We start from the raw sequence: 234,030 nt of genomic DNA, 5'->3' as shown, positions 1-234,030 counted from the left end.
ATGAACAGAAATCGCAGACAGTTGCATAGGATGGATTGTGTGCCAGGCCTTTTTGTCACCAGCTGGTCTGAGCCTTCCTGTCCCCTCTGAAATGAGATTCCCCCTAGACACCCACTCCTGAATCGGCCCTGCTTCCACTTTCCTCCCCACTAAGCTAATTAAAGCAGGAGGTTAATGACCAAAGAAGGCTTGGGGGTTTGGCCAGGGAGGAAAACAAAGGACAGAAACAAGTGTGTGCTAGTGGGGAGGGGACAGCTGCTGAATGGGAAGGGACAGACTAAGGGGCAGGGTAGAGGAAGCGGCAGTCTCTGCTGGACGCCTGCTCACTGATCCAACAAGGACTAATCAGGCCCCCTGGGTGTGTTCATGTACCATGGGTCCACCCTCAGGCTCCCACTGACTCCAAATATCCAAGGTGAGACAGGCAAACGTGAACCTGGCACCTGGAGGGCAGGATGTGTGTGTGAGCGCACTTAGGTCTGGGGCTTGGCTGTGCACATAGAGGCATGTGCCTGCAGATTGTGCGGGGTACGTCCACCCACGGTGGGGGGGGGGCCTGCCAGAGTGCCCAGTGGCAGCGGAGCCTGGCGACGGGCACCTTGAAGAGCCAGGTTCTCAGGAGGTTTTTTTTTTTTTGGCTGCAGGATCTTAGTTCCCTGGCCAGGGATTGAACCCATGCCCTCGGCAGTGAAAGCTCGAGTCCTAACCACTGGACTGCCAGGGAATTCCCTCGGGAGGGGTTTTGATGAGTCCTTCCCTCACTCCCAGAGGCTGGTGCCGTCCTTTGTTCAGGGGACTCCCCTCCTCCACTGACATTTGTGCTGGCCAAGCTAAGTTTCTGTCCAGGGGCACTCCTTTTCCTCTCTCCCCCTGCCTGCCCATTCTAGAATTAGCCCCATGAGGGCTGAAGGCCTTACTTAAACAATTTTGCTTGGAAATAGGTAGCTATGCCCGCCCCGCCCCCCCCAGCCCTCACTCTGCCCATGACCAGAAAGGTGTGTAGGTGGCATATCTCTCCCCTTCAGGACCTTGGAGGACAGGACTGTGGGTCTCATCTTTGTCATTGTCTCCCACCCTGGTCCCCCAGTACCTAGCACACGGCCCTGCCCAGAGCAGAAGCTCAGTAAGGGTGTAGTGAGTGTAACCGCGCATTCCAACCTTCATGATGTAAGAGGAAGGAGCAGACCTCTGGAGCCAAACATGCTGGGTGCTAGTTCTGCCCCTTGAGCAGTCAATTACTGCTGAGCCTCGATTTCCTCATCTCTCAAATGGAAATAATAAGCCAAGTTCCTAGCACAGTGCCTGGCTCATTTAAGGTGTTCAGTCAATTTTAGTTTGGGGGCCCTGGTTGCTCTCCCCTGGCAATTGACTTTACCTAGACTGTGGCCTTCATTAATTAATTTTAATTCATTCATTCAGCTAACTACTTCCTATTGAGCTCTTAGGATGTGCCAGGCACTGGAGGAGATCCTGACCCACTGTGAGTCATTTGAAGATAGTTCTAGATCTAGACTTGCAGAAATAAGATCATCCCAAACAAACAGCAGATAAATCCAAAAATAATTCCTGTTGAGTACTGGAGTGCAGGTGAACTCTATATGTCTCTAGCACACACACAGCCTCAGGCCTGAGGAACAAAGGACCCTGTGGAGTCGTTGAGTTGGCTGTATGAGCGTGTGTGTCTATGTGCAAGTGTATCTGTGTGTGTGTGTGTACACACAGGTCTGGCTGCAAGGCAAGAAAGGTGACCCAGTTGAGAGTGGGATGGCCCAGAGCTCGAGTCGAGGCTGAAAGACAGGAGTAGGATGGGTGATCCAGACTGTGCTTATCTGTGTGTGGAGCTGTGTCCCTTTTCTTCTTCCAGCAAACCTGGGCACCTATTATTGCTGTCAAGTACCAAGGGATGGGGCACAAACCTAACACCTGCCCCTCCCCTGCCCTATTCTCAGAGCCCCCAGGGAGGGAGGCAGACACAGGAGGCTACCACCAAGGTTGCCCTAGCAAGCTGGCTGGCCCTTATAGAGGTTATCTCAGCCATCTCCCTACTCCTCTCGGGATGCCTTCTCCATCTGTCTTAATCAGCTGAGCCTCCCCTCTCCTGTGCTTTATGGGGTTTATGTTTTCTTTTCTTAATACCCCTCCCTTATGGGAAGTCTGCCTTGTGATCTAAACACCATTCTTCCTGTTGAGAGCGCAGCCAGTTTTCTCTCTGTTGCTCGAATACACTCAACTCATTAATTTCTTTCCTTCTTTCTTCCTTCCTTCCTTCCCTCCCTCCTTCCTCCCTTCCCTCCTTCCCTCCTTTCTTTCTTTTTCTTTCTTTCTTTTCTTTCTTTCTTTCTTTCTTTCTTTCTTTCTTTCTTTCTTTCTTTCTTTCTTTCTTCTTTCTTTTCTTTCTTTCTTCCTTCCTTTCTTTCTTTCTTTCTTTCTTTCTTTCTTTCTTTCTTTCTTTCTTTCTTTCTTTCTTTCTTTCTTTCTTTCTTTCTTTCTTTCTTTCTCTCCCTCTCTCTCTCTCCCTTTCTTTCTTTTTCTTTTTCTTTCTCTTTCTCTTCCTTTTTTTCTTTCTTTCTCTCCCTCTCTCCCTTTCTTTCCGGCCACACCACACGGCTTGTAGGATCTTAGTTCCCCGACCAGGGATTTAACCCAGGCCATTGGCAGTGAGGCAGTGAGAACACAGAGTTAACCACTGGACCACCAGGGAATTCCCCTCAACTCATTAATTTCAATCAGTGACAATGTATTGGGTAAAATTCTCTAGGACACACAAAAGAAGTAACAGACTTGATCTCTGCCCTCAGCAAGACACAGAAACTAGCCTACATGACCCAGAGAACATGGACAAACAGGATTAAATGTGAGGGCAAAACAGTCTTTGGTACTTGGAGGGCTACAGAGATTGGAGAAGAGAGGAGGTCTCTCTGGATCCTTCCACTGTTGTGGGCCCAATCTCCAAGGGCTTTGGACCTGGACAGACAAACACCTCTCTGCTCCTCCCCTGGGACCACTCCAGCACTCCCCCTAGCAGGTCCCCTGCACTCTCTGATTTCCCTAGGGAGAGCAGCTCAGAGGGGCTGTGGCAGAACTAGGGTCCCCCAGGACAGCTGGCTGACAGGGCCCCCCTGGGATTCAGGGCCGGACCCAGGTGTCCGGGAGGCAGGTGATACCAGAGCTGTGACAGTTGGTCCCCAGATTCCTCACCCAGTGGCGCCAGCTCTGGTTTCGGGCTGAGGCAAGGGAGGGGGAGGGGCACCTGGTGCCAGGCAGGGCTGGGTGTTCTCTTGGGGCAGGGAGAGGACGGCAGTAAACATGCCCTTGCTAGGTTGTTGGGGAGGGATTTTTCCAGTGTCCTCTCTGTGCCAGGCACTGTACTGGATACTAACAGGGGATACTGAAGCATAAGACACAATCTGGCACAGGTGAATTAATGGATATAAAAGACTGTATAGAATGTCATAGGTGGACTAGAAACTGAATGAATGAATGAATAGATTCACCAGTTATCTAATGGCCTTGTTTTACAGCGAGGAAGATTGAGGCCCAGAGAACTCAGGTCCTATGACTCTCTTGTGCCTTCTGTTCCATCATGCTTCCTTTTTCAGGAAAGGGAAGAGGAAGTTAGAGAGAGAGGGGTGGGAAGAGGGACTTTCCAATTCCTGAATTTCCTTATTTCCAGGCTCTCTTCTTGGTGTTTACAGACTTGATCTCATTTAATCCTCTTCACAACTCTGTGAGGCTGGAATTGCCATCTCTGCTTAACATCAGGGACCTAAGGCTCAGAGAGGTTAAGTAACTTGCTCAGGTCACACAGCTGGTAAATGGACACTCCAGTGTTCAAAGCCAGATCTGTCTGACTCCAGAGCCTAGGACCCCAGAAGTGAACAGTGACACCCAGTGAGTAGTCTGGAGGCCGAGGAGAGAGTGATCACTGAAGTTGGACCAGGAGAGGCTTCCTGGATCTGGAGTCCCTGAAGTATGAGTGAAGTTCATTCAAAGGGAGAGGACTGGAGATTGATGTCAGAGGTGCCCAGGAGGCTTGCTGGTTGGGAAAGTGGCCTGCTTGCCTGGATCCTGAGGAGCGCCAGGGACAGGTGGAGGAAAAGCACCTTTGAACTTTGGCCACGAGGTGGCGCTGCAGGCCAGCTACTGGGAGCGGCTCCAGCGTGGGCTTGCACACTAGGACCCAGAGGTTTCTTCCCTGCCAGTTAGGGATCCACGCCCAGTCCTGCCTCCTCAAGTGTCATCTCAAGCTTCCACCTTTCCCTTTTCAGAAGGGGCATCCACCAAGTGGGAGACAAGGAGGCTACCAGTCTATTCCTGACTAAGGACAAAAACCCAGGTGGCCTGGGTTTACAGACCATCCCCATGGTCTGACCAGCTCCCCAGGTCATCCTGAGCCCCCTCCAGCTGCTTAAGACTGGTTCATGTCCAGTTGCCCTCCTGAGTCCCTGGCAGACACTGATCGGGGCCAGGCTAACCAAACAGACATTTGAGTACAACCGACCTGGGTCTGAAGCAGAATAATAATAAAACCTACCTAATAAGGAGTTAAGTTTTCATCCAATAAACACATATTGAACACTTGCTGTGTCAGGCACTGTTCCAGGCATTGGAGATACATCATTGAACATGACAAAGTCCTTACTCTCATGGACCTGATATTCTGTGGGGGAGGGGAGACAGAGTAAACAAGTATATCATGTAATTTCTGGTAGCGGTAATCACTGTGAGGAAAAACAAAGCAGGATGTGGGGGTAGAAAGGTGTGAGGTGGTTAATTTAGAAAGAATGGTCATGTTGTGAGAATTTAACTGGACATATATAAAGCACAGTGCCTGGCATTGAGTTAGCAATTGTTACTATTATTTTGTTCCCTTTGCTTCCGCCCTTCTCCATCCCCATGTTCCCCTTCCTCTGTCTCACATTCTCGCTGCTTTCTCCCAGTAGTCCCCCCAGGGAAAACAGGTGCTGGCTTGGAACCAGGAGTCCTGAGTTTTTAATCCTGGCTCCGCCACAACAGTCCAAACTGGCTCTCCCCTCCCCCGCTTCTGGTAAATGACATCACCCTCCACCTGGTTGCTCAAGCCAGAAATCTGGAGCCATCTATCATCCCTGCCTTTTCCCTAACTTCCTCCCATCTAGTCCATCAACCAATTCTGTCAACTACCCCTCAAAACATTTCCCAAATCCATCAACTTCCCACCTCCACTGCTACTCTCCTGATCCAAGCCATCATCCTCTCCTGCCTGCAATAGTCTCTAGCTGGTCTCTCTCCTCCATTCTTGTCTCCCCTGACCCCTCCAATCCATTCTCCACATGGTGGCCAGAGAGATAATTTTTAAAAACCAAATATGATCATGAAACTCTCCTTAAAACACTGTATTGGCTCCCCATTGTCATTAGATCCAAGACCAGACTCCTTAGTGTGATTTAGAATATCCCTCACATTCTGGCCCTTGCCCAGCGGTCAGCTGATCTTGCCCTCCCTCTCACCCTCCACTCCAGATACATGAGCCTTCTTTCAGGGCTTTGAGCACACCATGTTCTGCCCATCATCCAGCTTTGGCCTGTGCTGTCCCATCTGCTGTTCCCTCACCCTTCACCTGGCTCATGCTGGTTCATCTTGTGGGACTCAAATTCCAGGTCACTTTCCCTGGGAAATCTCTCCCGGTCATTTTTGGAGATCTCTTACCATTCATCACACTATATTGTAACTGTCCGTTTACATTTCTGTCTCCCCAAGTACCCTGGGAGCCCCTTGAGGACAGGGACTGGCTCTAGTCCACTCCTGTATTCCCAGCACCTGTGCCGGCACACAGTAGGTGTTCAATGTTTGCTGCTTGGAAGCTGCGTGTGCGTGCTCATCCATACTTCCCTCTTGAACAGCCTCTTCCCTTGACCCCCACACCCCACCAAATATTCAACTTCTCCCTCTGCTTTTCCACCATACCTCCTACCCTCCACACCCAGCTGCATCTCTCCCCTCCCCTCCCAAACCCCACCCCTGGGCCCTCAGAGCCATCCCTCATCTGGTCTCCAGAGGGGTGCCGTTTGCATGATGCTTGGCATATACCTTCACTGGGTTGGAACCAGGAGTCCTCCTCTCGCCAACGCCTAGTCCGGAACTCATTCACAGCAGGAACTCCATAATGGTGCTAATTCACTGGTGTGACTTCTGACTGATGGCTCAGAAGGGATCTCTAAGCATGTAAACCCCTCCCCTCAGTCACTGCTGGTAAAAGGAGTCTTGGACCCAGTAGGCCCTTGAGAGTGCAAAGAAGTACACATAGATCATGTGCTCCTGCCAGGTCTTCTCATTCCCCTATGCCTTTGCAGGTGCTATTCTCTCTGCCTCCAACCCTCTCTCCCCCATCATCTTGTCTATCTCCCACTCATCCTTCAGAGCTGAGCTCAGGAGTCATGTCCTCTGAGAGGCCTTCCTGACTGTGCTGATGGACTTCAGTGCTCCTCCTGAGTCTGCCGTGGCACCGGTACCTACCCCTTTGGTGGTACTTAGCCCACAGTGCTGTCACAGCCAGTGTACATGTTCTGTATGCTACTCCAGACTTCAAGCTCCCCCAGGACAAGGGACATGTCTTCCCAAAGCCTAGCGGAGGGGGCACTCAATAAAAATTTATTAAGTGAATGATTAATTGAATGAGTAAGAGGAAGAAAATTACTGTGTGATACTGAATAAGTCACTCCCCATCTTTGGGCCTCAGTTTCGTCTTCTTTGAAGTAGGGACAGGAGAGGGTAGAACAGAGATGTGCTTGCACATGTTTAATAACAGGGGTGGGGTGGGGGGAAGTCCTGGTTTGTGGCAGTTGTCAATTTCCAAGGTGTAAATTCTCTCACCATGGCTGATTTCAATGTAAACAATGGGTTCTTACCAGCAGGCATAAGCTACCTCCAGCTCAGGACTACAGATGGGGTGGCTTGGGCCAGAGGGACTTCAAGGCACTTTCTCATTCCAACATCCTTGCACAATGCCCCTTCTCCAGAGCCTGAGGGAGGTCAGGCTGTTCCCCAGTTGTATACAGTTCCAGGACTTGGCCAGTTATACCCAGGCTGCCAGTTATACCCTTATTGCCAGTTTTCTAGAGGCGATTCCATGCCCATTCCAGGTGGGTAACTATACATGTCTCTCCCAGGCAGCCTTCCCAGACTGCTCCAGGCATGTTGGTTGGCCCAAGCCCTGACATCAGACCTGTGCAGAAGGATTACCTACCCTGCTCTCCCGGTGTTTCTGGGTCCCACCTTCCCACACTGATGGGCTCCCTTAGAGCACGGGCTGAGTCCAGTCTCAGTTTTTATCTTGCTGGACCTCTGACCTCTGACCCTGCTGGCCCCTCCTTCCTTCTCTATACCCTTTATTTCCTCCCCGGCTTTTCTCCTCCCTCCCTGGGTGCTCCTTTTCGGTCTCCTTTGCCCGTCTCTCCTCCTGTTTCCACAGGGCCAGTGATTTCCAGGCCTGTAGTTTCCTCCACCTGGAACACACTTTCTTCTCCCTTTCTGCCCAGCTATTCAAGCGGGAGCCCGTAGTGTCCTCCACACCTGGGCTACAGGTGGGCAGGTGGCCTATTACCGGTGAGCTCTATGCAAATTACTTAATGTCTCTGAATTTGTTTTCCCCATCTATAAAATGAAGATAAGCAATTACTTCATGGGATTGTTATGTGATTAGTGACAAGAGGCATGTAAAGTACTGACATAGCGTCTAGTACACAGAAAGTGCTTAATAAATGTTGGTGATTATTATTCAGGACTTAGCTTGGTCACCCCTTATTCGGGGAACCGCAGCCTGGGTTAGGTGCCTGGTTCTCTGCCCCCGCCAACCCTCGCATCCCTAGCTGCGCCTTTTGAGGCACTCATGACAGTTTAATTGCTTGTTCTGCTAGGACAAGAGCTATTTGGGGCACACAGATGGTAAATATCTGTGAATGAATGAATGAACGAATGATGTGGATGACTGTCTCCCCTGGCAGGACACAGAGCCAGGGCCTTCTGCCACTCAGGACTAGCCTGGACACGCCCACCCTTAAGGAGGAGGTGGGGCTGGTACCCCCGGGCCAGCAGGTGGCGCCAGCGCCCGTCAGTCTCTGTCCGTGGCCACCTCCCTTGCCCTCGCTGCTTTTACAACCCCACGCTAACGGAGTTTGAAATGGGCAGGAAAGGTGAGGTCCTGAGGCCCGCGGGGGCAGCTGGGGCTGAAGTTCACTCATACCTCATGGGCAGACATTTTTCCAGGAGGTGCCCAGACTAACTTGGCAGGGAAGGGAGTGGAGGCCGCTGGGGAAGAGGGCCCTGCTGAGGGACTGTGGGCACAGATCCTGAAGTGGGGACAAGGTTGATGGTATCCTGGGAACATGAAATGAGAAGCGGTTCAATCAGTGAATCAAAAGCTGAGATCTAGGAACCAGACACAGTGTGGGGGACAATGTGGTGAAATCAATCAGTGAGAGAGGAAGAGGAGGTCCGGTTTCTATGACAATGGTAGTGTTTGTGGCAAGCTGGGGACTCCTGGGACCCCAGGGCCTGTGAACAGTGATTCTCCGCAGGAACGGGAAAGCTGCAGAGGGACTGGATGCTGGGGACCGGATGCCCTGTGGTTCCTTCTTGGTGCTCAGCACACGTTCTCCCAACCACAGCTCCCGAACCTGTGCTCTTTCAGGTGCTGCGAGGGGAGCTGAGCCCTGACAAGAGGCAGGCCCTGTGCTCCTCACCGTACATGCACATTTCACTTATTGCTCACAACGGCCCTCTGGAATTAGTGTTACCCCATTTTACAGAAGAGGAAATTGTCAGGCTGGCCAAGGGTGACACAAGTAGGACATGAGTGGTAGAGCCAGGATTGGAACCCAGGCTAGTCTGACTCTAACCATCCTGTGAAGACCCAGAAAGCAGAAAAAGAAGAACAGGGGCATGGAAGTTAGAGTGTGGCTAAGACCCAGGAGGAGACAGGACGGGGCCCCTCCATCTCCCCCACCCTCCCTGCCTGCTCTGCCCTGTGTGAATCCAACCCTGACAGGGAGGGAGCTTGGCAAAATGTACAGCCTGAGGTGGGCCAGAAACTGTGCATCCAGCCTGCCTCTCACTGTCCTCCAAGCCCAAGGAAGCAGGCCATAATTCTGGCCATGCAATTTCCCCTACCAATTTTCCTGTATCCTGGTCCTTGGGGCAGTAGTGTATGTGTGTGTGTGTGTGTGTGTGTGTGTGTGTGTGTGTGAGAGAGAGAGAGAGAGAGAGATCATCATGTTTGACCCCCTACTCTCCACTCCCAGCCCCTGCTAGAGCCTGGGAATTCCCGGCATCCTCCAGTCATTGTCAGGACAGTTTCATTCTTGTTTAGCCGTGGGGCCCCCACAATTTCAGTATGAAAGGGGGTATCCCTGTCTCATCCCCTAATGACATGCAAGAAGGAACTGTAGCTCTTCACCATCTCTTCCTCTGCAGCAGAAGGGATGGAGGTTGGAAGTGCCTTGGAAATCTTCCAGTCCAGTCTACTTGTTTTGCAGATGAGGAAACCGAGACCCATAGAAAGGAAGCAATTTCTCCAAGGTCACAGAGCAAATTAATGGAAGAGAGAACTAGATCCTCTGTCTTCTAAGTTCTGTGATCCCAGAAAGAACCTTCTTGAATTTGGCACTGGGTTCTTAGATCGGAGTCAGGCAGAGGAACAGAGGGAGGGCAGCAGATTAAATGGGAAAACCTAACATAGTATATAGGCCGTGGAAAGAAGGTACACAACTCATGCCCCACCTGTCTACCATGTTACAACAGGAATGATAGTGGGGGGATCATCAGAAAGACTTATCACATATGTATGTCAGGGGGTAGAGGATCTTTGGTCCAAGTGGACTGCGTGATCTTTGGCAAATCACTTACCCTCTCTGAGCCCCAGTGATAATGTGGAGTACCCTACCTCCAGGGTTTTAGGGATGATGGATGGGATGGTGGGCAAGCTCTTATGAATTGTGGAGTGACATGAATGTTCTTGGTTGTCAGGGAAGGCAAGTCATGTATAGTGGGACTGGAGACAGAGTTGCCCCGGAGTGCAGAGGTAGGTGATAAGCTGAGGTGCTTGACCCTTGATCCTTAGGAGAGCAAGAAAGCCACGTGAACTTTTCACATGCTCACTACAAGCAGCAGTTCTCCTCCCTGGGGGCAGGGGGAGGTGGGCAGCAGGTTCCTGCAGACCCTGGGGGTGCCCAGAGGCTGTGGGAAGCTGAGGACTAATTAGCTCTTGCTCCCTAATTGGACTTAATTGCCTGCTTGTGATCAGCAATTAGGAGGCTCCATCAATTAGCACAGGGAGGGTGATGGCTCAGCTGGGGCTGGTCAGGGCTCCCCTTCAGGAGGGGAGGGCGTCAGGCAGGTGGAAGTGTGGTCCCATGGGGAAGTTGCCTCACTGCCCAGGCCCTTACCACCCAGCCCCTTCTGCCCCTGTGAAGGAGGGGCCGGGAGCTTTCAGGCCTCCCACCTGGACTGTGGCTTCTCTGACCTTGGTTTACCCACTCTCACCGGCTTTCTGACTTGTGTCTAGAGGAGATAGCATCTGGCTGGGCCTGGTTCCGCCACTGGCTCCTTTGCAACTTTGGGGTTGAGAGTGTGCTCTTCCAAGCCAGGTCTCTGGGGTTTGAATCCCAGCTCCACCACTGATTGGTTGTGTGACCCTGGACCCACTGTGCTGTGTTTTCTCACCCGTAAAATGGAGCTGATAATAACAGTCCTTCCCATGCAGGGTCATGGTGAGGATCGGGTGAATAATGCACCTGCTCTATTTAGAACAGTGCCTGGCATCGTCAGCACTCAGTGTTAGCCGTTATTATAATCCCTACTCCAAACCTCAGCTTCTCCATCTGTTAAATGACAGACTGAAGTAGTGTTTACTGAAAAATGCCAGGGTCCCACCCTAGATGAATTATTGAATCAAAATACCCAAACTTTGGATGCTGGCAGTTTTGAAAGCCCCCTCCCCCAAGCGATTTTGATGCCCAGTGAGGGTTGAGACCACAGGGTTCCCCCCAGCCATGACCCCTGAAAACCCTCGAGTAGATCCCACCCCACCCTCACCCCCGTTGTGGACAGTGGCTCCCTGTCCTGTGCCACACAGGACTCCCTGCATGGCCCTGGAGGTTCTGCCATTTGGTTGAGAGCCACCTGTGTGGCCAGAAGCCGGTCTCTCCCCACTCATTTGGACCAAGTCCCCTTCTATAAAATGAGAATAATGACCTTGCCCAGCTCAACTCCCAGGGCTGTCGAGAGGTAATGTTTCAAGAGTGATAGGACCTGCTGTAAATGTAGGCAATTATATTGTTCCTTCCCTCAGCAGACATTTATTGACGGCCTAGTATATAACCCATCTCCTTTACACACTGTGATGACAGAGTTATAAGCTCCTGGAGAGATTGGTCCTGAACCATCAGACAAGTCAGGTTCTTGGGCCAGTCTCTTTTTTTAGCTCCTGCTGGGTATCAAATGAGCCAATGAATGGAAAGAACCTAGAACAGGCCCTGTCACATAGCAACTGCTCTGTAAACAGTAGCCGTTGTTACTACTGGTATTGGGACTATGCCCTGGGCTGGGTGTGGAGAGAGGCCTGGTTGCAGAGCGAGCACACGTAGAGCTCCGATACAGGGAGGCAGTGAGAGGCACGTGGGAGGAAGGCAGGGCTAGAATTAGGTGCTGAAGAGCGGGGTGTGTGGACAAAGTAGAGGGAGGAGTTGAGCTTCGGGAGTGCTGGTTCAGGAGGGGGGTCTGTTGAGACGCTCAGCTCACATGTGAACAGAGAAACTTCTCTGTCCCAGGCACTGTGCTGGGTGCTGGGAATACAGGGGAGGCCCAGACCCACCCAGCCTCTACCCTCAAGGAGTTCCCCTAATGTGGGAAGACAGAGGTGAACACAGACAGTGTCAATTTCGTGTGACAGGAGATGTTGAGGGCTTAGCGGGGCACCTAACCCAGACTTAGTGGCACTTTTTAGCTGAGCCGGGAGGGTGAGGAGGAGTTGGTCAGAGGGCAAAGCATGTGCCAAGTCCAGGAAGGTTAGCTTAGAAGAAACGAGAGAGATCCGGATTGCTGGAATCTAGAGGGCAAGCAGTGAGGCTGGAGATAACAAGCAGAGCCTGGGCCACGGAGGGCTTTACAGGCCAGCTCAAGGAATTTGGACTTTATCCCAAATACAGTTTGGGAAGTGCTGTTAGTTTGAAGTCTTGTGGAAACATGCTGAGGTTTACATTTTGGAAAGATGGCTGCGGTTTAGGGAGGAGAAAGGATCAGAGCAGAGGCAAAGGTGGAAGCAGGAAGACTGGCCGGGAGGCTCCTGCAGTTACTCAGGCGAGGGCTGTTGGTAATCAAAGCCACGGAGCTGGGGAGTTCCCTTGCGGTCCAGTGGTTAGGACTCCATGCTGTCACTGCCGAGGGCCTGGGTTCGATCCCCGGTCGGGGAGCTAAATCCCACAGGCTGTGTGTTGTGGCCAAAAAACAAAACAAAACAAAACAAAAAGAACCATGGAGCTGGAGGCAGAATGGAGAGAGATTCTGGGTCCACAGAATGTGGGGGGTCACTGGCCAGGGGAGACAGAGGGGGTGAGGCTGAGGAAGGAGGAACAGAGTGGGGCTGGGGTGGTGTTGGGGAGACATGAAGAACTCCATCTGGGACATCCAAGGAGGGGTGGCAAGTGTGGAAGCTCAGGAATCACCCCTGACCTGGGAATCCTTGGAGGCCTCTTCCAAGAACTCTCTGGACTGGAAGGGCCCCTCACCTATGGCCCAGTGCCAGGCTCCCCTTTCGCTGGCCTCTCCTGGACAGGCTGGGACTTCCTGGCCCAGAGACACCGTGTTGGGGCAGGCCTGCCTGGATCCTCTCCAGCCCAAAGGGAGAGAGGTGCCCATGTGCCAGCTCCAGGACACACGTTTTGGGGAAAGAGCAGTGGAGGCAGTGAGTTCAGGGAGCTCCACTTCCTATCCCACCTCCCTGGGCCTCTGGCCTCTGCTGTGGCCCTGAGAACAGATTCCGAAGAGGAGGCCAGAAGGCAAGCTCTCTGGGCTTGGGCTACACAGGGCAGCAGGGTGCAGCGGCCACACTGCAGTTTCGGCAGTGGTTGTGTGAATGAATTCTCCTTCCTCCATTCACTTGAGCATCTAAGTGTTTGGAAGCTGAATTCTCCCTGGCCCGAGGTGTTCCCAGTGGATGGATCACCGCACCCAGGCCCCCGCTCATCTCCATTTCTAGACCCCTCCTGCGGCGCCTCTCTGCCTTCTTCAGCATGCTCTTTGCCCTCCCTCATTAAGCGTGGTTTCTGTAGAATGTGATTTGAATTAACTCTTGGGAGAAAAATCACAGAAACCAGGAAAGGGGGGCCATGGGGAGGGGGCAGTGAGTCATGTTTCCGTGTGTATTTTTCAAACTTTCCAATGGGAGTTTGGAAAGCAACACTCTTTCTGTTGCCGGCTTGGACTTGGCTCTCCAAGGGTCCCTCGGTCTGTTTCTATAGGGCTGTGCCCTGGCCCACCCTTCAGGTCGGCTTTGTTTCCTGGGATCTCAACCCCTTCTCCCTCTGGGCCAGCTCATGCTGTGGACAGGCTCGGGGAAGTCCCTCCTGGTGTGGAGCTTCAGTCTCGCCTCTGTGGTCGTTTCACAGTGATGGCCCTCCATCTACCTCCATTTCAGGGTGGACCCATGGGGCCTGCAGCCACTCTGGCCAACCCTTCAGCCCTCAAGAACCTCCATCAGCACCAGGGAGCCTGGGCTCCAAGAACCTCTTCTCTGCTGTGGCAGCTTCCTCTTTGTGTCCTTCCCTCCCATTTCTGCACCCCGATTTCCAAAGGGCCTGTGGCCGAGGGTGAGAACCCACTGACCCCCAGGGAGAAGCCCTGCAGAGCAAAGACCTCACCCTGAGGAGGTGGGTAAAGAAGAGAACCCCTCTTGTGTGCTGGGCCCTGAGCTGGGCCCTGGGCACATCTTCTGCCTTGGGAAGAGGTGTCAGGATGTCCATTTTGCATATGGAAACCGAGGCTCAGCCAGGGAAATGAATGGGAATCTTAAGGGTGGTGGGGAGGTCACCTCAATCCCTTCTTGCAGGCCCGGAGCCCTTTTACCCTCCCCCAAAGCTCCCATCTGCTGCTTCAGGGGTCCTGGCCTAGCTGTCCCTCTCCCCTGCCCCTCCCAGCTTCTGACTAATACTTCCTGGCGGCAGTTGTATGTCCTGCCCCCACTGTGCCCATGCCAGCGACAGCCCACGTCACATGGGCCACATCTGGCTCCATTTGAACACATCCTCCCCTCCTTTGTCCCTCCCCCTCCTCTGCCCAGGCGCCAGATCAGGAAGGACCCCTGAGAACCTCTCTTCTCTGGATCCAGCAGCCCTCCTTGCCTGCCCTTTCACAGCCTCTAAGGGAGTCACTCCTTCCCCTCCTTTCAGCCTCCTCATCCTCTCTTCCAGCCTCCACCCCCTGGACATCTTGACTCCATCCTTCAGCATCCCCTCCCTCACTCTATCCTGACTGCTTGGACCACCTCCCTCTCCAGCCCCCACTGAACAGCAGATTGGGAAGGGGAATTTTGCAAGGTTTGAGCCCCCAGAGCTGTCCTAGGGGAAGGGGAAGGCCGGGCAGCCCAGGGATTAAGTTGCCTCTAGCCCAGCCCTCTGTCCTGTTACCAGTGTGGGGCTGGGGCGGGGGGACATTGGTAGAGGTGACTCCAAGATATGTGTGCATGGAGGGATATAGCCGAGCCTGCGTGGAGTGGGTGGAGGGCTGAGGGGAAGAGTATGGCTCACCCTCTCTAAGTTGTCTTTTGTGAGGGATGGGAGGAGCCTGGAAGGCCCTCTAGCTACTGGCTTCCCTCCTCCTTCCTCCCTGCTTAGCAACTGTTGCTGGGTAAATATTTGCCCCACCAGGATCTGGGGCTGGAGAGCTGGCGTCAGCCTGGGCAGCTGCCCCTCTCCTCAGTTCCTGGGCCTCCCCTCTGCCCAGCTCTCCACTCCTCCTGGGCCCCCTGACCTGGACTCCAGATGTGATCTCTCCCACACTTACCTCAAAGCTCAGTTCTTCCTCCCTCACGGTAGACTTCTTCCCCAACCTTCTTCCTCTGCCCACTCTTATCTCTCCCCCATCCCCACTTACCCTCTGTGCTCAGGTCTCTCTGGTCCATCCTCCACCGCTGGTCCACTAAAGTGAGGCCCCACCTCTGAGCCAGACAAGTCCCTTGCCTCTACCCCACCACACCCCACTTGCAGTCCAGCCTGGCTATCGCATCTGGTACATCGCTGGTGTTCACTGAGCCCCAGGACCTAACCTCCTCTGCTCTAACAAAAAATATGCCCCCACCCCTAAACCTTATCTGAGCTCCCCAAAGCTCCAGGCAGAGGGAGGAGAGGGGATGTGGGATGTACTGATGGACACCCCATCCGTCCTCCGTTCCCAGGCCAGGCAGCTCCGCTTCAGGAAGCCAGCACCATTTTCATCTCATCTGGGGGTGGCATGGAGGGAATCCTGGCCAAGAGGAAACAGATGCCCTCTTGGCCCCTCCCTGGGCAGCCTGAGAGCACACCAGCCTCAGCCCATGCATCCTGTCCCTCCCAGCCAGTCCCCTGCTGCCCACCCCTGCTCCCGTGGTTTCCCCATCACCTATCACTGTGATGAAGAGCCCCTCAGGGGTCGATGGCCAAAGTGGAGTGGGCTCTCAGGGTGCCCTGTGAGCTTTGGATTTACTGGACAAAGAGGGCAAATGGGGTGCTACTCTGGGACAGACCTGTGGGCGGCTTAGGGATAGTGGGATGGGGGAATCTGGGAAGTTGGACCAAGGCAGGTCTAGAAATGAGGGGGGTTGGTCTGCATGATGTCCTAACTCCTCCCAGCTCTGAAGTTCTGGCTTCTAGGCAATGAATGATGAAGCACTGGCCCAAGGCAGTCCCTCCCCATCCCATGGGCCTCCCTCCAGGAGCTCCTGATCTTGGCAGAGATGCCGCCCATCCACCTGCCCCACCTGGCAGTCCCAGCCACTTCTCCAGAAAGTGCCCTTTGCTCCATCCACCCATCAGGAAATCTCCTGCAGATTAACCACCATTCTCCTTTTGAGAGTTCACTTTCCCAGTTGACCCCACTGGCGTGAGTGCTGGGGATGGGGTGGGGTGGGTAGTCTTCAAAGCGGGCCCTGAGCAGCTTAGGAGCGGCAGGGGCTGGAGCCTCAGGGGGATTTATGGTGAAGGTAACAAAGGTGAAGCTCAGGGACCCTCAGTTGCACGGGCCTTTCCAGGACCCTCAGAGGAGTCTGCCCATGTTTGCACGTGGTCATATTTCTGTGTAAAATCTGTAAAAGATATTCTCATATTTTAGAAATAAAGCCTCCCCACAAAAATTAGATGAACACTTAGGGAGACCGATTGTCCGGTTTGCCAGGAATTGTCCCGGTTTGAGCACCGCAAGTCCCTTGTCCCTTGTCTTAGGAAACTCCTCAGTGCTCTGCAAACAGGACAGGTGGCCACTCCAGTTTCAGGCCCCACATTTGGTAATGTTTGGTCCTCACGTGGATGAGGGGAGGGGGACAGGGGATCCTCTTCTACCTCACTTTCTGCAAGTGTACGGGTGTGTAGGGCTTGGGGACCCTTTTCTCCAGCCCCAGTCCTGGAGTTGTGGAGCTTCTGTTTGTTTCCTTGGCAACAGGGAGAGGAAACCTCCATTTAGGAGAGCCGGGAGGCCCCAGCAACCACACACACAGAGACACACAGACTCACAGGCAGCCGCCCACACGCAGGCGCCTGCGTCAGCACTAGCCGTCAGCACTGCCCGCCTACGGCCCGGGGCGGGGGCTGGAGGGAGGAACAACCTAGTCGGAGCCCGAGTCACACTACAGCCCCAACTGATCTGCCGCTCCACATGGCTCCACCCATGTCTCCGGTGCCCCGCCCCTTCCCACTCCTACCTCCCCTCCCCCGCCCTCACCAGGTGGGGAGGGGCCATAGCTGGGGGATGGAGAGGAGAGAGGAAGATGTCACTGCCGAATTCCTCTTTGCGCCCTAGTCTGGTGTGTACTGTGGCAGTATTGTGTATTGTGGTGTGTATTGTGACAGTTCTGGAAACCTGAGGCTCACAGGTGGGGCGGCTCTCGTGGTCCAGTAGGGAGGGGGATGGGGTTTGGAATGTTGGGCAGGACCTCCCCGGCAGACTCTCCGGATTTTGCTGTTGGATTGGTCTCCTCGGGGCCTGGGCTGAAGAGAGGTGGGATGTAGTCAATCTGGAGGCAGACACCTGGGGTTTGGGGCCTGCTTCTGACACTTGTCGGCTGTGTGGCCTTGAGCAAATCAGTTAACCTGCCCAAGCCTCAGTCTCCTCATCTGTATGATGGGGGTAATGGTGTTTGCTTTTTGCATCTCTAAGAGGTTGGCAAGGGTTACGGTAGTAATCTTAATTGTGAAAGGATCACACCTGGGAGACATGCCCAGCCAGGTATGAGGTGTAAAGGGTTAGTTCTCTGTCCATTATCCAGCAGCCCCTTCTGGCCAGGCTGGAGCCCTGAAGGAAAAGAACCGCGCTCTGGCTTAGCAGCCAGCACCCCTACGTCACAGTGACGTTAATGCCGGTCTCTTGAGGTGGATTAGCCCCTCAAATAGGTCCAGGGTGCTGTCCTGTCTCCTGTGGTAGCATGCGATGGGGTCAGAGTGCTATTTCGGGGGTTCTGAGTGACCTTGGGCAAATCTTTCCTCCTCTGGCCTTAGAAGCCACTTGTAAAGAGAAGGGCTTATTCCCCAGAGCCCTGGGGGCCTCTTGGGAGAGGCGCAAGGGATCACCAGGCAGGGGTCCCCAAATCTCCCTATTAGAGAGGCTCTGCCTCTGTCATTTAGTATCTTGGGCTTTTTGGGTGAGATTTCATTCGAATGAGGGGTTCTCTGTCTTTCCAAACGGCTGTCAAACACACGCTCCTTCTAAGGGCCTTCCTGGCTGAACTAAGCTAAGCTAATTGCCCTGAGCCTGCATCATTCCATCTAGCTGAGTCTGGGTAGGAAGAAGGCAGTCTAGTCAGCTGGGCTACCTTAGGTCATAGTCAACCTCTCGGAGTTTTGGGGTTTTGGTATATATTGATAAAATGCAGATAATAATACCTCCCTCATAAGGCTAAGGTGAAGATTAAGTGGGATCACCCACACACAGCCCCTAGCCCAGTGCCTGGTACATGGCAGCCACTTAAAGAACAGGCAAGTCCCTCCACTCTCAAGGTTATAATAATCACCTGTGCACAAGTGACTCAGCAGTTCAACAGGTGTTTAGTACTAGACCCTGTGACCAAAGAATGAATAAGACAGGGACCCTCCCTCAAGAACTCACTATAAAGGGATCCTCAAACCATGGCCTTGACTCTCCAAATTAGCCCCCACTCCCTAGACCCTCCTCCAAAGAGTTACCTCTTCCCACCCCTATGGGGGAGTATAACTGTCTCCCCAGTGGCCTAGGACCCATTCGAATCCTCCTCTCTCTCACTCCTACCTGTCCAGGATTATAACCGGGTGGGTAAGTGCTTGGCTTTCAGAGTCAGGTCCACCTGTATTACAATCCCAGTTCTGCTACTTACCATATGAACTTAGATAAGTGGTTCTCAACTGGAGGTGATTTTCCCCCACAGGGGACATCGGCACTGCCTGAAGACTTTTTAAAAAAAAAATTTTATTTATTTATTTGGCTGTGCTGGATCTTAGTTGTGGCACACGGGATCTTCGTTGCTGCGTGGAGGATCTTTAGTTGCGGCATGCGGGCTCTTGTAGTTGCGGCATGCAGGACCTAGTTCCTTGATCAGGGATCGAACCTGGGCCACCTGCATTGGAAGTGTGGAGTCTTAACCACTGTACCTCCAGGGAAGTCCCCTTCTCTCCTTCTTGACCCCAGGCTTATCAAGCAGCAAGAATCCTCTCTCGCAGGCCCCATCCCTGAACCAGGCGGCTGCCTCCCATCTCCCCCTTCTCTGGTCCTGGTCCTGCCTTTCCTCCCACACTTTCCTGCCTCACCTCTAGTGTCTCCCTGCTCAGCTCAGCTGTGCACCCTCCTCAGCTCTTTCCCGCTTCAGCACCTCTACACAGACTTCCTCCCTGCACCAGTCCACCCCTACTCCTCCCACACGTCCCGACAAAGTGCCATAAGATAGTGAAGTCCTGGACCTGGCTGCCTCGTCCAAGTTCTGAGCTCGGCCTGTTACTGTTTAGTTTTGGGAAAGTCAGCCTCAGCTGTGAAACAGGGAAATAATCTGCAGCCCATAAGTTGGTTTTGTGGAACGAAATTGAGAATGTATGTGAAAACATGCAACTATAAAGTGCGTCAAAGTGTAAGTTACCCAGTTTGTTGAGCATTATCCCACTTTATATTTTATTTTCATAGCACTTAACCACCTTCTAACAAACTATAATTTTGTCTTTTATTTATGGACCATCTCCCTCCACTAGGATGTCAGCCTCATGAGGGTAGGGATTTTTGTCTGTTTTATTCACTGCTGTCTCCCAGTGTCTAGCTCAGTGCCTGGCACACAGTAGGTGTTCAATAAATGTTGGTTGGATGAGTGAATTCACTATCTATGGATAAGGCACTTCTGTAAAGCCCGAAATCTACCTCCTCCAAGAAGCCTCCCTTTAAATGCATGTTACTTAATCATTGCAGCATCCCCATGCTGCAATGGGGAAACTGAGGCTGAAAGAAAAGAAATAACTTGCCCAAAGTCAGTCACCTGAAAAAGTGGCAGGACCAGATGCATTTGTTCATTTAAGAAACACTGAACACCTCCTGTATGCCAGGCTCTGGGCCAAATATTAGGGACACAGATGGACAGGATTTGGTCCCTCCTGTCCCTCACAGCACTTTTGGGAGGCAGGGTCAGAGGAAGGCCCAGGATGCTATGGGAACAGAGGGGGTTCCCCCTCCAAGGTCATTGGTCTTCAAGACAAGTGCCCCTCCACTGCCCAAACCACGCCTTGGACTCAACTATATTCTGATATCACTTATTAATGTTCCAGCTCCCAGCTTCTGGGATCCATTTGGAATTCATTATCCAGTTAAGGGTTCTATGCTGCTCTTTAACCACTTGTGCTTGGTTTTGCCTTGCCCTCTGTTTTCCCTACCAGTGGGCAACTCCCTTGAGAGCAAACATAGTAGCTCAGCCCCCACGTCTTTGATAGCCACACTACCCATGTTACAGATGAGGGAACCGAGGCCCAGAGAATTCAGTAGCAGACCTGTCATCACATAGCAAGTGAGAGATAAGATTGGAACCTGGTCTCCACCCAGTCACAACTTCCCCCAATCCTCACCCCCAGCAGGCTCCGCTCCTCTGGACCTGGCCTTCCCTGCTTTCTCCTGCTTCTTCTGGGACTGGTGATCTACACCTGGCAGCAAGAGAGCAGATGATGGCATTTGGGATTCAGAGTTAGGATTGAATATTCAAGATAAAGTCCCTCTGAAGTTCACGTTTAGGATTGAGGCCATTGTGGTGGTGGTAAGGTGGGGGGACCCTTTGGAAAGGTCCTAGAGTGAAATTTAGGGTGAGTTCCCCCCCTTCTTTCTCCTGCCTCTTTTCTCCAAAGATGGGGAGGTCTGGGCTAGGAAGGGTTAAGTGTGGTTTTGCTTCCCCAGCCAGGAGGGGAAGCCAGGCCAGGCAGGGACTGGGGGCGGGGGTGAGGGGGGGCGGGGGGACGCTCAGTGGAGTGGGGGCTAAGGCAGTGGGAACAGCCGGTGTCCCGCATGTTTCATTGGCACACCCACCGCGCCTCTGCTTTTGGTTTGGAGAGCACAAGAGGGAGAAACAGAACAAGGCTTTTTGTTTTGTCTGGGAAGCTGAAGGTGAGTGCCATGCCCTGGGGGAGACGGCTGCAAGGAGGGGAAGCCATATCCTGAGTCCCTCAACTGGGTGCATCCTGGATACTCACCACACTGCCAGTCACCCCCCTAGAGATGGGAACCTAAGCATCCCCTTCCCGGTTCCTCTCCTTGAATACTCAAGAGTCCCTGCCTTAATCCCACTCCAGCCCCTTGTCCCTCTAAAGCCAGCTCCAGAACCCAGAACAGAGGACCTGTCCAGCTCTGCTTCTCTTGCGTATCCTGATATCCTGGAGCTGTAGGAGTCAGCAACATAATTTAATTTCCCCAGTTGCTCATCAGAGAATAAGCTGTAGAGGCCACAGGGGCAGGGCAGGAAAGCACATGGGTTCTGGAGCCTCAGCCACTGCCACCTCTTAGGATGAGATGGTTGGTGGGGCCAGGGCTAGGATAAGGGGAGGGGAGTAGAAGGCTGATTAAAGGGGTCTTTGGTGAGTCCTGAGGATGGAAGCTCCAGAGCCTGGGGTGGGGAAGCCTGGGGACTTGGGTGATCCTGTTTTGTGAGAAGGCCTGGCCCCTCCCCAGAGCCAGTGGCAAAGCAGACCTGGCCAGAGAGGAATGTAGAGATAAGTGCAGTGCTGGCCCTGCAGCCAGCAAGGTTGTGGGAGTCTTTGCTGTCCCTACCTCTCACCACCCCTTCTCTGGCTGAAACCGGGATAGAGACCCAACATTGGCTGTCCAGCCCCCAGCCCTGCTCCCCCTTTCAGGCCCCTCTGGGAACCACAAAAATCTGGGACCTGGTGTCCTGGCAATGTGATGAATGCATGCACAGCTCTGGTATCTGTTTTAAATTATCCATTAAAATAAGTACAGTCCTGGAAAAAAAAATAAGTACAGTCTTGGAGTTGGTGGGGTGGGGTGAGGAGTAGAAAGGGACTGAAGGGGGAGGAACCCAAGGCAGGCTCTTTTTCCAATTGCTTGAATCCAAAGGAAAGGGGCAGGAGATGGGCAGTGCCTGGGTCCAATTCTTGGCCTTCTCTGGGGCCTGTGGCTTGTTCCTTGGGTCTAAGACCCAATGGTTGGTTTTGAAGGCAGATTAAATTGGGGCAGAAGATAGGAAAAGAGCGACTCCAAACTCCTGGTCCCCGCCCCAAGTTTGAGGGTGTAAAAGGAACTCAGGATCCAGAACTTTGCTGCAGCCCTCCCTCCAACCACCCCAGGGAACCCAGGCATTCTTCCCCACCCCACCCTGGCATCCTGAGATGCAGCTTTGAATGGACTGCCCACATGTTGGGGGGGGGCGCGGGGTAGGGGGTGACTCACTATCACTATGGGGAGGAAAGGGGGAGCCAGTGGTGGAAGAAGAGTGAGTCACCCTGATGGTCACCAGCCTTAGCCCTCCCCCTACTTTCCTGGATCTGCCTGCCTGGCACCCTCCCTTGCTTTACACCCACTTTCCCTCTCTCCCCCGCTCTTTGCCCACCCACCCTCACCCCTTGGCTCTGCCCTCTACCCCCGAAGCCCTGAGGCAGTGGGGGCAAGCTTGCAGCTTGGAGCGCTGAGCAGATAGGGACCTAGACGCGAGCTTCAGCTAAGCCTCGGGCACGCGGGGGTGCGCGCGAGAGGGTGGAGCCCTACTCCGCCACCACCGCCGGGTGGTCCTCTCCCCTCCTCACCCCTCCCGCCCCCCCCAACCCCCCGTGGGTATGCGACGGCCCCTTTAAGAGCAGTGGCCCCTCCTCCCATTCCCTAGACCTATTAGAGCCTTTGCCCGGGCGCCGGTGACTCAGAGTGATCGCGGGAGCGCCGCATCCATACCGGCCAACCCAGATCCCGAGGTCGGACAGCGCCCGGCCCAGATCCCCACGCCTGCCAGGAGCCAGACGAGAGCCAGCTAGCCGGCCGGCGCGCTCCCACCCCGAGCAGTCTCTGTCCTTCGGCCCGAGCCCCTTGCCCTTCCCGGGACCTCTGCCCCGCGGGCAGCGTTGCCACCCTGCCGGCCATGGAGACCCCGTCCCAGCGGCGCGCCACCCGCAGTGGGGCGCAGGCCGGCTCCACCCCGCTGTCGCCCACCCGCATCACCCGGCTGCAGGAGAAAGAGGACCTGCAGGAGCTCAATGACCGCTTGGCGGTCTACATCGACCGTGTGCGCTCGCTGGAGACGGAGAACGCAGGTCTGCGCCTTCGTATCACCGAGTCTGAGGAGGTGGTCAGCCGCGAAGTGTCCGGCATCAAGGCCGCCTACGAGGCAGAGCTCGGGGATGCCCGCAAGACCCTCGACTCGGTGGCCAAGGAGCGCGCCCGCCTGCAGCTGGAGCTGAGCAAAGTGCGCGAGGAGTTCAAGGAGCTCAAGGCACGGTGAGTGCGCCCAGGTGGCGGCGTGGGGCCGGGAGAGGCGCAGAGAGGGCGGGCGGACTGTCGCCCTTGCCGAGCTCCAGGCGGCTGATAACTTTGCGTTATAGTCTCCTCCCTCACCGGAACCGCCCCCAGCGGGTGACTGGCAGTGCCAAGGGAAATTGTCAAGACAGGACAGAGAAGGGAGGGGTCTCTGGGAGAGGGTAGGATATATAAGGTAACGGCGCGGGCAGCAGGGCCAAGTAGGAGCTGGTGGCAGGTCCACATTCTGTCAGGGTGGGATTTGCCAGTCATTTGGGGCCTGGGGGAGAGTCTTGGGCAAAGCGGAACTGGCCCTGCCAGGTCTAAGAAATCTGGACACCCAGGACACTTTGGAGTGGGTGAAAGGGTCCTGTTAGAACTTGCTTGGCAGGCTTGGCACTGTGCCAACTTTGCCCAGCCTGGCTGTGAACACATGACACCCACTAAGACAGGGTTCCCAAGCTGGCAGATGTCCAGTGGTGCTGGAGAGAGGTCACCAAAGCAGGGTGACCCCCTTTTTCCCCTGCAGGGGCATGGCGATGGCCCCCTCGGCACGACCCTTACCTGGGTTCTCCCTAAGAGTTGGGAAGCTCTACCTTCACTCCCTACCTGTCTGGGACCTTCCCTGGACTCTGACAGGCCCACCAAAGATCTCCAGGAGAGCGGCTTCCCCACAGCTCTCACAGCCCTTGGCCTGCTTGGCCCAGGAATGCAAGGGAGGGAGGGAGACAGAGGGCAGAGGCTCCCAGCTCAGGAAGTTGTGCTATGCCCAGGTCTGCCTCCCCCCTTCCCCACCTCCCCCCATCTCACCCTCACCCTCTGCCTGGAGTCTTCGAGGGTTGGGGGCTTGTTGCTCCCTGCCTCCCTCCTTGGGGTGAGCCGCTTTCATTTTCCCAGCCAAGCTGAGCAGCCTTTGCTCTGGCCCGTCCTCTCAGCCGCTGACTTTTTGTTGTTGTTGTTTTTCTTTGCCTTGTTCAACTACCAGAATACAGTGACATTTTTGAAATCCAGCCGTTGGAAGCTTCAGGCCACTCCTACCTTACCCATCCCTGCCCCACTCTACCGCACCCTACTTGGCTCCTCCCTCTTTTCTAAAAAGGCCTTTGGAGCTGGGAAGTTTAGGCCCTCTTCAGCTCCCCAAGAATTTGTTTTCTATGAAGACCTCAGCCAAAGAGCACTAAAGGTGCTTGGAGATCCCTGGCTGGGGTGGGGGTATGGTTTGACTTTCCTTCTTTCCCTTGGCATCATCTTCTCCAGACTCATGCTCTTCTCAGGACCTCTGTGTATTCTGTGCTCTTTATACCCCTTCGTGAGCCCCTAGCCCCAGGCACGGTGGGTGTGGCAGATCCATCATCCCCTTGTGAAGATTAGATGGAAATTGAAATTGTGTGGAGAGGCAGGGTGACTTGCCTGCCGCCCCCCACTCTGGCTGTGCCTTGTGGGGATCTCAGTTCCCCGGCCAGACCAGGGATCGAACCCGGGCCGTGGCAGTGAAAGCCCAGAATCCTAACCACTAGGCCACCAGGGAACTCAGGGTGACTTTATTTCTGTTGAAAGGGATCACTGCTGTCATTGTCCACTAGTGATATGCATAACTTAGCAGGACAGACAGGAGGCAAGCTAGGGGAGTCCCAGAGAATTAGTGTTCTAAACTAGTCCACTCAACTACCAAACTACTACCTTGCAGATCCCTGTGAAGGGCATTGTTAGCAGATCTTTTTCTGGGGAAGGCGTTGATCAGGGAACAGAACAAGTGGAGTCTATGGTCTCTCGCTAACCCAGCCACGCCAGTCTGTCTCCTCTGCCTCCTGGTGCAGCTGTCCGGGCCTGGGACACCAGGCGGGTGTGCACGCACGTGGGGCAGGGCCGGGGGTGGTGTGTGTACTTGTTATATTTAGCCACCTGCCTCTCCTCTCCCCCACTCATCCTGGCTGGGGAGGCTGGGCTTCCGGAAAAGGAAAAGAGGGGGTGGGTTTGCACACCTGGATCCTAGGCTGATGAGAGGCAGGGTGGAGACAAAGAGGGCTCAGATTGGGGTTTCTGTCCTGTTCTATGTCCTCAGTGGGAGGAGCAAGGATTTGTTGCTCCCTTTTGCGTCTGCTGTGCTCAGGGTGAGGTGCAGAGTAGAATGAAGAATTTGGGAGAGGAAGAAAGGCATTGTCCTAACTCCTCCCACTAAAGCCTAGAGAGAAGGTGTTGCCTGGTTTAATGTTTAGTTAGAGCTCAGAGTTCAGGGCCAGGCTTTGGGTTGGGATGCAGAGCTGTCTGTAAGATCTTGTGGGGATCCCTGGCCCAGCCTGGGTACCTTGACCACACCCAGGGGTTTGGGGCACCCTCTCATCAGGCTGGGTTACAGGCTGCAAGCAGAAACACTACCCCCTCCCACAAACACATACACACATCCTCTCAATTCTGGAGCCCCAGGGATTTGGACACCTAAGTGCGGGAAGAATGAGGAGGTTAAAAGCATCAGGGAAGGCCTGCCTGGGGTCCAGGCTTGGAACTAGGCCCCACCCCAAGCAGGACAGCTGGGTGGATGACTCAGATGCTGCCCCTCTCTCTCCCACCCTGGTGGCTTTACAAGAGACAGCAAGAGACAGGGTGGAGACAGCAGATGTCTTAAAGGGAGGGATGGGGGCCTGAATGTCTGCATCTTCTGCTCCCCGCTCCCCACTGCATCCTGGGACCCTTTTCTACCTCCTTCCTAAGGTTGTTCTGGTGGTGGTCTGGAACCGGGACTCCTGACAGGCAGTATGCACAAGTAGTTCTAGAGTTGAGTCTAGAGTTATGGGCTTGGGCTGCGGGACGGTGCCAGGGTCTGTGTCTTCCCACGCGGAACTGGTGGAGGAAGGCTGAGTCAGAAGTGGGGAGATCCCAGCCCCACAAAGCAGAAGCGTCTCTTCCCCCGCAGACAAGGCCTGGGTGCTCGACGACTTCCTGAATTGCCCGCCTTTTGCGGCCCTGGTTGGGACAGGCAGGGACCTGCCAGGCCCAGGTTCATCCAAGCTCTCATCAGGATAAGAAAAGCAAAAGCCAGAGAGGTGCAGAGGCTTGTGCCATGTCACACAGCAAGGGAGTGACAGGTCAGGACTTGAGCACAGGCCTTCTGATTCTTAGTTATGTGCTCGTACCATTAAACCTTAATTCTCTAGCTTAGGGGACAGGCTGGAGGATCTGGAAGGCGGGTTGGGATGACTGAGGCGCACTCCTGCAGTCTGGAGATTCTGCTCTGGGACCAGTGTTGTCTTAATGTTCTGCTGTCCTGCAGGGCCCGTTAACACTTGATCAATAGCGTTTGCCACATCCCATGCCTGGAAAGACCCAGGACCCTGCCAGGCCATGGATCATGAGACAGAGCTCAGGGAGGCTGGTGATTCCTGTCTTGAGACTGTCTTGGGACTTGTCATGGGAATTATCTACCTGGATCTGCAGGAGGCTGTGCCCTTTGGCAGATACATAAGGATAACAGGGACGGAGGCCTTCGAGGACACCTGGGCCCCAGTCCTCACCTGAGGGAGCTCCTGGTGTCATCTCTTCCCCCACCCCCACCCTGAAGTCCACATTCTTATTCAAACGGAAAGAAGAAGGTACAGCTAACCCTGGGGGCTGAGCAGTAAGTACTTAAGGAGCCCAAGAGAAACAAGAAAGACAGTAATTCCTGCCAGGGCCCCTGATTGCCTTCCCACGGATTGATGCCCCCGGCCGGCCGGCACATCCCCTGGCCTCCAGGAATCTGAGACTTACTCTTGCATGGGACGTGCCCATTGTCCCCACTCCCAGTCCCACCCCCAGTGATTCAGTAGCTCAGTGTCAGGGCTGAAGGCAGGGACAGCTGTGGGGACAACTGGTAGGAGATGCCTTTACCTACCAACTGTGCCCTGTGCTCCCCCTCCCTTGCTTCCCTCCTCCCCAGGCCCTGACCACCTCTAGCAGCTGCAGCAGGCAAGACCAGGTCTGGCTCAGAGGCCCAGTGCAGTTCATTCCATTCTCACCTCCGTGAGCCCCACCCTGTGTACTGAAGATGACACAGGCCAAGCTCTAATATTCTTGGAGATAGCGGGAAAGAGGTTCTTTGGGGAAGGTTGCAGCATCTCCTACCGCTTAACAAGAGGCAAGGTGGTCCACCAACAAAATGACAGGTAGTAGGAGGTAGCGGAAACAGCCCTGGCCCTTGGTGTCCTTAGTTCTAGGCTTGGCCCTGCCGCTAAATTGCTGTGTGACCTTGAGCAAATCACCCCCCATCTCTGGATTTCCCTAGCTATAAAAGAAAGGGGTTAGGGCCAAAGGTCTCCAGAGATCCCTCCGGTTCCAAAGTAGTACAATGACCCACAAAGTGAGAAAACAGTCCTCTAAAATACCACACTATAAGTATGAAAATCGAATATAATTAATAACCAATGCTATTTACAATAGAAATATTTCCCACAAGCTTGGAATTAAAAGTACTAACACCCTCTTCTCTTTCTCAGAGAAAGTTTGTGAGAAACAGTTAACTATTATGGCATTACATCCTTGGCTTATGCTTTGTTTTTACTGCTAGTAGGAAAGGACACTACGTTTTTAATGCGTCTCCCTCCAGGACATGTCATGTAGGCTGTATCATGCAGGAGAGGGAGAGTCCCATGGACCTGTGTTGGGGAAGAAGGGAGGCTCTGGGTCAGGCAGGACTGTTACCTTAGTGCTGGCCAGGATTAGACAGCATGAGCCCAGAATCAGAGGAAGGTGCAGGGGTGACCTTGAACTGCCCATCTTCTATCCTTCCTGCACCCGCAACCTGAGGCTGGGCTGTGAGGAAGTCTTGGCCCTTAACAATCTCTCAAGGAAGGGGACAGTTTGGGAAGGAGGCGGGTCAGGGTGCGGGAGGCAGGAGCTCCCCCTGCCCGTTTGTGGGAGAGGAAGCTTGAATCCTGCCTGTCGAAACCAGGAATAATTCTGGCTGGAATCCCAGGCCCAGCAGAGGAGCTGAGTCACGGTAGAGGGCAGAGTAGAGAGTGGACGGGAGACCCTGAACTTGTCCAGTCAGAGAAGAAAAGGCAGAGAGATGGCCTTTTATTGAAAACTATGATTGGTGTTCTTGTTAAGTGGCAGCAAGAGGGATGAGGGTCTGAATCAGATGAGGGACAGATGGAGGGGAGCAGATCACAGGAGTCCCTTTAGGGACTGGCTCAGGGGAGTTAGAGACCCTTAATTTCAAGGGTCCCAGACCTAGGCAGTTGAGAGGGGACTGTTTGGGATTGCCAAGGCACCCCCTTCCTCCTCCCGAAGCTCCAACGCTGCCACCCTCTGCTGGCTGGGAGAGAGCATTGCATCTTCCCAGGCTGGAGCTGGAATGCAGTGGTACCAGAACTCCTCGGCCCTCCCCCACTTCCTCTCTCCATTTTGGGGTGCGGCTCCCACCCCCTTCCCGCTGTTGTCAGGGTTAATAACCATGAGCCACCAGGTGGAGGGTTAATACGTCCTAAGAAGGGACTGCTGAGTCGCCTTCTTGTAGGGATCCCCTAAATGTCCCACCTTTTGGCCAGTGGCCTCCCTCCCTCCCACCTCCAGGACATCCTACCTTTTCCCAGGCCTTCCATCTCCCCTCCATGCCCCTACTTCTTTTGGTCTGTCCCCAGGCCTCAGCCCTGCATTTTTATGACAACACAGGAATAATTTCTGGAGAAACAGGCCAGGAAGAAGGAAAGTGGAGTTTGGCACGGGACCTGGAGGGAGCGGTTGGTCAAGAAGCCCGCTGCCTGTTGTCCAGGACCCCAGTGCCCTGGCCTCTGGCCGCAGGCCTCTCCTGCCTCTGCACAATGCCACGTTGATACACCCAGCAGCTGTGACTCAGGCCTGGCCCCCTGCCAGTCCCAGCGCCTCTGCTGGAGTTGCGTCTGAATGTGTCAACAGGCCTCCTGTCCCCCTTCTCAGCACCAGTTCCCCCATCCCAACCCTCCCTCTGCTTGGAATTAGACCTGGCTTTGTCTGGGGCGAAGACAGCTGGGAGCCTGGTGGCTCTGGAAGGGGATCTGAGGACCCTCAGACACCGAGCATATGTAGCAGGTGTCACGCCCAAGGGAGGCGTGCGGAAGCAGAGCCGTGCCTGCTGTGGGTGCATGTGCCTGTGTGGGGAGGCCCATGCACCCACATACTGGGGGTCGACCTCTACCATGTGCTTTCCAGGTGCAAGACATTCAGAACTTCACAGGGTGGCGTTTGGGGGAGGTTCAAGGGGCTTCTAAGTCCCTGGAACACCTGCCCGCCTCAGTTCCTCTCTTCAAGGTCTCCTTTCCAGAGAGGGCTGGTGCCTTGAATGACAGAGTGGGGAACCAGTTGTCCCAGCCTATCCACGTCCTGCCTATACCTGAAAGTGATGGCAGACCCACAGATCAGCCAAGAACCCAAGCAGTGGTTACTTTCAGGGGTGGGGGACCATCGAACTTCATGGCTCCACACACAGCTGTGGGAGCAGCTGATGTTTGAGGGCTGCTTCACTAAGTGTCTGTATCATCACCCTCAGACTGGGGTGGCTCCCAGCAATTGAGCAGAAGTCGAAGTGTCTTCCAGGCTCTCTTCCTGGGTGTCTCTGTCTACTTTCTGCGCCCCCTGTGTGTGTCATGCCATTTTCTGTGTCTGTCTCCATCTGTTGTGAGTGTCCTCAGGTGACCGGGTGGGCAGGGTTTTAGGGTCTGAGCCTGCTCTTCTTCAGGCCTTGGTTTCCCCATCTGTAAAAGGGCAGGAGTTGGTCCAGGAGGAGGTCCCCCTAGAAGCCTTGAGCTCCTCCTAGTCTCAGGGCATTTGGGGACATACAGAAAAAGCCCCGAGACACACTTATTACTGGAAAGAGAATAAACCAGCAGATAAAACAACAGCTGAACGCACTTGGAAGAGGAGAGAAGGCTGGGACTGGATCTGGAGGCGCAGGGCTGAGGCGGGGCTCAAACGGAACGGGGGGCGTGGATTTGGATAGGTGGAGGGAGGGAAGGATACATTTCAGTGGGGGGAGTTGCTGGAACAAAAGGAGGAACGTGCGGCCGGCTTGGGGTGGCCGTTGGAGACGCCCCATCACCTGGCAGGGAGTCAGCCTGGGCAGAGGTCTAGACCCCTGGGAGGAGAGGGGAGAACTCTCGCCAAGCCAGGAGGGCTGGGACTCGCTGCTCTGCCCCCAGCCCTGCTCTGCCCTGCCCAGCCACAGGGGGCTCCCTTTCCTGTGAGGCAGGAGACTCTCGGGGGCTCAGGGCCCTTTGTGCGCCTGCCTCCCCTCCCCCTCCTCCCGTCTCCGACCCGCAGCGATGGGGAACTCGGAGGGCCGGTGAGGCTAGGGCGTGGCCAGTGAGGGGACAGGGGCGGGTCTGAGGGAGCCCCGGCTGGGCTGGTCCGGCTCCTCCACCACCCCCTTGGCCATCTGCCCCTCCCACTTCTTATTTTTAGCCCCAGCCTGTTATCGCTGCTCCTCTTGTCTCTTCCTCAGCCCAGCGGAGGAAATGGGGGCCTCTCCCTCAGGCCTAGCAAGTTGCTCCCGGCAAGCGGGCCCAAACAGGCCTGCGGCCGGCCCTGGCTTCCATATCTGGCATCCGAGCTGGGCTGAGGAGGGTGACTCAGCGGGCGGGTCAGCGCCTGGCCCAGTGCCCACCTCAGCCCCTTTGCTGTGCTGCGTGCCTTTCTCCCCCCACCCCGCACCCCCCCCCCCCCAGGGCAGCCCCCAGAGTCCTGGCCTGCAGTGGCCCTGGAGCCTGGCTTCCCTATCCCACCAGCCAGCCTCAGCGTAACAGAGCCCCAGCCTGGGGCCACACACGCGCCAGCTCCCAGGTCTCATTTCTACCTTACTCTTTTCCTCTCTGCTCCCCTGCCCTCCCCCACCCCACTCGTCCCTCCTTCTGCGATCAGATTTGCCAGACGTGGGAAGAGTTAGAAACAGGATGCCCAGCCCTTCTTGCCTCATGAGCCTGCTGGGATGGAGCCACTCCTGTGTGGGAGGAGCCTGGCGGATGGGAGGGAGAAGCCGGCAACCCACTGGCATGGCACGGGGCCTGGGGCAGGACGTGGGTAAAGCCAGGGCCTCCCCTGTGAGCACCAGAGGATTTCCCCGACCCCTGCCAGGGTATTGTGTGCTTGAGGATGAGTCACCTGTGGAGCCCCTGGTTCCCACCCTTCCAGCTCCCCTTGCCTGCCCCACCCTGTCCTCCCTGCCCTAGCTGTGGGGCAGCAGTCAGCATGTGCCCGGCTTTCCCACCGCCAACCCCCAGTGGACTCAGGCACGGGCAGCAGCACCACTCTGGGGCTGAACGCCTGGCCGGTGTCTGCTTGGGGTCCCTGCTAGGGCTGAAGACCCCAACTAGGGAAGAAATGGCATTTGGAGCTGGTGGTCAGGCAAGACTGGGGAGGAGGTTGGAGAGGCACTGGGTTCCGCACTGCCACCCCCAGCCATCTCTTGGGGAGTGCTTGTGGCTCCCTGGCCACAGAGCTCCTGAGGTCTGAGTCATGCGCCCATGGGTGATAGCAGCTGCTTCCCCACAGAGGGGAGCTCCCCAAACACGGCTGAGAAAACCACAAAGGCTCTTCCTTGCTTCCCTCTCTTTGCTTGGGGTTTCCCTCATCTGCAGGGTGTCTTAGTCCTTTCATCGCATGTCTTTTAAGCGCTAATCAAAGCCTCCAAGAGGGGAAGGAAAATCGCCCCCTTAATTTCTCTGGAGGCCATTATAGCACGGGAGGTGGAGCAGTACAGCAGTGATTTCCAGCTCTGCTCCCGACTTGCTGCAGGACCCTGGAGGGACCCGGGACATAGCTCTCTGTGCCTGTTTCCTCAATCACGTAGTATTAGCACCTATCTCAGTAGGGAAGCTGTGGACATTAAGTGAGTTAATATTATAATATTTAGAGCAGTGTCTTGTACGCAATTAGGTGTGTTTGCTGTCATATGATTATTAGTATTAGTCTGAGTATTAGTATTAATATTAGTATTACTACCACCCCACCTTTGGGAACAGTAGGAACTGAAGAGGTTATACTGAAGGACAAAATCCTGCAGTTGTCAGGCTGTGAGCCCCCGAGGGCAGGGACCATGCAGCGCCGTTGTTTTCCTCTGTCAGTGCTGCGTTGCACTGCCACAGGAAAGGTATTTCCAAGGAGAACTTCTGAAGTTCCTCTTCTGGTGTCTGAGGAGGCCAGGGAGGCGGGACTAGGGAAGAGACACCCTTGAGATGCCTTCCGAAAGCATCACAGCGCTCCTTCCTGCTTCTCCCAGCTCAGGCTGGCTGGGTCTGGGAGCCCTCTTTCTCCTGCTGGCTTCTCTGCTCTCTCTAGACCTGTGGCTTAGGAGGAGGAGGAGGGGGAGGAGGGAGGGGAGGGGGAGGAGGGAGGGGAGGGGGAGGAGGAGGAGTCCTGATCAGCAGCCAGAATTGACTGTGACCGCCCCCCCCCCCCACCAGTCCCCATAGCTGCTTGCTGTGCTTGACACTGGGTCACTCACCTTCCTCCTCTGTGCTTCAGTTTCCTCATCTGTACAAGGAGGGGGTTAAGCTGAACATATGCTCAGCTCCTTCTAGTTCTCTAAATTCTGAGAGCCTCCCAGGATGGCCAGCTGCAGCCGTTAGCCTGCAGGGTAGAGAGGCCTCTTGGCTGGGAAGTCCCTGCCAACCTTGGAGTCAGCCCAAGGGGCTCGGAATCTATGTCTGCTGCGTCGCTTCGCTTTACCAGCGGTTTTTCTTCTTTTTTCCTCCTCCCCCTGCAGCTGCCTCAGCTTCGGAAAAGTTCTGAAGTCATGGAAAGTTGGGGCTATGCTCCCAGCCAGGGGCTGGGCCGGATGGCAGCCAAAACCTGAGCTGGGTTTTGACTTTATTTTTAGCTTTTCTGGCTGAGACGGAGGAGGGGAGACATCCTCCAGATCTGGAAGGGCCTCTTTTCACAGGAGACAGACACTGTTGCATTAAACAGCTTGTTCTGAGATGGGGCCAGAGGCCTGGACAGAGCAAGAGTGCAGGCCGGGGGTACTCCCCCCAGGTCTTCGGGTCCTTCCCCTGCCTGTCTGGGCGTTGCTCTGCCCCCTCCCAGTGGAGCCCAGTTGGAGGGGAGGTGACTCCTGTTTGAAATCTAAGCTGGTGGCAGGAGAACACCATCTCAGTCTTGGGCCCTCCCTCCAGAGCTGCCTCCAGTCTAGCCTTCTCCATCCTGCTTCACAGTGAATTGTTGGGTCTCCTGGAGCTGAGGGCTTTGGTGGCAGGAGAAAAATGTTGGCAGGGCCACTTTTCTCCTTTCCAGGATAGAATTTGTTCCCCCTGCCCACGTTTGGTTTTCCTTTTTTCCATCTGCCATGGTGGGTTCATGCTTGAAGTCTGATGAGTTACAGATGGCAACTGGGACCAGGCCCCTTGGCTCTTTCCTTCCACTCCCTGGGTCTAGTGGTTTCTCTCACCACACATTGCTGAAGGGGTCATTACAACTGAAAAGTTTTTGGGTTCCCCAGAGGTCTTTAAGAAAATAGGATCCCTCTATTTCTCTAGGTCACTCTCCAGCAAAAATCATCAGCGGCCCAGAAAGGGAAGGGAGGTGGCAGAGGCAACCCCTGTTTGGTTGGTTCTAGCTAAAGCTTTACCCAGTTTGAGGAGTGGGGAGGTTCAAGGCTGGAACCCAGATGGACCTGGAGGCCTGGGGGTCACATCTGGAGCCAGATGCTGAGGCCTGTGGTCGATGCGTCAGGCTCAGCATTCTCAGGCTCTGATGAGGCCCAGAGGGAGGGAGGCTGGAACCCCTGTGCTCTGCCCAGATCAGGGGACCCACACTGGGTCTGAGAAAGGGAAGGGTCAATACCATGCCTGGGTGTCCTCATCCCAGGTCTCCCTGAGCTTTAACCAGACTTTCTCTCCCAGCAGTCTCCGGGTGTGTAAAAGGGACTAGGGGAGGTGACAGACACCTTTAGGTCTCAAACTGATAAGTGTTAGGGACACACAGACCCAAGGCCTAGGAGCCTGGCTGTCTGACTACCCACAGGGAAGGAGGCTTGGCTGAATGGAAGGTGGGTGGAGTCGGGGGAGAAGGTTAAGGCCCTCTGTGGGAAGGGGCAGGAGACAAAGGTGGCTCTGTCTCTTTGGGAAGGAATGGCAGGGGAGAGAGGGAAAAGCATTCATCTCACGGGATCGAGCTTTGCCCTTGGCCCCAGGCACGTTCCTGAGCACTGAGTCATGGGAAGGGTGGAGAAGCAGGAAGGGGGTTTTGGGGACCTTGGGAGAAGTGGGAGTCCAGCCCCAGAAGCAGGCAGATGCAAACAAACCAAAGCCAAGGATGCCCTCCCCTGGCAGTTTGAGGGATAGCAGAGCCAGGCCCCACAGCTGACCTCCCGGAACGTGACTTCTCTCTCTCCCTGGGGGACCTGGCTCTCTCTAGGAACACAGACTCCTCCTCTTAAACCCACTCTTCCCTGGCTTCTTTAGCAATACCAAGAAGGAGGGAGACTTGATGGCTGCCCAGGCCCGGCTCAAGGACCTGGAGGCTCTGCTCAACTCCAAGGAGGCCGCACTGAGCACTGCTCTCAGTGAGAAACGCACGCTGGAGGGCGAGCTGCATGACCTGCGGGGGCAAGTGGCCAAGGTGAGGCCTGCCCGTGATGCCACCTGACACCTCTCCCCCCTCCCCTGCCAAATGCACACTCACTCTTCCACCCCAGGCCCCCTCAGGAGGTGCCCGGTCTGACCTGTCACATGGCATCAGAGCCATTCCCACGTCCTACCATCGTTGCGCCCATCCAAACCATATTGCATCCTCCTTTGCTGCCCATGGTGTCTAGCACGGTGAATTTAAAAGAATCCACAAGCCATTTCCATTTAACTTTGCAATGAATTGTGCCTGGCCCTGGATCCCTCCCGGTTTGGCCCTGCTATAGAGAGCCATGACCTCTCTGGGAGGCAGGAGAGGATGTAGACTGTCCTCAGAGCCCTGATCGGGAGCTGATGGTCGATCACATATGGATGCATGTTCTCAGTGCTCAGCAGGTAGACGATGGTCTTTACTTTCAAAACACTTTGCTATCTATTCTAGCCTCTAATCTCTCATGTTACAAGCTAAGGAACAGAATCAAAGAAGCTGGCTTGTTCCCAATCTCACAGCCACATCTGCTCAGAGCAGGGCCAGGACTAGAGACAGTCACCAAGCTTCTGTCCTGGGCTCTCTTCCCTCCCAGGCCCTGCCGCCACGGTACACCGTGGAGAGACCAGGAGAAGCCAGCAGGTTGACAAGAAAACCAAGGCTGGGCCATTCTCCTCCCAGGTCCTGCCCGCAGCCCTTCCCAGCTGCACTGCCCAGCTTGTGCTTTCTAAGATGAAGATCTAAGACAGGTGCCCCCCTGCTCGATATTCAGAGGATTGTTTCGTGGCAGATAACGGCGCATCTCTCCATGATCAAGCCCCTGCCTTCCAGTCTGGCCACCTCTGCTGTCACTCTACCCCCTGAGCCCTGTCCTTCAGGCTTCAGCAGTACTGAGCCTTCTGGAGATCCTGAAGTGCACATGTGTGCCTTCATCCCTCTGTGCCTTTGCACTTGGCTCCTGTCTGCCCCACTCACCTGTCCTTCAGATCTCAGCCTCTTGGAGGCCTTCCCGGAAGCCCCCTCTACCACCCCAGGCACACTTCGGTTCCTTCCCTCATATTCCTCTGTACTCTGGACATACTTCCTTTATAGCAATTGCTATGTTGTGCCAGAGAAAGGAGGCACTGTCTTTTTTTTTCTTAGCACAGTACCTACCCAGAGTCATTACTGTGAGGGAATAAATATATTATTACCTCTGTGGGTATCCAAGGCTCTCACTCCCCTAGACCTGTTTCTGCACATATAAAGGGATATGCTGGCCACAGCCCACTTCTCAGCTTCCTTCCAGCTCTGATGTCCTATGATCCCTCTCCCTGACCTCTGGCCCCTTCCTCTCAGCTCGAGGCAGCCCTGGGTGAGGCCAAGAAGCAACTTCAGGATGAGATGCTGCGGCGGGTAGATGCTGAGAACAGGCTGCAGACCCTGAAGGAGGAGCTGGACTTCCAGAAGAACATCTACAGCGAGGTGGGAACTGTGCCCTGCAGACCAGAGGACCAGGGCTGGGTGGTGACAGACGTCAGAGCTGGGGCTGGGGGATCAGCTGTGTGTAGAGCTCCCTGCCTGGCTCCCTTGTACTAGTGGATGGGGAGTTGGGGGGTGGCCAGCCCCCAGGTTAAAGTGGGGCTTTACAGTGACTCCGTTCAGGGTTAGGATTGGGCCGGGAACTTGGGTTTCATCCTTGAAGGACTAGTTCTGATTTTGGTCTCTGGGTCCAACCCTTCCAGGAGCTTCGTGAGACCAAGCGCCGCCATGAGACGCGCCTGGTGGAGATTGATAATGGGAAGCAGCGTGAGTTTGAGAGCCGGCTGGCGGATGCCCTGCAGGAGCTGCGGGCCCAGCACGAGGACCAGGTGGAACAGTACAAGAAGGAACTGGAGAAGACCTATTCTGCCAAGGTGCTCATTCTCCCGTGGCTCCCTTGCTGCCTCTGCCCCCAGCAGCCCTCCACCCACCCACCCTGAGATGTCCTGTGGGAGATCAGGAGGACGGTGGCAGGAGCTCAGGGTATCCGGGACCTGAGGCTGCAGCAGTGATGCCCTTCTCAGGTCCCTCCCGCCTTTGGTCGCTGCAGCCCTAACCCTGTGTCCTCCCCTCCAGCTGGATAATGCCAGGCAGTCAGCCGAGAGGAACAGCAACCTGGTGGGGGCCGCCCACGAGGAGCTGCAGCAGTCCCGCGTCCGCATCGACAGCCTCTCCGCCCAGCTCAGCCAGCTCCAGAAGCAGGTGATGCCCCCACCCCGCCCCTCCCCCTTCAGCCAATAGTCTGGGCAGGATGTCGGGTGGAAGTCCTGAGGAGGGGAGGGTAGTGGACAGAACATGCCCCCAGGACCACAGGCTGAGTAAGAAGCCTAGGATTTGGAGTCAGATGACCTGTTTGCTGTTCCAGGACTACCTCTTATCTTGCTTCTCAGAGCCTTGGTTTTCCCATTTGAATATGGAGATCATTCTTATCCTCCCTAACTCATAGATCTGCCACGAGACCCAGTGTGAGGTGTTAAAAACATCAATATTCTTCTAGCTGGCTGTGCCACTTGTGGCAGAGGAAATAGGTTCTAGCCTCAGATTAAGAGATTTCAGGTGGATATTGAGAAGGACTCCCCAGTCATTGCCAGCCAGCCGAGGCCACATGAGAGCCATAAAAGGCTCTGATGGGAGCCTGGAGATCCTGGGGAGGATAGCTGGGTGTCCCCTGCCCCTTACGTCTCCATACTTGGGGCCCTTGGGAGCTCATCAGACCCCTGCCCCCTGTCACCCAGCTGGCGGCCAAGGAAGCAAAGCTGCGGGACCTGGAGGACTCGCTGGCCCGTGAGCGGGACACCAGCCGGCGGCTCCTGGCGGACAAGGAGCGGGAGATGGCGGAAATGCGGGCAAGGATGCAACAGCAGCTGGACGAGTACCAGGAGCTGCTGGACATCAAGCTGGCCCTGGACATGGAGATCCACGCCTACCGCAAGCTCCTGGAGGGCGAGGAGGAGAGGTGGGCTGTGCGGGAGTCGGGGAGGTGCTAGCGGCCGCCTCCGGCCTGCCACCGGCCTTGACTAGGCCCCCCACCCTGTCTCCCCTTCCGCAGGCTACGCCTGTCCCCCAGCCCCACCTCGCAGCGCAGCCGCGGCCGGGCCTCCTCCCACTCGTCCCAGACACAGAGTGGGGGCAGCATCGCCAAAAAGCGCAAGCTGGAGTCCACGGAGAGCCGCAGCAGCTTCTCCCAGCACGCTCGCACCAGCGGGCGCGTGGCCGTGGAGGAGGTGGATGAGGAGGGCAAGTTCGTACGCCTGCGCAACAAGTCCAATGAGGTAGTCCCCCAGGTTGGGTCTAAGAGAATGCGTCCGGGTTAGGGAGAAAACCTGGAAAGTGAAGGGATGGAGTTTGCGGGGAGGGCCGTGCCTCGAATCAGAGGCAGACCAGGGCAGTGTGGGTATCTCCTCCGCACTCTCGTTCCAGTTCTGGCTACGGGACTCATCCGTGGCAGTGAGACCTTCGGCAATTTATTTAACCTCTCAGAGCATCGGTTTCCTCATCTGCAAAATGGGCATAATAATAGTCCCTAACCCTTTGAATTCTTGGGAAGATGAAAGTACTGAGTGTGTTTGGCACAGCATAAGAGCCCATAGATGTAGCTATTATTTATCCTTGAGGGGGAAGGCAGTGAGGGGCGGAATAGAGTGAGATAAACCCAAGAGCCTGAACGAGCCTCCCCCAACCTTCCCCTTCTCTCCCTGGCAGGACCAGTCCATGGGCAACTGGCAGATCAAGCGCCAGAATGGAGATGATCCCCTGCTGACCTACCGCTTCCCGCCAAAGTTCACTCTGAAGGCTGGTCAGGTGGTGACGGTGAGTGGCAGGGTGTTTGGGACTCTGGGGTGGCCTCGGGTGGGGATGGGTTGGCCTGAGGATGGGAGTGCTGGAGTGAGCATCCTTCTCTAATTCTCCCTCCCCCAGATCTGGGCTGCAGGAGCTGGGGCCACCCATAGCCCCCCTACCGACTTGGTGTGGAAGGCACAGAACACCTGGGGCTGCGGAAACAGCCTGCGCACGGCTCTCATCAACTCCACTGGGGAAGTGAGTATGCTGCAGGCTGGCCTCTTACTGGACAAAGCTCCCCTGATGGCCAAAGTAGGAGCCAGCTGCCCCCAACCCAAATGGGCCAATTCAGGGCCACTTTCTCCCAGCTCTCCTGTGCAGTCTCAGGCCCCAAACTCTCCACCCAGTGTGCAGACCCAAAGCTGCCTCCCCCAGCAGCAGGAGGGGTGGAGGTTAGACAATGAGGATTGTTAAGGCAGACCATGCTCCTACCCAGAGAGTTTGACAGTGTCACCCTGGGGTAGAAACAAGTTCCTTAGCTCTGGTCCCCCAGAGGACAGAGTAAGCAGCAGGCTGGACAAAGGGCAGACCACTCGAAGGTTCTTAGGTGGTCACTGGGTTGGGTATGCTGCACACTCCTCCCCTGGCCCTGAGCCCCTAACCCCTGGGGCTCTCGTATCCCCGGCAGGAGGTGGCCATGCGCAAGCTGGTGCGCTCGGTGACTATGGTTGACGATGACGAGGATGAGGATGGAGATGACCTGCTCCATCATCACCATGTGAGTGGCAGCCGCCGCTGAGGCCAAGCCCACGCTGGGGCACCCAGCCAGGCCTGGGGACAGCCTCTCCCTGGCCACCCCGTGCCCAAAAAATCTTTTCATTAAAGAATGTTTTGGAACTTCACTTGCTGCCCTGGCTTTTCTTCTCTCTCCTCCCTATACCTTGAACAGGGAACCCAGGTGTCTGGGTTCCCTACTCTGGTAAGGAAGGGAGTGGAACTTTCTGATGCCATGGAGTCTTCCCATGGGAGCAGTGGACAAGGGTCTGGATTTGTCTCCTGGGACAGGGATGGGAGGACAGATGTGGGGCACCCAGCCCTGCCTCTCTCCCCCAATTTCTGTTGCATGCATCTCCTTTCTTGTCTCCTCCCCATTCCTGTCACCTGCATGGCCTCTCATCTCCCCCATTTTTCCTGGGAGAACGGTCTCTCACCCACCCCACTTCCCAATTAATTTTGCATGCCTGCTGCTCTACAAGCTTGCTCACTCTCTCTCCTTTCCCTCTTAAGCTCAGAGTAGCTAGGACAGAGTCAGAGCCACAACTCCCATTCCCTGTCTTCTGTCCCCAAGTCTTCCTGACCCTGCCCCCTTTCGTGTCTTCCCTTCCCAGCCCCGGCCCCCTAAGCCCTATCGCCCACCCGCCGTTAGGTTAGGTTAGGTTACTTGAGCGCAGAACCCCACCTTCCCGCCTGGCAACTGGGAGCCTGCAGCAGCGCGGAGCCTGGGTGTTGGGCCTGAGCAGTCAGTCTCAGACTCGCCGTCAGGCCTGAGCCTTGTCTCCCTCCTCAGGGCTCCCACGGCAGCAGCTCGGGGGACCCCGCCGAGTACAACCTGCGCTCGCGCACCGTGCTGTGCGGGACGTGCGGGCAGCCTGCAGACAAGGCGTCTGCCAGCAGCTCGGGAGCCCAGGTGGGCGGATCCATCTCCTCTGGCTCCTCTGCCTCCAGTGTCACAGTCACTCGCAGCTACCGCAGTGTGGGGGGCAGTGGGGGTGGCAGCTTCGGGGACAGCCTGGTCACCCGCTCCTACCTCCTGGGCAACTCCAGACTCCGAACCCAGGTGAGTTGTCCCTCTGCCTCCACACCCTCACAGGCAGGGGGCCCTGGTCCCTGAGGATTAGGGTGGCCCTGTGGGGGGAGAGCCTTCTCTTCCGCAGCCCGGGGGAGTGGGAGCCTCCTTCCCGAAGCCCAAGATCCTAGACGGTCGCTCCCGCGTCCTGCCCCTCCTGTCTGAGCCCCAGATTGGAGGGCAGGGGCGGGGCGGGGGGTAAGGGGAAGGAGGGTACCGGCCAGGTGCTGCCGCTCACACCTCTCCCCTTCTCTCTTCTCTCTTAGAACCCCCAGAACTGCAGCATCATGTAATCTGGGACCTGCCAGGCAGGGATGGGGGCGGAGGCCTCCTGCTTCCTCCTCACCTCATGCCCACCCCTGCCCTGCCCCTCCTGGGAAGGGGCTTGAAGCCAAAGAAAAATACCCCTTTGTTTTTTCTTCTATGTTTTTGTTTTTTTCTAAGAGAAGTTATTTTCTACAGTGGTTTTATACTGAAGGAAAAACATAAGCCCCCCCCAAAAGCGCATCTATCTCAATCCCCCCCTTTTTTTCCCTGCTTCTGGGAAGCTCCATATCTGCCTTAAAACCAAAGAGGGAGCCAAGGGAAAGGGATGCTTTTTACAGAGCCTAGTTTCTGCTTTTCTGCCCTGCCTGCTGCCCCCATCCCGGGGACCCTGTGACATGGTGCCTGAGAGGCAGGTGTGGAGTCTTCTCCGCCAGCCTCCGAGGGAGTAGGGCTGAGCCAGGCCCCTGGGCCATCCCCCATCGTTCCACTACACCTGGCTGAGGCTCCTCCGCCTGCCCCGCCCCCAGTTCCCCCCTGCCCCCAGCCCCGGGATGACTTGATTCTCCCAGGTACCAGCTGCGCTTGCTTTTTCTGTATGTTATTTAGACAAGAGATGGGAATGAGGTGGGAGGTAGAAGGAGGGTGAAGAAAGGTTAGAATGAGCCTGCCGTCACCCAGCTTCAGAGCCAGGGGTGGGCTCTGCCCAGTCACTGGAGGTCGAAGTCAAGTGGGTGTAGGGGAGGAGGGAGAGGGAGGCTGACTAGAAAGGGGGAGAGCCTGCTGGGGCCCCCCCGCAGAGGAGGAAGGTGAGGAAGGGTGGAGGGTGTGTGGCAGTGGATTTTGGCAAACACTAAGGAGCCCCTTGCCTCCCATTTCCCATCTGCACCCCTTCTCTCCTCCCCAAATCAATACACTAGTTGTTTCTACCCCTGGCTGCTGTGGTGTCTGTCTTTGTTGGTGGGCGTCACTGTGTGTTCTGAGGGGCAGACAGACACACACAGACACACACAGACACACACACAAATGTCGCTCAGTCACCGCATCCTCATGCCACCCAGCCTTGCCCCTGCTCTAGGGGAGATGCGACAAGGCCCTCAGAGCTTCAGATGCACATCTGGGCACCCAGCGGTGGCTGATGGGGAGAGGCTCTGACCTGAGCATTGCCCACCCAGTGCAGGGCTCTCTCTCCGTAAGTCCCTCAGAGAAGCAGAGCCCGAAGGAGAGCATTTCCTTCCAAGCTTTCTTCAACCAGCCAGCACTTAGTGAGCACCTTCTTCGTGCTGTACCCTGAACTCAGCGTGAATACTGAGACATATGATGATATGGACCCAGTTTGAGGGTGGTGACATCTCAGGACCTGGGGCAAGGACAGATGGGGAGGAGGGAATAGAAGCCAGTGAGAGCAGCAGGAAAGGGGCAGGACTGACTTTGCAAACAAGCAGTTAATGTCCCTCTGCGCCACACTACGTGCTCAGCTCAGGGACAGGGAAATGGACAAGACAGTGTGTTCAGTGTCCTCAGGGACCTTACAGTCCACTGGGAGCCAGAAAACGTGGACTGCTGTGGACAAAGGGATGTGTCAGGCAGAGTAGGAGCCTCAGAGAGGGAGGCCTATCATCTGGGGGAATGAGGAGCCCAGACTGAGGGAAAGGGCCCCAAACAGGGAAAATGAGCTATAGGAACCAAACTTTCTCTGGCCCTTTATAAATTCCAAAGCATCTCTGCGCTATTTCATTTGACCCTCATACTGTCTTGACAGGTGGTTGTTGTCCCCTTTGCCCCTGGAAATGGGGACTCAGAGTTAACTCGACAAGACCACACAGCTAGTAGATGGCAGAGAACCCAGGGTCCTGGCTGCAGACCCCTACTTCTGTGACACTATTCTCCCCCTCTGAAAAGAAGATAGTGATGATAAAATATAAGTTTATATTCCCTGGGACAGAGGCGTTGAGCCTGCAGTCAAAAGTCAGTGAGAAGGGGCTTCCCTGGTGGCACAGTGGTTAAGAATCTGCCTGCCAATGCAGGAGACACGGGTTCGAGCCCTGGTCCGGGAAGATCCCACATGCCGCGGAGCGATGAAGCCCACGTGCCACAACTACTGAAGCCCACGCACCTAGAGCCCGTGCTCCACAGCAAGAGAAGCCACCGCAATGAGAAGCCCACGCACCGCGAGGAAGAGTAGCCCCTGCCCGCTCGATGCAACTAAAGAAAGCCCGCGTGCAGCAACGAAGACCCAACGCAGCCAAAAAAAATAGTCAGTGAGAAAAAGAGCATGTCTGGGTTTGTGGGAAAACGAATTGGAGAAAGCAAAATGAATGAGAGGAGAAAAGCCTCTTTAAGTCCTGCTGGAAAGTTCTGGTTCCCCATGGGCTGAAACCAGGTGTCTCTGGGAAAAGGATGCTGAGAGGATGGGGCGTGGGCTTGAGGAAGCGGTGCCTTTCTGAGGTGGGCAGCTTCGAAGAAGGAAACCCTTTCTCAGTCCCAGGTGAAGGCCTCAGGGGTCCCAAGTGGGTATGGGGTCTTGGGCATCATTGGAGTCCGGTATCTCTTCTAAATGAGGGTGTCCACATGGACTTCCCAGGCTGGACACCTGGGGGCGCCAGAGGCCCACCCACGGCGTGGGCTCCCCCCGCCCAGCCCAGCCGGGCCCCGATGGATGGCGCGGGCTCTGAACATAGAAGGCTACGTGGGCACTGTGGGCTGGGAAGCACCAGGACCAGCCGGCAAGGTCCCGGCTCTTGAGGAGGGCAGAGCGATAAGGCAGGTCCGCAAAAGCTGTGGCAAGCCGACCATGCAGTCGAATTGGTAGCTACGACTTAGCCCAGCGGGTGCGTCGCACACGTGGTTACTTCACATGACACTCAGCGGACCACAAATGACTATTAAGAATTTTCTTGCTGTTAATAACATGTAACACATACTCTGTAGTAAAACGGAAAACACAGGTAATTACAAAGAAGAAAAAGATGTCATCCCTTTCAATCACCCAGAGGCAACCCCGGGTGGATTTCCTTGAAGACTTTTTTTTTCTTGAACATATACTTATTGATAGTTTACATAGTTAAGGTCTCACCGTGGTTTAAACTTTGATTCTGCTTTTCTCAGTTAACATGCATAAGCACTTTCCAATGTTATTTCAAAATAACATTGACTTGGGACTTCCCTGGTGGCGCAATGGTTAAGAATCCGCCTGCCAGTGCAGGGCATATGGGTTCAAGCCCTGGTCGGGGAAGATCCCACATGCCGCGGAGCAACTGAACCCATGCCCCACAACTACTGAGCCTGCGCTCTAGACCCCAAGAGCCACAACTACTGAGCCCTCGTGCCACAACTACTGAAGCCCGCGCACCTAGAGCCCATGCTCCACAACAAGAGAAGCCACTGCAAGGAGCCACTGCAAGGAGAAGCCTGCGCACTGCAACAAAGAGTAGCCCCTGCTCGCCATAGCTAGAGAAAGCCTGCGTGCAGCAACGAAGACCCAACACAGCCAAAAATAAATAAATAAAATAAATAAATTTATTAAAAACAATAATAATAACATTGACTCCTTTCCTATCATGTAAGTAATACTTGGCCATTACAGAGAGGGTAGAACAAGAGAAAGAAAAAAATTATAATCATCTGTGCTGCCACTACTCAGGGGTAAACACTATGGACACTATGGGGGAAGGCCTTCAAGCATTTTTTTTTCAGTTTTCAAATATATACATATATTTACAATTTTCTCCTGGCTCTTGTAAATAATGTGTCCTGGAACAGACATCTTTGCACACATCTCTGGGCATTTCCAAGAAATAAATTCCAAGAAGGGGACTAGCTGAGACAAAGGTATACATATTATAAAGGCCCTTGATAATATTGTCAAGTGTCATCCAGAGAAACTGGGTCATTACCATTCTCATCTGCAGCAGAGCCCACTTTTTCCCAAACTCTTCCCAACACCAGGATTTTTGTCAGTTTTAATCTTTGCCATCTTGTTAGGAAAACAATTATGTTCATTAGTGTTTCAAATTGCATTTCTTTGAAGAGAAGTTGAAACCCTTTTTCCATCCACATATATTGGTTTTTTGCATTTCTTCTGGTGTGAATAACATGTTTCTATCCCTTTTGCTCATCTTTCTATTGGCAAGATTATCTTTTTCATATTGGTTCTTAAGATAAGGGAGAAAGTTTTTCCTCTCAATTTTATCTATAGCTATTAAGTCATATGTTTTGCAAATGTATTGTGTTTTTAATGGCTGAATGAATATACAACACTTCATTTAACCACCCCCTCTGGACATTTAGATTAATTCTCAATTTTATGATTGTAAATAATGCTGCAGTGAATGTCTTGTCTTTAAATATTTCAGGTAGTTTCTTCGGATGGAATTCTGATGATTCCCCTGCTGACTGGTCTTTAAATTCATGAGCACGCACCCCTGGGACTCCCTCCCCTGCTATTCCTGTCCCTAGCGCAGTCATCCCTTTTCTCCAGATGACTATTTCATACCTGTCCTCTTTCTTCAGACTTCCCCTCCTCACTCTCAGCTGCTGATCTGCTTCCTCCTTCATTCGAAAAAGACTGCTTTTGCAAGGTCCCCATGACCTGCACGTTGCTAATCCAGCTGCCACTTCTCAGTCTTCATCTCCCTTGACCTTGTTTGTCACTGCTCAGCTGACATTGCTGAATCTTCCTCTTCTCCCTGACCTCTGATGGATGGAGTGACCCAGGGCTCAATTCTTCTCTCCTCTGTCTACACTTAGGCCCTGAGATACTTCCTCCAGGTGCATGGCTTTAAATACCATCCATATATTGGTGACTCTCAAGTTTATACCTTTAGCTCATTCTTTTGCCCTGAACACCCACTTGACAGTCCAATGGTTCTCAAAGTTAACATGTCCAGAACCGATATGCTGATTTCTACACCTCCACTCCACTCTTATCTGCTTTGCCTATAATTCTCTCCACCTCAGCCAAGGACCACTCTTCTTTCCGGTTGCTCAGGCCAAAAACCCTGGAGTTCGTCTTTAACTCCTCTTGTCCTCTCATACCCCATGTTCAATCCATTAGTAAATCCTGCCAACTCCATCTTTCAGATATATCTGGAATCCAGTTCATTCTCACCACCACCACCATCTCTTGTCTGGATTATGGCATTAGTTTCCTGCCCTTGCTCCATACACTTTATTCTCCACACAGCAGCGGAGTGGTCCTTTAATAGTTGGGTCACTCCTCTGCTCAGAACCCTCCAGAGCCTTCCCAAAGCACTCAGTGTAAAAGCCAAAGTCCTCTAAATGGCATGCAAAGCCAGGCATGACGACCCCTCCAGCTCGTCTCTCACGGCTCTCCCTCGTGCTTACTCCACTTAAGCTGCAGTGACTGCCCACGTAATTCCTAGAACACACCAAGCACAAAGCACACGACTGCCTCAGGACATTTGCTCTAGTGGTTCCCTCTGCCTGGACCACTTTTCCCATCAAATATCTGCTTGCTTGTTCCCTCACTTTCTTCAGGTCTCTATTCAAATGTCACCACCTAATAAAGCCTTCCCTGACCAAATGTAATAAAATAGCATCCTCCTCCTCATCCTGAGCCACCTTCCCTGGTTTGTTTTTCTCCAGGGCACTTATCATCACTGGACATATTTCGTTTGTATATTTGTTCATTTTCTGTCTTCCGTACTGGAATACATACACCTGAGAATAGGTGTTTTTGTCTGTTTGAACCCCCAGTACCTAGTGCAGTGTCTGACAATATAGTAGGTGATTTATAAGTATTTGTAAATGCATAGACTCAGAAATAGACACAGTGTGAGCACTTTTGCAGAACCTGAGACCTTCAGCCAAATTACTTCCAAAACGATAGGGGGCAGACTATTAGTGTTCCCGTTTTAAGTGAGGCAGCTGAGACCCAGAGAGAAGAGAGGTTTACCTGAAGTCACCCAGCTCACTGCTGGTGGAACCCAGGACTCCTGATTCTCAGAAAACGCTGTGGCAACTCAGAATACTGTGGGAGAACCCAGGAGGGCTTTACAGAGGAAGGGGTCCTTTCGTGGGGAAGGCATGGAAGATTCCTATCAGGTAGAAATGAGGAGAAATACCATCCCAGGTAGGCCATAGAGTCTAAACTGAAACTTGAGGAAAGCAGGGTCCAAGAGGACTGGGCGGAGCCTTGCCAGGCTGAAGGGATGAGAGGAGGTCTAGAGCACCAGTCAGGGAGTTTGAAATTAATTCCACGGGCACTGGGGAGCCAGGGGGGATTTTTGAGCAGAGCAGTGATATGAGAACTGAGGTTTTCTGCTGGCTCACTGCTGTCTTTCAGTTTCCACTTCTCTTTCCCTCTACTTACACGTATCTCTCAGCTGCCCCCTGCCCCTCCAGGGACAGAAGTAACCGGTTAAGTCACTTTCCTTTTCTATGTCAGCACCCTGACAGCTGATCAGGGAGTAGGAGAGGGACAGGCTGAGCCAGGACCCTTTGTCTCTTAGCCTCCCCAGCACCTCAGTGACCCCTACCCAGGGAGGGGCGGAGGAAACAAGATTTAGAAGGTAGTTGAGAGGGGAAGGTGCCTCCTGCCCTCCCCCACCCCCACCCTAAATTGACTCTGAGGTGCTGGCCTCCCCTCCCCCTCTGGGGCCAGCCCTCAGGCCCTTACAATCCTTGGGCTGATTCTCCGTGCTTAGTACCAGTCAGTGCCAGCTGGCAGCTCTCACCGGAGACTGAGGCGGCACGAATATGGGGAAGGGGGGAGGAAGTGGGCAAGGACCCAAGGGGAATAGGGGCCAGGATTCGAAGGGGTGGTAGTCATAAGCTGGGTGGCCAAAATGGGGGTCATATGGGAGGAAGAAAGGGCTAGACTGAGGAGTCTGGGGGGTTCCAGGGGAATAGAGGATGTGTCAGGCCCCCTACTCTGGCCCTCCTGTCCCTGGCAAACCTAATCCTCTCCCCACCACCTACTTTCCTCTACACCTACCCCCTTAAGCTGTCCCTAGCTAATTCTCCTTGGTCCCTTTAAGAGCTGCCTGGGAACTGGGGCACTGGAGGGGGCTGGCAGGGCCCCCACCCCTCCCCCTGCCCTGCCCGCCTCTGCTCCGCCCCCTGCCCCGTACAGACTCTGCTGGAAGTCTTGGACGCCTGGGTTAGGGTCTCCACTGCTGGGCTGGGGGTAAGGCTTGAAAGTGGTGGGGAAGGGGGACCGTGGTCCCTGGGGTGGGATGGGGGGGTGCGGGATGTCAGTTTCCTAGCCCTATGGACATGGAATATCTGTGTGCCAACCTCAGTGGATAACGTAGGGGGCCCTCTGAGTGGTCCTCCGGCCTCAGACTGGGGGAAGGGTAGCCCCAGGGATCTTGAGGGACAGAGCCTAGGGGGCAGGATGCCTGGGTTTCCTCACCCTTCACTCCCCCCATCTTATTTTCCTGGGACCCTCATTTGCTAACCTCCATCCAGCCACTTCCTGCCCTTCCTGCAATGAAAGACATAGGGCCCTGATGCCGTCTTCCCACAGATGGGGAAACTGAAGCTAAGCAAACCAGAGTAAATGGAATTGTGTGTGCCCCAGCAGAAGAAATGGAGATTAGGCTGTAGAAAGGTTCTCCTTCCTTCTCTACCCCAGTGAACTAGACACAGGGGACTTGGGAGTCCAGCTTACCCCAGCAAAGTTCTAACTACAGCCACAGTCACCACCGGAGACTAAACCCCTGCTCCCTCGTCAAGACAACTTAGCTCCTGCCTGGAAGTTTTGATTTCCATAGGTCAAAGCCAGGAGAGGTTCCCTGAAACCCAGCTGGGTAACCTGGAATGAAGTGGAGCTGGGGGTAGGGGGCGGGGGCTGTAGACTCCCCCTACTTTACTCCCTTTTCAGAAATGGAAATATAGTCCCTTCCAGTTCTGCCACAGAGACTGTGACCAATTCCCCTAAAAAGGAAAGGGATGGGGGCCAAGGACACTCCCGGGTGTAAAGTCTTTCTGCAGTCCAACCTGCCTGTTACAGCCCTAGCCCAGTTTCCTCTAATCCCTGCCACCTTGATTCCAAATCATTTCTTCCCCTCCTGCTGTGTGTCCCAGTCCTGGGGAAGAAGAGCCTGTAGGCACCCTCTGAGTTCCCAAGGGCCTCGGGCTGAGGGCACAGAGGATGGCATGTCAGGAAGTGGGGGGAAGTGGTAGCAGCTCTGCTCGGTCCACTTCTGCTTTCACCACAGGCCCTTCTTGCCCTGCCCTGGACAGAAATGCTCACCCATCACCCCAACCCAGACCTAACCTAAAGGGGAACCAGGTTTGGCCTGTGAAACTCTCTGCCCTGGGCCGGCACCAGCACACTCACTTCCTTCTTCCTAAAAATATTAAGTCTAGAGATAAGCCAAGCTGCTCCCAGGTAAGCTGGAAAGCCATCGTTTTACCCATGTGAATCAGAGAGGGCAAGTGCCCTGCCTATGATCACACAGCAAGTTATAGGTATCCAGGCCTGGGATCCAGGGCTCTTGCTCCCCAGTCCCATGGTACCTTTTCTCACAATCTTCCCACAGGCGGAGAGAGGCCAACCTGGAAGGGACTTTTTGTTTTCCATTTCTTTTTTCCTTTTTGTTTTTTTTGGCCACATGGCATGTGGGATCTTAGTTCCCCGGCCAGGGATCAAATCCACACCCCCTGCAGTGGAAGCATGGAGTCTTAACCACTGGACTGCCAGGGAAGTTCCCTGGAAGGGGCTTTTTCAACTCCTCATTTTACCAGTGAAGAAGTTGAGGCCCAGCGGGGACAGGAGGGAACTCTGGTAAACAGTGGCTCAGGATCAGGGCTGGAAGAGGACACCAGGCCCAGCTCCCAAAGCTTCCACCCAGACCCCTGCTTGCCTCACAGATGGGAAAGAATCCAGCTCAGGCTTATCTCTTTTTATCCCTATCTCATCTGGACCTCTGGAAAGTCCTTTCTGAAGTCTTCCCTCCATCCCTCCTCTTATAGCACAAACCTTCTCCTAATCGGTCTCAGGGGGTTAGCCAAAGAAGGCTTCTGGCATCTTCTTGGTAAAGTGGCTTAGGAAGAAATGGCAGAACCTGAACCTGGCAATGGAGCCCTTGCCATGCAAGCCAGGATAATATTAATAGAAGAGGGCTTCTTAGGCTTCTTGACAGAGACCCTGTCTCTTGGCTTCTCTGCATAGATATTTGTGAGTTCATTTGCATCCTCATTGGCAAACTCAAAAATTTGCCTGGGGTCAGGCGGACCAGCATCCAGGTGTGACCCCCTTACTTATACACAGTTCCTGAGAGAATGGGGAAAACACAGAGAAACTGACCATAAAGGAGAATTGGCCCCAACTGACCCCTGAACCCAGCTGGGGAACATCTGCACTGTGGTGCCTGCCTGACGGTGGGCAAGGGAGCTGAGCAAGGACCCCCAGGGGCTAGTGTGCCCCCTCCTGCCTCCCCCCACATCCGGAGCTCTGCCTCCTCCACACATGTGGATCCAGGAGCCGCAGAAGGTGGGGCGCAGGGGGACACTGGGTAGGAGGAGGAAGAATATGGGGAGATTCTAGTCCCTCCCACTTAGAGATGCGGTTGCCATGGTGACTGAGGACAAGTGAGGCGGGATGGGGTTGGGGATGGGGGGCGGGGGTGTGGCAGGGACGAAGGCACTGGGAGACAGGAAGCCTGGCATTCCAGGGGGAGGGAAACACGGAGGCATCTCCAAGCTCCAGGTAAGGGAGCGGGAGAGCTGACAGTTCAGAAAGGAGGGTGCGGGGCCATTGTCTGGCGCTGGCTCTGCCCTGAGGAGGGGACAGAGAGAGGGGGTCGGGCCATTGTGTTCAGTACTCAGCTCAGTCTTCCAGCACTAGTCAGACGGAAGGAGGAAACCTAGGAGGCACTGGGTAAGGGGTTAGGGGGGACTGGGCTGGGTGGGCGGCAAGAAGGCTGGGAGACAGTGGGGATGGGAAGAGGTGGGGGGGATGCTGGGGGAGTAGAGGTTTGGCGATATCGCTAGTGCCTTAGACACAGTAGGCACTTAATAATTATAAGTTGATTTGACTTGCTTGTGATTATAAAAAGAGGGTAACGAAGGGCAGGGCAGGTGGGGCTAAGAAGGAGAGCCAGGAAGCTGATGTTCCCCAGGACTGTGCTCTTCTGGGGCTGTCCCTGAAGCCAGAAGGGAGAGGTGGTGGGGGAAACTGGACCAGCTGGGTCATTGGCAAAGCCAGGAGTGGCTTCTCTCCTGGCTTCAGGAGCCCCTCCCTCAGTGAGGTAGCCACGCTGGCTCAGGGTGCAGAAGAGACAGAGTCCCCGGGGTGAGCATGGGGTAAGTGTGGGAGTGACATCCGCATCTCCCTTCCCACCTCCATCCCCACATCTACATCTCTATCCTGGGCTGAAAGCTGGCCAGAAAGGGGCTACTATTTGATGTGGTCTAGGGGCTGTGGGGGAGGAGTCCCCACTGGGGGGTCAGGGTTGAACTCAACATTGTTGTCATGGGGGTCCGCAGGCTGGGCCCCAGGGCTGGGAGAGAAAGGAGTTGGGGAGCTCCCACATTGGAGCTATGAAATGGCACGGCCCTTACAGCCTGGTCCTGAACCTCTGACCCCTTCCTACCACCACCCCACCTGAACTGCTGCCTGACTCCAACCTCAGCCAAGACACTTAGCCGCCCTGGCCTTGGTTTCCTGGTTTGTATGGTGAGGGGGTGGGACCCTGTCAGCTCTGAGCATTCTTGATGTTTTGGGCAGGACTGCAGGGCCCAGTGCGAAATGAAAGTGTGGAGCTCCTGGAACAAGATCAAGACTTTCAAGACGGCAGCAGCTGGGCATTAGACCGAGCGTGGGGACCTGTGTGACTGCGCAGGTCACATGCCCAGGAAGCCAGCCCCGGTTGTGGGCTCTGCAGGCTGCAGCAAGGGAGATGGCAGTGTAACTTGGGATCTGACTCCTGAGGCTCTGGTGCAAGACAAGCAGTGGTGGGGGCAGGGTGCCCTTCCTCCCCACCAGGCTCCTCCAGGGAACTAGACCTGAAGGCCCTTGTGGAGACAGGGGGTGGGACCTGTACCGGATGGCCTTTCTTCAGAGAGGTTTCTGTTTCCTCTTGAGTCAGGAATCACCCCAGAGGTACTGTTTCTTAGCCCATCGGAGCTAGAACTTGCCACCCCCCACCCTACACACTTGCCTTCTCCATCCAAGTGGCTCAGGGTTGAGTTTCCCAGACTAGGGCAGGAGTAGGACTCCTGAGAGACAGTGTAGCTAAGGGAGTCACTCTGGTATGAGGCAGATATGAGTTTAACTTGGCTTCTGGCTGTGTAACCTCCTTTGCCTCACTTTGCCTCATCTTTAAAATGGGATTATGGTGGTACCTAGCAGCTAAAATTGTTGGGTAGACCAAAGCCTGATAATGCAGACTTCATATTCACTGGAGAGGCTGGGGAAAAGGAGACTTGTTGCCAGAAGGAGAATTCCTGGGTCTCTGGAGAAGGAGGAACTCGGCTCAGGGCATTGAATCTAACACTTCCAGAGAGGCGGGGATAGGGCAAGGACTGGGAGGGTGGGGCTGGAACCTCCTCCCCCCAAGCCCCACCCACCCTATCAGAGCTCCTCCCAGAGACCCAGAAAAGCCAATCTGTTAAAGCAGAGAGGCCCCAGAGCAGGGTAGGCTCCCACTCTGAGCTTGAGGTGGGGTCTGGGTGGGAGTTTCCCTTGATTCTGAGAGTCTACAAAATGTTCTCTGGGTGGCTTAGACCATGGCTTCTCCCAAGGATCTGGCAACAAGACTCCATGAGAGTCTGGGGAAGTCTTAGGTAAGTCTTGATAGAAACAGTTGTCAGGGGGGGTTTGGCTGAGGCCAGCCCTCAAGGAAATTGAGGGAAATTGAGGGAAATTGCGGGAAAATGGGAGCAGAGGGAAAGGAAAGACGGCTGAGCAGACTGATAAGAAATTCTTCTAAGGAGGAGCCTAGGCTGTCCCATCACGCTGTAGGCTTTGCTGTGGCAAGAGGGACGGAAGTTACACTACAGGAAGGACTTCCTGACCATGAGGAATGTGCATTTAAGAAGGAGGTGGGTTATTTATCGGAGTCGGATTAGCCCTGGGGTGTCTGTGCTCTTTAACCAGCAGTCAGCTGGGCTCAGGCTGAGTGGGCAGGAAACTACCCACTTTATAGGTCATGAAGCCCTTGGTGCTAGATGCCTTATTAACCCTGCATTATGAGGTTCCCCCTGGAGCCTTCAGGGAGGGGGTGAGCAGCCATCACCAGGCGTTTGGGTGCCCCAGAAGTATGTTCAAGCTCACATGGGAAATTGTCTGGGTTTCCCACTGGCCTGATGCTGCCGTAAGAGTGTTGGAGATAAGACTACAGAAGGAATTTCCACAGCAAAGCCATGGATAAGAGCCTAATGCAATTGTTTTATTTACTTATTAGATTTTTTAAAGCCATTTTAAAAAATTGAAGTATAGTTAATTTACAGTGTTGTATTAGTCTCAAGTGTACAGCAAAGTGATAGTTATACATACATATATATATATATTCTTTTTCAGATTCTTTTCCATTATAGGTTATTACAAGATAATGAATATAGTTCCCTGTGCTATACAGTAGGTCCTTGTTGTTTGCAATTGTTTTATTTTTTAAAGACTATGGCCCAGTTGGAAGTGGGAGGTTTGAAAGTTTAGACCACTGCAGGGACTTCCCAGTAGGTAGGAGTAGAGAGACCCCACCTTGTGGCTAAGTGGAAAGAGGAATATGAAAGACGGTGTCATGTCTCCTAGCTGGGAAGTCTTGAGCAAGAGGAGAAACCACTGCTAGTCTGGTTAGACTGGATGTGATGAGATAGAGGGACAGGGGAATGGCTGAAATGACCTAGAAACTTTCTGGCCTTTTAAACTTTCTGGATAGATGAGGTGAAAGAGAGAGGTGTGCCTCCTTTTAGTCCCCTCCCAATCCACCAACTTCCGCCCAAGCCAGGGATCTGTCACAACTCGAGAGGTGGAAATTCTGGTTTCCCTTGCCCAGAGCTCCCAGTGCTGGCTTTGCCGCTATGGGTACCTGGAGCGCCGCATGCCTGGCCCAGCCAGGCTGAGCCTCCCGTCCCCTGCCTCTGGGGCCTGGGAACCCCCCTTCTTCATTCTCTTGGATGGCACCCATGCCCAAGAGTCTGGACACCTAGGTTCTGCACTGTGTCTGGCTCAAGGGTGAGATGAGATGGGTGGCTGGGGGGTGGCAGTCCCAGGGGAGGATTATGCAGAGGCCCAGGGAGACAGACAGCAGCAGCACAAGGACCAGGGAGAGAGGGGGCAGCTGCAGAGGCTGGGAGACAGCCAGCCACTCCCTGCCCTGGGCCACTTTCCGCAAGAGGCTGATAGCCAGCCCTCCAGGCTGGACTCCCATCTCCTCCCTGCAAGAAGAGGCCTGTAGGCCTGAGAGTCAGCGACCTAAGCCCAGCTGCGGAGAGATCAGAGCAGGCTGATTCAGACCTGGTCTGCTTGTTTGGGTCATCAGAGGGTAGGGCTGTGTACGAGTATCAACAGATCTGAAAGTGCTAGGAGAGTCAGGGCTGAAGAATCTATATTGTGAGTACAGGAATCTGCTCCCCAGAAAGTTCCCTGCCCAGGACCAGGCATTGGTTTGGCCTCTGGGCTATGGGAGGAGGGAAGGCAAAGAGTAAACAGCAAGAAAGACTTCCCTGAGAGTAAGGTGAGAAAAGGCAAAGTGGGGCTATTGGTGCAAAGAGATCAGAAGGGCGGGATGGGGAACAGCTGGACTCCTACCCAGAGGGGAGAGTGAGGTGGGATGAGGCCTGTGGGATGATGGAAGTGAGACTCTCTAGGGGCACTCTGGAGAGGAAACTGGCCCGTCTCTCTAACATCCCCCCCACAATACACACTTCTGCTGCCTGGGGCTATCTGATTGGTTCCCAGGGAGGATGTGGTAAAGACTGCTCACCCAGAGAGTGGCGGGTGCCTGTTTCCCCAGAGCCGTCTGGTGACAGCCTCTGGCTGAGCATGGCCCTTCCAGCCCTGGGCCTGGACTCCTGGAGCCTCCTGGGCCTTTTCCTCTTCCAGCTGCTCCTGCTGCTTCTGCCACCACCGACGACCGCACGGGGTGACGGGCAGGGGCCCACACCCAGGGTCAAATACTACGCAGGTAAGTGTCTGATGATCAGGAAGTGTGAGGATGGCAACACCGGGCTGACCGAGAAAGGAGTGAATGATGAAACTCACCTGGGGCAGAGACTGAGGAAAGGGAAGTGAGGGGACCAGGGGGCCAGGGGCGTTGTGCCTTCTGGTTCTCCAGAGTTGGTAATTTTTCTTTCCCTCCTTAAATGTCACTGTTATCAAACTGGTCACCTCAAACCCGTAACTACTTTCATGCCCTCAAGTGCCCCAAAGCCAAGGCCCCTGCCAGAAGAGCATCTGTGGGCCTGGTGACCCAGGACACACCAGGACACACAACTGCACAGATGATGCTGGACCACGTCATGCCCAGTACTGTGGACACCCAGAATACAAAAACTCAGTGTGGCCTGGCTGGGATACGGACCCTGGGACCCTTTTGGCACAGCTTGGCTGGTTTCTTACTGAGGGTGTGGTGACTGCTGGTCTTCCACCTCCAGGTAAAAGATTCAGGAAGGGACATGGGCCCTGTTGGAGTTGTAGGGGCAGTCTCCTGGGCACAGCTGTGTCTTTAGCGTCTTTCTGGGGCAACGTGGTAAAGGAAATGCATGTTGCCCGTTGATGGAGGGGCCTCCTCTGTGTTGGGTGCTGAGATTACAACATAAACAGGACTCAGCCCCTGCCATCAACGTGCTGATGGTCCCAAGGGGAGGCAGATGAACAGACAACCACACTTTGGGGTGGTCAGTTCAGTTACAGAGGGGTGTATACAGTTCTGGGGAGGCCAGCCTCTCCAGCACCTTGCCACACGTTTCCCCAACTCCTCCTCTTGGTTGGTCCTAAGAGTCTCTGAGCCTCCAAAGGTAACAATTAGCTAGTCAGTTCTCTAACTAATGCAAAAGTACCAATGTGCTCTTGAGAGAGGATTTCAGAAGCTCCTCCCCCCTTGCTGATATGCCAGGGGACCAGGCACACACGCCCCACCTCTGCCACAGCACGGTGATGGGGAGACCTCAGGGAACCTCCCACAGCCAGCTGGAATCCCATGCCCGGGTGACATCTAGGTGCTTGCAGGAAACTTTGGAGAAAAAAAATATTTCCTTTCTGTTCAGCCTATGGCAGTGATTCTTGTGGTGGAAATTTCCTGCCGTAGAGGCGGGGAGGGAAGTGGGGCTGGTGAGTGGGACCTCTACAACCCACAGCTACTCTGACACACAGTCCTATCTACATCTAGCTTTCCTGTCTGTGGCCGCCAACACCTTCCTGTCGTCTCTCTGCCTTCTGCTCTCCCCACGGGTGAGGACCAACGTGTCCTCCGCCCACCGCAGCCCCCAGGCCTGGAAGAGCATCCACTGTGCCTCACTTTATTTCCTGTCCCTTTGTCTGTCTCTTGGGTACGGGCCACCCTCCCCCAGCCCCAGTCTGTCATTACCCTGTCTCTGGCTGCCTTTCCTCTCTACTGTGAGCTCAACACACAAAGCTCCTATGGCTGCCAGCAGGGTGGGACGAAGCGGGGAGCTGCTGATGAAGAGTGGGTCCAGTTGCCAAGGTCTGGGGAGCACACTCTGCCAGCCCTTTTCTTCCCCTGATTTTATCTCAGAACTCAGCTGCTTGACCACTGACTTCTCATCACTGTCTCCTTCTCACCACCTCTCAACAGGGGATGGACGCAGAGCTCTCAGCTTCTTCCATCAGAAGGGCCTCCAGGATTTTGACACTCTGCTCCTGAGTGGTGATGGAGACACTCTCTATGTGGGGGCTCGAGAGGCCATTCTGGCTTTGAATATCCAGGATCCAGGGGTACCAAGGCTGAAGAACATGGTGAGAGGCCAGGGGAAGGGCGTGGGCTGGGAGTGAGGAGGGGGCCGACAGCTGCCCTGCGCTTGGGCTGCTTACGCATGAATAACCACCCAATTTGCTGTTACCTATAATCAGCAACAATCAGCAATTCTTTTTTTTTTATATTTATTTATTTTATTTTTTGGCTGCGTTGGGTCTTCGTTACAGCGTGCGGGCTTCTCTCTAGTTGTGGCCCGCGGGCTCCAGAGCACGTGGGCTCTGTAGTTGCGGCACGCGGGCTCTCTGGTTGTGGCTCGCGTGCTTAGTAGTTGTGGTGTGCAGGCTTAGTTGCCCTGCGGCCTGTGGGATCTTAGTTCCCTGACCAGGGATTGAACCTGCGTCCCTGCATTGGAAGGCGGATTCTTAACCACTGGACCACCAGGGAAGTCCCCAACAATCAGCAATTCTTCGTAGAGACATATATATATATGATCGGTATAAAAGACAAGAAACACTATAGTGGCCTCACTGTTCATTGGTACCATGAATACTGGTTGAATAATATTAATTACTAAAATGGCTGATATGGAAATCATTGACACATGAGAGAAACATTGACTCAAATTATATCAATAATATGATATCCACCCACTGGTAGAAATCACTGAAGCTTCTGTGTTAAATTACAGTCACCCTACTCATGGGAACAACGTGAGGGAGAAAGCGAGAGGGAAGGAAAAAAGGGAGGGAGGGAGCTAGCAATTACTGAGCATCTCCACGGTTTGTTTTTCTCAATGTGTGGTCTGTGGGCCACCTGCACACATGGGATGCCAATTAAAAATACAGATTCTGGGCTTCTCTGGTGGCACAGTGGTTAAGAATCTGCCTGCCAATGCAGGAGACACGAGTTTGAGCCCTGGTCTGGGAAGATCCCACATGCCACGGAGCAACTAAGCCCATGCGCCACAACTACTGAGCCTGCGCTCTAGAGCCTGAGAGCCACAGCTACTGAAGCCCGTGTGCCTAGAGCCCGTGCTCCGCAACAAGAGAAGCCACCGCAATGAGAAGCCTGTGCACTGCAAGGAAGAGTAGCCCCCGCTCCTCCCAACTAGAGAAAGCCCACACGCAGCAACGAAGACCCGACACAGCCAAAAATAATAAATAAATAAATAAATATAATTTTAAAAAAATACAGATTCTCTGAGGTGTGAGGAACTGACATTTTTAACAATTTCCCCAGGAAATGTGGTGTTTTTTTTGCCAACTGCTGCTTTTATACCATGCATGGCATTAGGTGCTTTACATATGCTACCTAGTTGTGCCCTCCAGAAGCCTGTGCAATTGATCAAGATCACTCAACCAGTAAGTGGCTGAATCTAGATTCAAACTCAGGTCTGATTCCATAGGCCATGTTCTACCATGGAGCTGTGTCCTAATGAATAACAGTATCATCAGAGTAATAGCCAGGGTCACAAAGTGAGGTTATTATAGCTCACCAGCATGTAACTAACCACTATGCCTGCTGGTGATTTCACATCAGAGCCAAGGTGGGGATGGTAGGTCAGAGCTGGAGCTGAAGACCTCATTCCCTTTATCTCCCCTTTCCCAATGCCCCACTTCAGATACCCTGGCCAGCCAGTGACCGAAAAAAGAGTGAATGTGCCTTTAAGAAGAAGAGCAATGAGGTAAGTAGAGGTGGAGATACTGGGGCTCTGGTAGAGAACCCTGGTGTCCCTAGACCATCACTGGATGATCTCAAGTTGGGCAGGCAGCAGAGGATGCTTGTTTGCATGATAATTGCCTGCATCATGTTCTATAAAGACAGACAGGGACTGCCTCAGCATTGCCCAGTCCTTCTCCCTACTAGGGAGTGAGGGAGCAGCCTCTGGGGGCCCAGGAGTTTGGGGCAAGTGCCCTGGAGGCCTGAATTCTCTATCTCCCCCAGACACAGTGTTTCAACTTTATTCGTGTCCTCGTCTCCTTCAATGCCACCCATCTCTACGCCTGTGGCACCTTCGCCTTCAGCCCTGCTTGCACCTTCATTGTGAGTTATCTGGCACCAGCTCTCAGGCCCCAAGCATCCCTCCTCACATCTACTCCCAGCTCATCCTCTGCAGCTCTGGAAAACTCTGGTTTTCCAGACGCAGGACCCTTGTGAGCTTCCTGGCCCCAGACCAAGTTTCTTCTACATCCCCTCCCTGTCCTCCCTCACACCCCTCCTTTCCCAGACATGAGACTCTGGCGTTCTGGCCCCCCAGCCACTCCCCCTCTCTAGGAACACCAAGATTCCAACCTGTTGCCCATCTCGGAGGACAAGGTTGTAGAGGGGAAAGGCCAAAGCCCCTTCGACCCCGCCCATAAGCACACGGCTGTCCTGGCAGGTGAGTATGAGGTTCCCTGGTCCATCCCAGCAACTGCTTTCCCTGGTCACTCTGTGACATATGGAATCTGACAATTTCCTGAAAAGCAGGGGACAGAGGGAGGAGAAGCCAGGAGCCTCGGAGCACAAAATCAGAGGTAGAATCAGATACCCCAAACACCAGCTCCTGCTGAAACTGCCACAAAGGAGGTGGAGCGAAATGGATATGGAGAGATGCACAGAGGCGGGAGGGTCCAGGAAGGGTCTCAGGCAGGGAGGAGGCCTGAGATTCAGTCATTTGTTCAACAAGTATGCTCTGTATGAATGCCCCCTCTGGTGGGCCAGGCATTGTGCTAGGGACTGTAGGGATTACAAAGAAGAAATCATGGTGCTGTGCCCTCCCGGACACAAACCATTACAGACTCCCCACCCTGGCTTCCTGAAGGCGGTGGACTTTGACTGAGTGGGACCTTGAAAGATAGGTAGATGGGCAGGGAAGGTGTTCCATGAAGAAAAGGGTAGGACTTAAGGTACGGAAACAAAACAAAGCCGTCTTCGGGCAACAATGAGTGATTCTAACTGGCAAGTGGTTTAGCTGGGCATAGGAGGGAGGAGCCAGAGAAAAGTGCCAAAACACTGAAGGCCATAAGGTTGGCCATTCCCTGTGGGCAGAAGGACCTAAGAACGGTGCTCAGTGGGGGGCTGTGAGCTGGGCTTTGGGATTCCATAGGAAGGTGTAGAACACATGAAGGAGGCCAGAGGCTGATGTGAATGCTGACAGGTCTGAGGAGGGCAGGGGCACCCTCCAACTGATGAGGTCTCCCCTCCTCTCCCCACACTAGATGGGATGCTCTATTCCGGCACCATGAACAACTTCCTGGGCAGTGAGCCCATCCTGATGCGCACACTGGGATCCCAGCCTGTCCTCAAGACAGACAATTTCCTCCGCTGGCTGCAACGTAAGGACCTGAGCCCTACCCAGCACAGGTCTGGCCCCCTTCCCCAAGTCCCGGAGACCTGGCACTGTGAACTGCTGTTAATTCACTCAACTCTCGTTTGTTGAGGCATACAGCGTGCAAGGCAGTACTGTTCGGCATTGGCGGTACTGCAGGGAAGAAGACATAGCTCCCGTCCTCTTGAAGCTTTCATCTTACATAAATAATTAAAGACGTACCAGTCGCTCCCCGCCCCCACCCCCCACCCATGGCTATGTCTCGACCAGCTGTGGGACCCGAGAAGTTGTGTCTCCTGTCCTCCAGAGCCAAGGGTTTTCACAAAGGGGAAGCCAGGGCATCCAGGTGCTCCACCTCTTAGCCCATCTGCCCCGCCCCTGCAGCAGACGCCTCCTTCGTGGCAGCCATCCCTTCGACCCACGTCGTCTACTTCTTCTTCGAGGAGACAGCCAGCGAGTTTGAGTTCTTCGAGAAGCTCCACACATCCCGGGTGGCCAGAGTCTGCAAGGTCTGCAGCCTGGGCGGGAGGCGGGGCTGGCTGTGGAGAAGCCAATGGGGAGATGGCAGAGGCGGGGCTGAGCGCTTAGGGACCAATGGGGGTGAGGGGCGGGGAAGAGGGTGAGGTCACGTGGGGGCAGGGGGCGTCCCCTGACTCCTCCGGTGCCCCTAGAACGATGTGGGCGGCGAAAAGCTGCTGCAGAAGAAGTGGACCACCTTCTTGAAGGCCCAGCTACTCTGCGCCCAGCCGGGGCAGCTGCCCTTCAACGTCATCCGTCACGCTGTCCTGCTGGCAGACAATTCCTCCACCGATCCCTATGTCTACGCTGTCTTCACCTCTCAGTGGTGAGCAGCCAGGCGGGAACGTGGCGGCTGGAAGCGGGATTACGGGTCAGCACCCCTGTTGCCCTGGCCCGCCAGGGAGGGTAGGAACTGACGTGAGCCGAGCACATACTCCACACTTCACATACGAAGGCATTTGATCGTCACCATCTCCCAGGAATTTGACTCATGCCCTTAATGTAGATGGGAAAAATAAAGCTCAGAAAGGTTCTTATTAGTTTATATCCTGCCTGGTTCCAAAAAGGATAGGAGGTAGCTTACAAAAGGCAAACATTAAAATAAAATAAAATCCATGAGGAAATGGAAATAAAAGGAGAATAAGGGAACCCAGGGATCCGGTCAGCACATTACACATGTGCTTTACAAATGTGCATTACAAATGTGCAGTCCTGGGATGTCGGCACAAATTTAGCTCTGAGCTTCCTAATGGTCAGAGCAAAGCGTGAAACACCACCAGCGACATAAGATAAAAATACAGTCATTGCTTAGAGGCTGAGAAAGTTTAACTTACTTGCTGTGGTTTGGTATCTGCTGACAATATGTCAGGTATCAAAGACATCTGTTGTAAGCAGGGTCTGGTATCTATGGCATCCAGAACTGAGAATATGGTGTATGTCACAGGTTAAAGAGAACAACAGAGACCTTTTGTCTCCACAGACCAAGGCTGAAGGAATAAAAATCGTTGTAGTCAGGCTCTGGTTGGTTATCTGAGGACCAGAAATACATGGGATCCCCAAGGAGGAATACTTCACCTGGAGCCTGTCGGGGAGCTGGTTATACTGCCCCTCCCATAGGGGCCCAGTCTGGGCAGGCCAGGCAGGAGACACCCCAGGGCATGAGCCCCATTTAATTCTCATTAAAGATAATCACACCTCAGATCCTAAGATGGGCTAGAGTCTGGGGCTCTCCTAGCCCTTATCACCACAGCTGGGGCCTGATCCAGTCCTTCATCCTCCTGCCCTTCTGGGGTTTCTCACCAAGGGTGGGCCAGGGCTGGAAGTTTCCTGGTATAGCAGAGGAGGTTACAGACAATGTCCCCTTTGGCTTTCTCCAGGCAGGTTGGTGGGACCAGGAACTCTGCTGTCTGTGCTTTCTCACTCAAGGACATCAAGCATGTCTTTGAGGGGAAGTATAAGGAATTGAACAAAGAGACTTCACGCTGGACTACTTATGGGTTCCCTGATATCAGTCCTCGGCCAGGCAGCGTGAGTACTACCCACCCCACTGAGCAAACTCTGCCTCCCCAGACACATAATATGCATGTCAAAGTACCTATCACGGCATAATAAATGCCCAATAAATGCTAGTGTTCCCCGCACCCCCAGGTCCTGTCTGCTCAGATATTCACCCATTCTGGCTGCCCACATTCCACATGTGTCCAACCCCATCCTAAACACAGAGCAGCACCCCTTCACCCCAGCTGAGTGCACCCCAAATACCTGGGTATATCACTAAGGAAACAAGGGAGCACGGGCTGTGCCAAGGACTGTCTTGGGCATCTTCACCTGCATTTCTTATTTAACTTTTGTTTTTTGATCAGAGTGTATATGTACAGCATTTAAACAATCATATAGATTTACATGGTTGGTTACAAAAAACAACCCTGTTTCCTATCCTCAGCACGTTTTCCTCTCTAGAGACAACCACCTTCAACTCTTTTAGCTGATTCTTTTGATATTTATCTCTAAATCTTTTTTTTTTTTTTTTTTTATAGCTGTGTTGGGTCTTCGTTTCTGTGCGAGGGCTTTCTCTAGTTGTGGCAAGCGGGGGCCACTCTTCATCACGGTGCACGCGCCTCTCACTATCGCGGCCTTTCTTGTTGTGGAGCACAGGCTCCAGATGCGCAGGCTCAGTAATTGTGGCTCACGGGCCTAGTTGCTCTGCGGCATGTGGGATCTTCCCAGTCCAGCGCTCGAACCCGTGTCCCCTGCATTGGCAGGCAGACTCTCAACCACTGCACCACCAGGGAAGCCCATCTCTAAATCTTGAAATACTTTTCTTGCTACTTCTTGATGTTTCAGTGTCAGGCAGTGTCTATTGAATTCCCATTCTGGATGGTGAGGATTTAACTATGTCCCCCACCCGCACTCAGCGATGTTCTGGAACTGGCTTGCAGCAACTAGCAAGAACCCTTTGTGCATCTCTTTACAAATCCGAGTTCAGTGACAATACATTGATAGCTTGAAATCAGCCATGGTGGGAATAATACATCATGGAAATCAGCAAACACTTCAAATCAGAGGTCCCCCCGCTCATCGTTCCCCAGAGCTGCCTTATCAACACACCACTGCACCCACCCCTCATCTCCCAACATTGTTTTATAGTAATTTTGGTTAGATCAATATTTATATTATGATTCATTATTCACAACTGAGCCAGGTAGTAAGCCATGATTATTTTTCCTTTTTGCATAATTTAAAATTTTTCCCTGGGGTTAGTAATTATCTTGATTATTATTATTATTATTTTTGCTTTGTTTTCTAAGCTCTTATCTTTAATTCAACCCCAAACTCTTCCTCAGTTATCTGAATCTCTTTTAAAAACAGATCCATTAGGTATTCTAAGAGTTTCGTCTTCCCGGAGATCCTTCCTATCTGCTGCAGTCTGGACTACATCTACATCTTAACTACATCCGGGACACAACCGCCATCCTGGAATCTCCCTTCCTCATCATTCTGGGCATTCCCTTTGCCACTTTCTTGTGACAATCTGGTGGTTCTTGCATCCCACAACTTCCTCTCTTTTCTTTTTTTTCACTATCTTATTTTAGTGGAGATTCCCAGAAAGGGGTACATGGCAGGTAAATTTTTTTGAGACCTTGAATGTCTGAATATGTCTTTATTCTACATTCACATTTGATAGTTTGCCTAGGTGTATCTAATTCGAGACTAGAAATAATTTTCCTTCCAAACTTTGAAGGCTTCCTCTATTATCTTCTAGCTTTCAGTGCTGCTGTTGAGAAGTCTAAAGCTATTCTGATCCCCAATTCTTTGAATGTCACCTGGTTTTTTTTTTCTCACTGGAATCTTGTAGTACCTTTTTTGTGTCGCTGGTTGTTTTGAAATTTCATGGTATTGTGCCTTGATGATACCTGTTCGTTCATTGTCTGGGCATTCAATTTGCCCCTTAAGCCTGGAATTTTAGTTCTTTCAGTTCTAAGAAGTTTTCTTGAACTATTTCCTCCTGTTCCCTTTTCATTCAACAAATATTTTTTGAGGCCACCTGTCACTGTTGTAGGCACTGGGGATATAGCAGTGAACAAAACAGATAAAAGTCTCTTTCCTCATGGAGCTGACATTCTAATGTCAGAATGTTTTTCCACTTCTTTCTGGACCTCCTGGACTAGTCCTCTATCTTTTAAAATCCTTTAAAAGATTTTTTCCATGTCTTTGGTTTTTTTCTACTTTCTGAGAGAGTATCTCAATTTTATCTTCTGATCCTTCTATCAGATTTTTAATTTCTGCTATCAGATATTTAATTTACTAGATTTTTTGAGCTTTGAATATGTCTTTTATAAACATGTTCCATTATAGAGAATTTTAAATATATAAAAAGTGGACAGAATAGTGTAATGGACCTCCGTACACCCATCAGCCAGCTTCAACTCATAGCCAATCAAACTGTTTCATCTATACCCCACCCACTTCTCCTCTTATTATTTTGAAGCAAATTCTGGTCATTGTATCATTTCATCTGTATTAGTTTCCTATGGCTGCTAAAACAAATTACCACAAATGTGGTGGTGTGAAACAACAGAAATTTATTCTTTCACAGTTCTGGAGGCCAGGTGTTTGAAATCAAAGTGTCAGAAGGGTTGGTTCCTTCTAGAGGCTCTGAGGGAGAATCTATTCTATGCCTCGCTCTGAGCTTCTGGTTGGCTGCTGGAAACCCTTGGTGTTCCTTGGCTTGTAGGCACATCACTCCAATCTCTGCCTCTGTCATCACTTTGCCTTATCTCTGTATGTCTCCTCCACTTCTCTTATACAGACACTTGTCATTGGATTTAGAGCCCATTGTAATCCAGAATGAGTCATCTTTTTTAAAAAAAATATTTTATTTATTTATTTATTTATTTGGCTGCGTTGGGTCTTAGTTGCGGCATGCGGGATCTTTCATCGCGTTGCGCAGGCTTCTCTCTAGTTGTGCCGTGTGGGTTTTCTCTTCTCTAGTTGTGGCACACAGGCCCCAGGGCGTGTGGGCCCTGTAGTTGTGGTGCGCGGGCTTAGCTGCCCCGCGGCATGTGGGAACCTAGTTCCCCGACCAGGGATCGAACCCACGTCCCTTGCATTAGAAGGCGGATTTTTTACCACTGGACCGCTAGGAAAGTCCCCAGAATGAGTCATCTTGAGATTTTTAATTATGTATACAAAGACCCTTTCTGCAAATAAAGTCACATTCACAGGTTTTAGATGGACATGTCTTTTGGGGGACTACCATTCATCCCATTACCTCATCCATAAATATTTTAGTATGTATCTCCAAAGGATAAGGGCTTTGAAAACAACAACAACATAGCCATAGTACCATTATCACACCAAAAAATTAATAATAGTTCCTTAATCTAATATGCATTTAGTGTTCAAATTTCTAATAGTCTCACAGATATCATAAGGGTTTTAAAAAAATATTGTTTGTTTATTGGAGTCAAAATACAAATAAAATCTGTAAATTTGGATTGGTTGTTCTTTTCAGTCTCTTTTAGTCTGTATGTTCCCTTTCCAACTTCTTTTTTTCTCTTGCAATTTATTTGTTATGTAGAATTTTCCACAGTCTGGGTCTTGATTTTACATCTCTGTGATGGAGTTTAAGTATTTTCTGTAAATTGGTTGGTGTTTGGATCTAGAGACGTAATCAGATTAAAGTTTGATTTTCGGGAGCAAAACTACCTCATAGTGGTAGTGTGGTCTTCTTTCAGGAAGTATGTAATCTTTGGCCACACTCTTTGAAATAAGAACTCCTCTTTTGTAGCATTATGTTCTTGTTTCATGGGTATACTATCTTCATAATTATCTCTCTTAAGATAATAATGATACTTTGCTGTGGTTTTCTTTTCTCTGAATCATTTCTGTTTCCTCTTAGGTTTTTGTTTATTCATTTTTTCCATTTCCTTGTTTTGATCTCTTTCATGTTCATGGTTTCACTCACATATCTGGTAATCCTTGGTTATCTACTCATATTTAAGAGGGAGGGGACCATGAAGCTGTTTGGAAACTCTGCACCCTGGGCATGACTTGGCAACTTGAGCTCCGCGATAGCTCCACTGAGGATGGTCTGTCTGGACTGCTTTGTTGGGGACCTTCAATGTCAATATCTTTAAGTCTTTCCTCTTGGACCTCTAGTCAGTTTTCCTGGAGTAGATTCTTCCAGTCTTCTGCCTGGAGGGAGATGGTCTGGCTCCTGGTGTCTGGGAGCCATGGGGAAAGAGGGCTGGGTGTGGGGGAAGAGTCTCAGCAGGTACTGTGTCTACTTGGATTTAATCCCCTGCTTTCATGGTGGTGTTACCCATCTCTGCTGTACTCCATTCAGAGTCCCTCTGTCTTACCCTCTCCAGAGAATAAACCTCCAGTTTGGGGCTAGGGTATGGAAGGGACAGTCACTCAGTGGCATGGAGCTGGGGGGAAATCTGCCTGCTTCTTAAAAGAGACTTTCAAATAATCTTCTTTATTCAGCCCCTCCTTTACCCCATTTCCAGAGGTGACTGGGGCCACTAATCCATGAACTTCAGGAATTCTGCCTTATAAATCAGATAGTTTGGGCTTATCCCTGGGCTGGCTTAAGAAGATTCTTTTATCCTGCTAAGTCTTTTCCTATTTGTTCATTTGCTTTCCAGCTTCCAAAATGTGGCTGCTTTTGCCTCCTCTCCTGTTCTCCCCATCCCTGTAGGTTTGTGTCTTTAAAAAAAAAAAAAAATCCCTTTGGGAGGAAGTGAGAGTAAGTGCATATGCTCATTCTGGCATCAAAATGAAATACAGATGTTATTACATCACTTTACAGATGAGGAAGTTGGAACTCATAGAGGTGGGGTAACTTGTCTGAGGACGTATCTTGTAGGTGACAGAGCTGGGGCTGGTGTTAAGACAGTGCTCTTGGAAACGGAGGACAAGAATCGTGACCAAAGATCAGGACACAGGTGTCCCAAAGCCACAGTATGCTGGTGTTGGCAAGTCCTTTCGAGAACAGCCGGTCCAACCCCCTCATTTTATGAGTAAGAAAAAGAAGGCCCAGAATGGAGAAGGGACTCTCCCAGAGTCACGCATCAAATTCATGCCACACCATGATGAGAAACACTCCCTGTTCACCACCCCTTTCTGTGACATCATTCATTCAATTACTGACTCAGCGAACATTTATTGGGCACCAACTGTGTGCCAGGTCCTGTGTTAAGCCTGGGCTTACAGACATGAGTTCAAGGTGGTCCTTGTCTGCAAGGGACCCTCACTCTACTTCCTGCTGGTGGCCAGGCATCCTTGGTGAAGGTAATGATGGAGGAAAATAATGACAGCTAATGTTTATGAAATACTTACTTTATGCCAAGCACTGTTCTAATTACTTTTCATGTATTGGTGCATTGCATCCTCACAGCAAGCCTGTGATGTATTGGTAATAGGCCCATTACCCTGTTAAGGAACCTCAGGCATGCTGAATTCAGAGGCTGGAATTCAAAGCCAGGCAGTTCCCGAGTCCAGCTTTAATCCCCATCCTGAAATGAGGACTGCCAAGAGGAAAGGAGGCAAAGGATACTAGCCAAGGGGGAGGAAGGGAGGGAAGACGCAATGGGTGAGTTGAAGGAAGGAGAAAGCTGACCTGATCTGCCTCCTCCCCCTTCAGTGCTCGGAGAGCCCCTCCTCTGATAAAGCCTTGACCTTCATGAAGGACCATTTCCTGATGGATGAGCCGGTGGTGGGGACACCCCTGCTGGTGAAGTCTGGTGTGGAATACACACGGCTTGCGGTGGAGACAGCCCAGGGCATTGACGGGAATAGCCATCTGGTCATGTACCTGGGTACCAGTGAGTAAAGGGCTGAAGGCCACCCCTCAGGGGACCAGAGCAGGGACTGCAACTCGGGTTGAGGAGGGAAACCTTTGAGTTCATTCACTCAGGCATTCATTCAACACATGTTTTCTGAGCACCTACTTTGTGCCTGGCACCCTGCTAGGCTCTGAAAATACAGTGGGAGAACAAAACAGCCCTGTCCCTACCTTCTCTGAGCTTTCAGTCTGGTGGGGGAGAGAAACATGCAGGGCTTTGGTGACCTTAGCAAGAACTGTTTGTCTTATGGGGAAGACGTGCTAGAGAGGTGAAGAGTGAGGGAGGATAGAGGGGGAGCTGGAAACAGCGAGAGTAGAGATCACAGATCACGCTTCAGGAAGCTTGGCTGTGAAGGGGAAGAGGGGAACGGGAGGTAACTGGAGGAGGCCGTGGGATCCAGCCAGCAATCTTTTTAAAGATGGGAAAGATCATCAGGATCCAGTAGAGAGGGAGATGGCGAAGAGATGGGCAGGCGAGGGGCTAAATGGCAGGTGAGGTTGCAGAGGCAGCAGGAAGCCTGGTTCTAGAACCAGGTGGAGGGACTGGTCGTGAGTGGGGGAGGTACAGACCTCTGCTGGGATGGGAGTGAAGGAGTAGAAGGGGGGATAAGACTGGACGGGAGAATGTATAGACTTGTGGGGGAAATGGGCAAGAAGTAGAGGGAGCTCTTTTGTGAAGGCTTTTGTGTTTTCTACGAAGTAGGAGGACACAAGGTCATGAGCGAGGTGGGGGGGGCGGAGATTGAGAGGTAGAAAAGGTGGGAGGTTTGAGGAGAGAGGAATAGATTGAAATATTCATCGTAGAGAGAAGGAGAGGGACTTCCCTAGTGACGCAGTGGTTAACAATCCGCCTGCCAATGCAGGGGACACAGGTTCGATCCCTGGTCCGGGAAGATCCCACGTGCCGCAGAGCAACTGAGCCCGTGCACCACAGCTACTGAGCCTGCGCTCTAGAGCCCGCGAGCCACAACTACTGAGCCCGTGCTCTGCAACAAGAGAAGCCACCACAATGAGAAGCCCGCGCACCACAATGAAGAGTAGCCCCCGCTCGCTGCAACTAGAGAAAGCCTGCGCGCAGCAACGAAGACCCAATGCAGCCAAAAATAAATAAATTTATTAAAAAAAAAAAAAAGAAAGAAGGAGAGACAGTCTGCGGGGGAGATGGGGAAGATTGCCAAGCATATATTATATTGAGGGCCTGGCTGAGGTGGATGCCCTTGAGCTTTAGTGGAAGAAACCCATCAGGTTCATTCATTCTTTTAGGACATCAGCTGTGCATATATTGGGTATACAATAGAGAACAAAACAGACAAAAATCTAGCTCCTTTTTGGAGTGCGTGGGAACAGACAATAAACATACTGAAGAGTCAATTACTTGGTACATTATGAGATTAGAAAATAAATAGAGCAGTGTGTGGTCAGGAATGCCAGTTGGGGTGGTAGTAATTTTTAAAAGGGTGGTCAAGGGGCTTCCCTGGTGGCGCAGTGGTTAAGAATCCGCCTGTCACTGCAAGGGACACGGGTTTGAGCCCTGGCCCGGGAAGATCCCACATGCTGCAGAGCAACTAAGCCCGTGCGCCACAACTACTGAGCCTGAGCTCTAGAGCCCGCGAGCCACAACTACTGAGCCCGTATGCCACAGCTACTGAAGCCCGCGTGCCTAGAGTCCGTGCTCTGCAACAAGAGAAGCCACCGCAATGAGAAGCCCGCACACAGCAATGAAGACCCAACACAGCCAAAAATAAATAAATAAATAAATAAATTAAAAAAAAAAAAAAAAAAGAGTGGTCAGGGTAGAACTCACTGAAGTGCCTTTGAGTAGAGATGCTTGACGGAGGTGAGGGAGGCTGGTGATGTGATTATCTACAGAAGTGCTCAGCAGTCCACTGCCCCATGTCCATGGAGAAAGGGGATGGTTGGGTTCCTCCAGGCATGGAGTTTTATCAGGCAGTTGCAAAGGAAGGGCCGAGGGGCAAGGGATTTCCAGCCATTTACAAGCAAGCTCCATCTCCAAGGCATAGAGGGAAACGGTCTGACAGATCTGTGTCCAGTGCACACTTCAGAAGGAACTTTCTGACAGCTGCAGAAGCCATCTGGAGTCAGAGAGGGAGCACGAGAGGGGTGTGTAGATGGGGTCAGACAATTTCAGCTCTCTCTGTCTCTTCACAGGCACAGGGTCCCTCCACAAGGCTGTGGTGAGTGGGGATAAGAACGCTTATCTGGTGGAGGAGATCCAGCTGTTCCCTGACCCTGAGCCTGTTCGCAACCTGCAGCTGGCCCCCACCCAGGTGGGAAGGGGCCTGACCCTCAGATGGCCTTCTAGTGGGGCAGGCCTTGGGTGCTGGGTCCTTGCTAGGTGTGGCGAGGACGCCCTGACACTCTCCATCTCTCTTCCAGGGCGCAGTGTTTGCAGGCTTCTCAGGAGGCATCTGGAGGGTTCCCCGAGCCAACTGTAGTGTCTACGAGAGCTGTGTGGACTGTGTCCTTGCCCGGGACCCTCACTGTGCCTGGGACCCGGAGTCCCAAATCTGCCGCCTCCTGCCCACCACCATCCCGTGAGTGCCAGTTACCCAGCTTATGGTCTTCCTCTTTCCAGGTGCTACTAACACATTCCCTGCAAGATTCCCCCGGCCTGTGGGGGGCTCCTCCAGGGATGGAGTTGCACCAGGCAGTTTTGAGCTGCTCCAGCCCACCCTGGGCTTCTCTTCCCCTCCTCTCTGTTCTACCTAGTCTCCCAGACCCACTTTCTTCCCCCCTGCACTTCGCTCTCTTGCTCCCTCCTCCTCCCACTCTTGTCTGTTTCAAGGGATAATTTTTGCTTTCCCTGCCTTCTCAGGAAGTCCTGGAAGCAGGACATGGAGCGTGGGAACCCAGAGTGGGCATGTGCCAATGGCCCCGTGGGCAGGAGCGGAAGGCCTCGGAGCCACCCCCAAATCAGTGAGTGTGGAACCAGGGGAGGCACAAAGGCTCGGGAGGACTTCTGGGAGGGCGTGGGCATTTCTGCCTCCGTTTCTCCCCCAGCACCTGCCTGGCTTGAGACCTGAATACCCAGAGTTGGAATGGATTGGGATGTAGGCTGTAGGGAGGAGGGATAGGAATTCTAAGCTGGGATTCAGGATTGGGGTTGAAGTTGCTTCCGGTGTCAGAGCTGGAGTCAGATGTACTGGGGAGGTTAGTATGGGGCCCAGACTGGAGATAGGAAAGGGGTCAGAGTTGAGTTTAGGAGTTGAAATAGAAGTTGGAGGTGGGAGTTGGGGCCCACATGTCGGGTAGAGACTCCCTCCTGCCTGCTGTCTCCTTAACCTTTGGCCCCTTTCCCTTACCTACAGTTAAAGAAGTCCTGGCTGTCCCCAACTCCATCCTGGAGCTCCCCTGCCCCCATCTCTCAGCTCTGGCCTCTTACCACTGGAGTCACGGCACAGCAGCGATCCCGGACGTCTCTTCCACAGTCTACCGTGGCTCCCTCTTGCTGCTACTGCGAGATGGGGTGGGGGGTCTCTATCAGTGCTGGGCCACTGAGAATGACTTCTCATACCCTGTGGTCTCCTACTGGGTGGACAGTCAGGACCAACCCCTGGCCCTGGATCCTGAACTGGCGGGCATTCCCCGGGAACGCATGGAGGCCCCGCTGACCACAGTCGGTGGTGGGGCTGCCCTGGCTGCCCCGCGGTCCTACTGGCCCCACTTCCTCACCGTCACTGTACTCCTTGCCTTAGTGCTTTCAGGAGCCCTCATCCTCCTCCTCGCCTCCCCTTTGGGGGCACTCCGAGCCCGGGGCAAGGTCCAAGGCTGTGGGACCCTGCCCCTTGGGGAGAAGGCCCCATTGAGCAGGGAGCAGTGCCTCCAACCCCACAAGGAATGCAGGACCTCTGCCAGTGATGTGGACGCCGACAACAACCTCCAGGGCACTGAGGTGGCTTAAACTCTGGGTACAAGCTGGAGCTGTCGGGTAGGGCAGGGCGCCTGGCCATGCTGGCTGGGGGGACCGGGAGCAGTGCAGCCCTGACTAGGGTGGGAGTAGCACAAAAGACCACCTTCCTCCCACAAGAGGACCTTCTCCGCCACTCTGTGCCACCGATAGCACTCAGTGGGGCTGGGCACAGCGGCCTGACTCCCCTGTGGGACTCCCTTCTACCAAGCACGTGGCCTCTCTAATGGGGGCTGCCCCAGACCTGGACCTAGGCTATGATAGGAGGACCTAGAGAGGATCCTTCAGTTCTGGCCATCCCGGGACCTTCCAGAAACATACTGCTACAGGAGACCCTAGCACACCAAACACCTAAGCAACTGTAAGATAGCACACCACACCTGGAGACTCCACTCTAAAAGCAGCTGCCACCTTAGACACCAACACTCCCCTCTCCCAAGGCTCTCCAGGGCTCTGCAGGGAGCTGCTCTCTTCCTGCTCCCCTTATCAACTCAACCCGGGAGGTCTTTCCTGAAGTCTCACCTCCTTCCATCTTGCTTCAGTTGGGGCAGATTTAACCCCTTCTGGCCTGGCTAGAACACAGGGGTAATCTGAGCCTTGTTCACTCCTTTTCCCTGGCTGACCCCTGGACCCCTTTCCTCTCCCCTCTCCTTTGTTTTGGGATTCAAAAACCACTTGTCACAGACAGTTTATTTTTTATTAAAAAGACAAAGCTTATGACTGGTGCTGTTTTTGTCGGGGCAGAGTGCTCCAGCAGAGGACCGCGGGAGGTAAGGGGAGCAGGCAGTCCGAGGACATTAGTAGGTTTGTGGGGTGATTGTTCTCTCCAACTCCAAACCACCTCCTTTACCCTGCCAGCTCCCTCCCAGCCCCCAGCCAGCCCCACAGCCCTTTCTTCCACTCCAGGCACTGCTAGAGAGTGCCTGCAACTCTGCCTTTGGGGCCAACACACGTCTGTGTGTCTGCCGGCCAGGCAGCACCTCATCCATCACAGACTCCGTGCCGCAGCCCCACAGTTGCTGTCCCCAGCTGTCCCACACTTCTCTTGGCTCCTCCTCAGCCCCCCTTTCCCACTGCAAGCTGTTGGTTTCAACTCCTGGTGGATTGAATTTATAGCAAGACTGTGCAGTCACCCCCATCCTGGCCACATCCTTCCCAATATCTGACAAACACTCTGTCCACGCCCCCTTATCACCTTCCCCCTCTCCCTCCTGTCACGAAGGCACATGCCCCTCCTCCAACCAAGGCTAACAGGTGCATTTGCCCCTTCCGCTGTGCCAAGACCCCCTGCGTCGCCCTCCCCACTTTATTACTCGCTCATCGTTAATCTCCCTTCTTCTACCCACAAGTGTGCTAGGTGCTCTCTGTACCGAAAAAGAAAACAAAGCAATAATCCTTCCCACAGCTCTGCCCTTTCAGTCTACCCCCTCCACCCTCACTAACTCTTTCTTTCCTGTTACCACCAAACGCCAGGCAGGGTCCGTTCTTGCTTTCCCCCACCCCACCCCCAGTGTCGCCCTCACCCTCTTTAATGCCCTGTGGTCTGTCTGGCTTTTCCCCCACCTCTCTGCTCAGATGACTCTCCACGATTTCCCAGAAGCCCCCCACTGGCCTTGACCTCTGTGCAGTCTTTACATCTTGGCCATACTATTCTTCTTACAACTCTCTTCTACTATGGCTTTTTCTTCAAAAAAAAAAAAATTTTTTTAAAATTTTCAATTGTGGTAAAAAGCACATGGTGATATAAAATTTATCTCCTTAACTGTACAGTTTAAGCATACAATTCTGTATGTTAACTATATTCACATCGTTGTATAACAGATCTCTAGAACTTTTTCATCTTGCGACCCTGAAAGTTGATGTCCATCAAACACCATTCCTCCTCCTCCCAACCCCTGGCAACTTTCTGTCTATTAGTCTGACTACTTTAGGTGCCTCATATAATCATATAGTATTTGGCCTTTTGTGACTGGTTTATTTCACTCACCATACTGTCCTCAAGGTTCATCCATGTTGCTGTATATGACAGGGTTTTCTTCCTTTTTTGAGGCTGATTAATATTCCATTGTATCTATAGACTACAATTTCTTTATCCATTTGTCTGCTGATGGACATTTGGGTGGTTTTCACTTCTTCACCATTGTGAATAATGCTGCAATAAACATGGGTGTGCAAATATCTCAAGATCCTGTCTGCTAGGGCTCCTTTATTGGCGTTATTTGGCTTCTCTTGGTATTTCTCCCCTTCTGGTTCCTTTTCTTCCTCCCATTACCCAATGCACTTTTACCCTGAGGCCTGGCTTTCACTGTTCCAAGCACCCTTTCCAGACCTTCTCTCTTGTGGCTCCCCATGACCTCTAGGCCAACGGCTGCGGGGTAGTGGAAAGGGAATGAGGCCAGGGTTGAGCTCCTGGGGCCTTCGTCTGCTGTTTATAGACTTGGACAGCTCTTCCTGTCTGCACCTCAATTTCTTCACCTCTCAGAGGGAAAGGATGCACAGGAAACTTCCTACTTTAAGCATTATGGATCCCTCACTGTCAAATACATAGCTCCAGAGCTGAGCTTTCTCCTGTGCTCCAACCAGTGCAAGGACAAGCCTGCTGGACGTCTATATCCCGGTGACCCAAAGGCTCCCAGAACACCTATTCTCTGTTTCCCTTCTCAGCCTCCCACCAACATCACTCTGGAATGTACTCTTTCCTCATCTCCCTCTAAGGTATAATTTAGAGGCTATCTCCTCCGTGCCATCTTCCCAGCCTGCCCCAGTCCTGGCTGATTAGTCTTCTCTAAGATTTCCCCAGCACTCACTGTCTGCATCACTCATGAGGTACTTAGACCCAAGCATAAGAATGTAAAACACAGCTTTTCAGGAAGATGGCGCTGAAGGTGAAGAAGGAAGCCCCTGCCCCTCCCAAAGCCGAAGCCAAAGCAAAGTCTTTAAAGGCCAAGAAAGCAGTGTTGAAAGGCATCCACAGCCACAGAAAAAGAATGTCTGACGTAATCTACCTTCCAACGGCCCAAAACACTGTGGCTCAGGAGGCATCCCAAATATCCTCGGAAGAGTGCCTTTCAGAGGAACAAGCTTGACCATTATGCCATCATCAAGCACCTAGTCAGCCATGAAGAAGATTGAAGACAACAACACATTGGTGTTCAATGTGGATGTCAAGGCCAACAAGTACCAGATTAAACAGGCTGTGAAGAAGCTCTAGGACATTGATGTGGCCAAGGTCAACACCCTGATCAGGCCTGATGGAGAGAAAAATGCATATGTTCGACTGGCTCGTGACTGATGCTTTGGATGTTGCCAACAAAATTGGGATCATCTAAACTGAGTCCAGCTGGCTAATTCTAAATATAAAAGTTTTCAGTATATAAAAAAAAGAATGTAAAACACAGAAAGGGATGGCACATGCAGTTTCCCCTGCTGGACTCTCAACACCCTGGGGGCAGGAGGTATCTCAACCCCATCTCCACAGCCTAAAGCGTGAGGCACTATGCTCTAGTGAGAGGAGGCACCTGGGAAATGCTTACTGTTTATGAGAGCAAAACCTTGGTCAGTCTCATCCTACCTGACTTCTCTGCAGCCTTTGACGCTGGTGACAATTCCTTCTTGTAACACTTATGCTTTGGTCTCTGGCTGCAGTGCTCTTGTTTACCTTCCTAGCTCTCTGGCCACTGCTCCTCAGGTCTTTTAAGCAGTTCTCTTTTCTTATTTACCTTGAAAATTCCCTTGGACAATATCTTCCATGCCTATTGCTTCCACTCTCACCTCTCAACCAAGGATGCCCATTTATTCATTCAGCAAACATGCACAAAGTACTTGCTATGGTTCAGAATCTGGCCTAGGGACTTCCCCGGCGGTCCCGTGGTTGGGACTCTGTGCTTCCACTGCTCGGGGCTCAGGTTTGATCCCTGGTCAGGGAACTAAGATCCTGCATGCCAGCGCAGCATGCCCACCCCCGCCCCAACCAAAAATAAAAAAGAATCTGGCCTAGACAGCTGGGGAGAAACCTGAATCAGACCTGCTTCCTACCCTCACAATCTGGCAGTAGGGACGGACTAGCAACAGTCAGAGCCCAGGGTGGGGTGGGGAAGAGGTATCGTGGGGGACAGAGTATTGCAAGCTCAGGCTTCCTGTCTCCCCTCTAGCTACTGGTTACAGCCACCTGGATACACCACAAACATCTCTAATGCAACGTGTCCCCAGCTGAATTTATCAACCCTTTCAAACCTGCTTGCCCTTCCTTGTTCCCCATGCTAGTTAACCACACTGCGATGGAGAAGCTTGGGACCTCTTCTCTCTCACCCCCTCCACATTTAGTGGGCCACCAGTCTCATCTCCTCTTCCTCCTCCGTCTCCCTGGAATTCCTCAGCACCTCTCCATTCCCACAGGCCCAGATCACTGACCATGACGGCCAGAGCTGACCCCTGACCAGTCTCTGCCACCTTCTCCTGCTCCCATCCTGCATTCCACTCTCCGATAAAGGGTAGTTTACTTAAAACAAAACAAAACAAACAAACAAAAAACCTGCCTAAAACTCCAAATGGCTTTTCATTAAATCCAGAATTAAAAAAATGAAAACCCCTTGGTATGGCATGGCTTGCCTCCAGCTCCTCCATCCACATCTAGGCACTACTTGTAAATCCTGAGCCCCTCTGTACAGCTTTCTGGAAAGCTTTATTGAGTGCCTAGCACTATTCCAGGCCTTGTGACACAGAGATGAATAGACAGTCTGCGTAGAGGAAGCAACAGTGAGGTTCTTTGGGCATGCTGTGTCTCCCATCTAGAACAGCATCTTCTCTGTGGGTTCTTCTCTATCCTCCCATGCAGAGTTAGTGACCTATGCACACTTCAGTATAACCCTTTTCATACAGTGCTGCTTTTTCATTGTGTTTCTGTGAGCCTGGCGTATGGTAAGTGCTCTCTCAATGCTGAAATCCATTCATTTATTCAACAAATATTTACTGAACACCTACTATGTGACAGGCACTGTTGGGTGCTGAGGGCAGATCAGTGAACAAAACAGACACTATTCTTGCCATCACAGAGCCTACATTCTAGTGTAGGAGAGAGATAAATAAGTAAAATAAATAGGGTACTTTATAAACAACTTTTTTTTTTTTTTGGGCTGTGCGGCTTGCAGGATCTTCCCCAACTGGGCCACAGCTGTGAAAGCCCAGAATCCTAACCACTAGGCCACCAGGGAACTTTATTTTAGGTACTTATGATAGGGTACTTTATTTTATTTTTTAAAAAATATTTATTTATTTGGCTGCATTGGGTCTTAGTTGCAGCATGTGGGATCTTTGTGGTAGCATGTGGGATCTTTGTGGTGGCATGTGGTCTCTTCATTGCGGCACACAGGCTCTCTAGTTGTGGCACGCTGGCTCAGTAGTTGCAGCACGTGGGCTTAGTTGCCCCACGGCATGTGGGATCTTAGTTCCCCGACCAGGGATCGAACCCACGTCCCCTGCATTGGAAGGTGGATTCTTAACCAGTGGACCACCAGGGAAGTCCCCCGATAGAGTACTTTAAATAGAGATGTGCTATGGAGAAAAAAATTTGAGTTGGAGAAAGAAGGTTGAGAGTGGAAGGAGTGTCTACAAGCTTAAATAGGGGATTCAGAGTAGGTCTCATTGATAAGATGATGTTTGAACAATGAAACAATGCAGTAAGTGAAAGTAGGAGCTATGTGGATGCCTGAAGAAAGAGCTTCTAGGCAGAAGCAACAGCCAATGCAAAGGCCTTGAGGCAGGAATGAGAATAGTAGACGAAATGAGAAAGATGCTGTGTGTGCATGGGGGAAGATTGTAGGACCCTGTAGGCCACTGTATAGACTTTGGCCTTTACTGTGAATAAATGGGGGAGCCATTGGAGGATTTTGAACAGAGGAGGGACATGATCTGACTTAAAGTTTAAAAGTATCACTCTGGCTGCTTTATTGTGATTGGTACATAGCAGAAGCAAGGGTGGAAGCAAAGAAACCAGTGAGGAAGCTACTGGAATAATCCAGGTGATAGATGATGGTGGCTCAGATTAGGGTGTTAGTATGTTGGTGATGGGAAGTGGTCAAGCTCTGAACATTTAAAAAAATTTTTTTAATTGAAGTATAGTTGATTTACAATGTTGTGTTAATTTCTACTGTACAGCAAAGTGATTCAGTTATACATATACATACATTTTTTTCATATTCTTTTCCATTATGGTTTATCACAAGATGTTGAATATAGTTCCCTGTGCTGTACAGTAGGACCTTGTTGTTTATCCATTCTATATACAATAGTTTGCATCTACTAATCCCAAACTCCCACTCCATCCTCTCCCCACCCCCCCAGCAACCACAAGTCTGTTCTCTACATCTGTGAGTCTGTTTCTTTTTTGTAGATACATTCATTTGTGACATATTTTAGATTCCACATATAAGTGATATCATGTGGTATTTGTCCTTCTCTGTCTGCCTTACTTCACTTAGTATGATAATCTCTAGTTGCATCCATGTTGCTGCAAATGGCATTATTTTGTTCCTTTTTATGGCTGAGTAATAGTCCATTGTATATATGTACCGCATCTTCTTTATCCATTCATCTGTCTATGGACATTTAGGTTGGCTAATTATAAATAGTGCAATGAACACTGAGGTGAATGTATCTTTTCGAATTATAGTTTCCTCCAGATATATGCCCAGAAATAGGATTACAGGATCATATGGCAACTTTATTTTTAGTTTTTTGAGGAACCTCCATACTGTTTCCCATAGTGGATGTGCCAATTTACATTCCCACCAGCAGTGTAGCAGGGCTCCCTTTTCTCCACACCCTCTCCAGCATTTGTTATTTGTGGACTTTTTAATGATAGCCATTCTGAGTGGTGTGAGGTGGTACCTCACTGTAGTTTTGATTTGCATTTCTCTAGTAATTAGCGGTGTTGAGCATCTTTTCACATGCCTATTGGCCATCTGTATGTCTTCTTTGTAGAAATGTCTATTTAGGTCTTCTGTCCATTTTTTGACTGGATTTTTTTTCAATTAATTAATTAATTAATTAATTAATTAATTATTTTTGGCTGCGTTGGGTCTTTGTTGCTGCACGTAGGCGTCCTCTAGTTGTGGCGAGCGGGGGCTACTCTTCGTTGCAGTGTGCGGGCTTCTCATTGCCGTGGCTTCTCTCGTTGTGGAGCATGGGCTCTAGGCGCGCGGGCTTCAGTAGTTGTGGCATGCGGGCTCAGTAGTTGTGGCTCGCGGGCTCTAGAGCGCAGACTCAGTAGTTGTGGCGCACGGGCTTAGTTGCTCCGCGGCATGTGGGATCTTCCCAGACCAGGGCTCGAACTCGTGTCGCCTGCATTGGCAGGCAGATTCTTAACCACTGTGCCACCAGGGAAGCCCTATTTATTATTTTTTACCATTTAAAAATTGAAGTATAGTTAATTTACAATGTTGTGTTAGTTTCAGGCGTACAGCAAAGTGATTCATATATATATATATATATATATATATATTCTTTTTCAGATTCTTTTCCATTGTAGGTTATTATAAGATACTGAATATAGTTCCCTGTGCTATTCAGTAGGTCCTTCTTGTTTATCTATTTTATACATAGCAGTGTTAATCCCGAACTCCTAATTTATCTCTCCCCCACCCCGGTCATGCTGAAGTCTTTTTTTTTTTTAAATTAATTAATTAATTTATTTATTGGCTGTGTTGGGTCTTCGTTGCTGCGAGCGGGCTTTCTCTAGTTGTGGTGAGCGGGGGCTACTCTTCGTTGCGGTGCGCAGGCTTCTCATTGTCGTGGCTTCTCTTGTTGCGGAGCATGAGCTCTAGGCACACAGGCTTCAGTAGTTGTGGCATGTGGGCTCAGTAGTTGTGGCTTGTGGGCTCTAGAGCGCAGGCTCAGTAGTTGTGGCGCACGGGCTTAGTTGCTCTGCAGCATGTGGGATGTTCCCAGACCAGGGCTCGAACACGTGTCTCCTGCATTGGCAGGTGGATTCTTAACCACTGCGCCACCAGGGAAGCCCCATGCTGAAGTCTTGATGCAGAATTTCTCCCCAGAGAAACCTTAGTGTTGCTCCAAAGGCCTTTCAACTAACTGGATGAGGCCCACTCACATTATCAAGGTAGTCTTTTCTTAAAGTCAGCTGATTGTGGATGTTAACTACACCTACAAAATACCTTCACAGCAACACCTATTAGTGAATAACTAGTTACTATAGCCCTAGCCAGATTGACATAAAACTAACTTTCACACTAAATTTGAAATGTCCATTAGATATTTTGAGGCAATTGTCAGTACAAATCTGTTGTTCAGGAGGGATGTTTCCTAGAGGTATCAAATTCTTTAATTGTAGTAAAATACACATAACATAAAATTTACTATTAGTGATATTTAGCCATTCACAGTGCTGTACAATCATCACCACTATCTAGGTCCAGAACACTTTCATCACTCCAAACGGACACTCTGTACTAATTAAGCAGTCGCTCCCCACTCTTCCTCCCCCCAGTCCTTGGCAACCACTAATCCACTTACCTGCTTTTTGTCTGTATAGATTTGTCTGTTCTTCATATTTCATCTAAATGGAATTACACAATATGTGACTGTTGTGTTTGGCTTATTTCATTTAGCATAATGGTTTCAAAATTTATCCACATCATAGTATGTATCCATATTTCATTCCTTTTTTTGTTTGTTTTTTTATTCACTGTGTAATATCCCATTGTATGGGTATACCACCGTTTGTTTCTACTTTTGGCTATAGTGAAGAAGAGTGCTGCTGTGAACATTTGTGTACAAGTTTTTGTTTGAACACCTGTTTTCAACTCTTTTGGGTATATATTCAGAGTTAAATTGCTTGGTCATATAGTAATTTTGCTTAACATATTGAGGAACAACCAAACTGTTCCCACAGCAGCTGCACCATTGTACATTCCTACCAGCAATGTCTGAGGGTTCCAATTTTTCCACATCCTTGCTAACACTTGTTACTTTCTAGGTTCTTGTTTGCTTGCTTGCTTGCTTTAATTTTAGCCATCCTCGTGGGTGTGAAGTGGGATCTCATGGTTTTGATTTGTTTTTCCCTAATGATATTGAACATCTTTTCATGTGCTTTTTGGTCACCTTTTTTGAAGAAACATCTATTCAAGTCCTTTGCCCATTTAAAAAAATTGGGTTGTTTGTCTTTTTGTTTGTTGAGTTGTAGAAATATCTATTTTGAAATGAATCTCCACCCTCAGCCTCCCAGTCCCTTATTTAAAAGGCTCTGCCTCTTCTTTTAAATCCATGTATAAGCAGATAGTTTTAGAGCTGGAAGAAACCACTCCACCTCCAGAATGTTCCCTATTCCTGCAGTTTTTTGAGTTCCCAAACCTTAAAATTGGTTGTCTAAACTTAGTCCTTCCTGCTGCACACTGGCCTCTGTTTTGGCTCTGTAGATGAGAAAAATTACACAAAAATTTACGGATTAGATTTGAATTTAAGGATTCCAATAAATCGGAAACACAAGGTGACCCATTTAGAACAAGATCTTCAAGAAGCGCCGGGTGACTTTTAATTTCCAAGAATTAGAAAGAAAACGCATGCGCTGTAGAGCTAAGGTCATGTCGAAGCCAATGAAGGCGTGGCCTCTGCCCGAATTCAAGATGGTTCCCAGGACCTTCCACCCTTGCTGCGGGGGCGGGGCGAGAGGCTAAAGGCTCAGAACGCCATTGGTGGAGTTGCACATCGTTCATCCCCGCCCCCCGAAGGGGGCGGGAGTGACAAAGTCCCAATTTCCGGTTCCGTCAGTACCGGGAGCCCGGTCGAGATGGAGGAAGATGCGACCGGAGGCCATCAGTCGCCAGAAACAGAGGATAGAGTGGGAGCTGCGGTCTAGAGGTCCGCGCTTGGAGTTCACCTCAGACGGGGCGGAACCGCCCTGATCTGAGAAGGTAAGAAACCACCGGCTTGGGGTGCTTGAGGACTAAGGTCTCCGAGGACCTGGACCTGTCAGGGAGGCAGCGGGTGTCTGCAGTGCCCGGCTGCAATTCAGTGGGAGCCCGCCACGCAGTTTGGGGTATGAGGGGCGACTCCAACGAGTCATCTCTTCTTGTCGGAAGAGGATGAGTTTCGCTGACAGAGAAAGAAGCATGGCGAGAGGCATGGCGAGGCGGCATCTCGGGGGCCAGGACAGAAGCAGCTTAAAGGGGGTGTCATGTGGAGTAGGTGAAGAGGATTGTCATGTGGTGTCTGTCATGAGGGATCACGTGGGCACCTATGGAAGACCGAAGGAAGGCTGGGTGGAAATCGCTTCATGCCCCAGAGGGGAGGTTGTCTTGAAGGGAGAGGTTGGAGGCATGCCCGGGAACTTCCCTAAGGAAATGCATATCCATTAGGACAGGTGGGCAAGCATGTAAATATATTCACATTCACGTGGTAGATAGCTCCCAGGATGCAAAGCCTTGATGCAGTTGCAGTAAGAAGTACAGAGGAACAGAAGGAGGAAGCAAAGATGTTGTTTCCAGCACAGAAGTGGGGACCAAACCCCATGGATGTCTTGTCAGGAGTTGTAGGTGGCTTTTTGATTTGCGGGGGGGGGGGGGGGGTTGTTGACTGAAAAGATTTGAATGAGTCTAGAAGTCATCACTGAGCCCAGTCCTGGTGACAAGTCAGGATGGCGTCAGAGGGCTCCTAACCTAGTCATAATGGTCCTGGACTCCTAGAGTAGTTGTTATCGTTGTTATAATACTGACAATCCTTAATATTTAAGGCAATACTTTCCAAACTCTGATATATGTATTAACCACCCAGAGATCTTATGAACATGTTGGTTCTTATTCAGCAGGTCTATGGAGCATCCTGAAATTCTGTATTTCCAACAAGCTCCCAGATTATGCCCATGCTGCTGGTCTGTGCACCACTCTGAGTAGCAAAGATTTAGAGCAGCACTGTGCAAGTAGAGCTTTCTGCAATGATAGAAGTGCTTTGCTGTTAACAAAGTGCTTTCACACATTAGCTCATGTGAGTTGCACCACAGTGACATAGCTATGGCAGGCTTTATTAGCCCCATTTCACAGATGAGGAAACTGAATTTCAAAGAAGTGACTTGGTTCCAGTCCTACTAGTAGGTAATGGAAGTGGAATTCAGACTTGGATCTCCTGACTACTAGTGTTCTTTTCATCGAATGACCTTACATGCCAGGTGACATTGCCTTGTCCTGAACCAGAATCTTATCTCAGAACCTAGTGAACAGTCTGGTGTGGTTTTTCTGGTACAGGGAGAGGGGAAGTGGAGAGGAAGTATACCTACTTGGGCCAGTTTGTCCCTTTCCTCTGATGGGCTCAGCAGTGGGGGTTCTGCCTCTGACATCTCATTTGATGATTTCAGGACATCCTGGGTCATCTGTTGGGTCTCCGTATGAAGCACTTTAACCTTTGTGTCTAAGCTGTGTTAAAAGATGGGGGAAATTCAGAATTGGAGCCATGCACACAAATAAGGATCTGGGAAGGAGCCATAAAGAAGCTGGGCTGATTGAATTGGAAGAAAGGAAGGCTGAAGGAAGTGAGCATACAGGTATCTGCATGGAGGATTTTCCAGAGGGTGAAACACAAGGAACTGGTTTTGATATTTCAGCGGGAAGTTTGGAGGTTAAATAACAAGGAGCATGTTGAGATCCCAACTTTTAGGAGCAACCCACCTTTCAAAGGGATAGAGGGGTTGGGTGCAGTGCCTTCCCCTTCAACTGTAGGGGCTCAGCCCTCTGTGGCATGACCCTTAGTGGCTTCTTCTGTCACCATGGCAATGGTAGAAATTACCTGCTTTGGCCGTGGAGAGTCCTCCCTTCTTTCTGGGAATTTAAAATAGAATGGCACATGTGAGAGATGGAGGAAAGTGGGGAAATGGGGCGCTGGGTGCTGCTGTAGGATTTCTCATCAGGAGTTGTTGGCACTCTGTCATTCAGTTTGATAAGTTGAGACGGTGCCCACAAAACCAGGTCCTAGAACAGAGTCCTTCGTGGCTCTGGCTCTCTGCCCTGCTCAGCACACAGTATCCATGAGCTGAGCAGGAGGCCTTGCTTGAGCCCTGCCGTATTTGTCCTATGATGACAACAGGCCTGCCCAGCCACTCAGCTCAGTCACTCCACAAGCACGCTGGGAAAGCACAGGCAGCTCTTGGTTTCAATGGAACAAAGCCGAGAGAAATCCCTGGGCATCTGCTGCCAGGAGCTTATGCTTAACCCTTGAGTGACTGGCAGTCATGAGGGCATTAATTCTACCTCCCAAGGGTGGGAGTGACCTGGCTTTATACTGAACAGAGTGATTTGTGCTGGAACTCCTCAACTCCCATGGAGTAGAGGGCATGATGGAGTAGAGGAGCAAACTTGGCTCATATCCTGCCTCCGCTAACCAGCTGTGTGACCTTGGGCCTGTTCCTTTTAACCTATTTGTTGTACCTCAATTTCCTCATTTAGCAGAAGTGTCTTAACTGTGTAGAGGTTAAGTTGTAAGGATTACTTGAGGTAATAGGTGTTCAGTAAATCCTAGTGTCTCTCTCTCTCTTCTCCTCCTCTCTCAGTGGAAATGGACTCATAACTTTGGGACCCTGGATGCCAAACACCCTGTTTGTCAGTGATACAGTGACCCCCTTCTCTTGAAGGGCCTTAAAGGAGAAGATTGCCGCACTGGACTTGATGGGTGTCCTGGGCTGAGGCTGGAGGAAGGGCCACTTTTGCCCACAGCAAGTGGCACATCAGTGTTCCAGGGGTTCTCCTCCTAGAACCCCATGTCTAGCTCATTTCCCATGGCCTAGATTCTCTGTTCTGGTCAAACCAGTTGTTTCAAGCCATTGTTTCCTCCCTTTCACTGTCCACATGTATTCCTCCATTCAAGCTGCTTTGTCCTCCTCCAGGAAGCCTGTCTTGGTTACATGTGCCTCACCCATGCCTCACCTTGAAGCTGAGGTTTTCCCTCAGCTCACATGTACTCAGTTTGCACTGCACGTATCTTATACTTTAATGAAAGTGATGCAGTCCAGCTCAGGAAATTCCAAAAAGCTAACCTTGCTTCCCCACTGACGTATATGGTAAACCAAGAGCTACTTAGGCTGGTTGGGACCTTTGGTTGGGGAAGGTGGTTGAGGATGAACTCTGGTTATACACTTGACATGAGATTTGTCAAGGCATTGGTGCTGGGACTGCCTGTGTAGAACATTTCACCTCTCTAGAGTTGTCCTTTTGATGTGGCCACCTCCTTTCCCATCCCTTAAGGATTTCTCTCAGAGCTTAGGGAGCCCCTGATTTCCTGCTTCCTGGACTTTAACTTCCCACTTTCCCCTTCTGGCTGAAAATGTCCAGTATCCTACACAGGAGCACATTACATTGTCACTATGTGTATGTCCAATATACGATGTCCTCTCATTTGACATTTCTTTTTTTTTTAATTATTTATTCATTTATTTAATTTTTGGCTGCATTGGGTCTTCACTGCTGCACGCCGGTTTTCTTTAGTTGCTGAGAGCGGGGGCTACTCTTTGTTGCGGTGCACGGGCTTCTCATTGTGGTGGCTTCTCTTGTTGCAGAGCACGGGCTCTAGGCACATGGGCTTCAGTAGTTGTGGCACACGGACTTCAGTAGTTGTGGCTTGAGGGCTCTAGAGCACAGGCTCAGTAGTTGTGGCGCACGGGCTTAGTTGCTCTGTGGCATGTGGGATCTTCCCAGACCAGGGCTCGAACCCATGTCCCCTGCATTGGCAGGCGGATTCTTTCTTTCTTTCTTTTTTTTTTTTTAAATTAATTTATTTTATTTTATTTATTTTTGGCTATGTTGGGTCTTCGTTGCTGCATGCGGGCTTTCTCTAGTTGTGGCGAGCGGAGGCTACACTTCATTGGGGTGCGCGGGCTTCTCACTGTGGTGGCTTCTCTTGTTGTGGAGCACGGGCTCTAGGTGCGCGGGCTTCAGTAGTTGTGGCATGTGGGCTCAGTAGTTGTGGTGCACAGGCTCAGTAGTTGTGGCACACAGGCTTAGCTGCTCTGTGGCATGTGGGATCTTCCTGGACCAGGGCTTGAACCAGTGTCCCCTGCATTGGCAGGCAGATTCTTAACCACTGCGACACCAGGGAAGCCCCTCATTTGACATTTCTTAAGTTGAAAGCTCCTGACTTTATACAGTTATTACAGTTGTAAGCTTATTAGTTTTGTTTGAAACTTTAGTCAGTGGATACACTTAACATGAGGGCCACATGTACATTAATTTGCCCTGGTTTCTTTATCTCTGTGTCTTACATCCATTCCCCAGAGGGATACTGTGTCCCGTTGAAGAGACTGAGTTTCTCAAAGGCAGAGTCTCTATATCTTTTCTGTCACTTGAATCTCCCTTCATTACCTAGGGGCTGAGGTTATTATTTATATGCTTGGGGATGAAAGAAGCCAAGCATGTTCTCTACCCTGTAGTTAAGACTCTTCAGGGAAACTGCTTAGCTCTCAGGTGGTTCTCTTCTTTCTCTAGAGTGAGTTATCTAATAACCAAAGAGGACTCTGACCTTTGGCTTGTTCCTAAATTTCTAACTCCTGTCATTAGAAGGAAGGGAGGTGGGGGGGGTGCCTGTGGAGTGAAAGCCCCACTTGCCTTCTTCCTCACACTTTCTTCTAATGCAGACTGGAGAAAGTGTAAGTGTAGTGAGTGTGGGTCAGGAGGAGCTCAGAGGGGCCAGCACGGGAAACCAGAAATAAAGTAAGGTGAGTCAGCTGGTAAATGGTGGTAAAAGAGGCACCCTGCTGAGGCTCAAAGGCCCAAGGCGGAAGGCCATGCCTCCTCAGTAGGCCCAGGAGCGTCAGAAATGGAGCACTTCCCGTTAGCCTTTAGGAACCTCCAGAATGTCACTTAGTGACATCCCCTTAGCCCACTTAAAGGCCAGGTGGTTGGTTTGCCCACAGCATCCTGAGCTGTCTGGGTGAGCTAGAGAAGGAAAAGGAGAATGGGCCATGACACCAGGGCCTGGGCAGAGGCAGAGAGACCAGAATAGATGATCTGATAAGCTGGGGGTAGGGAGCTGAGGTGGGAGTGGGCCCACGGGAGTGAGGTGAGAAACAATTTTCAGAAGAGGGGTCCTGAATTGGGACAGACCGGTAAAGGAGAGAGAAGAGGGCACTGTCCCGACCCATGAAGGAAGAATCAAGCAGGGGTTGGCAGAGCCAGACTGGGTGAAGTCTAAACTTTGGAGAAGTCAGTACCCCAGGAGCTGAAGCCTGAGAATGGGGTTTCAGAGCCCATCCAGGAGGGGAAAGTGCAAATTCTGATCTCCTTCACATTCCCTCCACCCTGCTCAAATCCCCAGGTCTCCAGGCACGATGGAGGACAAACGTAACATCCAGATCATCGAGTGGGAACACCTGGACAAGAAGAAGTTCTACGTGTTTGGCGTGGCAATGACAATGATGATCCGTGTCAGCGTCTACCCATTCACCCTCATCCGCACTCGCTTGCAGGTTCAGAAAGGCAAGAGCCTCTACCATGGGACCTTTGATGCCTTCATCAAGATCCTACGGGCAGATGGTGTGACTGGCCTCTACCGGGGGTTCCTGGTCAACACCTTCACCCTCATATCTGGCCAGTGCTATGTTACCACTTATGAGCTCACCCGGAAGTTTGTAGCTGACTACAGCCAGAGCAACACAGTCAAATCACTGGTGGCCGGTGGCTCGGCCTCTCTCGTGGCTCAGAGCATCACGGTGCCCATTGATGTGGTCTCCCAGCACCTGATGATGCAGCGCAAGGGTGAGAAAACGGGCCGCTTCCAAGTGCGAGGGAGTCCAGAGGGACAAGGGGTAGTTGCCTTTGGCCAAACCAAGGACATCATCAGGCAGATCCTGCGGGCTGATGGACTTCGTGGCTTCTACCGGGGCTACGTGGCTTCGCTGCTTACTTACATCCCGAACAGTGCTGTCTGGTGGCCCTTCTACCACTTCTATGCAGGTAAGCAGGGACCAGGAGGGTGGGGGTGGAGGATGGTTACTAATGGACAGAGATGCTGTTGCTCTGTGCATGTTGGAGTGAGTGATTTAATGGGAGACTGGGCCATTCATACAGCAAACATTTGAATCCAGGAGGATTCAGAGATGAGTAAGACATGGTTCTTCCCTTCAAGGAGCTAATATTATAGTGGAGGGAATCAGACCAGTAAAGTATATGACTGTAGGACAAAGAGTGGGTTCTCGATGCATCAGGATCAACTAAGGTTAGTGGAATATTGGCAGAGAATCATAGGGTGGGGAGGGACAAAATCCATAGGATTTAAAGATGAAAGCAATGGGTAATAGTGAGCTTTTGAGTTGGATGCCTTTCCTTACTATTTTTTTTTTTACATTTTTTTCTTAAATTAATTAATTTATTTTATTTATTTATTTTTGGCTGCGTTGGGTCTTCGTTGCTGCGCATGGGCCTTCTCTAGTTGCATCTAGTTCATGTCCCTCTGCTAGATGCCTTCCAGGTCCACTTACCCTGGTGAAATCATGACTCATTGCCTCCTCTCCCATCCTCTCCATGTAGCTCTCAAGTCAGAAATGATCTTTCCCTCCTTTCAACCCCCATGACATTGCTTCAGTCTTTCTTAAGGCAGTTAGAACATTTGCCTTGATGTTATTTGTATGTGCCTATCTCTTCTGTTATTTGCACAGGTTTTTCTTTTTTCTTAACGCTTTTTTTTCCCCAGCTTTATTTTGATATAATTGACTGCAAAGTTTCTTGGAAGCGGGTGGAGGCTAACATTTACTGAATACCCACTGTGTGCCACACTCTGTGACACTGTGTGTCTCAGGGTCTGGTGAATTGTAAGTGCTCAGTAAATATTTGTTGAGAGAGTAGACTGGTTTTTGTCACTCCATTTTGCTTAAAATCTACCAATGCTGCCTTATGGGTATTTACAATAAAATCTAATGCTTCTCACGGTCAATACAGGTCTATGTGATCTGGTCCCTGTCTGCTTCTCCAGCCCCATCTTGTGCTCCTCTCCCCTTACTCACTCTGGTCCATTCTCACTGCCCTTCTCTCAGTTCCTGAGACATACCAAGCTCTGTTCTCACCTCAAGGCCTTTGCAGATACTGTTCTTTCTGCCTGGAATACCCTTTCCCCTGTTGTTTGTGTGTCTGGGTCCTTCTCATGCTTCAAGCCTCAGCGTACATGCCATCTTTGCAAAGAAGACTTCTTTTTTTAAAAATTAATTAATTAATTAATTTGTAAATTTTTGGCTGCGTTGGGTCTTTGTTGCTGCGCGCGGGCTTTCTCTAGTTGCGGTGAGCGGGGGCTACTCTTCGTTGCGGTGTGCGGGCTTCTCATTGCGGTGGCTTATCATGTTGTTGCACGGGCTCTAGGTGCACAGGCTTCAGTAGTTGTGGCACACAGGCTTCAGTAGTTGTGGCTCGCAGGCACTAGAGCACAGGCTCAGTAGCTGTGGCTCATGGGCTTCGTTGCTCTGTGACATGTGGGATCTTCCCAGACCAGGGATTGAACCCGTATCCCCTGCACTGGCAGGTGGATTCTTAACCACTGCACCACCAGGGAAGTCCCAAGAAGACTTCTTTACCCAGTTGGAAAGAGGGCTTTTCCTGTTTTCTTTTTTTAATTTATTTATTTTAAAATTTTATTTATTTATTTATTTTGGCTGTGTTGGGTCTTCATTGCTGTGTGCAGGCTTTTCTCTGGTTGCGGCGAGGGGGGCTACTTTTCATTGTGGTGCTCAGGCTTCTCATTGTGGTGGCTTCTCTGGTTGTGGAGCACAGGCTCTAGGCGCGTGGGCTTCAGTAGCTGTGGCACGTGGGCTCAGTAGTTGTGGCTCACGGGCTCTAGAGCACAGGCTCAGTAGTAGTGACGCATGCGCTTAATTGCTCCGCGGCATGTGGGATCTTGCCAGACCAGGGCTTGAACCTGTGTCCCCTGCACTGGCAGGTGGATTCTTAACCACTGCGCCACCAGGGAAGCCCTGTTTTCATTTGTAGCACCTTATTTTCCTTAATAGCACTTGTCATAATTTGCAATTATTTTATCCCCAGTTTCCACCCAGCTCCTTAATTAGATTGTAAGTTCCATGAAGGCATTTTCCTGTTCATTTCTCTGTTTTATGTCTAGTGCTTTCACAGTGCCTGGCATATAGTAAGCATTAAATAAATACTTATATTACTTGTCCAAAGTCATTTAGCCAGGAAGGACTTTAACCAAGTCAACCTGGGTTTATCTTCTGCCTTGCAGATAATAGATGCCCAATAAATGCTTGTTGAATGAATAATGGAGAAGGAAAGCCATGGGGCTCTTTCCTCCACCCTCTTGCCTTTGTTTTTTCATCCTCTTCCTAAACCCCAGAAAAATGGCATGTGTGCATGATTAGAATTGGAATCTGAATCCCACTGCAGCTTGCAGGCCTGGACACCAGTGCAGACAGATCCAAGGAGGCTGGCAGTGCCAGTCCAGATGCTGCCTTCCAGTGGCTGTAAAATGTTTTCTTCTCAGGAGCAACAAGACACCCTTGAGGCGGAGCCACCAGTTCACTTTGTTTCTTTCTGTATGCTGACCCTGGGGAAGAAAGTGATTAGAAATCCAGGGGAGAGGTGGTTCTGGTAGGGCTTAAGGAATTCTGTCATGCCTTCGGACTTGGAAGCCCTCTCTTCTGTCCTGCCAACCTCCACCCTCCTACTTGTTTCCTAATCTTTAGTTGCCTGGCCGTAAATTACCAAAACTAGGAGCATGGGAAAAAAAAAAATTATTATTTTTTTAAATCGAAGTATAGTTGATGTATAATAGTTTATAAATTACAGGTGTACAATATAGTGATTCACAATTTTTAAACGTTATACTCCATTTATAGTTATTACAAAATGTTTGCTATATTCCCTGTGCTGTATAATATATCCTTGTAGCTTGTTTGTACCTCTTAATCCCCTACCCCTATATTGCTCCTCCCCCCAAGAAAAAATTTGTAAAGGTATTATGGTGACTGAATTGTACAGAGAAAACTGAGAGGGAATCATGGAGATGATAAATCTATTTTATATCCAGTCGCACTCAGAGTAAAAGCCAAAGTCCATGCAATGGCTTCAGGGCCCTACCTCTTAGACCTCATCTACTGTTCTTTCCCTCATTCATTTGGCTGCAGGCATACTGGCCTTGCTGCCAAAGACCTCAGGCCTGCTCATGCCTCAGGGCCTTTGCATAGGATGTTACCTCTGCTTGGAAAGTTCTCCCCACAGATCGATAAGGCTTATACTATCCTTTAGGGCTTTGCTTAAACTTCACCTTCTACCCTTTCTGCCCTTGGCATTCCTTATCTTCCTTTCCTGCTTTATTTTTTTCTATAATTAGCACACATCATGTCTGACATAGCTGTATATTTTGCTTTTGATTTATTTATTGTCTGTTTTCCCCTACTAGAATGTAAGTTTCATAAGGGCAGGGATTTGAGGCTCTTTTATTCACTGTTGTATCTTTAGAACCCAAGGTGACTGGCTCATGGTAATCACTCAATAAATCTTTGTTGAATAAATGAACGAACTCTTGTCTCTTATCTCCAGAGAGGGAAAAGCAAAATAATTCAATTGCAGGTGAACTTCCTAGTGACACTGGGATTGGGTGAATCTGGGTATTATTCCATCTTCTTCATCAGCATTTTGAAAAATGAATTTTCCTTTCTTTTTTTATTTTTAAATTAATTAATTTATTTATTTTTGGCTGTGTTGGGTCTTTGTTGCTGCGCGCGGGCTTTCTCTAGTTGCGGCGAGTGGGGGCTACTCTTCCTTGTGGTGCGCCGGCTTCTCATTGCGGTGGCTTCCCTTGTTGCGGAGCACGGGCTCTAGGCACGTGGGCTTCAGCAGTTGTGGCGCGCGGGCTCAGTAGTTGTGGTTTGCGGACTCTAGAGCTCAGGCTCAGTAGTTGTGGCGCACGGGCTTATTTGCTCCACCGCATGTGGGATCTTCCCGGTCCAGGGCTCGAACCCCTGTCCCTTGTATTGGCAGGCAGATTCTTAACCACTGCGCCACCAGGGAAGTCCAATTTTCCTTTCTTAATATAGGCTGAAGAAAAGTTTTCACTGTAGGATATGATTTCCTCTTTTAATTGTAATTGTTTTTATTTTTTAAAACATTCACATGGTTCAAAATTCAAAAGGTAGGAAAGGGTATGCAGTGAAAACACTCCTCACCTACCACAGTCACCCAGCTTGCTTCCTTAAAGACAATCAGTGTTACCAATTTTTAATGTATCTTACCAGTTATCCAGCGCACGTATAAGAAAATATGTGGTGTGTGCTTTTCTAGCCAGTGAGTTGTGAAAAGTAGAGCATAAACATAAGAGTTTTACATCAGGAGTGATTTCTGAAAGGAGTCAGCAAGCAAAGAGGTTTTGAAATCCCCTTCTCCAGAGGAATTTTGTGCTGTGCAAAATGACTTCTGGAAGGGGCCTGAGATTTAAAAATTTTTGGTGGTTCAGGGCTTCCCTGGTGGCGCAGTGGTTAAGAATCTGCCTGCCAACACAGGGGACACCGGTTCGAGCCCTGGTCCAGGAAGATCCCACATGCCAGGGAGCAACTAAGCCTGTGCGCCACAACTACTGAGCCTGTGCTCTAGAGCCTGCAAGCCACAACTACTGAGCCCGCGTGCCACAATTACTGAAGCCTGCATGCCTAGAGCCCGTGCTCCGCAACGAGAAGCCACCGCAACGAGAAGCCCGCGCACCGCAACGAAGAGTAGCCCCCACTCGCCACAACTAGAGAAAGCCCGCGTGCAGCAACGAAGACCCAATGCAGCCAAAAATAAATAAATAAATTTTTAAAAAAAATTTTTTTTTTGTTGTTGGTTTAGATGGAAGCAAAGATGGGAGTTATAGGGTCTAAGGTGGCTAAGGATGGAGGGTTTGTCATCGTTGGGCCAACTTGTAGAAAAGGTTTGGGGGCGCATGGGGTGGAACCTCATGTCTTGAGGCATTATCTTTCCCTTGATTCCAGAGCAGCTCTCGTCCCTCTGCCCTAAGGAGTGCCCTCACATCGTCTTTCAAGCCATCGCGGGGCCTCTGGCTGCAGCCACTGCTTCCATCCTCACCAATCCCATGGATGTCATCCGAACCCGAGTACAGGTAAGACCAGTCTTCTCCCCTACCCTCCTCCCAGATAAACCATTAGAAGTGTGATCTTCAGGCCCTCCAGTATTTCGTGACCTCTTTGTGTCATGGCCCTCTAGTCTAGCCAGCCTTCTCCTGGTCATCCAAGCCTCTTCCTTGTGGTTATGCTTACCATCTACAGAAACCAGCTGAGCACTTTGAATCACCTAGAATGTTTCTGTCATCCTGTCTGCTACCTTGCATGCCTCTACTCCTTTCCTTGCCCATGCCTCTAGGAATTCTTACTGCTTTCTTCTAGGCTTTCATCATAATAGCGTAGCCTATCAACCACCTTTTCCTTACCTTGTAGCTTTGTGGTTATTAGAAATATGATTTTAGTTAATTTCGTAAGTCTATCTGGCTTCTCCACTTGGCTATGTGCTTCTCTACAGTGAAAATGACTGTCCTTGAACAGGTTTCACAGATTGTTCTGTGTGGACTCAGCACAAACACAGACAAAGCCCTGGGTGGTGGTGTCCAGAAATTATAGTCCCTGTCTTTGGTCAGCTTAATGACAATTTCACAGCCCCGAGTCCAAGGAAATAGAATCTGAATGATGATGTATAATATACACATGGTAAGTTTTGCTGTATAAAGCTTTAGGTGGAGGGACTTCCCTGGTGGTCCAGTGGGTAGGATTCCGCGTTTCCAATGCAAGGGGCCTGGGTTCGATCCTTGGTCGGGGAATTAGATCCCGCATGCATGCTGCAACGAAGAAGCCCGCATGCCACAACTAAGAAGCCCGCATGCCGCAACTAAGACCCAGTGCAGGCAAAATAAAAAAATAAATAATAATAAAATTTAAAAATAAATAATCATAAAAGAAAATAAATAATCATAAAATAAATAATTTTTAAAAACCTTTAGGTGGAGAGAATGGGGGAATTTTAATATCTGATTTGGGTAACTTAAGAGGACAGCTGTCCAGGAGAGTGGGGTCATTGAGTTACAGTGAGAAGGAGAGGGAAGGAAAATAACCTTAGCAGATGGAGGTGAAGTCAGCTTCCCTGATGCCAGGATGTTGGGATGGAGGTGGCTGGTAAATCTAGGTACAGTTGACTCTTGAACAATATGGAGCTTAGGAGCACTGACACTCCGCACAGTTGAAAATTCAAGGATAACTTGGCCCTCTGAATCTGTGGTTCGCCATCCACAGATCGCATAGTACTGTAGTGTTGTTGTTTTTTTTTAAAGTATAAATAAAAATGAATTTTTACTTAAATCATTTTGGTATAGATTATAGTCAAATATATGTAAACACATTGTGGGTAATATAAGCAGGCAGTTCAATTTTAAATTCAATTTTTTATGGAGTAACTCTGCTACCTATGTACAATTTTGATTTATTTCCAGAGAAGTAAAATAATCTCTTTAAATTTAATGCTAGCATAAGCATGGAATTCTTAAATTAACCAAGTGTGTACTTTAGAGAAACAGGAATATATCTTGACATGTTTAGAGAGATATGCAATCCATAAAGGTTAAATAGCAATGGTAAAGTCTTCCCGGTTATTATATTTATTTAATTTATTTATTTTTAAAATTTTTATTGGGTACTGTAGTGTTACTTGTTACTACTGAAAAAAAAAAAACCTGCATATCTGTGGACCCATGCAGCTCAAACCCGTGTTGTTCGAGGGTCAGCTGTGTATTGGTCCCTAGGAAAGCATGTGCCCCCTCCACGACCCACACGTTTGAAAATGAGTGGCATCTGATTGGTTTGCAAATAATAAAGTGTATAGGTTCCATCCTTATTCTCTCCTGAGCCTTGTTCTGGGTGTTCCATGAGGAGATTCAAGGGAAAGGACAGGTCCTTACTTAGAGGAGTTCCCAGGCTGGAAGAGACAGCACATATGAGGACCAGGGCCATAGCTAAAAAAGCCCTTGACGTGGCTGTGGATAAGTGGAGGATTAGGGGAGCACAGGTGGTCAGAGGAAGAAGGGAAAGACGGAATGTGGAGGAGGGCGCTAAAGGAGGCAGAGAGGAATGGGGAGACATTCTTAGTCAGAGATGGGACCACCTTGTGAATAGAGGGAAGTATAACAAGGAGTGTGTCTGTCCTGCATTGGCTGAAGGTATGAAGGGGGTAATCTCTAAAAGTGTAATTTGGTGGCAGGTATGGGGGTGGGGGGGTGGGGAAGAAGAGGGCAAGACTATTAAGAAAAAAGAGAGAAAAGATTCCAGTATGATAGGGAAGACAGGTCACAGGGTGTGTGGGAGATGACAGGGTTGGAGGGGGAGGACTCTAGCCATGGGGCTTCAGAGGGATTGCGATGATCAGAATCAAAATCACTGGTAGAGAGAGCTGAGACAGGCTGGGACCTGGGCCCCTTTGCTGCAGTGCTGCAGCGCTTGCACCTGGACACACCTCTCCTCGAGCAACAGAATACAAAGAAACTATATGGGACTAAAAACAACTGTGTGCATGCCCAGTTGGGGCAAATTCTGGACCCAAAAGATACAAAGAAACCAAAAAACCCAACTGCCACTTCTGAAGTGCGGGGAGCAAAAGCAGGGTACTGTGCATGCTCCCTGCACACAACACCACCTAAGGGGCGGCAAAATACCTAAGCCACCCCTCTGGCCGGCCACCCCTCTGGCCCGACTCCTGGACACACCCCTACCCTCACCCCATATGAGACCTAAGCCACCCCTCTGGCCCGACTCCTGGACACACCCCTACCCTCACCCCATATAAGAAACAAGCTTACCCCCACTTTGGGGAGTGAGCCAGCAAAGCAAGCTGTTGTTTGTTCTTGCTCCCCTCTCGTGCAGCAGGGGCCCCAATAAAGCCTTGTCTGAATTTCTTGTCTGGCCTCTAGTCAATTTCTGTTGCTTCCGGAAGGCCAAGAACCCTGGTCCATAACAGAGCTGCAGAGGCCCTTAGAGGTGATTTAATCCAGCCTCCCTGAGACCAGAGAGAAGCACCTGGTCCAAAGACTCATCACTATGTAGTTTATCTAATGATATTAATTATAACTAACATTATTGAATACTTAACTCTCTGCCAGGCACTGTTCTCAGCATTTACAAGTATTCTTTTGTTTACCTCGTAGAACAACCACACAGGGTAGGTATTATCATTACTATTTTATATTTGAGGAAACTGGGGTGCAAAGTGTTAAGTAAAGTACCTGAGATTATGCTGTTAGTAAATTGCGGAGCAGAATTCATACCAGGCAGTCTGGCACCAGAGCCCATACTCAGTTACTGTGCTGAACTGTCCCGCAGAAGCAGAGTCCAGCCCTCTGACTCCCAAGTCTAATTCTTTCCACTTTAGCCTAAGGCAGAGGGAGATTGGGTAGAGGGGCTTTGACTGCAGACCGTCGTCCTCCAATGCATTGACTTTTCCAGGTTGAGGGCAAGAACTCCATCATCCTGACCTTCCGACAGCTGATGGCAGAAGAGGGGCCTTGGGGCCTCATGAAAGGCCTCTCCGCCAGAATCATCTCAGCCACGCCCTCAACCATTGTCATTGTGGTGGGCTACGAGAGCCTCAAGAAACTCAGCCTCCGACCTGAGCTGGTGGACTCAAGACACTGGTAACCAGTGATGGGGAGAGAAGCCTGCTGTTTCCCACACTACTCTGGGTCGGGGGCAGAGAGGAGAGGGTAGCACCCTCTTCAGGTGCCCCACCACATACCGAGTCCGGCCCTGGGTCAGGGACAGAGACTTTGAACTGCTCTTGCTGAAGAGGCTCCACGCCTGGATCCCCTGCTCTCATTATTTTTTAATTTTCTTGCCAAACTGGGCTCACTCATTCAGTACAGGTACCGTCCTGCCCTAAGGAAATCCACTCTCCCTGCCAATCCCGCTCCATCCATCCCCTGCCAATCCATCTCTGCCTTCCCCCTCCATCTGTGTCCCTGAGATCCTGAGAAGAGCTGCACATAGAACTTGCTTACTACCACTGGTTCTTCCTCTTGGGCTTTCAGCCCAGATTCCAAGCAGTTGCCATCAGCCCTTTCCTGCTTCATCTCTTAGACTTGCTTATTTTTATTTTGGGACTGAGCTGCCCACCAGACTACTCTGCTTTTCCCTGCCACTGGGGGCAAGGTGCCAGGCACTTTTGCACAGGGAGTGGGAGCAGCAAAAACCTCTGGTTCTCCAGAGCACTCATCCTCTCTTTGGAGAGTTATTAGGTTGGGGAGAAATGTTGATACTTTATTTTGTGTGTGTATTTTTCTGTGAACCAGGCTACTGTCTTAGTCCTGCTACAGCACCAGTCCTGCAGGCAGAGCCCACCCCTTCCTCAGACAGGTGGAAAAATATCATGTAGCTTTTCCCTCAATCCCAGTTATCTATCCCTCCCAGTCCCTTCAGTCCCAGCAGCCCCAGGATATATAAGCTGTTTTTTTCTCCTGGCCCAGATGACTACACTGGTGGGCACAGCTCTAAATAGATCAGACTGTCTGGGACACACTGGACTTGGAACATTACCCTGAAAAGTCTGGTTGAGAGAGTAGTTGGTTTGGAAAGTGACAGGAGGATATGTGTGCCCTAGCGCATCTCCCTCGACCAGCTGAGCCAAACCTAGGAGAGGGCAGTGGAGGTTCTCAGCCCCAGGCAGTCATGACACACATATATACCCCAATCACTTGGACTCACAGAAACAGATGTTGTCTCACAATGGGAATCCCTGAGATGTGGAACTGTTTGTGTTTTTCTTCTCTCCTATCTGAGGAGTCATCCCAGTCATGGTACCTTCTGGAGGGATGCTTGGAGGCGGGTAAAGGGCGGGTCAGGAACTCACCCAATACCAGGACCACTGCATTTACCAGCCTGATACTGCCGAGATGATCTGTTGAAGCTCTCAGGAGCTAGATGATGAGTGCTCCTTCCCTGCCTCATCCTTCCCCCACAACACACACCTCCTCTACCAAGCTTGTGTTGCAGGTGAGGAGAGGTGCAGTAAATGGAATGAGAAGAAGGCATATCAAACCCTGCACTTTTACTTGAGACATCTGGCTTGGATGACCCTTCAGACTTTCTTATTGGTCCCACCCCCTGGGAGAGGCCATGGTGCCAATTTGAAAGGTGCTAGCTACCTGAAGCCTTGATATTTCTTATGGCTGCCCCACATTCTATCCCCCAGGCAAGATCAGAATCTGGATTCTCTGCCTTCACCACCACCACTGCCCATCTTGGGCTCTATCTTTGAGGGTTATTTTCTCTTTCACTTATTTTTATTTTTGTCTGTCCCTTCTTGCACTTTGTCAAGAGTCCTCCAATTTCTATTCACAAATGGTCATCCAAAGGGTTGGGCCCACAGATCATTCTGAATCTTCCTGCCTCTCAGTCACTCCTTTACCCTAAGAACCACCAACATAAAAGAAGCCAGGGATCCCTCCTTTCTCTTTAAACTCATCCTAGTGAGACCTATGGAGGTTGGTTTTCTCAGCTCCACACCTTCCCGTCCCTAGAGTCTTGTCTTCAGTCCTTCCCCACCATTGCAAAGTGGGTGAAGTATCATGGACAGGAGGTAGTCTCCTGCTTCTCATGTCTTACGTTGTTTCCATCCCAGACTCCTCCAGACTCTTTCTTCTGTTTTATTTTCTTGTACAGTATTTCAGTCTTTCACCTGTTTCCTCTCTCTCTCTCTGTCACACACACAGTTTTAAAGGATGATGGGCATTTACTAAAAGGGACCCCTGGCCCCTACTTTCCCATCTAACATTTTAGGGACTGGGATTCGGTTTGGTTAAAATGTCTTGGTGGGGGTGGGAAAGTGGGCTTCCATTTTCCCAGGACCATGGATCTGGACCAGTTGGAATTTTTGATGTATTGGTCTGTAGCCAAAATTGGAAGAAACTTTCGGGAGACTGGGCAAGACGGGAAACCTGATGGGAGTATTTAAGGACAGGGGAATAAAGTGCAGATGCAGTTAACATTTGATAAAATGGACTCGTGAATATTAACAGCGAACATTGACTGTTGCACTGTATTAAGTCTCCGAAGTGTAATTAAACGTTTTTATTGAGTCCTTGAGCTTTGCGCTTATTTTGCACGCTTGCCGAGAAAGTATGATACGTAAGTGTATCGTTCTTGTATTAAAGTGTGTGTAACCCTCCGCCTCCGACAGTTTCCCCTCCCCGCGGCTCGGTGATAGACATTCGCTGTTTCCAATCGGAGGCGCGCAATGCCGGGAGTGGCCAATCGGGGGCTTCGGTGGGCGGAGCGGCCGGGCCAGTTAGCTTTGGCGGTTCTATTTCAACATGGCCGAATCGAGCGGCGTCAACGTAGGCAGCGGCTGTGAGGAAAAAGGGCCTGAGGAATTGTCTCAGGAATCTGCGCGCCCCGGCACTACCATCTCGAGGGTGAAGCTTTTTGACACCATGGTGGACACTTTCCTCCAGAAGTTGGTCGCTGCTGGGAGGTAAGGTGGAGGAAGTGAGGCTGAGTGCCAATCTCGCAGTAGGTTGAGGTGGGCGAGAGGCAAAAAGAGGGTTTGTCCCGCCAGAGTCTAAACCCCGCGAGACCAGGACGGCCCCAGGGCAACCAGCCCAGTTGCGTGGGTCTGGGGTTCTGGGTTATTGATTGGCAGTCTTATTCTACCCTCAATTCCTAAGCCTCCGGAAGACACGTGATGTTTTCTAATAAAGATAATGTGGAGCACATTTAGGACAAGTAGCTACTCCTTCCAGTAAGCCTAGTTTTTTTTTTTTTTTTTTAATAATGGATGCACTTATAAATTTATTTATTTTATTTATTTTTGGCTGTATTGGGTCTTAGTTGCTGCCTGCGGGCTTCCTCTAGTTGCCACGAGTCCCGGCTGCTCTTCATTGTGGTGCGCAGGCTTCTCATTGTGGTGACTTCTCATGTTGTGGAGCAGGGGCTCTAGGCGCACGGGCTTCAGTAGTTGCAGCATGTAGGCTCAGTAGTTGTGGCTCGCGGGCTCTAGAGCGCAGGCTCAGTAGTAGTGGCGCAGGGGCTTAATTGCTCCGTGGCATGTGGGATCTTCCCGGACCAGGGCTTGAACCGGTGTACCCTGCATTGGCAGGCAGATTCTTAACCACTGCACCATCAGTGAAGTCCCCAGTAAGCCTAGTTTTGATTATAGGTGGTTGAGAGGAAAGACACAGGCTTTGGAGTTAGATTTAGGGTTCAAGTCATGGCCCAACTTAAAGTGAGCGAGACTTAACTGCTCTGTGCCTCTGTTACTCATAAATAAAATGGGAACAATAGTACTTTTCTCATAGGGTCGGTCTTTCTGAGGTTTAAATGAGTAAATACTCGGAAGGCTCTTAGAACAGTGCCGGCTACGTAGAAAGCATTAGACTTCTAGCTGTTATTAGGGAAATAGTAATAACCTTCTTCACTGGGTGGTTGTGAGGACTAAATGTATTACCATAGAAAGAAACACTTCCTCTCTTGATTTCTACTTTATATGAACAGTATTCTAACAATGCTGTTGACCTGAATTGTTGGACACTTTAATCAATAGAAATTGATAAGAGGCCAGAGGAGAAATTCAGGCAAGGCTTTACTGAGACTCATGCTGCTGCATGAGGGAGTGAAAACAAGTTACAGGTGTCCTTGCTCATTTTTCTGAGGGGGAGTGAGCTGGTCCCTTAAATGGAGTGAGGGTAGGGGTGGATCCCTTGGTCCGCTGGAGAGGTGGCTTAGGTGGTCTGCCCACCCCTTCAGTGATGCTGTGTGCAGGGATCATGGGCAGTACCCTGCTTTTTCTCCTGACACCTCGAAAGTGACAGTTGGCTTTTTGGTCTTTTTGTATCTTGATCAGAATTTGCACCAACTGTGCATGTATGTAGTTATTTTTAGTCCCTTATAGTTACTTTGTATTCTGTTGTTTGAGGAGACATTTGCCTAGGTGCAAGCACTGCAGCAAAGCGTCCCAGGTCCCAGCCTGTCACAACAGTATTGGACACTTTAAAGGAAGAGTTTTGTCCATGGTCCCATACCCCAGAACATTAATGCTGAAACACTGTTATCAGAACTTTAAGGGGTTTGACCACAGCCTGTTTTCCATCCACCCTCTATGTCCCCACTACCCCTGTTCTTTGACATCATCAAGACTCTCATCTGCTCCCTATTTCCTTCCCTCCTGGCTTTAGGACTTTAACCTTTCCTACAAAAACCTTATGATACATCTCTTCACTCACTGATTCACTCAGCAAATATTTGAATGACTATTCTGTTCCAGGCACTGTGTCAGGTGCTGGGGATATGATAAAGCAGACAAGGCCCCTGTCTTACGTTCGGTGGGTAGAGACATGAAGTAAACAAAATAATCACAGAGTTTGGTAAGGTAATGAACGAGCAACTTGAGGGAAAGGAAAACACTAGATAGGATAGTTAGGTGATTCCACTCTGAGGAAGTGACATTGATATGAAACAAAGAATAAGAGGGAACCAGCTTTTCAAAGAACTAGAGAAAAAGCTTATAGGAAGGAAGGACAGCTTGTGCAAAGGTCCTGAAATGGTCAGGGCGTTCTAGGAACTGGCAGAGTGAGAGTAAAATCAGAGGAGGCCGCACAGGCAGGTGACAGCCTTATCAAGCAGGGCCTAGTTTCCATAGTAATAAATTTGATAAAATAATTTGTAATCATTTTTATGGACCATTCATGACACCATCATTTTATGTCCAGGCAAGATCTCTCCATTGATTGATTGATTGGCTTTCCCTTACTCATTCTTACCCTCCTCTCTCCTCCCCACAGGCCCTGCTTTCTGTTGGCTATATGTCATCCATTTATTCATGTATTCATGTACAAATGTTTTTTGGACATCTCCAGTGTCTCAGGCTCTGTTTTAGGAGCTGGAGATACAGCAGTGATCAAGATAGGAAGGTCCCTGCTCTCGTGGAATAGACTTTCTTGTGCCATAAAGAAAAATAAATCAGCGTGAAGGAACAGAGAGCAATGGGGAAGGGGTCTGGGTTAGTGTGAGTGCAGGGAGGTGACATTTGAATAAGTTTGCATTCTTGTAAAGTGTGTTGTTTTGTCTGTGTATTTTTTTTTAATTAATTAATTAATTTTTGGCTGCATTGGGTCTTCGTTGCTGCGTGAGGGCTTTCTGTAGTTGAGGTGAGCGGGGGGCTACTCTTCCTTGTGGTGTGTGGGCTTCTCATTGTTGCGGAGCACGGGCTCTAGGTGCACGGGCTTCAGTAGTTGTGGCCCATGGGCTCTAGAGTGCAGGCTCAGTAGTTGTGGCGCACGGGCTTAGTTGCTCCGCGGCATGTGGGATCTTCCCGGACCAGGGCTTCAACCCATGTCCCCTGCATTGGCAGGTGGATTCTTAACCACTGCGCCACCAGGGAAGTACACTGTCAGTGTATGTTTTAAATTTATATGAATGATAGTTGTGCTGTATATGTCTTTTTTCACTTAATAGATTTTATTTTTAAAGATCTAACCATATACTATAAATGCTGGTTCAGAGCTCTCAGTGCTGCTTGTCATTTCATGATATGCATCCAGCACTTACCCATTCCCTATCATGGCACCTGGTTGCTTCCAGCTCCCTCCTCCACAAATTATGCCAGGGTACGTCCCCTCACAGACTCGTGCTAGAATTTCTCTGAGGTATATAATGGATTGGAATCACGGGATCCAAGGGTTTATATCTACCTATGTTTTGTCAGATTGCTTTCCAGAAAAGCTGTTCCTTTCTCCTGTGTCCTCACCATCACTGGGTATCTACCATTCTAATATTTGCTATTCTGAAAGTGTGAAAGGGGTATTTCATTATTATTTTAATTTGCACATTTCTAATTCCTCATAGGTGTGGGCAATTCCTTATATACCTCATTAGTCATTTGGCTTCCTTTTCTGTGAACTGCCTACTTATTTTCTGTAGTTTTTTTTTTATTTGGACCTATTTTTTTTTTTTTTTTTCTTTCTGGGACTTTTATTTCTTTAAAATAATTCATACAAATGGTTACGGTCACAAACATGATTTTAACCAAAACTATTTTTTTTTTAATTGGGTTTTTTATCTTGATGATTTGCTGGAGTTCCCGGTATAGTCTAGATATCAATCCTTTGTCTGTTTCAGACTGAAGAGGAAATAGCTATCTCTATTAGATGTTAACTTTGTCTATGATGTCCTTTGAGTAACAGAAATCCTTAATTAAATAAAAAGTTACACAGATTTTAGTTGCTTACACTTTACCCCAGGAAGATGAAGCGGAAAAAGAAATGTAGTCATCCCAGGGGACCTTCTCCCAAGCAGTGTGGATACTCATGACTCTTCTCAAACTTTGCACTAACTCCGCATCCTTCTAACAGTCATAATAAATTGCTAAGTATTGCCTAATCAATTTGTATTTTAAAACCCTTAATTTTCATGTAATTCATGTTTTTCATTTTATGGCTTGTGCTTTTGAGGTCTTGTTTACGAGGCTATACCGACGCCCAGGTCACAAAGATAATCTCCAGTGTTTTCTCCTATTGGCTACTTTATCGTTTTACTCTCTCCTCTAAATCTGTGATCTGTCTGGATTCAGGTGTAAAGTGGTAGTCTCAGTCAGTCTTATTTTTTTTGTTTTCCCAATCATTGTCAACTAAACAGTTCGTTCGTCCCCATTGCTTTAGGGAGCCCCTTTTATCGTATGGCAGGTCCCTCCGCCTACTGTGTCCCTGGGTCTCTCTTCTGCCCCAGATCCATTCACCGGTCTTTGTGCCAGTGCATATGGGTTCTTAATACCAAACCTTTGTAGGAAACCTTAAGTCTGGTACAGCAAGTCCCTCTTCTCTCTTCGCTTTAAAATTGACCCAGCTATTTGAGAACCTTGATTTTTTCCTTGTATACTTTAGAATGAATTTTTCTGGATCCTCAAAACATTCAGCTGCAATTTTTGGTATGTTTTTTTGGCAAATTAAGGAAGTCCCTGTCTCATTCTAGTTTTCTGAGAATTATTAAAAAGATCATGATTCGGTGTTGAACTTATCAAATGTTTTCTTCCCCAGTTAAGAAGATCGTATAATTTTTCTTTAGTTCATTAACGTTGATGATCTACATTGGTAGATTTTATGGAAGTTAAACTATCTTTGCATTCTTGGAATAAATCTACTTAATTATGATGCATTTAAAAAATACAGTTGGATTTAGTTAGATCAGTGTTTGTGTGCTATAAGTGAAATGGACCTATAGTTTCTTTTTCTTTCACTGTCCTTATCAGCTTATAGAACCAAAGATATATTAGCCACATATATCCCTCTTCAGGAACGAATTATATGAAATCAGGATTATCTAGTCCTCAAAAGTTTGGAAGAACTCATTTACACCTACAACTTTCTGGGGTTGTCGAGGACTGCCAGTATTATGTTAAAGAGCAATGATGCAGTAGGCACCTTTGTTTTGTCCTCAAAGTGTCCCCATAGTGTTTGTTGCAGATTTTTGGTGTTTCTGTTTCTTTAATGGCTACAATTCTGTTTAGTTGTTATTTCTTCTTGTGACAGATTTGCCATTTTACAGGTTCCCCCCCAGAAATTTGTCTCTTTCACCTGTTATATTTTACTAACTTGTAACTGTTTGAACTGTTTTAAATTATTAATTTAATTTTCATTATTTCCCTTTTTTCCATTATATGCTGTTTATTTTGGACTTTATGTAGCTAGAGTTCTAGCTTATTAATCTTTTTAAAGAATCAGCCTTTTTTAAATTTCTGTGTTTTGAGGTTACTGTTGGTCTCTTTGTCTTTGTATCTATCCTTATTTTTTACAATTTATTTAGATTTATTTTATTAGTCTCTTCACAAATTCTTTCTTTCTTTCTTTCTTTCTTCTTTTTTTTTTTCTTGGCGGTGCCATGCAGGTTGCAGGATCTCAGTTCTCAGACCAGGGATTGAACCCAGGCCACGGCAGTGAAAGCCTGGAATCCTAACCACTAGGACACCAGGGAACAGCTCCAAAATTCTTGAGTTGAACATTTAACTCTTCTTTTTCAGTCGTTTTTGTTTTCTGAAAAATGTGTTTAAAACCATATATTTTCATATAATTACTGCTTTTGCTGGTTTCTACAAATTCTTATATCTAATATTTTCATAGTCATTTATGTTTTTAAATTGAGATTTAATTCATATACCATAAAATTCACCTTTTAATGAGTGAAATTAGTATATTCAAAAAGTTGTGGAACCATCACCATTATCTAATTCCAGAACATTCTTTTCACTCCAGAAACATTGTACAGTATTCATTAGCAGTCACTTCCCATTTCTCATCCCAATCTCACAGCTCCTGGTAACCATTATCTACTTTCTGTCTGTATGGATTTGCTTTTCCTGGGCATTTTATATAAATGGAACCATATAACATGTGGTCTTATGTGTCTGGCTTCTTACACTTAGCTTAATGATTTCAGGGTTCATCCGTGTTATAGTATATATGAGTACTTCACTCCTTTTTATGACTGAGTAATAATTCCATTGTATGGATATACCATATTTCATTTATCCATTCATCAGTTGATAGACATTTGGAGTTGTTTTTACTTTTTATTGTCTGTTATGAGTAATGCTGTTATGAACATCTGTGAACAGGTGTTTTCAGTTCTCTTGGGGATATACATAGAAGTGAAAATGCTGGAGTGTATAGTAATTCTATGTTTAACTTTTTCAGGAATTGCCAAACTATTGTCCAAAGCAAGTGCCAATTTACATTTACACCGGCAGTTCATGAGGGTTCTGATTTCTCCACATCCTCACCAATACTTGTTAGGTCTGTCTTTTTAATTACGGCCAGTAGTCATCCTAGTGGGTGTAAATTGGTATCTCATAGCATCTTGGATTTGCCTTTTCCTAATGATTAATGATGCTGAGCATATTTCATGTGCTTATTGACCATTTGTATATCGTCTTTGGAGAAATGTCTATTCAAATTCATTGCTCATTTAAAAAAAATATTTATTTATTTATTTTTATTTATTTGTGCCAGCTCTTGCAGCAGGTGGGCTCCTTAGTTGCAGCAGGCAGGCTCCTTAGTTGTGACTCGAGGGCTCCTTAGTTGTGGCTCACTGGCTGCTTAGTTGTGGCAGGCAGGCTCCTTAGTTGCAGCTTGCCAGCTCCTTGGTTGCGACAGATGGGCTCCTTAGTTGTGGCATGCGAACTCTTAGTTGCGGCATGCATGTGGGATCTAGTTCCCTGACCAGGAGCGAACCCAGGCCCCCTGCATTGGGAGTGTGGAGTCTTAACCACTGCGCCACCAGGAAAGTCCCTCATTGCTCATTTTCTAATTGGGTTATTTGTCGTTTTATTGTTAACTTGTAAGAATTCTAATTTTGAGAAGTCCAATTTAGATTACTTATTTATTAATTTTATTTATTTAGGTTAAAATTTGAGAAGAGTTTTTTCTTTGGTTGCTTGGGCTTTTAGTGTCATATTTAAGAAAACATTGTGTAATGCGAGGTCACGAAGATTTACACCTATATTTTCTTCTATATAGTTTTTTTTTTTTTTTTTTTTTTTTGGTTTTAAATGAGTAGGTTGTTCAGCCCCAGAACTCCTAGAATTCATGATCAGTTTTTCTGGGTTTTTTTGTCTGACTTTTTATGGAGAGAGTTCTTTTTTTTTTTTTTTATAATGAAACTCTCTAGGAGTTAAGCCAGCATTTTATTTATTTATTTATTTTTGGCTGTGTTGGGTCTTTGTTTCTGTGCGAGGGCTTTCTCCAGTTGCGGCAAGCGGGGCCACTCTTCATAGCGGTGCGCGGGCCCCTCACCGTCGCGGCCCCTCTTGTTGCGGGGCACAGGCTCCAGACGCGCAGGCTCAGCAGTTGTGGCACACGGGCCCAGCTGCTCCGCGGCATATGGGATCCTCCCAGACCAGGGCGCAAACCCGTGTCCCCTGCATTGGCAGGCAGACTCTCAACCACTGTGCCACCAGGGAAGCCCCTTCTATATAGTTTTAGCTCTTACATTTAGGTCTTTGATCCATTTTGAGTTTTTGTATGATATGAGAAAGAGGTCCAATTTCACTTTTTTACATATGGGCATCGTCATTTAATTTTATGTACTTTGTAATTTTCCTTACCATTTCCTCTTTAACCCAATGATTATTTAGTAGTATGTCATTAGGTTTCCAGACATGTAATTTTTAAAAAGTTTTCCTTTTGTTGCAATTTCTAATTTTATAGCATTATGGTGAAATAACACAGTTTGTGTGATGCTTATTGTTTGGGAATTTTTGACACTGGCTCTATATGGCTAAGTCTATGGGCAGTTTTTATCAGTGTTCCATGTACGCTTGAAAAGAGTGCAGTTTCTGTTTCTTGGGTGTAGAATTCTATACTTATTTATTAGTTTGAGCTTTTAAATTTTATTATTAAAATATTTTAGGAATTCCCTGGCAGTCTAGTGGTTAGGACTCCATGCTTCCACTGCAGGGGGCACGGGTTTGATCCCTGGTCCGGGAACTAAGATCCCGCATGCCACGAGGCGTGGCCAAAATATATATATATATATATTTTATATGCTCATTTAAAAAATCTTCTTGATTGAGCCATTCATTTTTTTAAAATCTCCCATCACAATTGTTTATATCTATTTTTCCCCATAGTCTATCTTTGTTGCATTATATAGAGAGGTTATTATTTTTACTAGACGCAAGGGAGTTTATTATTCTAAGAGAAATGGAAAGCCATTGATGTTTTTTAAGTCGTGACTGATTTTTTTTTTTTTTTTGCGTGTGTGGGAGATGGCTCTCCACTGGCTTAAAAATCTGTTTATTTGAAATGCTCTGAATACAGTGACTGATCTTTAAAAGGTACTCTGACTGCTGTGCAGATGATCGATTGTTGGTAGGATTCTTTTAAGGTCTTTCTAGGCTTCTAGACTCTGATTTTTTTGAGACCCCAGCCCACATCATGACAAATTTATTTATTTATTTAAATTTATTTATTTACTTATTTATTTTTGGCTGTGTTGGGTCTTCGTTGCTGCGTGCGGGCTTTCTCTAATTGTGGCGAGCAGGGGCTACTCTTCGTTGTGGTGCACGGGCTTCTCATTGGGGTGGCTTCTCGTTGCGGAGCACAGGCTCTAGGGCATGCGGGCTTCAGTAGTTGTGGCATGCAGGCTCTAGAGCAGAGGCTCAGTAGTTGTGCATGGACCTAGTTGCTCCACAGCGTGTGGGATCTTCCTGGACCAGGGATCAAACCTGTGCCCCCCGCACTGGCAGGTGGATTCTTAACCACTGGACCACCAGGGAAGTCCGACAAATATATTTAAAAAGCATCTAGTATCTTGACTGAGGTGGTGGTTACACATGTGATAAAGATACACAGGGGCTTCCTTGGTGGCGCAGTGGATAAGAATCCACCTGCCAATGCAGGGGACACAGGTTTGGTCCCTGGTCCAGGAAGATCCCACATGCCGCGGAGCAACTAAGCCCGTTGCCACAACTACTGAACCTGCGCTCTAGAGCCCGCGATCCACAACTACTGAAGCCCGTGTGCCTAGAGCCTGTGCTCCGCAACAAGAGAAGCCACCACAATGAGAAGCCCACGCACCACAACGAAGAGTAGCCCCTGCTCGCTACAACTAGAGAAAGCCCGGGCGCAGCAACGAAGACCCAACGCAGCCAAAAATAAATTTAAAAAAAAAAGAAAAGAAAAGAAGATGAACACACACAAACAAATGTATGTGTAACTGTTGAAATCTGAATGAGTTCTGTGGATTGTACCAATGTCAGCTTCTTGGGTTTTGTTTTTTTTTTTAGCTTCTTGGTTTTGATATTGTTCTGTAGTTGTGTAAGATGTTAATAACATCGGGGAGGATACATTTCTTTGCAGCTTCGTACAAATCTATAATTATTTCAAAAAAGTTCAAAAAAGTTTACATACAAAAAATATTCATCATAGTTCCATGTTCAGTGGAAAATAGTTGAAAACCACCAAAAATGTCCAATATTTGAAGAATGTGGTTACGTAAATATAATAACTATCTAATAAAATACTACGGGGACTTCCCTGGTGGCGCACTGGTTAAGAATCCGCCTGCCAATGGAGGGGACATGGGTTCAAGCCCTGGTCTGGCAAGATCCCACATGCCGCGGAGCAACTAAGCCTGTGTGCCACAACTGCTGAGCCTGTGCTCTAGAGACCACGAGCCACAACTACTGAGCCCACGCGCCCTGGAGCCCATGCTCCGCAACAAGAGAAGCCACCGCAATGAGAAGCCTGGGCACCGCAAGGAAGAGTAGCCCCCACTCGCCACAACTAAAGAAAGCCCGTGCGCAACGAAGACCCAACACAGCCAAAAATAAATATAAATAAATACATTTTTTTAAAAAAGGTTAAAAAAAAAAGAATGGATTGGAGGGGAAGATGAGGAAAAGGGGAACTCCAAGAGGATGCTGACTCTTCATGATGGTGGTTTAGTGGAGGGTTTTACCATCTACTGAGATGGGGAAGAAACACTCCCTGCTGAGAGCTGGGGGAGAGAAATGGGTCTGGGGTTGGAAATCAAGATGTCTGTTTGGATAGGTTCAGTTGGAGATGCAAGGCAGCCACACTTCCGTTTCACAGCTCTTTGCTCCCTCATCCTTCCAGCCCACCGACTGTCAAACCGAACTTCAGTATCCTGTCTGCACTCCTCTGCCCCTACACTCAGCCTCCGAGCAGCACTGTAGAGTCTCACCCATGGTAGAAAATGGTGCCTCCACAAAGTCATGTTCTTGGAATTCATGTGGGCCCTCAGTGAGCCCATGATCCTCATGTCTCCAGCCAGTTCTCTTGCCCTTCTCCACAGTAGTTATTTAAAATCTTCATCATGTCCCTCAGGCCCTTCCCCTGCTCTGCTCCCTGTACCCTCTCAGTGAAAATGACCCCAACACCTGGTTCATAGAGAGAATTGAGACCACCAGGCAGGAGTTTATACATTTACAAATTTGGCTGAGAGATGCCCAATCTTGCATCCTCCTAGCGACCTCCCCATCAATTTCCTTCCCTTTACATCCCAGGTTGTGGCTTTGGGTCTCTGCATTCCCAGGTTCTAGTTCTCCATCTCCAGTTTTTTCCTCAGCTTAGGGCAATTTGCCACCATTCCCCTAAAACCTTCCTTTCAAGGTCACTAATAACTCTGTTGCTAAATATTTTGGATATTTTTTCATCTTTAACCTACTTGCTTTCCTTGCAGCATTTGACTGTTAACCACTTCTCTGTTCTTGATATTTCTCTCTTGGCTTGCAACACCATTCTCTGTCCCTTTACCTCACTAGTTGCTCCTTCTTGGGCTCTACTTTCTCCACTTGTCCCTTAAATGTGTGAATATTGCCCTTTCCTTACTTCACCTACACATGTTCATGATCCCATCGCATTTGATATCTTGCAGCTGCTGAAAGTCCTTTGTGACTGTTCATTGCTCCTTACCATGGCTTCCAAGGCCCCACATGTTCTAGCCCCTGCCTACTTCTTGTTCCCCTCTCTAACTATACTTGGTCATACTAACCTCCTCATTCCCTAGAATGTCAAAAGCTTTCCCACCTCAGGGCATTTGCACTTGTTGTTTGCTCTGCCAGAAATGGTTTTCCTCCATCTCGTCCCTGACCTTCTCTAAAGCCACCTTTCTCCCCTGGTTATTCTTTATCATGGCACCATATTTTATTCCTTCATAGCACTTATCACAGTATATAGTTCTACTGTCTGCCTGTTTGTTTGTGGTCGATCTTCCCCACATAAAACGTAAGGTCCTTGAGGACAGAATCTTATCTGTCTTGTTCACCACTCTCTACTCATTGCTTATTATGGTGCCTGGCACATCGTAGACATTCAATAAATAGTTTTGGAATAAATGAGGGTTCCCAAGCCACATCTTCCTCCTGAGCATCAGACCTCTATCTCTAACAGTCTACTACTAGAAATCTCCACTTGGTGTCCCTCAGAACCATTAAGTTCAGCAAAACAGGATTTCTTCTCCCTCTGTGGTCCCAAACTTGGTTGAAGATACCACCATCTACTCATTCTCTAGGCCAGAGATTTGGGAGTCCTCATTGACCCCTTACTTCCAGTCAGCCACCAAGCCCTGTTGGTTCCAGCCTGTCTCCTCAGTGTCCTCTTCATCCTTGTGCAAATGCTTTAGTTCAGACCCTCACTATCTCTCATAGGATTGTTGCACCAGCTTCCAAATGGCCCTCCAGCTTCAGTCCTGCCCCCTCCAGTCTACAGCTCAGATTTGAGCATGTCTTTCTCCTGCTTAATTGGCTCAGGGTTGCTTCCAGAATCAAATGTCAGCTCCTTAGCTTAGTGTAAAAGGCCATAAACTCCTTGGCCCCTCCTGTCTCTCTAGCCATGGTCAGGGCCGTGGGTATGCAGCATATGCACACTTGCGTGCAGGCGCAAACACACACGCACATAAGCTCTTCTGCATTGAGTGCTGCACTGTCCCCCCACCCTTGCCACCTGCTCTTTCCACTTACTGCTTCTCCTCGCTAGAACGGCCTTCCCCTCGTTTGGTTAGGTAGGAACTTATGGCTGGTTTCCACATAGAAAGGGCTCAGTAAAATGTCATGTATGAATACAGACTTTTAAAATGTATCCAAATACTTGACCCTCTCCCAAGTCATTAGAAGTCCTCAATCCCAAAGACCAAGTATTTATACCGAGGACAGGAATCTTTACGTAGTAAAAGCTAGTTTATTCACATGTCATTTATCCAAACGGATATTTTAAACTGCAGGTTGGTTTTCCCTACAACTCAGCATATTTTTCACATTCATGTTAGCTTAACGAGGGGGGCAAATTATATGATGCACTCCAGAGTGACTGGAAGATTATTGGCCTCGCTGGGCTATCAGATCTCACAGACCCACAACCCTGTCTTCAGTTAGGGTGTCTTCCTTTCATTGGATCGGCTGACGCAAAGACGCCTGAATCTGTCCTTTCTCAGGCTTCAGAACATAGAAACGTGGCCATGTTGGAACTTACCACTTGCGACCTCTCCCTTGTCCTCTGAAAATGAAGGATTCTTTTCTGTGCTTACAGCCTCCTGGACCTTCTGAGAAACAGCTCTTCTCTTAAAGCAAGCAGATGAGGCTTTCTATGTTTTGTTATAAATCAGGACCCGCCAAGAGAGGCAGTTGGTTAGAGTTGGTGTTGGTGGGGTCCCGGTTGAAGTTAGCACTGTTTGGGGTACCCATGGCACCTGGCAGCTGTGCCACATGTGTTGTCAGTGCCGGGAGGGCTGAAGGGAGTGAGAGGTGATTGACAGTTCCTAAGTTCTTAGATGCCAGACTGGTCCAGTGCCTGTCTTGGTCCAGTCTTACAGCCTGAGATGTGCTGCAGAGTGTGATTTGTGTAACTGACTTAAAGCCTATGTCTGACAATGACCAAGGAAGGAGAGCTGATTGCATTTGTACATGAACTGGTAGAGTTTTAAACTAGTGGCAGAGACTGTTGGTGTTCATAGGAAACAGTTTTTCACAGGAAAAAGAGTGGTTTGATATATAAAATGTTCTGATTAAATAAGTGTTTCAGAAATATCTCACCCTCTTTGAATGTGCAGATGATGCGTGCTACTGGCAGTGATTAGTTTCTGAAGTGTTGGTATGACTCACCAGACTGTGGTGTGCGGCTTCAGCCCCATCATGCTGATCCTCTCTTCTTTGTGTGTTTCCAGACCATCTACCTCGCTCTATCCCCACTGCGTCTGCCTTGCTCAAGTTGGCAGTTACCTCAGCTGTGCCTCCTGAGTCTACCCTCACACAGCAGCCGGAGGGAGCTTCTAACATACAAATATGATCTTGTCCCACCCCTGCTTAAAACCCTTTTCTAGCTCTTCCCATCATGATACGGTCTAGACTCTATGTGTCTGGCCTACCAGCCTGCAGACTGTGTGTCTTGGAGGCCAAGGCACCTGATCCAGAGCAGATGGTTCCACCATGTCCCAACTCTGTGACCTTGGACAAGCTTCTCTCTGCCTCAGCATTCGCATCTGAAAAATGGGCATGGTGATAATAGACCCTACTTCATAGAGTTATCGTGAGGACTAAGTGAGTTACTCCACGTAGAGTGCTTAGAACAGTGCCTGGTTCTAGTCAGTGCTCAGTACACATTTCCTGTTATTACATCTTCATACACAGGCATGCCTGTGCACTCTTCAGCTGCGCTGACAGGGCCTTCTGTCCTCTGACCGACTCGTGCTGCTCTCACAGGTCTCAGACGTTGCTTCCTCCAGGGAGCCTTTGTTGGTTGCATCACTTGCAAATATTTTCTCCCAGTTCGTAGGTTGTCTTTTCATTTGGTTTATGGTTTCCTTTGCTGTGCAAAAGCTTGTAAGTTTGATTAGGTCCCATTTGTTTATTTTTGCTTTGATTTTTATTGCCTTGGGAGGCTGGCCTAAGAAAACATTGGTACAATTTACGTCAGAGAATGTTTTGTCTATGTTTTCTTCTAGGAGTTTTACGGTGTCAGGTCTTATATTTTAAGTCTTTAAGCCATTTTGAGTTTATTTTTGTGTATGGTGTGAGGGAATGTTCTAACTTAACTGATTTACATGTGGCTGACTGACCTCTTATTTTCATCAAGGAACACTTTTTTTTTTTTTAATTTTATTTATTTATTTATTTATTTATTTATTTATTATTTATTGGCTGTGTTGGGTCTTCGTTTCTGTGCGAGGGCTTTCTTTAGTCGCGGCAAGTGGGGGCCACTCTTCATCGCGGTGCGCGGGCCTCTCACTATCGCGGCCTCTCTTGTTGCGGAGCACAAGCTCCAGACGTGCAGGCTCAGTAGTTGTGGCTCATGGGCCTAGTTGCTCCGCGGCATGTGGGATCCCCCCAGACCAGGGCTCGAACCCGTGTCCCCTGCATTAGCAGGCAGATTCTCAACCACCACGCCACCAGGGAAGCCAAGGAACACTTCTGTTTTCTTTTCCCCCTCTTGCTTTCTCAGTCCTGGGGCCGAGAAAGGGGGAAGGGGGAAAGACCAAACAGAGAAACCCCTCCCCTCCCCTCCCCTCCCCTCCCTTCCCTTTTCTCTGCTTTCTTTTTTTTAAATAAATTTATTTATTTATTTATTTACTTTTGGCTGTGTTAGGTCTTTGTTGCTGTGCATGGGCTCTCTCTAGTTGCAGCGAGCGAGGGCTACTCTTCGTTGCGGTGCATGGGCTTCTCATTGCAGTGGCTTCTCTTGTTGCAGAGCACAGACTCTAGGGTGTGCGGGCTTCGGTAGTTGTGGCTCGCAGGCTCTAGAGCGCAGGCTCAGTAGTTGTGGCGCACAGGCTTAGTTGCTCCGCAGCATATGGGATCTTCCCCGACCAGGGCTCGAACCCGTGTCCCCTGCATTGGCAGGAGGATTCTTAACCCCTGCTCCACCAGGGAAGTCCGAGAAACATTTCTTAATGAAACAGGGCAGCTGTACAGGTGGTGGTTGGAGGGTGGAGAGCATGAATTTCTGTCACTGCGCTCCCCAGCTTCTATCCCCAGCTTCTATCCGTCTTGGTCTGTCTTTGGCCTCCACTCCTTTACTGGTCGGAAACGCCAGTTCTCACCCGCCCTCTGGCGGACAGTCTGTGGAACAGGCGTTCAGTCAGGCAGCGAGCCGATTACCATGGAGAAGGAAGGCAAGCCAGGGCTTCCTTAGCACTCGTACAGGTGTTTACTTGTCTGTGCCTCTGTCTTTCCATTCCTACACAATTTATCTGCGTATATAAACTGACAGATTGACTAGCCACCAGAGTTTGATTCTGGCCTTAAGTACTTTAAGTTAAACTTGTGTGATAACTCAGTTTACAATGAGTTTTTAGTGCAGTAAAAGACATGCTTTATCAGTGAGTTCAGAAACAGTGATGGTATCTCAGATATTGCACAAGAAGTATTTAAGAGAAAAAAATAGGTTAAAATCAGTTAATGTAGTCATCTCTGTTTTGAAACAGTAAATGCAGCTTTTAAAAGTTACTTTCATTGATGACAAATGTGGCCCTTTTTGTGGGACCACAGTGTAGCCTTTTCTTTGTAGTGGGGGCCAATGGGTTCTTCCTGCACATGCAGTTGCAACCAAGATGCATTTACTAAGCCCCTGCCTTCTGCAGACTTCTCAACCTTGGGAAGCCAAGTTACTGACTGTGTTCTGCACTTCTCAGGGGGTGGTGAGGACTGTTCCTTTGAGAATAGTAATAATAATTGTAGCTAACATGGAGCATTTCCGGGTGTGCTCTGCACTGTACTAAGTATTTATATATGTAACCTCATTTAATCTTCACAGTAATTTTGTGACTTATGGATAGTTATTATCTCCATTTGACAAAGGAGGAAACTGATGCTTATAAAGGTAAAGAAGTTGTCCAGGATCACTCAGCTGATGAGGGGTAGAGGTAGGATTTGAACCTAGGCAAAAGGACAGGCAGTCTTTAGAGCCGTACACTTACCCAGCACAAAGCTGGATGGCCCCTTGTGTACCCTTGGAAGGCCGAGGCCAGGAGACCGTTCCAGCAGAGGGCAAAGCGGGGCTTGGCAGAGAGGCCATTGGGGATGCTCTGTGAAGAGGACTGCTCTGTCCAAGTAGCCCAGGCCCTGGTACCCTGGGGTCCAGGGTAGGGGAGGTGGCTGGGAATGGACCAAGCCTGAGGCCACGCAGCCCAGGTCTCAGCTCAGCCCCAGTCGCCTGGTCTACAGCATGTCTTGAGTGTGCTATGTATCTAATACTGTTCTGGGTACCCTGGAAATCCCAGCGCCATTGCAGATGGCATCTCTATCCACAAAGATAATATAGTTTATATGAGAAGATAAAAGTTGACATTTGGATGGGGTGGCAATGAATGTTTTCTAAAATGCATCACTTTTCCTGTTTCTCTGTGAATGTATGTTTTCGGGAAATTCACAAGGGCATTCACAGCATTCCCAAGTCTGCATTGTCTCTCAAGAAAGGAATCCCTGGGGGCTGGGGAGAGAGGGAATTGCATGAAGGTGATCAAAAGATACAAACTTCCAGTTATAAGATAAATAAGTACTAGGGATGTAACGTACAACTTGATGACTACAGTTAACACTGCTGTATGGTATATGTGAAAGCTGTTAAGAAAGCAGATCCTACGAATTCTCATAACAAGGAAAATCCTTTTTTTTTCTTTTCTTTCTTTTTTTTTGTTTCTATTTGAGATGATGGATATTAACTAAACTTATTGTAGTAATCATTTAACAATATATGTAAGTCAAATCATTATGCTGTATACCTTAAACTTACAGGGTGCTGTATGTCAATTATGTCTCAATGAAACTAGAAGAAAAGAAAAGAAACCTAAATGTCCATCGATAGATGAATGGATAAAGAAGATATGGTAAATATATACAGTGGAATATTACTCAGCCATAAAAAGAAATGAAATTGGGTCATTTGTAGAGATGTGGATGGACGTAGAGTCTGTCATATAGGGTGAAGTAAGTCAGAAAGAGAAAAACTAATATCGTATATTAATGCATATATGTGGAATCTAGAAAGATGGTACAGGTGAATATATTTGCAGGGCAGGAATAGAAACGCAGACGTACAGAACGGACGTGTGGACACAGTGGGGGAAGGGGAGGGTAGGATGAATTGGGAGATTAGGTTTGACATAAATACACTACCATGTGTAAAATAGACAGCTAGTGGGAACCCGCTGTATAGCACAGGGAGCTCAACTCAGTGCTCTGTGATGACCTAGATGGGTGGGATGGGGGGGAGGGAGGTCCAAGAGGGAGGGGATAAATGTATACATATAACTGATTCACTTCACTGTACAGCAGAAACTAACACAACATTGTAAAGCAATTATACTCCAATAAAAAAAGAAAAGAAAAGAAATCACTTTCCTCCTGGCGTCCAACCTGGCTGTTCTCCCTCCATGTCCTTGGAGCATATGTTTCCCATCTTGTGTGTTTGTAACAGTGTGCATGTTTCTGGGTCCTTCACTTTCACTGAAGTTTCAGACCCCAAAGGGGACACCAGAAGGGTTGACGGGCAGCACCGGTGGGCAGAATTATCCTCACCCCTTCCCTGGGCCCTGTCTGCTGCCAGCCGCCTGAACTGGGTGGAGATGCACCCAGCTCAGATGCGCCTGGCGAGTGGGCTGGGAGGAGGAACAGGATCTCCCGTGTTTGAGCCAAACCCATGTTAAGCCACAATTACCCGGTTTCAATTGCAGCTGTGCTTTGTCAGGCGTCATGTATCCCTCCACATCCTCCATATAGCCACAGACTGCGTGGCTCGTGGGGCCAGCGGCAAAACAAGATGTCTGGGGCTCTGCTGCGGGTTGAAATGATGCCTGTCATCTTTGTATTGTCCTTTTGGTACCTAGGTTTAGCCTCCAAGGGGTACTGATATCGAATGTGTACCCTCAGAAGGATGGGAGACTGTCACCCTTACCCAGAGGTGTGCTGGTAGGTGCGTACAGCCAGCTCTCCTGAAATAAAGCTCTGGCTTGCAGTGTTTGCCAGTTTCTGAGGTGTAAATACTCCTAAGCTTACCAGCGTAGCATCACTACACACAGTAGAGAAGAGATGGGCGGCAGCACACCTGTTTCCACAGATCGAGACCATAGATGGAAACAGCTTCCAGAGCAGAGTAAAATGTGTAGAATGATTAGGAAGTCATATGTTTTGAGCAGTTATTATCTTTTTTTTAAAAATAAATTTACTTATTTTATTTATTTATTTTTGGCTGCGTTGGGTCTTCATTGCTGCGTGCGGGCTTTCTCTAGTTGCGGCGAGCAGGGGCTACTCTTTGTTGCAGTGCGTGGGCTTCTCATTGCGGTGGCTTCTCTTGTTGCGGAGCACAGGCTCTAGGTGCGCGGGCTTCAGTAGTTGTGGCACGTGGGCTTAGTAGTTGTGGCTCGCAGGCTCTAGAGCGCAGGCTCAGTAGTTGTGGCGCACGGGCTTAGTTGCTCCGCGGCATGTGGGATCTTCCCGGACCAGGGCTCGAACCCATGTCCCCTGCATTGGCAGGCGGATTCTTAACCACTGCCCCACCAGGGAAGTCCTGGTACCTTTGTTTTTAATATAATTTATTGTAACTTTGTATAATTTAATTTTCAGTAATGGCTGTGTTTAACAACTGGCTCACAGATTTCCTGGAAATTTAACGGTTATCTCTTGCAAGCCACTGTGAGCTGGCCTCAGGACACCACTGCTCTCACACTGCACCTGTTTCAGAAGACATTGTTTTGGGGGTAGGAATTGGGCCAGGAGGCCCAAAGAAGCATGAGAAAGGGAGGACCCAGTAGTGACTCCCTGGGTGTGGTGGGGGCTATGCATGGAGTTCCAGGTACCTAACACCCTGTTTGTCCAGAGCCCAGCAGCCTGGCCCACATGGCTGAGGGGTATCTGGGCCCATAGCGAAGCATCAGGGTGGGTTTTTTGTGTTCCAGGACTCCTTCTCAGACACTTTTTGCAGGTCCCTTGAACGTTGCTTCATCAGAGAGGGCTTCACCGACCACCTCCACACTTAGAGGTGATCCCCATGGTACACCCTCTCAGCCCCATGACCCCGGTCCTTTTCCTTCCAGGCACTCTCCACAAGTAATCTTCTCCACATTCACATGTGAGTTTCTGTGTTTGCTGCCATCTCTTCCTCTACTGGAAGCTCTAGGAGGGCTGTGCCAGTCTCACTGACCCGGAGCACCCAGCACATAGCAGGTGCTCAGTGAACACTTGTGGAGGGGAAGGGCCTGAGAGAGCAGGCTGAGAGACACGCACAAAAACGAGGAGGGAGAGGAGACAGCCATTTACCTTATTTGAGTTTCTTTTTCCAAGAAGAACAAGCCGTTGGGAGTGTACTGGGTACCCTTTGACCTTTCCAGCTACAAGGGGTGTTATATCTGCTGCCAAGTGACAGAGACCTGATTTTAAATGGCATGAACAATAAGAGAAATCCATTAGCTCACTAACAAGAAGCCCCAAGGTAGGGTTGCTCCAGGTGGGCGTTTTCAGCAGCTTGACGATGTTCTCAGAGACCCAAGTTCTTTCCCTCTTTCTGCTCTGCCTCCTTAGGGTAGAAACTCTGCTCTCAGACCAGGCCCTCCATGGTTGCCGGGAGCTAGAGGCATCACCTGGATATAGTCATTCCCTACAGACATCAGTTCCTTCCTGTGTGGCTCTTTTTAGGAGTAAGGAAACCTCTCCCAGAGACCACATGTCCTGTCCTAACGCAGCCCTGCAAGGGGACTAGAATGACCAGAGATTCTCAAAGTGGAGTGCCCAGACCAGCAGCACCAGCATCACCTTGGAGCTTGTTCAAAACTGAGGGGGTGGAGCCCAGCGATCTGAGTTTTAACAAGCTCTCCTGGTGATTTGGTGCTTGGTAAGGTCAAGTTTAAGAACCACGGCTGGCCTAATTGTGACCCACCCTTCAGAGGGAGACACCTGAACTCAGCTGGGGCTCTGCTGAGAGGAAGTGGGGAGACTGGTGGGGCTGAGCCATCCTCAGAGACTGGAGCTGCAGATGAGACACTTTGCATCCACTGCCTTTAACCAGCGCCATGAAGAAGACAAGGCTCAGAGTTCTGTGATGAGGGGCAGGGCTGCCCAGGCAAGAGCCAATGACTCTGAACCCCCCAACCTTTGCCTTCTCTCCTTCCCCCCAGCTACCAGAGATTCACTGACTGTTACAAGTGCTTCTACCAGTTGCAGCCTGAGATGACACAGCGCATCTATGACAAGTTTGTAACTCAGTTGCAGACATCTATCCAGGTGAGTGGCAAGAAGCCCAGCAGGTACTATTGGCTCGGGTCCTGCCTCCAGATCGTCAGCCCCCTGAAGGCAGGGACCCTGCCCTCAGCCCCTCTCTACCCTCAGTCCCCAAAACTGTCCTCTGTTCCTTCCAAATGACAGGGGTGTCTTGAATGCCCCTTCTCTCTTTGCCCTGTGTTGTAATGGAGTTTATAGTTGTTGTCCCACCTGACCTTGTGAGCTCAGCGAGGGCACGCCTGGGTCTACTCCTCTGTGTTCCTCCAGCACCTGGTGCAAAGCCTGGCACAGAGGAGGCACTTAGCAAATTGTTGAATTCATTGGAACTGCATACCGGAGGGGATACAGAAAAGGACAGGATTCCATTCCTGTCTTTAAGTAACTGTGATCCCTCTCGGGAGTTTAACTTCCATGCTGTCACACTCCAGGATGGGCTTCGTTAAGCATCTGAATGTGTGTACTGTCCGCAAAGGGTGCTCGGCTGTGGGGACAACCACAGGGATGCAGCCTTCAGAGATGATGTGCAGGAGGAGAGGCTTGCTGCAGGCTCTTTTTAAATGTATTCTATTTTTACTTTATTTTCTTAATTATAAAAGTCACATGTAGAAAAGCTGGAATGTTTGTATAAAGACAGAACTTAAATTAGCTAAAATTTTACGAAGTGCCATTAGTAGTTCAGCATATGGAATTGTCTGGTATTACTATAGCTCTTTCCTCTTTTCTCTTCAGGAGGAAATCTCTGAAATCAAAGCGGAGGGAAACCTGGAAGCCGTCCTGAATGCGCTGGATGCGATTGTGGAAGAAAGCAAGGACTGCAAGGAGCCGGCTTGGTGAGAAGGGTGATGCCTGCTCCCCCGGCCACTGGAGGGCTCGCGGGGAAAGAGGCAGCATTTCAGCATCTTGAAGGAGCTTTTCTGATGGACCCATATGCATGAGACTCCGGGCTCTCAGCCCCTGAGAGGACCTTGTGACAGGGACAGGTGGAGAGGACCAACACCAAACAGTGACCCAGAACAGAGACAAATGCATAGCCCCTCTGGGGGAGGAGAGCTGGGGGCAAGCGCATGTTGTCCGGGGGGTTGAGGTGACTGGGATGAGAGAAATCTTCCCGGGGAGCTCATTTCAGGACCCATCTGGCCTGCAAGAGAGAGGGTAGAGGGAGTGGGATGAGGCATAATAGCGAGGATTGGAGTCTTAGGTCGATTAGTCTGTCCCAGGCATCTGGTTTTTATTCATTTGTTCATTCAGCAAATACTTAGAAGCACTTACTATACGCCTGATACTGTTCTAGATGCCAGAGATTCAGCAGTGACTAAGACACGAAAGACCTTCTCTCCCGGAGCTGTCATTCCAGTGGGCAGCCCTGCTGCCAGGTTGTTCTGGGCAGGGTGGAGAAGGAGGCCCTGGGGACAGGAGTGGAGAGTTGAGGCCACCAAGATGGCGAGTGGCCTGAGCTCCTGCCTCTTGCCTCCATTCCCTGCCTGAGTAGAATCCTAGGTCAGGAGGAGTAAAAACCGTTTTTGTGCTTTTCAGTTTGCTAATGCTTTGTGACATTCATAACTTAAGAGAATTAACTTTTATAACTGAGAAAGAATTTTTAAAGAACCCACAGTGGCTTCTACCCCACTGCCCATCAGAACTGACCTATCTCCTCACTCTGGGCACTCAGAACCCCCTAAACTCTTGCCTCCTCAGACCTATCTTTCCTTTATCTTCTCACATTAGCCAGCCAGGGCCTCTTGGGGTCTGGGCCTGCTCTCAGGCCGCCACCTTCCCCCCATCTCTCCAGCTCACAGTCCCATGGTGTGGATGCACCAGCAAGGCACATGGTCACAAGGACCGAGGAAAGTCATCTCTAGCCCTGGAGGTTTACAGCTGGAGGGAGTGTCTGTGGATGAGGAGGAGGGCTAAGGTGCGGGTTGGTGAGAAGAGGAGAGATGGGTTCCTGGGAGCTGAAGCTAAGGGACAAGGGGTTAGCGTTCCCCTCAGGAGCAGGAGCCATGCGGTTGGGTCTTGGGAGTGAGAGGGACCACAGGAGAGGCCTCGAAAGCCAGCCCAGCTTGAGGCTGAAGGTGGGAATGCCACTGACTGGGTTTGGAAGGAGAAGCCTTACCCCACACGACGACTCCCTGTCCCAACCCCTGTGCCCCCTGCGGCCCTGCAGGCGCCCTAGTGGGATCCCAGAGAAAGACCTGCGCAGCGCTGTGGTGCCCTACTTTCTGCAGCAGCGGGACGCCCTGCAGCGCCGTGTGCAGAAACAGGAGGCCGAGAACAGGCAGCTGGCAGATGCCGTCCTGGCCGGGCGCAGGCAGGTGGAGGAGCTGCAGCTGCAGGGCCAGGCCCGGCAGCAGGCCTGGCAGGTGAGTGTCCTGGCCCTGCCCTCAGGCACGTGCTCCCCTGCTGCAGCCAAGGAGAAAACGGGCCCAGAGAGGGCAAGTGACTTGCCCAGGGATGGCTCCTCCATGTCAGGGTCAGGGTTAATCCTCTGTAGCCATGGTGGTTCTACTCCACGTGACCACCGCCCAGTACCTTTAAAATGTGTACATTAGAATGACTTCGAGAGCCGTCAACATACCTAAAACATCCTCCATGCAACAAATATGTGTCCTTTGAGGGTGAACTTAATTTCTGAAAGTGGCCCACAGTCACTTGGGGCCAAGTTGGTGAATAAGGGAGAAGAGAGTAATCAGGCTGGGTGACGCAGATAGCACATGTGGCTACAGAGTGATGAGATGGATTTTCTCGCCGGCTCAAAATGTAGTTCCAAAAGAGGGTTTCTAGTGGGGCTTGAACGGTGGCCCATTATTGGGTTCTCTTCATCATTTAGATGTCCAACTTATGTTTACCTGTGGCCACTCGGCAGCTCCCTTCCTGGGGCAGACCCTCCTATTCCCGAGGGGAATAAGTCCCCAGATCCATGGCTCTCAGGTCCCCTGGTCTCCTTCCCAAGACCAGTCAGGGGCAATCTGAAGGCCCTGCCCCAGCCTCAGCAAGGCCCCAAGCCTCAGGGAGGCGGCAGCAGGAGGAAGGCTGGTGCCTTGCGCTGCTTCCTCTTATCTTCACGCCCTCAGCCTCCTCCTGTAACACACTGGCCCTGGGGGTGTGTAGTCTAGTGTAGTGTAGTGCAGTGGCCCAGGCTCTACACAGCAGACACCCAGGTGGTATAAGCGAGGCCTCAGCCTAGCGCCGTCTCCCGGGACAGGTTCCACAGTTGAGAGTTGTGTCTCGGGGCTGCCTTGCTGAGTCCTCCGGCTGCTCTGCCATTGGCGCTTCATCACCATGAGGCCAAGGGTCACTCCCCTGTCTAGGCTTTGGCTTCCAAATTGGCCAAATAGTGATCCCCAACGCCCTGCCAGCTTTGACATTCAGTGCTTCTATTTTAAGAGGAAGAAGGAAGCCCCCTGCTCTTATAGCCCCACCTCTCCCATTACAGCTACAGATGCTAACCATTGTTTGAAGTGGGTCAGCTGGATTGAGTGTTCAGTGCTGAGCCCTGTGTGGGCTCAAAGAGCCCTCTTTCACTACAATTCCCATGTCTGTAGCCCAGCTGAAAGTCCACTTAATTTAAGAAAGTTTCTCTGCTAGAAATCTCCGGTGAGGTCAGAGGATTGGGGGACACTTAAGGGGCCCTTTTTGAAAATCGGCTCTGCTCTGGGGGGCCCAGCCTAGGTGGCCATGGCACCCAGCCTGCCATAAACAACTGCTGAGTGGGGCGGATTTCCTAATATGCCCTGCTGGGCCTGTGATACGAGTTACAGACCCCTTATCATCCTGGGGGAAACCCAGGCCTGGAGTCAAGGACAGTGGAGGGAAAGGGTTTGGATTTTCTCATCTCCCAGTCTGTCTGTTCTCTCTCATTGATGTCAGGCTCTACACAGAGAACAGAAGGAGCTGGTGGCCGTGCTGAGGGAGCGTGAGTGAGGAGGAGAGGGCCCGGCCCAGGAGCAGAGGGCAGTCAAGGTCAAGGGCCTGTGGTCCAGGATGCTGGGCCTGAGTGAGCTGCCTCCGAGAACAGTCCCTAAGCAGTGATGGAATTTGCCGGAGAAGGAGGCCTCAGCTGTCTCCACTGCCGTTGTGCCTCTGGGGCTCCCTTGGGGTCAAAAACACACAACTACCTTCAGATTCCTCCCTGTTTTCTTCTAACTTTAGGATTCTTGGCCAGCTCCTGCCCTGGGAATTAGGCACCATGCTTCCTCTCCTTTAGGTTCAGGCCAACCCCCCACCCTACCCCCATCACACGTATCGCCTATTCCTGAGCCCTCCCTAGGACCTGGCTTGGGGAATCGGTATTCAGTTTCCACTGATTGCCCCCTTGCTGGCCAGCCCAAGGGCCCTTGCCATGTTCTCCCCACATCCGCAAATAAACTTCCTCCACTACACTGTAATCTGTGAGGATGCTCCCTCTCCCAGGACTCTCCTGGGCCAAGATCCCACCCTGGACTCCGGAGTCCTGGCTCCAATCGAGGCCCCAGTTGCAGGGCTCCGAGAGCCTCCAGGCTGGGGTGGGTTGGTGGGGGGTGTATCTGACCATCATGTATGGAAGGGCAGTGAAGCCCCTTGTCACAGAAACCAGGAGCCTTGGGTTCCCTGAGGCCAGGACAAGCTGCTGGGGGGGTGTCACTCTGTCCAGCTGCGCCTGCCCTTCTCTTTGCCTTGGGTTGATTCTGAGAGGCTCTATGGTGGGCCTCCCTACGTGTTTGTTTGTGCCTGGTGAGTGCTCGAGCATGGAGCAAGTGGGCCCTCCAAAGGCTGGGACTTTGTCCTCTGGCTTCTCACAACCCCCTCTTCCCCAGCCAGGGCCACAGGGCGTCAGGAGTGACTTAGCCAAAGGCAGGGTGGGTGTTTCCTCCAGACTGGAGGGTGAAGGGGGTGGGTATGGGTGGGGGCAGAGCTTTCTTCCCTGGCGAGGGCTTCACCCTAACTCTGTAGAGAGAGGCCTGGTTGGGTCTGTCTAGGAGCAGCGGGGACACTTGGGAAGATGACAGGGTGGTCCCTGATCATCAACCCCACCCCCCCAAATTGAGCCTAGTGGCTCCTCTCTCCTCCTGGACACACCCAAACATCCAGCCACCGGCTGTGGGGTGGAGGCAGCAGTGCTTCGTCTGGCAGGTCTCCACCTGGTGAGTGGGTGGTGGGTGAGGACACCCTCCCTCTTCTCCAGGCTGAGCTGAGGCAGAAGTGGCTTTCAGGTGTGGGGTGGGGCTTCTCAGGCTGAATGTTCTGCCCCTCGGAGGACAGGTCCCCAAGGTTGTTGGCAATGGGGAGGCTGTGAGGGCAGGAAAAGGATCGGGGTGGGGGCGGTCAGGAGCTCAGAGGTGCAAGGGGCATGGGGAAGGGGGTTCCCACCTCACTGCCCACCTGGCCAGTAGCAGACAGAAGGGCTGTCCTTACCTCACGCCTGGCCACACCTGTGTTGGCTTTTGGCTCTTGGCCCTATGCTGCCCCAACCCCTTCCCCCGTCCCGAGGCTCAGGGCCTGAGCAGAGTCCAGCCGCCCCCATGCCAGGCCTGCTGTTGAGGTCTCTCTGGGGCAGGAGCCCTCGGGGTGAATGAGGGCATTGGCCCTCCCTCCCTGAGTTTGGCTCCTGCCCACAGGGCTGACGGTGGAAATCAGCCTGTGAGAGGCTGTAGCCCAGCTCTGTGCAAATCTATTTTGGACCTCTGGGCCCCCCTTCCTCTCTAGGCTCCCCCTCCTACCCATCCCGGTCTGCCCCGCTGGTGCTCAAACTGAGGCTGGGGCTCCGAGGGAGAGTGAGTAGGGGCTGGGGGACCTGGGGCGACCCCCTTGAGGAGGGGCTGGGGACCTTGTCTGGAGGCTGGCAGTCTTGGACTGAGGCCCACCTTCCTCCATCACTCCCAGGGGCCTGCCCAGGCAGCCGCAGCTCCAACCACAACATCCTTTGGGGTTTGGCCTAGGCGGATGACCCCCAAATAGCCCTGGTAGATTCCCCCAAGACCCGCCCGCACCCTTGCCTCTGGGGCACAGCCCAGAGAGTATAAAACAGCGCTGGAAGCTGGGAGGGGCAGACCAGTTGAGTCCTGAGCAGCAGCCCTAGCGCAGCCGCTGACAGACACACCATGAGACCCCTCATGTTCCTCGCCCTGCTGGCCCTGGCCACACTCTGCCTCGCTGGCCGGGCAGGTGAGTGCCCCTACCCCTGCCCCAGCCCGCGGGAGCTGCGAGGGGAAAGCACCATGGCCTCACCTCTCCTCACCCCTTCCACTGGCAGTCCCTATTGGCAGTCTAACCACGTTTCTGTGGGCTCAGTCCATTTGCCCCCACTGCTGTCCTTGTGGAGGGAGAGGAGGGAAGAGCAAGCTGCCAGAGAGGAGGGGAGAGGGGAGGAGAGGGAGAGCCCTAGGGATGAGCAGGGGTGAACTGGGCTCCTTTTTTTTGCAGATGCAAAGCCCAGAGATGAGGAGTCTGGCAAAGGTGCAGGTATGAGGCAGGGCCTGATGGGAAGCTGTGCCCTGTATCACTCAGTGGTGCTGCCCACTCCCAGCACCCCTGTCTCACCCTGGTCCCCTCAGTCCCATTCTCCCCTCCTGCCCCCTCCCATCTGGCTCTCAGGAAGGCCAGCCTACTCCCCACCTTGTCCACCCAAACTCGGAGTCACCTGACCCCTGACCCTCTGCTCCACAGCCTTTGTGTCCAAGCAGGAGGGCAGCGAGGTGGTGAAGAGACTCAGGCGCTACCTGGATCATGGGCTGGGGTGAGAGAAAAGGAGGTGCTGGGCCAGGGCCCTGCATCTCCAGGATGGGCTGGGAGGAGCGACCGCTGTGGGAGGACTCTGGAGCCCCAAGTGCAGTGGGAGGAGGGGCGGGCATTTTGCATGGAGGCTGATGCCAGTGTGTTGGGCTCTCAGGGCCCCAGCCCCCTACCCAGATCCGCTGGAGCCCAGGAGGGAGGTGTGTGAGCTCAACCCCGCCTGTGACGAGCTGGCTGACCACATTGGCTTCCAGGAGGCCTATCGGCGCTTCTACGGCACAGCCTAGAGCTCTCAGCCCTGCCGGCCTGGCTGGCAGCCCCCAGCTCTGGCTCCTCTCCGGGACCCCTCCCCCTCCCCTCGCCCTGACCTCCCTGCCCGGCACGTGTGAGATCCCAGCAGCTGGGAGCGTCATCCCAGCTGCTCCAGAATAAACTCCAGAAGAGGAACTGGTGGGGCTGTGATTCTTTGTCCATCTATGGAGTGTGAGGAGGAGGTATTGGGAGGATGGGGAGTGGAGAGGAGGTTTTACCTTTTTCAGTCCCAGAAAGTGCTTCCCAAAATCTGTTGTTGAGTTATTTATTTATCCCTGCCTCAGTCCAGAAGCATTGAAGGTGGCTTCCTGAAGTCTAAATAGGGTTCTCCTCTCTAGCCCAGCACCTTCCCCCACCTCAACCCACTGCCCCATCCGTGACACACCCAAATAGACCAGATCCCAAAGGCCTGAACGCCTGGAGTACACGGCTGTGACCAGGACAGACAGCCTCGTCGCCGTAGGCAAAGAGCTTCCGGTAGACGGTACTGCCTGGTTTGGGGGTGGGGGCAGTTGCGGGCCTCCCGGCCTGGTTAATAAGCATTCGGGATGGGCCTGGGTTAGTCATGTTAGTTCTTGCCTGGGCTGAGCAGAAACTCCAGGAGCACCAGAGATGGGACCAGATGAAAGGGCCCAACACCTCCCCATCCCAGCCTTCGATGGCGGGTGGGGCAGCTCCAGCCTGGACACACGCACCTCCCCTCTCAGACCCTCAGCACTTCCCCCAGCCCCATCAAGAGCACCCTCCCTGACCCTCCTGCTCTCTACCAGCCCCCCAGCCCCTCTCCGCTCCTCTGCCTTCTGATCTCCGCACTCTCTCCTCAGCCACTCCTCTTGGTTCCAGGCTCAGAAGTGCCCCCATCTGATCAGGCCTGGGTCTGGGCTCCTCCCCAGCACGGGGCGGGGGGGCCTGGCCTCTGCTTCCCTCCAAGGCAGGCTCAGAGCTGGGGCCTCACTGTAGTTTGGCCTTTGCATTCCCCTCCAGCGGGCCACCCTGCAGCAGGGGGCACGCACTGGGAGCCCGAAATAGGGAAGCTGTGAAAGCAGCGATGATGAGCAGGTTCCCGGCCACCGCCAAGCCCAGTGTGGCCACTGTGCCCGCCAGGCCCAGCGGCGGTTCCTGCATGGCCAGCCAGGCTCGGCGAGATCCCATATCAGCCAGCACCGCCTCCAGCTGGAAGTGCGTGCCCATCACTGCACAGATGTGGAATAGCTGGTGGCTGTGGCCTGTGGGGAGGATGGGCGGTTGAGGGCACATACCCCATCCCCAGGGCTGCTCCAACTCATCCTGTGACCCATGGTGAGCACCACATCCTCTGGGCCTGCTACCCCCCTAAAACTGGGAATAAGAAACCCAATTCCCAGAGTTATTGGCAAGAGTGAGTGAGCTGCTGTGCACAGAGCCCCTGGCCTACAGGCTGCTGGTTTTGTTGTTATCTGAGGACTGGGGCTGGGCCTGGACCCTGAGGGCCCTGCCAGGAATACTCTCCTTTACTCAGTTCACTCTGTGCTCTGGGGAGCCGTCTCCCCATCCCGTCCTGGGCCAGGCCAGGTCTGCTCTCACCGATGTAATCAAAGCGTCCTGGTGCCAGCCGCTCAGGCAGGTGGGAGGCAAAGAGGAAGACAGTGAGCAACGCGCAGAAGAGGTGGTAGCCGTGGCTGGTGCTCAGTGCCTCCTGCCCACAGCTGTGGCCCCTGCCCCAGCACAGTCCGAGCTGGCAAAGGAAAAGCAGGGTTGACGGGGAGGGGCTTTGGGGGTGGACATCATGTGTCTGGGATCTGGTGAGGATGAGGAGGGGGAGGGCACAGCTGGACTGGGTGCTGGGCTAGGAGGGTGGGCGGCAGGGCTGAGTCAGGGATCGAGGGGGCAGGGCTGGGAGTGGGCACTGTGAGGGTCAGGACAGGAAAGCAGGAGCCTTACCCGATAGAAGAGCGGGAGGTTGTCGAACAGAAAGGGATAGGTGAAGGCGGCCGTGCGGAGGATCTTACTGAGTGCAGGGCTTTCTAGCTCGGGGAACCTGGGAGGCGGGAGTGAAAGGCTGGTCACCATCCTTACGCTGGGGTGGGGGTCAGAGGAGGGCAGGGGACCTTTGGCCAAGATGGAATGTCAGTGTAGCTTAGTGGCTGTGAAAGCCCTTAGGCCACATGACTCCTCTGTAAGTGACAACAGCTGTTAGACGGGGATAGACACCTGCCTCTTACGTGGCTGTGAGAGAGACAGCGCAGGGATGGTGCTGGTGCACAGGGTCTGGGCACAGTCAGTCCTCAATAAACGGTCCCATTGTTAACCAATGTTGTTCAAGAGCAGTGAAACACAGGCACAACCCAGCAGTCCTGGGTGTCCAAGTGTTTGTGGGTGCCCTGTCCTGTCCCTCCGCCTTCCCCTTCACCACTGGCCGAGAACCCACCGGGAGTAGCAGGAGAGGCCGGTGCACAGGAAAGAATTGAGTGCGGCGGCGGGCACAAATAGCTGGTGCAGGCGGCTGTGCAGCCAGGAGGCCGGCATGGAGTAGGCGGCATAGGGGAAGGCGCAGCCTGGCGGGGGGCGGGGCGGGAGCTGAGGCCCCGCCCCAGAGACCCCGCGCCACGCCCCCACCACGCCCCGGAACGCCCCCGCCCCCCCGCCCACCGCTCCGGCCTCCGCCGCGGGGCTCACCCAGGCTGTAGAGGCTGAGCGCGCCGTAGTCCAGGAAGTAGCAGATGTGACGCGCGCGGGGTGACATGGAGCTGAAGGTGTGCGCGCAGCACGACGCAAACGGGTAGAGGCAGGCGGGCAGCAGGAAGACGAGCAGCGGCCAGTGGTAGGGCTCCGACCGGAAGCCCTGGCCTCCCGCCAGCGCCAGGAGGCGCCACAGGAAGTACCTGCGGCGGGCACGTGCTCAGGCCACCGGACCCCCAGCGACTCCCAGTGCAGCCCGCGGGCCCGGACGGTCCCAGTCCGCCTGAGTACCCCCTTGAGCTCGAGGCCCAAACCTGGGACAGAGCCTCCCTCACCAGGTGGGCAGGAAGTGAGTCCAGATGTTGACGGTCTCGTTGGTCATCTGGAAGGAGCTGAGGACACAGTCCAAGGCCGAGCTGGTGGGGCGGCGGTAGCCAGACATGATACCATCTTCCCAGAACACCTGGGGTTGTGGGGGGCAGGGAGAGGAGAGGAGTCACTGTGTCCCACCCTTTCTCTCCAAGGGACTCCACTGTATCCCACCCTTTCTCTGGAAGCAGGGTTGAAGGGAATGGGCTGGAGATCACAAAGGCCCCAAAGTCAAACTAAATCCAACCCCATCTCACCACAGGTTCCAGTACCCAGAGAGCAGGTGAGAAACAGAAGAGGCAGAGTAAGGGGACAAGATAGGATGGACACAGGGTGCTCTGAGGAAGGCGACTCTGGATAAAGGCGTGTTCTGGGCTCTAGGGAGCCGGTCACAAGCCTGTTCCTTAGAGAACAGAAGAGTCCCACACTGAAATGGCAGGGATAAGAGTTAGCCTAGAGCAGGGACTTCTGCACTTGCAAAAAGAGAAGAAACTGCCCCAGCCAGTCCCCTGAGAAGTAGGAGGTGGTGAATCCCTCACCCTGGGGACCTGGTGGACGCGAAGGAGTTGGGGCAGCTTGAGACTGAGCATGGTGGCCCGGCACCTCCACGTTGACCTAGAGACAAAGGGCAGGGGGAATTAGGTATCTGCCCCCATCCACAGGTCCCTTTTCGCCCAGGTCCAGGCTGGACCTGGTCACTGAGTCCCAGGGTAGGCTGTGTACACGGGCATGCATGCGGGTGGCAGCTGGCCACCAAGCTGCTTCCTTCAGGCCAGGGGAGGCTGGCCCAGCTTCCCCAGTGGTCATAACCCCAACCCCTCCCCAGCCTAGCCTGGGGGCTATTTAGTTCCCCCATTGAGAGGGGCTGGTCAGCCTCAACTCAGCAAGGAGTGGAGGGTCCTCCTCAGCCAGAAGGCTGCCTCAGTAACCCTGGACCCTGGAGCCAGGTCCCCAACCCCCAATTTTTGTCTCAGAAGAACCCTGACTTACGGAGGACAGCGCAGAGAGAGCCTAAGCACACACCACCACCGCCATTGCCAGCACCAGAAAGCCCCTTGGCTCACAGTGCCTGGGCTGAGCACAGAAAACTTAGGGTGCTCAGGGAGAATTCTTGGAGAGGCCAGATGCCTACCGGTGGGACAAGGAATTAGGGGGATGCCTGGCTCTTCTCTGAAGACTACACTTGTGCCCCGGGGGGCATTTGGGGTCCCTGCCCCTCCTGAGCCCCGGCCCCTCAGCCTCAGACCTGTGCGCTGCTTCCGGGTGGCCGCAGCTTTGCTGCCCCTCCCGTCTCTCAGGCCGCCTCTCCCAGGCACATTCCTTGGCACAAGTGGATGGCCTGGGCCACCGGGGCGGGTGGAACTGCCCCGGGAGGAGGGAGAACAGGACACTCCTCCCACCTCTCCAGGCCAAAACTTCCCAGCCCCGCCCCACGCCTCTTCCTGTCATCGCTTTGCCGACTCTCTGCGTGCATGTTTGCTCCGCACACACTCTGGGCCCTCACACCGCCAGCCCGAACCCAAAGCCTCTGTTCCTGTCTTTCAACATTTGGGGGGCCCTCTGCCCTTGAGCTGGGGGCTGGGGACCCCGCTGGGCACAAGGCCGACCTGGTCCCTAGTCCCTGCACCCTGGCTGAGATTTGATAGATGACCCCGGGAATTCCCTGGCGGTCCAGTGGTTAGGACTCTGTGCTTTCACTGCCGAGGGCCTGGGTTTGATCCCGGGTCGGGGAGCTAAGATCCCACTACCACAAGCCTTGGGGCGCAGCCAAAACAAAAAAAGAAACTAAGATAGATGACCCCTCCCGGAAGTGGGATGGGGGTATTCTAAACTATCCCGAGTGCGGCCCAGCTGCCTGGGGGAGGGGTGGACCAGGACGATGCTGGCGTCTAGCTCCCCTCAGGGTCCCTTCCCTCAGCACTGGGGTTCAGAGGTCTCTGAAGTAGTTTGTGCTGTAGCCAGGGAAAAGGGGGAGGGGCCGGCCGGAGCAGGCAAGTGGCCTCTAGTTCCCCAGAATGGGCGTCTTGGCCCCAGGTGAGCTTCCTTACCCAGAGTTTGATGGGCGCTCCTAAACTGGTGGGTCGGCAGGCCCCGGGCTCCACGGGTGGAGTCCCTGCCTCTTGCCAGCCGGGCCAATGGGAGGGAGAAGAGAGTGGCGGGCAGGCGGGCCAGGCCTGGGCGGGGAGTGGGAGACAAAAGGGAGCCAGAGAACAATCCCAGCCTTGTCCAGCCTCCAGGGAGCAGTGCGGGGTGGCCCAGCCCCATTAGCAGGCAGCTCACTCGGGCTCCAGCACACAGCCAGCCCCTCCAGCTTGACCCCACCCCACTGAGAGCAGACTGGCCGGAAGAGGCCAGGGCCCTAGCCAGGATGCAGCCAGGGTGGTGCAGAGCGCCCCCCTCAGACCAGGCTGCCCCACGGCTCCAGGGTTCCAGACTCTCCTAGGAGCTGAGGGTGGCTCTACCTTAAGCTGGGCAGAGGAATCCAAACCCTGAATTTGAATTCTCCAAAACCTCTTCTCACTGTGCTTCGCTGCCTCTCAGCGCCTGGTGCTGGGCAGAATCCAGAGCAAATGCATTTGGTAAATGTTGGTTCAACCACAAGGGGTTCACCAAGCTTCTCCACTCCCCAGACACACTTGAGGTGTCAGTCCTTGTGGAGGGATGGGGTTGAAGACTCAGAGGCTGGTTTCAAGGTTCACCCTCACCTCTCCTTTGAGGAAGTTTCTCCCTGATTCAGAGGACCCAGCTGAAAACTGCAAACCACCCCCAGGGAGCACTGTAGCCTTCAAAATAGTTGACCCTTGAACGTAGGTTTGAACTGCATTTATATGCAGATTTCTTTCACTAAATATGTACTCAGTACTACATGGTCCCCAGTTCATTGAATCGTGGATGCGGAACTGCAGACGGTGGACTGTAAAATCAAGTGCAGATTTTTTCTTGCATAGGGGTCAACGCCCTAAAACCACATATTGTTCAGGATCATCTGTATATTGTTTTCACCTATCACCCTTGTGAAGGCAGCAGCTCAGTTCAATGAACTTCACATCTATCAAAACCATCTCTGGAGTTTGTGCTCCAACTGCTGGTTTCTTGCTTCAACTGGGCCACCTCAAAGAAACCTTTGCAAACTGCCATTTCAGCATGTAATCTCCAATGTCCCAATAAAATTGTACAGAAAGGCACCAGGAGACAGGGAGTGGGCTTCTGGGGGTCTTTATTAAGTGATGCTTTAGTCTCAGTCTCTGCCAGGGACTGGAAGTGGGGGTGATCCCACTCCCCCCAGGTTGTCCCAGACTTGCTGTCTTAGAGGAAGAAGGCAGGAAGCCTGTTCTCCTCCGAGAACAGTCTGGGAAGCTAGGCTAGCGCTGGGGTGGGGAACAGCAGAGCTGAGATCCCCGACCCTCAACCCCCAGCCCGAGCTGTATGTGCAGCCCGAGAGGGAGGGGCCGAGGCAATCCTGGCCAAAGCCTCCCACACTCAGCCCCACTCTTGCTGCTCCACTCACTGCCCTGAGCTATTCATGATCTCTGCTCTCACATTCACCTCAACACTCCAGAAGCTAGCCCCATCCTCAGCTCCTCCAAGCCTTTAGTCCCGGGGAAGGACAGAAATAGGGAAGCCCATCAGGGCAGAGGGTCCCTGGCCGGGCAGCTTCAAGGGGCCTCTCCTTTCTGCTGTCCATCCAAACACAGGCCCCCTCCCTAGACAGTAAGGGGGGTTGTGGCCTCAAACTTCACCCCCCTCTCCTCTTACTGGCATCCCACTCTGTCCCAGCACAGCAGCCCAGAGCACAAAGCGCAGTGACCATGGGGCTGGTGGGCACAGAAGCCCTCATTGGCATATAGGCCAGACTGCCTGCAGCCGTCGTGGGCCTGCTCCCTGCCCTGGAAGCTAGACGAAGGGAGACAGAAAACAGAAGTGGGGCAATGGGTGTGCAGCCCCTGCAGCAGGAGGAGGGGATCTAAGCCCTGCCCTGCTATTGGTGCAGGCAGCTCCAGGCCCCTCTTCCTTAAGAGTCCCCAAGGCTCCAGAGCTGCCCAGCCCCTGCAAAGGGAGATGAGAGGGGGATGGGTGGTCCTCGAGGAGAGGAAGGGTCTGCAGAGAACCACCCAGACACCTGGTGTTACCCAACTCTACCCCCAGGCCCAGAGGGCCCAAACTCCTGGCACCAACCACCCTGCGTCTGTGAGGAAGAAGGGCCCCTTCTGCTGTCCCTTCCCCTCAGAGGTCCAGGAACCACTCCAACGAAACGCAGACACCCGTGCCTGCCACCTGCCCCTGGGGAAAGCAGGGGGGCTGAGGCAGGAAGGCTGGCTAGGGGCCCACAGGCCTCTCCTGCTCCAAGCACTTTCCTTGCTTTCCTGACGTCGTCTTGGCAACAGGGGGACCCCACCCTCCCAGCTGGCTCCTGGGCCCTCCCTGCAGCCTGTGTGCAGCTGGGCTTCCTTCCTGTGTGCGTGCGTGAGTCTGCGTGTGGTGGGGTGACTACAGGTGGTGGTCCTGGCTGCCAGGGAGGGCAGGAGAGATCTGGAGTCAGCCCCGCTGCAGGGCCTGGGGGTCGGTCTCAACCAATCTCCTTCCACTGCTTGTAGAAGTCCAGAACATTCTTGATGTCCACACTGGCATGTGCAGCGGCCTGCAAGGCTGCCTGTAGAATTGGGGGGAGGACAAATGGAGGAGGGCCTGACCTCCCAAACTCTGGGACAAGTCGTTGAGGGGCTGGGGAAGGGGTGATGGAAGAGGAAAAGGGCAGCTGTCTGGTCTGAGGGAGTCGACTCCGGTACCTCTTCCCCATTCCACACTCTGCCAAACATCGCCCCGTGACCCACCTGCATAGGGCCTGAAAGCGTGCTGGGGTTGTCCAGTGGAAGGCCTGTGATGATGGTCACCATGCCACTCGGGTCCTCCTCACCTGTCCCCTGGGCCAGAGTCAGCTGTTTGCAGCTGTCCAGGATCTTATAGAGCGTCCTGGTGGGAGCAGGGGGAAGGCGGGCCAAGCCCCAGCATTAGCACAGCCTGAACACCAGATCTCCAGGGCACAGGGGGAGCTGGGGGTGAGGAGGGCACCAGGAGAGAGCGAGAGAAGCCAGGCAGCCCAGAACAGTGGGTCCTGGAAGCTGGCCCTGGAGGACATGTTACAGGGACTGGGCAAAGGTTCAATGAGTGAGGAAGCTGAGCCCAAGGATCTCAGGGCCACGGGGGCTCAGATGCTGGAGCAACTTCTCACTCCATCTAAGGTGAGACCTGCAGGAGGCCTCTGGCAGAATGAGCCTGGCCCCGCGCTGGTCCTGCTGCCTGTTACAGAATTCTCCGGCCCCGTCCCTCTGTCCTGGGGAGTGCCCACAGAGGAGCAAGGTAGGCAGCCTATCTGAGGTTCTAGGGGTGGCGGCTGAAATTTTACCAGGCATCTGCATCCTGCCTCTTCAGCTTATGCCGCTCAAAGCTCTTCCCCACCTCTTTCTGGCAGCGAATGTACCTGCAAAGGAGACGAGAGAGTGAAGGTTGGGGGCAGGGGACAAAGCGGGCCATTGTGGCGCAGGGGACCCAGTTTTATGGGGGGGGGCACGTCTCCCACATCACAGGTCTATTTGGAGTCATTTTGAAGTGGCTTCCTAGCTGCTGAGCCCAGCTTGCTTTTCCTCCTGATAACATCAATTCTTTGGTTCCTCCCTGGAGAGGAGCTGGGAGGGGAGAAGCAGCAGATGCTTTTCAAGTCAGTGCTTCTGGAGACAAGGTCCAAACAAGCAGGCTTTGTGCAGCTTTCTGACCAGGCAAGGGCAGATCCAGAGGAGGGGTAGACCAGCCAGCAGAGAGCGGGGAGCTTTCTCCCTCTTCCCTACACCCAGTGTCTAATCCTTTTCTGGCCCCAAAGGCCAGAAGGAAGGGCCTGTGCTGGGCTGAGCACCTATACACTGCCATCTGTCCCCCCAGCCCCATGGGAAGCCCCTGGGCAGCACCGATGAAGGCACTCCCACCCTGGTCAACCTGATCACCTAAAGCAGGAGAACCTCCTGCAAAGGAGTCCACAGCTTGGAGGTGGGGGCTTGTTCCCCTCTCCCCGGTCACAGTGATCTCATGTTTGCCCCAGAGGTAGATGGACAGCAGGTCACTGTTCCCCAACAGGGCTCCTGGCTCCTCCAATCGCTGTCTATTTCAGCACCTAAGACCCTGACTTCTAATTATGTCTTCGGCCTCCCTCACCAGGCAGTGAGCCAACTGTGAGCAGGGACCACGTGTCTTACACGAGGAACACACGCATTTGTTGTCTGGGCTCAGCACAGGTCCAGCCAGGCCTGCACTCACCTGTTCCCTTTTTTAAACTCTGCCTCCAGGTATCGGATCCCATCCCGGGCCCCGGGGTGTTCCTTCTTCAGCAAATCCAGGCCATCGATCACTGGTGGGCAAGATGCGGGTGGGGGAACGACAAAACAGATGAGCTCAGGCTGTCGTGACACGGGGCTCTGCAGAAGCATCTGCACTCACTCTAGGACACACTGCAGGAAAAGGGACCGTAGCTCCTGCAGGAATCCTGAAGTTCTTTCAAAGACTGACCTTCTGCCAACAACGTATCTGGCAACTTACCAACTGCTTTCACTTAGATTTTCTCATCTGTTTCTCCCAACCATCTTGTGAGTCAGGGTTTAACAGGGATTGTCATGCCCACTTCGCAGATGAAATGACTGAAGTTCAGAGAGGTGGCAGGACTTGACCAAGGCCACTGTGTGTAAACTGGGCCCCAAGTAAGGGTCTCTCAATCCCAAGCCAGATTCTCTTTTAGCCACACTCTCTGCCCCCACCTCTCCAATATACTTACCTGTCCTTGGGATGATGACAATGAAGCGGCCACTGGTGGCCAGCTGGCGGATGACAGGGAGGTGGTGGCAAAGGGCTTGGGTGTCGGGGACGAGGTAGGGAGACATTGCTGACTGGGCCTTGGGCTGCTGCAGGCTCCCTTCCAGCTGAGAGACCTCGAGCTGTTGAGAGAAGGCAGAGTGGGTGGAGCTGCGTGCAGCCTGGGCAGGGGAAGAATGGTACCCAAGGTGGCTCTTATGGGGCTCCTCCTGCTGCCAATGGGAACAAGGGACCCCTTCGACGAATGGCCTCATAGGAACAGTAGACAGAAACAAGGGTTAAAGGAAAGAGGAAGAGAAAGAGAAGGAAAAGAGACAGAAGTGAAGGCAGAAGGGAGCACGAAAGCTCAGTGACAAGTCAGCAGTTGGAAGGCAGTCTAGGAGGCTGCGAGGGTAGCCAGCGCAAGGTGGAGAGCCACAGCGGGCAGAACAGGGGCTGAAGCTGGAGGGCTGAGGACGTGCCAGGGGGGCTTCAGGCAATAACCAGATCAAGAGCAGAAGGAGCGCGGGGCCCCAACTTCTTACCTGAAGTCGTAGCTGGGCCATGTCTCTCATTAGCCTGTTCCGCCGAGCTTCCTCCTGTGCCTACAAGGGGAGAATACCAGGTGCTAAGCTTGGGACAAGCAGCTGGGAGAATATTCCTTTCTCCAGTGATCAAGAAGACCAAAAGGGATTCCTGGGGTCTGAAATAGGTACGGCCTCATATAAAGTCAGCTCTCTATCACTCCTGCTAAGTGAGGGGAAGGGAGGTGTGGGAGAAAAAATATCCCTCCTGTGTCATCTGAACACGTTCCATTAGCAGCCCACAGAAGCTCACGCCTCCCGGGGAGAGAGCGAGGGGATGGCACCTGTCTGTGTCTCAGGGTTCCGCCTCTGCTCCTCTCAATCTGCCCTCCCTCCCAGGGGATACCATCCATGCACCCCTTCGCTTTCTATCATCATCCACTTGCCAACTTCTTCCAAAATCTGCAGCTTCAGCCCAGACCTGACCACTCCTGAGTTCCAGACGTACATACCCAAATGCCTACTTGACAGCCCAACCTGCTTCTCAGAACCTGCTTCTCATCCTCTAGTGTTCCCCAGCTTGCTAAGTAAACCACCATCTGCCAAGTCAGAAAGCTAGCTGGCTTTGACTTTTCCCTCTCTTTCAGCCCCAGAAGTTATCAGCCTCCCAGTCCTGTCAACTGTACCTCCTAAAAAATCATTCACATCCCTCTGCATCCCTCCATCTTCAACGTGCAACCCTGGTCTAAGCCAGTACCTCCCACCTTGACTATATATATATATAACTACCTTCTTTTTGGTCTCTGCCTCCAGCCCAATTCATTTTCTCTGCCTACAACCAAGGCAATCTTTCAAAAACCATCTGCTGTCCACCAAGGCCCTGACTAAAAGTCCTGTGATGGTTTTCCTTTGTCTTCTAGATGAAGTCCAAATTCCTTAGTATGGTCTAAAGATGGAGACTTATTCTAAAAGACATGGGGAGCCACTGAAGGCTCTTTGACGAGCAAACTGGCATCATCAGAGTGATGCTTTAAAATATTAATCTGGAATGTATAATCTCATCCTAATCCTAAGACACCAGACAGAGCCAAGTGAGGAACATTCTACAAAACAACTGAACAATACTCCTTAGAACTGGCAAGATTATAAAAGACAAGGAAAGGGACTTCCCTGGTGACGCGGTGGTTAAGACTCTGGGCTCCCAATGCAGGGGGCCTGGGTTCGATCCCTGGTCAGGGAACTAGATCCCACACACATGCCACAACTAAGGAGCTCGCCTGACTCAACTAAGACCCGGCGCAACCAAATAAATAAATAAATATTAAAAAAAAAAAAGACATGGAAAGACTGAGGAGACATTAAAACAATCAAATGTAATGTGGGATTCTGAAAAAGAAAATAGACATTTACAGGAAAACTAGTGAAATCTGAATAAAGTCTATAGTTAACACGACTGTACCAATCCTAACTTCTTAGTTTTGATAATTATACTATGGCTATGAAGTGTCCACCTCTTACCCGCCTGCGGAGTGTCCCCTTCGAGAAACTCTGGTAGAGAAAGCAAAGAAGGGAGGCAGAAGACCAGACCCATTGGGAAAGAGGGGTCCCTAAACCAGGCAGACACTAGAGCCCAGAGAGTAGGAGCAGCGCCCCGCCTGGCTTGCAGAGAAGCTAAGCTCCCACAGCAGCTTAGAACAAGGACAAGAGCCTGGTCTTTCCAATTCCAGAGCCCTGGCTCTGCCACCGATACCTACCTCCTCCTTTGTCATTTCTGTGCTTCCTCGTCTATAAAATGAGGCTGCAAGCACCCACCTCACAGGGCTGTTACAGGGTTAAATGAGATGTCACATGCAAAGCAGCTTTGCACATGGAAAACTCTCGATAAATGATGGGAGACAGCAATATGACAAGGACCACGCTGCTGCTGCCAGGAGATAAACCCCTTGGGGTGGAAACGTGACTCAGGCAGAGCAGGAGGCAGTCCCAGCAGGCAGTGTGGCCTGGGTCCACCGTGGCCTGTGGTGTCTAGCACCACACCAGAGGGGCTTTCAAGTATTCCGTGCCCCCAGGAGGAGTCTTTGGGAGCTTTAGGCCAGAGGAAATGCCTGCAAACACTCTAACATTTTTTGAAGCTGTGTGACTTTCCCATAATTATTTTTGTAACCCCCTGTGTTTTCCCCTACGCAACAGCAATGAAAGTCTTAACACAAAAGGTTAGTTTTTAACAAAACGTGCTTGCTTTTAAGGCAGCAAGGAGGGGGGTTTCTGGGGAGACTGTGCCCCTTCCCATCCACAGGAAGGGGGTGCTCAGAGGTCGGGGAGCCTGGGGCTGGGGAAAGGAAGAACATGGGGGAGGAGACTGGCTTGAGATGAAGAAGAACCCCTGGGCTTGCCAAGACACGTGGGCCGTGCTTCCCGCGCCAGACACCACCCCCCCACATGTACTGGTGCCACTTAGCTTGGGGAGGACAACACGCCCAGGGTTGTGCAGGCCCCACTAAAGAACCCACAGTGTTGCTCACAAAGTATTAGCCTCACAAGAGAAAGGCCTGTCTTGTTTGCTGCTGTAACCCTCATGCCTAGGATACTGACGGGTCTGGCACAAAGCAGATTCTCATTAAATATTTGTGGAATGAATGACTGACTGGAAAAGAGGTAACACAGGCCACCTCCTACTCTTTGGGGCTTCTGTGGGATGGGAGGGTTCCTGCATGGTGTCTGATGCCAGGATCCCTCCATTCCTCAGTCTTCATCCCTCGAAAAGGGAAGGGAAAGGAGCATTTTGCTGAGCGCACATACTCCACAGCACACACTCCATAACGCAAAGTGCAAAGTGCCTGCCATTCACTATCATCCCACAGTCACAGCAACCCCATAAAGCTGATTCAACTATTCCTGTATAACCGATGAGGAAACAGAATTAGCAAGGTTAAGTGACTTGCTCAATTCAGACTACGAGGTGACAGAGATGGCCCCCAATCCCCAGTCAGTCTACATACAGGCCCGGTGCCAGGCTGCTCCTGCTCAAGGCAACTCTCACTCCCTATCAGCCCTCAGTTCCCTCCCCAGGCTCAGTCTCCCCGGCCCCAATGCCCAGGTTCTTCAATCGAGGGCCACCAGTGTGTCTGAGCCTCTGACCCTGGGTTTCTCGGTGAGCCCACGGGAGCGGAGCAGACAGGGAGGGGAGGCCTGACTCACCATGCGGAACTGGGCCTGGGCCTGCTGCAGCAGGCTCTCCTGCTCAGACTGGGTGATGCTGACGAAGATGCCAACCTCTGGGTTGAACTGCAGGATGCTGCCTTGCAGGCGGGCAACGAAGTGGCCAAAGCTGCGGATGCAGCAGATGCGCACGACCGTCTGTGAGGAGACATGGGAGGCGGCCCGGCTGAGCAGGGCCCTCCAGGCCCGCTGGCCCCCGGCTCCTCCCCTCCGCCGTCCCTGCCAGCCCAGCCAACTCAGCAACATGGGCTCCCTCGTAAGGCCTGTGGTCTGTGGGGTGGAAAAGAGGAGTGCCGAGGCCCAGGGCCTCTAGTAGGAGTGAGCAAGTAGGAAAAGGAGTGAGCAAGTAGGGCGAGGAAACTCCCAGAAGGACTAGAGAAGCAGGACTCAGGGCTGAGAAGAAAGAGACAAGGACACAGGCTGGGAGTGACAAGACCTGGGTTCTTATGCCATCTTTCTCTGGGTCTCAGATCCTAACGTGTAAAATGAAAGGACAAACTAGATCACCATTTCCAACTTATGTTTTTGGTCAGCAAAACCCTTCTTTCCCCATCAAACAAAAATCTTATCTAGAATGCTAAAATATAAAACAGACTATCAAGCCAAGCTGGAGAAGGAGGAACCAACGCGGGGGTGGGGGTGGTGTGTGTGTCTGTGTGTTTGTGTGTGTGTGTGTTTGTGTTGGGGACGGGGGCTGGGACGCCTGTCCTCTTGGCTTCCCTTTGCTGCCCCCAAGACGGCCCATGTGGTGACACAGATTCAAGGGTGAAAGTCACTGGACTAAATGGGTAGCACATTCCCTTCCAGCTCCAACTTTCTGACTGTTTGCTGGTCAGCTTAGAGGAGGCTGGGCTCAGAAGAGAAAAGAGACCAATAGAGATTTCAAAGCCCTAATAATTTACTTGTTTTGTCCTCTCCAAAAGGGGGAGAAAGGGGAAGGAGGCTTGTTCTACAAAGGGAGACACTACCAACAGCAGACCTGTGGAAGGACATCCTGCCAAGAAGGAAAGGAAGTCCAAATGGTTCACCGAGTGAAAAAGGACTCACAGCTGCAGCCCCAGGGACATGCTCCCTGTCCGGATGGAAGGGGTGCCTGCCCGCCCCCTCCAGCCCTGAGCCCCTGCTTTGCTACTGAGTCTGATGAACAGAGCTTGTGGCGTGAGAAATGATATCCTCACCTCTTCTGAGGTGCTGAGCAAGAGCCGATCCGTTTCAAAGTTAAAGCGTCTGTGGGCAGCCCGGAGGGGAGGCAGGTTGCGAAGTGCCATGTCCTCTGGGAGCAGCAAGCTAGACGGGAGGTCAGGCAGTTCACAACCTTCAAGAAGATCCTGGACCTCAGGACACAGGACCAGGCCTGGGGAGAAAGAGGACACATGAGACCACCTGCCCTGTGGGAGCCCCCAGTCAGAGGGACACAGTCCTTCCTCAGAGGCTGGGAGGCAGGACATACTCCTCGGACACAAGGTGGGGAGCGGTGGGGGGAGGAAAGGGGAGATGGGTGCACAGGGCCGTCAGGCAGAGCTTTAGGAGACCAGAGCTGGGAGGGTTAGAGGACCGCTCAGACTGGGACGGCCCCCTGACAGAGGCACAATCACACTAGGATGGATGTGAGAGGAGGAGCTCTGGAAGAAGGAACGGATTGCCCTTGGGTGAGTCCAGAGGTAGGAGAAGGTGATTTCCAGCTGGAAGGTGGCAGGAGGGGATGAACCAGACAGATGGGCTCTGAAGGTCAAGGTTAATTCTCAATGAGGAAGGCATCGGTGCCACACCAGTGACTGGGGCTGGCTCACAGGCTCCCCTCACTCTGCTCTTGCCACGCCACTGCCTTCCCCAGGGAGCACCCTCCCTGGTGGACCAGGCCACCTGCCCACAGTGGGGCAGTGTTGGGGCAGGAAACCAGAGAGGCCCAGACCACAATGACTGCTGTGTGTTAGGGAGGCTAGGCAGTGAGTCCCATTAACCTCCTTACCCTAAGGGCCAGGTTACCAGGAAGGGGGAGGCGGGCTTTGTGGGGCCAGTGAGGGAGAGGGAGAGGGAGGACAGTGCCAGGGACTCACTCACCAGACTCTTGGAGTTCGCCAGCAGCTGGCAACAGATTAAGCAACACAGACAGGCGGTTCCACAGACTTTGAGAGCTCTTGAGGGAGAGAGAGAAGAGGAAGGCTTCAGCTGGGGCAGTGCTGGAGGCTGGCAGTGAACAAGAAAAGCACTATATCTGGGGGGTCTGGGGCTATGGTCACAGGCCTAGAAGCGTTTGGGAGAAAAATTAACAAAAGAGGCCAAGGGGGGCTCACGGAGGACTTGGAAAACAGGCAGGAATGAAGAAGGGGACCATGAAGCCTCACTGAACTTCATCAACCGCTGAAGGCTTCATGAAAAGGGAAGGCGTGAAACCACAGGAGAAACCCTCTGGATCTTGGTAGTGGAAAAAGCTAGAGCGTTGGAGGAAGCTTCTCCCTGTCTAGCACGAACTTTTCCTTTCAGCCCTCCACGTGCCCACACTGGGCCACCTCTCTGGGGATGTGACCTGCACTCCCATCTTCACCACACCGCCCTCGATGACTAACAATGACTAACTAGCTGTCATCAGGCACAAGCACATGCCCAAGGTTGTGCCTGGTCCTGACCTAAACTCCCTCATCTCGGGAAGAGGGCGACCTGCAGGGAAAAGGGTCTTCCACAGCAGGCAGGTGTGCTACTGGAATAAAGCAACACTGAAGAAAAGCCTCAGGGCACCGGAGGCTCAAGATTAAGACTCTGAACCTGAGAAAGGAAGGAAAAGGTCACAATCACAGCAACCAGTCTCCATGGCAGCCCGCCTCTGACACCACTCGCTCCAGCTACAGGACTCTCTTTAAGCCGTTTCCCTGCTCACAACACCTGCACCTTGTCTGAACATCCTGTCACTTCCCTGTCTCATCTCTCTTCTCACTACTCAGTGCTCTCTCCTTTCCCTGGACTCCGGTGGTCACCTATCCAGGTTAGCCCTTGAACACACACTGTCGTAGACATTACTCATAATGGCAGGCATTATGCCTGGCGTTGGGGACACAAAGCAGAATAAGCAGTGCTCTCATTTTCCCAGTCCACAAAATTTGTATCCCAGCCCAGGCCACAGGCTCTGTGAGGGCAAAGCTCATGCCTAATCCTTGGCCCGTAAAAAGCATGCGGAGCCAGCACAGAGCAGGTGCCTGACAATAACTTTTGCTTTGACCAGCCCACCTGAGGGGATTCCCACACCCCATCCTGGCTGGCGCCCTCCCCTAACACCTTGGGACCTGACGGAGAGCAGTGGGAGTGGAGTGACACACCTGCGCACACACAATGATGAGGTCGGGGTTAGTCCGTAGCCAGTCCAGGAAGACTTTCACAGCAGGAAGCAGGCCTTCGGCCATCAGGACTTGCAGCTTCTCCTGGATGCTGCGCTCATTCCGACAGGAGCGCCCACTAGACTCACTTCCCTCCGACTCAGAGCCCTCTTCAGAGGCTGGGGGTGGGTGACAGAGAACCAGGATGAGCGACTAGTAGGCACATGGCAACAGGCTTCGGCTCCGTGGGGGGAGCATGCCCCAACCTGCTTGGACTCTTCTGAAGAATTCTGATGTGAGAAGAGAGGAATCAGGCCCCTGCCTAACTTTTCTAGGCCCACTAACTGGTTGCTTTTAAGCCAAGAACCTGGTGCCTTTTAAAATACGAGCTAAGGGGCTTCCCTGGTGGCGCAGTGGTTAAGAATCCACCTGCCAATGCAGGGGACATGGGTTCGAGCCCTGGTCCAGGAAGATCCCACATGCCGCGGAGCAGCTAAGCCCATGCACCACAACTACTGAGCCTGCGCTCTAGAGCCCACGTGCCCCAACTACTGAAGCCCGCGTGCCCCAGAGCCCGTGCTCTGCAGCAAGAGAAGCCACCGCAATGAGAAGCCCATGCACTACAACGAAAGAGCAGCCCCTGCTCACCGCAACTAGAGAAAGCCCGTGCACAGCAACGAAGACCCAACGCAGCCAAAAATAAATAAATAAATAAATAAATAAATAAATAAAAAAAACAAACGAGCTGATTTGTGAGGTCTACAGCTACTCACTCAACTGATATTTATGATGTGCCTATACTGTGCAAAAGGCAGGGCAGACAGAAGTGAGCTACAGGTGGGGAGAAAAGGGGTACAGAATTAAAAGAACTACTTCCAACTCCTAGCTCTTCAAGTCTGCAGGTTAGAACACTAAGCAGTTCACACTCCAACTCTGAGCATCAGCTTCCTCATTTCTTTTGTTCATTCTAAGTCCCAACCATGTGCCAAGCACTGTGTTAGGTAATGAAGATACAGCGACAGACAAAACATGGACTGCCCTGCCCTCAAGAGGCTCGTGGTATTGCAGGGGACAGACAGCCAAGTCAACGGACAATGTCACTTGAGTGGGAAAAGGCTGGAAGTTGCCGAGGTGCAGAGTCTACAGGAGCTCACGAGAAGCCTACCCTTGGAGGAATCCCAGACCAAGTGACTTTTAAGCTAAAATCTAGAGTGAGAATTAGCCAAGCAATAGGCTCGGGGCAAGGGAGGAAAAGTACGTTCCAGACCAAAGGAGCACTGTGCACGGAAGCTTGGAGGTAAAGAAGAGAATTTAGAACAGGGATGGTAACTCTTCCACCACAAGGCTGCTGTGAAAATTAGATAAGACCCCCCAGAAAATCCAACTTAGTGATTGGCATAGAGTAGATGCCGCGAATGTTCACTGCTGCTGCTGACCAGGTGCGCCCTTTGCACCTCAGGGGAAGACCCTCAGGAGAAAAGTCTCATTCTAATCCACCTGCCCTGGTGGGTGCTGGTTTTTCTAGCTTCCAGGAGCCCTGGTAGGACCTGGGATGGCACGGGAGGGAGTTACAGCTGCAGTGCTGTGTGGGGAGAAAAGCCCCAAACCCACGGAGCAAGGTGGGAGTGGGAGGAGAATAAGACCATGAAATCAGCTGGGAGCTGAGAATAAGGAAGTGAGCAGCAGAGGCGATTCCCAGGAAAAAAACTCCAGGCCACACTACAGGCAGAAGCCAAAAGCAAGGCAGTGAGGGTGGGGATGTGAGGTACTCAAACAGAGAAAAAAGTGGCCCCTCTCAGATGAATGCCGATGGTATGGAGGTGAGGGCCAGAGCAAGATGATGAAGAGAGGCCCAAGTACCTGGCTCTGAGGGCTTGTCCACATCCCCATTGACACAGGGCCTGCGGCTGGCCAAGGTGGGAGCTTCGGTGGTGGGCTGGAGGAGCAGGTTGCTGAAGGTGGGGGCCAGTCGGAAGCAGCGTTTAGTCTGGAACATCTGGGTGGACATGGCTTGTAGATTGCTGGCAATGCTGGCCTCACTGGTGCCCAGTGGGCCGTTGAGGGATTCAGGAGCCTCTGACCTGGCCCGAGGTGGCTCCAGGGCTGGGGACCGTGTCCCTTCCTCGTCCTCCATATCTTCTAGGTCTGATCGGGACTCTTGGCTGTTCATTTCTGAATCTGTCTCGGCATCAAAGGCCGTTCCCCCACCTTCAAGGCTCTTGTCGGAGCCACTGTCTGAGCCCTCACTGGCCCGGGCTGAGTCATGGCTCGAGTCTGAGTCAAAGCCTTCACTCAGGTCACTGTCATCACCAGCTTTGGGTGGGTGGCGCCGGCGGCGGAGGCAGGAGAGGCGGGAGAACTTCCGGCTCTTTCTGACCTCGCCATCTTGAGATGCTGCAGGAGGAGGCTCAGGACCCGGCTCCTCCTCCTTCTCCAAGGGTTCCTTGGACTCTGGTTCATCTGTGGAAAGAGGATGGTCAGGTGGGGCCTAGGGACAAACCGGAACGAGGACACTGGCAGGTGCTCTTTGACAGCACCTCCCCTGCCACACCTGTGTTCCCCTCCCACGATCCCCACGCCCCATGCTAACCTTTCCACAGTCACAACCTCCCCCGTGCCTGCACCTGTGCCATCACTCTGGAATGCCGGGACAGGATTCTCGCCCTCTTCCAGCTCAGCTTGCAGCCGTATGTTGACATGATTGACAAGGTGGGAGAAGAGGGCCAGGGTGAAGGCAATGGCTGCACTGTACTGCTTGGATCCTAAAACCAGGAAAGCCAGCATTAGGGGCCCAGGGCCCTGAAGAGGAGTAGGCTCCATTAATTCCAACCTCATCTCACCTGTTCTCAACCCTTCCAAGGATCCAACTACCTCTGAAAACTTCCTCTAAGGTAAAAAAAGACTTCTCAGGTCTCTTCACTCTCATCCTGTAATGTGGAATGTGCCAGCTCATCCTGCTTCCTCATGTAAGCTCATGGATGCTCTTGTCCCATCTCATCCTCCCTGGCTTTGATGCCTTCACGCAAGCGTCTCCCCATATGCCCCAAGCATCTTCGCACCCAGCCCTGCCTCTCCCTCCCTTCCACCCAACTTTGCTCCACATACACCTCCGGCAGAAAGGTTTCCAGAACTGCCTAACTGCCCCCACCCCCAGCAAGTCTGAATTCCATCTGGATCATCAGCTAAGCATCTCAGCCACTGTGTCTGCCTGGGTCCTGGCCAAGGGTACGTGTGTTTGTGGGTGCAGGGGGGCGGAGGGGGTGGGAATACGCTGTTGCCTTTGTTCATTCACTAGGAGCTTCTTTAGGGCAGGGTTCCTTGCCCCTCTCTCCCACAGCCAGGCAGCGACACAGGTAGTGAAGGGACTGCTTGTGGAAGCAAGTTTATGGATAAGGAGCTGCAGAAAAAGGTAGTGAGGATCCCAGAAGCCAGTCGGGGAGAAATGAGGGACAGAGGGAGAGTTACCTGCTCTCTTCAAGCTGTGCACACCCATAAGGCAGATGACGACCATCTGAAAGATGAGAAGGTCCGGGAGGAAAGCATATCCACTCTCATACTCCTCCTCATCCTCACTGGCCAGGCTGAGGTTGGGTGAGGAGGGCAGGTAGAAGAGACAGAGGTTGAAGTCCTCCAGGACTGACTGGCAAAGTGATGTCAGCTCTGAGTCCACAGAGCTATGGAAGGGCAGGATAACAGGGGAGGTCAGTGATGGGGGCTGGGGCAGGCAAAAAGAGTTGGGAATACAGGATTCAGAGAAAAGACCACAGGATCCTTAGGGAAGACTTCAGAAAGAGGAGCAGGGGGAATCAGCGCTGGCTGGTCTCCAAAGCAAGCAGAATAACACGGGAAGGGCAGACACGCAGTGGAAGGGATGTGGGTAGGCTTCCCATTCGGCCATTCCTTCAACATCTAGTAAGCACCCACTGTGCCAGCGGGTAAGCCACCCAGAGAATGGGCACAGAACCTAGGGTGAGACAGTGAGGGATGCCAAGAAAGGACTAACCAGCTAAAGAATTTCCAATCAAAAGGCAGAATTCACCAGCCCACTCCCTCCTCTTCAAGTCCCCTGCCATAAAGAAGCCATCGTGGATGGGGCTCACAGGACACAGTTCTTGCTCACACTCTCTTCCACTCACCTGCTTTTGGGCTGCAGGAGGCTTTGCAGATACATAAAGTTCACCAGCAACCTCTTAATGTCTTTACATCTGAAATGAGAGGAGCCCAAGGTAAATGGTGAACAGCTCCAGAGTCCCTACGGTCCTACTGCACCAACTGCAGAAAGACCCCCTCTTCCCACAGGCCCCACTCACCGCTTCTTGCTGGGAGAGAGCTTCCGAGTCTCGCATTTCTTCAGCTGGTGGTACATTTTGGCTGCCTTGTCATACAGCCGCTTGAGGTTCCCATAGGCCCCCTCAAAGGACACTTCCGACTGGATGCTGAAGGAGACAGAGGTGAGCTACTGAGTCTTGGCGGAGGCAGAGGTGGAGAGGGGAAATGTCAGTCTTCCAGGGATTTAGGGAGCACTGTTTCTAGTCAATACAGGCTGTCCCCAGCCTCCCCTTCCATGTATGTACTCAGGGTGAAAGCTATCTTTCCTAATAAAATACACACATACAACTTCCAGATTAATCAGAGTAATGATGATGTCTGCATCTCCTCTGTATCTAGAAATGGGACAATTAATCCCACTCAATGTTACAAACTTAACTTAGTTACCATCCCTGAAATACACTATCCTTCATCTTTCTTAAAGCACACAGCACTTAATAGGTAGCATTTAACAAGCATTTACCATGTGCAAGGACATTTACATACACTACTTCAGTTAATCCTCACGACATTCCCTCAAATGCAGATATGTACTGAGCACCCCACTCTGTGTCAGGCACTGTACCCTACTACTGTGCACATTTACAGGTGAGGAAATAAAGCCTGAGAGATCAAGTATAACGCAAAGGTCACATGGCGGACTTCCCTGGTGGCGCAGTGGTTAAGAATCCGCCTGCCAATGCAGGGGACATGGGTTCGAGCCCTGGTCTGGGAAGATCCCACGTGCCGCGGAGCAACTAAGCCCGTGTGCTACAACTACTGAGTCTGCGCTCTAGAGCCCGCAAGCCACAACTACTGAGCCCGTGTGCCACAACTACTGAAGCCTGGGTGCCTAGAGCCCGTGCTCCCCAACAAGAGAAGCCACCTCAATGAGAAGCCCATGCACTGCAACAAAGAGTAGCCCCCGCTCACCACAACTAGAGAAAAGCCCACACGAGGCAACGAAGACCCAATGCGGCAATCAATCAATCAATAAAACAATGGTCACATAGCTAAAACATAGTAGAGCTGAGTCTCCAACCCAAGTCTGTCTTACCACAAAGCCTATGAACTTAACAGCATGCTATACTTTTTAAAAAATGTCTTGTTTCTTGAAACGTCTTTTAATTACAAAAAGCAGTGATAGAAAAGAAGAAATACACGTCAGTGGTGAATATAGCTACAAATTCTTTGATACTCCTTCCACTGAGAAGTGGGTTCTGTGTCACCTCCCCTGAAATCTTGGCAGGGGGTGAGGGTGGGAGACAACGACTATGCAACTGCTTTGCCCAAGAGAATGCTGTAGGAGTGACTCCACCAGTTGCCAGGCCCAGGCCTTAAGAGATTGGCAGACCCTACTTCCAAGTTTCTTGGGTCATTATTTGCTGTTGGAGCCCTGAGCCACTATGTAAGAAGTCCATCTACCCTGAGGAAGATACCACATGGAGAGGCCCTGAGACTATATGGAGAGGGAGAGGGGTCCAGATGAACCAACCCTCCAGACATATCAGACCCCCAAATCAGCCGAATACCACTGACTGACCCTAGACAATGCCACCAGGAGGAGAACTGCCAAACTGAGTCCTAGCCAAATGCCTAACCCACAAACCATGAAATATACTTGTTTACGCATAGTAGAGGAGGACTTTATTTGGCACCTCCCAAACCTGGATGTGTTTGGCTCTCTTTGAAAGTGATTCACCCTAAATCATGATTATGAATGTGATGAGGGATCCAGGACAAGTAAGGGGGGCATTCCCTGGAAGGCACACAAGGAATGGGAAAGATGCAATGGGAGGTTATAAACCTGGTAATCATATTCAAGAATGAATACACAAATAACAAAGGCTGGACAGGGTGTGGAGAAAAGGGAACCCTCCTACACTATTGGTGGGAATGTAAATTGGTGCAGCCCCTATGGAAAACAGTATGGAGGTTCCTCAAAAAACTAGAGTTGCCATATGATCTAGCAATCCCACTCCTAGGCATATAACCAGACAAAACTATAAATCAAAAAGATACATGCACCCCTATGTTCATAGCAGCACTATTTTTAATAGCCAAGACATGGAAACAACCTAAATGTGCATTTACAGATGAATGGTTAAAGATGTGATACATATATATATACAATGGAATATTACTCAGCCATAAAAAAGAATGAAATAGTGTCGTCTGCAGCAACATGGATGGAACTAGAGATTATCATACTAAGTGAAGTAAGTCAGAGAAAGACAAATACCATATGATATCACCTATATGTGGAATCCAAAATATGACACAAATGAGCTTATCTACGAAACAGAAACAGTCTCACAGATATAGAAAACAGACTTGTGGTTGCCAAGGGGTAAGTGGGGGTGGAGGAGGGATGGAGTGGGAGTTTGGGGTTAGCAGATGCAACCTATTATATACATATAGAATGGATAAACAACAAGGTCCTACTGTATAGCACAGGGAACTATATTCAGTATCCTGTGATAAACCATAATGGAAAAGAATATAAAGGAGAATGTATATATACGTATAACTGAATCACTTGGCTGTACAGCAGAAATTAACACAACATTGTAAATCAACTATATTTCAATTAAAAAAAAAAATGAATACAGGTGATGGGAGGCCAGTCTGTAGTGATCTACTAAAGGAACAGGGCAAATATTTGTTGATACAGGAAACAGGTTTCCTTGACCAGGAAGGCAGAATTAGGTTATTTTACTTTACACCTTAGTAGCTGACCATTTAAGCTATGAAGACCACCCTTATTCCCTTTAGGCTTTGAAGCCCAATTCACTATATAACTCCTTCTGAGATAGATTTGGCTTCTCAAGTAGACTTTGGCCCTGATTAGGTGGCAACAGTGAGTTTCCTGGCAGTTTATGTCTCACTAAAACTTAACCAATGGCATTCTCATTTACCTATCAGTCTCATGTGCATTTGGTTATGGTGACTTAGTAACCTAAGCCTAATCAACTTTGGGTGCCCTGAAAAAATTGTTTTTTCATTCTAAGAGCTAAGTGTGAGATCCAGGGAAGCAGTGATCCACCCTGTTAAACTTGTCCCCCCCATGCTGTCATCTCTGTCACCTCAAGACACTGAAGCTCTACAGTTCTGAAGTTCTTGTCAGAGGCTACTTTGGTACCATTTTATCAACTATATCAAATTTATTTCCTTCTTCAGGAAGGCAGCAATCCTGTTATTTTTCATGATAGCAGACAGCTACTTCACCTGCCCAAGTATCTACAAGTCCAGGTGGCTGTGTGAAAAGCAGCACGGCTGCGTCAGGATGCCCCTGAGAGAAGGGACCCCCTCAATCTTAGCATTCTCCTATCTATCTCACCCAGGAGCTAGAAAAGGGAGAAAGGGAAGAGAGAAAACAAAGCAGGAATTGTGCAGACATGAAAGTAGGGCTGGGGAAGGAGCTGGCAAATACTCACCAGCGCAGGTAGCAATACATGGCTTCCACGTTATAGTACTTGCTGCCGGCAAGGGTGCCCAGCTGGTTGAAGGGCATTCCTGGAGAGAAAGAGAAGTCACACAGTCTGTAGCCATAATACTCACCGAAAGCTGCAAGGCCCAACCCACATTAAGCATCAGAGAACTCATGGGGAGAACAGTGGGTCTGCAGGCGACACTGGTGTCTCAGGTGATCAGCAGCTTAATCCTGCTCCTCCAGGGCGTTATCTATTCTAGACTCACTTCCTATCAGTCTAAGCCCACCTGGACCACCAGGGATTTCAGCACTGATGGGTGCCATTCCTTCAGCAGCAGCTGTGCCTCTCCCAATGCTGACTGAACTCCATGGAGCCCTCTCCTCTACCCCAGCTCAGTCTCTCACCTCTGAGCTCTCCTTCCCACATGCTAACCCCCATCTTTCCCTGTAATGGAGCCTTATCCCTTCCCTCCCTGTGCCTCCGTGGGGGCAGCTGAAGTACGGTCTCCTCTTTCTACAGAAACCTCAGGGCCAGGGAAGCCATCTTCTCTCTCCCTCTTCTTCTGCCTCCTTCCTTCTTAGTTCAAGACTTTCCCATTTCTCTTCTCCTTCCACCATCTTCTGAGTGTGTGTTACAAGGGGCAGAATGCAGAACCAAGGTGAAGTATGAAAGAATTGAGAGTGGGTGGGAAGGACCTAGGGGGAAGTGAGTATGGCCTGCCTGCCATCTCAACATTGTCTTCCTCTTGGAAAATGCTGCTGGGTTGGGAGGCCCCAGTGGGGGGGTCCACTTACCAATCTGGGGAGCCACTGACAGGGCTTGGTAGTAAAATCTCTCAGCTAGCAGCTCAGTGTCTACGCCAGCTAATTCATTCTGATATCGTGCTGCAGGAGGGAGAGGAGGAAAAGAAATACAATGATTCCATGTTTCAGAAAAACCTCCCCTCATCTGGGAGTCTACTCTGGAGAACTGTAGTAACAGCCCGGGAGGAAGATACCTGAGCTAGAAGGCAGGCTGCTTGGGTCTCTGGCACAGTCTTAAGTCTGCATGACTATGGGCAAATTGTTCAACTCTCTCTTCCTTGCTGGTAGGTCCAAAATGTAAAGAATATTTAGTGTTTGTAAAGTAAAGAGGCTCTTCTTGATTATCTCTTCCCAATGAAGGGGCTGCAGCATATATAAATGCTTGAAAAGACTTCTGATATTTGGTTCTGGAATTCAACTGCTCAGTTCTAGAGACAAGACTCTGCTAATGACACTTGGTCAATCTACTGTGAAGCAGCTGATTCTCTCTGTGCCCCCTGCCTATAAAGGGTCCAGGAGTGGGATGGAGGCAGGGAGACTAGCCTCAGATCAATAAAGGATAATGCATCTAACAGCCACACACCAGCAGCCTAATGACAGAACCTTTGTCTATCAGGACTAGAGACCCAGGGGCCATAAAGCAAGAGAGTACTCTTCCATTCTGAGAAACATATTTCAGGCAGGCAAGTCCTCCCTGAGGTCTAACTGCAATTCCTCTAGGAATCCATGAAGAGAAAACCCCAAAGGAGAAAGACATCAAATTAAAATCTTCCTAACCCACCAATGAAACCAGGTTATCACCCTGACTTTCTTAAAGTGCAAAGACATTTTCCTTCTTCGTGTATTCACCATCCTTTTTGACTCATGCACGAACAGTGAAAAGAAGGAAACGCTGTAAACAGACTGGAGGGGAAAAGTTATCAGAGGCCAAACTGCTCCTCCTGCTCTCCAATCACGTAAAGGGTGGTACCAACAAGAGCAGTTGGAGCCTGTCCTGTAGCCCAAAACAGAGAAAAATGAAAGGTTCGGATTCTTACACAGATCCCCCAGGTACACTAGACATCGGTGGCATGCCATCTGTGCCCAATCCATCTCCTTCCCTGAGGCAGACACTGGCTTCTTGCATCCTGAGAAAGAGAAAGAGAAAGAGAAAGAGAGAGAGAGAGATGTTTATAAGCCCATTCCTCTGTCCTTACCTATGGGGAAACACCTTTCCTAGGTGGAGAAAGGAGATAAAGAATCCAGGGCTAGTTTTAGAACACGGCCTTATGGGGCAGAGAAGACACCCATCCAGGACACAGATAGAGACACAGGCTCACAGGTAGACAGAGGTAGGGGCACAGAAACTCATAGGCAGGAGTCATTCACAAGACAGAAAGGAACTAGAACAGATGGGCTATGGTCCTCAACCTAGGACAGTTCCCTGGGGGAAGGTCATGTGAAAAGTCATCATAGGAAGGCTTTTAGAAAGAAGAGGTGAGGCTCAAGTGTCAGTACAGTTGTGGGTGCCTTGGGTAGCAGCTCCCCACCTAAAGGTAAAAGGTTTGGGTAAAGATGGGAAACTTGCCCAGGAAGAATGGCATTTGAATGAGGCCAAGGTAAATGCTCCTGGCTTCTGCCTGGTGGGAGGTCCACAGAGAAGGCAGCCTATGGAGAGTCTATCCATGAGGGAAATGAGGTCATCTTGCCTGACCTGAGGACTGGTGGTGGCCAGAGCCAAACATGCATGGGCTCTCTCCTCTCCCTTCACCCAGGCAGCCTTGTAACTTCAGAGAGCTTCAGCTACTTGGCAGGCAGTTTTCCCATGTGCCAGGTACTGTTCTAAGTGTATTAAAATATCTACTTAAGTAATCCTCAAAGCAACCGCATGAGGTAGTTACTCTTGTTACTTCCATTTTATAGTTAAAGAAATCAAAGTTGCACAGCAGGTAAGTGACAGAGCCAGGATTCAACTGGCAGCCTGGCTACAGAGACCATCCTCCTATCCATTCCACCTTGCAGCCACTCTCCTGGGTGTGTAGCTCCCATTCTGAGCAGCCCTTCCTAATATTTTTTATAGAGACATCGCTGAGTTGGCTGAATAAGAAATATCAATAAGGAGAAAAACTAAAATGGTTTGGGGAACTGACCCTTTGAAATAAGGGTTCTTAATCTTTGTTTAAGCTATGGACCCCTCTGGCAATCTGGTATAACACCTATAAATGTTGCCTTGGATTAATGTTATTTTGTTTTGTTTTGTTTTTGGCTGCGCCGTGCATCTTGCAGGATTTTAGTTCCCCAAACAGGGATTGAACCCGGGGTCCCAGCAGTGAAAGTGCCAAGTCCTAACCACTGGACCGCCAGGGAATTCCCCATTGTTTTGTTTTTAAATGTTTTTAAAATGTACAAAATACAGTGCTCTGCTTCTGACCAGAGAATGCTGCCACATAGGGGTGCAGACACAACCTCCATCTCTGACCCAGAATGTCTTTGTCCTGGTGAGGGAAGGGGCATGGGGCTGGGGGAGGGTAGGGGGTATAGAGAGCAAGGGGAGTTGGAGGAAGAGGGAAGGAGCTCTAAAGTACAGCTGAACTGAAGAGAAAACCACCATAGCTGCCAGTACCTCAGACGGCCAAAAAGAGATTTGCACTATCTTGAAAGAATGTCCATGATTTCCCCAACGTTTCTAAAAACTTTAATACTTTCATCAAATACTAGGAAACAATCTCTAAAGTTAAAAGAAATGCCAGCCAAATTCAACTGGAAGAAAAAAAATGCTATTAATAACATCTTCCAGTGCCAGACCTACTCTAGATCATTCCATTCCCTCCCCGACTCCCCATCGGACTACAATCCCAGACTGAAGAGGTCTCTCTCTCTCTCTTTCCTTAAGCTCTTTACCCCAAGTCATACGCTTGTTTGGATAAATCCAAATTTCATGAAGCATTTGTAGGTCTTCTAGAATCCTCTCTGCCTGGCTGGGTCACAAGGTACATGGATCCTGAGGGATAAGAAGGCCAGAAGTAGAAGCATATGAACTTGCTCCTCGAGCCCACCTTTCAGGTTTCACTGACCTATGAGGGGGTCGGTGACATGGGTCCAGTCGATGCAGCACTGCAGTTCTAGCTGGTAGTGGGACTGGATATAAAGAAGGAGATGCTGGTAGAAGCCAATACCAGCGACCAGGTGTGTCCTGTAGGCACATTCCAAGGTGCTCCGGCTGTGGATATGCTGGAGATTGCAAAAGGGAAGGGGCTAGCTAAGCAACAAGATCAGAGTTCTGCTCCCCCATCCCTAATCATATTCATCTCCCTGAAGAAATAAACTTATCTTCTTGGCTCTGGAACATTATCCACATCTCCTCTCACTCACAAGTTACCCCTATACCCTTAGATCTACTTCTCTGGTCTCCCCATCTGGGATCAGGCTCCCCTCTTTCCCTGATCCTAATTCCATATGACTCCCTCCCTTTCTGCTATCTCTTCCTTGGTTTCCCTATCTACAACCATACTCTGGCCCACTTGCCTAGCTGTCCTTTTCTTCCTTAGCTTCCCCTCTTTAGACAAATGTCTTGCCAAGATCTTAACCTCCCCTTACCTTTTTGTTAGTCTTGATAAGCTGGATAACTTCGTAGTACACCTTTCTCCACAGCAGCTCCTCAGCCTTCCTCCCATAGTCCACCGGGTGCAGGAACATAAGCTTTACGCAGAGCTCACGCAGCCTGGGAGGGTGTAGAGGAGCGCATGAGAGGGACTGCCCATCCCTTGGTGAGGGACACAAGAACTGAGGACAAGAAGGCATTTGCCAACACCCCGACTGACTAATCTCTGTGCCTCCCAATAGACATCCAGGGTCAAGTCAGTAGGACCCAAGACAACAGCAGTCCTGGAAGGCAGTGGGAGCCCCAAAAGACAGAGGCAGGAGCAATAAGAATTTTAATAATCTTCATTTCTTTCCCTGCACCTTTCTCTCCTTTTTACTCTGCCTCTGTATCTCCTCTTTCTTTCCTTCATTATGCAGTATGGCCAACTCCTCCAACTCAAACACCATTCTAATGGTGTTAGATGTAGAAGCTGCAGAGAGTGAGGGATCCCCTCTCCCTCTTAGGAAGGCCAGAGACGTCATACCCCATTATTGTACCAGGAGGTCAGGAGATAAAAGAGAACACGTGTCTATATGTGACAGGGTTTCAGGTGGAAAGGAATAAAGAAACTGTAAGAATGTGTGGTTTAGAGTCTCAGCTTACTTGTTCCTCAGGCTAATGTTCTCTGGTTTGAACACTTCTTGATAAGCGATTTTGTTGCAAAGGATGAGGTCAAGTCGATGTACAGCCTCCACCACGGCCCTGCAGGGAAACATAGGCAAAGAGCCCCTGAGCCATGTGTATGGTCCACCTATGATGCTGGAACACTGATCACAGAGGAAAAGCTAAAGAATTTGGGGTGGAGAAACCAAATGGCTGCAGACTGAGCTCCGTACAAAACAAGATGAACACAGTCTCCATCCTGATACAGCAGTTCCCTCAGGAGACATCTGGCAATGCTGAAGACATTTTTGATTGTCACTACCTGGGGGAGGGGAAGAAGAGGCACTGCTATTGGCACTTACTGTGTGCTGCTAGACACCCCACAATACATGGGACAGTCTACCACCATAACTACCCTGCCCCAACTGTCAACAGTGTCAAGGTAGAGAAACTCTGTGATATGGGAAGGTAGACTCTCTCAATGGAAAGAGCATAGGCTGTGATGCCAGGCAAAACATCTAGGGTTTGAACCTGGCTGTGTCTTACTAACTCTATAACTTTGGGCAAAATTACCTACCTCGGGCTTCCCTGGTGGCGCAGTGGTTAAGAATCCGCCTGCCAATGCAGTGAACACGGGTTCGAGCCCTGGTCCGGGAAGATCACATATGCCATGGAGCAACTAAGCCCGTGCACCACAACTACTGAGCCTGCACTCTAGATCCCGCGAGCCACAACTACTGAAGCCCGCGCACCCAGAGCCCGTGCTCCGCAACAAGAGAAGCCACCACAATGAGAAGCCCACACACCGCAATGAAGAGCAGCCCCCACTCGCCGCAACCAGAGAAAGCCCACGCGCAGCAACGAAGACCCAACACAGCCAAAAATAAATAAATAAATAAATACATTTATTTAAAAAAAAAAAAATTACCTACCTCTTTAAGCCTTAGTTACCACATCCATAAAAATGGAAATAATAGCAGTTACCTCAAAGGGCTGTTGTGAGGATTAAATGAAATAACTTATATACAGCACTGGTATACAGTAGGCATTCAATAAATATTGGTGGAATGAATAAATTATTATTATGCAAAGGCTTATTATCTCTGACATAAAGGAAAGGCATTCCTAATATAAAATTCTGCTTTGGAATAATGGGGTAAGAGAAAGGGGGAGGGTGTCCCTAAACTGCTTAGTTATAAGGTCTCCTGGATCCTGCTGAAGGAACTGTTTCTTTAATATAAAGTGTAGGCTCTGGAACCAGACAGCCTGGGTTCAAATCCTAGCTCTACTTCTTACCAGCTATGTGGTCCTGGGTAAAAAAATCTAACTTCCGGGACTTCCCTGGTGGTCCAGTGGTAAAGAATCTGCCTTCCAATGCAGGGGACATGGGTTCGATCCCTGGTCGGGGAACTAAGATCCCACATGCCGCGGGGCAACTAAGCCTGCGTGCCTCAACTAGAGAGCCCGCGTGCTGCAAACTACAGAGCCCACGCGCCCTGGAGCTCGTGCACCACAACTAGAGAGAAAAAATCCACACGCCACAACTAGAGAGAAGCCCGCATGCCACAATGAAAGATCCCACATGCCTCAACGAAGATCCCGCATGCCGCAGCTAAGACCCAATGCAGCCAAAAACAAAAAACCTTAAAAAAAACCTAACTTCCTTATGTGTCAGTTCTCTCATCTATAAAATGGGGTTAATATCATCATCTACTTTGTGAGGGTTAAATTAGCTAATATATAAAGCACTTGTAACAGGGCCTTGTACACAGTAAGTACCAAAAAATATTAGTCTTCATCCTGAGGAAGATATTCCAGACCCTAAGAGAAAAGTTCAAGGAAACTCTACAATGGATGGCCAAGAGGTGCCTAGGTAAGTATCATCTCTGGAAGGGTAAAACCCAGAGGACAGACAGCAGCTGTGAGAACAGGTGAATCAGGCACAGCTCTGGACACAAAACAACCAAAAAACAGGGAGTGATGATTCCTAAAACAGTCCAAAATTGTTTCAGAATACTGAAACATGCTCCTGGGCCGGGGAAAGTGGGCCACAGGAGGCTAGCATCTTGTGGTGGCTCAGGTGGTACACCACTAAAAGCTGTCCTGTACAGGGCGAAGTGACCACCAACACCCAGCTGAGTGGGTGGGATGGTAATCAAGGCCTTCTCACAGGCAATCTTAAGAGCCCAGCATTTCTCCAAACACCTCCTGGGCTGCCTAGAGATGGAAGCCAAGCCCTTTCAGCCATCCTGGCCCTCAATGCCAAGGGCAGCACCAGGCAGCCATCAGTGATATGCCAGCTTAGTCCCCAGGAAAGGGCTTTTAACTTCAGTGCCATGCACAGATGTAAGGAGGCTGTGTGTGTATTTTTATGGACAGGCCCCAGAGCTTTCCTTAGATTCTCAATTCAAAAAGGTTAGTAACCACTACTCAAGGAAGTTCTAATTGCAAACTCTTAAACCTGAGAGGTCTCCGCACTTTCTTCTACATTTCCCATCAGACCCTAAGCTCCTCCACTAAATTGTAATCTCCTTTAGAACAAAAACTACAAAAACCAGTCTTGTGTCTCATTCACTATTGTAATCCTAGGCCTAGAACAGTGTTAAAAAAGAAAAATATGTTTTAAAAAAACGGTTAAAATTGGCCTAATTAACTGGTGCTTGTGTCCCTTCCAGCATCTCTTTTCCAGCTGCCTTTTCTGAGGGGCTTAAAACATTTCAGAATTTCTTTTCTGTAAACAGACTGTGGGAATTTCCCAAATTTACTGAAGGTCGGATGACAGTTACATAGTCTAACAACATATTTACCTTGGGCCGAGAAATCAGACCTTCCTCCCCCAGTTCTTCCCACCAATCAACACTGCTATAATACATAATAAAAAGAGATCTGCTGCCTCAAATTTCCATCCTGCCCAAAGCCAACAACACACAATTACCAGCAGAGATACCCACGTGCACACATGTAAGCCACACATGCAAACATATTAGCTTAAGTCAGTCAGTTCTGTGAGGGCAGTGGCTTGAGAGAAAACAAAATTTGTGAATGATCAGAAGGATGACCAGAGCCATTTCCAAAAGCTGGAGACAAGTAAGGAATCTTGCCAGCACTGCCCACGCTCTGTCTGACAGGCAGCACTGACACTCGGCAGCATGACAAGGCACACGTGCCATCCCAGCCAACTGCTCACCCACCTGGAGACTGCTTGGGGCAGCCCACAGTGAGCGCCCAGGGGCTGATAGATTGGATCACTTTTCTATTTTTGGATCAGCCTATACTCCCCTCTGCCTTCTGGCTTAGGAAGCCAGAGCAGGCAGGATGCTTACTCAAGGGTGGAAAAGACAACATGTTCTTGACTCTTTCACTGTCAAGATGAGGCCCGTGGCTCTGAAGCTGGTCTTCTCATGCAAACACCTCTAGTTCTATAGAGCCTGAGCCGAATGAAAACCCCAAACCCTACTCCCTATTAGAAAGCAGAAAACTCAATTTGGTCTCTATGCTTCAGCCTATTTTGATCCAGTTCAAGAGCCCACGTTTCAGTTGCCCCACACAAAAAATCCTCGACTCGGGGCAGGAGGAGCTCACTCAGGATGGGAAGAGCTCATACTGGCCTGTTCCCAACAGAGGGCTGAAAGGCTGAAGATGTTGAGGAGTGTGAGTGGCACTGTGGAAATCAGAAACCAGGAATGGAAGTTGCCTGGCAAGAGACTGTAGTCATGAGGCTGGAGGGAAGGCAGAACTCAGGAGTCCCCAGGTGCCCTGAAATGGGCTCCTATGACCTAAGAACATTCTGGACTCAAAGTCCTTCACCGCCCTTCCAGTGCAACACAAATAGTCTTCCAGCCTCTTTCTTTTCATTCCGATTCCCAAAACTTAGAGCCATAAGGGACCTCAAAGCCTATCAAATCCAAATCTCTCCTTTTAAGAATGAGAAAACTGAGGCCCAAGGCTAAACTGTGAGAGAATGGCAAAGCAAGGAGCTGAACCTGGCTCTCTTGATTTCAGTCCAGGGCTCTTCCCTGTAAGTCCTTACAGGGTTCTAAGCACCATTCCCTTCCGGGTTTTTCTCCCATATGTGACCCCACCCTCACCTTCCCAACCCCTGCAGTCCCCAATTCCCACCTTCTTACCCCAAATCCGCAAAGCTCGGTGCCCGCCCCAAGCTCACTGCGGAAGGTATCCCTCCACGTGCTTCCCTCCCAACCTCCCACCCACCCAATTCCTTCTTCTTTCAGCTCAATCCCGGGTTACGGGGCCCCGCCCCCTCTGCGCCCTCCAAAATTGCACCCCCCCTCCCTCGCCCGCACCCCAGCCCGGCACCAGAGCCCGCCCGCCCGGGAGGCCCCGCCCCTCGCGGTCCCCCCACTTCCCTTGGCGACTGCACTCACGCCCCGGCCCCTCTCACCGGTAAAGCCGCTTAGTGTGGAGGACCTTTGCTTCGGGCTCGCTGCTCTCCCCTGTGGGGGGGCCTTGGCTCATGGTGTTCGGGACAGGGGGCGGCTCCCGGTCACAGATCCCCGCCACCCACCGCTACCGCCACCACTGCCGACTCCGGCCGTAGCCGCAGCCGCCACCGCCGCCGGCCCTGCTCGGCCGCCATAGCTGCGAGACGGCTGCCCGCGACAGCTCCTCCTCCGCCTGCCAAATCTCGCGATACCAGCTGGAAGTTGCGGGCCAGTGGCCTGCCGCTACCAAATCTCGCGAAACTCGTTTTCCCTCCCGGGAAGTTGCCAGAACTAACTCTGGGCAGCATGGCCTCTTCCTGGCTTCTGCAAGCCCTTGCGAAAAACTTTATTGACAAAGCTGCCAGAGAACGGGGGAGCCGAGGCTAAGCTGGATCAGGGCAGATGGACTCACAGCTAGGAGCTTGACTTTGCTTTGTCTGACGGTGGTTATTTGGTCCATACTTCTGCCCGCACCCCCCACCCCCGCCCCATTTGAACCGAGCCTCTTTCAGATTACTAGTTAGGGTGATTCCAATTCTCCCTTTTCCCCTATTATTTAAACAAACAAAAAACGTGTATGTGAAAATTTTCTTGGAAAGAGTCAAGCATAGCATAAGAGCAAGGCCCTCCAATACAGGACTCTTGTACAGGCACCTCGGCCCTTCAGCTCCCGCACTCCAACCCAAAGATTTCAACTTGCGTGTTCATCTCTCACCAGTCCAGCAAACGTTTATTGAACACCTGCTGTCTTCCAGTCACAATGCTGGGTTCTGGAGACACAGAGATGAGCAATCCAGACACTGTCCCTGCCCTCACAAAGCTCAAATAACTTCAGGGGAAAAGATCCACAGGACTGAGAAGGTACACCCTTAAGTGGTTCTGCCCCCGGAAAGATCACCTTGGATTCCAATTGCTTTCTTAAACCTTAAACCTAACCTAAAAGGCAAGGTGTTCAGGGGACCTGTGTACCGCTGTAATGGGAACATAAATTCCTTTTCCAGCCACCGACCTTCTTTCTGTACCTGAAACAACCTGTCTTTCCCACTTGCTGGCCTTTCACTTGCTGTTTCTCTGCCTGGAACACTCGTTCTCCTGATTTCCCATCAGGTCTCAGCTCAAATATCATTTTGGCAAAGAGGTTTGCCCTACTGAAATTGTCATATTGGTTTAGTTGCTAGGCTTCTTTATTATCTGTTATCCCAAAAGAACAAGCTCTTTAAGCGCGGAGTTTTGTTTTTTTTTTTGCCGCGTTGGGGCTTTGTTGCTGCACGTGGGCTTTCTGGCTTTATCTAGTTGCGGCGAGCGGGGCCACTCTTCCAGGGGCTACTCTTCGTTGTGGTGCGCGGGCTTCTTATTGCGGTGGCTTCTCTTGTTGCGGAGCACAGGCTCTAGGCGCGCAGGCTCTAGAGCACAGGCTCAGTAGTTGTGGCGCACAGGCTTAGTCACTCCATAGCATCTGGACTCTTCCCCGACCAGAGATAGAACCCGTGCACGCTGCATTGGCAGGCGGACTCTTAACCACTGCGCCACCAGGGAAGTCCCAAGCACAGACACTTTGCCTGTCATCTTGTTCTTTCCTGTGTCTGTGCCTAGCTAATAATAGGTGCTCAATAAATATTGAATGAATAAGTGTAGAAATTCAACCTCTTTTGGGTATCCCAATCTACTCCAAGCACCCTCTGATGCCCAAACCCACTTCTTCCTCCTTTGCTTTCCTGTGCTGGGGGTTCCTATGCATCCCATGTTGCTAGGACACACACTTACCCCTATGATCAGCTGCACCCCCACTTTCAGAAAGGATGAAAGTCCTCCTTTAATGCTTTTTCTGTCGGCAGATTCAGCAGGGCGGGGCCTGCCCCTTTAAACTGGGCCCCACCTGCTCTGGTCAGACTGGTTTGGAGACACAGGTAAAGGGAGGGAGACTGAGAGGAATACTCGCAGAGCCAGCAGGGAGCTGGGCAGCTCCTTCCCGGACGCTGGTGACCCTCCACCTCTCTCCAGATGGAAAGTAAGTGGGTGTCATGGGTCCAAACACTAAGGGTTAGGAGATCCTTGAGGAGGTGGAGAGAGGGGAATCAGCCCCAACCAGAAGCAGTGAGATGGAGGGCAGCAGGGAGGGAAGAAAGACCAGAGAGGAGGCATGGGAAACAGCCTTGATTAGACTTAGAGGTCAGAATGAACAGACCCAGGCCCTCCGGAGATGTTGTGGGTGGGTTACTGAGAAGTTTGGAAACTGACCAGGTATCCAGATTGGAGACAAAAGAACAGGATGCACTGCTATTGCCAGCTCCTTGGGACAGATCTCTTGGCAAATCATTGGTATCAGTTGCCAGGAGAGTTCCAGTTGGGGATCTGCAGGGGAATAGGAGGTGTGGAAGTGAAGGGGCAGCTTCTCTGTCCACAGAAGATCCTTAGCGGGAATAAAATCCTTGGCAAAATTCTAGACCTCTCCTTTTCCTCCCATTCCTGCATTAGGGTGGCTGTGACCCCAAGGGTTTTGGTGGAGGGGGTAGAAGGTGTGGGTGGCGGCTGGCTGAGGCCACAGCTGCCAGCGCCTGTGCCCCCTGACTCACCCTCTCCTGCTGATTAGCATTTGATGTCGAAAGGGTGCCTCCATTTAGGCTCTCACTTCCCTCCTGCCTCCCTCTGTTTCAACACCTTCCTCCGGACCATGTTCTCCCTAAGGTCCCAGAAAGGACTAAGGCCCACGAGGCCAGCTGCCCTGGAGACTTCCAGTTCTGTCAACCCCTCCTGAGGGCCAGAGGACGGCAGCTTCTGACAGAACTTTACTCCCTCCAGGGTGACATGACCTGCGGTAGACCCCAGAAGTGAAGCCCCAGGATGACAGAACCCGAGACCCTGGCCCTGCTGGAAGTGAAGGGGCCCGAGGCCCTGGAGAAGAGCCCACCCCAGGCTTTGGTCCCCAATGGCCGGAAGCTGGAAGGGGAAGATGGGGTTGAGTCCCCTGGAGCTGAGTCCTCCAGAGCGGGATCTTCAGCTGGGTCTCCCACAGCCGGAGAGGGGACGGAGGATGGTCTAGACAACACAGTAAGTGAGGCTGCCACCCTGCCCTGGGGGACTGGCCCCCAGCCCAGTGCCCCGTTCTCAGATCCCCCTGGCTGGAGGAACATTGAGCCTGAGCCCCTTGAGTCAGAGCCACCCACCAAGCTAGAGGAGTTGCCCGAAGATGACGCCAGCCTGCTGCCCGAGAAGGTGGCCCGGGCCTTCGTGCCCATCGACCTACAGTGCATTGAGCGGCGGCCCCAGGAAGACCTCATTGTGTGCTGTGAGGCCAGTGAGGGTGAGCACCGCCAGACACTCCTGCCCACCCGGGCCACCCACCCTGAGCCCCCGGAGCGCAAGTGGGCCGAGGCAGTGGTGAGGCCACCTGGGTACTCCTGTGGGTGCTGCAGGGGATGTGGAGGCCATGAGGGGCTGTGGGCCATGGCCTCGGTGGGAGCCGCCCTCATCCTCTTCCCCTGCCTGCTCTATGGGGCATATGCCTTCCTGCCCTTCGATGCCCCGCGCCTGCCGACCATGAGTTCCCGCCTCATCTACACACTGCGCTGCGGGGTCTTTGCCACCTTCCCCATTGTACTGGGTGAGCCTGGGCCCTGCAAGAAGGGAGGGGGCATGTGGGAGCTGGGCTGGAGGGCAGGGCCTCCCTGGCTTGGGGAGCAGGAGAGTTTCCCTTCACTAGACCTGGACCCTCAGGGCCTCCCACACCCTGTCACCCCTGTGTGCCCACCTCCTCCCAGGACCACCTCAGCCCCACCCACGGTGCAGAGCCCATGCCCATGAGCTCTCTGCTACGAACCCTGCCCCCAGCTTCCTGCCTGCCGCTCCTCTCCTGACCCTTTGTGTCCTCCAACCCCACCCAGGGATCCTGGTGTACGGGCTGAGCCTGTTGTGCTTTTCTGCCCTGCGACCGTTTGGGGAGCCACGGCGGGAGGTGGAGATCCACCGGCGATATGTGGCCCAGTCGGTCCAGCTCTTCATCCTCTACTTCTTCAACCTGGCCGTGCTTTCCACCTACCTGCCCCAAGATACCCTCAAACTGCTGCCTCTGCTCACTGGTCTCTTTGCCATCTCCCGGTGAGTTGGGGCCGGGGGTGGGGCATAGGGAGGTGCTGGTGCTCAAGAGACCCCGGCTTCTGAATGTCTGGAGAGCCAGGGAGCTTTCTGGACTCTGCATCAGCCCGAATGTGCACCCCAGAAAGTTGAGTCACTTTCTTGCTTGCACTTTACCTCACCTGGTAGCAGGTGATCAGCTCATATGTCTTTCATAAGATACATGTATCAACCTAGAACTGGAAGGGCTTTCAGGTGTCACCTAGACCAACCTCCCACCCATTGCAGCCACTCCTCTGTGGCACTCTGGTCAGGTGGCCATTGGCTGAACATTGGTTGAACAGCCCCTGTGACCAAGTGCTTAGTTCTTTATAAGGCAGTCTTGTTTCATTTTTCAAAAGTCCTAATTATTAGAAAGTCCTTTTTTATATTGTGCTAAAAACTGCTGCCCTGACTCTGACCTCTGTAGTTGCCTAGACAAATTCAGATCTTTGACAACAGCTCTCAATTCCCCCACTCCAACACTCTGCTTCCCCAGTGTTTACTTTGCTAAATGGCCCTGGTCCCTTCACTATCCTGTGTCCTTCCCTCGAGGCAGGAAATTCTCCTGCTTGTCAAATGGGAGGGATGGGGGCTGATCAAGGGTATTGTCCTGTTCATACAAGCCAAGGCCACATAGGTCTCATGGCAGCCTCATTACTCTGCTTTCATTTAGAATTTGTAGGCACCTGAAATCCTTAGGGGTGTTTTCATGTGAACTACTGTTAACCCAGAAGGCACCTTTGAATTTCTGAAGCCAAATGCAGGCCTTTCCATTTTTTCCCCTAATACATTTCCTTTTGTTATTTTCCATATAGCATTCGAGGTAGCTTTAACTGCTAAAGCATTCTTCTTATTTAGCTTAAATCTGTCTTCCTGTCACTTCTGACTGTAGTCTAGTGGTCATTTGTCCCACCAGCCTCCTGACCATCATGCAGCCCTGCAAGTTCTCCCAGTAGATGTTTCCCAAGATAAATATGTTCCTGCTCATGTAACTCAACCTCCCATCTCCCTCTCGGGGAATGCTGGTCTCAGACAGAAGTTGGTTTAAGCACCAAGAATCATCAGGGAGCTAAAGGACCAGCAATTGTCTGGTCCATCTTACCCATTTTACAGAGAGAAAGTGACTACAGATTGCGGGAGAAGAGTCGCATAGGTCAGTCAGCAGCAGAGGCACGACTAGAACCCAGGTCCCTTCCTTCTCTCATCCAGGGTCCTTCTTCTCTACCATGGGCAAGTTACTTAAGTATTTTGTGCCTCAGTTTCATCATCTGTAAAATGGAGTTATTGTGAAGATTAAGTTAGTTAATTCATGTAGAGTGCTTGCAACAGTCTAGTACTTGGTAAGTGTTCACTAAATGTGAACTTTTATATTATTATTAAGCTATGCTGCCTCCTGGTGCAGTAGAGAATCAGCAGTTACTCTTTCCTCCATTTCCCAGGTAAAAAAATAGAGACATCACAATTTTGTAATAAGTGATCCTTCATATATTAAGGGGAAGCTGCTGCCCTCCCGCCACTGAGGAGTGTGTATTTTGAATGGATCTTCCAAGAGGGGAAATTTGGTTGTGCCTAGTCCATCCCTCTGGGCTTCAAGCTCTCTTGAAGCTGGTTTCCTTACTCTCTTCTTTCCCTCAGCCCCTCTCAAATGGCAGGAGACGGGGTGATGAACAGGCATGGGTTCAAACCATGGTTTTACTATTTCCCCAACGTGTGACTTTGGACCAGTCTTACTTAACCCTTTTGGAATCTTAGTTTCTTCATCTGCAAAAGGGGAAGTAAATACAATGGAATGTACTGCAGCTGTGAAATAATGAAGCTGTTTATATACTAATATAACACAATCTCCAAGATACATTAAATGAGGGGAAAAAAATCAATGTGCAGAACAATCTCTATATTTAGTATGCTACCAAACTTCCAAAAAAAAAAAGGGAAAAGGAAAACATAAATCTTTTCGCTCTTATGTACAGAAAACATCACGATGTACAAGAAACCATAATATTAGATGTCTGGGGTGGGAGTGGAACAGAGGGGAGAAGGTGAAGGACGAGAATAGGGTATCTGGGAATCAGTAAAGGAACACATTTTACTATACTCACTGGTACCTTTGAATTTTGAACCATGTAAATGTATACTGCCTACTCAAAATTTTTTAATTAAAATTTGAAAAGTAAACAAAGAGGGAGGTGAATAATATACACACTTCATAGAGATGTGGGGGTCTAAATTAAATGAAACAGTGCCCCTAAAGTAATTGGTACCATGCCTGGCACGTGGTAAGTACATAAACACTGGCTGTCTTTAGAGGTATCAGTTGTGCTGACCAACACCCATCTGCTGCCTTCACTTTGTATTCTCCCCATCATCAGCCTGTTGCCAGTTAGCTCATGTACTCCCCTCAAGGAAAGCCCGATCTTTTCTTGCTTCCCAGGCTGATATACTGGCTGACCTTTGCCGTGGGCCGCTCCTTCCGAGGCTTTGGCTACGGCCTGACATTCCTGCCCCTGCTGTCCATGCTGCTGTGGAACCTCTACTATATGTTCGTGGTGGAGCCCGAACGCATGCTCACTGCCTCCGAGAGCCGCCTGGACTACCCTGACCACGCCCGCTCCGCCTCAGACCACAGGCCTCGCTCCTGGGGCTAAGCCGCCCCACCCCTTTGCTCCCAGCCCTGGTACCTGGGTGGGATGAACCCACCTACTGCCCCGACAGGGGTACCATCCAATCAGAGCCTGGACTGTCCCCTGCTCTCCGAGTTGGGGCACTCCCCTTCACCTTTGGAGCCTGGGACAATTAGGCGGGAGGGACTCAGACATTCTTTCAGGGAAAGAGGTGGACAGCCATGTTCCTTAAGGATGCTGAGGGCACAGGACCGGGAGCAGAGGCATGGTTCCTTCCTGAGCAGCCTCCCACCACTGCCACTAGGGCCCACAATGGCTGGACTCTGCTCCACTGCCCAGCCTCCTGTGAGGCAGCCAGCAGAGCCACAGCCAAAACTCTGACCATTTCTGTGCTGGGTGTCTAAGCAGAGGGCCTCAAAGAGACTAGAAACCTTGCCCATGCCTAAAGGTAATGGCTGGGAATCAGATCAAATAGGACGTTCACGTTTGGTGAAAACCTTCCTGTGGACCTGGGTTCAGGACCCTCCATGACTGGCCATATAGGCTCTTGAGCCTCAGTCAAGTCAATTACAGCTGTCCCAATTCAGTGTGGCTGCCTCCTCCCTTCCAACCCTTTAGGTCCCTGTAACCTTGCACCTCCACACTTCCCAGAAGTCATACCTCTCTCATGGGAAGAGGAGCAGACAGGGAAACCTGCCTCCCAAGAGGCATGTGTGTGTGTGTGGGGGGGGGGGGCGTGTGTGTGTGTGTGTGTGTGGGCGTGTGTGTGTGTGTGTGTGTGCACGCGTGCACCCATACCTGTGGTGGCTGGGAATGGTTGGAAGACATAGTGGTTGATGTTAACCCCATATGAATGTGTGTGTAACAATAAACAACTACCACTGTCTTCCTTGGCTCTTCCTTCGTGTGTGCGCCCTCGTCTCAAGTGTCCCTTCCTTGTTGGATTTAGACTGCACCAGAGACCTCCCAGCTCCGCATGCTGAAGAGTGGCTGGCAGGAGCCTGGTCCCATGGCAAGGGAGAGAACTGGGCCTGGGGAAGAAATGGTGCTGCAAATAAGAAATTGCCTTCCATGCCCACCTCCAGCCCTCTCATTCCCTGGAACCAGACCCAGCAACACTCACACACTGAGAGACAAGCCCTGGGGAAAAACTTAGTCTATTTCATGCCCTCCAGGGTAGCAGACAAGTCAGAAGGCCTCTCATTTAGGCCTGTGAGTCCCATTCAAGGGAAATGGGGGGTGGAGGGGCGGGGAGGCAACGCCGAGGGGACCCTCCCTCTAGCAATCACTCTGTCCCTGGTGCCTCCTCAAAGTTTGAAGGAAGCCCCACCTGGGTCCGCAGGAAGTTGAGGCTGGTCTCTGACGTTCTGCAGAAAAGCAAGATGGGAAAAGGGAGCAGCTGGCTGGTAATACTGACCCTCAAACCTGCAGACCAGCAAGGCAGGTCCAGTAATGTCCTTCCCTCTACAGAGCAGGCCTCAATTTATAGGCTGGTATTCTGAGTACCACTTGCGGCCCAGCAGCAGAAACGCGCCTCCTGCCAGCAGCATGAGCGCTGGAGCACCCAGGGCCACTGCCACGATGCCTAGGACTAGCGAGGACAAGGCATCTACTGGAGGGGTGCCCACACCCAGGAGCATGGACCTAGAGCAAGCAAAGTGAGAAAGAGAGGTGAGCAGGCTTAGGAGGGAAGGCCGAGAGGCCCAACCCTCCTCCACTTCGACCTCCCAAACCCTTGGCCCAGGCCCTGACTCTCACCAGCTGAGGTAGTGTTGGTCCCAGTAGCCAGGGCCTGTGGAAGCCCCAAATGTCAGATTGAAGGCACAGAAGTTGTTCTGGGACTCAAAGAAGGCTCGGACAATGGGTGACTGGGGGAGAAGGTATGCCAAGGTGGGGTAAAGAGGGGAAGCTTGGCAGGGCATGGCTGATTCCCGGTCCCCCTGCTTCTGGGAGAAAGCCACTGGTCGCCACTGCATGAAGCCTGATGGGAAGGAGCCCCATAGCAGCTGGTCCAACTGGGGAGAAAGGCAAACAGGCAGGATGAGGAGGACCAGTGGTGCCCAACTTTTCTGTTCCCCCACCCTTTCCCAGCCTCCGTCTGTCACGAGTTGTCCTGAATCCTAGGCCTGGTTCTAGAACTAACAGGCTGTTTGCATCAGTCTCTCCTCTGTAGAAAGGGGAGCTGGACTGGATGGCACTGGGTCCTTTTCCAGCCTCAACACTCAGCAAGCTTGCACTCAGCTCCCTCCTTTGGGCCCCCGGGCCCTTGCAAATCCCATCTGTCAGAGCACTAGTCACACTGTACCGCCTTCCCTCTGGCTTCTCCACTGAGAGCAGAGACTGGGCTAAATTCATTAGCACAGTGCCCAGCACTTAAAGGAGCTGAATAAAGTGTTGCTAAATGGTAAATGGTTGAATGATTCTCTGAGGTCCTAATGGGGTCCCCCTTCACCCCACACCCATCTGCTTCTCTGCTGGAAGCCTGACCTGGAAGACAGCAGGTGCATATTCATCATCGATGGAGCGCTGCTCCTGCACTGAGGGGCAGTCAGGGCCATGGCCCAACGTGGCTACCTCCAGCCCAAACAAGGAGCGGTTTCCCCGGGGAGAGACCCCAACCAGGTCCACCTCTAGCTGGCAGGTGTCCGCTGTGTGCAGGAGGCGAGGGGGTTGGGCTGGTCGGCCAGATCTGGAGAAGGCCTGAACCTAGGATGGAAGAGGCATGGGAGGTGTGGGAAGCAGGTGGATGCCTGTGTTTGAAGGCGACCCCCATCATTAACTCCCACCCTCGTAAACCAGCCTTTTGAGTTCTGATTCCCCATACCCTTACCCTGAAGGCCAGGCTGCCATTGGCAAAAGCCCCAGTGGGGTCGTGAATGGGGTGGCCTCGAAATGTGGCACTCAGGCTGGCAGGATCCAATGAGTCAGTGATGTTGTCCCAGGAGAAATCAGCCAAGGAGTATGGGGGATATGATTTTCCTGGAGGCTTGGCGGCCGCATCGGATGTGTTGGTGCTGTCAAACTCAAACAGCTGGCGGGTGGGGGTGGGGAGGGACTAGGCTTGCCTGAGTCCAGCTTTCTCCTGAATCACCACCACCACCCCCCCGTTCACTGGCCCCACCCCAGGCTCTCATACCTGACTCTACTTCACCTACCCCCAGTCTTCAGTTTCTCCCTCTAACTCGAATGAACCCTCTCCTCTGCACTCTTCCCCTTGGTTCTCCCCCAACCTCCTCACCCTGGTAAAGACGAGGGCAGAAGAAAATTGGATGCTCTCCTTGGGGAGCACCATGAGGCCCCCGTCAGGCTCAGAGGAAATCAGGAGGCTCCAGTTGACACTCAGGGTGCTGTTGGGGGTGTTGGTGGCCACCAGCAGCACGGCTGGGGGTTCCAGGCAGCTCCACACATAGTGCAGGGTGGAAGTGGCACCCACTGCCTGGATATGAAGCAGGTTCTGGGAAGGGTCCAGCCAGTCAGAGATGACCTTCAGAGACACCTGGAACATGGAGCAGTGGAGGGTCAAGCGAACAGGATCAGGAAGAGACACAGGGCAAAGAAGTTTGGGGATAAGGAGAGGGACCTTGGAAAATGATGGGGAAAGGGTGGGACCTTGGGGGCCTAGGCAAGAGGAATGCTTGTGGGAGCTAACAGAACCTTGTTGTAAGGGGCAGAGGTGGGGTGGAGGAGAGGTGGGTAGAGCCAGAACTGCCTTGACCCTGGTGGAGAGATCAGGGCACAGGGCTGAGAGGAAGAAAAAAATCCAACACTTGCTTGGACCTGGCTCACTCAGGGCTAAGTCAAGGTCCAGGTTTCACCGGAACACAGGAAGCCCTCACATCCACCCTACTCCCCAGTCCTGTCCCGTGACCCACGGCTGCTCCGACCCCCAGTTTGAAAAACTCTTTTGTCAGTGCAAGCATGCTCCACCCCCACCAATTGTTTGCCCTAGATTCCAACCACCCTTCAAGGTAGCATATCCTGAAACACCTATTGCTCTAGCCCCTCACCTGGCGGGTCTCCTCCCCCAGAAGGCCAAACGGAGCTGCTGTCAGAAGTAGACTCAGGAGGAGCACGAGGCTCCTCATAGCTTCTCAGGCAGTCCCGACTTCAGAGGGCGGAAGAGACGCTGAAATCATGTGACTCACAGATTCAGCTGATCTCTTTAAAGGGCGGGACCATCACAGCAGTTCTTAAAGAGACCGCCTCCCTTAACCCAGATTTGTGAGTGAGAATAGAATCAGAAAGGTTAGGAGTTCGTCATCCCCAACTGACCTGGCAACCAAGTCATCCCAGGCTAGATCTGCAGACATACTCCCAACCTCTCCTACCCAACTGGTCCCGCTAAAGTTACCTATAAGCAGGCATGATGTCTGGATTCAACATCCAAATATAATCTATAGAATGACTCTGTGGCAGGGAAGGCACAGAGAAGAATTTGAAGGAATTCGATGGGAGAGATAGCACACCTCAGAGGGTTCTTTTTGTCAATTTTTAATATTTATTGAGCCCCCAGCTATGCAGGTTCTTGTCCTGGAAGAGCTCACAATTTTATTGTGGAGAAAAGAAACCTCAGAAAACAGGACATGAAAGTGATACATAACTGTCATAGGAGGGAGTTCATGTCTGGCTGAATGAATGCACTTTTTATTTTTCTTGTTTTTTTTCTTTAATTTTTAAATTTTATTTATTTTTTGGCTGTGTTGGGTCTTTGTTGCTGCGCGCGGTCTTTCTCTAGTTGCGGCAAGTGGGGGCTAATCTTCGTTGCGGTGCACGGGCTTCTCACTGCTGTGGCTTCTCTTGTTGTGGAGCACGGGCTCTAGGCGCATGGGCTTCATTGCGACGCGTGGGCCCTAGAGCGCACAGGCTTCAGTAGTTGCAGCACGTGGGCTCAGTAGTTGTGGCACACAGGCTTAGTTGTTCTGCGGCATGTGGGATCTTCCCGGACCAGGGATCGAACCCGTGTCCCCTGTATTGGCAGGCGGATTCTTAACCACTGCGCCACCTGGGAAGTCCTTTCTTGTTTTGTTTTGGTTTTTTGTTTGTTTGTTTGTTTTGCTTAATCCTAAAATCATTTTGGCTAATAAAAAATGCATACAGTACAATATTCATAAGGTACCAAAGGGTACCATCCCTATTCCCCAGCAACCTGGGTCCTTCCTTGAGACAACCACTATTATCAGTTTCTCATGTGTCCTTCATAAAATATTCTATGCATGCTCAAGTGTATGTTTTGTTTTGTTTTCTTGGCCATGCCATGTGGCATGTGGGATCTTAGTTCCCCAACCAGGGATTGAACCCGTGTCCCCTGCAGTGGAAGTGCGGTCTTAACCACTGGACTGCCAGGGAAGTCCCTCAAGTGTGTGTGTGTGTGTGTGTGTGCACACTTGATAATACATATATACATATACATATATATACACATATACATATGTATAATAAGATACAATGGAATCCACTGTTCTGCAGTTTGTTTTTTCACTTATATATTGAGCAATGTTCTGTATCAATGCACTTGGAATTGTCTCATTCTCCAGTCTTTCATTGCAGGGGGGATGTTCCATGGGTATATTTAGCCAGAACCTTGATAGTATCCAACATTTTGCTACGGCAAACAACACTGAAAGGAATATCCCTGTATGAAAAGCATTTCATACATATTTGTAACCAAATCTATAGGATAAATACCCAGGAGTAGAATTGCCCAGTCAAGTTGCCCTCTATGAGGTTCATCAATTGACATTCACACCATGTTTGAGAGCCCACTTCCCCCACACCCTGGCAAGTGCTTACCAAACTTAACTTGCATTTCCCTATGAATAAGGTTAAACATCTCTTCATGTTTTATTAGTCATTTATTTTTTGCTTCTCTGGAGCTATTTATACCCTTTGCCTATTTTTCTGAGGCCCTATCTTCTTAATGGTCAAGTTCTAAAAGTTCAAGGAAATCAACTCTTGTACTGTTGCAAACATCATCCTCCCTCTCCCATTTGTTCTTTTTTTGCCATGCAAATATTCTATGTAGTTACATTTATTATTTTTCCCCACTCTGATAAGTATTTATTTATTTATTTACTTACTTACTTACATCCACACTGTGCAACTTGCAGGATCTTAGTTCCCTGACCAGGGATGGAACCCGCGTCCTTGGTAGTGAAAGCGCAGAGTCCTAACCACTGGATCGCCAGGGAATTCCCCTGGTAAGTATGTTTTTAAATCTCGTGTCTTCTTCTACTACTCTTATATTTAAATCTTTCAGTTGCCTGGAATTAATTTTGCTGTAATAAATGAAGAAAGGATCCAATTTCATTTTTTCCCCCAAATGGCTACTCTAGGATAAACTCAAGTTTCCTTAAAAACTTTCATTTTTCTGGCCTTACTACCCAAAGCAATCTACAGATTTAATGCAATCCCTATCAAATTACCCATGACATTTTTCACAGAACTAGAACAAATAATCCTAAAATGTATATGGAACCATAAAAGACCCAGAATTGCCAAAGCAATCCTTAGGAAAAAGAACAAAGGAGCAGGCATAGCCCTCCCAGACTTCAGACAATACTACAAAGCTACAGTAATCAAAACAGTGTGGTATTGGACTTCCCTGGCAGTCCAGTGGTTAAGACTCCATGCTTCCACTGCAGGGGGCGGGGGTTCAGTCCCTGGTTGGGGAACTAAGATCCCACAAGCTGTGCAGTATGGCCAAAAAATTAAAAAAAAAAAAAAAAGAAAACAGCATGGTATTGGCACAAAAACAGACATATGGATCAATGGAACAGAATAGAGAGCCCAGAAATAAACCCACACACCTATAGATAATTAATCTTTGACAAAGGAGGCAAGAACAAACAATGGGGAAAACACAGTATCTTCAGCAAGTGGTATTGGAAAAGTTAGATAGCCACGTGTAAATCAATGAAGTTAGAACACACCCTCACACCATACTCAAAAAAAACCTCAAAATGGCTTAAGACTTAAATATAAGTCATGACACCATAAAACTCCTAGAAGAGAACATAGGCAAAACATTCTCTGACATAAATTGTACCAATGTTTTCTTAGGTCAGTCTCCCAAGGCAATAGAAATAAAAGCAAAAATAAACAAATGGGACCTAATCAAACTTACAAGCTTCTGTACAAAGGAAACGATAAACAAAACGAAAAGACAACCTATGTACTGGGGGAAAATATCTGCAAATGATGCAACCAACAAGGGATTAATTTCTAAAATATACAAACAGCTCATACAAGTCCATAACAAAAAAAACAAACCAATTGAAAAATGGGCAGAAGACCTAAATAGACATTTCTCCAAAGAAGACATACAGATGGCCAATAGGCAGATGAAAAGATGCTCATCATCACTAATTATTAAAGAAATGCAAATCAAAACTACAGTAAATCAACCAAACTGCAATAAAAATTAACTATACATAAAGAAAAACCTACAATGAGGTACCACCTCACACCAGTCAGAATGGCCATCATTAAAAAGTTTACAAGGGCACTTTCCTGGTGGTCCAGTGATTAAGACTCCGTGCTTCCACTGCAGGCAGCACAGGTTCGATCCCTGGTTGGGGAACTAAGATCCTGCATATCACAGTGCGGCTAGAAAAAAGAAAAAGGAAAAAAGAAAAAAAGTCTACAAATAATAAATGTTGGAGAGGGCATGGAGAAAAGAGAACCCTCTTACACTGTTGGTGGGAATAGAAATTGGTGCAGCCACTATGGGAAACAGTATGGAGGTTCCTCAAAAAACTAAAAATAGAGTTGCCATGTGATCCAGCAATCCCACTACTGGACATATACCCAAACAAAACTATAATTTAAAAAGATACATGCACCCTCTATAGCAGCACTATTTACAATTGCCAAGACATGGAAACAACCTAAATGTCCATCAACAGATGAATGGATAAAGAAGATGTGGTATACACACACACACACACACACACACACACACACTCACACACACAGGAATATTACCCATAAAAAAGAATGAAATAGTGCCACTTGCAGCAACATGGATGGACCTAGAGATTACCATACTAAGCGAAGTAAGTCAGAAAAAGACAAGTACCATATGATGTATCACTTACATGTGGAATCTAAAATACAACACAGGACTTCCCTGGCAGTCCAGTGGTTAAGAATCTGTGCTTCCACTGCAGGGGGCACGGGTTCGATCCCTGGTCAGGGAAATAAGATCCCGCATGCTGTGCGGTGTGGCCAAAAAAGAAAGAAAAAAAAACACAAATGAACATATCTACTATCTACGGAACAGAAACAGACTCACAGACATAGAGAACAGACTTGTGGTTTTTAGTAAGGGGTGGGGGTCGGGGAGGGAAGGACTGGGAGTTTGGGATTAGCATATGCATACTATTACATACAGAATGGATAAACAAGGTCCTACTGTATATAGCACAAGGAACTACGTTCATTATCCTGTGATAAACCAGAATGGAAAAGAATACGAAAAAGATATGTCACTTTGCTGTACAACAGAAACAGCCACATAGCACAGGCAGATCAGCTTGGTGCTTTGTGACCGCCTAGAGGGGTGGGAAAGGGAGGGTGGGAGGGAGACACAAAAGGGAGGAGATATGGGGATATATGTATATGTATAGCTGATTCACTTTGTTATAAAGCAGAAACTAACACACCATTGTAAAGCAATTATATTTCAATAAAGATGTTAAAAAAAAAATTTACAGAGAAGTTATAATGCCATGAGAAAATGCCTCTGACCCTAATGCTAAGTGAAACTAACAGATGAAAAAAATGTTCTATATGTGTTGAGCTTTTTCTGTTCCTATTTTTTGTTTCTTTTTTCTTTTTCAATAAATAAAGTTGCACAGAAATAAGACTGGAAGTAAAGATAACAAAATATTAACAGTGGTTGGATTCAGATAGAGGGGCTTTGGATTCTTTAGAAAATCATTTCTATTTTTCTGTATTTAATAAATATTCCTTTGGAACGTTAAAAAAATTGTAAATCAACTATACTTCAATAAAACTTAAAAAAAAAACTTTCACTTTTCCTGAGGAAAAAAGTACTTGTACCCTCTGAGGTTATCAACTCTGGACTTGACAAGCAAGGATATAAGCAAGAGTCTTGGCTGAGTTCAAAGGGTTTCAGTAAATAGGAATTCAAGTCTCCCCACCACCCCCAATAAACCACTTTAGGGGGAGGGGGTGTGTGGAATAGGACTTAGTTGAATCCAGGAATTTGACAGGGAAGAACCATGACAAAGTCAAGGTGGCAGCAAAGTTGTGTTCATGGAATCACTTAGAGTTCATGCAGGCAACAAAGTGGCTTGGGTAGCCTTTAATCACTGTTAAATTTAGGCTTTGAACAGCACAAAGGGGCTTTGAAAGTTAGACTGAAGAGTACAGATTGATCTAACATGCCAGAAGGAATTTTCATAGGTTAGGAGACATTGTAAGTCTTAAAGAAGAAAGAGGCACTGATGACAGCAGGGAAGACAACTATGTACCATTATCCAAGTGCTGAACCATTACAGCTGAAACCAGAATGGACCCAGAAAGGTGTTAAGGAACAAATGGGAGGCAATTCCGCCCTCCATAACTTCTCAGATCTTCCAAGCACTACTTCTTCAAGATCTTTTTACTTGAGAATTAACTCATCTTTCTTTAAGGTCTTAAAGCTCTGAGGGAATTAACACTGCAAGTAAAGACACAGGGATTTCAGCAAAAGATAGGTAGGCTTATCTCAGAGCCTCTCATTGAAGAGAAAAAGCTGAAGACTTCATTTTTTTTTTTAATTTTATTTTTGGCCACGTTGGGTCTTCGTTACTGTGTGAGGGCTTCCTCTAGTTGCAGCCAGCACAGGCTTCCCATTGCGGTGGCTTCTCTTATTGTGGAGCACGGGTTCTACGCACATGGGCTTCAGTAGTGTGGCACACGGGCTCAGCAGTTGTGGCTTGTGGCTCTAGAGCGCAGGCTTAGTAGTTGTGGCGCACAACCCGTGTCCCCTGCACCGGCAGGTGGACTCTTAACCACTGTGCCACCAGGGAAGTCCCAAGCTGAAGACTTTAGACTGGGTTAAGCAGGAAGCTGAATACTAGGCATGAACAGAGCAGAGTCTCCAGCTGCCCTTTCCCACAGCACACCTCTGTTCAGGCAGCATAGCCAGCTGTAAATGCACTTATAGAGCCAGACTGCCTACACAGGAATTCTAGGTCTGCCATTTATCAGCTTTGGGACCCTTGGACAAGCTACTTTATGCTTCGGATTCCCCATCATAAAATGGGGTTATTACCTATCTTATAGGGTCCTTTTGAGGATATGCAAAGTGAACAGAACATATCTATTATACAATAGGCAATGTGTGCTAGCTATTATTATTCTACCTAGTATTCAACTTAGTAACACTAAGTCCCGTGGTCAGGGAGGAGACACAGTCTGATTGCATGAGTCATGAGGACAAAGGGGACAGTGGAAGGCCCAGAGAAAGGACTCTGAGAAAATCAAATGCTAGCCCCACCTAGCTTCCAGCGTCTCAGGGCCACTACAAGATTTTTTTTTTGCCTTGATAAAAACAAAGCACAAAATGGGACTTAACATCTTTTGTTTCTGCTTACAGGGAAAGCAGAGGTCCTACTGTGACACAAGCATGCCAGGAAAATAAGCCAGCAAGCCAAAATAGACTGGAATCAAGAACACTGGGAGAGGGCAGAGAAAAAGAATTCTAGGTATGATAGGAAGGATTCTGAAAAGTTACAGAATACGGTACAGAAACAGATGCTCTATGTTCTTTAGGATAAATGCCTAAGCCCTAGCACGTACTGGGTGTTGCTCTACATACAACCACATGCAAGGAACACCCATGGTTTGGGCAGGTTCTTCCTGTTGAGTGGTGAATGCAAGGTGGTATGTTTTTAAGCTTTGCAATATCATGCTTTGAACTCCAAGAGCCTTCCCAACCAGCATCTACTGAGAAGTCTGAAGAATACCCTCTCAAGGAGGCAAAGATACTGAATGACCTCATTCCCATCTCTCTTCCCAGTAAGGTTTTCTGCCTCCTCCCTCCTTGCCAGGAGGCAGAGATATGACCCAAGGTTGAAAAACAAATAACCACCATCTCAAATGACTTAGATTTAATCATCGGAAGCAAACTAAATGGAAAGCTTACAATAGAGAAGAATTACATGTCAGTGCCTTTTGCAAACTGAGCTGGGACAGAAAGGGACTGGGGCTGCCCCTCAACCCGATCCCTTCCAAACAAAGACATCCACAGTGTCCCTGGCAGTCTGGCTCAGGGAAGGGGGAGACTGTTGGCTCTGTGCGTTGAGGTCGCCTTGCCCACCGCTCACTCCTGGCCAGCATCAGGAGCCCCGCCTTGCTGGCTCTGGTCATCACCCTTTTTTTTGTGGCCTGATACGATGTCATCAATCCGCAGCAGTAGAACTGCCGTCTAGGAGAAAAACCACAGCCCCAAAGAGGTTAGCAAAGAAGGGAAGGACACTTGTTTTCTTTTAGACGTATCACCTAGCTCCTCCTATATAATTACCATTTTATCTGAAATCTACCCTTTCAGAGTCTTGAATGTAAAATGCAGTTCTCCGTAAGCAAGGGATGCAGCCTGTGCTACGTTACCTTGCCTTTTTTTTTTTTTCTTTTTCTTTTGGCCATGCTACACAGCTTGTGGGATTTTAGTTCCCCAACCAGAGACTGAACCCGGGCCCTCAGCAGTGAGAGAATGTAGTCCTAACCAATGGACTGCCAGGGAATTCCCTACCTTTTTTTTTTTAATTAAAAATATTTATTTATTTATTTTTGGCTGCACCGGGTCTTAGCTGCGGCATGCGGGACCTTCTTAGTTGTGGCATGTGGACTTCTTAGTTGCAGCATGTGAACTTCTTAGTTGTAGCATGTGAACTCTTAGTTGTGGCATGCACACGGGACCTAGTTTCCCGACCAGGGATCGAACCCGAGCCCCCTGCACTGACAGCACAGAGTCTTACCCACTGCACCAGGGAAGTCCCCCTACCTTGCTTTTTAAATGAGCTAAATATAAGTAGGGGGATGGAATTCCTTGGGAGATCTTTTGGGGAATACTCTGCCTTCTATCCCCCCCTCCTCAAGACTGGACCAAACACACTGTTTTCTGGTTATCTGGAAATAAACAGCACAGCATATGTCTTAAGAGTGCCTCACCTCCACTGCTGTCTTATACGTTTGCAGCTTTACAGCCAATGGTTCCCAGATGCCCAGTTCTTTCATGTCCACCAAAGTACCTGTCTCACCATTTACGCCCCAGGTCTCACAATTCTCCTGGGTGTGCTTGGCCTATAGTTGGAACAAGCATAAATAATTAAAGGGGAAAATACTAGGAACAAGTAAGCTGACAGAGACCATTACATAAAAATCAAATACACTGCATTGATAAGGTAGGGATAAGAGGAAATGGCAACGACAACAAACAAATCAAAAATTAAGAAAGAGAAGAGATTTTAAGGGAACAAGCTACCAGGAGAACCTGGAAAGACAGACATGAACTACCCTCTTAGGCCAAACACAGCTTTTCCTACCCCATCAAGAGAAGAGCACGGAAAGGAACTCACCCGAAGGGAGGTAAGTAGACGGATGGTGCTGGCCCCACAGTTTTGAATAAGGGTACGAGGGATGACCTCTAGGGCTTGGGCAACAGCCCGATATGGCCATTGTTCCACACCAGTCATGGCCTTGGATTTTTCTGTCAAGGCATGAGCCACAGCCATCTCAGAAGCCCCACCCCCAGGCACCAGCTGAGGGTCCAGGAGAACATTGCGGCACACCTGCATGGCATCCTGGAGGTTGCGTTCTACTTCCTTGGGAAAGGAAACAAAGAGTATAAAGCCAAAGCTTGATGACTCAAGGACAAATCAGAAGTACCAAACGACTTCCTGACTGCCAAGTTCGGTAAACCACCAAGGAGGGCAAACTAAGAAAGGTCCTTCAAACCTTTTGGGCAGGGCAGATGCTACTAACTCTGGAAAAACACATTAACTACAACTGCAACAAGGCCAGGGGGAATGTGGTGTCACTCTGGGATGTTAGACTTTTGTCCATTGTGCTTGACAGACCTATAACCCTACTCTGTCCTGTCTAGCTGTGTACTCCAGGAGGCTGCACAGTGTAGTGGAAACTCTACTTACTAGTTATATGCCTCTGGTAAATTACCTAACCTCACTAAGGAAAAAAAAAAGTAATATTTATAATTTCAACTTAAAAAACAAGGAAACAGTGGTTACTAGTGGATGGGGAAATGATGAGTCATTGTTCAATGGGTATAGTGTCTCAATTTTTTGAGATAAAAAAAGTTCTGAAGATCTGTTGCATGTGAATATGAATACACTTAAAACTGCTGTAACTATACACTTAAAAATGATTCAGATGATATATTTTACATTAAAAACATTTTAAACCATGATTAAAAATAAAAATATTAAAAAAAAAAAAGAAGAGAGAGATTTGTGGCTTCAGATGGCAATTAAATAACTATAAATGGGCAACAGGATGATTTTAGGCCCTCTGGGAAACTCTCAAGAAATGGAATGACCTAGATCATTCAGTCACACTTCCAAGGCTGACTCACCGAGAGAATCTCTTTGCTGGCCCCCCGGAGGAGAATGGTGCAGGCCTTGGGGTCTCTGCATTCAGTGATGAATGTAAAGTACTCATCTCCAATTTTCTTGATTTCCAATAGGCCTGCCCCTGTCCCAACATCTTCTTCTCTCAGTTCCTCTGGTCGGCTGACTATCCGGCCCCCACAGGCTCTATTGATTAGATGGGGAGAAGGGGGACAGGGAGAAGACCAGATGATGTCATACTTTTACTCATCTTCCTGGTCCTTAGGGTCTGCGGTGGGGTGTAAGGGTTAAGGGCCAAAGTGGACTGCTAACAACATTTCTACCTAACTCGAGACGTCTTGGTTGCCGGTGAAATAGATTTCCAAATATGTAGGTGAAGTTTCCTTAAACTAATGTGGCTTTATAAGTGAAAGTGTGCATACCTAAGGCAACTACTGTAACGAGATACAGGTTAATTCAAAATATACTTCGTGGACCCTAAAATTTGGACAAATGAATTCTTATGCATATCTGACCATGTGTATAACACATAATGGTCATTTCTAGATAGAACTCATCCTATAATGCCTAGTTAGATCTCAAGGTCAATAACAGGACTGTACTAAAGACAATGTAAAGGGCAAGCAAGAAATAAGGCGATTAAGTACATAAGTATATGTCTCACCCCGTTTTAATGAATGTAGGGCTAATTTTTTATTTGTCACTTTTTCCCCACTCATGGGCATGTAGAGTCAACTATGTATATGTATGTATGCCGAGCCATTTCAGAGCAAGCGTTTTAAGTATAAAATTGGATTTGGATCTATGGCATATTATGTGATGTAGAATAGACTCACCTTTAAAAAAAAAATTACTCTTAAAAATAGATGGTATCTGAGCCTACATATTCATGCTGAAGTAGTGAGTGCAATCTAAGGTTGCATTAACAGCAGCTGAGGATCCAATCAAGGTAATTGTTGGATCTGCTATATTCTGAGCTAGTTAAAACAGACTGATCTGAAATGGACCCCTATACCAAGGTAGTGATCATAGATGTCTAAGCATAAGCTGTTCACTACTGGTTAGGAGCAGTAGAGTCTCAGGCAGCAGATAACTGTTACTCTAGATAGAGGACTTCTTCTTCTTCAAATATTTATTTACTTACTTGGCTGCGCTGGGTCTTAGTTGCAGCATGCAGGAACTTTAGTTGTGGCATGTGGGATCTAGTTCCCTGACCAGGGATCGAACCCAGGCCCCCTGCATTGGGAGCATGGAGTCCTAGCCACTAGACCACCAGGAAGTCCCTAGACAGAGGACTTCTGAAGAGGGCAGATGGCTAAACCCAGGTTATTTCCATCTGTAAATAATTTGGCTAGCCTTATCCTATGCTAAACTTTTTCAGATAAGGATGACTACATTATGAAGCTACAAAATAAAAACACATGGGAAGGAGAATCTTATTTTTACCTGGCCTACTCACCTAGCAATGCGATTATTGTCTGTCTTCCGGACTCTGCGGATGGCTGTGATATTGGCCCGCATGAGGTAGTGCTGAGCTAAATCTGCAAGAATAGAGGTGTCAAGCTGGAAACCAGAAACCCTGGGTTCTGAACAGGTTTTATCCTCCACATACCCTAACCATCACATGTTAATTATGTTCAGTGTATGACAACATGCGAGGAAAAAAATCACCGACCCTCTTCTACCACAACAATAGTCTGGAAAAATGAATGTAGTCCTACCTGAGATGCCCTTTTCTGTGATGACCACGTCTGGCTTCAGATGGATAATGTCCTCACAGAGCTGCTGAATGTACTCTTCTTCCATCTGGAGGATTCGGGTGAAGTCTTCCTCTCGTGTGATCTCAATGTCAGTCTATGTGGTGAAGAAAAGTCACTCTGAATTAAAAATTTTGGATTGGTGAAGCTCTTTAGGGTCATCCTAACCACTATACTCCCTCCATCCAGCACTCTCATGTATCCCAGAAAGCATGAGTTAGAATAAGCCACGACCCAACACCTCTATAAGCCACTTTAGCTCCAGCAGTCATCTAGTTTAACCCCATTTAATTATAAAGCAACTGGAATGCAAAGTCACAATGCAATTAGTGGAGTTTGGCTAAGGTCTCTAGCCACTTAGTTCAATGTTTCTTCTGACCTGTCAGTGTGCATGGTAACTCAGGGTCTTAATTCTTCTCACTAATGAATCGATTCTTGTTCCCAACCACTGTTTGATAAGCTTCAATTACTTTGTTTTATCCAAGGGTGATGGAGCCTTGTGAGCTTCCTGCCCTCTGGAAATTCTTTGGCACTTTAAAGCTCAATTAACTCCTACTCTATGTTCTACTGATGCATTAGGAAAGGTGGCATGATAGTGTGGAATTGAAGCCGAACAGAGCTGGGTTCAAGTTCTGATTTCGCCAATACCAGCTGTGTTCCTCAAGCAATTAACCTAACTTCTCTGAGGTGTAGATCCCTCATCTGTAAAATGGAAGTCAGTATCATCTGCTGTAAAGAGTAGTTGTAAGAATCAGAGATTACTTGTAAAGGTCACAGAGTAGGCACGTAACAGACTCTTTTTATTTCCCTTGTCCATATTAACAGATTCTTACATCAAATTTAAGGAATAGGGCCAGGGACATTACCTGGCTTTCTCCTTTCTTGTATTCCAGAGAAGAATCCAGCAGCACGATGCGAGGGTTCTTGATATAGCGCCGCATCCGTGGATGGGTCACATCCTTGTTAATCATGACTCCACGTAGCACACACGAGTCTTCAATGATGCCGCCAGGTATCTGAGCAAAAGAACCACTTCAATCCACAACCAGGAGATAATTTCTCAACTCCCTGCCCAGACATTCATCTTTCCCAAATGACCACCATTTCAGATTTTTAAAGTATCTTTTTTCCATGAACCTCTAAAACAACTACAGTTGCAATCACACTTCTTTCTCTCTAGGAAGCACATCAATCTTAGACCATGATACACAATTTGAAGGTTGGCTGAGACAGAAATTCAGTGATTGACAAAGATTTAAAGGGGCACAGGGACTTCCCTGGTGGTCCAGTGGGTAAGACTCCGCACTCCCAATGCAGGGGGCCTGGGTTTGATCCCTGGTCAGGGAACTAGATCCCGCATGTGGCAACTAAAAGATCCTTCATGCTGCAATGAGGATCCCGTGTGCCGCAACTAACACCTGGCGCAGCCGAATGAATGAATGAGAGAATCACGCAATACTTCTTAAAAAAAAAAAAAAAGGACGCAGATCTCTACTTCCTGAAAGATATTTCCATGAATTTTAGACATAGGGCTCCATCTACTGGCCACAAGATATTAATGCTACTTTAAAATCTTAAATTAATAAAGATGGAGAAAGCATTCTGGGGCTTATTAGCGCTATGCTGTAGAGCCCTTGTTTATTTCCTGACCCAGTGGCTGATATGTATGCAAATGCACAAATACAGACACAAAAATAAGCCTTTCTCTTGCCCCTGTAGACCTTGTGTAGGAACAGCAGTGAAGCTAACAGAATTATTTCAGATACCTCTTTGGCACCCTCTTTTTCAAGTTTTTGTTTTCCAGGTAGCAAATACTCTTCTTCCTGGTTCTAATAATAAAAATATCTTGCTCTGATTTAAACTTATTTCCTCCACAAGTGTGATGACTCATGCTAGGAAATAATTTGTCTCCAAAGTACACACTCAAAGAGTTTACCTTTTCTACCTTTGCGTATTTCTTGATGTCAATCTCCTTCCGACCGTTCTCCTCAAACTGTACAGTTTTGACAGCATCCAGGGCAATGTTGCAAGCCAAAGAAGACCACCGACTGATTACTTTGGTAGTAATGGAGCTGTTGATGATGTTCAGCATGGCATCTCGGTTACTGGTGTCAACAGGGGTACTGGAGAAAAGAAAAACGAATAATATGCTCAGTGGGATCCTGGATGTTTAAGGAAGTCCTCATCTATATCTTGATGACTGTAATAGTGGGCCAACAGGCAGAACAAGGGGAATCTGTTCCTTTGTAGGAAACTCAGTGTTATCAAGAAGTAACTTTGTCCACCCTCTGCCTTTTAGCAAGATTACAATTAACCCATCCCTGAAAGGTGTCTCAAATCCCTGAGTAATCTGCTCTCATGTCTGACAACTCTCCACACTTACAGAGTTTACAGTAAAATAATTTCTTTACCTTCTGCTCCAACCAAATAAACTCTATTACTTTCACAACTTGGGTCAAGACACATTTTACCTTTGAAACCTCATCCTATAACTAACAAATTCTGAGAGCTCCTCTGGAGAATCACCATCGGTCTGTGCTATCCATTTGGACACCTGATTCTATTTTACCTAGCATCATAATACATGGTGCGCCACAGTGTTTTTATGTGTTTAGTCTCCTCTAACGAAATTACAAATTTGTACATGGCAAGACTATCTAGAATCATAAGTTGTAAGAGACCTTGGATACCATCTTGTCCAAATTTTCATACTGCTGAAATCCCTTTTATTAACACAGTAAGACACACAATAAGCAATCATTAAATAGTTGCTGAATTATGTATTTTAGGGAAAAAGCAATAGCTCTAAAAATATTATCTAAGATATACAGGCAGTTATTGCTTGATAAAAAGAAAAACATTAATGATTCAGCTCCAAATATTCAATAAATCCTTTGTGTACTCTACATTCTTACAAAGCTTACTTCATAAAAATGTTTTAAATCAAGCACCTCCTTCTGTAAGAGTGCTAGACAGATATTATCATATACTATGTTTCTTAACAGCAGGAAGTACAATACAAAGCTCACCAAATTGCTAGGTACTTGTGTACCCGACAACCTAAGGATATGAGTAGAAAATTATAGGTTTTAATTAATTAATTAAAAATAAATTTATTTAAATAACTGATTTATTTTTGGCTGTGCTGGGTCTTCATTGCTGCGTGTGGGCTTTCTCTACTTGTGGTGCACGAGTTTCTCACTGTGGTAGTGTCCCTTGTTGCGGAGCACAGGCTCTAGGTGCGCAGGCTTCAGTAGCTGTGGCTCGCGGGCTCCAGAGCGCAGGCTCAGTAGTTGTGGTTCATGGGCTTAGTTGCTCCATGGCATGTGGAATCTTCCCGGACCAGGGCTCGAACCCGTATCCCTGCATTGGCAGATGGATTCTTAACCACTGCGCAACCAGGTAAGTCCCAGGTTTTATTTTTTAAACAACTTTTTTTTTTTTTAAGAAATTCACGTTCTTTTATTTATTTATTTATTTATTTATTTATGACTGTGTTGAGTCTTCGTTTCTGTGCGAGGGCTTTCTCTAGTTGCGGCAAGTGGGGACCACTCTTCATCGCGGTGTGCAGGCCTCTCACCCTCGCGGCCTCTCTTGTTGCGGAGCACAAGCTCCAGACGCGCAGGCTCAGCAATTGTGGCTCACGGGCCCAGTTGCTCCGTGGCATGTGGGATCTTCCCAGACCAGGGCTCGAACCCGTGTCCCCTGCATTGGCAGGCAGATTCTCAACCACTGCGCCACCAGGGAAGCCCTCTAAAAACTTTTATTTCTCTTACCCTTTCCTTCATTTTGCTCCCCTCTTTGTTTCTCCTTCTCACAAAATACCACCAGGGTATAAACTACTGGTGATGTGCTCGGCCTTCCTTTACCATCTAAGAACAGATTAGTTTTCCAGGCCTCCCATAGTTGACACTACCCATTTCTGGTCCCCACCTCCAATACCTTATTTTCTTAAGGGTGCTGATCATATCATCCAAAGCCCTGCGGTAAGCACTGATCACCACTGTTGGGTGCATCTGCTGCTCCAGGAAGTGCTCAGCCACAGACAGCATCTCCCCTGCTGAAAAAAGATGCATACACCATAACATTTTGAAAAGTACCTGGATATCAAGGCAACTTCATTATGCTTCTAAAAATACCTGCTCTTTTTTCTTAAGTACGTTTCCCCAAAGTATGCAAATACTATTCCAGATTTTATACTTTGTACAAGCAAATTTGGAAAAAAAAAATTCTCATCAGATATATTTTAAATGATCAAAGATTGATCCCAGGGTTTACTTATTCTTGTGATCTAACTAAATATTTGTTCCCAGTTTCCTAAACAAATGGTAAACATTTTCCCGAAGACTCTAAAAGAGAAAGAAAAATAAAGGAAAATTGACTTGCTTATTATTTCAATACCTAGGATGTAGTCAAACTGCTGGTACTGAAAACAAAAAAACCCACAAGACTTTATACCTGGAAGAATACCCATAAAAACTTACAAAATTTACCCTCTGGAAGAGGGATTATTGGTAAAATGTCCCTTCCTTTTAAAAACTGTCCTTACTTTCTAATTCTAATTAACACACACACACACACAAAAGCTTGTTTCTAAAAAAAGTTTTGAAGAGGAAAAACCATTATTTTGGTCAAAAAAAGGACCTTTTGCACAAAGGGCTTGTACTACCAGGTCCACTGATACTAATTTTTAAAATGTACACAAATGTGTAAAAGTTCACATGTATACTCTTTGGCATGTGCTCAAATGTTTGATTTCAATACTTTAGAATTCCTAAGTGACCATCATGTATATTAAAAGAAAGATAATCAAATATTTTGAAACATGCTCTAATAAGTTAACTTAGAAAAGACTATACCCTGTTAAAGAAGCATCAGAACAGTATCACAGAAGAAAGATATCTTCAGAAATGGCAGTTTTGGTTTTTTAAAAGCTACCTAAGTCTAAGAAACCTAGACTCATGGATACTTAACCTACTTAATATCTCCAGGAGATTTAACTAAGATTACCAGCTAGAAAATTCTGCCTGAAACCTAAAGCTCATCTTCTACCCAAATAAGTGAAAAAGCATATGGAGTCTTACCTACTTCTTTCATCCTCCAAGTTTCAGTACAGAACTAGCCATATGTAATTAATCCTCAATCCACAAAAGAACTGGATCTAAAGATGTGATTAGTTGGTGGTGACTCAAGCAAATCTCCACCCAACTCACCATTCTCAAAATGCAGTACAAAGGCATTTAAAAATTAATTTTTAAGAAGTTCATATTATAATAATTTTGTTAAGGATTCTATTTTTAGGCCTGTGGGCCAACACTATAAATTGGCATCTCCTAACTGAAAATAGTTTTTCCCTCAATTCCTGAAAACATATTGCTACAGATTTTTTTTTTTTAATTAATTAATTTTTATTTTTGGCCGTGCCACACGGCTTGTGGGATCTTAGTTCCCCAACCGGGGATCGAACCCGCCCCCTCGGCAGTGAAAAAGTGTGGAGTTCTAACCACTGGACCACTGGGGAATTCCCATGTAACACATGTAAACAAGTGTCCTTTACGTGGTATATTTAGTGGCATGTTTTCCACATTTTTTGCGCATTTTCTTGTTGATTTCACTGTTTAAAATGGCCTAAGTATAGTCCTAAAGTACTATCTAATTTTCCTATGTGCAAGAAAGCTGTAATGTGCCCTGTAGAGAAAATAACTTACTACATAAGCTTTGTTCAGGCATAAGTTATAGTGCTACGGGCATGAGTCCAGTGTTAATGAATCAACAATATATATAAATAAAGTGTCTTTAAAACAAACAAATAAAACATAAAACATACATATTTATGCATTGATAAATATGTGACTGGACGCTTGAGGAACCTAACCCTATACTCCCCCCGGAGTGATGGTTTAGTATTCACTAATTCAGTGTTTGTGGTGACTTTATAGAATATAACTTATTGTGAGTATGACAATGGACTGTATTTTATTCAATCAGATTTGCAAAGCTCATCCTATACCATGATGAACATTTTATGCTCAGTTGGAGAGAATACACAGAAAATTAGCAAAAAGTTCTTTAAACATTTATAATTAGTGGATTGGTAAAAATGTTCTTCTTAAAATATGACTCAGGGGACTTCTTTGGCGGTCTAGTGGTTAAGACCCCATGCTTTCACTGCAGGGGGTGCGGCGGGTTCCATCTCTAGTCAGGGCACTAAGATCCCACATGCCGCGCGTTGCGGTCAAAACAAAACAAAAAGCTCTGACGTTATTTCTGGCAAAAATCTTAATGTTTCAATCTAATTTTCCTTATCAACCTTCCATTCTTTTCTTACCAAGAATAATTACAGATGTGGTCCCATCTCCAACCTCTTCATCCTGTGTCCGGCTAATTTCAATCATGGACTTGGCTGCTGGATGCTGTACTTGAATCTGAAAGAAAGACCTCTTAACCCATTCTGCTTGGTCCTAACTCTTGCGGTTCTTGCTTCCACACTTACTCCCTTTTATTGTTTTACCACAGCTTTAAAGATTAAAAGTGGCCCCTAAAATATCTAAGTAAAACACCTTTCCAACTCTTTTTCTTTTTGGGGAAAAATGCATTAGGACAACTTAACTACTGAAGTTTCTTGAGAACAGAACAGTATCTTTTAGCTTATTTATTGGGAACACCATTGTTGTGGTTGAATTGTGTCCTCTCAAAGAACATGTTGATGTCTCATCCCCTGAAAACTATATTTGGAAATAGGGTCTTTGCAGATATAACCAAGTTAAGATGAGGTCATAGGGGTAATCAAGGTATGCTCTAAACCCAACCACTGGTGTCCTTATGAGACACACAAGAAAATGCCATATGACAGAAAGAGAGCTTATAAGCCAAGGAATGTGGTCAAGCATCAGAAGCTATAAGAGGAAGGATTCTTCCCTAGAGCCTTCAGAAGGAGCATGGCACTGCTGACACCTTGAGTTTGGACCGCCAGCCTCCAGTCCATGTGAATAAATTTCTGTTGTTTCAAGTCACACAGTCTGTGGTAATCTGCTACAACAGCCCAAAAAAGCTAATCATTATTTACATTATCTCTTTATGTGTTCTTTATAAAATGTTAGAAAGCAAAACGAAAAGTCAAACCTCTCGAAGAATAGCATTGCCATCATTGGTCATCACAATGCCTCCCATTGGGTCCAAAAGCATCTAGGACAAAAGCAGAAGTTATATTTAAGTGTCCCAGAAAACAGAAAGGGAAAATCTGTAGTCGAAGTTTCAGTAATGAGATAAGCCTACCTTCATCATAGACTTGGGTCCCAAACATGTTCGGATGACATCTGCAATAGTCTATGGAAAGAAAATAAAAAACATGTAAGCACAAATCAGAAGATAGTGAGTGTGTTAGGGGAAGAGGCATGAGTAACCCACAGAGCCAGTGTTTTAACAAGGACACTTCTAAAGTAGGGTTGGCGACCACTTTAAATACAGCACGCCACATGGCTAGATTCTGTTCTTTGCTTTTTCCGCTTCGGGAATGTTTTCTGGATGCAGAAACAAATAACTTTTCACAAGGAAAAAAAGGGACATGCCTCCCAGAGCTTCAGTTTCCCAGCAGTCCAGATAACTGAAAGTCCACGTATTTGTATTTCTTTCCATGATAGTAGCCTCCACCCCATGCTAATTAGATCTAGGGCTATTTCATTCTTTCATTCAAAAGATATTTACTGAATACCTATCCAGGATCTACACTGAGTACTAGGAATACAAAAGGGAATTAATACAGTTCTTCCCTTCAACTAACTCAGTCTAGTATGGGAGACAAACACAAACAGAATATTATGAGACAATATACAGCAATAGAATATGCACAAGTTAATATAAGAAGACCATTAGGCCTAGCTCAGAGAGGGAAGGCTTCCTTCTCCTTACCACCGAGACGGCAATGTCCGGAAGGAAGGGAAGTCAACTTTTCCTCTGCCTAATTGCAAACAAATACAGAAATACTAGGGAAGGCAGCTACAGGCAAACTACTATAAACAACTTAAAAGATGTGCTACCTTGGCAGCATTGATGTTTCCAGATTGAACTTTTCTTCCAGATTCACGCTTTGTGTTCTGGCCTAAAATAGATAAAAACAAAAGGCAACAGCCCAGGATTGCCCCACTGTATATAAGCTATTTATTCCCCAATCTTTGAAAATAAAAACACACCCAGGTTTCATGATGTATATACGGATTAAAGCTTATCAACCTGTAGTCTTTAAATATGTGCAGCTTATTGTATGTCAATTATACCTCGACAAACTGTTAAAAAGTAAACATATATACTTATGTTTATTTATTTACTTCAACCCCTGGTATACGAAGAAACAATCCATAAAGCTTCAACTTTGGAATCTTGGTCATCACTTTCCCTCTAGCCAAACATTCATGTATTTACAGCAAGAATTCATAACCTGAGATCTGAGATCCATGAGATTCTCAAAGGGCTGGTGTCTCTAAAAAGCATCAATCTCCTTTACGTAAAAAGGGAGTCTGGGGGTTCATATTCTCATACTTGGATATGGGGAATCATACTGACAGTCCCAGCATAATTACTGATAGGGCCCCCCACTGTGCTGTGGAATGAGAACACACACTCAAGTGTCTGGGTTTGCCAAGATAGTCACATCATGCTTGGACGTAACCAGAATGCCTCAGTTACCCATTTACCATTAGAAAGAGCTGACTACGTATTTTAATAAGGAGCCTGACTGGATACAGCCACTAATGCCAGAGATTAACGTGGACCTCCAAAGGGCTGCACAATGCACCACTCAGTCACCCCAGGGCCCTCTCAATGAGAGACAAGCCAATGACTATAACTGAACCTATGTAATGTCTCACTCCTCTCTCCAAATTATATTTTCCCTACAATTTGCTGTAAAATTTTCGATCCAGTCCCATCAAATCTAAACACAATTCTCAGGATTTAGATTCCTATTTCAGGCAGTGATAACTAAAATCCTGCATGGACCTTTCTAATGGATTCATCAGAAAAAATAGGGTTTTTTTCTGGGTTAAGTGAATTCTTGTCTGAAAACAGTTATTTTCCAAGTAGAGACAAAATAGATAAAATCTTGGAATAGCATTCTCTACAAAGAAGATGGTGAGGGAGGGAAAATGGCTAGTCAGGCATCTCAGGTGCTCTTGCAAATAGGATACGGAAGTTACACAGGTTGGAAACATACCAAGGGAAGACAAGGGAAATGGGACTCGTAAGTAAGGAAAGAAATCTGGGATGTTCCCGAAGGGCAAAGAGAACCAATCGAGGAATCTGGGAAAACTCAGCTGGTAAGTGGGAAATATTACAACGGAGAGGACACTTGAGGGAATAATTACATCTAAGCCAGACCAATGAAGGAAGCAGGGTTATTACTTCGTGAACAGGGGTTGACTAACGGAAATTCAAGAGGACGGCTACCGAAGAGGAAGTGGCCAAGGATACCACTCGCTGTTTGCCAGACCCTCTTTTAAACAGCTGTATCTCCTTATCTCATTTAAGCCTCACAATCCTATGAGGAAATACTGTTAACCCTAATAACAAAGATGGAGCCATTTTCAATCAAGCAGTTTGGCCAAGGCCACACCGTTACTAAGGGATGAGCCAAGATTATAAAACTAGGCCAAACTAAAAAACCTTTATTCATTCAACTACACACTGAAAATCGCTCAAGGAAGCGTTCAAGGGCGGGGGTTGGGGGTGAAGAACGGAACGCCGTTCCGTTCAACAGGCTCGGCGACAGGAAGGTCAGTTTACATTTGCCAAGACAGGGGAATGGGTTAAGAGAAGAGAGGGAAACAGGAGAAGGGGCTTCCAAAATTAACGACTGGAAGGCTCAGTGGCCGGACCTGAGCGGGACTGGGCTGGGGCAAGGCTGTAAAGTGCGGAAAAAGAGGGGTGGTGAAGGGGGGGGGGGTGTCCCTTCCCCGGCTTTCCCACAACTCACTAAGCACGAGTACCGGACGATGACCCATCATGGCGGCGCGATGCAGAGCCGGGTACCCAGAGCTGGGGGAACCCGCAGAACCTTCTGGAGAGAGAGAACCAGCGAAGCCCAGAAAACGCTGCCTCCACAGGGCTCACACACAAACCCGCTACTCTCCGGGTCCCACCAATCACCGCACCCACCTCACTGACCGGCACGCACACAGACCAATTGACATTCTTAGCCCCGCCCCCTACGTAAGAACGCAGGGAAAGCTAGATAGAGAGGGCACAGACGCTTGCGCAATAGGGTGGCCGCTCCCGACCGCGTGCAGCGCGAACCTCCGCGCAAGCGCCAAGGCTCGGGCAGTTGGCCGGCATGGCACTGCGCATGTGTATCAACTACAAGGGTGGTTGCTGGGGTTGAGGCTTTCGAGTAACACCGCAGGTGAGGTCCTTAAACTCTTGCGTCTCAGCTCCTCTCGGGTCCCGAAGGTCAAGAAAGGCGTGACAGTTTCCACGCTTTCGTTCCAGCCTTAGCAACCAGGAGGGATAGAGGGGCGGGGCTTAAACCGGCAGTTGCGGGGAGACCCGGCCGGTTTGATGCGGGGTGAAATGGGAGTTGTAGTCCGATCGGACTGGGCTGGGCGGTAACTGTTCTTCCGGGCACGCTGGGAATTGTGGTTTATTGCTTCTGACTCATTGCTGTGCGTGGACCTTTACCTTCTTAGGCAAATGTGTTCTGCTGAGGCTGTGAGCGGTACCGGAGGGTGATGGCTTACTTTTTCCCCGAGTTATCCTATCTAAAACACTTTTTCAACTGTTCCCTGTAGTGCTCTCAGATTTTCTTTCTCCACTCCTATTCCCTCCTCTGCCCTCCTCATCTCCCGGTGCATTAGAGATGTTGGGGAGCCAGAGTTTTTAAATTACCTTACAAGACAAGAAAAGGACGGATATTACAGAAATTAAAACGATGAGAGAACACAGAATATTTGCCCGTTCATAGGAGACTGTTAAGGTTTGGGCATGGTTACAGTACTATTTTGTCCAGGAAAAAAGGCTGCAGTACTACTAGAAACATGTTTTCCAAACTAATGAAAGGGCTGTGAGACCAAGATCAATTCAAGAACAATTACTTATATTTGGCCACGAGATAGAACAGTACACCCTTTCACATTTTTTCCTCACCAAATTGGAACAGCCTGAGCTCTGCTGGGGAGAACTTATGAAGTTGTTAATAGTGAAATAATAGCATGGGTTGTCGGTGGTCATGTGATTCTTTCCCAGGCACCACACCCGTTGGTGTTCAGATGGAGCAGAATTCTAGTCATCCTACTAACAGAAGAGGTGTGTGTCAGAGGCCCTGCTTTTTCTCCCTTAAAACCAGGCCTCCTTAATTGCTCAGCTTTTGGGAAAATGAAGCTAGTTGTATGTATGTTTTTTCCTGTTACTTATTTAATTGGAAAGTATTTGTATTTGCTCTGCATTTCCCACTAAATGGGAACATTCCTGTATTCCCAGTGGCTAGAACTGAATCTGTTAAATAATAGATGCTCAATAATTTTTTTAATATATTTTAATAAATTTTTAAATTTATTTTTGGCTACTTTGGGTCTTAATTGCTGCGGACAGGCTTTCTCTAGTTGGTGGTGAGCGGCGGCTGCTTTTCGTTGTCATGCGCGGGCTTCTCATTGCTGTGGCTTCTCTTGTTGCAGAGCAGGGACTCTAGGCACGTGGGCTTAGTAGTTGTGGCTCACGGGCTCTAGAGCGCAGGCTCAGTGGTTATGGCGCACGGGCTTAGCTGCTCTGCGGCATGTGGGATCTTCCCCAACCAGGGCTTGAGCCTGTGTCCCCTGCATTGGCAGGCGGATTCTTAACCACTGTGCCAACAGGAAAGTCCCAGATGCTCAATAATTATATGTTGAATGAATATATTAATTATTACTTTGTATCTCCTCTTAATACTTAGAACAGAAGACATATTGTTGGCTAGAGTGAACAGATACTCAGACTGAGTGGGATAGTCCCACTGGTGGCCAGGGAAGTGCCTGAGACCATCTGACTCCAGAGCCTATTCACTTAACTGTTAGGTGGGGTAGCTTACTTTATCTGAGAGGCCTGCTCTGTCATAACTTGAACATAAATGAACTAGCTCTTTTCACAGATTATATTGTGCAGTGGTAAGGAGCATGACTTTGGAGTCTGTAGGCCTGGATTTGATTCCGCCATTGCCACATACTAATTGTGGAATCTTGAGCAAATTTCCTAACTTAAGTTTTCTCAAAAAAATGTGGATAAAGCTACCTACTTCATAAGGTCATTATGAGAAATATATAAGATACTGTATGTAAATCACCTTTTATTATTTTCTCTGTTCTCCTTCCTTCGGCTGCTCCCCAACCTCATCCTCTATTATACGTGGTCTAGTCAGAAATATGGTTCCTTTAGTATGGATTGTGTGTAACTCTTCAAACCTTACAGTTCAGTAGAAAATGCATCCTCATACACCTAGGAAGGGCCCAAATGAGAAGTGCTTTCGCATGGAAGTTCACAAATTTTTCAAATGGTGAGAAGAATCTTGAGGCCTGAGTTTCACCTTCTAGCTCCTTACCATGCTGAGTGAGCCATCAAATGAAATGATGACTCTGGAGCAGGAGCGAGGAGAAGATGGAAGACCTACAGTAGGGCTCAGAAAAATCCACAAACCCAGGGCAAAAAAATGGATTTCCCTCACCAAGAGTAACTGATGGTGCTTGATCACTTAATGACTGTCTAAACTGCAATACTGTCAGTTCCATGAGAATAGCAACCATGTCTGTTTAGCTCACTGTGGTATCTTCAGTGGCTGATACATGCAAGCACTTAACTGTCTCTTATGTGTATGAATGAATGAATTCAATTTTTTATCCTTTTTTGATCTCATTATGATAGTGAATAATGGATTCCCCACTGTCTCAACCCCTTTAATTCTTTCATAGAACCAGCTGCTCTGCCTTTCCATCCATTGCTTCCCCGGCTACTTTGCCACTTCCTTTTCATCTTCCAAACTCCTGAGGAGGAGTTCCCCAAAGGTCCAGTTTTCTCTCACAGTTTTTGACCTTGGAGAGCTAATGTATTTTTGCAGTTCCTTCATCACCTCTTTGTGACTGGCCTGGCAGTTTGACCCTTCACCTGAGCTCAGTGCCTTCTCTCTGGCTGTTTTTCTAGGCATTTCTATTTGGACTGTCTTGTCTCACCTCAGATCCAATATGTCCAAAATGTGATTTATGTTAATATGACATTACCCCAACTCAGATTCCCTTGAGTGAGAAAGGAAATTCAGAGGCTTGTGCAATTGGGAGGTTGCTGAGGTAGTCAGAGAATAGGAAGAAGAGCTACCAGTACCACAGGGACTGGAACTGGGGATTCAGTGCCTGTAGCTATCTGCCCATCTCTCCATCTTTCTCCTGCACTCTCTCCTCTCTAATCTCTTGCTTGGATCTGCTTCTCATAGCATGCTAGCCAAACTCAGTAGCTTTCATTGACCCCAAATTTACATCTTCCTAGCACAGCAAATCAGAGGAAAGCAAGCTTTGACACAGAATCTATATATCAATCCCAAGGAATGACTGGCCCAGTTTGCCTCATGTGCTTATCCCTTCAATCAGTCAAAGTTGCCAAGGGAGATAGGAAACCATGATTGCCCTGAATTGGGTCACATGCCTTTTCCCGTTGGAATATGGAGAGGCGCCTGATGTATGTATGACCTGGAATCTGGGGAAAGAGTAGTTTTCCAGAGCAAGCGTTGCTCAGTAGACAGAAATAACATATGTCTCCTATAGGACTCATGGTTTTCTCCCTACAAATCAAATTTTCCTTCTAACGTAACTATTTTTGCCAAAGGTAATCTGTTTTCCCCTTTGAGAACTTCCATGTCCAACCCATTTTAATCCCAGTGGATTAATTAAAGTAAAAATTTTATGATATTTTCTAATCCTAAAAGGCTCAGTGACTTTCTGAGACAGTCTCAGATTTGCTATTGGAAAGGGTCTTCCATGACCCATCCTGCTTTCCCACTCTCCACCCTCTAATTCTGGCCACTTTCTTAGGGCTCCTCATCCTTCTAGCCATATTCTTGCTTCCTTGCCTTTGCTCATGCCATCTTTTTTTTCTCCCACTTGAAATATCTTTTCCACTTATCCAAAGCTTCCTGTTTTCAAGGTCCAATAGATATCCTCCACCTGCCTGGAGTCTTCTTTGACTGTTGTACTCATATTGATATCTTACCCCATTTCAAAAACATTCATTTTTACATTTATTCACATCTTAGTATAACTAAAAGATAAAAGGACTTACTTTCACCCGAGGCTGTCAGACTCATTGTTTATGTCCTGTGTTGTTATATCACCATTTCACCAGTGTCTGATTCGTCTCCCTAAGTAGGTATTAAACACCTAAGAAACCATGTCTTAGATGTCTTGTGTATGCCCTAACATTCAGCACAGTAGTCAGCATGTAGCACAGATCAATAAGAACTTGCAGAATATAAGCAAATTAGATTTTAGCTTATCCCAACCCTGCTTGGTTTCCCTTAGTCCCACTATGGTTTCTCTTTTGTCTTATATAACTTTCTTTGAAGATATTCAGGCCAGGATCTCAGCACTTGCATTCATAGACCAGACGCAGGGATCTAATTAGGCTGTCCCTTGTCGGAATGAACTCTGACTTAGTTGCCTCTGATTTTGTTCCAGCCAAAGAGGAAGATAATGCTGTGCCTCTTTGTTGAGCCAAACCCACCCCCAGCTTTATTAATCTTCAAGCAAGTTCCCCACCAGCCACTTGCCTGAAAATCCCGGCAACAAAGCTGTCCTCAGGTAAGGAAGGATGCAGGGTGGATTTCCCAAATGGACTCAGCAGGGGGAAAGGTTATATGGAGGAGGTGGCTGGAGCTGGCTGAAAATTTTATTGCTTGCTAGTAATGTTAGTTGAAAAGTGGCCAGGGAAGGAAATAGTAACAGTTAGCTCAGTTTCTTTGCATTTCAGTTATTCATCCTCCCATGGCGAAATCAGTGGGTATTTAGCATACCTGTGGGAAGCCAAACAGCGCACTAGACAGTCATGAGTCCTGTTTTTGAGGACCTCAGAGTTTAACAAAGAAGTCAAGACCAATAAATACACAAACAATGGATAAATAACTACCAAGGTTAACTAAGAGCTGGATGCAGATAATGTAGTTGAAAACATTAGAAAAAGAATTGATTTCAGCGAGACTGGTCAAAGTTAGACAACAGGAAGAACTTTGGGTCACTGCTGATGACCTTACTATGTCAGGTAAGAAGAATGCTGAGGCATCCCCTGAGCTCTTGAAAGGGAAGTTAGGCCTCACTCTCAGACCATTTCATTCACTCATCAAATATTTGTTGAACACTTACGCGCCAGGTACTGTTCTAGGTGCCAGGGACACACTAGTGAACAAATCAGACAAAAATCTATGCCTTCCTGGAGCTTACATTCTAGAAGGGGGATTACATAACTAATTACAATTAAAAACAATTACGTAACTAATTACAAAATATGCCAAATAATCATAAGTACTAAGGGAAAAATAAAGCAAGAGAGTGGGTAATAAGTTCCAGTGGATTGGTTTCAAATAGGATGGCCAGGTAGGCTTCATGGAGAAGGTGACAGCTGAGCACAGCTGCATCTGGGTTGAGTTGTGCCCAGAAAGATTAGAGCGGTCATCTTATTAGAGCCCTTCCCACCTCAGTACAATTATAAAATCTCTCTTTTGTCTCCTTTGCACCTCCATTGCTCTTCCTTCAGGAATTGACCACAAGCCCAAGGAATGCCTAGGACTCCTAGAATGTATGTATGCCAGTCTCCAGCTTGAAACCCAGCTTGCCCAACAACAGATGGCTATTTTTGAAAATTTACAAGCATCCATGACACAACTGGCTCCTGGGAGAGAAAGCCAGAACTCTTCTCTCCCAACCTTATCTTGCAATCTGTTGTTAAATCACCTGCCCCAATTCAGTAAATGAATTGTGGAACAAAGTTATTGTGTATGTTTTCCCTACTCTCTTCCCAGTAAACCCTTGGTGGAATCTGGGCATATATATTCTATAAGTAGTTGGTTAGTTCACAAGTTCATAGTAAGTGCTCATTGAGTGCAAAGCACTATACAAGGCACGTGGGGATACATATTACAGAAGAGAGAGTTTTGGGGGATTTACTATCTAACGAGGCAGATAAGAAAAAAATTCATTGTAAAATTTAGTGGTACTCTGAGGGGGAATGGAAGTTTGGAGATAGAGGTTAGTAGGATACTGGACCAATCGTGGAATCTTGCTGGAGGAAGTGGTGCCACTTGATGAAGGAGCTGCGTTGGATGACATGGACAGATGAAGTAAGGTAGTTCCATGTCAGTTGGGAAGCTTGGACAAAGACCTAGAGGTAGGAGAATAAGTCATCAAGAATTAGGATAAGAGGGTTTTTTATGCCCAGAGTATAGGATATGAGTCACAATGTAGAACAGCTGAGAACAGACAGAGCAGCTTTCCCTGGGGAATTATTCCGGTAACAACTGTTAGAAGCTCTGATTTTCATTCTGTTTTTAAAAAATTTATTTTATTTATTTATTTATTTTTGGCTGCGTTGGGTCTTTGTTGCTGCATACGGGCTTTCTCTAGTTGCGGTGAACAGGGGCTACTCTTCGTTGCGGTGCACGGTCTTCTCATTGCAGTGGCTTCTCTTGTTGCAGAGCACGGGCTCTAGGTGCGTGGGCTTTAGTAGTTGTGGCTCGCGGGCTCTAGAGCTCAGGCTCAGTAGCTGTTGCACACGGGCTTAGGTGCTCCATGGCATGTGGGATATTCCCGGACCAGGGCTTGAACCCGTGTCCCCTGCATTGGCAGGCGGATTCTTAATCACTGTGCCACCAGGGAAGTCCCAGCTCTGATTTTATTTGAAGCACTAGAGAGCAATTGGAGGCTTTCAAATAGCAGCAAGGCACATATAATGGGTAGAACATTTTGGGGTGAAGGGAGAATGGAAGTGGAGAGGCCTGCACTAATTAATAATAGTAATCTGATACAAAACTACCAGGATCTGGATAAAGGGTTTAGAAATAAAGACAGGCAATGGGTAAATCTGAGCTAAATTACAGAGAAGGACTAGTCTTGAGCTTGAAACACCAAGAGACTGCATCCTGAAATTTCTAAGTTGGGAAGTCAGTTTAGCTTTAACGAGGGTTCAAGTCCAGCCATAAGTTTTCAGTGTTTGAGAAGGGGACACCTGAGTTTGGCTTAGCCATTTGAGCCACATTAGTCACCACTTTCTTTTACAGATGTGTTGGCAAATTATTCTTGAGATTGAGACTGGGTCCTTTTTCCAGAGGTTTATTTTCCCGTGGAATGTGGAGAAGATGAAAGGAGAGTTAGGCTTGAAGACAGAGATGAGGAGGAAGTGAGAAAGCAGTGATTGAGAAGAGGACTTCACATTGGCTTCAACTCTTTGAAGGGTTTTTCAGAGAGACTTCTTTATTCTGTATAATTAAAGAGGACTGAGCAGGAATAAGGCTGAAATGAAGCTTGAGGAATTGGGGTTGGGCATTGAAAAAATTCTGATTAAGCTATTATCCATGGAGAAAGAGAAAGAAATAATTTAAATAATTTTGCAAAGATATTTGTGGATAAGTTTAGACCAAACTGCTTGGAAAAAGGAAGGATAAGTTATGTCTGGAAGTATGTTTATTTCATCATCTCATCCTCATCAAAATGCAATTTTTTTGAACAATTTTTTTTCATTTTTTTAACTTTTTTTCATTTTTTAACATTTTTATTTTATTTTTTTTAACATTTTTTTTTTCATTTTTATTTTTATTTATTTATTTTTTGGCCGTGTTGGGTCTTCGTTGCTGCGTGCGGGCTTTCTCTAGTTGTGGCAAGCAGGGACTACTCTTCGTTGTGGTTTGCGGGCTTCTCATTGCATTGGCTTCTCTTGTTGCGGAGCACAGGCTCTAGGCACATGGCCTTCAGTAGTTGCAGCATGTGGGCTCAGTAGTTGCAGCACACAGGCTCTAGGGCGCTCAGGCCTCAGTAGTTGTGGCTCACAGGCCCTAGAGCACAGGCTCAGAAGTTGTGGTGCATGGGCTTAGTTGTTCTGTGGCATGTGGGATCTTCCCGGACCAGGGCTCGAACCCGTGTACCCTGAAGTGGCAGGTGGATTCTTAACCACTGCGCCACCAGGGGAGTCCCCAGAATGCAATTTTTGAATAAAGTCTGAATGGGGTCCCCTCTTCCCTTAGCCGGTGATCTCTCCATTCACACCTAAAATTTAAGAGTCATGCTCCCACTAGAATGGCTGTCATCAAGAAGACAAAAGACAACAGTTGCTGGTGAGGATGTGGTGACAAGGGAACCCTTATATCCTGTTGGTGGGAATGTAAATTGGTCCAGCCACTATGGAAAACAATATGGAGATTCCTCAAAAAATTAAAAATATATCTGCCATATGATCCAGCATTCTACTACTGGGTATATACCCAAAGGAAATGAAAACAGTATTTCGAAGAGGTAAATGCACTTCCATGTTTATTGCAGTATTTGCAATAGCCAAGGTATGGAAACCACCTAAATGCCCATCAGAGGATGAATGGATAAAAACGATGTGGTATGTATACACAGTGGAGTATTATTCAGCCATGAGAAAAGAGGATATCCTGCCATTTGTGACAACATGGATAGACCTTGAGCACATTATGCTAAGTGAGATAAGTCAGATAGAGAAAGACAAGTACTGTATGATATCACTTATATGTGGAATCTAAAAAAGTCAAAAAAGAAAAGCAAAGTAAAATGGTAGTTTTCAGGGGATGGGGGTGGGGGAATAAAAAAGTAATGTTGTTTAAGGGTACAAACTTGCAACAAGTAGTAAATAAGCCATAGTCTTTTTTTTTTTTTTATAAATTTATTTATTTTATTTATTTATTTTTGGCTGTGTTAGGTCTTTGTTGCTGCGCGCGGGGCTTTCTCTAGCTGCGGTGAGCGGAGGCCACTCTTCGTTGCGGTGCGCGGGCCTCTCACTGTGGTGGCTTCTCTCGTTGCGGAGCACAGGCTCCAGGCACGCGGGCTTCAGTAGTTGTGGCACGTGGGCTCAGTAGTTGTAAGCCATAGTCTTAATGCACCATATAATGAATTTAGACAACAATATTGTACTATAATTATGTAATGTGGTAAGTATCACTACAACAGCAATTATATTACAAAATATAAATATATCAAAATAACACACGGTACACCTTAAATACACACTATGTTATTTGTCAAATATATTCAATAAAAAAATTTATAGTCACGCTTAATGAAAACATATTCCATGTTCATGGATAGGAAGACTCAACCTTTTTCTTTTTTTTTTGGTCCACACTGCCCAGCATGCAGGATCTTAGTTCCCTGACCAGGGATGGAACCCACGCCCCCTGCAGTGGAAGCACGGATTCTTAACCACTGGACTGCCAGGGAAGTCCCAAGGAAGACTCAATCTTGTAAAGATGTCGGTTCTTCCTGCCACTGCAATGAGAAGCCTGCGCACCGCAATGAAGAGTAGCTCCCTCTCGCCGCAACTAGAGAAAGCCCGTGCGCAGCAACAAAGAGCCAACACAGCCAAAAAGAAAAAGAAAAAAACGACAAATTGTACTGCTAGGGATAAAGAGGAACATTTCATAATGATAGATAGGTTAGGATAAAATGTTATATTCAAGCAATGGAGTGCTACTTAGCAATAAAAAGGAACAAACTACTGATACATTCAACAACATGAGTGAATCTCAAAAACATTACATTAAGTGATAGGCATCTTGCAGAAAAGAGCACACATTGTACCATTCCATTTATTTGAACCTCTAGAACACACAATGTTAATATATGATGGAAAAAAACTAAAAACAACAGTTGCCTCTGGGGATGGAGTGGGAATGAGAATTGACTGGGAAGGGGCAGAGGGAACTTTCTGGTTGATGGCTCTATATTTTGATATAGGGTTTGGGTTACATAAAAGTATGCATTTGTCAAAACTCATCAAATGGTACACTTAAGATATGTACGTTTCATCGGATGTAAATTTTACCTTAAGAAGAAACTGTAGGGGCTTCCCTGGTGGTGCAGTGGTTGAGAATCCGCCTGCCAGTGCAGGGGACATGGGTTCGAGCCCTGGTCTGGGAAGATCCCACATGCCGCGGAGCAACTGGGCCCGTGAGCCACAACTACTGAGCCTGCGTGTCTGGAGCCTGTGCTCTGCAACAAGAGAGGCCGCGATAGTGAGAGGCCCGCGCACCGTGATGAAGAGTGGCCCCCGCTTGCCGCAACTAGAGAAAGCCCTCGCACAGAAACGAAGACCCAACACAGCCAAAAGAAACTGTAAACAAATATTGACCTCTAGTTAATGATATGCATACAGAAGGTTTAGGGGTGAAGTATACTGATGTCTGCAACTCACTCTGAAATGCATCAAAAAAAAAAATAGTTGGAAAGATGGATAGATAATTACACGATAAATAGAATAAAATGTTATGGTTGAGTTTAGGTATTGGTTATCCATGAGTTTTCACTGGAAAAATTTCAACTATAATATATGTTTGAATATTTTCATAATAAAATGTTGAAAATAAGGGTCCTCATGTTTAGAGATACATACAGAAACATATACAGATGATGTCTGTGGTTTGCCTCGAAAGAACCTTGGTAGAGGGGGCTGGGTTGGGGTGTGGATGAAATAAAATTGATCATAGGTAGTTAATTGTCTTATCTGGGTGATAGGTACTTGAGACTCCAGGATAAATTCATCAATGGAATTGTTTTAAAAATGAGGTGTTTTACAGCATCACTGCATTCTTCGTGATGAGATAATCCTAAAAATGATAACATTTGTTTTTCCTTTTTTCTTCATTTCTTCATTCATTCATTTACTGGGTGCCTCTCATGTGGCAGGCACTGACCTTGGAGCTGGGAATAGAGCAGTGGACAGAACAAAGTCTCCATCTCATGGAGTTTTCATTTTAGTGCAGGGAGACTGACAGTAAGAAAACAAGTAAATACATAGTTATGTTGGATGACAATAAGAACTATTAAAATATAGTGTAGTACACAGTTCTGCAAATGGGGCCAGGGACTCCTGAGTGTTCCTAAAACCCTTTTAGGGGATCCTTGAGGTCAAGACAATTTTTGTAGTAAGTAATACTAAGACATTATTTGCCTTCATTCTCATTCTCTCATGTGTATACAGTGGGGTTTTCCAGAGGCTACATGGATGTGACATCACAACAGATTGGATACAGGTATGAGAATCCAGTTATTTTTCTATTAAGCCAGACATTAAAGAGATTTGTAAAAATGTAAATAGTGCTCTCGCTAATTTTGTTTTGGATATTATAGTTATTTTTATTAAAAATATTTGTTAACATGCGGTTGCTATTGTTTTTAAATGAATACATGAATATTTTTAAATGTTCTAATTTCTAACAAAGTAAATATAGAGAGATATAACCCATATAAACAAAAGCTGTTTGGGGTCCTCAATTTTTAAGAGTGTAAAGGGGTCCTGAAACCAACACTGTGAAAACCCTTGGTGTAGTGTAATGGGGGGAAGGGGGAGATTGTGGGAGGTAAGGGAAGCCTTACTGAGAAAGTAGCATTTGAGCGGAGACCTGAAGGTAGAGAGGGAATGAGCCATATAGGAGTAGAACATTCCAGACCAAGGGAACAGAAAGTGCAAAGGCCATGAGGCGTGCCTGGAATTCTGGAAGAACAAACAGGTCAAGATATTTGCAATGGCGTGACTGCAAGGAAGAGTGGAAGGAGGTGAGATCAGAGAGGTGATGAGAATCCCAGATGATGTGTAGGGCACTGCAGGATATTTTAAGGACATTGGCTTTTTTTTTTTTTAATTTTTATTTATTTATTTATTTTTGGCTGCGTTGGGTCTTCGTTGATGCGCGCAGGCTTTCTCTAGTTGCAGCGAGTGGGGACTACTGTTCATTGCGGTGCGCGGGCTTCTCATTGCAGTGGCTTCTGTTGTTGTGGAGCACAGGCTCTAGGCGCTCGGGCTTCAGTAGTTGTGGCGCAAGGGCTTCAGTAGTTGTGGCACGTGGGCTCTAGAGTGCAGGCTCAGTAGTTGTGGCGCACGGGCTTAGTTGCTCCGCGGCATGTGGGATCTTCCCGGACCAGGGATCGAACCTGTGTCCCCTGCATTGGCAGGAAGATTCTTATCCACTGCGCCACCAGGGAAGCCCAGGACTTTGGTTTTTACTCTGAGTGAAATGGGAAACCATTGGAGGATTGTGAAGAGTCATGTGATCAGAAATACATTTATTTTGACAGGGTGACTCTAGCTCCTGTGTTGAGAATAGATTGTATAGAGGCAAGGGAGGAGGAGGAGATTATTTTAATAATCCGAGCAAGAGGTGAAGGCGGCTTGGACCAGGGTCGTAGCTACGGAGGTGGTGAAAAATGTTTAGAGTCTGAATATATTTTGAAGGTATAGGTCTCAGGATTTGGTGATGGATGGATACGATGTATGAGAGAAAGAGAAGTCAAGGATGATGCTAGATTTTTGACCTGAACAGCTGGAATGATAGAGTTGTCATTTATGAGATGGAGAAGCCTGGGGGAGGAATAGGAAAGGGTGGATGCAGAAGCAAGGTTCTGACTGTGTTAGATTTGTGATGCTTGATATGTATTTAAGTGGAAATGTCCACCAGGCAGTTAGATACATGACTTAAATTCATGGGGGAGGCTTGGGAGGAGATAAAAATTCCGTAGACATCAGTATATTAATGATATTGAAAGCCACAAAACTGGAGGAGATCACCTAGAGAATGAAGAGGCAGAGAATAGAGCTCTGGGCACCACAAGGCTAAGAGTTCCGTGAGAGGAAGAGCTACTCTCAGGCTCTGCTGTCCTTAGCTTTGATTGGAAAGGCTAAGGTAGTGTTAGATGAAAACATCTTCAAGAATGAAAGAGCCAAATTACCCTTCTTTCACTGTTAGGAACATAATTTGATTACTAGAAACAAAAGTTACTTTAATTATTTTCCCAAATTTTCCACCAATATTTGCTTTCCCGTACTTCCTTGTCTCTGATTTTCCAATCTTTCTCCTTCCAGGCCCCTGATCAACCAGCCAAGCCATTCATCACTACTGTCCAGAACTCCACGTATACTCGACCTCAGGCCACTTCTGCCATACAAAGTAAACGACTGGCTAGGTGCGATGCTCAAGGCTCTGGTCCGGGAAGGATCTCCCTCCATGGTGTCTTTTAAAGCCACCCCTGAGTAAGGCTGTGATACAGCAGCAGCCCATTTACAGCTAACCACAGTGTATCATGTTGACCCATCTCTGGACCAGACTGAGTTGTTGTTTTTAACTTTGATTTACAGAGAACTTAGAACATACACATAAGTAAATAGAATAGTATATGAACTCCCATCTATCCCTAACTCAGGCTTAACCATGGCCATTCATTTCCCCTCTCATGATATTTTAAACAAGTTGCATACATTACATAATTTCACTGTAAATATTTTAGTATGTATCACTAAAAGATAAATGCTTTTGAAAAATGACAACATTATTATTACACTTGAAAATAGCAGTAATACCTTAATATCAAATATACAGGAAGTGTTCAAAATCAGACCTGGGTTTTTGTTCCTCTGTCAGTTGGTCTTGGAAAGTTTCCCATTAGGCCATAGGATATGAGTTGAGGGAAAAGCACTGGAGCAAAGGACATAGACAGTCTGGACCACCAGTTGATGTAATTAGCATGGGTCTTTTGGATCTGCTCCGGCCGAATCCCAAATATGCCATTTTCCCATTGTACAGTGGATTGCTGCTGTGCCCTCCCAATCTTATGACTCAGTAGATCTGATAATACCCAGTCAAGATGAGTAGCTATGGCTGAATAGTCACTCGATGTCCCATAGTCAGTGCTGGGTCTGTGCCCAAGCCCTGTAGCCCATTTTTCAAATGATAACATTCTCTTTCACAGTAGGCAGAGTTTGGCTCCAGAACCCTGAGTCTGTGTTACAGCCCTCCTATTGGGGCTTTTTAGAGACTCTCTACAATGTTCTAATCCACTGTAGAGACCTTTGGATTCATTGTGTTTTTTTGTGTCATGTGGCTTTAGTGGCAGGACAGCTTCAGTCATAGCCTGGACATGCCATAGAGCTCTCTCTTGCTTTGAACCCCACTCAAAACTGATAGCCCTTCAGGTCACCTAATAAATGGTTTGGAGCAATATTCCCACGTATGGGATATGTTGCCTCCAAAATCTAAAGAGTTCTGCCAGTTACCATTCTTCTTAGTGGTAGGGGATACAAAATGCAACTATTTGTCCTTCACTTTAGGGGAGATGTTCTGGCATACCTCAGATTATTGGATCCCTAAAAATTTCTTCAATGTTGCGGTGTTGGAGGACAGAGGGAATGAAAAGCACGCACCAAACTGAGAAGGCATCTTGAGACTGAAAAACGAGGCAGCTCCATATAATCAGTAGATCAGTGGGTGGGATTGGGATCGAGCTGCTTTCCATACCGCAGAGGGGCCATTGGGATAATTTTATAGTTAACCTAGGGTGTGGGGGTAGGTGCTTGGAAACAGGACGTACATTCCTAAGTTAAGGTTTGTGAATGGGTAACTAGTCCTGTGGGCACTGGGAATGCGTCAGGGAAGGTTTTTCATCATTGTTTGGGGACTAACAGAGCATAGAGGCTACCTAGTCCGAATGATTATTAGGCAATATCTATTAACTACAAAGCCCTTGATGACAGAGAAGTGATTCACTGCACACTACAGTCCTGGGTAGGGTCAGCGAAAGGTCAGGAGAAACTGTAAGGGCCCAAGATGGCGTCAGTCACACTAACAGCCATACAGTCAGGAGCCTGAATCTTATAGTCTTACTAAACTACTTACCACTTCATGATCGTCAAGTCCAATTAGTAAATCATCAATGGAGTGGACTGGCATATGTTGGGCAGCGTGTCAAGACAGTTGAGTTCCCTGCAGACTCTATTGGTTAGAGAACAGGAGGGTTAGCGTGATCTTATGGCGAGACAGTGATTGTGTATTGCTGTCCTTCTTATATAAAGGCAAATTGCTTTAAACCATCCTTACCAAGGAGGATAGAGAACACACTTGCCAGACCAATAGTCACATATCGATGCTAGAAGCTGGCCAGTAAATATACCACGTTCAGTATGGCAGCTATGATTGGGGCAACCATGTGGTTAAATTTATGGTAACCCATTATCATCCACTCTGGCTTCTGCAAGAGCCAGACAAATGAATAGTATATGAACCCTTATGTATCCATCACTTTATCCCAACGAAACTACCATCCCTGTATCCTTTAAGTATTTGATGGTGGTGCTAATCTCTGCAAGGGGAGAGGGTTGCTTCTGCTGACCTGGAGTGTTCAGATGAAGCTGGAGGTTCAGAATTCTCAGGTTCATGTGCACAGATGTCTCATTCCAGGTCTTTGAGTCTTACTCTTTTCCTATCAGGGTCCTGAGTTTGATATAGGAGACCTGTTGGTGCTGTGCATTCAGTCTCCTTTGCTGTTCTGCTACCCTCAGTTAGATCCCATATCTGATTTTCTCACTGTCTGCCCTGCAACTTAGATGAGAGTCTCCTTAGACATTGCCAAAGAGGCTCTCTGACTTTCGTGGTATGCCTTGAGTTGTTAGTTGGTTGACCTGAGCCTATAATTTTCTTTTTTTTGAAGGCTTCCAAAGCAGTTAAAAGCCAGCCAACCCTTATAGTTACCATTGCCCCCATGCCATTAAAGGGTCATAGCTATCACAAATGCCAGCACTTCACCTTTTACCACATCCCAGTCCACCACGGGTGAGAATCTTAGTTATTTGATGCTATAATACACCAGGAATTACCAACAATGGAATCCTTTTTGCCATCTTACTAAAAAGTGATCCGGCTCCAAAATCCCATCCTGATAGTCTTCATTCTAGTCTGGAACCAGTTGTTTTAGCCAGTTTCTCCCAAAAGCAAAGCCTGAATCAAGTGTTTTCATGCAGGTAGTTTATTTGGGAATGCGATCCAGAGAGAAGGTACGCAGAACAAGCGGAGTGGACAGGGAAGAAGGGAAAGATGATATAAAGATGCATCATTCAGTTGGCCACCACTACAGGTGACTCATGCTCAATCCCACAGGACCTTTTGAGGAGCCTCATGAAATGGATCTCAGAACCATTTCTGAGAAATGAAATGAAATGAAAAGAGGTAATGAAAAGGGGAAATGTATCTATTGGCTCCTGACCCCTGCTGGACAAGAGTGCCCCACTATTGTTAACTCCCTGTCTTAGTCTGGGATCCTGTAACAAAGTACCATAGTGGTGATCATTTTGTAATGTATAAAGATACCGAGAGAATTCCCTGGCAGTCCAGTGGTTAGGACTCCATGCTCTCAGTGCCGAGGGCCTGGGTTCCATCCGTGGTCAGAGAACTAAGATCCCGCAAGTCACACAGTGTGGCCAAAAAAACAAAACAAAACAAAATAAAATAAAATACAAATCGAATCACTATGTTGTACACCTGACACTAATATAATATTGTAAGTCAGTTATACTTCAATAAAAAAACAAAAAACAAAAAAACAAAGTACCGTATACTGAGTGGCTTATAAATAACAAATTTAATCTCATAGTTCTGGAGGCTGGAAGTCTAAGATCAGGGTGCCAGCCTGGTCGAGTTCTGGTGAGGGTCCTCTTCCAACTTCTTGTATCCTCACATGGTGAAAAGAGGGTGTTAGAGCTCTCTGGGGTCCCTTTTTAAGAGCACTAATCCCGTTCATGGGGGCTCCACCCTCATGACCTAATCAACTCCCAATGTCCCACCTCCTAATACCATCACCTTGAGGGGGTAGAGTTTAGAGTTTCAGTTTCAACTTAGAGTTTCAGTTTCAGTTTAGAATTTTGGGAGGCTACATTCAGTCCCTAGCACCCCCATGCTTCCAGTTTGCACATGCATAAGTCTTTGTAGGTTCTTGCAAAGAAGCCCCAGGGCAATAAATGGGAGGGGTGGCACAGATTCCAAGGAGAGACACTGAGAGGTTGTACCTGCACTTAGCTGGTTGAAGCTTGTATGAAACTGTCACCGCAGCATTAGGTGGAGCAAGAGGTAGGGTCCAGAGAATTTACAGAATAGGTGCCTGTTATAACATGTGATAGTGCCTTTGGGACATCCTCATGACAGTGTCTCAGAGGGAACTGCACGGAGGGGTATGGGAGAAGGAAAATGGCTGGTGTGCCTGAGCGGCATTCCCCCAGTGTCCGTCTCCTCCTGACTTTCCCCTCAATGGGGCTGAGATTTCACTAACTACTGTTCTTCTTCCTTCTTACCTGACTGTGTATTCTAGAGATCCTAGATTTTGCCATTACTTCCTCTCCAGGGCTTGATTCCTTTTTGGGTTCTGGGGCCTTTCTAATTGCTCTGAGGCCAAGAGAAAGGCCCGGAGAAAAATCTCTGTGTGGAGCCTGGGTCCCTCCTTCTCTTCTACACTGGGGCAGAGGGGGTGGGGTGGAATTGACGGATGGAAACCCTGGGATCCTCACAGCCTTCTAGTCTCATCCAGAATCTCCAGCGCGGAGTGCTAAACTACCTCCCTGCAAATAAGCCCTCTGCTGTGGGCTTCCTCTGACACAGGGTTTTGGTTTTCCCTTCCCTTTACCACTGACACATTGGCATTTTTCCACTGAATGAACAGTGGTGCCCGGACTGACATCTTCTGCTCAAGCCTGCTTTGCCACCACTTTCTTCTCTGGGTGAGCTGGGCCAACTCTTGCTTGGTAGGTCCTTCCCTCTGTGTACTGACACTGACTCCTGGGGATGGGATGAAAACCAAGGGGATGGCAGGGTCCCATAAGTGAAGACCTCATAAAGCAGACAGTAGGGTCCTAAGGACTCAAGTAGTAGATTTCTGAGACAGGAGGTGATGGGTGCATCTAATTCAAGGACCACTGTTTGCTGCCAAACTGAACACTTACTGAAAAAGTCTGAAGATGGGTAGTTTTTGGTTTGGATTTTTCACGAAGTGAGACACTAACAAAGAAGTGAAACCATTCTGTGATCTCAGGTTTGACTGGTTTGACTGGTTTGTTCTCTAAGCAGGTTAAACATGAACACACATCCTTGGTGAAGAGGGTAAGCCATTATCGACCTTTGTTTCCCTGAGGTTCTGAGACTCTTAGAGCTAGAAAAGGCCTGAAAGTTCCCCAAACGTCGGCATGCATCAGAATCACCCAGAGAGCTTGTTCCATGCAGACTGCTGGCCCCGCTTCTGGAGTTTCTGATTCGGTAGGTCTGGGGCAGATCCTGAGAGCTCTCCTTTCTTTCTTTCATTGATTTATTTATTTAATTTTGGCTGCATTGGGTCTTTGTTGCTGTGCGCGGGCTTCCTCTAGTTGCAGCGAGCAGGGGCTACTCCTTGTTGCGGTGCACGGGCTTCTCATTGCAGTGGCTTCTCTTGTTGTGGAGCACGGGCTCTAGGTGCCCGGGCTTCAGTAGTTGTGGCACGTGGGCTCAGTAGTTGTGGCGCACAGGCTCAGTAGTTGTGGCACGTGGGCTCAGTAGTTGTGGCGCACGGGCTTAGCTGCTCCGCAGTATGTGGGATCTTCCCGGACCAGGGATCAAACCCGTGTCCCCTGCATTGGCAGGCGGATTCTTAACCCCTGCGCCACCAGGGAATTCCCAATCTCTCCCTTCTAACAAGCTCCCCGGTGGCAGGGGGCTGATGTGCTGGTCTATATCAGCGATCCTCAACTCTGGCTATGCGTTGAAATTGCCTGGAGAGCTTTAAAAGAAAAATACTGGTGCTGAGACTCCACCCAAACCTATTAAATCAAAGTCTCTGGGGGTGGGGGCAGGCACTGGTATTTTTTCAGAGTTTCTTCCCCAACCCAAATGATTCAGAGGGACACTGATCCAGCGTCTCCACCAGGCCAGCGTGGTTCACTCGAGGGAGTGGGTGCTGCCATATGGGGTCTCTCACAATCATCTGCTGAGCCTTTTCAACTTTCCCGCAGTGGCTCTGGTGAGTGTGCTTTAGGCCCCCTACCCCTCTGTGTCTATGATTCTCCTGCCAGGAATTACCCAGCTTCCAGCCCAGCTGCAGGAAGCCCAGTCTCCTCCCAGGGCAGCAGGTCTGGGTGCTAGAAGGCTCTTGTACGTAAACCCGGGTCTGACTCCTACAGCTTTCTCCAAGCACTTAGTAAGCTAATTCCATGGTGAAGGCAGGAACCAATAGTGCCATCCGCAGCCCCCGCAATCTAAGACCTCCAGTGCCCAGATAAAGCAGCCCCAGTTCCTGTAACACCCTCCTGTGGTTTTCATCTGAACCTGCCTCTCTGTTTATTGCTCATCTCAGATGTGGCAGTTCTAACTGAATCCGGAACTTCAGGTGTGTCCAGAGCTTGTAAAAATGAATATCGGAAGGGGAGAGTCAGAACCCAGGAGGAGTTCTCTGGGAGCATTTCCCCAAGACACTCCTCCACCCCACTGGCCCAGCTTCTCCCTTCCTGAACTCAGGATCTTCTGGGTTTTGTCATCGGATATTTGCAAACCACTTGGCAGGAATTTGATGCCGTCAGACCACCAGTTTCAAGTAGTGACACATTTTATTATTATTATTATTTTTTGTCCACGTGGCGCGGCTTTCGGGATCTTAGTTCCCCAACCTGGGATTGAACCGGGCCTCGGCAGTGAAAGCGCCGAGTCCTAACCGCTGGACCACCAGGGAATTCCCAGTAGTGACACATTTTAAAACAATACAGTTAAAAAGAACTTTAGTAAGTTTCACATTAGTGAAAAATCAGGGTTTTTTTGTTCCTGTTCTTGACAGCTTTTCCCGTTGCTGTATGACCAACGCATAGAATAGTGCCTGGCACATAGCTGGCTCTCAGTAGCCATTTGCTGCATATTTAAATGGCTAATAAAATGAAATACTTAAATAGATAAATATTTATTGAATGAGTAAGCGGGAAGGATAATACTGTTTACAAACTGATCTGGCTAAGAAGACAGGACGGTGAAGAGCACACTGAGAGCCAGCCAGGGAGCCCAGCCCAGCCAACAGGGCGGGGTCCCCCTCTTTCCTGTCCACCATCGCTGCCCACGCCCACGGAGATGGAGGCGTGAGGCCTGCCCCTCCATGGGAGCTAACCTGCTACTGGCTTGAGCTGTGAGTGCTGGAGCTGCAAGCCTAGGGTGAAGGTGTTGTTGGCAGAGGAAGGTGGGGACCGGTGTGATGACTTAGCTCCATTGCCAGCTGACCAGCTGTCTCAGGGTGGAGGGCCTGGCAGAGGAAGCAGTAGGGAAGGGCAGGCCCTCGAGGATGGAGATCTGGAAAGGACTCCCTGCAGCGGGAAAGGACTCACCCTGGTGGAGTCAAAGTCCTGTCTCCTTTCAGCCCAACATTGCAGTCAGGAATTGGGAGTGCGGACCATGCCATGCCCAGTAGAGGGGTTGCCCTCAAGGTGGCCCAGTCCAGAGAAGGGGTGGAGGTATAAATCCCAACGGGGCATCCAGCACTCTACTTTGGGGAGCACACGGCAAGGAGCCCAAAGGCAGGGAATCATACTTGAGGTGGGCCTTGAAGGTGAAGTCCTCTTTTAGTTGAAGAAGGGGCACGCGGGTAAGAGCCCGAACTAATTACCCGCCGGAACTAAAGTACAGAGTCTGGAAAGCGAATCTCTCAGCCTGGAGGGAGAAACAGGCTGCATTTGGGAGGGGTCTTCTCGGTTCCCTGCTGGAGATGGGATCACCACCAGCGGCTCAGGTCAAAAACCTGGGTACCATCCTTGACTCGTATATTAGTCAGCTCAGGTTGCCATAACAAAACACCATAGACTGGGTGTTCCAACAACAGAACTTTCTTTTCTCACAGTTCCGGAAGCTGGAAGTCCGAGGTCAGGGTGGCCGCACGCTCCGTTTCTGGTGAGAGCTCTCTTCCTGACTTGCTATCAGCCACCTTCTTGCTGTTGTCCTCACCTGGCAGAGAGGGCGAGCGTGGAAGCGAGAGCAAAAGAGGTGCGGGGAGCTCTCTGGTGCCTCTTCTTGTAAGGGCACTGATCCCATCATGAGGGGGCCACTCTCATGACCTCATCTAAACCTAATTATCTTCCACAGACCCCGTCTCCAAATACAATCACCCTGGGGGTTAGCACTTAGACGTATGACTTTAAGGGCACACAATTCGGTCCATAGCAACTCCTTTCTCTCTCACCTCATATCCAACCCTTCGGGAAACCTTGTCAGTTCTACCTTCCAAATATTGGGCTGACCAAAAAGTTCGTTCGGGTTTTTCGTAAGACGTTAAAGAAAAACCCGAATGAACTTTTGGGCCAACCCAATACGTCCAGAATCGACTGCTTTCTGCACTGTTACTGCTACCATCGGCTCTTGCCTGGATTGCAGCAGTGGCCTCTGGACTGGTTACCTGCTCCCCAGGCAGCCAGAGGGATCCTTTAAAATAATACATCAGATCATATTATTTCTCTGCTCTTGACCCCTCAAATTGCTCCCCATTATCCTTACGGTAAGGTCCAAACTCCTCACCAGGGCCTTGAGCCCTCCGTGTGCTGGCCCCCGCTACCCCTCCTGCACTGCCCCATTGCTCACTGAGCTCTTGCCACACTCCTTGCTGTTCCACCTCAGGGGCAGTGCATTTGCTGTTCCCTCGGCCTATCAGTCTGTAAGATCCCCTCTCACTTCCTTCCATCCCTCCTGAGGCCTTCCCTAGCAATCCAGTCTAGCAGCACCCCTGTCATTCTATCCTCTAGCCCAGCTTTGTTTTCTTCAACAAACCTCTCGTGACATCTTATGTATCTACCTGTGTGTGTTTATTGTGTGTCTCCCCGACTAGAACAGCCGCTCCATGAGGGCAAGGACGATGTCTATTTGTTCACTGCCAGGTCCTCAGGGTTGAAAGCAGGGCCTGCTTGACCTTGCAACGCATGGCTCAATAAATAGCTACGAAGTGAACGGCTGAATGGTCATGACCTTGCTTAACAGCATTAAGAGACTCAGATCCCACATTCTCCTCTGTGTCTCAGGAGCTTGGTGTGCTGGCGGGGCTGCAGGAGGGAGATCAGAGCAGACAGCCCACGTCCCTAGATGTGCCCCGGGGAGGCTGAGTCTGATCACAGCCCAGTCTGATCGCTCTTCTGCAGCTCTTGTCAAACCTTATGGAACCATCTTACCACCTCCATCCCGGCTGCTTCAGGCCCGGGGCAGAGAAGATGTGCTTCCAACCTTTACAACTGTCCTGTCCTGGGTTGTATGTAAAGAATATTTCTATCCAACTGCTCCCTTTCCAGAAAACAGAGGTGTTCATCACAAAGTGTCACTCACTTTTGGGGAGGGGAGGATGGGACTGGCCTAGGAGAGCAAGGGTCCAACACCAGGATGCCTGAACAACAGCTCCTGGCAGAGGGAGGTAGTAGGGCTTGAGCCGGCTTTCCTGGCTTGTCCAGGGCAGAGTGTAGTTTTGGTTGGTTTGGTGGTGGCAGCAGAATCCTTAGGAGAACTGAGGAAGGGAAGCTGGGGTGGGGATGTGGCTTCTTATCTCCCCGCTCCCTTTAACTGCTGTCACCTCCACCTGACCCATTTCTAGATGCAATTCCACTGCACCCTAGGTTCCCTCCTGGCTTTTCTCTCTCTCTCCCTTTTTTTTTTTTTTTTTTGCCTGTGCCACATGGATTGTGGGATCTTAGTTCCCCGATCAGGGATGGAACCCTGGCCCTCGCAGTGAGGGCTGAGTCCTAATCACTGGACCACCAGGGAAGTCCCCCCTGGCTTTTCTCTTAAGTGGCTCCAGTCAGGCACTTGAGAATTAACTGAACACAATTATATTTTTAAAACTAAGGACTGAACGACTTCCCTGGCTGTAAGTGCTGATCAACAGTCACAACCATGGCTGTACTATTGAAGGCGTACTACATGTCACGTGATTTGTGGGCGTTAATCCTCACAACAACCCCTGTGGGGTTATTAGTATAATTATCTCCATGTAACAGATGAGGAAACTGAGGTTCAAGGCATGGTAAGCAACTTCTCCAAAATCTCTTTTGGACAGAGCTGGGACTCTGACCTCTGTCCCTCTCATTCTGAGGCCACGCTCTCACCTGCTGCTCTTTGCTGTCTTTCGAAACTTTTACTGGTGAGGAATTGATCACAGACCCCCCAACAGGATTGCAAGAATTGCACCACTGAAGCAGAGCTGCTGTCAGGCCTTGGGAACTGAGACTACATCTCATCCATCTTGGCATCCTGAGAACAGAGCATGATTCTGCTCTGTTTGATGGTGATGGAGCGTGGAGGATATTCCTCCAGAATCTAGCACGTAGCGTAGCACCTGGCACATAGCAGGAATGCAAACAAAATGTATTACATGAATGGAAAACATTTTAATTGGATATCACTGCCTTCTGACAAACTTTTTTCCCAAGGTATTGTCATTTTCATTTTACAGATGAAGAAACCTTAACAAACACAAGTAATCTGATTCTGGCAATCTTTTACATGGAAGTTATTTTGGTGAGCCTCTGGGGACAGAAAGCCATATTTGATTTTTACCATTGGCTGTATGTAAACACAACAATATTTTGTATGGTGCCACTGTGGCTGTGGTTTTGGGGAAAAATTGAGGTCTGGGGTTTTCCACCCCCAGAAAATGGGTGCTGAGGAGTTCTCTAGTATAGCTTCTTTTTCTATTTTCATACGAGACTGTTAGACAAAAAGGAATCCCTCTGCTCCACCTTACCTGTGAAATTAGGCCAGATCTCAAGGTAAGCGTCACTTCCTCTGGGAAGCCTTTGCTGACCACCCCCAGCATGAGTTGCGTCCCCATAGGACCTGTCTTCCCCACTATCACCCTTGGCAATGCGATTGCCTGCTGATTCACCTGCATCCCCCCCAGATAGACCTCCCACCCCCACCCAGGGATATGTCTCGTTCCACTGAATCTCCAGCCCCTAGCACCATGTCTGGCACACAGTAGGTGCTCAATATGTTTGTTGAATGAATGAAGGCTCTGCCTTCTCCCAAATCTCCTCTATTCAAGAGTTGTTGTGTCACAGGGGCTGCTGGTCTGATGGCCCTTTCTGAATGTGCTTGTCCTAGGCCCTAGACTCTGCTGGTCACGGCCTCCAGCCGATGACAGGAAAACACATCAAGACTGTGTCTACCCCCTCCATCCTTTCCTGTCCCCAGAGGCGCATGTGCCCGTAGTATGTTGGAGTCAGCAACCCATTTGCCCTCTCTGCTCAGCCAATCAGAACAATAATAACCATATCTGTTGACTGCTTATGAAAATGCCAACGCTCTACATCAATTATTTGTAATCTTCATAACACTTCCACAAAGGGAATAGTATTACTCCTATAGATAGGGAAACTGAGACTCAGAGCTCAACAATTTGCTGAGGTCATAACAGCAAAGATGTATTGAATGAATGAAGGAATGAACAAACAAGTGTCTTACTGATTCTGGTGCTTTGCTACTTTTCTCTTTTGTTCCCCATAAACACTGGGGATAGCTCGATGGAGCAAAAGGAGCCAATTGGCTTTGGGGATTCCTGAGCCAAGAGAGCAGGGAGTAGGGAGGAGGTGACCCCAGTAGAGAACAGCTCCAAGCAACCCCGAGTTACTCAGTAACCCAAACCCTGGTCCCCGTGGACAGCCTGGCCAGGCTGGGCCAGGGCAAGCAGCAGACACCAGTTCCCCTTGGCCACCCTCAAGTGCCCAGCTGGTCACAGCTAGAAACTGGAGATGCAAGGTCAAAGATTGGGCAGACCCCAGGCCAGGCAGGATGGGAGCTGGTGACTGAGTTTGGGCTCTGAGAGGACGTCAGGGATGGAGGAAGGGGTGAGAGGTGAAGTCCCCCCATTCCATCAGAGTTTTCAGGGCCAGAGAAGGCAGGAGGAAGGGCCAGGGGCCCTGACAGCACTTGGCAATCCAAAAGAAAACCATGGACTGAGATTCTCCATAGTGGGTAGTGGGCCAGGGGAGTCCTCACAGGTGTAGGCCTGCCAGGAGAGCCCTCAGAAGGGGCGGGTGGGCCAGGGGGACCCTCAGAAGGGGAGGACTGTCAGGGTCTTGCTCTCTGCTGGACCAGGGGTGATACCAGATGGTACCCATTAGTTGTTCAAATACCAAGATCCTCCTATAAAGATGGTATTTAGCAGTTCCCCAAAGGTCTCCAAGTATGCCCTCAAGAGGTTGGCCCAGCTATCCTGGCCCTTCCGGGGGGCTCCCTCTAGACCTCCCACAATCCAACAAATAAAGGGTTAACACCTGCCAGGTCTGGAGGCATCCAGGACCCAACCATGTTACACGTGTGACTAGAACCTCAGGTCACAGCCCCAGGACCTGGCTTAGGGTTGACACTAAGTGAGTATTCATTGAATGAATGAATGAGCAACAGAGGAGAGGGAAAATCAAAGATTCAGAGGAATTTAGAGACTACGAGAGACAACAGGTGAATAGAGATGGAGGAGGCTGGCATCAGGGTGGAGGCTCCCAGAAGATGCTGGGAAGGCCCAGCTCACTCCTTCTTTCTCTCTCACGTTCTGCTGCTTTTGAAGACTCTTCCCCTTAAGGGCCTGTCCAGTCCCTGCCTGTGCAACCCAGGGCAACCCCCGCTCCCAAACAGGGCTCAGGAAGCAGGCTGAACCTTTGGGGCAGAAGGCTGGACCTGGGAGGATACCCCAGATGCTGAATTATCTGAGAATCATTATCCAAAGGCTGCTGACCAGACATCTTCTCCTCCCCCACCTCCTCCCCCTGCCCCACCAACTGCAGAGGAGCTAGAAAACAGCCATCCTGCTGACCAAGAAGTGAGAGAGAGTCTCGGGGCCAGGGGCCACCGAAGGCCAGAGAGGCTGCTCAGCCTGGTAGAGCAGTGCTATCAGAGGCAGCTACCACCCTCCCAAGCCTGCCTGGCTGGGCATCTAGAATCCAACTGTCCCCCAGAGCCCATGCTGGGCCAGAGGCTCAGGCCCCTGAGGGGAGGTAGGGAGGAGGTGAACTGGGGAGAGGGCAGAAGGGGAAGCAAGGAGGAGGGTCAGGGACTCCTGTCACTCCTGTCCCTTCCAATTCCTGAGAAGGGGCAACCCCCGTTCCTAGGAGGAGCCCTACCCTGCATCAGTTCTGGGCAGTGGCTGGTCCCTATGGGCCTAGGCCACATCCCCTGAGAATGGCAGCTCTTCCTTCAGGCCGGGGTCTGAGACATCTTTGCAAATACCCACAAGTCCCTCCCACACAACAACCCCCTCAGACAGCTGGGGCTAGGCTACGGGCAGTGTAGACAGAGGGCCTTCCCCACCACCAGCCCCACTGACCTTCACGTTTTCTTCTTTGAAGCCCCTTGTGGCCTCTGGGTGTCAGAACCAATAATGTGAGGGTCCTCCATCTGTTTAGAGGTCTCCAGGGGCCCGGCACCCACTGGGTAGAGGCCACGTACCTCCGCCTGCTGATACCCACCCCTGGCCTCAGTTCCTGAGCACCCTGAATGTGCACACGGTTTCTGCTTATGTGGGTCTCCTTCTTGAAACTTCTCCTCTTCTTTCTTTCTTCACTTACTCAGTTTCTAGGTTGTCCTTCCAGGCTGCCTGCAGACACCACCTCCCAGGAAGCAATTCTCCATCTTTGTCCCCTCCCTCATCCCCACCCCTGTGGGTTCTGCAGCCTCTCCTCTAGGCCCCCAGAGCCTCTGTGATTCCCAGGGTCACACATTTACCCCGGTGGTAATTCAGTTCTCTCCTAAGTGTCTCTCTCCCAACTGGACAGTGGCTCCTGGAGGGAGGGGTCATCTGGTTCATCTCTGAAGCCTGGGTCAGAGTAAGTGCTCAATTAACAGCTGTCTCCTCGCTGTCTATCTACCAGGACCCCGGCGGATGCAAATCTTGCTTGTGTAACAAGGGTCTCTTGACTCTTAACTGAGAAGACTCTCCTGCCATCTAGCTTCCCTTCTTTCCAGCTGCTGGGGCAGCCCAGACCCTCTCATATCCACACTGGACGTGCAGGGAACCCAAGTGTCATTTGGCGCCTGCCCAGCCTGCTCGCAGGTCCAGCCTTCTGACCTAGAAGTGTGGTGGGATGCAGATGCGGGTGAGGAGGCTGAGGCTTGGGAGTGGGGTAAGGAGCTCAACCGTTGAGGCTCAGACCTCCCCGGCCAGGTTAATCATCAACGCCTAGAGAGCCGGCTCTTCTTTATCTCCGTTCTCCATCGCCTTTTCAGTTGGGCAAAAGATTGAGTAATCCCTCTCCTCTCTCTTGTATTAACCCTGGAGGGGCTCGGCCAGGGAAGTCTGACCCTATTAATAAGGCCGCTTATTCTTTGGGAAACACTCTCTAACACCATGTTTGAGGGGGCGGGTGCCCTCCCTTCTTCCCCCCCCCCCCGCACCGCCCCCTGCGGTCCCGCAGCTGCGCCCCAGCAGGCAGAACATAGGGCGCCTTTCCAGGGTCATTTCCAAGGACCTGTCCCAACCGGAACGGCGGCAGGGTCAGCTGGCCCAAAGGAAAGAGGACTTGGGGGTATGAACGCCCCATCACCTCCCACTCCTTGCCCCACCTCAGGCCTGCGACGCCGCCCACCCTTCCCCGCCTCCCGGGCTGGAGCCAGAAACTGTGGGCAGGTAAGCCTTCTTGTGGGCGGGGCCTGGCTCCAGTGGGCGGGGCCTGGCTCGAGTGAAACCTGCCCGGCCCGCCCGGTGAGTGTCTCCCAGGGCCGCGCGCCAGGAGCCCTAACCGGAGCCGGAGACTCGCAGCCTCTATCCCATGGCCGGGTCTCCCCGCCGCACCGCGGGCCGGCGACTGCAGCTGCCCCTGCTGTGCCTCCTCCTCCAGGGCGCCACCGCCATCCTCTTTGCGGTCTTTGTCCGCTACAACCATGAAACCGACGCTGCCCTCTGGCACTGGCGCAACCACAGTAACGCGGACAATGAATTTTACTTTCGCTACCCAAGTGAGTGCGGGTGAGGGCGCGGGGGGAGCTAAGGCCCTAAGCTCCCCCGATGTCTTGGCAGGGAGCACTTGCATGCCCAGATCTAAGGTGCCCCAGATTTATAATAACACCCTTTCACTAGCGTCTGCCACGTTCCAGGTATTATGCTGAGGGCGGCACATGCATTTTTTCTCCTTTAGTCTATGAAGTAGGCAAAGATGGGGAAACTGAGGCTCAGAGAGATTAGATGGCTGGTTCAAGGTCTTGCTGTCAGAATTGAGGGAGCTGGGATTTGAACCCAGATCTGAAGCCCCAGCTTTACCTAGTCTCTTGTTGGCCTAGTTGGGCTTTGCTGGGCTGTTCAGAGACTTTGCCTTTCCTGGGGCCTCCACCCTGACCACAGGGAAAAAATCCTCTGGGCAGGGGAGGTAGGGAGTGGGGTGCAGGAGGCAGTGATGGTATTAGCTGTGAAGGCAGCCAAGACTAGTGGACTGAGACATTTCTTCCTCAGTCCCCCAAAGCTGGTCCTTCCAGAGCCAGAGAGAAAATGATGTAACTATCCACCAGCCAATCACAGAGCAGCAGCTCCCCAGCCCTGCTTAGGAGGCAAGGCAGGGTCATTAGCCCATTTCACCCAGGAGGAAGCTGAGGCTCAAAGGGGTTGTGATTTGTTCATGATCACCTACCATGTGAGTGACAGAGCTGGAACTAGGACTCGGCCATCCTCAGCTCCTAGCACCACAGCTCACCTGCCTGCTGACAAGGCCCAGGAAGGAGAAGTTTAAGCCCCTGCCCCCTGTTGTGGACAGAGCCTCTCCCTCAAGATTGGGGACCCAACCTTGTGACTCAGGCCCTGGGCAGCTGGGACCAGATCTCCCAGACTTCATCACAAATGTTTGACCAGGTCTCTAAGCCTCAGTTTTCCCCACCTGAGCAACGGGGAGAAAGATGCTTCAGTTTGAAGGGTACACATTCAAACGAGGCCCAGAATGTGACAGTCTCCTATAAAAATCCCAGGCTGTTATTACCCTACTTTCTGTATGCAGAGCTGGCAGCAGTTTGTCCCCACCTGACCCTCTCCCAGCCCCAACCCCAACAAAATAACAAAATGAAGCTCACAATGCTGAGGATAGAGAGGGTGAGGTGGAGGCTTGGACCTGGGCATAAAGTGCCAGAATACCGGCCATCCTAGGCAGAGGGGGGGCTACAGCTCCTCCCTCCCCACATTTCACCCCAATTCTGGCTGCATGAGGTGAGCCATGGATGCTGGAATCAAAGCCAGAGCCACAGAGCTGGGATGGCAGACTCTTGGGGTCATACATTTGTCTACAGAGATGGAGAGTTGGGCAGGGACAGTCCACGGGCTGAGAGAAGTAAGCTCTTGTTCTAGGGTCTGAGCTGGCTGCCTGCCATGAAACCCCATTTGCTTCTCCCATGGGCCTCACTCAAGGCCTCCAAGCCCTGCTTGCTTCACAGTCCTCCCTGAAACCCCCAACCTCTCATCCCTCTGCTACAATGGTAGGCTCTCCTGGATGCACAGTTTTCTGTCCCTGGATTGCAATAAGAGGAATAGCAGTGGGAATCCTACCTGTTTTTCTGCACTAGGTTTCTATCCCTGTGGACTTGGGACCCTGGTGCGGGGATGGGTTGGGGAGGAGGGAGGTGTGAGGTCCCTGGAGCCTGGGACTTTGATGAGCCAAGTCTTCACCTATCCCTGTGTCCAAGAGAAGTGGTCAGGGCCAGAGGGTGGTGTAGCCACTGCCCTTTGATTTGGGAGATGAAAGAGAGTTTTGCCGATGTTGTTTAGCTGTGGGACTAGCCAATGCCAAGTGCATGGCTGCTCTGAGTGTCTGTCTGTTATCTCTATAGGAAGCGCCTTTAGAGCTCATCTGGTCCACTCCTCTCAGATGTGGAGAGAGAGCCAGAGAGGTCATGTGACTGCCCAAGATCACACAGCAAGTTAGCCAGCCTAGAACCGGGTCTCTTGACTCCCCATCTGCAGACTTTCCCCCACATTACAAACCTCTTATCCTATGAGGCAAGTAATGGAAAATAAGAAAGAGGGGGAAAACTAACACAACATGTAAAGCAACTATACTCCAATAAAAAAAAAAAAAAAAGAAAGAAGGGGAAAGACTAGGGAAAAAGACTAGGCATACAGGGGACATAGAAGCAAGATGAGAAAGGGTTCTAAGACAAAATATGGACAGGTTCTTTTTTATATATCTCTGAGACCTGACTTGCAGGGAGAGGGATTTAGGACAAATGGAATCAGGATTTTCTTGAGGTGGGGGCAGGGGGAAGTGACTGGGACCAGAGTGGTTTGTGACTTTTCTAGGAGAATACAGCCCTACTTGCCCTCTTAAAGGCACGTGGGGGTAGAGTGGTGGGGGGGAGATGGCCTCCCCAGCTTACCACTCCCTTTTTCCTGCTTCTCACATTTTATATCGCCACTTTACAGATGAGGAAACTGAGGCTTAGAGAGGTTAAGTGGCTTGTCCAAGGTCACACGGTGAGAAGTGGATGAGGGAGGTGCTGGAATTTAAATCCAGCTCTGTTAGATGCTAAAGCCCCAGCTTTAACTGTCCCCTTGTCCCACAGTCTGACCTTGTTCAGGAGTCATCTGGTGCGGTTGGGGAGGGGCAGTAAGGGAAGGAGGGAGGGTGATAGGTGCTCCTAGAGGGCTTTTATCTTCTCTCCAACCAAAGGTGCATGGGTTTGGTGGGGGTGAGGATGTGATGGAAAACAGGCTCCATCCTGCCCAACCCAGGGATCCCCTGAAGGGAATGTTGAGGGGTCATCTCATCTATCCCCCTGCCTCCAGCTGGAATAGCCCCTTACCCACCACAGTCCATGGAGAATGTCTGTGTGGAATGTTCCACAGAGTGGAATGAGTAAAGGAGATTTCTTGATTTTTAGACTCCAGGTGAAAGGCCAAGGGATTGAGTTTTGATTCCAAACAAACCCAGGGTGGGAGATGTAAATATTATTGCCATTTAAGACAAGTTCTGGAGCGGTTTCAGCATGAAATGGGTATGACCCAGCCCCCTTTGTTGTTTTGCTATCCTTGGGCAAAAGAACAGACACGGCACACCCTTTACTGTTTGCACAAGGAGAAAACAAGTCAGGCCGCGAGGCTAAAAGAACTTAGGCTTGGGGCTGAGTTCTAAAAGATACCTCTCCTTTTCTGTTGGGTTTTAAGATCTGAGAGGGAAGAGAGATCTGGGTGATTTGGGGAGTGAGCAGGGCTGGAAAAGTGGCACAGTGGTGGGGACATTTAGTGAGGCCAGTGGACCTCCAGACCCTCACCCCCTTGGCCACTGGGGCTGGCAGCTGAGCTGTAGACCTCCAGTTCTAACATGCACCCAACCCTCTGCCAGGGGCTTGCAAACTCATTTCCTATCAGCCTATACACAACACACAAACACACACACACACACACACACACACACACACAAAAGCATAAAAATTTGCTTCTCTCAAAGTTATTGATTACATTCTAAAGTTCAGTAATAAATTTTTGGCTTGTTGGTGCTTCACTTTTAAACAAAAAAGGTGATTGTGATTTTCTTTCTTTGTGATCTGCCTCTTTCTACAAGAGACGAGGTCATTTACAACAAAAACGTGTGAATAAGAAAAGAAAAGTATAAAAGCAGTACACAAATAATGAACACTGTGAAGGCCTACAGTTGTTATAGTTGAAATTCCAATGTAGCTCTGAGCTTCCAGGCAGCCAGGAAAAAGGGGTAATATGGTCAAGTATGTGTTCTCATCAGAATCAAGGAAGCCTCACAAATGTGATTCTTCGATCCTTTGATGGCTGTCCTCCACCGACAGCTCTACATTCCCAGAGCCTGATGCATGACTGCTTAGTAAACATCTATCACATGAATGAGGGAAAGCAAACCGGTTCCTGGTTCCTCAGGGGAAATGACATTTCCTAGTACTAAGTTCCAGGAGAAATTTCTCACATGGAGCTATGAAAGGAGAGTTTATGGTCATGGTTGACCCTGTTTCTCAGTAAGTTATTTCCAACAAATGCAGTAATGCACTCAAGTGTTTCTCTAGTATTTCTCAAAGCCAAAGATAGCACAGCATTATGGGTACATAGACCCAAGACAAAGGAAACAGGACCAGATGCACTGGCTGAACATCATACTAGGTTGTGTTTCAAACCCTATTTACAAGTAGATGGGGGGAGGGGTACAGGACAAACTAATACAAAAGCAAATTGTTGTATTTATCTCATGTTCACTATTACTGTTTATTATTTTAGATTTTTTTACACAGAATAGAAAGAAAACAGAAACGACCCCAAATCTCCCTGCCCAGAAACCCCACTGACACTTAAAAAAATTCAAGTGATTCATCTATAAAATTAAAACATTCAAAGTATACAAAGAAACAAACTATAGGGTAAAAGCCTCCTTCCCGGTGTGGCCATATTGCATACCTCCAGGGGGCGTTATTTGCACCGGAGTCGTACAGCTCAGCAGCCCTGCCCCCTCCCTTCAATTTCTTTTTCCTGAGATAATCTCTGTTAACAATTTAAAGTTATTTTTGTAAATTAATTTATAAAATTTAAAATCCTGAAAATGGAGAGGTATAGATTCTGAAGTATGAGGAATGGAGGGTAGACATCAAGAAGGACTTCCGACAGAAAGGGAAAATTGAAGAAAAGCCGGAAGGGGAAGAGAATTTCCAGCACAGAGGGCAGGGACTGCGCCAGGAAAGAACACAGGAAAGGTTGGACTTCTCGCTGGTTGTAAGCGACCCAGGGATAGGGCAAATGACTGGGGCAGAGAAGAGAGAGAAAGGCTCTACTCTCTTGCTCTGACATGGCGACAGCAGGGATGGTCTGGGTCCCACTGCTCCAAGCTGGCCAGCTCTGCATGGGGGACCCAGGCTGGGAGGCCGGCCATGCCCAGGGAGTTTTATAGGCTCGGCTCCAGCCTCAAGGCGGCCCTGGCTGGTGAGAGCTGGGGGCGCTGGCAGGATGGCTGATTGGTGGATGGGTGGCAGCCTGAGCAGCCCTGAATGCCCCCCCCTCACCCCTGCAGGCTTCCAGGATGTACACACCATGATCTTCGTGGGCTTCGGCTTCCTCATGGTCTTCCTGCAGCTCTACGGCTTCAGCAGCGTGGGCTTCACCTTCCTCTTGGCCGCCTTTGCCCTGCAGTGGTCCACACTCGTCCAGGGGTTCTTCCACTCCTTCCACGGTGGCCACATCCATGTAGGCGTAGAGAGGTGGGCAGTGGCGGCCACCCTGGCTCCCCTCAGGTCTACCTGGGAGGCCCCTGTCCAAGGGACCCAGCTCAAACCCAGTCCTTCAAGTCTGCTCCCTGACCCAGGTTTTTGACCCATCAGTTGATTTCTTTTAGGTGCCCTGCCTGTTCTGTTGCCTAATTTCTTCTCCCATCCTCGAGCCCCCACCTCCCCATTTCTTTAGGCCCCTTATTACCCAAGAGATGTTGGGAGGATAGATAGTGTCATGGAAAAGGGCAGGGTTCAGAGGAGCTCTTGATTCAAGATCTGGTTCTTCCACCTGTCGTGGGCTTTGTTCGCTGAGTCCCAGAACCTCCCTGAGACTGTGTTTCCGCATCCACAACAAAGGAGAGGTGATACCTTCCTGCCTACCAGGGAAGAGCTTAGATGGGTAGGCTCATTGCCTCCTCCCCTCCCCACACCCGCCCAGGGCTGCCCTCGCTTCCAGCCCCCTCTCACCCTCCCCATCCCAACCCCCCAGCATGATCAATGCTGACTTCTGCGCTGGGGCTGTGCTTATCTCCTTTGGTGCCATACTGGGCAAGACTGGGCCGGCTCAGCTGCTGCTCATGGCCCTGCTGGAGGTGGTGCTATTTGGCCTCAACGAGTATGTGCTCCTTAGTCTGCTCGGGGTGAGTCTGGATGGGGATGGGGTGAGGAGTGGGGGTGGGCAGGGCCAGGCCCTGAGCAGGGAGGGCGTCGGGTAGGGGTAGGGGCGAGGGGCTGCCCCTCTACCTCAGCTCCACCTCCCCAGGTGAAGGATGCAGGAGGCTCCATGACTATTCACACTTTTGGTGCCTACTTCGGGCTGGTCCTCTCCAGGGTCCTCTATAGGCCCCAGCTGGAGAAGAGCAAGCATCGCCAGGGCTCCGTCTACCATTCGGACCTCTTTGCCATGATTGGTGAGGCCTGCTGAGGTGTGGTGGGTACGGGGCCGGCTCATCTCCAGGCCTGGTCTTGGGGTGCCACCTAGAATCCTTGGGGTTCTGGCTGGGAACTCCCTTCCAACTCAGATTCTTCCACCAGAGCCCCGGGAATCCGTGCTCACCATTCTCAGTCGTTTTATGACAGGTTCTTAGAACTCAGCACTAGGGTATGCACATGCCCTGAGATCCATCCCAGGGGCCTTTCTCAATCGAAGTCTGATGGCATCAATCTCTGTTAAAGGCCTCCAGGGCCCCCACTACCGACAGACAGTTAGAAACCGGACTCCTCAGCCTGGCACACCCACCCCTGCAGGATCTTGGCCACTCCTCGCCCCCTTCCCCCCTCCCCACTCACTCTCCCCGCGCTCTCTCTCCAGCCAGACTCAGCTTCTCCCCATCTCTAACCTCCAGGATTTTGTCCCTGGGGCTGCGTCCCCCCTCCTGAGGTCACATCCTCTCAGGAGATTTCCTGGAAGCCCCTGCACTCTCAAGGGGGAGAAGGAGAGGTCGTAGGTCACGCCTGCGAGCAGTAGGGTCTGACCTGCAAGCCCCATCATCACCACCTGTTTCTTCTAAGCGCATACCTCCGCCTTGGCCTCTTCTCCTCTCTCTTTGTTCACTAATGAGTCAGGAAAGGAAATCCGGATTTTATGTTCTTGAAGGTAGTATTGAGTAGTGACCGAAGTGCCCATTCTTACATTAAAAAGAGACTGGTTTTGTATTTCTTGCTCACATCTGGGTTTGTTGTGAAATAGAGCATGTGGAACCCTAGGTCAGCTGAGGCCTCCTTGCCCTTTGAGACGCAGATAAGTTTAGCTTGAAGTCCAAAGGCCTCCCCAAGATGTCTGTGCTTTCCTGCGAGGCTTACATTCTCAGATCTCCTCTGCCTCCCAGCTCCTTCCAGACAGGAAAATTGGCCTCTTCCTTGATTCCTCCCAAAACTCTTCTCCGAAGACGCATGTGTATGTGTGGTAGATTTTAATCAGACTGTGGAGGTGCAGAAGTTACATCGCAACCCAAGGACCACTCAGGACTAAGGGGCAGTCTCTCAAGCCTCTTTGCTTTGCTGACCCTACCCTACGGGGTCCCCAAAGGGAGACTCCCCTTCACCTGCCCTTGGCCCCTGCCCATCTCCCTCCAGGACTGACCTGGGAACCGCAGGCAGGGCATATGGAGCTCCCAGTCCTTTCCCCAGATGCGCAGGCGCAGCCCACCAGTGCTCATGGCAGGGCCCACCCTCTCCAGGGGGCAGTTGAGGTTATAAAACAAAGGATTTTCCTCTTATGTATATCAAGTACCAGATTAGTGCCTGACATGTCGTGCCCTTTGCCTTTTTTTCTTTCCTTTTCTGATACTTAAAAAATCTCAAGCCCCTGTGGTTTTCAATCAAGTAGCTCCCTTTTGTGCCAGTACCCTGCCATAGCTACCATTTGTTGAACATTTAATACTGGCTAGGCCATGCGCTATGCACTTTGTATGTATCACCTCATTTAGTTCTCACTTTATAAAGTAGGTATCACTATCCCCACTTTACAGATGAGAAAACTGAGGCTGCTGAGAGTAGGTGACTTGAGTGCGGTTACACAGCTTGTACCTTGTGGGGAAGTCTCCTCCTTCCTCTCATTCTGCCTGCCTGCCCACCATTTAGGGACCATCTTCCTATGGATCTTCTGGCCTAGTTTCAACTCTGCACCCACTACGCTGGGGGATGGGCAGCATCGGACGGCTCTCAACACGTACTACTCCTTGACTGCCAGCACCCTTAGCACCTTCGCCTTGTCAGCCCTTGTCGGGAGGGATGGGCGGCTGGACATGGTATGGGGGAGAGGCTTGGGAGAGGCAGAGGGATGGACTGGGAGGCGGGGGAGAGATCGGAGACCCTGCAAGGCGGATTCTCCAGGGGAACAGGTAAGGGCACAGGCACAGGGGGCTCCATCTGCACTGGAGGCGTTGGGTCGGAGCATGAGGTGATGATAGGATAGCAGGAGAGTTAGAGGGTTAGATGGTGGGGGGACTTCAGAAGCAGTAGGTGCCACTGTGGTGGGCGGGGTTGGGTTGGGTGTGGGTGTGACGATCTGAACAATGCCTTGTTCTTCTGTGCTCCCTTAGGTCCACGTCCAGAATGCCGCACTGGCCGGAGGGGTTGTGGTGGGGACATCGGCTGAAATGATGCTGACACCCTTTGGGGCTCTGGTAGCTGGCTTCCTGGCTGGGACCGTCTCCACACTGGGGTACAAGTTCTTCACGGTACAGATGCCTCTTGGGCCCTGGGCAGAACAGGGGGTCTTCGGGGGGCACACGAGACTCATTATTGGTGTCCTGTTCTCCAGCCCATCCTTGAGTCAAAACTCAAAGTCCAAGACACATGTGGTGTCCACAACCTCCATGGGATGCCTGGGGTCCTGGGAGCGCTCTTGGGGGTCCTTGTGGCTGGGCTGGCCACCCATGAAGCTTACGGAGATGGGTAAGTTCTCCCCACCCTCACCCCCCATCCCCAGTGGAATCGATATCCCCCTGGAACTAAGTCCCTCACTCTCTTTCTCCTTTTGTGGACCAACAAGAAAAAGCTGTCTATTTTCTTTCATTCATTCATTCATTCCTCTACCTCCTGGGAGCTGAAGAAACTGGAGTGTACAAGACTGGGGACTGCCCTCTTGGTCCTCACTCAAGTGCAGCAGAAGGTCATTGAACAAATGATTTCAATAGTGTTATTACTAAAGGGTCAGATAAGAGATACTGACCCTTAGGATAGATTTTTGCACATCAGGGCTCAGAAGAGAGGGCAGGCAAAAGTGACCCTCCAAGTGAGCCTTGAAAGGTGTGAGGGTGTTGCTGGCACACGGGAGGTGGGAGGGTGTTCCAGGCTATGGGCCTGACTGGAGCAAAGGCCCGGAGGTGACTCAGCCTGGCAGCTCCCTTGAGGCCCTTTTGGCCGCTGCAGGAAGCGGTGCAGTGCACTGATGCACTGACCAGCCCTGGCTCCGTGCTCCGTCCCTGTCTCCCCACACTCTCCCCTCCCTGCAGCCTAGAGAGCGTGTTTCCGCTCCTAGCCAAGGGCCAGCGCAGCGCGACGTCTCAGGCCATGCACCAGCTCTTCGGACTGTTTGTCACACTGATATTTGCCTCTGTGGGTGGGAGCCTTGGAGGTGAGTGACCTTGGCTGGGGGGGTTGTGTGGAGGGGCGTTGGCAGGAGCTCCAGGGAGGGCAGAAGACAGAGGAGGGGGTTTCTCTGGAGGAATGGCCATTGCATCCCATCCCCCTGCCATTCATTTACTCACAGATATCTGTTGAGTGCCTACTTTGTGCCAGGTGCAGGGTGGGGTTGTACATTTAAGGGGTAACTTCCTCCAGATAAGTAGGACCAAGGGTACTTGCTCCCTTCCGGTGCCGAGGGAAGGTGGGAAGCCTGCTAGGGGCTGACAGATCCCTCTCCTCTGTGGCTTCCCTGTGCCGCTCCCTCTACCCACTAGAGGGCAGCCCAACCTCAGACTGAGGCCCTGAGGCGTGTGGGGCCGGGGCAGGGAGGGAAGAGGCCTGCCTGGCTCATCACCAGACTGGAGCACAAAAACCTTCCACAGAGGCAGCCTGCCCACTGATGCCAGGTCAGGCAGTCCTTCCTGATATCTGGCCTTAGTCCTTTTGGCCTTCAGAATAAAACGTCTGATTGAGTATCCCCACCCTCCTGCTCCCACCCTGAGATTTTCATTCTCAAACAAGGTTCAGCTCATTCATTCATTCATTTAATTACTTATTTACTCAATAAACACTTTCTGCACCCCTCCTGGATAGGTGGCCACAGAAGGCTTATGAGCTGTGGTTCATGACAGACTCACTATTTGGTCCGTTCCCAACTGTGCCAACTTGAATAAGTTATTTAACTTCTTTAAGCCTTGGCCGCCTTCTCTGTAACAGAGGGATCCTATTCACCTTGCAGGGCCGCTGTGGTTGCTTAAGGAGGGCAATGCTTGTCAAGCACTTTGCATAGGGCCTAGCAAAAGTTGGTGCTCGATAAATACCGCTGTGATTTGCCTGTGCCAGGCATCACGTTGACCTCATGCCTCCTGGCTCCTCTGTGCCCGGTGGTATTGAGTGGCAATCTCCCCCATGGGGGTGGCAAAAAGCCTCACACATGATCCCCTACTGCCACCAGGGCTCCTGCTGAGGCTGCCCTTCTTGGACTCCCCGCCAGACTCCCAGTGCTACGAGGACCAGATTTACTGGGAGGTGAGATGTGGCTGCAACCCCTCAGGCCCATAGGGCTCTCTCACCCTCCAACCTTCCCTTCCCTGCCGCACCTCCTCTGATCCAACCCGCCTCTTTCCTTCCTCGCTTGCTCCTTCTCCTCTGGCGTCCCCCCCTGAGCTGTGGTCTCCAGCCCCCTGGAGCTGCCCCTTCACCTGCTCCTCCATCCTTGCCCTCCAGGTGCCTGGGGAGCATGAGGACTTAGCCCAGGGACCTCTGAGGGCAGAGGAACCGGAGACTCGGGCCTAACTTGCTTCCAGGCCTTGAAAGGATGCTCTCCTTTTAGAAGATGATGGCTGGCTACCATTGGGAAGCTTTTCTTTTCTAGTTCCCATCACTTCTGCTGCAAGAAAGAAGACAGGAGCCGGAAGGAGCCTCCTTACCATAGGCAGCATTGGGGGAGGGGCAGTAACTAGCGTGGTGAGGGGAGAGCCTCACAGAGCCCCACCCCACCGCCCCACGCCCTGCAAGTGAGGCACCCAAATGACTGCTGACCCACTGGACCAGCATCACTCTGTTACAGTGAAGCCTGAGCCAGGGCCTGGCTCCCTGAGGGTGATAAATACCACGGTCACCGAGGACTCTCACTCCTTTTTTTGTGCACTGGGAATTTGGGGGCTCCTTCTACCATCTAACTCACAGTGTTGGAACCTCGGGTGAGAAAGGACCTTAGTGGTGACAATATCCTGCCTCCCTGGGTCCATGGAGCTCCCCCTAGGATGCCGTGTTCTGCTAGGTGGATGCCCAGACTGGGCTTACCTGCCTCCAGAGACAGGGAGCTCATTCTCCTCCAGCAAGTCTGTGTTTGTTATAGGACAGCTCAGGCTGCTGCAGAGCTCTTCCTATTCCAGAATGGCTGCCACTCTGACCCTGAACTTGGGTGGCCTCTGAACAGAGTAGGAAGAGGGCCCCTGCTGGGACTAAGAGGGGCAGAAGGAGTTCTTTGCCACTAACTCCTCAGAAGCTGGAAGCAGCCAGCCCCCAGGCACCAACTTATGTCCCTGTCCCGAGTCTGAGGAGTGGGGACTAGGAAGGGCAAATGAGTTACTGCAGAGAATGGGGCTTCCGTCAGCCTGAAGCCATCTGACCACCAGAGGGCGCTCCAGACCCAGCAGAGGAAGATGTGGCCTTTCTTGCCCCTCCATCCTCTACCAAGAATGGGAAGTCCTTCCTACAGCCTAACGGCATCCCTGTCTGCTTCAGCTCTGGTCCTCACTATTCATGCCACAAGACTTTTTTGAGCTCCCAGTCCCTACCACATGTCATTCCAGATCTCTCATTCAACAGAGAATCCATCCTCCCAGTAGACCAGAGCTCCTTTCCCAACCCTGAAGTACTGGGACCCCCCCCTCTGCCCTCTCCTGCTCTTCCCCAGGCTTCTGGCAGGAGTGAGCATGACTAGAGACCTCTTCCTCAAAACCAAAACCCATGCACACCTAGGAACCCAAGGAGGGATTTCTGAGGCCTAGTTCTGGGACAGGGGCAAAAGGTGCTCCCACGAGGCTCCATCCTCACTGTAGCTGAAGCGACTGAGTCTGGCTGGGGAAAGAGGTCAAGCACAGAGTTGAGGAAAAGCTGAGGAACAAGGAGGGCGGTTGAGAGAGAAGTGCCCCATGGGAACCACCCCTGCCCATGTGGCCCAAATATGTTTGGTATATCCCTCCCCTTGAGCTCCCCTCCTTCCTCCACAGCCTCCCCTGACCATTGCTGGCTGGGGTAGGTATGCTGGAGGGACATCCTTGTGCTGAGGCAGGATGACTGCTGAGATTGCAAAAAGGTACCCTGTCCTGTCAGCCCCTGCTGGGAGGGAGTCTGGGCAAGCAGAGGCCCATCCCCCATTTCACCCTGCAGAGCCATCACTCTGTCTCTGCATGGATCCAGGTACAGCCAGCTGACCTGTTCTGCCCCTGAGCTCCCTGAGCAGTCCTCAAACAGAGATCTGAAAGACTTATAGGAACGGAGAGACTTAAGGATAAGACCCTCCCTGCCCTTGCTTATCCTGGGTGGGAAAGGCTACGAGTATTCATTTACTACACATACCACCAACATTTTCCCACTTGATCCTTTCCTTCTACTCTGGTTCTTTCTTGACCACAACCAAATCTCCTCCAGGCTTGACAAAAAGGGGCTGCTCTAGCCTAGGCTGGTCATCGCTCCCATCTCAATCCAGGGAGGCTTCCTGGAGAAGTGACAACTGAACCCTCTCTGGGAGAGGACAATTACCCAGCCAGCTTCTAAGGGAGGAAAGGCTACAGTTCCTAGGGTGGCCCACCAAGAGATCCCTGAGAAAGGGTGATGGCTGCCCGACAAGAGATGGCCCTGAATATCCCCTAACCAGATAGTTCAGGCTCCATCACCCCCATAAAGCCTCTCATGGCCTGGGAGACGCTGCTGAGCTCTACTACAAGATCCAGCACCCTGGCTTCATGGCTCAGGGGACTCTGTCCTGGACTGAACTCTTCTAAACCGGGCCCTTGGTTTTTCCCTCTGCATTTCCTCCTCTCCCTCCCCCAGCTTTTCCTGTAGTGCCTAGCACCCTGGTGGGCAGTCCATAGATTGTTCGGTCCAAATGATGGACTGAGCCATCATTACTGGTTTGGGTGTGGGGGTGATCGTCCCATTACTGCTTTCAGGCAGGGAGCTCAGAGGGCAGGAAAGACAGGTATCCTTGGAGCCTCTCTGCTGCACCAAGACTGAGCCCCTCCCCCATGTTTCCTGTAGCCCCTGGCTCAGCACCATTGGTTCCCCACACGGTGGCCCATCCATTCAGGCTGGGTCGACAGGGTGACAATGAGCAGGTCAAGGAGATGACGGGGACAGGGGCCAAGGGGGCTCCTTCCTCACCCCTTCAGGACAATGAGGCCTCTGCCCCTCAGGGACAGCCCCTCTGATCACCACCATTATCACTCTCAATGCAGGACAATCAGACACTTGCCCACTCATGAACTCCGTCTGTCCAGCCCCAGTGCCTGAGCTCTGGGGACAATGATGGACGAGGACACTGGGCCCCTGCTCGCCTCCCAGGGCCCCACTGATGGGGAAGATTGGCTGCGCTGGGGTCAGTGTCAAGCCAGCAGAGCCAGAGGCATTAGGGAAGGGTTTCTGGAGGTGGAGCTGTACGGGC

At 50.0% G+C, this 234,030-nt stretch overlaps 11 protein-coding genes, 1 long non-coding RNA gene and 1 pseudogene across 31 annotated transcripts; 8 read left to right on the top strand and 5 right to left on the bottom strand.

The window, feature by feature from the left end:
- Positions 1 to 18,637: 18,637 nt before the first annotated feature.
- LOC309658670 lies at positions 18,638 to 34,563 on the bottom strand. Of its 2 annotated transcripts, XR_014262363.1 has the most exons (4): positions 32,615 to 34,563; positions 27,841 to 32,450; positions 20,286 to 20,360; positions 18,638 to 18,805 (listed from the first exon to the last, which is right to left on the bottom strand). It is a non-coding gene; the product is annotated as an uncharacterized lncRNA (long non-coding RNA). The 2 variants fall into 2 exon arrangements; XR_014262362.1 differs by having other exon boundaries at positions 27,841 to 34,563.
- LMNA (lamin A/C) lies at positions 22,548 to 41,562 on the top strand. The gene is made up of 12 exons (XM_082456679.1): positions 22,548 to 23,148; positions 34,572 to 34,728; positions 36,061 to 36,186; positions 36,447 to 36,617; positions 36,820 to 36,945; positions 37,479 to 37,699; positions 37,793 to 38,015; positions 38,446 to 38,553; positions 38,662 to 38,781; positions 39,212 to 39,301; positions 40,091 to 40,360; positions 40,636 to 41,562. Exons 1-12 carry the CDS (start codon positions 22,793 to 22,795, stop codon positions 40,660 to 40,662), a joined length of 1,995 nt encoding a protein of 664 aa, XP_082312805.1. The 5' UTR covers positions 22,548 to 22,792; the 3' UTR covers positions 40,663 to 41,562.
- Positions 41,563 to 50,291: 8,729 nt separating this feature from the next.
- SEMA4A (semaphorin 4A) lies at positions 50,292 to 72,306 on the top strand. Of its 6 annotated transcripts, none has more exons than XM_082456637.1 (15): positions 50,292 to 50,312; positions 54,562 to 54,732; positions 56,362 to 56,522; positions 58,103 to 58,165; positions 58,426 to 58,524; positions 58,756 to 58,861; positions 59,682 to 59,798; positions 60,176 to 60,300; positions 60,463 to 60,635; positions 61,687 to 61,837; positions 67,461 to 67,641; positions 69,831 to 69,949; positions 70,059 to 70,216; positions 70,498 to 70,598; positions 70,991 to 72,306. In XM_082456637.1, the coding sequence occupies exons 2-15, from the start codon at positions 54,591 to 54,593 to the stop codon at positions 71,581 to 71,583; spliced, it is 2,289 nt and encodes a 762-aa protein (XP_082312763.1). In that variant the 5' UTR covers positions 50,292 to 50,312; positions 54,562 to 54,590; the 3' UTR covers positions 71,584 to 72,306. The 6 variants fall into 6 exon arrangements, with proteins under 6 accessions (XP_082312763.1, XP_082312762.1, XP_082312761.1 ...); XM_082456636.1 differs by lacking the exon at positions 50,292 to 50,312 and adding an exon at positions 50,884 to 50,908; XM_082456635.1 differs by lacking the exon at positions 50,292 to 50,312 and adding an exon at positions 51,321 to 52,390.
- Positions 72,307 to 72,393: 87 nt separating this feature from the next.
- On the top strand, positions 72,394 to 81,263 carry LOC309658584 (large ribosomal subunit protein uL23 pseudogene; annotated as a pseudogene). The gene has a single exon. The product of its transcript is annotated as a large ribosomal subunit protein uL23 pseudogene (transcript).
- A 125-nt stretch (positions 81,264 to 81,388) lies between these two features.
- LOC309658454 (solute carrier family 25 member 44) lies at positions 81,389 to 123,694 on the top strand. 7 transcript variants are annotated; one of them, XM_082457035.1, is made up of 8 exons: positions 81,389 to 81,512; positions 86,893 to 87,530; positions 92,543 to 92,670; positions 96,050 to 96,237; positions 119,207 to 119,312; positions 120,039 to 120,139; positions 121,474 to 121,669; positions 123,177 to 123,694. In XM_082457035.1, exons 2-8 carry the CDS (start codon positions 86,906 to 86,908, stop codon positions 123,228 to 123,230), a joined length of 1,398 nt encoding a protein of 465 aa, XP_082313161.1. In that variant the 5' UTR covers positions 81,389 to 81,512; positions 86,893 to 86,905; the 3' UTR covers positions 123,231 to 123,694. The 7 variants fall into 7 exon arrangements, 6 of the variants coding, with proteins under 6 accessions (XP_082313161.1, XP_082313162.1, XP_082313160.1 ...); XM_082457036.1 differs by lacking the exons at positions 81,389 to 81,512; positions 96,050 to 96,237 and adding exons at positions 82,997 to 83,134; positions 115,833 to 115,924; XM_082457034.1 differs by lacking the exon at positions 81,389 to 81,512 and adding an exon at positions 82,997 to 83,134.
- A 152-nt stretch (positions 123,695 to 123,846) lies between these two features.
- Positions 123,847 to 126,464, top strand: BGLAP (bone gamma-carboxyglutamate protein). The gene is made up of 4 exons (XM_082457463.1): positions 123,847 to 125,450; positions 125,709 to 125,747; positions 125,952 to 126,021; positions 126,175 to 126,464. Exons 1-4 carry the CDS (start codon positions 125,387 to 125,389, stop codon positions 126,302 to 126,304), a joined length of 303 nt encoding a protein of 100 aa, XP_082313589.1. The 5' UTR covers positions 123,847 to 125,386; the 3' UTR covers positions 126,305 to 126,464.
- Positions 126,465 to 126,578: 114 nt separating this feature from the next.
- On the bottom strand, positions 126,579 to 131,017 carry PAQR6 (progestin and adipoQ receptor family member 6). Its single transcript, XM_082457194.1, has 8 exons — positions 130,603 to 131,017; positions 129,896 to 129,971; positions 129,323 to 129,450; positions 128,985 to 129,190; positions 128,737 to 128,863; positions 128,250 to 128,346; positions 127,893 to 128,043; positions 126,579 to 127,555 (listed from the first exon to the last, which is right to left on the bottom strand). Exons 1-8 carry the CDS (start codon positions 130,803 to 130,805, stop codon positions 127,281 to 127,283), a joined length of 1,263 nt encoding a protein of 420 aa, XP_082313320.1. The 5' UTR covers positions 130,806 to 131,017; the 3' UTR covers positions 126,579 to 127,280.
- Positions 131,018 to 132,556: 1,539 nt separating this feature from the next.
- SMG5 (SMG5 nonsense mediated mRNA decay factor) lies at positions 132,557 to 160,658 on the bottom strand. The gene is made up of 22 exons (XM_082456563.1): positions 160,414 to 160,658; positions 156,012 to 156,110; positions 155,363 to 155,486; positions 154,840 to 154,996; positions 152,824 to 152,913; positions 151,778 to 151,867; positions 150,987 to 151,065; positions 147,552 to 147,677; positions 147,378 to 147,446; positions 146,707 to 146,915; positions 145,866 to 146,003; positions 145,102 to 145,701; positions 143,245 to 143,420; positions 141,995 to 142,070; positions 141,112 to 141,287; positions 139,913 to 140,071; positions 136,736 to 136,795; positions 136,174 to 136,333; positions 135,663 to 135,753; positions 134,761 to 134,835; positions 134,189 to 134,327; positions 132,557 to 134,007 (listed from the first exon to the last, which is right to left on the bottom strand). Exons 1-22 carry the CDS (start codon positions 160,485 to 160,487, stop codon positions 133,924 to 133,926), a joined length of 3,051 nt encoding a protein of 1,016 aa, XP_082312689.1. The 5' UTR covers positions 160,488 to 160,658; the 3' UTR covers positions 132,557 to 133,923.
- Positions 160,659 to 162,316: 1,658 nt separating this feature from the next.
- TMEM79 (transmembrane protein 79) lies at positions 162,317 to 168,073 on the top strand. The gene is made up of 4 exons (XM_082457244.1): positions 162,317 to 162,461; positions 163,253 to 164,054; positions 164,335 to 164,548; positions 166,998 to 168,073. Exons 2-4 carry the CDS (start codon positions 163,295 to 163,297, stop codon positions 167,209 to 167,211), a joined length of 1,188 nt encoding a protein of 395 aa, XP_082313370.1. The 5' UTR covers positions 162,317 to 162,461; positions 163,253 to 163,294; the 3' UTR covers positions 167,212 to 168,073.
- A 253-nt stretch (positions 168,074 to 168,326) lies between these two features.
- On the bottom strand, positions 168,327 to 171,343 carry GLMP (glycosylated lysosomal membrane protein). 2 transcript variants are annotated; one of them, XM_082457260.1, is made up of 6 exons: positions 171,195 to 171,343; positions 170,426 to 170,683; positions 170,018 to 170,218; positions 169,675 to 169,893; positions 168,946 to 169,202; positions 168,327 to 168,831 (listed from the first exon to the last, which is right to left on the bottom strand). In XM_082457260.1, exons 1-6 carry the CDS (start codon positions 171,270 to 171,272, stop codon positions 168,666 to 168,668), a joined length of 1,179 nt encoding a protein of 392 aa, XP_082313386.1. In that variant the 5' UTR covers positions 171,273 to 171,343; the 3' UTR covers positions 168,327 to 168,665. The 2 variants fall into 2 exon arrangements, with proteins under 2 accessions (XP_082313386.1, XP_082313387.1); XM_082457261.1 differs by lacking the exon at positions 168,946 to 169,202.
- A 6,949-nt stretch (positions 171,344 to 178,292) lies between these two features.
- Positions 178,293 to 192,664, bottom strand: CCT3 (chaperonin containing TCP1 subunit 3). 2 transcript variants are annotated; one of them, XM_082456767.1, is made up of 14 exons: positions 192,507 to 192,664; positions 190,576 to 190,637; positions 189,815 to 189,865; positions 189,662 to 189,724; positions 188,868 to 188,964; positions 186,482 to 186,599; positions 184,476 to 184,662; positions 183,406 to 183,555; positions 182,504 to 182,636; positions 182,242 to 182,323; positions 180,788 to 180,968; positions 179,775 to 180,020; positions 179,368 to 179,499; positions 178,293 to 178,624 (listed from the first exon to the last, which is right to left on the bottom strand). In XM_082456767.1, exons 1-14 carry the CDS (start codon positions 192,535 to 192,537, stop codon positions 178,520 to 178,522), a joined length of 1,638 nt encoding a protein of 545 aa, XP_082312893.1. In that variant the 5' UTR covers positions 192,538 to 192,664; the 3' UTR covers positions 178,293 to 178,519. The 2 variants fall into 2 exon arrangements, with proteins under 2 accessions (XP_082312893.1, XP_082312894.1); XM_082456768.1 differs by having other exon boundaries at positions 184,485 to 184,662.
- Positions 192,665 to 192,819: 155 nt separating this feature from the next.
- Positions 192,820 to 209,129, top strand: TSACC (TSSK6 activating cochaperone). 2 transcript variants are annotated; one of them, XM_082457480.1, is made up of 6 exons: positions 192,820 to 192,932; positions 197,215 to 197,337; positions 197,507 to 197,794; positions 198,287 to 198,869; positions 203,741 to 203,792; positions 205,619 to 209,129. In XM_082457480.1, exons 3-4 carry the CDS (start codon positions 197,788 to 197,790, stop codon positions 198,502 to 198,504), a joined length of 225 nt encoding a protein of 74 aa, XP_082313606.1. In that variant the 5' UTR covers positions 192,820 to 192,932; positions 197,215 to 197,337; positions 197,507 to 197,787; the 3' UTR covers positions 198,505 to 198,869; positions 203,741 to 203,792; positions 205,619 to 209,129. The 2 variants fall into 2 exon arrangements, 1 of the variants encoding a protein (XP_082313606.1); XR_014262358.1 differs by lacking the exon at positions 197,507 to 197,794 and having other exon boundaries at positions 198,287 to 198,328.
- Positions 209,130 to 210,661: 1,532 nt separating this feature from the next.
- RHBG (Rh family B glycoprotein) lies at positions 210,662 to 231,487 on the top strand. Of its 4 annotated transcripts, none has more exons than XM_082456995.1 (10): positions 210,662 to 210,824; positions 225,533 to 225,719; positions 226,168 to 226,369; positions 226,492 to 226,639; positions 228,312 to 228,478; positions 228,773 to 228,910; positions 228,994 to 229,127; positions 229,688 to 229,809; positions 230,815 to 230,888; positions 231,087 to 231,487. In XM_082456995.1, exons 2-10 carry the CDS (start codon positions 225,553 to 225,555, stop codon positions 231,153 to 231,155), a joined length of 1,221 nt encoding a protein of 406 aa, XP_082313121.1. In that variant the 5' UTR covers positions 210,662 to 210,824; positions 225,533 to 225,552; the 3' UTR covers positions 231,156 to 231,487. The 4 variants fall into 4 exon arrangements, with proteins under 4 accessions (XP_082313121.1, XP_082313122.1, XP_082313119.1 ...); XM_082456996.1 differs by lacking the exon at positions 210,662 to 210,824 and adding an exon at positions 220,089 to 220,164; XM_082456993.1 differs by lacking the exon at positions 210,662 to 210,824 and adding an exon at positions 220,220 to 220,493.
- The last annotated feature ends 2,543 nt before the right edge of the window (positions 231,488 to 234,030 follow it).

This window comes from Balaenoptera physalus, assembly GCF_965194825.1.
Source record: "Balaenoptera physalus genome assembly, chromosome: 1".
Taxonomy (NCBI): Eukaryota; Metazoa; Chordata; class Mammalia; order Artiodactyla; family Balaenopteridae; genus Balaenoptera; species Balaenoptera physalus.
Note: the sequence above shows the minus strand (reverse complement) of the source record. Positions and strands in the feature narration are given on the sequence as shown.

Excerpts from the sequence above, each read along its gene's own strand:
- CCT3 (XM_082456767.1), bottom strand. The coding sequence starts at position 192,537 with ATGATGGGTCATCGTCCGGTACTCGTGCTTA. Across the intron at positions 188,965-189,661 it reads GCAATGCTATTCTTCGAGAG|ATTCAAGTACAGCATCCAGC; the intron begins GTTTGACTTTTC and ends TCTTTCTTTCAG. Across the intron at positions 179,500-179,774 it reads GTCTACTTACCTCCCTTCGG|GCCAAGCACACCCAGGAGAA; the intron begins GTGAGTTCCTTT and ends TTCCAACTATAG.
- BGLAP (XM_082457463.1), top strand. The coding sequence starts at position 125,387 with ATGAGACCCCTCATGTTCCTCGCCCTGCTGGCCCTGGCCACACTCTGC. Across the intron at positions 125,748-125,951 it reads GGAGTCTGGCAAAGGTGCAG|CCTTTGTGTCCAAGCAGGAG; the intron begins GTATGAGGCAGG and ends TCTGCTCCACAG. Across the intron at positions 126,022-126,174 it reads TACCTGGATCATGGGCTGGG|GGCCCCAGCCCCCTACCCAG; the intron begins GTGAGAGAAAAG and ends TTGGGCTCTCAG.
- LOC309658454 (XM_082457035.1), top strand. The coding sequence starts at position 86,906 with ATGGAGGACAAACGTAACATCCAGATCATCGAGTGGGAACACCTGGAC. Across the intron at positions 87,531-92,542 it reads CTTCTACCACTTCTATGCAG|AGCAGCTCTCGTCCCTCTGC; the intron begins GTAAGCAGGGAC and ends CCTTGATTCCAG. Across the intron at positions 92,671-96,049 it reads TCATCCGAACCCGAGTACAG|GTTGAGGGCAAGAACTCCAT; the intron begins GTAAGACCAGTC and ends TGACTTTTCCAG.
- SMG5 (XM_082456563.1), bottom strand. The coding sequence starts at position 160,487 with ATGAGCCAAGGCCCCCCCACAGGGGAGAGCAGCGAGCCCGAAGCAAAG. Across the intron at positions 154,997-155,362 it reads TTATCAAGACTAACAAAAAG|CATATCCACAGCCGGAGCAC; the intron begins GTAAGGGGAGGT and ends TGCAATCTCCAG. Across the intron at positions 146,004-146,706 it reads GCACAGCTTGAAGAGAGCAG|GATCCAAGCAGTACAGTGCA; the intron begins GTAACTCTCCCT and ends TCCTGGTTTTAG.
- PAQR6 (XM_082457194.1), bottom strand. The coding sequence starts at position 130,805 with ATGACAGGAAGAGGCGTGGGGCGGGGCTGGGAAGTTTTGGCCTGGAGA. Across the intron at positions 129,451-129,895 it reads GCGTCCACCAGGTCCCCAGG|GTGTTCTGGGAAGATGGTAT; the intron begins GTGAGGGATTCA and ends CCACAACCCCAG. Across the intron at positions 127,556-127,892 it reads AGGACGCTTTGATTACATCG|GCCACAGCCACCAGCTATTC; the intron begins GTGAGAGCAGAC and ends TCCTCCCCACAG.
- RHBG (XM_082456993.1), top strand. The coding sequence starts at position 220,307 with ATGGCCGGGTCTCCCCGCCGCACCGCGGGCCGGCGACTGCAGCTGCCC. Across the intron at positions 226,640-228,311 it reads GGACCTCTTTGCCATGATTG|GGACCATCTTCCTATGGATC; the intron begins GTGAGGCCTGCT and ends CCCACCATTTAG. Across the intron at positions 229,128-229,687 it reads CATGAAGCTTACGGAGATGG|CCTAGAGAGCGTGTTTCCGC; the intron begins GTAAGTTCTCCC and ends CCCTCCCTGCAG.
- GLMP (XM_082457260.1), bottom strand. The coding sequence starts at position 171,272 with ATGAGGAGCCTCGTGCTCCTCCTGAGTCTACTTCTGACAGCAGCTCCG. Across the intron at positions 170,684-171,194 it reads TGGGGGAGGAGACCCGCCAG|GTGTCTCTGAAGGTCATCTC; the intron begins GTGAGGGGCTAG and ends TCCATGTTCCAG. Across the intron at positions 170,219-170,425 it reads CTGCCCTCGTCTTTACCAGG|CTGTTTGAGTTTGACAGCAC; the intron begins GTGAGGAGGTTG and ends CCCACCCGCCAG.
- SEMA4A (XM_082456637.1), top strand. The coding sequence starts at position 54,591 with ATGGCCCTTCCAGCCCTGGGCCTGGACTCCTGGAGCCTCCTGGGCCTT. Across the intron at positions 58,166-58,425 it reads TTAAGAAGAAGAGCAATGAG|ACACAGTGTTTCAACTTTAT; the intron begins GTAAGTAGAGGT and ends TATCTCCCCCAG. Across the intron at positions 67,642-69,830 it reads GGTCATGTACCTGGGTACCA|GCACAGGGTCCCTCCACAAG; the intron begins GTGAGTAAAGGG and ends GTCTCTTCACAG.
- TMEM79 (XM_082457244.1), top strand. The coding sequence starts at position 163,295 with ATGACAGAACCCGAGACCCTGGCCCTGCTGGAAGTGAAGGGGCCCGAG. Across the intron at positions 164,055-164,334 it reads CACCTTCCCCATTGTACTGG|GGATCCTGGTGTACGGGCTG; the intron begins GTGAGCCTGGGC and ends AACCCCACCCAG. Across the intron at positions 164,549-166,997 it reads GGTCTCTTTGCCATCTCCCG|GCTGATATACTGGCTGACCT; the intron begins GTGAGTTGGGGC and ends CTTGCTTCCCAG.
- LMNA (XM_082456679.1), top strand. The coding sequence starts at position 22,793 with ATGGAGACCCCGTCCCAGCGGCGCGCCACCCGCAGTGGGGCGCAGGCC. Across the intron at positions 36,618-36,819 it reads AGAAGACCTATTCTGCCAAG|CTGGATAATGCCAGGCAGTC; the intron begins GTGCTCATTCTC and ends CCTCCCCTCCAG. Across the intron at positions 36,946-37,478 it reads TCAGCCAGCTCCAGAAGCAG|CTGGCGGCCAAGGAAGCAAA; the intron begins GTGATGCCCCCA and ends CCTGTCACCCAG.